Genomic DNA, 287,117 nt, shown 5'->3' with positions numbered 1-287,117 from the left:
GGAGCAGGGTGTATTTGAAGAGTTGTATTTAAAACAAGAAAACTAAATCCTAAACAAAGTCCAAAGTAACAAACAAAAACCATGGCAGAAACTAAAAACTCTCAATAACAAAAACATGACCAAAACAGGACTGAAGCTAAAATATAACAATGAACTAAACATGACTGAAACAAACATGAAAGTAGCAAGAAGCAACAGCAACCAACAAAGCATGACAGTAGCAGTAGCAACAATGACCCGAGACCGAGTGTTCAGGCAGGAGTGCTTTGATACAACTGCTTCAAACAACAAAGCGTGTGATGGAAAAGTGGTTAGAACTGCATGACTGTCCGTGTTTTATGTTATGTGTTGTGTTTATTATTTTACCGGTACTTTATGTTAACTGTTTTGTAAAGCGCTTTGTTACAGCTGCCGCTGTTGTGAAAGCGCTATATAAATCAGCATGTATTGTATTGTATTGTAAATGACCAACAGGTGTGCAGCTGCCGGGGGGAGCCCTACAGTTCCACCTGTTGGTCCCTAAACCGAATCATGACACTCTCTGCTCTTTTCAATTTCGTATCTTTCTGATTGAACAGTTTAACGGACTTGACTCATGAGTGGCACAACTGGTAAACGTACACTAAATGTAATCCTTTCCCAATTTGAGGAACGAGCCAATATGGTCCACCACGAGGTTGAATGTGACTGAAGTGGACCAAAAGATTACAGCTGCACATGAAGTGACTGAGCACCACACCGCACATCCACTGACATGCCACAATGGCTAAGCTGTGAACCTGCATTGGGTTTTGAGGTGTTGCATACAATATATACTGTATGTATTTTTTATTGAACCACAAAACATGACAGGATTTTTCAAGGAAGAAACAAATAGCCAGCAAGAGAGGAAATGGCCCATAGAAAAAGAAAGAGTGTGGATATTATGAAGGGCTGTTGGAAATGATTGATTCATCAGCTGCACTCGTGCATTTTGGTGACAGAGACTTTCCACATTTTTTATTTCTTGCCAGTAGTGCCTCTGACATATGACATGACATTACCTATTATTGTAAAATATAATATGGCTGTGTAAGCCTGAAACATCAGAATTTGTTCATTTTTTGCGGGGGCTGGGGGTAGTGGGCGTGAAAGCTCATGTGCATTTTTGATTGTCTGGTCCATATACAACCTTGCAACACTCTTCACCAGTGATTCAAATTTTTAATCGCAGCAAAACCGGTAACCGACTTGACCACATTGTTGTCAAAGCCATCACATTGACAGTTCAGTCCATTTCAAGCAGCTTTCTTGGTGTGCAGCGGGCCAAAGAGACACATCAAGTGGAATCCATGTTTCTTTCTATATTCGTCGTCGGTGCTTGATTGAAATTCAATTCCAGTAGCCTTTGCCCACCTTACCCTAAAGTGCAAAAGCAGACACTCTAATTCGTTTTCTATTTTCCTCCCCTCACTCTCTCGGTATGCTAATCTCTAATGTAGACTGTGACTGTGCCTACTTATCACGCCTCAGCAGAGTGACTGGGATTCAGTTTGCCACCGGTCATATTGCACTTTGATATTACTTCATATCTGAATCTTCAAAAATACATGGTTGTTTCAAAAGGTCAAATGGTCTCACTGCTTGCTTACTAGCGTTGAATGTGTAAAGATTATTATTATTTTTGTTTTTTTTTAGTTAAGAAGCAATGATGTGTTCAAAGCAAAAACTGGTGGTCTATGCATTTACCGTACTGTATTCCTTTCTCCGTAAGGACTACAGTGGATATAAAAACTCGACACACCCCGGTTGAAATGCCAAATTTCTGTGAATAAAGTACCTGAGATAAATCATGAAAAAAAATCCCTCCTGTAGTGTGACCTATAACCTCTAAAACTCAACTGATTTCTCCCATCTATCCATCCATTATCCAAACCGCTTATCCTCATGATGGTCCAGGGTGTGCTACAGCCTATCCCAGCTGTCTTTGGGCAGCAGATGGGGTACACTCTGAACTGATTGCCAGCCAATCGCAGGGCACGAACAACAAATCACACTCACAATCCACACTTACAATGCATGTTTTTGGAACGTGGGAGAAATCCGGAGTACCCAAAGAAAAACCACACACATACGGCGAGGGCATGCTAACTCTAGAAACGAAGGCTATCGCCCAGATTCAAACCATGGACTTCTTTATTGTGAGGCAGATGTGCTAACCAGTCATCCACTGTGCCACCCTAAAGTGATTTCTTTGAGAAAAAAAATATATAATTTGAGAGGGGATGTAAAAATAAACAACGGAGATCATCTGTTTGCACAAGTATGCACAGCCTCTTATAAATGAAATGGATCTGGGATCATAATCAACCAGTCTAATTCATTTAAAATGGGAGTCCGCTTATACCTGCCATGATTTAAAGGGCTTCTATAATGCAAAATAAACTTCAAATGTTCTAGTAGGCTTTTCCTGACATGTTTTGTATTTTTGCAGAAGCCTGAAGGTTTTGTTTTCACACTGAATGAAATTTCAAATGGCTTATAATTCATTCCATCTTGTCTGAGGCTACAGTCCCGGCTGAAGAAAAACACTCCTTAAGCTTGCTGTTGTCACCGTAGGTATGGTGTTCTTTTTTGGGTGAGCGGTGCTGTTTTTGTACCAAACATACATTTTGGAATTGCAGCCATTAATGTTGAACCTTGATTTTATTGGACCGTTGTTGTTGGTCGGATAAAATTGAGGATGATGAACCTCTCGGGCATAATTCTAAAAGGTATGCTTGGGAGAAACGCAACACTGCTCAACTTCAAAACAACACAATACCTACAGTGGGGCATGACGGTGGCAAACATGTTTTGAGGTTGTATTTCTTAAATTGCAACTGCAGCCTTCGACAAAGTGAAAGGTATAATTAACAGTCAGTCAGTGTTAACACGAAAGAATCGGCCACACTGAATAAAGTTTTGGTTCAAATGGCTTAATTTAATTTCTTCAAGTGGTTGCACAAAATAAAATTATCTGTATCCAGAGATAGTTTGTAATATATCGAGCTGATTTTATTCTGTGCAATCACTTGATAAAATAAAGCTGGGTCAATTTGATAAACAAGCAGTGTAGGAGGCCAAAAAAGGTGAATAAAGGCCCACTATAACATTCAGAATTGATTTGGAGTTAATCAGGGGCATTTTCAATGGTGGCAGGTGTGTGATGACTGCAATTTAACATGAATTTGAATGTGATTAGTCAATTCTGAATCCCGCCAGATCGCAGCTGCTATGTAAGGTGTCTACTTGTGCAACATTATTTGTCCATTTTTACCTTTTCTCTCAAAAATCTCAAAACAATAATTAGAATAATTCTCTTTTTAAAATGATTCATTTTTGGTCTCTCTCTCTTTTTTTTTTTTAATATCACAATGTCCTGTCCTGGGATTCCAAATGGGATGAGTAGTCTTTTTATATTCACTATAAGGGTACAATGAGGTGAAACAAAATTGTGCTCTCGGCACTTATGTTTTGGTTTGCAGCTTTATTGCCCACTTAGTACAGCTTGTACCTTTGTCATCAAGCAGTCCCGTATCACAATGTGAGATTGAATCTTGCTTTATGTATGAGTGTGGAAATTTGTTGCATCAAGGCTTTTACTGGATTCCATTACAAGACAGACAATGTTCTCCACGTCAAGGAAGATTGGAACAGGAGGCTCTTCAGTAAAATGTTACAACATTTGAGAAACGGCGTCCGCCTTTTGTCTGAGTGGTTGCCTCAACAACGCACGGCGGAAGTGAAAGTGGAAGTACAACTAAAAGCGTTTGAGGTGCATCATTTTACCTATGATGCCTCTTTAGCGCTGTAAAAGTTACAAACAGCCGTCTTGAAGGACTTGCATCATTCGGCTGTTAAATGTACTTTGGTGAAGACTGCTTTCATTTCGCATATATTTTCACTCCTCTTGATGGCAACTTTTATCGTGACTATACAGGAGTGGTTCTTAACCTGGGTTCGATCGAGGTGTGAATAGGTCTCAGGGGTTCGACGGAGCTTCTGCCATGGAGGTTAAGACACACCCGACTCGATATATCAATAAGTGATGACATGCCCCCTTGGCCATCACTGGCTGCAGATGATCACATGACATTGCTTGTCCAATCAGTGCTCTGGGAAATTTAGTTCGCTCAGTCGTCAATGTGTAACTGTCATGATAGTAAGTCGTGATTTTTTTTATTTTTATTTTTTTAGAATGTTTTAATTCTAAAAAAACAACAACAACAAAAAACAAAGTGGTCGGACAAATATGTACCACATGCATCACAGAATGTGATGGGACTCAGCATCCTATCATCCTATATCATGCCAAGTTGACCAACTCTAGTATCGGACGGAACATTTCTTAAATTTGTATTTTTCTGTAATGAAGGGTTCGATGAATGTGCATATCAACTGGTTGGGGTCGGTACCTCTAATAAGGTTAAGAACCACTGCTGTCCAGTCTACTGTATGTATGTAGTATTTTAAACAAACAAACAAATAAATAAATAAAAAGCCTGGTATTTCAGATTGTGTTTTTTCAATGCATTTCTAGAAATGGATTCATGCGGATTGTTAGTAAATTTGTTAGGAAGTAAAAATGACTGTGAAACAACCTTTTACTGATGACCACCACAGCTTGTGAGAGAAACGTTGATTTGAGCCCCTGTGGGGTCTTTTGTTGTTACAGGTGGGACAATTGGTGAGAAATCAGTTGTATAAAGTGTTTGTAATTTGTTGACATATCTTGAATGGACCTCCTTTCCTCTAACTATGCTCAAAGTGCTTTGCATTACATCATTATATTCAGATATGGCGGAGGATGCCAGCAGACGTCAGGCATTAGGAGTTATGATTAGGGTTTGGAGTCACCTTTCGTCTCAGGGCAAGAGTGGGATGGACTGGACAAAGCTTTTATTACTGAGCCCCGTTTAACCATTATGCTTCCTGAAACGGGCTGCCCCGTGTTATTTTATATGGTGTATTGTTGACGGCAACTCCCACACATGGCTACAACATTCATTAAGGGATTTGAATGATGTAACACTTTCATGCGAAAGTTTGTAAAAAGCTCCTTCACCGTCCTTACGGCGACAAACCGTAATGGTATACTTTTAGCTGAGGCAACACTCAGGAAAATGAATGTATTTTATGATTTTGTATGAACTAATGTAAATGTGAGGAATTAGTCAAATTATTTTGGGGGGGGGGGGGGATTTGGGTTGCCACTTTGCTGGTAATTTGTGTGCACCATTTTTGTGCCCAGTAAATAATGGTGTCTCAGTCATAATCCCGATGTTATTTCATTCATTTATTTATTCACTTTCCGATCCACTTATTCTCAGAAGGGTCGCGGAGGGTGCTGGAGCCTATCCCAGTTATCTTCAGGCAGTAGGCGGGGGACACCCTGAACCAGTTGCCAGCCAATTGCAGGGCACACACAGACGAACTACCATCCGCGCTCACAATCATAGCTCTAGAAAATATCGAGTGTTCAATCAGCCTGCCGTGCATGTTTTTGGAATGTGGGAGGAAACCGGAGTACCCGGAGAAAACTCACGCAGGCCCGGGGACAGCATGCAAACTCCACACGGGAAGGCTGGAGCTGGAATTGAACTCGGTACCTCTGCACTGTCAGGTCGACCCGCTAACCACTGGACCACCGGGTCCCCGATGCTTTGTGATTTTTCACTGGTCCGCAATAGAGTAAAGAAATGGAATGGGAATTTATAGTGATTTTATTTTGCAGGTCAACTGCTGTTTTTTGAAATATAAAATGTAAAATTATGAAGGGAACCAGAAATATAGGAAACTTGTTCTGGCCACTGATGACCATTATTGCATAGTCGGGCAGCCTTTGAGAGACACCTGACGTGATTGTGTTTACTGATCCTGAGCCACATGGGAATCTGGTAATTTTCTCCTCACAGACCTCCAGAATAAAAATAGAACTCGCACAAAAGGAGCTCCTCAGTTATCAAGGCAACGTGGGCTGAGATTTGCCTCACTGATCACAACAGTGCCAGCAGCTTCACAGGTGAGATGCTCCTTGAATTTGTTATTTGGAAACACACACAGAATGTCTGCAGTACACAATGTGAATTCCCGATAAGGGAATGTGCAAGTTCACAGCAGTAAAAGAAACGTGGCCATGCCAAGTGTTTCGATGCATACTGGTTACCATGTCGAACAAGACATTTGATAACTCCCAATTGACAGACAGGTGTATATCTTGAGCTTTTTCTTGAAAAAAATGGTACTGTACATAAAAAAAAGTTAGACTTGCTTGGAGCCAGGGGTTCATGAGTTTCTTTTAGTGGATGAAGTTAAAACTAATATTTCATTGTACCGTATGTCTTATTTATCTTAAGATATTAAAACATCGGTGTAGCTCGGTCAACTGCTTTGTATTGTACTTTGCTTGACTCATCGAGTAGAATTTCTTAAATTTCTTTTTCAACTGTCAATTGCAAGACCGCTTCTTTATTTGTCCAATTGTAATGTTCTCGCATGCTCACTGCAAGGACTAGATTTTAACCTTCTCAATGGGAACATATAACCAAATTTTAAAAACAGCATACATTTGTGGTACTGTATGTTAGCAGGCTTCCAATTTGGCAGTAAACTCTTGTAGCCCGGCATCACGATGGGGCAAAGGCACATAATGGCTGTTGAAAAGAGCGGCTTACAGACAAACAAATTGAGGTTGGGGAACTTTTAAGCACTATTTACACAGGATTAAAGCTGCCTGTTATCTTTGGCTTAAGCAGCTCACTTTGCAATGGGAGTAGTGCCGCTTGAAATCAAATTGACGAAAATAGCGACCACATAGAGTACATTATCTTTTTCTCACAACATATTAGTGAAAGTCTTTTTTTTCTTCTTATATGCCGATGATAGTGTGGACGATGATTGAATTGAGTAAGATGGAAAAGATCTTTTTTCTTTTGGTCGGAAAATTATATTCCCGCAATTCTATTACCGTCAAAAAAGCCATCCATTTCTTTAGCACTTGTCTTGCTCAAGGTTTTCCGCGGCGTTTTATCACAACTGACTGAAAAACAGACTACATCGTGCACTCAGAGCAATTCTAAACAGGGTATTGAGTGGGAATTGATCCCATGCCAATGGCACAAAAGTTGGCGTTGTGAACCACTGGATTTGAACCGTTGCTTTATTTTCTATAACTTGTAACAACAGGGACTGAATCTCTTTTCAGGTGAAAACAGGCTACCCCGGAAAAGGTCACTTAATCCAAAGCAAGGCGACAGTGAATGTGAAAAAAAAAACAGTGTGTGCATTTAAGACAAAGAACAGAGGAAAATTTGGGTTTCACGTTGGAAGTAAAGTTTGAATTATAAACACAAGTTCAAATAGTATCCTCTCACACCGACATTCACGCAACTCAGACACCCAAGTTACTTATCCGTAATGCCTTCACAGTACATGCCCTGCAACACTATGTAGGCTACAAATGTATCTGCAGAATGACTGATGAAAGTCAAAATGACCTTTCGGCATGTCTGCTTTTAGAGAACAGCATTGTAGTTTTAGGGAAATGACAGATGATAGCGTCAGAGCTGCCAAACATGGGAAAGAAAGAACTATATTCCTGAGGTTATTGCAAACTCTGACTTTAGAGTGAGTGACAGTTTTTGATTAGCAGTCCTCTGGGGCTTGAGAGTGCTGAGCCACATAAGACATTTTTAGAATATAAGCCAGGGTAAGTACATGCATGACTCAAAGTAGGAATAAAACTGAATTAAGCGGAACTGAAGTGCCAAATATTAATGCATTGTCACAACATCGCGTGGACCCAAGTCATGGTAAAAATGACCCAACCTGAATTTTCCAACAAGTCTTTGTACCACATGCTCCATGTGTTGGCCTATGTTTGACACTGTGTGAATCTCATTTCCAGTAATTATGCACCACCGGCTGAGTTTACTGAGGCAAGTCTCCAGAGACATGCTCTGTGTACTCCGGGTGTCCTCTCCAAAACACTGAGACCCCGCGTTGCCTTTCTCACGCCACATACACTTTGTTGTATGTTTGTATATGCGTTTGTGTGTGACTCGCACCACAAGGCACCGGAGTGCTGCTCCGTGTCCAGCAGTCAGTAAAAGCAGTGAAGATAATCTATTTTTAAAAAAATCTGAATTCCTCTCACGCATCTACGTCAGGATCAGGTGGAAAATGTTGAATAGAATGTTCATACACTTTGTATTGACTTGGATATCCCTTAATGTTTTTTATCTGTTTTGAAGAGCAAGTAGCGAAATTTGTGGTCCATGGGTACGTTAAATATTGGGACGTTGCCTCAGACCTCTTCATGTTATTGAAGTATCATTTTAAGAAGTGTAAGAATGGCGTTACTTATCGTGTCAGTGCAAACCGTGTCACTAATTGTAAAAACATTCAACTGGATTTCTTTTGTTGTCAATCATTGCCATTTCCATCATGACTGCAGTTGATTCACATTCCATGCATGGGCTTTGCTCAAGTCTGGTTAAATTCTACAGAGCAAAAAACATAATTCAGATGACAAGAGGATATTCGTGGTGTTATGTCAGAGGGGGGAGACGAGAGAAAATGAAATGCCAACTCAATGGTCACAATCAATGACTGCCATTAGCTACTTGGGGAGGCGGGGGGGGGGGGGGGGGGGGGCGAACGCACTTCCCACTTGGTCTTAAGTGTGGTCCAACCACTGCTTTTTCCTTTGCCTCAGTCTGCCTAATGCAGATTTTCTGTTCACCTAAAGAATGAAATGAAATCTGCCTTTACTACTTGTCACTTAAGCACTGCAGTTGTTTATGTGGCCAATCTCAACTCTCAAGCCAGTCCTGTTAGTGAGCATTTGTTTGCTCATCTCGTGAGTGAGAAAAGTAAAATCTTTCTTTCTATTCTGATGTTCCTCTTTGGCAGCGAATGGGTGTCGTTTAAATTTCAGCTGCAATTCCAATCTAATAAATGCCACGTCTTCTTGCAGCTAAATATATCAGAAGGGAAATCAGAATCCGTAATTACCACCAAATTGTCTCAACACGGAACAGTCAACCACGCATCGCAGAAATTGAAAATATACACGTCAACCCACAGACTCGATTAAAAAGGTACAAAATCTACTTCTTGAAAAAGCAACAGTTATATTCGGAAACGTGTCACTTTTGCCAACAACTGACCCTGTAGGAAGACTGATGCTGAATGACTTCTGTCAATTTTTTTCATTCATTCATTCATCTTCCGAGCCGCTTGATCCTCACTAGGGTCGCGGGGGGTCCTGGAGCCTATCCCAGCTGTCTTCGGGTAGTAGGCGGGGGACACCCTGAATCGGTTGCCAGCCAATCGCAGGGCACACAGAAACAAACAACCATTCGCACTCACACTCACACCTAGGGACAATTTAGAGTGTTCAATCAGCCTGCCATGCATGTTTTTGGAATGTGGGAGGAAACCGGAGCACCCGGAGAAAACCCACGCAGGCCCGGGGAGAACATGCAAACTCCACACAGGGAGGCCGGAGCTGGAATCGAACCCGGTACCTCTGCACTGTGAAGCCGACGTGCTAACCACTTGGCTACCGGGCCGCCTTCTGTCAAATTTATCTTTTACTATTTATTTTTCTGATCACATATCAAGGCTATGCACAAAAACACTTGTGGTCACCTGCCTTTTCTTTGTAGAATGTTCCAAACAGGTGTTTTGGCAACATTGTGCAACATTCCATGTTTATTGCTGGCTTAGTATCCAGAATCATCATTAACTTTTATAAATCAGGGATTTGCATTGAGGAGTCAGGAGGACCAGTTTTTATAAAAGTGCTAACATTTGATTAATGTGGTTTAGAACAGACGCAACGGTTATAGAGTGAAAACGCATCAAATGTTTCAGAAGGAATGCCTGATTAAAATGGTTAACGATGCTTTTAACTATAGGAATATACTGTTAGACAGAGGAGGTTTTGCTCTATAAACACACTTTTTCAAAGAGGAAAAACGTCCCAATTATAGTGCTCTAACATAAATCATATGACATGTTTGTTTGAAACGGATTAAGCTGATAAATGGAGTGAGCTGTGACGTTGTGAGACACTTTTATAAAAGTCACGTGGCTATATGATAAACATTGAATATAACAAACTGTATGATCATTGCACATCCATTTCACTCTGTCATTTGCATTTATCCACTGAGTGCTATTATAAACATTAAATATTAAGCATGACCTCATCCTACAGAGGAGGAAGACTGGGACAAGTCTGTGGTCCCTCCTCAGTTCACATAACCCCAACTTTGTGCTTCACGATGCTTCAGTGGTGTTTTCCTTTTTTTCATAGCTGAATGTGTCTACTCCTCTGATGTACGTGTGTGTGTGTGTGTGTGTGTGTGTGTGTGTGTGTGTGTCTTAGACTTTTATATTTAACTTCATTACGTTCACGTTTGAGCAGCAAAGATGAAGCTGCGCAAGTGAGGGGAACTAAAAATAGAATCGAGCGGGTCATTCATTGAAATTCCACCAAGGCATGGTTCCAGCCTTAATGGACACAGGGAGGAGTCCATTTAATTTCCTCACCAGAAATTTTAATGAAATAGCACTCTGTATAATTAAATGCGCCCAGTGGAGCAAAACAGACACACTGAAAACAATAAACTTTCCGTTTCCTCAGCATTCCTGATGAATAATGAAGATGTTCTGAAGAAAGTGGTGCTCTTTCATACCTTGACGCTTTGAGTCATTCAGGATGTCGCAAACTGTGTTGTTGCGCAGTCGATGTAAATAGATCACAGTGTGAAATTTCCACACGGGATTTTCCTGTCTGCAGTTAACCGATTTTATGACACAGACTATAGTTATCAAAATCTGTATCCACATGTACAAAATTGTTGATACTCTTCGATTAATGCACCGGTGTCAAAGTCCGGTCCTGGAGGGTCCTGCATGTTTTCCAATGTCTCGGCTGTAATAATAAAACTACTAAATGGATGATTCCTTAGTTGAATCACAGTATTTGAGGAGTATTTTTACAGTTGCATGTCCGTTGACATTGGCTACTTTTCAAGTTGGCTTCATTCGCCGAGTTTTTCCCAGTAATCAAAAAACAAAAGTCAATATCTTAGACTTTCTGAATGAGACTGACTTTTGTTCTAACTTTGACCTTGGCGATGGCAGCTCTGTCAGTCTGCGTATTGAAGCCTTCTCATCGTTCAATATTTTTTAGCCTTCCGGAGGTGTGATGATCCCGGACTATGAATATTCTATTGTGTAACACGAACCTTGTGTTTTTGCTGTGCATTGCCTTTCTGCAGTGTGCCTGATGCTGCAGGTGAAGTTTAAATAAGTTATGGGCAAGAATTGATTGATATTCTAGGAAGATCCATCCTGCGGGACCATTAAATGGGTCCTCCTCATATCCATACAGGTGAAAGCAGCTCTTGGCTCTTCCTTTTTATCTAAACTGCGGGCCACAACATTAGGTACCCCTGCACAAAATGAGGAGATGATATCCAAAACATTTTCATTCCAAAAAATGGTAAGTTCATCAACAACACCTTTATTATTGCCTTTGACACCGTGATACTATTTTAGTGACAATGCTATTTTATTTTATTTTTGTCTATTAGCAGGGTTAACCTTTAATGACACATTTCCACGTGCTAACCAAGAGTACACCTGAAATTGGACACACAAACACCATTAAATAACAAATGGCACGTTCATCCGAGCTCATCAAAACGTGCTATGATTCGGGCCATTGATTTTATGTTATGCTGTCTTTTAACTGGGTTCAGATTCCTGGTTTTGGTTTTCATGTGCGGTTATACAAAAAAGGCCATTTATTCTCATCGGTGACCTCGTTCTTTTCCAAGTGCATGCTGAATACAAGAGAAACTGCTGCTACCCGCAATCTGAGCAAACAAACGCAGATCGTGTTCAAAATCTTTTAAAGGCTTATGCAGTTTGACCTAGCGCTGTGAATGTTCTTGTAAATGAAAATGAATTTTTAGTACATCACCTTCGGATGGATATCACAACGGAATATCAAGGAGCAGATCAGGCTGATGAGCTGCTGCTGCTGTCTAGAGTGTTTAACACGGATATGTCGTCGTATTCAGAAATACTTCAGCGGTTGTTTTTTCTCAGTGAGGGCAAACTGTAAACACAAGTCGAATGGAATTTCAGGAGTGCCTCTTTGCTGTTTGTCAATGTTGGATTTTGCTACATGCAAACAAAGAAGACCTTTTTGACCTTTGAAAATCTCTATTCAAATACCTTCACAATGCGGTACGACTGGGTCTTCTGTTATGTTTGAAAATGGTGCTGAAGAAATAATTACAGACCTCCTTAAAATACACAAGATCATCGAGTTATGAAAAAAATATGTTGGCTTATGATATACAGCATAATTGGTCCTTTAGTGTCGTTCTGTTTTCAAAGTAAGGGAGTCGTAGCAGTTTGAAAACATGACAAAATCTAGTATTTAAAAGAAAATCTTAAATAACAACAAAATCATAATCAGCCATTTTTAAAGTAGCTTTTGTAATTGCTCTCATTTGATTGTGCAAGTGAAACCAATGTTGTGGCCAGTGACGGAGTAATTTAGACGATTTTGCCAGACATTTTGCCTGATGCATTTTGCCGTTTGATATGAAGCATCGGTTTCCTGAGGGGGAATGGCCGCAAGAATATCTGCAGGCACATCGTGCAGCTGTGGAAGATGGGGTGGGAAATAAAAGTCCCATGAGCAGAGGGCTTATGATATCAGACAGTGAGTTCTTTCTTATGAAGCAGTTTTATGACCACTCTGCAAACGAAATATGATGTAAAATCCAAATATCCCAAGAAGAAATCCAGAATATTGTTGTTTACTTCATAATTCACATGAAATATTACAAGCATAACGGTACAGTAGGTGTGTGTGTTAAAATGAAGAGTGGTGAAAATAATGTCAAATTACACAGCCAAAGTCTTACAGGCAATGGGATAGTTTTGTCACATACACAGTCTGCCGCACCACATCTTGCGGAAACTTTTTATACCTTTCATTTTCACCTGAAGGACATATTTTCAGACTTTGATACTCACCCACAATTTGTTTTTATTAATTGTATATTTAAAGTTTTCAAGTGCCCTAGAAATAAAATTGACATTCACAATCGCACCTTCCAATAATCAGATGCCCTGCCACCAACCTGTACCACCAACAAATTCAAGAAGGGGCTGACATTGAGAAAACATAGCAGTGACTGGAAAAGGCTGGACTGAAAGACAGCAGAGAGGCACTGATCAAGGTAGCACGACAACAGGCCCTAAACAAGCTAAATCGAGGCTGGCACGCACCATATCAGACAGGACCACAGATGCAGGCTGTGCAAAGAAACTGCAGAGATGGTGAAGCATATCATAGCATATCTGTACCAAATATGAACTCGAGGTCACAGAATCAAGATGGCACATACTACCAAATGTGGTTGGGAACAACCAGGCCAAGATCCTGTGGGATTTTCAGATCCATATTAACAAATTGGTGATAGCCAACCAGCCCTGATATACTGGTGGTGGATAAGCATCAGAAGACAACAGTTGTGATAGATGTAATAATCTCAAATGATAGCAACAGATGAAAAAAGGAATGGAAAAACCAGGAAAAATAACAGGGGCTGATGGAAGAACTAGAGAAAATGTGGAGGGCAGAGGCAACAGTTGTGCCACGAGTAATTGCAGTTACCCCCAACCTGAAGGGGTGGCTCTAGCAGATACCAGGAACAATATCTGGCATCTCTGTGCAGAAGAGTGCAATACAGTACTTTGAATAGCTAAGATACACCACAAACACAGGCCTCTGGTAGAGGACACGAGCTCGAAGGAGATGGCGCTCAGGTGGCCAACATATACTGTATGTACTGCACTGCTTCCCTTACCTACCCATAACCATTTTTGTCACACCCCTAGTATTGATCTAATGGGACCTCACACTCATTAACAATGAGGATGGCATCAATGAATCCTATGCCACTTTGCCAATCAGTAAGGAAACCAAGTCCGCAACAGTGTTTTATGCTGATGAGTGTCACAAGTCAGTCAATATTGTGTCCCATTAGTCCACTAAGGCTCTCGGGATTATGTTTCAAAAAATACCCCAACATTGTGTCAACAGTCACCAAAATGTAGTTTCATATAACTGCACAGAACACTTTGAGGGCAACACTGTTGTCAGAAAACAGCTCGGTCCTGTAAAGTCACCTCATTACTAAATGATTCCCATTCGAAAGTGAGGGATCCTGAGGTCATGTGAAGTTGGAAGCAGCCTTGGTAAATGACAGCCTACGTTAAGTGAATGTTCACACAATTAATCCTTACACATCCCACGGTGGTAATGCAGTGGCCGTACATCTCCCTAATTTTAGGCTGATTGTTTCGAGAGACGTGCACGTTCTTGGCCCAGCAGCATGAAAACCAAAGCTTCAAGGGACATGAGAAGGAATTTTCCCACATGCAAAGGCGAGGGCAGCCAAGAGGTTAATCTATTTTACATATTTGGAAGTCAACAACATAATGGTGTGAGTGGTGACCACATTGACAAGTATGGAGGTTAGTGCAGTTTGTTTGTCAATCAGCAGGGTTACAAAAAAAAATGCTAGTTTGTGTCAGGTGAAAAGAATTTTATCTCTTTTGTGCATAGTGTCACAAAGTACAGTGACCAGCTATTTTCTTAGCGCTTAGGTGGCTCTCAGCTGGTGGCCATCAAAAGCATGCTACGTGAGAATGAGCAAGTAGTTTCGCTGAATTTTTAGGGCTAAGCAGAAAGTTCACAAAACTGTGCGTGTATATTCATAATACAGAAAATTTTTCAAAAAACGGGCAACGGTACCCGGGGAAGCTCCTATCATTTTGTTGCATGAATAAAATGTCACATGGTCTCTATCTGGGTTACAAGCAATTTATCAGTGTGATGGATTAACACTGACTGGAAATAATAAATTGAATAAAGTGATCAAGGTTGCTCTGTAGATAGTAACAGATATTACTAATCGGATGAAAAGAAGCTTAGTCATGTCTCTGAATATTTCTTAAGTACATCTGAATTAAAACAAACGAACATGATGCAAATGTATATATTTATAGTGGAAACCCTGAAAGTGAATGTCACTTAGGTGGACTTCCACCCACCATTTTGTGTGATGCCATGATGAAAAGCTCATGACGTAAAAAGGATTACAACATTAGCATTCAATGCTTTTTCTTAGGCTTTTGGGATTCTCTTTTTCTCAGGACCATATCAGTCAGCAGTGACTGTCATATTACGCCCATTCATTGTTAAAAAGACGTTTATTTATTTGAATGTCTCAGTTTGACAAGACAAAACGTTTTCCTCATCATTGAAAACCAAAACGTAATACGGGTGGGTTACTACACTCTAAAAGACTCAAATAAAATACACTAAACTTTTGTGAAGTAAAATTTGTTGTAAATGTAGTTCTGGTTCTTTACTTTATCGCAGGGTTGGGCAGGGCCTGATGTCTTACTGTATTCTCAGGAATTATGACTGACGAACCCTAAATTTAAAGAAACTCATGGTTCTGCAGTCACATGTCACTACACTATTTAGTACTCTCCCTTTTTTGGGCACTCTACCACTTCTGGTTACAGCCCTGTTAGTTGCTATGTTTGTGCCATTCACCATCTACTGGGTGAGTTTGGTTTATACCTTTGTAAATAAAAATGTTTACCTCGTGTCCTGTCAGCTTTTGGGTCAAAATGTTGCTTCTTATGCCACAAACATAACCTTGCAATTAACATTGCATTGCACTTTGGTAAATGGTGACAGAGAAACAATGCTAAGGAATGAAAAATCTGTTTTGTATTTAATTAATATATATATATTTTAAACTTCTTATCCATTGATTGAGTTGGAGGTGCTGCCTTTCATGTAGACGCCCCTTGGGTTCAATTCCCCGTCGGTGCCGCAATACCTGCACAACCACCTCAAGGAGCTAAGCTCAAAATTCACAAAAGCAATACACTTCTTAAACTGGTCAGTTGTACAGCACTGTTGCGTTGATTGTGTTTCTCAGGTAGATTTAGGAATGGAGAAGATCCAGCGGGAGTCAGGTTAGCATGCCTTTTTGTTTTAACATAGCCTTGTGAGTATCTGTCAACTTTTTTGTTGTGGAATGGGGCCTTTGCTCTTGTAATGCGTGTCTTTTGGTGAAAAAGGAGAACTTGAACACAGACCATTTGGATCTAAAAACATTCTCCCATAGAGATTAAATGAAGCGCAAAACGGCGGTAGTTTCATGCTTCACTTATTTAGTCTAAATGAAGCCTGCATTGCCTCACTGCTCTGCTACACAGCATTCAAGTGCATACCAGATTTAGAATTTGACTTGGTGTGTCTTATACGAGTGAGGAAAGCGGGAAATACTGGTAGAGTTTATTCAATCATCAGGGGTTTGATTTGCATAATAATCTCATTTGGAGTCTCATGCACATTTATTATATGTGAGATGTGGGCTTTCCTGAGAGTTAATAGGAAAGGTAACATGTAGGGCAATAACTGGTTTGCCCACCTGCAATCGTTTAGGCAAGGCTACCAAACCATTTGCAGCCCCACTTTGAGTGGCACATTTGTGTGGACTTGCCTGGCACAAATTATGCTCATGCACAAACAACCTGTAAGTGCTGTACACAGCTGCTAATGCCTCTCACCCTCCCACTACTCCCCTGGATTAGCGGAATACTGTTCAAACCCGCCAAACTAATGCTTGCAGGTTTAACTGGTACAGAGGGACCGTTAGTCTAGCCAGCACTTAAACAAAGACAAATGTCATCCTCGGTTTATCTTGATCTGACATTCTAGCCTTCTGTTGAGTCGCAGCAGGAATCTTCACAATGCCAGGACCACTGAAAGAAGGACAACATTACCATCATAATAGAGAACACACGGTATGTGTTAGGTGAGCAATGTTTGAGTTTTTGATAAGTAATAAGGTTGGAGGGGAACCCCAGAACATCAGTTGAAATACTACAACACCAGTTTATGTTTACAATCAATATTGAATGCCCCACTCAATACACTCAAAGGCTTGTGGCCTTTATAAAGACATCGGTGCGCAATTTTGACACAAGTACCGTATTTTCCGCACTAAAAGGTCCGTCGGGATGTAAGGTGTATCTTAAATGAATGGCCTATTTTAAAATTGTTTTCATATCCCGTATTTTCCGGACGATAAGTCGCTCCTGAGTATAAGTCGCACCGGCCATAAATTGCATAATAAAGATACAAACATACATAAATCGCATTTTCGGGGGAAATTTATGTGATAAAATCCAACCCCAAGAACAGACATGTCATCTTGAAAGGCAATTTTAAAAAAAAATAAAAAACTAGAGAACAACAGGCTGAATAAGTGTCCAATATGCTAACGTTACATGATGCATAAACCACAAACGTGCCTGGTATGTTCAAGTAACATATTAAGAGTTATTTAGATAATTATAGCATAAAGAACATGCTAACAAGTTCACCAAACCATCAATGTCACTCCATATCACTAAATCCAATGGAATCTTCATCCTCTGTGTCACTTTAAAGCAACTCCACAAACTCTGGAGGTTGAAGATGCAGCGCTTCCTCTTCTATGTCGCTTACATCAGACTCATTGTGGTTTTATCAACACATGTCTAGAACGGCCTCTTGCGGTTTCATGTGAAAAGATGTAATAATGTGTTAATAATTTCACCCATAAATTGCTCCAGAGTATAAATCGCACCCCCAGCCAAACTACAAAAAAACTTCGACTTATAGTCCGTAAAATACGGCATAGGGTGCACCGCTTTATAAGGCACATAACGGTAAAATAGAAGCTACAATAGTGGCTGAGGTTGTATTATGCATCCACTAGATAAAGCTACGCTAAAGGGAATACAATACAACACAACTTTATTTGTATAGTACTTTGATAACTCCTGCAGCTATATGCTCCCAAGTAATGATGAAAAATTATTCATTCATCTTCCGAACCGCTTGATCCTCCCTAGGGTCACGGGGGGTGCTGGAGCCTATCCCAGCTGTCTTCGGGCAGTAGGTAGTCAACCAATCGTAGGGCACACAGAAACGAACAACCATGCATGCCCTCACTCACACTTAGGGACAATTTTGAGTGATCAATCAGCCTGCCATGCATGTCTTTCGAATGTGGGAGGAAACCGGAGCGCCCGGGGAAAACCCACGCAGGCCTGGGGAGAACATGAAAACTCCACACAGGGAGGCCGGAGCCGGAATCGAACCCGATTCCTCTGCACTGTGAAGCCGACGTGCTAACCACTGGTCTACCGGGCCGCCTGGTGGAAAATTACTCTCACACTAATCATTAACCCATCTAAAAGGGAACTAAAACAAAGATAAAAGGGTGAACTCCACACATAACACTTTCAGTCCTCTATGTTAAGAGAAATACACTGATTTCCTCATATCTTCAATGTTTGTTAAGCTTTTTGTTGTATAGCATAAGTAAAGGTTTAATGTGAGCAATGATGTGGTTTAGCCAAAACACAATTAAAGCTTATTTGTACGGTACTTCAAGCAAGTCATCATCACATCACGAAAACGGTGCCTTGTAATACAAAAATATGCCATTGTCACGCACACCATTCCAGATTACTTAGATGTTATTATTTAACTCCTGTGTTTCGCAATTAAGCTAACAATCTTTGACGATAAATTAGAGTCATTCAAAGCAATTATGGTGCAATCAAAGCAAGAAATCAGATGAGAGTTGTTAGTAAAGTAACAGCGTTCTGACTGGTTGTGACTGCATGTTGTCACATAGGAAGTTGAATGGTCCTGATTTTGTCACCTTAATTGAATTTTGTAAAAAAAAAAAAAACATAAGATCAGGTTGGCCAGTGACATGTCAGAACGTCAAGCTTCTTCCTTGCCTTCTGCATCCATCCCTGTTCTCTGTTCGTACTTTGCGTTTTTCTGTGTAAAGGCTGTTTTTCAACTACCATGTCCTGTCTGCTCTTCTGGATACAAATTGCGCTCCTCACATGATGGTATGTTCATTAAGCCATCACCGCTCAGGGAACACTGTTTGTTAGATATAAGTACCTCCTGAGGGAGGTTATGGGCTCTCTTCAGAACCTTTCAAGCACCATCAGCCGATACCCAGCATTTCCTGGGAGACCTCATAATATGCTCCAACCCATTCCCCAACCTCCAAACAGAGAGTGAGCGTTTCACGGGCTACTGCTGATGTAAGTGATTTTCATGGATTAACTACTCATATATTACCAGTAATTTATCTACACAACTGAGACTGGTTACCAGTCAATGGCAGCACATTCTGTCCTTCTTTTTATTACATTCTATGAAAAAAAAAAATTTATTGTGGCGTATGCTCCTCCATCTTCCACACACCTTTCAAAAGTATGCACGTTTGTTTAATGAAATTGTGAAAAATCCTCCATTAAATTGGTATTATTGTGAATGTGAATAATTTTCCCTCGCCAAACTATTTTTCATCCGGATGGGGCTTTGATGAAAGCAGAAATCCAATGTTATTGTCTTACAGCAAACTGTTTTGCTCTTCATACAATGTAAATATACACAGCTAAGTGTCAGCATCTGGGTAATATCTTGTGCAATCATACCAGAATAAATTGCGCTTTGATCATGAGTAAATTGTTCTCAGTGCATTGACGCAGTCATTAGAGCAGCGCAATGTTCTTGTAGCTGATTGCAGATTAATGCACGAATATTAAAAACAAATACATGGATTGACAGCTGGAATGTTCTGCTGGTTGAGGTATTTGCTATTATTTATGTAGTTTGTATTCGTTTATTATTCATTTGTACTATGTTGCTTATTTCAGTTTAATATTTTTGTGATTTGGGAATCCATAAGTTGCGCATATTAAACAAAAATTATCCACCTTTAGCTGACCAAATTATTGCAATCTATCAAACACAATGCATGTCCATAGTCTCTACAAGAAGCATATATTTATCAGCCTGGACAGAAAAGTATGTTCAAAATGCTGGCCAAATTCGGGCCAAAGCAGGCTCTGGCCGGCCATTCCAATTATCACAACTATTGTCCAGAATTTCAATGGCTGTTTCTCGACTATGTTCAGAAGCCGTCGAGGCTTTCAGCACCTGGAAAACGTGCAGGCATACAATAGCACCTTGTGCTCCCCGAAGACCTTTGAAGACGGCGAATGACCTGACTCCAAAAGTGCGGCTCTGCATCATTGTGTTTGTCAGGATGGAGGCCAGATATCCAAGGTGATGGTGGGGATGAGGATGATGACGGGCCTATGTGTGAGCAAAATGGAGGGCCATGAAAGGAAGAGAAACGTGTCTGGAGAAAGAATGCAGGTACACAGTGCGAGGTAATAAGACATTGTTAGTGGACAGTGAAAAGGAGGAATTGTTTAGTTTCATGGAAGCTGGGTTAGAGTAAAATGATATTGGCAGTGCGGTGTATAATAACACTGTCATGTTTTAGCACAGAGGATTTTGGCACATGACTTAATTGCGCTGTATTATTCTTTCCTATTTGCAACATTTTATAATGCATGATGGTGGTTATGTCGCTCTTGCTGTCAGCCCATCATTGCTTCATTTCTACAATCGTGGAAACAATAGCACTTAGCAATAGCCTTGTTCATTTGTATATTTTAAGGTGGTAAAAACAAAAAAAGTCAAACAAATGGTCAGAATTCACTTCAAGCGATCTGTCTCAGTTTTCAATTGTTAAAGCACAACAGTATTATTTTCCTAAAACAAACAATTAATTTTGCTGTGCCACTCATGGTGGCTAACGTTGCACCCAGCCGCAATTCTCAATCAGTGTTCTTTGATTATTTTTTTTTTCCGTCACAGCAAGTGACTGCTGATGTTACATAAAAACGTTACCTTAAAAAAAATTCAATGCATCATTATATTATTAAGTGTAAATAATAATTTTCACATGAAAACTGCCCATCACGAGGCCAATAACACAATCATGTCAGTTCAATATCAACAGTGAAGATATCCTCCTCAGTTCTGAATGCACCATTTTCATTTTGTTAACGGATAATCTAGCATGTGCAAACTTTGTCAAATTCACGTCGATTTTTTTTCTGCAATTTACCCATCACTCACAATCATAACTGCTACCAAGATATTGACAGGCTTCATTCTTCTAGGGCAGTGGTTCTCAAATGGGGATATGCATACCCATGGAGATATATGAAAGCACTGCAGGGTGTATAGGACATTTTAAAATATATTTCAAAATTATCATCCATGCAAAAAAAAAAAAAAAAAACCAACAAAACCAAGCACTTGATCACAGCAGCCACGAAGAACAATAAAGATCCTCAGTGAAGCAAAAGCTAAAGTGGTTCAGGAAAAATATCTCACGAAATGCAAAAACACTTAAGACTGAATTCACCAAAGAATTGCGTAGCTTTTGCGTGGTGCTTAACAGTAAAAATGGAGCAAACAGCCTCTAGCTCACATAGCATGTGCAGATGGTGTAATGCTTCATTAATTGCGCTGCCAAGCCGATTGTGTCTCAATACGCCGGTTCTTTAGTCCTGTGAAGATGTCAACATTAGATGAAATCTGAAATATTGGCTAATTGTTATTTGTTTAAAAAATATGAAACAGAAAACTAAAATGCAAATGAAGTGATGAGCAGATGTACGGAAAATTTGTATACCAGCAAGGTAGAAAGTCTATATCGGTCCGTATCTTGTTTTTAACCCCTCCCAGGTTGCAAATGTCATCACTAATGAGTGATTGCTTTGCAGGGGCTGCACAGTCTTTTGTTGATCCTCCTGAATGTCCCAGTCACGACAATGATGCTGATCAGCAATTTGTAGCAACACAGTGGCAAAAGCTATTGCTGCTGACCTTTTAGTGCTGTAAACAGGCTGTGAGGCAACGTGATGAGCTGGAAAGGAAATTAAAACTAAATGACGCACTGCTGGAGAGTAAAGACGGGATATGACAATGGTATTACATGCAGTATGATTTGATAAAGTATTTGTGATGAATTTCAAAATGTGACGAGAGGCTACTCTTGCTGAGAGTATCCAGAAACTTAGAACAGCAACACATTGATCAACATGTTACTGGGTGATTGGATTGAAGAGCGGTGACTGACTGCTGACCAGTTCAAAGTTTCCTCCTCCTCTCAGCCAAAGTCAGCTGGGATGGACAGATGTATACTACCGGGCAAACTGAAGTGATTCTTGTTAAATGGTGCTTTTTAATCTTCTCAAATATTGAGCAATTCATCACCCATCTTATCAGGTTGATGTGTCTGCTTGCTTTCACTGGTGAGAGTTAAATCGCACCTCATTTTTTCCAACACTGACTATGAATTTGTCATGTCACAGGACAGTCAGGCTGATACTGTGAGCACAGGGCAAGGCAGACTGTTAATTTGAGGATGATGACTCATTGCAAATTGTTACAGGTAGTTGCAAAAGAGTATGTGTGTGTGGTCCCCACTTTGCCACATTCTGTGAAAAAGTAACATGGCCGTGCTGAAAAGAAATCGTAAAATGATATGTGAGAAAAAAACAGGAACGAGAAAAAACTGAATATAGTCATCATGTTACAAGACATTTCCAACAAATATAGTTATCTGTAGTCGGGAACACGTGACGGAAACATGCACAACTCTAGCCAATCAGAGTCCCTCTTCTAACATTGGTTTGCAAGTTGAAATAAACAGAATCTGCCAAATAAATGAAAAAAGAAGCACTAAACAGAACATAATCGTAACAAATTCACCAAACGTACAACTAAACGCGTACCCGTGACTTCCGAAGATGAAGCTATTTTTAAATTGGAGGAGACAAAAAGTCTCTTTCATCTCTCCTAGAGATGCTTAATGCAGTAGCGAAAACTTACATTTAAAACATTTGTATATCAGTATAATGTATGTATGTATGTATGTATGTATATATCATACATATTTGTATATAGTGTGTATGCAGTTAGTTCATCTTGGAGGTTATGTGCTTGATGTGCCTGACATATGCTGGTAAGACTCCATGGCCCAAAACAGGTGAGACTATTCATTCATTCATCTTCCGTACTGCTTGATCCTCACTAGGGTCGTGGGGGGTGCTGGAGCCCATCCCAGCCGTCTCCGGGCAGTAGGCGGGGGACACCCTGAATCGGTTGCCAGCCAATCGCAGGGCACACATAGAACAACCATCCATGCTCACACTCACACCTAGGGACAATTTAGAGTGTTCAATTAGCCTGCCATGCATATTTTTGGAATGTGGGAGGAAACCGGAGCACCCGGAGAAAACCCACGCAGGCCCGGGGAGAACATGCAAACTCCACACAGGGAGGCCGGAGCTGGAATCGAACCCGGTACCTCTGCACTGTGAAGCCGACGTGCTAACCACTGGACTTACCGGGCTGCCCAGGTGAGACTAATCACATTAAAAAATAATAATAAGTTGTACTTTACATTTGCCGCCAGTGAGCAAACTCACGAGTGGTCACATTGATCGTGAGCAATTGCAATTAAAAGCCGAGCACATCATGTGTAAAAAGTCATACATCAATCCTCACCCTTCAAGACACTTCCACAAAGATCACATTCACTTGAAAGGTTAATGTATAATTTATATTCCAGGGGAAAACAGCACTTTGTCATGAGCTGAACATGATTTGTGAGGTCTGCAAGTGCAACAGTAGTTTCTGGTGATTGAAAGAGTGAGAAGGACATGAGGACTGACAGAAAATTGCCTTTACACCCCCTTTATGGAGTAAAATGGCCTACTTTGTAAATTCGTGAAAAGCTCATTAATGTGTAGTAGCAATTTGCTGAAATTAGTCATGGCATTTCCATGGATTACCACACATCCATCCATCCACTTTCTCATCCATTTCCCCTCACGCGGGCACACATTGACGAAAAAGCATTCACACTCACACTCACACCTAGGGACAATTTAGAGTGGTCCATTAACTTGCCATGCACGTTGATGGCAGGCACAAGGAGAACATGCAAACACTCCACAGACGAAGGCCAGGGTCTTCCTTCCATGGAGTCCATTTGTCTTTTTTTTTCGACCTGCTTGTACCGCCTTTCTCTCCTCATTGAACATGAACTATTTCCACAGGTGGAAAGAGCAAAAAGTCCAACCCACTCCATGCAGCCGTCATTTATAATGTCTCTGGGAATCACACGATATTGATCACCTGTTGGATTTTTGAAAGTCTTAAATTAAAAATGTACGCCTTCCCATGCATCCAGCCGTGATCGGAACAACCAATCTTCACTAGGGTCGCGGGCATGCTGGAGCCTATCCCAGCTGTCTTCGGGCTGCAGTCAGGTACACCCACAACTGGCTGTCAGCCAATCACACCGAGGGACAAATTAGGGTGTCCAATCAATCCGACAGCCTCGAAAACTGAAGCACTTGGAGACGGAGTCGTGAGCAAGGTTTAATAATCCGACAGTCAGTAGTCTACATGGCATGGATTTTAAAGGCAGCTGGGTAACAAGGATGATTTGTGTCATGTGGGGCTCATGAGGGAACGTCCACTCTCCAGCTGAAGACTGAAAAGACAAAGCAAACAGGACAGGATTATGACAGAGGTTGATGTTGTCCATACTTATTGTCTCTGTCACTCTCTCTCGATTGATACAAACTGTATATATTCTGTTGATTAAAATATTCCAGCCTGTGTCCAAAAAAACCCACTAATGTCATCCAGTCAGTTTTTTCAGGTAATTTGTCTTCATCAACAGAGAATACACTGATCCTCCAATGGGGATTTAACATCCAAACTGCCTGATGGTGTTGAGTTCCTCCTCAGGGTCATGCATTGTCTGTTAGGTCTTTTCAAAGAGCCTGGAAGTAAGAGCACTTCATCTTGTGGCTCATCCCTCCTTCTTTTTCCCTTGATATATACTCGCTGATGTCATCTTGATATAATGTTTGTTCTGCAGGCTGTGAATCAGCCAGATGTCAACTATTTTGCTGCACCAAATCATGTCCAATGCTGTAAATGGGACCCACTTCATTTGAACAGTGCAATAGACAGCAGTAGGCTCCATAAAACCTGCAAAGTGGTTCAAAAGTGTAACCTTGATAACAGTAATTCATTCAATCACGACTTTTTAATGCCAGGAAACTAGTTTGAGAAACTGAAAACGTGACTTACCGCATACGTGGCGTCACACCCTACATTGGAAGGCGAAGTTCCCAGAGTCCTTCACGGTTCAGGGAATAAGTACTACAGTTGCCCTTAATTGCGTGCGCCATAATGTACAGTTGTTTGTTGTGTGCCTTTTAGTTAGGAATACAGTGCATCATTCACCTCTTTTATTTTGTTGCATATACATGTGTGAGTGATGTAAAAGTACTTAGGCTAAATAATATGTGATGTTTATTGATCTGCCTCATATTACACTCTTTGGCAACTGGGCAGTGATTGGCTTCGCCGATTCTAAAGGAAGCACGTTAATGCATCAAAGGCACATGTGTCTCCTTGTCCATGTGATTCATTACTTTGATCGGTAATTTTAATCCTGTCACGTTTCTGGAAATAGTGACACTTGAGATTCACAGATCACACATCGCTGTAAAAAAACTGGCAAGAATAGAGTCATGAGTTACAGACTGTAGTAACCTACGACTAGTATCACTGGTAATTGAGAATGAAAATGTAATATTTCTTATTAAGGATTCTAGTTTTTGATCACACAAAATGAATTTAGTGTGTCAAGTTTAGGGATGGACACAAAAATATTTGTACACTTGCATAAACAGTTGATAAAATATGAGTAATGTTTAATGTTTCACTGAACAAACTCAAATAAATTATCCTGATCCCAGGATTATTTGAGTGTAAAAATTCAGTTTTGATATTCATTTTATTTTCATTAAAGTACAGTGGTTTTATTTATTTTATTTTTTGTGTAACACTGTCCAACACACATAATTACCCAATTTAGTGTCAGTGACATTCACTTATTCATTTACATGTGATTAAAAAAACACATTTATTCAGATAACATCTGTGCAGAACAAAAACGTATTTACCTCACTTTGCTTTGTTCAAGAGCAACCAAAAATCCAATTTGATTCATTACGACAAGCAAACCCAGTTACAAAATGGCATTGAAACCTGCCCCAAAAGCCTGATAGGATTTAGTGTTTGAGACTGTTCATTATGTGCCTTTGTCAGTGGTATAATAGGATCACCTTCCGAACACGGTCCTCACTGTTATGTTTTGCTTAGCATTAAGGGACCACAGCATCTTCAGCCCTGATGGGCACTTTGAGATTATGACAGCCGTTTGCTTAGAAGGATGTCTCATTAGTCTCATTTACTCATAAACACTGATGGCAGCTCTCATTACCAAGGGGCACACTAATCATTTCGGAGGCTGCGTTAAAACACTAAACCCAATCACATTATTATCATTACTCAGCTGAGCCCCTAAAAATATCCCAGCAGGGAATTCATCAGGATGAATTTTTTCACCCGCCTACCTATAATATTACTGCTTTCCCTTTCAGTTCTGCACCATTTTCAAGTCCACTTTGCCATGTATTTTAAAAATAAAATCTGTTTTTGGGGAAATATTGTAGTTTTCCATGCTGTTACAAGGACTAAAGGCCTCATCCAAGTCTCAAACATTTTTCTTTACCTGTGAACTCAATGACTGTATTATTATTGTTTTTGTTTTTAGTTTTCTGTTGTTTTTGGGGGGGATGGAGCTTGTATTTCTAAAAAATAGATGAAGTTTTGTCATCTTTTCTTTTGGAACCAGGAGAACAAAGTGCAATCTGATTTTACAACAAATGGTGTTATGGTTAGGCTAACTTCAACCAATTAAAAAGACAAGAAAACAAAAATCAAACAAGTCAAAACGCCACCAAATTTCAAGCAAGTAACAGCCTGGTAGAACCACCCACCATTGACCAGAATGTTTTGTTGTGTTTTCGAGCTGGTTTTAGCAGTTGGTTTTACATGACTATGTGAAAGGAAACGCAGCAATCTAAATGAACGTTTAGGCCAGTTTTCACAAATCATGCAACCCTTAATCACGTGACTTAGCTGTACTTAAATGTTCACACTACAATTGGCTGGCAATTTGGGGTGTATCCTGTCTCGTGCCCAAATACTGCAGGGTTAGGCTACAGCACGCCGACGACCTTTGTGAGGATAAAGCGGTTCAGATGATGGATGTGGTCAGCTGGTCTCTCTCGATGTCGGCGCCGAGCAGGAAGTCGACGTGGCCGGCCTCCGCGGCGGCATCCTCCATGAAAATCTGCATGAGTGGGTATAGTCATTCCATTGGTGTGCCTGCACTGCTCCATTAAACTGTGCCATGGAAAGCTCTTCTACTTCCTCACAGTCATAACTAACTAACTTTCTGCACTATAAGGCGCAGCTAAAAGCATCTCAAAAGCCAACAGTGCATCTTATAATCCTACGTGTCTTATATATGGAGAAATATTCAGATTTCTTGGATGTAGTCTGTGAAGTGCTTTGTAACAGCTTCAGCGGTTGTGAAGGCACAATATAAATGAAGCTGTATTGTATTACATTTAGCTCCATCTAGTGGATGCATAAAGAAATTTCAGCCATTATTGTAGCCTCTCTTCTTTGCGCATGATAATGCAGTGCACCCTATATATGAAAACAATTTTAAAATAGACCATTCATTGACGGTGCGCCTTAAACTCCAAAGCGCCTTATCGTGTGAAAAATACGGAACAGTAATAGCCAAATGAAACTAACTGTAGTATTTCTCGTCGTGGATTATACTAAGCTATAAGTGCCAGGCGAGTCCATCAGGAAGTAAGGTCTCAGGTTTTTATGTCTCATTCAAAAAAATGAAAACTTCTGTCTTGCTGACTGTTTGTTTCCTCCGGTACCTTCTTACATACCTTGTCTTGGTGTTTATGTATTTATTTCCACCTTTTCTCATTAGCTGTATCATTTGTTTCATCCAAACAGGTGTAGCTTGTTGTCTTGTGAGTTTGCTTGCATATAGTTCAATGGTTTTCGTCAATCTTTGTGCGTTCATTGTTACAATCCCTCATTTTATTTTTCCTTTTGTTGTGAGTTTATTTCCTGTTTCTTCATCACATTGAACATTTCCTGGTATCTTGGTTTGCCTCTTGGCTTTTGAAAATATTAAGGCGTGGTTGCGGCGGGGGAGGCGTTGTCAGGAGTCGGGGCTTCAGTCATCCTCCGTTGCCTCACTGCTTCTGTGCATTTGGGTCCACTCTTTGCCTCCACATCACAAAGCCTTGGAACAATATTAGAACAGAGGTATTGAATAGGATATGCAAAATCTCAAGTTATCTATTTCACGTAATCAACATTTCTTCTGCGCTCTTGATGCTTGATTGTCATTCTTTTGGAGGAAGATTAGGTATAAAAAACATATAAGAGATATGACTTCAAAGAGAGAGATTATGATTGGACACTCCAAATTGTCCCTAGGTGTGAGTGTGAGTGCGAATGGTTGTTCGTTTCTGTGTGCCCTGCGATTGGCTGGCAACCGATTCAGGGTGTCCCCCGCCTACTGCCCGAAGACAGCTGGGATAGGCTCCAGCACCCCCCGCGACCCTAGTGAGGATCAAGCGGCTCGGAAGATGAATGAATGAATGAATATGGCCTTGTATGTTGACTGAAGGTTGTTTGAGAATGCTGATGTCATCAGGCCCGATGAAGTTGAGGGCTAATAATGTCATCTATATTCAATCTGTGTTTGTGTTATTTCAGGTGAAATAAACGGCTCATTTTGCATTGAAGATTTGTGGTTGTTGCAATCAAGGTTGTTGTTTGGCCTGTCCATGAAATTTATTCCAGTCAGTTCACTCCCTCATTGCTTGTCTCTTCTTGGGCACACACTTTTAGGAATGCAAATGCAGTCCTAAAATGGTCTTCACACCCGATTCAAATTGTTTTGTCTATCTTTTCTCCCACCTTTATTTTCCTTCCATTTACCTCTACTTTCAACTGGCATATATCCGATATCGCTCCGCTAGCATTTAGTCTTCTCTTTATAGTTCAGGACTTTCGTCTGCCAAAATTTACATGCAAGGTGGCTTTTTTTTTTCATTTTGGAGGTTTTGCTACTGACAGTGACGTTGTCTAAAATATGAGTAAATACCAATTTGTGGCATGTTACTTTGCCCACACTGGCTATGCAGTGAATTTGTTCTCCAGGCCTGGTCTGCAATTCTGCTCTTTGACTTTCTTGAGGAAAAAAAATATATACAGTATATATACAGTATATATTTATATAAAGAGAACTTGTTCTTGAAAATTAGGCAATCTGGACAGAAGAGGTGCTATTAAGTATTTAATACATTTAAAAAATGTGTACTTGGACTGGCATAAAACACAGACTTTGTGATGTTTGACAAAAAAAATCATATTCTAATATAGTGAGTCGTGTGAAAAGCAAAAACGTTAATATTGAAGAATGCTAACCATGGGTAATCAGTAACTAAATATATGATTCCATGCATTTGTTTTTGAGGCCCTCTTCCCAGTTTAAGTCGGTTTCATTCCCAGTCAGTGACGGAGTGAATGTGAGTGTGGTTGTCTGGAAACCAGTCGTTTCAAGTAGGAGCCTTTTGGCTGATGTCAGCTGGGATAGGCTCTAACTGCTCGCGGTGGTATAGAAAATTAATGGAACGGTAAATATCATTTGTTGCTGTTTGATTATCATGTTTTGTCAACATGTTCAAGAAAAAAAAGTGTTTACCTTTAAGTCTTCATGCGTTGGTAGTAGAAGGCAAGCTCACTGCCACACTATATTTGATACTGCGAGAGGACAATCCTAACTGTATAACTTATCAAGGAAAGCTTTTTTTGTTTTTAATTTCATTTGATTTTTGATTATCTGGATAATGCAAAAAGTACCCAATTATTTCCGCAAAATGAAGTGAAAAGAGCCCTTCATAGATGGGTGCATAACTAGATAAAAATATGAATCATTCTATTTTATAGATTTTGCAGGAAATGAGTATGCAAAGAAGTATCCTACTGAGAGCTGATCCAGGCGGACTTGTCAGATCGCACTCTTAAGAGAGGCTCTAAATTATTTTTATTACCCTACGGACAGTACTTACGGCCGGCATCGTGGGAAAACTGGTTACCATGTCTGCCATAGGTGTAGGGTTCGATTCCAGGCTCTGGCGTTCCTGTGTGGTGTTTGCATGTTCTCCCCGTACCTATGTGGGTTTTTTCCGGGTAGTCCGTTTTCCTCCCACATTCTAAAAACATGCATGGCAGGTTAATGGAAACACTCTAAACTGTCCCATGGTAAGAGTGTGAGCGCGGATAGTTGTGCAATTGGGTGGCAACCAGTTCAGGGTGTGCCTACTGCCCAACGATGGTTGGGATCGGCTCCAACGGATCAGAAGAAAACATAATTTCTTAACATTTTCCATGATTAATATGACATATAACCTGTGGATGTGGACATCCAGCGTGCCAGCCAGTCAGTCAGTCAGTCAAAATGCCAGGACTGATATTTTTTGTGCCAATGCATCCCTGGTCACATCTGATGCCATTTGATTGGTGAAACTGAGTCAAAGATCAGTACTGATTAGCAGCCAAGTATAATTGAAATAGAACAAGCAATTTTTAATTATAGACAAAAGTAGCAATCTGAATGTAGCTCAATGTAGAGTACTATTTCATCCAAACATAAACATATATTGAAAAAGTTAACCGAGTACTACTAACTGAGTTCTACCCACCTCTGCATTTCATTATGCACGTTTAAGACGGATCACACACTCATTGAAACCACAAATGATGTGCACTCCAGCCTCATTAAGAGTAATTTCTTCTCAATAAGTAGTTGCAAACATTACTGCAATTAACCGGAACAGGTGAAAACCCAGTCAACGGCAGCAGACCATCATAAAAGATGATCGCATGAGTTCTGACTCTCTTTTCGCTTTCTTTTCTCTTCATGAATGGGGATTACCACTCTTCACCTTTCTTTTCCTCGTTTTGTCTTGTAACCCACGGACGACCCTCCATTAGTCTCAATCACTGCCTCTGGGTCAAATGGCAAATCAATGCTAAATTACTAGCAGGATCCCAGGAAACTGTTGGCCTCTCTCTTGCTTTCACATCTACAGTTTTTATCGGCATGAGTATTCATTATTGAGAGCTATGGTTATAACCTAAAAATAAATGCACTCATCATGGTTTGTAATTACAGTAGTTGGTTTATATTGTAGTGTGGTGTGTGATTGCTGTAATTGTGTTATTTGTACAGAATGTGTATCTTTGGCTGTTAAAGATATAAGAAAGAATTTTCAGTTCTATTTTTAATTTAAACTTAGTACATATAAATATAAAGAACATGCTTAGAATTACAGTACATATCTGATGATACGTGTACATACTGTTCGTCCTCTATGTAAAGTGTAACAGTTACTTTTGTGAACTGTTACTCAAAAGGGGTTATATGTATGTAGATATTATTGCTGTCACGCTATCAAAATATTTAATCATGATTAATCAACATTTTTCATAGTTCACTCGTATTTCATTCGATATTTATTATTATTTTTCTGTCCCATTATTTGATTGAATTTTAAGACACTTGACATGAATAAGGGGATTTATTTTCTTATTCAAATCCGTTTTTCATTGAGACAAAACAAGCATTGTGTCCCATAAGGGCAAAAACAAAGAACATTAATTCACAGTCAGAACTGTACCGATTTTTCTTTTTTGGGGAGGCTCTTTGGAAATTGTATATTAATGCAAGATTAATTGACGATGATGTTTGGCCAATAATAACGTCATGATTATATCAATATAATGGGTTGGAAGCATACTATGTGATAACTGAAAAAGCAAGATTGTAGACGAATCTAGTTATTTAGAACAAAGTAACAATAGTTTGCTTCATTCTTTAGAGTGTCCCTGGGTGAGAATTGCAGAGTAACTTGCTATATGATGTTACTTGATGAGGTCTAGTATCACAAAATAGGGATAATGCAATAAGGAACATTGGGGTAAAATACATCTGCAAAACAAACCCCCACAAAAACCTTTGCTTTCATCCATCCATTTTCCGATCTGCTTATCCTCACAAGGGTTGGAGCCTATCCCAGCTGTCTTCGGGCAGTAAGTAGGGGACACCTTGAACTGGTTGCCAGCCAATTGCAAGGTACAATTGCAACCATCCACGCTCACACTTACACCTAGGGACAATTTAGAGTGTTCAATCAGCCTGCCATGCATGTTTTTGGAATGTATAAGGGAACCGGAATACCCGGAGAAAACCCATGTGGGTCCTGGGAGAACATGCAAACTCCACGCAGGGAGTCCAGAGCTGGATTTGAACCTCTGCACTGTGAGGTTGACGCGCAAACCGCTGGCCCACCGGGCCGCCCCCTTTGCTTTCATTGGTACATAATAACAGCGTGTCAAATAGTAACACTATTTAGATGTAGTTTCTACTATACTTCAATCCAACATGTTGTACTCCACTGGAAAGTTGCAACATGACTCACAGATTTTCCGGTGAACTGGAAAATCTTACCTTCTGCAACGTTTGGATATCATAGTCTGACGGGATTGCAAACGAGAGCAAAATTGGCTTGACATACAGCATCAATGGCATAAATCTGAGAGCTGCAGAAGCATAATCAAGCTGAGTGGAGTCTGAGTGAACAGCTGAGCTCCCTGCCTTGGATGTCAATCACGGGCCATTCATACTCTACAGTGAAGACACACTCATTGACAACTATTAAACTCTATTAATACAAGGGCTACTAATAGCAGAAAGCCTTCATTATGACATTGCAAATACAGACAGGTGCTGAGAGTGCCTTCTACTACCATCTTCAATTCATGGAAAATGTCAGGTTCTATCCATCAATCCACTTTCTAATCCACTTATCCTTACAAGGTTCGCGGGCATGCTGGAGCCTGTCTGAGCTGTCTTCGAGCAATCGGCGGAGTTGCCAGGCAATCCCAGGGCACACATAGACAAACAACCATTCATGCTCACACCTATAGGAAAAATTTAGTGTTCCCGTAACATGGCATGCATGGTTTTGGAATGTGGGAGAAAACCGGAGTACCCAGAGAAAACCCACACAGGCAGCACGGGGCGAACATGTAAACCCCACACAGGAAGGCCACAGCTGGAATCGAATCCTGTAACTCTGCACTGTGAGGCGGACCTGCTAACCACTCAGCTACCTTGCAGGCCTGTCAGGTTCAAAAATTATTTGTAATGTTTTTCTTCTTTGTCCACTGTCAGTTTTCTGGTCATCACCTGGTCGTTCACGTGCATACAGAAAAAACTGCTTCTTGGCAGAACAAACACCAATATTTATGATAATCATTCAATTAGTTTTCTAAAAATGTCTTAAAATTGGTCTGAAACATTTATTTGGAACTGGTTTGTTAAATGCTACATTGATAGTATATTGTGCGACTGAAGGAAAGTGTGACTGACACAAATGAAGCAGGCAATAGACAGCAGTCATTCTCTCGCTCCTGTCATGTGGCTTCCTCAGCAAATGAAATCAGTGTACAATGTAAAATTGGAATTGAATTGACAGTGCACATATGAAGACATGGACGTAATAATGCAACTCTTTATAATTAGAGTCTACAGTATCTGCGGGATTTAATTTGCACAAATCTTTATTTATAATTGTTTCTTTCTTTATTTTGAATTTCCCAATAATTATAGTTATACCACGACCAATGGAGTTCCAAATTTGAAGAAATAAGGAACTGATGCCACTCCAAACTGTTTTGATTTTTTTTTTTTTACCAAAAAGCGTTGCGCTGGTTAGGGGGTGCTTGGCTGACAAAAAAAGGTTGAGAAGCACTACCATACATTATGTAATTATATTCTCCATATCTATTTACACTGAGCTCTGTGGATTATCCAGATTATGTAAATTTTCTGTAATATTCTATTAGCCTTAAAATCACCTCTTTTTTGCCTTTATGTAACAATGGTGTAAGCCTTTACTGGACGGGGAGAACAAGGATATGGAGGAGAATGTTTTGCTGAAATAAAGGATATTATTTATTCACCATTCAAGGGTATACTTCAGTGGCTGTTTATCATAAAACATTATTTATAATGTAAATTCTCATAAATAAATGCATGATATCTCTTCTCTTCTTGGCTCTGAAGAAGATGGACAATATTCATTTTGCCCATATCTTGTCATGTGTCATCTTTTGTCTCAACTCTCATTCTTTCCTCCTCTTGCAGTTTACTTCCGGAAATAAAAATCCAAAATATCATCATCTGGACTTTGAATGCAAACAACCAAATTTTCTTGATGAGAAGAGCGTAGAAGAGGCAACCTGCTTGTTCAGTTGGAACATTTGCGGCCGGGTATACTTCGGAATCCTGGAAAAAGTGGAAGCTTGTGTGCCTGTCCATTCTTTCTGTGGAGGATGTGGAAAACACATACAAACACATACAACACGAACACAATCGCATAATTCTCATAACAGGTATTCTGCTGTCAGTTTCCTGTTTATAGCAAACACTTTTGGAAATGGGCAAGCTGCCAGTCATGTTTTATAGGCCATGGTTTTTGATCAACACTCAGACTCAGGTGATGAGTGAGCTCAATCACGAGTTGAATGTTACTTCTGACACACTTCACAAATACAATACAATACAATACATGCTAGGATACTTATGTGGTGAAGATGATTGAGAATTTAGCGTCAATTTGGCCAATTCATGCCCATTGAGAGCTCCAGTGAAAGGCTCATGTCCGACTGAAATTATTGTCAGTCTGTTAACTGCTGTGTTCATGGATCCTTATATCTTGGACATGATGCTGCTGATGCTGGAGCCTCCCTTCGCCCTCCTACCCCTCATTCTCCTGTGCTTTGTGTTAATGTTTAGAACTCAGCGAGGTCATCTTCATGGCAACAAAACAATGTGTTTTGGTGTGCCAGCTGGTGACCAAAGACACACCCACACACACACGCACACACACACACACACACACACACACACACACACACACACACACACACACAGAAACACACGTGTATGATCACACAAGCCAATCCATTACTCTTTCAACTTTTAGTCGGCTCTACCCTAAACCCGAGTGATAGTCCAGGTGTGCTGAGAAATGTATTATTGATGAATATGTAGTGGAAAATCACAAAAGCGAAGGTTTATTTTGAATTTGAAGCCAAAATATCCTCCAATTCTGGAATGACCCTGACGTTAAAATAAAAAGACAAAATGTATGTCTCATTGTTCTGTATATAGTTAATTTTGAGCAAGTTTCATTCATTTCTGTTTTTGTTTTTTTTTTATTTTCATGGCTTACAGTCAAGGTGAGGAATAAGCAGTTTCGCACCGCAGTTTGCATGTCAAAATTTGCATTTTGCACCTAAAACAAACACACTGAAACACAAAAGTGTTTATGTGGCAAAACGCAGAGAAGGCAAATGTTACGGAAATTACTGAATGCTGAAATTTCAAAGCCCGAGTTGGTGACTTCACATTTGAGTGTCTATGGATGTCTACATCCCTTATGTCTGTGTGCAATTCATGCCTGAGTGACTGCTTAGCCCGAAACAGATATAATGGATGCTGCGTGGCTCCGCTCAACCCAACGGTTCGCACATTCCACTCTCAAACGTGAGCAGTGACAGAGAGGGTTCAAATCCAGGGTTGGCTGCAACTTGCAGAGCACCGCTTGTGGCACAGACACATTTATTTGTTATTATTATTATTTATGATAATGTAAACACAAACCGTGTTTTAGCTCCTTGGCTCCATTGGACAGTTGCTTTGTGTTATTATTTCAAACGCCCTGGAAATATCAACAACAGTACATTGACATGGTAGAAATTCCCTTTGTATTTTGAAAGTCATCATTTTTTAAAGATATTTGAGTGATGTTAAAGTTTACATGTTCCAATTGCTGTCAGTGTGTATAATAAAATATGGGTGATGAGTTATTAAAGTGAAAGATTGCCTTAATCATGAACGAAATGTACATATTTTCCTTATTTCCAAAGCCCAGAATTGAAAGTCAAGTAAACGATGAAGCTGAGTTCCTAAAGCTATTCTACCCCCTTGTGGCCGAGATGTGAATGGGTATAATAACTTGCCTTCAATACAGTATGCCTGGCTCAGCTAAATGGTCACCGTTCATGTGAGTAATTGCTCATCACAAAATGGCCTTCCTCCTGCAAATCAATCCGTGTGTGAGTGGAGCCTCATGAGCCACTGATGTATGTAATAAGGTGGGCTCATGAAATCAATATACCTCTCCGATATTAAAAGCCCTATTCTGTGAAACTAACACAGCTGTATGTGGCCACCATCAAAATGAGCAATGTTGTCGTTAAGTTTTAAAACTCAGTGTGTCATCTTTGTTGGCATGAGAATAATAATGTACAATAGAAATTGTTTACAAAAGAGTCTTCATAGCTTTCATGTAGGCCTTGCTAAAATTATTCTCCCACCGAATGGCAATGTATCAATAAACAATATACAGTCATATCTCCACATAACTAAACAAATAATGGTGGCAGATATCTCAGTAATGGAACTTCAGAATTCCAGAAATGGAGTCTAAGTTACACACAAATATTTCATTGAGAAGATTTGAATGTGTTATCTCAATCAGACTTTTGTAATCAAGATATGCCACCGGTAGTGCACCTATCTCATTCCCCCCACTATATGTAGACTGTATGCTTTGACTTAACGATACGTGCATTTTTTTATGGATATCTGGAATGTGGGAGGAATTCAGAGTACCCGAAGAAAACCTACGCAGGCACAGGGAGAACATGCAAACTCCACGCAGGGAGGCCTGGACCTCAGCACTATGAGGTAGATGTGCTCCCAAGTTGAACACCATGCCGCCAATTATAATTTATTTTGTGAAAATCTGCATTGTCCTGAAGGAAATCACATCATGTCCTGGTTAATTCAGTTAGTTATTTTCAGGCACATGAACGTTATGTGCTTCACTAACCACTAACGATGGGAAACCCAGTGTGAGGTGTACTTTTCTCTTTATGGGCAACTAAGCTGAAACTTCATTGTTTCTTTAACATTCAGCCATTCCGTAATGAGACATTTGTACAATGAACTCGGTTGCAAATCTCAGAGCCACCAGATTGTTTTCCCTATTTACTCCCATTGTAAAAAGCCAATTTCCGGCTTTGCAAATGATGTTACCAATCACACCTCTCCAACTGTGTATTTATAAATAAGATCTTAACACAAACACCATAAAACTGAGATAACATTTTAGGATTTTTTTTTGTTTCAATGTGTATTAGAGACTGACTCCCATTTCACTGTCTCATGTGTATTAATTTGCATATACTGTCGTGAAAAGCTTTACGGTGTTGGTTTTCTGTAAAATCTTGGTGAACGTATTTATATTCAAGACTGTCTTGTGCGTTTATTCGCGGGGCTGAAATGAAAACGAGGAGGGTTGCTTCCAATGAGTAAACAGTATATGGAAACGTTTTTGCGTCTCCTGTACAGTAGGTGGCGGTATGCACCAAAGTGGTTGTAATCCATCCAGGAACCAAGGAGGTGAAAAATAAGAGGAAGAAGATGAGGAAAGGAGCATGTATAGACCACGAGGACACAAAAGTGTCCATTGAAAGTTGAGCTACATCCACATACACTTCCACTTAATTTCTGCGTGTGCAACAATTTTAGGTCTGAACCTTGACAAAAGCTATCTTGTGCTGGCGATGTCGACAATACAGGTATTTTATTTTGTAAGTGTTGCATGCCAACGATATTTCCAGCCCCTTCGCCACCTGTCTCAGTTTCCATTCTTTTTTCTTTTTTTGGTATGCTCACAGGAATTCCCCTGCAGATACAGAGAAAAAAAATGCATGAATAATGAATAGATTGAGTGGATTTCCTTGCTGGAGTGTGGGAAGACCATTCACACTCGGCCCTGGTGATATCGTTCTTGCAAGAGGAAAGTGAACAATAGTTCCAAATATTTGTCTTGCAAACATTTCACATTCTGAATTTACTGTGACTGTTATTGAATACCTCAACAAAATATGTCTCCTATATTGTGTTTATATGATGCGATTTCTCTTGGTATCTACCAATACAGATAATGTACAGTTTGCTGTCTCACAGTAGCATTATAGGTCGATGGAGAGATCAACTGCCAGCAGTCTGCTTCAAATGTACTCGGGGAACATGAACACCACTTTCATACATTCTTGATTAAAAAGTACTTTGTAATTTTCATCAGCGACAGAATTATTGAAGTACTGTTTAATTGTATTACACATTAGTTTTGTCCATCGCCACTCTCAGTAATGTAGGCAGCTGCACAGCAGAGTAAAAAACATTACATCTGTGAATAAGTACTGTGCGCCATTGATCACCTTCAATATAATATTAAATATAATAATATAATAAAAAATAAGTAATATTTATCATTATAGGAGTGTTCTGCTTGAATACAAATATTTGAAAAGGCAATTATAGTTCACCTTATTATTCTGCACCTATTACGGAATACATTATAGGATGCCACATAGCAAAATGCATCTTCCTCTGAAGATGTTTATTGCTCTTATATTGCAAAAGCCCAGCTAAATTGTATTGTACAGGAAGTGCGTCTCCCTTGTTTGCAATAAAACTGTCTGCAGGTTTAATATGAAGCAGGGCGGATTTCATGTATACTGAACCAGTTGAAGAAATCTCTCTATATATGTGGGAGTGATGGGTACAGAAACTGAACATTTTACATTCTTTTGCAGTCAAATGCAATAAACAATCTGTTTACAAGGTTACATGCGATCCTAGAGCACTCTAATTAAATCCAGAACTATCCAAAAGACAGATTATCCACACAAAATCTTCAGTAATCCACTTGTTATATCTGACCCAGGCTTAACTAGCTAAACTTTTATTCTCCTGGATCCATTCTATGTTACAGTATCACAGTCTATAATAGTGTGATGCAACACTATTTCCTCAGTTTAATGGCACCATGGAATCTCCTTTTTATTATTTCAGTCAAATCTCACACCCCTGTGTCAAGGTATGCCCCAGGGATCTCTGCTTTGATCGCTTGTCTTATCACTCTCTGCATATAAACTCTTGTCTTTTCATTCTCTGCATATAAACTCTCCACTTTTGAGAGATAACATTGAACATCCATCCATTTTTCAGACTGTTAATTCTCATTAGGTTCGCAAGTGAGCAGAAGTCTGTCTCAGTTGACTGGGCGAAAGGCACGGTTGCAACCTAGGGGCCAGCCTGTGCGGGGCATGATCATTATCTTCTGCACGCATGCTGATAGCAAACACACACAGCATTAATCCCTTACCGGTTAAAGTCATCAAAGGTCCAACTACCAAATGCTGTAAAACATAATATTGAATGTGGTGTGCGGTGCCTTGAGTGATTTTTCCTACCTGAGCAGCTCAGAAAATGGTTGAGGCCAGAATCCTAAACATTCATTATGTTCAATAATTACAATAGCAAAATGTTGGTGTGTCCTCAACACTAAATTGTTACTGCAGCCAATTAGGAAGCTTGCACATGTCGAGGAACAACTGGTGTTTGCATAAAACGTCTCCCAAGTCACTCACCACAATAAAAACTACAAGAGTTTGCAACTGTTGTGAGCAGATAAGAAAACGGTCAACCTTGTTTCTTCTATTTCTTCTTCTACTACTATTACTTTTTCTTTTTTGGTTTGTATTTTACAAGAGTCTGAATGCCCTCTAGCATGTACCACACTGGTTTAGAGGCTGTTCATCAATACATTGTCATTTGCTCTTATTTGTGTGTTTGAGGAGGCGTGTTTACTTTTTGACTTCTGTCGGTGATGCTGCTGCTATAATGACTGACGTGAATGAACATGCCTTGTATGCCGATCATGGTAACATGTAATGATGCCCTGTAAATTAAGATTGTTAATGATACTATATCTGAGTAATATCTAGAATGCTAGTAAGTTGCATGAAGAAAACATGAAAGTAGGACCATGATGTTTATATAGGAATGTTGTCTACAATGGTATGGTAGGCAGCACTTTCTCTCTCTTTCTCGCTCTCTCTCTAAACGAAAGCCACAACAACTGAGCAGATTTTCAACACTCTTTTGGTCACATGATTACTTTACATAGCACATTATGTCATTATGAAGTCATGCATTGGAATGAATGAGCAAACATAATGTAAAGCAGTCGGGGATGAAAAGCCCCCCACTGAGATCATGATTGCAAAACGTGGTTGCATTATGTAAATGCACACAAACCCTCACTGCAGGAGGCACCGGGAGATGATGACAAAAATGAAATTAGGTGGTATCTGTAAAATTAAAATGAGAATTGATGTCATGAAAAGAAAACTAATTTCAATTACCTTTCGGGCATAGTAAGAGATAAAATCCTACTGGCTGGTTATTTCTGAGACAAGTGTGTGCCTTTTGAAACGTGGACATATTTGCTGTGTGTTATATAGGCAGGCAAATGCTTTGAAAAGATAAGATGGTGATTTTATGAGCGTGTATATGTGTGTGAACGTTTGTGTGTGTTGGACTAGTAATTTGAGGGAGAACATTTCAGACGTGGAAAAAAAAGATGCTGATACTCGAGGAATAGAGCTGAGTGACACAATGGAGTAGATGTGAATGGAGACATAAGGCTGATTATGGTGATGTGCATGTCGAAACCAGTTCAACACATTGGACCTTGGCAATATTAATGCGTGTGATGGAGTGAGAGAAAGCCAGAAGTAGCGATGTTATTCAAGTGGAAGAAAATAGATTTCAGAAGGGACAACTTTTATATAAAGAACAATGTGAATCCAAAATAACATTGTCGTTCTGATTTTTGGAGACAAGAGTGGTGGGGCAGTGCTCTAGTCTTTTAAATTCAACATCCTACTTGGATGCAGCAGATTTTTCTGCATAAAACTCAAGTGGGATTGAAAATAATACATGTTTATTTGCAAGATATATTAAGTTTTTGTACCGGATATTGTCATTAGTAGTGTAGTAGTCCACATAGTTGCTATTCTGGTGGGATCAATTCCCATTCAGTGCCTCGATGACCTGTGATCAATGGCCAAACATTTCAAATTCAGCTGGGACAGTCTCCAGCTCCCGCCGTGAATCCTAAACAGGATAAGCACTGTTAAAATAAATTTATATATACTGTATATATATATATATATATATATATATATATATATATATATATATACAGTATATATATATATATATATATATATATATATATAGTATATAATGTATAATTGGTTAACAACATTGATCTTGTCTACCTGGAAACAAAACTATTTGTTTTTGTTTTCTTGTGAGAATAAGGTTTGTGTTTACTTTTACTAGTTTCAACGTTCATTTCCGCCTTTTTTCAGAGGTTGTTCACTGAGCAGTGAGACGTCTTTTTATCAGGTGATGTCGTCGGACATAGCCGGCGTAAAAGCTAGTCAAGCTAAATACAAAGCTTTTCCTCTCAGGAAAAGAAAAATAAATCGTTGTAAATTCATATTGCCAAGTTTCAACTATTTGTTACCTTAAATGTGCATTCAGTCATTCATTCATCTTCCGTACCACTTGATCCTCACTAGGGTCGCGGGGGGTGCTGGAGCCCATCCCAGCCGTCTCCGGGCAGTAGGCGGGGGACACCCTGAATCGGTTGCCAGCCAATCGCAGGGCACACATAGACGAACAACCATCCACGCACACACTCACACCTAGGGACAATTTAGAGTGTTCAATCAGCCTGCCATGCATATTTTTGGAATGTGGGAGGAAACCGGAGCACCCGGAGAAAACCCACGCAGGCCCGGGGAGAACATGCAAACTCCACACAGGGAGGCCGGAGCTGGAATCGAACCCGGTACCTCTGCACTGTGAAGCCGACGTGCTAACCACTGGACTACCGGGCCGCCAAATGTGCATTTAAAATCCAATTGATACACTTTGCATTTGCCTGATAATAATTTTTAAGAAGATGACAAGTTTGGTCTTGAAAGTTAAGCACTCTATTATATTTGTTGGGATCCGCATAGTTAAAAACGTTGTGTTTGGGATGGCTACGCTAAATCCGATTGTAGTGTGTGCATCTCAGAGAGACCTTATCTCTTAAACATGCTCCCAGCAACCTCTAATCAAGTCATTGCCCGATCCCACTCCTCAAAAGGGCAACGTGATCACATTTCCTCCTCAGCTGAATGAATAATCCGCAGTGGTTTCATATTTTTCCGTCAAAGCTGTCCCTCCAAGCATTTTATTTGACTGCCGGTAAGGCCCAGGAAAGGTAAGGGGAATATATAAAAAAGATATGACCTTATCTTATGTTTTAGTATTCCAACCCTCAGAAGCATGCACATTTTCAGACTCTGCCATTATTCTGTCCAAGAGCAAGGTAGGTAAATGACAGTAGTGGTCAAATATTCAAAAGGAGACTTACAAAAACCTCTCAGCATCCTTATAGTATCAACCGTTTTAGATTGTGGTAGCTTTGAGGCAAAGTTATGTCCTCGTGTTGCATTACACATTCCAGAACCTTTTCTGATTCATACCACTGAGAACACACACTACAGAATGTCCCTTCACCGTTCCTTTGTGGAAATCTTTAAACATAGACACAGATGTATCATGTCTGACAGGAGTCTGAATAATGAATTGCATTTCTTGTAATAAATCATGAAAACATCTTTAATTCATGACGTGAGATGCTATTGGCAAAAACAGAGCAGTTCACAGACAAGTAAGTTGAAGTCATAACTTTCTATTCTGAATACAATGAGCTATTGCTTACGACCAAGTCTCTTGGTCTTGTGCAATGAACAACATGAGTCAATCTTGATTTTGCACTCTCCTCTGACAGATATCTAATGCGGCCAAACTTCAGTCAGAATATCTGATTGTCCCGCTCTTTCCATCGCCTAAAATCCACTGAGACAGAGATAAAATTTGAAACAGTAGCCTGCGGCCTCTCAAGGCGTGCCTCTGAATTGAAGATAATGATGAGTGGCGGCATGGAAAGAATCATGATACTGTATGGTGATTGCAGCGGTGATTATCTAACTGGATGCGACCATTTGCTTAAACCAGTTAGCAGAAGTGAAGAGAAAGCATCTGCAGCTCAGTAAAAACCGAGATACGGGACAATGTAAAATTGAACCTGATTCATGGGTAATAGTCTCAAGGTTGGTCATTGATATACATATACTTATGGCTCCATGCTGTCCAGCTATGGATCCAGTACAAGAGCTGTTCCATAAGTTGTGCCTTTCCAAAAATAACGATAATGTCCTTTTTGTCATCATGATGTGAACTGCACTGCGCTATGCTGACATTCAAAATAAAAAAAAACAGTAACTCCCCACTCCCCCACAGCTTTAACCCCTGCACCTTAAACAACATTCGAAGAGTTTGCTGAGCATCATATTCTCCTTTACTTATAGACAATAAAATCAAGTTTTTTCAGCGCATGATTTTTTTTCAATCATCTCCATGTTGGAGGGTTAACTAATTACATTTTAAATATTTTCCTCTTGTGCATTTTCTAATATCAGGTCAGCATTGTGTTTTCTCTGGTATTTGTATGTATTCTGCCCGCCATGAGTGTGCAAAGTTTAGTTTGGCAGATAGCTAACAGTGAACAGAGGCGATGTGTTTTGCTTCCAATTGTTCATCTAATGTACTTTTACCAAAGGATCAATGCCATCATAATTAGCCAAACATAAGTGCACTAGCCTAATGCTCATGTTTTAGCAAACACTATCAACTGGCTGGAATAAATTAATATTGTTGTTGTTATTTTGAAACCATCAAACAAGTGTTGCTTTAGCATAAACACGGCAGGGAGACTTAACAGTGCTGCAAATAGAACATCCAAGAGGCATATACTTGTATTCTCTCAGTTAAGTGGAAACACTTTTGCAGTCCGTGTTCTTCTTGACACCATCAATCAACTCTTTATTTGTGCTCTGTGGGATTTAGACATCAATTTCTGTCCCATAACAGTTCAGATTAGTTTTGTTATTGGAAGAGATTTTATAGACCAGTGCACTCATTACACCACATTTAATGCAAGTTGACTATACTCGGTATAATGCAGTGCAGTTCACCAGTACACCACACCCAGCCATTTTCGATACCACTGACTCAGAGGTATAACTGCACAACTGAAATAAGACCACTCGTGGATGATTCACACATGATGAGACATGAATTAAAAAAACAACAGCCATATTTCCTTTTCAACACATTTCCAACACGATGACTAAATTGAAAGTGGATTGGCTGTGGCGATGACCTCTGCGAGTTTGAGCGTTTGGTACAGTCCCACCCAATACCAAGGCAGGTTGTCAATCAAGTCCCAAAAGGGACTTTTGGGACTTGATTGACGAGACTCCCATCTTTGAGGTAACCCTTATTAAAGGATTAAAATGTAAGGTCTCCACTAAATTCTAGCATGCCTGACACGTGTACTGAAATATTGTTCATGTCACCGCGGTGCATGTGATAATGTGACTCTCAGCTTGTTAATACTTGGCAAGTTCATCTGCCACAGCTGCAGAGCATCAAGGGTCCTTCTAATTCAGCTATCCTGGCAGGAGAACCATGTAATCCAATTTCCTGGGGAGACATTCATTCACAGTGATTTCCTGATTCCACATTCTGTAATTGTTCTCGACCGGGCAAGGAAAAAATATCTCTTCGTTATGCCTGTCCTGATAGTCAAATGACACTGATTCTGTCTTTTCAAAAGATTATTCGGTAAATGTATTTCAGTGCTAATACTGTAACTTTTGAGTTTGATTTCAACAGTACTGTAAATAATTGCTGTTGTTCAGCAAAATAAGGTCACCTCGTTTTTTTCTTCATGTCTAACCTGCAGGTCGCGTTTATGCACATCCAGTGAACTTCGGAGTGAGAGACAAACAGGAAAATTGAAGGAGCATCTGTTAGCATGCATTTATTATACTGAATAGGAGCTTGAGACAAGGGTGTCAACTGTAACTGCAAAAACGTTATTAGCTGTCATAGCTGTCATCTCCCGCACGGGGCTTCAAGCTGCACTGTTGAGCACAGAGTGTAGAGAAAAGGCTTCACCTCAACTTCTTATTAAAATGACCCAGTGGAGGATATGTGGCCATCTGTCATGGAATGATGCCCTGTAAATATCTGAGAAATGTGCCAAGCAGCTGAGAAAATGATAAAATAGCTGGTAAGTTTGGTAGGGAGGTGAGGTCACACACTGACATGAACGGTGGTCTCCAGGTGCCCAATTCACAGCGGTGCTCTTAAGTTTACATCACCTGTATGTGGAAATATTATTGCAGTTGATTAAAATTGAATAAAGTAAAAACAATATATACATTTTTAGTAAATCATATATGTCCATAATAATTAAAATTTTATGAATAGGGCTTATTAGGATCATACGAAATAAGCATAGACATTAATAACATATACAGCACAGTACGTACATATACAACTCTTGGTCACTGTATTAAAGATCAACATTCCAGTTTAAATGGTATTTCCCAATTCTACAGGAGGCCCCATAAGTCTCCATATAGAAGAAAAATAAATGTTTCTTGGCATCAACCATTTTTATTTTTCTGATATGCTCAATATGGTTGGTTTGAATTTGTTGCTCTTTATTCAAATGCATTCTCTGGGTTTTGTGAAATATAAAGAAATAAATGTTAGTGCCATATACAGTATATATGGAATGTATTATTCCTTCTATGTATGGAGATTTATGGGACACCCTGGATATTTATACAGGTACATCAGCTCAAACTGGAATGAACCACCAAACGCAGCAGACTGGCTCAAACATCTCCGACAATGTGCTTGTATCGGGGCGCTTCCTCAGGCATTGTACTGCGCATGCGCCCAGCAACGGAGCCGCTTCTGATTTGACAAGCGTGGGATGCGCCACAGAGTCCCACTAAATTGCAAGCTTTTCCCGTTCCCGAGTGTGCATCATCGGCTACACCTACCGACTCCGTTGTTGTGGCTGGAGCTCTGGGAGCGGTCTCTATTCCAAAATCGCAGGGGAGTTTTTAGAAGAAGCGACGGCGTCTTGTTCTTCAAAGATCCCCTTCAAAAGAAGGAAAAGCACAATTCAGCACCACAGGATTGAGGAGAGCGTCTGGATTTGAGGCGATTTTCACTGTTCATACGAGCTTTACCAGAGAGGAGGATTGTGATATTGGGACTACATTACCAAACAAGGTGTTTTACATACTTTGGAGACCTGCAAGAAGTACTAAAAATTGAAGGTGGGTTATGAGTTTGAGCCGGCGATTTGTCATGTGGCAGGTGCTTTTGCTAGCATCCCCCTGGCAGCACTTACTCAACCGCCGTGTCGCTAACATTAGCTTAGGCGAGGTCCGCCCGGCTTCATTCTTCATTGTGCCTCGGCTAGTTTGCAGAACGGTTTAATTCCACCTGCCTGAAACAGTAAACCAAAGAGTGCTGTCTGTCGCCTGCACGGTCCTCACGTGTTGTTTTCTGAAGACCAGTGGTTCAAATTAAGCAGAGAAAATCATTGTCGCCCACTGCTATCGTCACTGGGTGCTGCTATCCAGGGAGCCCAGTGCTGAACGCCTGATTCGCCTCGGAGCAGCCACCTATTCGGGCAGATAGATAGATGCATGCTAGGCTGCTAGCTACTGTCGTGGCTAAGCTAGCCTGCCACTTCTGAGCTCATAAAATTACGGCCCCGCTTTACAACGTGACAAAGACCGTTAAAACGCTTCATGGGCTGGTTAGCTGCTATCGCATTGTCTGTCCGACTCACACTCTCTGTTTTTTGAGGACCCATGTTTTTGTTCTGTTAATTTGCTCGCCTATACGACTGACTGAGAAAATAAAGGATGGCACCAGCGTAACCATATGTGGGTCCTTTAAGCAGATCACACGTTTAAAGAACTGCTAGACTATGAACAGACTGTAAAACACAAATATTTTAGTCCAAAATGTGTGATAGCGATATTAAACCTGCAGTTTTAATATCGCTGTCAATGTGCTGTGGAGGATCTGTGTATGAAGTTTTCTCATTGCGCAGGTCTCAAAGTTCCTCTCTGATTTTGACGTTTTGACCCAGTGTAGATTGGCACATTCTCTTTCTGGAAATGGAGATGTGAAATCTCAGTGGCCGTGCTAGTTGAGTGGCTTTATTTATAGTCAGGGCTTATGTTTGGCAAAGGGGCATGCTCAAATTCTTCATGACACAGGGGCTGTCTGGTTGCCGATGTTTTGGAACGCTCTTCTTTGGTCAGCTGGACAGCTGGCGGAGATAAAGTTGTAATGTGTGTTTGACACTTCTGCTGAGAAGCAATGTATTGTAACAGTGATGCTCAACTTATTCCAAATACTCTTCCCAAGCACCCTTTATTGAATTTTGTCAAGTTTATGTCATATGTTTGACATGACAATATCGCTGCATGTTTTACAGATTCAGTAAAGCCTCTTAAGATGAGACCTTTTTTGCATTTCGAAAAAAAACCCAACACAGGAATCATAATAAGCTTGAGCTATCCAATTCAATTTATGTTTACATTTGGTTTGTAATGCATTGTACATGTACTCCTAAGTAGTGGACACTTGCAACCAACTGATGCCTTCTTGATTGCATCTCAGGTAGTTTGTGGTTTAAAAAAAGACATCACAGTATCACTGAGGGGAATCTGAGCCGCAGACACACAGACTTCCAATATGACATCAACTCCTGGTGGCATTGTTCCACACAATACAACAGTGGCATGGAGACAAGAGTTCAGCACAGTGAATCCTCTCATCAATGGGGGGAAAATATGTAAACCAAAACAATAATTCAAATTGTCCTGTTTGGTTCAATTTGCTGTACAGTATTTGCCTTGCTCTTCTTACAATGATCAATGTTGAATAAAGAATCCATGCATCTGTTATTCAAAACTGCACAAAATGTTTCTTTCTTAGCCCTTGTCAAGGATATGATGCAAATAGCTATGAGTATTTTTTTTGAGTTTGTCTCAAAATTATAGCGCACACTTTCAAGCATTAAAATAAATAGGGATCCATGATAACTATTGGACAGATAACCATCGGACCGATATGGGGAAAAAATATGTCTCATTTATCGGTCTGATATCAACACAGCTGGACCGATAAAGGACGCTTCAAATACTGCAACATTGGTCTGGTTACTGCCACTTAAAGATCGGCACACATCAAACCTCTGCTGAATGTCATTGACATGACGTGGACAAGGCGCTGCCATCACCAGTGTTGGCTTTTTTTTCTTTTCTTTTTACTAAAACTGGAATCATATTTTATATTTCAAAACTCAAAACTGCCGTCATGGTAATAGCTGAATGGAGATAAACTCGTCGTCGTGTAATTCGGTTACCTCAAAAACAAAAGGCATTGATGATTGGTATCTGTTTGGAGAAGCAGGAAGTTTTTGTGCATCTCTGTATGTAACGAAGTGTTTAGGTGGAGGCCGTCTCTGTATTTATAAATCACTGTATTCAAATGGGGCGGCCCGGTAGTCCAGTGGTTAGCACGTTGGCTTCACAGTGCAGAGGTACCGGGTTCGATTCCAGCTCTGGCCTCCCTGTGTGGAGTTTGCATGTTCTCCCCGGGCCTGCGTGGGTTTTCTCCGGGTGCTCCGGTTTCCTCCCACATTCCAAAAAAAATATGCGTGGCAGGCTGATTGAACACTCTAAATTGTCCCTAGGTGTGAGTGTGAGCGTGGATGGTTGTTCGTCTATGTGTGCCCTGCGATTGGCTGGCAACCGATTCAGGGTGTCCCCCGCCTACTGCCCGGAGACAGCTGGGATAGGCTCCAGCACCCCCCGCGACCCTCGTGAGGATCAAGCGGCTCGGATGATGAATGAATGAATGAATGAATGTATTCAAATGTTGGAACGGACAAGATGCTATCGTTGTAGGTAGTCCAAGTGTTCAGTACCTCCATAAAAATTTTAGAACATCTCACAGGCGCAAGTAGATGAAAGTTTTAGTTGCATTGTCTCAATATTTTAAAATGCCACCATTTAGAGACAGTCCGGAGCCCTGAAAGTGCAGGTGGCAGCAAACATTTTTTAATTGTTCTTTCTTTCAGTTTGTTAATAGTGTGACAATAGTCATCAGGGGTAGTTCGTCTTGTATATAGTATTTGGGTTCAGTTTTTGTGTTTGTCATTTGCAATATAAAGGCCTTTGGTTTCTTGGAATGAGGAAAAGCCATTATTCATGAATGTGATCAATGGCCACTGTGCTGTCTGTCTCCAGGGACAGCAGGCAGTGTTGGCTGAGTCCCTTGGAACCCCTGTCAGCGTTACACTGGGGTAGGGATTTTAAGGTAGCCATGGTAGCCAGGCAAGCTGGAACAGGACGGCGTCTCTTTTTCAGCTAGCTCTCGCTCCACATTAAAAATAAGCTCCAGACAACTCAGACAGCACAAAACAAACCGCAAGCATTTTGTTACTCTTCAGCTTTTACTTGGAGGAATTTGGAATTTATTTGGACAATAAGACCTGCTTATTGTGTCTTCATATGTAATTTACCAGATTCATTTGCTATTTTTACTGTCCACCCTGACCTATAATAAGATAATAATAATAATAAATAAAAAAGAAGGCCACTATTGTTTCAGCTGGGACAATAAAGTAGATGATCTAGCAGTGTTTGAAAATTCTGTGTCAGCAGTAAATAGGTGCAGCTCGAGAGAAAGAGGTTATTGTCCTGACTGCTTAAAGGCAGAACTGCACCCACCGTGACCAGCAAATGATGTGTTTATAACACTCCATAGCCCCCCTAATGTTATTCCTCACACTATCACGCTGTTGTTATGTACAGCGTAATGTGCAATGTTTTTTACATCCATAATAGTGCCTTAAAGGCTCGCTTGTGGAGAATGATGCAATCCCAAAGCACTTACATTCACCTTCATTCATTGTTCATACAACGTAAGCGTCACGTCTAAAGTTGATCTTGTGACACGGAACCTCACGGACTGGTACTGTCAGCATATGCATTACAGTTGAGCCATCATTTTAGATCTTAATTCACTTGTTCGTTAGCCCATTGTTGACCTAAGACAATTTATTATTTTACTTCACCAGTACGGCTAACACCGGACTGAGCATGAACTCAATTTTTATGTACCATGTATCTAAAGGTCACGCTGCACTGTGTATAATTTTTAAGGCAAAATAAGGTCTTAAATGTGCCTGCATCTCATTTTATTTTAGGATTGCAAACTTTTAATATTCTCAACCTTTCCACTGTAATATTTTCAAGGATTTCCAGGTCACTGCACTCCATTTCAATTTACAGGAATCCTCTTGGCAGGATATATTTAGAGGTGCGCTGCACAAGTTATGCTTTTGCAACATTGTTAATTAAAGGGAGAAATTCCTTGCGAGAGAGCTGTAGTCACATCAGTGAAAAAACGATTGTATGGAGGAGACCTTTTTCACGTAGCCTTTCAGAATTTCGAGAGAAGTACACTAGTTAGCAGATAGCACAGGTGACGGCAAGATGTTTCACCATTTTAATAATTCTCCCGCAGCCTCTCCTGTAGATGCAACATTCTCAAGGGAGAAAGTGTATTGATTTTGACAGGATTGAATCACAACAGCCATTTTCTTTAATTGTTTCCTAGGATTCACAGTTATGATTGTCTGAAATGATGACGAGGCCTGAGTGATTAGACCTGGGGTGCCCAACCACCGGTTATATTTGTATAAATAACCGCCGGTAATTTGCGCTGTATGGTATTTTGAAGGCATTAAACATTACCATAGCGATCAGAGTGTTGCGGCCAGATTAGACGCTCCTTGTGTTTATTTTACATTTCGAAAACACCACCGTTTTCATGCAGCTTATACCATATTATTTTGTTGTATTATTTCTGCCACACCTTAAATGCCGGTCCCTGATTATATTGTCTGACATAAACCAGCCCGTGGGGCAAAAAACGTTGAGGACCCCTGGGTTAGACCAAACCACCTCAGCTCATCCCCAGATTTTATCAATGGTTTGGGCAACTTCATTGCCTTTATTCATCTGACACTCAAGTCGCGTTATTTAGGTGGACTAAGATCTCCTGGTAATCTATTAATATGATGATGTTAAGACCTTTGAGTGGTGACATCAGGCATAATATTCAGTTTAATTTTCTCGTGTGGGACTTGAGCAATGGGACTTTTTGTTACTGGTTATTGTTGTCTGCAGTACTGCTTTATCAGTGTTCTGAAGGTCCCCATTTTGAACCAACATTTTAGAGTCTAAAATTTAGACGGTTTCACCTTGTCAGAGCAATTACTTTTTTTTTTTTAAACTACACATAAGGTATTTGAGTTTTCTGACTTTGTGATTTAAGTATTCTGTTTTTGTCATTCTTTTTATTTGTTATTTAACCATGACTAGTTCTATTCACCAGCAATTTGAAGGGCCTACAGATCATCAGACAGAATACTTCACGTTCTATTTAAAAGATGTTAGTTTCCATACAGTGGAACACACTGAAAAATAACTCATCAACATTGGCATGTGTGCAGGGAGGTAATGTCTCATTTCTTTAGGAATGTTCAGTTTTTTGGTTTGTAATATATGTGTATCGTGTATCCTTTCATTGCAGCACAAGAGGCGTTAATGAATGGGCACTAACAATGTAGTTTGGTGGACTGTGCATAATTCGTCTGCACACGTCCATGGTTTTCACAGTCAGGACAATACAGCTTGTTGAAAATGCAGTTTTCTTTGATTCTTCCAACAAAACTGCAAAGATTGTTGCTAGAAAAACATTAAATGGACTCTTATCTGATACTCTTCAACCTCAATTATTTCTAGTACTCCCTCTCTTCATCCCAACTATTGGCAGCATCTGGGGGCGTAGCCGCCCCGATGCCTGCTCAACCCTCCCAATGTTTGTGTTCTGCCTTAGTGCATTGACTTTTCTTTTGTTCGGTGGCTGCTTTTCTTCTCTCCTCTTGCAGAAAATCCATATGCTGACCAGAGGCGTTTTGATGATTTCTATATTTAGGATTAATCCTAGAAATGTAGTGTGAGAATCAGGGAACATATTCTTTTATCCAACTCTCTTCCCATTATTCAAAAGTTTTATGTGTGTGTGTTTGTGTATATATATATATATATATATATATATATATATATATATATATATATATAATATGTATGTATATGTATAAAACACCTATGTGGAGTGTACGTCAGCAGTGATGCAGGCCTTCAAATTTATGCCCCCCCTCGCCAATAAAATAAACCCCAAAAACGTTTTGAAAGCTTAGATCAGTTGTAAATTGTTTGAGTACTTTCTCCAAGAGCGTTAAATGTACCGTTGAGGGTGAACCTTATTGGTAGAGCACATTTGAAAAATTCATCCCCAGATTAGCACCACGAGCGCACATCTTGAGACCGGTCCATTGTTAGGCTGAAAAAAAAAAAAGTTTGACTAAGTCGATCACAAAAATCGGTCGGTGGACATTTTTTGCCTTGAGGCACTGTTGTACAGCATTCACACAGGTATTTCCAGGCCACTTAAGTCCATTGTACTCTAACTAAACCAGTCTTTTAGCACATTTGCTTGGTGAAAAGTTGACATTGCAGTCAATGAGCTTTTCCATGTTCGGGGCACGTCTTGTCAGGTGTCGCCACAGTGATGACATGCTTGGCATAGATTTTACACCGGATGCCCTCCCTGATGGAATTATGGTCTCGCAGACACACGAGGACATTAGCATTTGTGACTGGGATTTGAACTGTGGCAGGAATCCACTGCATTGCTCAGCTGCAAGGCAATATGTTTTTAACCTACCATTGCTCGTTAGAACTTAGTTACCCCAGCAGCAATAGTTAAAATGTAATCAATTCATCAATGGAATAATCTATCACAGGCGTAGGGAACTCCCAATTCCTCGAAAGCCATATCCTGCCTGTTTTGGATCTCTCTCTACTTCAACACAACTGATTCAAATAATCAGCTCAGCAGCAAGCTCTGTCGAAGCCTGAATCAATCATGAACAATTGAATCAGGTGAGTTGGAGGAGGGAGAGGTCTACCTCTGATCTATAGGAGAATCGATTTTAAAAGATTGGTTGGTGACAGCCCTTGGATCAATGTCCACAATTGCCTGATGATCTAACTTGATTTGTGAGATGTGTTCTCTGTGTTGGTGCATATGGAAATTCTAAAATGGAATGTAAACGATAAAAGCCTCTTTTTACTTAATATGACCTTATTTCTTTGCCCAGTTAATGCTTATCATGTATTAACCTCATTTGTTAATACGTCCATGTCAGCAAACTTAATCCATGTCCGTGTGGCTTCACAGAGGGTGGAGTGGGGTCTTTAGATAAATCAGCATGCAACGGAGATAAGCTGAGGTCCTGGTGCAGAGTACATATTAGTATTAGTCACTGTGGCGTATTAGTCACACAGGTAAAAAAAAAAAGTGCATCATGAAGAAGAAAACCAAAACAAAACATATGTCACTCCATAGTATAAGTGGCATTTTGGGGGGTAATTTATTTTAAGAATTTATTTTGGAGAAATTTATTTGACAAAAAACCATAACCAGTAGAGCTCTGACTCGTACTGTACCACAAATCTATGTTCCCTAACTAAGGGTGCATTGGGAAATAAGCTCAGAGAGCAGAATGCGTCACTCTGACTGTTTGGAAACTCAAGCGGGTTGTGCTGTTCAGTTTAGTGTGCATTAAATAGGGAGTGCGATAGCCCAGTGCGTCAGGCAGTACAGATGGTTTCATCACAAGTTGCTGATTGGCTGACGACATAGGTTGCGTTTGGAGATTAATGGGAGGGCCACGCGTCCTGCTTCTCCGAAAACACACTCTGAGTGGTGGTTGGGCACCAGAGTGAATTTCCGAACGCACCCGAAACGTCCGCTTATAACTACAGAAAGGTTTTTCTTATTTGTTTAAAATGACTTACCTTAATTAGAATCCCGTGTTTCATTGTGGCCAAAGGTAGAATGCTGGTTGTTTATTATGTCTTTTAGTGCTGTAAATCCTTGTTTTGGCCGAAGGAATCCACATGCTAAACGAGCAATGCGTCATACATTCGTTGCCTTGTCGACTATTTCTACCCAGCATTCAGTTTCTGCCGTCCAGCATCAAAGATGGATTTCAATAATACGGAACATAATTGTTCCTCACAAAACTCACAAAATGTAAAACTTTATTACTGATAGGTTGGTGCAGGATGGCCTTTGCCTTCAAATTTTTTGTGCCCTAAAGCCCTAAATAGGTGCTGATATGCCAGGACATCTTCAAAATTGTGTGGAGTATTTATTTATTTTTGTGGAGTATCTAAATTTATTGCACAGTAGAAGGATTATTTCGAGACATTATATCATATGAATGTTTTTTCCCTTTTACTTCTCGTTTAGTATCTAGTTTATTTAGTATTCATATCTTTTCCTTTAAAACATTTTAGCTTTGATGTTAATGCTAGCCGTGTTTTAAACAGACAGACAAATTGTGGCCATTAGCAATGCGATTATTAATAGATGAACCTCTAATATGCATTCTAAGGAGAAGTGTCCTCCGTGGTTGGCATATACTGTACAGTACGTGCGTCAATACGGAACCAGTAGAACACATTGCAGACCCTCTGTCAATCTCAAATCTTTATGCCTGACAGATCATGGTTAGAGTATTATTCTGTATGCAAATGAATGGAGAAGGTAACATTTTTTCATACGTGGGTCTGACAAAACACTCACAAAAGTAAAGCAAACTTAAGGTTTATACGAACCCCATTCGCTGTTCTTAGCATCTTGTCACATTTCTAGTTGTCCCATCTGAACTCCTATATTTGTGTGTGTGTGTGTGTGTGTATACACAGTAATATATATATACTGTGTGTATATATATACAGGTATATATATATATATATATATATTGCACAATTATCTTTTCTTGATTTCAACTGGTTATATTATCCTCACTTGTTTTTGTGTCAGTAAAGCATATAATAACAGTGTTTAAAAAAACAAAAACAAAACATTAATTGCAGTGTGAAACTTAACGGCTTTTTTCTGTATTTTGATTTTAACAGAGATCATGACGACAGCCACCTCCCCTATCTTGCTGAAATGGGACCCAAAGAGTCTTGAAATCCGCACGTTGACTGTGGAGCGACTACTGGAGCCCCTTGTTACACAGGTAATTCCCTCAACCTCGTGATGCAAATATAACACGTTAAACAACAGAAGACGGTGCGGTGAGGATCATTCAAAAAAGGATCTAAACTTTGTTTACACAAAATAATAACTAATTTGTATTTGCTTTGGATCGTGATCAAGTGGTAAAATATGTTTCATTATTATGGATTTTGCAGAGCACTGTCTTTTTTTGATGAATGCTTTCGCTCGCAAGTCAAGCAGGTGGCTGAACGTGACACAGGTTTCCAATCACGGTGATCTAAAATTTCATCTCCTTTGTTCGTGTTTACTGTTGTTATATTACAGTATCTGTATTGTTTGTTACCTAAATGAGTTTCAAAATCAAAGCTTGATATCAGTTCTGATAGATGTTGCGTGCAGTGCAATACTCTTAATGGCAGTGTTCTCTATTTTGTGGACGATAAGATGCTACTTTTTTCCCACTGTTTGAACCCTGTGTCTTAAAATGTGACGTGTTTCATTTATGATTTTTTTACTAATACGCTTCAGGCCGCCAACAGATCTAAAGATAGTCTAATTGTATCTGAACAGTAACTCTAATAATTTAATGCACAACTGCGGTTCGTACTCCTTTTTTTTTTTGTTTTTTTGGGTGACTTCAGAGACATATTCCCAATGAAAGCTTCATGGATATTTATATAATGGGTTCCACTTCATTCTGTGACCCGGTTGGAAAATAAATTAAATGATATGCTTTGGCGATAATTAATGCCCTTCTCAGAAATGATATGGAGACTGTTTGGTCTTTTTTTCCCTCTCACATTTTTTATATTTAAAAAGAAAAAGTGTTACATCTTGTCAGATAAAATATTGCATGTTTTGAGCACTTGACCAAACCAAATGGATTAATCTCATGATCTGTCTGCCCTAATTCCGCCACTTGGATGAAATTTCCATTATTAGGATATTTTGTGACGTCGTGCAATATCTCTTTTCCTGCATCATGTTTGAGAGATCACAGCCAGAGAGAGCTTGTGAAAGCATTTCTGTTTTTCTGACAGGGCTATGTTAACACTGGTTGCTTTTTATTTTCTAAAATGGATTCATTAATGGTAAGTACTCACCCCATCATTTCCATGGAAGACATGATCAATGTATGAGCGTTGTGTATTAAGAATCAATTGGGTGTTCTTTGCAAATCAGTCGTTGATTAACTTTAAAACGGTAGATCATTTTATTGAAAGGCTTTAGGATTCATGCTGCAGTCACTGTCATAGACCGTTAACATAACAGAAAAGAAGTGTAGCTTTTTGGAGGTAACAAACGATGCTCTGCTTCATCTTTTAGTTTGATGAAAGCCATGAAATTCTTGTCTCAATTTTAGCAGTGTTGCAAAAAAGAAAAAGAAAGTTTGGAGTGTATTTTAAAAATCAGTGTTTTCTACTGTAAACTGATTACTGTATTCAAACATGTTCTAAAAAGTGAAAATAGTAATAAAAAAAAGGAGTTAGATTAAATTGTCAGAATGTTTAGTACCAAGTTTTTAGTCATCTTTGTAGTACTTGGGATGATCCAAAAGAGCCATTCACGTGTCCTCAGGCAGCTTGCGCTACCTTGCTTTGTCAGCATATGGCATGCTCCAGGATTGGCAACAGCTGTCAAGCACATCTGCTGGTAGTCTGCTGCCTTGCTTCTTATCCACCATAGAAAATTCATCACATCAAAGCTTCAGAAACGCATCGCCTTTGGATGGATTATGATAGACACTGCCTTAAGATTGATATACCAGTACAAACTACATATTCTCAACATTCAGACTTACCGGTAATTAAAATCACATCTAAGATTCTATCTTTAAGATAAATAAAACAACATTTTTTTATGGTAGATAGATTTCAAGAATATTTCATCATCCTTTAAATTCACTCAGATGAATATTGCATTGTTGAAGCCTGAGAGCTGTGAGCGATGCAGTTTATAGCGGAGGTGGGAGTAAGTTACATCTGTGCAAGTTGAAAGCAAATTGACTGTCGAAAAAAAAATCAGGGCAAGTCAAATTGAGTCTCAATCAAATTTCAATCAAGCTGAGTCAAGTCATTACTTGGTTCAAGCCACTCAAAAGAGAAGTCAAACAAACTTGCTCAGTCACAACAAATATTGAAGTGATAATATAATTTCACTAATCCAAGCACGAAACAGTATATTTACACCTTAAAAAGTTGCAATGATTGAATTAATTTATTGTACTGAATTGTTTTGAAGTTTTATTTTGAATTTAATTTGATTCAACTTTTTTTTCTAGCCAATGTATAGCATTTAAAACTTTTCTGACCATTAATGAGACCTTTAACTTGTACAACTCACAATCGGGACTCTCCTTACTCAGGGTGGGACGCACCTTCATCGTGCTGTAGTTTATAGTCGTGACCATAATTCATCTCACATCTTCAGGCCCAGACTCTTTTCCACACATCATGCAGGCACATGCCTCCACACCATTTTTTTTTCTCTCCAACCCTGACTGCTAGAAAGACTGCTGAGCTTCTTTTGCATTTAACGGTTGGCATTTATGTTTTACGTGCATAAGTGTTTCGCATGACCGCAATGAAAAAAAAAATGTTGAATTTACTCAATTTTTGTTCGTCAAGTGGCTGCACTGACTAAAATCATCTGAATCCAGAACCATTTTTTTTAAAGTAGCGTTATAATCTACATCACGTTTCCTTGGAGTCTATGAATGCACATATTTGTGTGTTCATCAATTGCTCTTCTGTACTATAAGTCTTCACACACACACACACACACACACACACGCACACACACACACACACTCTCTTCCCTTGTGTTAAGTATCACGTATCAGAGCCTGAAAGCGGAAAATTAAACATCTACGAAGGGCCACTGGGATTTACAGCTGAATCGAGATTCCACTGGCCAGTGTTCTGGGAGAAAAGGCCACATGGCAATTTATGCGATTGATGAGCAATAAAATAGGAGCACAATGCACACCAAGCCCTTATGTACCATACGGAAAAAGGTTAGCTGCTTGATCACCGATGAACAACCTTTCACATACTTTAGTACTTTGTTTATTAAATAACCTTGTGTGGTATTTAAAAAAAATATCTATATCTATAATTGTACCAACTAAGAAATTTGGAATAATTCATCAGCTATTTATGACTGTTATGCACATCATATTTCATGTCACTGTCACTCTACCTTCTCTTCCATCTCAACAGTTTAGTCTTTTCTCCCGTCACGATTCATGCCTGTGTCAGTCAGATTTAGATTATATTTCAGAATTTTTCCTCAGTTTCGTATTTGTACATTTACACATCTTCCACGCCAACTAAGAGCATTTGCCCCTGCAGTCTGTTGTACTTGCATCATTGCTGCATGCAGCAAGCTTGATTTTTAATTTGATGGCTGTCAGAGTTGATCGTACTCCAAAAGTTAGTCAGCCAAGCAATCTGTCTTGTGCTTGTGTCACCGTGAAAGTGACAGTGAATTTGTATGCCTTGGCAACATTCATAAAAAATGTACTGTAGTGTTGGAGTGCCTTGATATTATCACTCTGAAAACAGGTGCTTTCTTTTTTCTCCATGTGATGCTCACCACTCTCAAGGATGCTTGGCTCCACCTTTTCTCTGCATTATGGTTGCCTTCTGGGAGTGGAGCATACATGACTGTAATATTAGACAAGTTTAATTAAACTGTCATTTGGCAAATGAAAAGACGCAAGTCACTATTGAACGTTAAATGCTTTGTATCTTCATATAAAGCCCAAAGAGCATACCATTGCTGAGTTTCACTTAAAACACAACAATGCCAGTCAGTGTATGTAATATTTTGAAAATAATAACAGCAACTGCTAGGTTCACCTGAGTCCAAAAGCAGTTTTGATTTTAGGCGCTGGGAAATTACTGCACTCTCGGGCAAATAACGGGTGAATCTGATGCCAACCTAAGAACTTCAACACCCACCTGGATGCAACGTTAATCTCGTGAAAGTCATTTGTTTTCCCTACAAGCTTGTTCTTTGGATATTCTGGCACCTGCATGCAAAGACAACATTATAAATTCATAAAAATAACGCTGTTAAATCTGTATGAAGGTAGATAAGTTCCATGAGCCAAAGTGCCTGTTGTGAGGTTATTCAGGGCATAATTAAATATACATCAAGCTTTTTAAGCCACTGTTGGAAGAAAAACACTTCAAGGAGCTGTGACTTGAATGAGACCGTCCCGGTGGAAAGCAACATGACAAAAACCTTGCAGCTTGCAGAATGTGTGTGTGTGTGTGTGTGCGTATATGAATTTTACATTGAAGATTGTATGTATATCAAGATTGTACCATAGTATGTTGCTACTCAGCAAGAACAAAATATCAGGGAGGCGGTCTTCTCGTCATCAGCATTGTACTTTGCTCAACAAATCATAAGTGCACGCCAACGGGTTTACCGGAAAACATTAAGCTTCCTTTTAGAATCACGATTTTTCACAACATACAATATTACAAAAGACGACCACAAATGTGGGACATTCATTACAAATGAGATTTTTTTTTTTTTAATAACCATCCATCCATTCTCCGTACCACTGATCCCCACTGCGACCGTAGCTGTGCTGGAGCCGAACTCAGCCGACTGTGGGCGAGAGGCAGGGGAGCCATTCAATTGCAGGGCATTCATAGTCACATTCATAGTCATTCAGAGACACATTGACGTCTATGGACAATTTAGAGCATAGGTGTCAAACTCAGGTCCTGGAGGGCTGCTGCCCTGCATGTTTTCCAAGTCTCCCTGCTGCAACACACCTGATTCAAATGAACGGGTTCAATATCAGGCTTCTGCAGAGCTTGCTGATGATCTGATCATTTGAATCAGGTGTGTTGCAACAGAGAGACTTGGAAAACATGCAGGACAGCGGCCCTCCAGGATCTGAGTTTGACACCTATGATTTAGAGCAGGCATGTCCAAAGTCCGGCCCGCGGGCCAAATTCGGCCCGCGGTCGAATTTCATCCGGCCCTCGGCCCCTGTCATAAAATCAGTGCCGTCTGGCCCGCAGGTTGGGCGCAATGGAACACGTGTTGCATTGACTGAGGTCTCGTAGACTGGTGAGTGATGTTTCATAGAGTACTGCTTCCCTCTAGTGGCTAAATGAGTAATAGCATTCACTAAATGAGTAATAGCATTTAGACACTAGAGGGCATCACTCACGAGTTAACAAGACATCACTCTGTGTTTATATTGACTGATATGTCATATTTCAAATGATCCTTGCAGTTGTGGATATGTGTATTGCTTGTTCATTTCCCTGTTGTTCGAGTCAAAGGTTTTGTGACTATTGAAAAGTCACGGTGATACATTTTATGTTTCAAATCAATCAATTTGCACTCAGGAGACTTCTGTTTAAGAAAAAGTCAAGTGAATACGCAGTTGCATGTGATATACCTGTTTCAAATGAACCAAAAGAAATTCTTAAGATTGTTGAAATTAAAATAAAAATGGAAATGTGAAACAGACTGGCTTACTAAAATTTGTTGAACAATATTGTTGTTCAATGTAAAGAATGTCAGCCAAGGTCGGCCCCCCGACATTTTACCACATAAAATCTGGCCCCCTTGGCAAAAAGTTTGGACACCCCTGATTTAGAGTCTTCAATTAACCTATTATACATGTTTTTGGAATGTGGGAGAAACCCAACACAGGCACGCGGAGTAAATGCAGAATCTGCAGAGGAATCCCAAATGTGAACTTGCAACATCTGGATGGTGAGGAGGAAAACAGTGCTCCAAGGCACAATACAGTATTATATTAAAAGTAAATAAATAAAATAGGGCAAACAGGCCAGTGTAATAATTGTAAAAAAAAAAAAAAAACTAATACATTGTTAATTTGTTCATCACTAAAATGAGTTATTTCCACGAAAATTTCTGTTGGGGGGGGTTGCTCGAGCTCTGAGAGAAAGTACAAATCCTCAAAACATTCATTCAAATTATTATTTGTAAAATGTAGCCATAAACAACACGTACACTACCTGCTCTCATTCATGTTCGTTGCCAATTATTTTGTAATGTGCAGTGCCTCCACCTACAGGAATGGAAGTTTTCAGAGTCGACTGGACAGAACAAGTTTACAATCAGCGGCGTCTTCTTTTGCATACTCAGCGATCGATGCCCTTTGTTTGCCGCTCGTCTGTTGGCCGCCAATGTAGAGTTCTTTCTGTTTGGCAGGGGTTGTAAATTTGTGAAATCCTTTTATTCGAAACACTTGGCCAGATTGCGCTACCTCCTTGCATGATTAACAAAGCGCCGAAACTAAAGGAGGAGAATAACGCAACATGTTTAAATCATTTATCTTTCAAGGTCTATCTCTACTGAGGTAACTTTTTGGCCCTTTTAATTGACAGTCATTTCCAACTGTTGGCATTACGTCTACAGTTTAATGGTATGAGCAGCGAATATACTGCTCATTGCTCTGCTGCTCCGTAGGATGGTTATAGAATGAAGTGCTTTCTGAAAGGACCAGGTGCACTACAAGCACTTTTGTGATGTTGCTGCTGCAATGCATAGCACTGAAGCAATGAAGTTGGATTTAATTAACACAGTGATTGGATGTCTTCCCTGACTCTATATTTACTACATGTTTCTGCAGCTGCACACTATTGTCAAGAGTGTTCTCTTTGGTCAAGATTAGGCTGTATCATAATAACATGGATCGTTAACTGAATACACTACCGATGGAACTGCCGTATTTTCCATATATATATATATATATATATATATATATATATATTTATGCTGTGATGCATAACCTCTAACCTGAAATGACTTGGTAAAATAAACAGGCCGTTTTAATTTTGTGACCGAGTGTATCCTTCTCTATGCACACTCTATTAACCGTTAATTGTATGCAAAGACACTTTAAATAATGTTGTCTTGAAGTAACTGACGCAAAGCGAGTGCACTACACCTAACTGTAACCAAGCAAGCAAAAGAGCTGTTGATTCAGTCTCCACAAGTTTGAGCTGCAGTTCAGAGAATGCCGTCAGCTACGGGAAGTTGAAGACATCCGCTATGGCATCATATGCTCAATATATGGCAGCACTGGCGTTCAAGCGGGAGCTCAGAACATTCAGTCAGGAAACTCTTCTATGCATTGAAAAATAACAGTGACTAGATGAATTGTTTGCTTTGCCACATAATTTTTTAAGTGAATTTAGTCTTTAACATGAGGAGGAATGTGCATTGCGCACAGGTTTTGCCTCAGATTGATTCCAAACCAGGAGTGAAAAAAACCTATCCCGTTGCAACTTATCATGAGCTCTCTGTTGTAACTTGGGCATGTGTGTGTAGAGATTGCAAAAGAAATATATGAGAAGATGAGAACATGATGCTAAAGCTTGTTAAAATAAATTCATCCGAGATGAAATCAAACTTTTATTCTTGACCCATTTTTAGAATTGGGTCCTCAAAAAGATCAGATCCTGTCTGAATTAATAAAGAAGATTGTGTGCGGTATGCTTTCAGGAGGTCTCTCACAGAAAATAACAAGCTGCACAAAAAGGTTCTGCTTCAGAAACACTGGTGACAGTGTTTATCGTTATATACTTTGGGTATGCTCACCGCTAATCCGTTTGATGATGTGGATTTGATCACCTGTGAGTGAACTGATATGTTTTCATGTCACGACAAAGCCCTTTCTAAAGATGGCAACGCTCCATTTCACATATACAATGAATGGGGTTGATGACATCACGCTGCAAAGCTCAAAGTGAGAAGGGCTTTAAGAGCCGCAAGAAGCCGAGCAGAGATGTATGCGGCTCGCGACCAATGCTGCAAGAATACACTTTGAGTACTGCATGCCCCCCGATTCTGTATGTGTCTGACTTCTTTTTTTCCCCCTCGTCTGTGCTTCCTAGGTGACTACTTTGGTAAACACAAGCAACAAAGGCCCATCAAGTAAGAAAAAGGGCCGCTCCAAGAAGGCTCATGTTCTGGCAGTCTCAGTTGAGCAGGCTACTCAGAACTTCTTGGAGAAGGGAGAGCAGATTGCCAAAGACAGCCAAGATCTCAAAGAGGAGCTCATTGCGGCTGTCGATGATGTGCGTAAGCAAGGTGAGCATGTTAAAAGCACCTTCTTTAAGCAGAGCTCAACAGAGAGTATTTGGTCTAACAATCAGTGGCTGACAAAACAGCACCAATATTTTATATCGTTTCAAAAGAAGACAATATGATACATGCTGGTTTATATAGCACCTTCACAACAGCGGCAGCTGTAACAATGCACTTAACAAAACAGTTCACATAAAGTAAACAATAATAAAACAGCAGTTTTGCTTTGATGTGAACATTATTTTGTTCAACTCGGAGGAGCCAAGATTTTTAGCATGGGATCTCCTTATCAGCTTCACATGCTCCCTAGCATCATAATCAATCAAGTCTGGCCCCTCAACACTGATTTAGATTAGGTCCTCCACATTGTCGTTGTGCAGGCTTACCCTATCATTGGACGTAATTCTGTTTTGTGTTGGTATTCACGCCATTGTGTTTGAAACCACCTTTTTTTTTCTTCACCTGCTGTTTGGCTAATGTCTCCCTTTCCTTTTAATATGTGCCCTACGATGTCTGGTCACCAGCTCACCTGTGACCTTAATTAGGATGAGCAGCCACTTCTTTGCAAAATACAAAAAACTGGCACAGTAATACACTTATGTTCATCAAATACCCCCCACGCTTGACCCCCAAAGGATTTGATTTTCTCCTCACGAGACATGATCACACATTTTGCCCTCATTTTGTTATTGCTCGTTCAACTTGGATTCTCTGTTGTTGCTTTCAACATTGACCTGAATGTGTTGGTCTGCTGACTCTTTTTCACGCGTGACAAAGCAGTCACGACAGACCCATGGGATGAAAACTTTTTCGAATCAACAGATTAATAAAATAGTCATGTGACTTTGCACTCCAAAAAATGAAAGTGAATGCGACAAATGTGCAAATTCGTATTCTCCCGATTTGTCTCAAGCAACATCAGTTTCATAGGATGAAATGTTCCCTGTAAAATTGCACCGTTCACCTTGGAAAGGTCTTTTCGAAATGAGCACATTTAAATCTGTCCTCATGGCATCGACCCATGTCACTGTGCCCTCTTCCGCTCAGTTCTTGTCACTGATAAATTATGCACATGCTTTCAGACCACAGACGGATTTGGAAGGCAAACTTCTTTGGCCTGTCACTTTTGAGCTACTCATCACAAGGCCAATGAGACTTCAGCCTTAACTTGGGCATTATCAAATATTATTATTGTTGGTACTGTATATTTAACTGATGCGTCACACCTGTAATCTTTCTCACGCCAGTGTAGCTTTAAAGTGCTTTTAGATGAGCACTCTTTCATCGGCTTGAATTATCCTGTTCTTTAGACTGAATTTGCTTTACACTTTAATGCGGTTCATTTGGCTTGATGTGACCAAAAGTCGTGTTCAACTGATTCGAAACTGATCAGTGAAAGCAGACATAGTTTATGTATTATGACGTAAGGTCTTTAGATCTAATTCTAAAAGTAACACTTCTAATAGAGACCCAGGATTTTATTTTTAACAGGACTGTACTCCAATCATAAATTCCAGTTAACCTAATATTGTTCACATTTTTAATTGCTAACATTTGCTTTTGGTACTTGCTGATATCAATTAAGTATTTGCATTTGCATCATCCCAGTAAAGTGACGTTCAGCCTGTAGTTTAGAAACCAGTTCGATTAGAAATAAAGAATATATTTATATTGATATACATACAGTCAGAGCATCTACATCCTATCATTTGCATAGAATGACCATCTGGTGTAACATCGTTCTGCATTTATTATTATTAATTATTATTATTTTTGCAGGAGAGACTATGCGCATTGCCTCCTCAGAGTTTGCGGATGACCCCTGCTCTTCTGTGAAACGTGGCACGATGGTGAGGGCTGCCCGGGCCCTGCTGTCTGCAGTCACACGGCTGCTCATCCTTGCTGACATGGCTGACGTTATGAGGCTGCTGGCTCACCTGAAAATTGTAAGATTGCTAATTAACCAGCAATGTTGTTTTTTGGATGCATTCGCATCGTATAACTGCCTGCGTGATATCTTGCAACATTTCAAACGTTTGACAACACCCTCCAACAATATTAAAATGGAGAAGTACATTATTTTATTTCCAACGATGACTAGAAGACACAAAAAGATAATATCTGATCTTTTATTTGAATACATTTACATCTTCTTCGGATACACACGAACAAAATCTGAAATTAGATGCACACGAGCATTCCAACTAATACGACTTAAAATAAAACGGTCCATTGCTACTGCCAACCTTTTGCATTCTCCTTTTGTGATGCTCTTGTGGGATTTTGTCAGAGCCTCTTTCAGATGTTGTTGGGTGTGGGGTTACTTCCCACAAGTAAACAGGTATAATGCAGTTTCAATCTGGTTTATGTCTGGGTATTGACTTGGGGAGTGTAAAATCATCCACTTCTTTGTGCTTAATGAACTTGTTTGCATTTTGGGCAGTATGTTTTGGGCCATTATTTTGTTGAAAATGAAGCGTTCCCAATAAGTGTGGTGTCTTACTTTTCAGTCGGTAGCTAAAAACGTTCTGTCGTTTTGTTGTGTAAAAAAATGTTTAAAAAATTTTGACTTGACCTCTGTCGAGATCTGAGTTCACGTTACTGCTACCATTATGTGTCACATCATCACGAAATATTAGTGAGCTCATCGCAAAAGAAACTGTGCAGCAAGTCATAATTACATCCACGTAGTTTCACAGATACATTTCTATTTATGAAATCATGAGTCATTTTTTTCTTTCTCTATAGCTTTTTTATCACTTTGGTAAAGCTTAATTAGTCCATAAAGCTTCTTCCAGAATTATTTAGGCTCTTTGCAAATTTTACAGTAAAAGCTATAAATAAATGGAAAAGAAACTAAAACATAACGACTGTGAAAGCAATGGCTATTATAAACAATTTTAAAAACCGAAATGATAAAATGGAGATACATTTAGATTTAAGGATTAAAAACACAACTACCATTTGTGTAATTAAAATAAACATTGGGCTTGAATCCCCCAATGCTTTCTTCTCAATCCCTTTTTCCAGATCCATTTCACAGAGGAGCTTAGATGAAGCCAGCATAAGCCGTGTCATCAAAGCCCTCTTCCAAGTTATCTTTCACTCCTTTCCTTTCCATTACTTTTTGTAAAGCACTTTCATTAGGGATGGAAAGCAGTCCGGAATCACAATGTGCCCACTTAATGGATGGTGATTGCTGAATTGAGACCCTTTTAAACTGCACATCGTAATAGTTAATGTCTTTTTTTTTCTCTAAATCCGCCTGCAATTCCATGCTGGCAGAAAATCGTTTTTATTCATTCAACCAAATAAATTCTGTAGCATTTTTGGATGAATGTGTCATTAAAATTTACTGCTTAAAGCATTGTTAAAAATGTTCTGTGCGCATCAATTTATTTTGTGGGATCCATTGTGTGCCTATGTGTGTGGCAGGTAGAGGAGGCCCTGGAAGGAGTTAAGAATGCGACCAATGAACAGGACCTGGCAAACCGCTTCAAAGAATTTGGGAAAGAGATGGTGAAACTTAATTATGTAGCAGCCCGGAGACAGCAGGTATGCCCTTCTTCTACTCATCTTACTTTTTCAAATATCGTAAATCTCTTCTGACCTCTGGGTGATATTCACAGTCTGAAAATCTTACATACTGGTACTTCACCAGCACAATGGTGAATCGGTTACTGCAAGACTGTCTTGGAAAGGAAGCATAGTCGGCTCTTGCTGTGTAGAGTTCTCTTCATTTTTCTCTCTTCCTCCCATAGCAACAAAACATGGATGGTAGATAAACTTACGTTTAACCGTAAATGTGTGTATGGTTGTATGTCACTATTTGTCATATTTGTTTTATGAATGTCCCCCACAAATTATGCCTAGCAACAAGTGACTTCATACTTTGTGGTTAAAATCAAATTTATCTCTTTAAGTAAATTTGTATTTGTCAAATTGGTAACTTTTGGCTGGAAATGACACATACAAGTGATCAGATTAATATATTTAATATAGATATAGTCAAGTCAAGTCAACAGTAGTCCGGGTCAATTTTTTTACTCTCAAGCGCAATTCATGTAAGCGGTAGTTTATTTATTTTTTTTAAACCAGGAACGTGATACAGTATTAGCATTTCTATTATATTATATCAACTTGATTTGGAGAGACCAATTAAAAAAAAAACGAATGACTTTAACAGCGCCTACCAGAAATAGGCAATATGGACACACCTCCCTCCCCTCCCTCTTGGTAGTCGTCAGGGAAAAGACCAGAGACTCAAATGCTAGTGTACACCGTGAATTGGTTGCCAATCAATCACATATAGACAAACAGGCATACTCACTCTAACGGACAGTTAAAAGTCTTTTGTTAACCTTATGTGAAAGTTTTTCGATGCTGTCAGTATCAGGAATTAAAAAAACAAGTGACCACTGGAGAAGAGGATCAAATGCCAAATCTCAAAACTGAGGCAGATCTGATAAGCTCTAGTCTACAATGCTACTCTCTGAAAAACATGTAACTCTTAAATTGGCAGGTTTTGTTGCAGAATTAAAACCTATAATGTCAAATGCGTTCAAGCTGAATCCGCTTGATCTCAAATTATTTTTCATGGCTCTTTCAGCAGTAATATGCTTTTAAGTGCTAAATCAAAGCCCTTCCTCAGGAGCTGAAGGACCCTCAGTGTCGAGATGAAATGGCCGCAGCACGTGGAGCTCTGAAGAAGAACGCCACCATGCTGTACACTGCCTCACAGGCCTTCCTGCGCCATCCAGACGTGGCGGCAACCCGTGCCAACCGGGACTACGTGTTCAAGCAAGTGCAGGAGGCCATTGGAGGCATCTCCAGTGCCGCTCAAGCCACCTCGCCTACCGACGAGAAGCACAGCCATGCTTGCATCGGAGAGCTGGCTGCTGCCCTCAATGAGTTTGATGTAAGTTCACTGCTTCTAGATGCAATACAATGCGTTCAAACATACAGAATGCACCCTAATGTGGTGTAATATTACTGATGTCAAAATAATTTTTGTAGGTCGGTGTTGATTGATCACTAAACTTTTTGATCTTTATCTACGCATGGAATCTTGGTATCGTACCCTCTGGTGTACCACTTAAGCATCACCATGACCTCACAGCCGGTGAAGGGAGGTGGATGTAGAAGTAGGATTTTTTAAGAATTACTTTACAACTTCATGAGCAAGGCACAAATGTTGAAAGGGTTGCACGTTGAAGCTCTCAGAGATAGTGGGGTGACTCAGGAACTGATTTTCATGAATCATTCTTGGCGAATCTGATGGATGAATGCAAAATCTGCAATTTGTTTTTTAGAAAGCAATAAAGCACAAAATGCTTTTTCCACAAAGACACAGCTGCAATAGTCCAATTGAATAGTTGCAAATTCAGTTAATTAATTTGACTCTTTTTTTTTTAAATATATATTTCAACCTCAGTATCCGCTTTTGAACCTAAGGTGAAAACAAAGCTGGTTCTGGTCCTTGAAGCTGCGACCAAAGTGCTCCAAATCATTATCCATTGCTGCCACCTAGTGTATGTCCATTGCCGATGAGGTACGAGCAAGCTCACTGTGATTTTGTATGCAGTGCAAGTGGTAGTTGATTGAGATGTCGCTGGTTCTCTTGGGTAATTATCTCCATCCTTGTTAAAGCATCCTTTGAAGGTTATTTAAAAGGTTTTTCTGGGAACTCTTCTGCAGTTTTTTTTTCTTCAAAAGTAATTGATGCATCTGTATTTCTTTCAGAATGTACTCTTGAGTTAGTTGGATGCACCTGTAGTTAGCATTTCTGCCTCACAATTCTGTGGTTCATGATTTGAATTTTACCTGCGTGTTCCAAAAACATACCAGTTATTTGCAGTCTCTCAATTATCCTTTGGTGTGAGTGTGAGTGTTTATTTATTTATAAGTGCCCTGTGATTTATAATATTACACTGCTGCGAAAAAGTCAGGAAAAAATATACCTCAAAAGCCAAAGTTTAAAGTATCATCATGTGTGTTGCTGTACTTGGCGCTACACATCTTGTATTGCTTAATCTCTGTGACAATTTTTCCCTTTACTTTTATTTTGATTTTTGTAACGCCAGCAATGAAAAATGCACATGATGGGAAGAGTGAAAACGTGTAATGATAACCATCGAACCAGGCAGGTATGAGCAATGCAAGTAATGAAATATAACAAGGCTTTATCAAATCTTTATTACTGTATATCCAGTAATACTGCCAAAACACTACTTGGTGACGATATTGTCTCAAAAATACTTTTCTGTTCCCTCTCCAAAATTGTCTTTCAGGCATCTCAGGGAGATTAGTTTTACCTTATGTTAATCCATTTTATTATAATACAATGCTTACTCTGGCAGTGTTAATATTTTGGTTCTACACGTTCTCTTTAGAGTTCAATGAGGTTTTACAGTTTGAGTTGAGAACAATTTCTGTTCACTTTTCAGCGTCCCGGTACATTATTTCCTTATCAGAAATGTTGCCAAGTGAGAATGTTTTGAAAGTCATCCAGTGTTTTGGAATGAATTGTGGCATTCTTGTGTCACTTTATGTCCGAAGAGTTTCATTCAACACAAATATTGATGTATATTATTGTATATGTTTATGTAAATATATTTATGCATGAGAAAATTCAAGAACTGAAATACACTTTGAAGATCACACAATTCAAACGAATGCATACACCCTTCAGTTATTTTAGTAGGACCTCGTCACTGATGCTTGTAGTCCAAGAATATTGTGACTATTTGGCATCAACATACATTTCCAACAGTCAAAAAAAAACCTAAAGAAAGTCTGCTGCTCTTAATTCAGACAACCCCCTTTCTTTTTTCAAATTTTTCTTTTTTTTTTTTGCTGATTTTTTCCGCTGATGTGGCCGTAGAAACCTTGTTACCACTTTAATTATATCTCTTAGTCTTTATTTTTTAACTTGACATTGTGATACTTTGTGTTCATGTTTAGAAAGCTTAAGCATATGTTGTATCTGTTTTATTTCAACAGCAGTGAGGATACAATCACAATTCAATTAATTTCTAAATTGTAAAACAGCAATTTTTAAGAGCTTTTTTTAAATCAGCTATACTTTTTCCTTCTCACAAAGCCATATCCGTTAATTATGACATCACGTCATTAAAAAAACATATATATATATATATATATATATATATATATATATATATATATATATATATATAAGTAAAACCGGGTGGCTTTCAGACTAGCAAAAAAACTGCATAATTTGATTCAGCTGACGGGCAGACCGACAGCAATTAAATGAGACAAATTGCCCTTTACTTAGCCCTCTGTGCCTGCCTGTCGCTGGTGCATGTTTAATTTCGAACTTACCACAGAGACATGACACAGACTGTGGTCAGATGCTCTTAGAATCGTAATGACCTGATACAGAAGCCGTGACTCAAAGCTCTTGCAATTTGTCCTTGATGCTCATGCACACCAGGTAGCTGGATATATACAGACATGCATGGATGATTGTCTGGTTCGGTATTGCAAGGAAAGACTCAGTAGATCGACCGAATCATCTTGCAGCGCAGCTTTTGATATGGCTATGGCTTTTAGTTTACCAAGCATACATTTTTTTTCCATACAATTTGTCAGTCATGCAAGACTTGGGGAATAAATTAGAATTATTCTTTTCATAGTCCAAAGGAGAGAAAATCCAAAGGAAAGAAAATATAGTACCTCTCATATCCTCTGTTGTGAAAGGTTGTGTACTGTTTTTTTTTCATGCTGTAAGCTACCCAACAATCGCAGACAAGTCAGCAGGAATATAAATGGCTGCTGTCTGTGCTCTTTAATTAGGGGAAGAAAACATCCTGAGGACTCTCTTGACCCCGTTTTTCCACCACAGCTAACACCGACACAGGCACCAATCTGTTTTGTTTTTTCGTATTAATCGCTGGCAGCATACAAATGTGTTTGCGGTCAGGCGCAGTGCATCATATAGACAACAACTGTGGGCTCATAGTAGTAGTTAGCTCTGAGGTTATAGGGTTCCAATCTCGGCGATGTGCTCTGCCTGTGATTAAAAGGCCTTTTCTCTGGCTTCCTCCCACATTTCTAAAGCCATGCAGTTAGTATACGTGATAACTCTAAATCATTGGTGACCAAACTGTGGCCTCAGGGCCATTTGTGGCATAACTACTCCCATTATTGCTGGTAAAATGTCTGGTAAAATCTTAACATATCATTTTTTCCTGTATAATCCGTACATAGTAGTAATATGATAAATTGGGATTTCTGGTAGCCCTGCGATTGGCTGGCAACCAGATCAGGGTGTGCCTCGCCAACTGGCCGAAGACAGCTAGGATAGGCTCAGTGACGGTGTGGATGTGGGTGTTAATGGTTGTTTGTCTCTATATGTGCCCAACGATTGACTGGCAACCAGTCCAGGGTGTGGTCTGCCTACCGGCCGAAGTCTACTGGGATATGCTCCAGCACCCGCTGCTACCCTATTCAAGATAAGCGGTGTTGAAAATGGATGGATGGATAGAGTCAATGTACAAATAATGATAGAGCACAATATTCCGTGGGTCATGACAAATCTGCGAAAATACTCTAAAATCGCTGCCACTTGCGTTTTGATCAGTGCAAGTGGCTGGCATTGAATGATTTTAAAAGAAGTTATCTTACCTTCTGGCTAACAGTTTCTGCTGTCATCATATGCGCCATTGTCGGGGCGATTACCGTGGTGAAAGTACATTTAAAGGCGTGGGCGGCACCCCTCCTAAAATACAAAACATGAGTTTTAAAAAAAAGGTTTGTATTTGTTTGCAACCATTACTGTGTTCCTCACCCCTGAATTGTTTCAAATCAATTTGATTCTTGCTGAGCAGTGAAAATTTGTTATCCTGGATGAAATTTGTAACATTAGAAATTACATTTATTGGAATCAAAGTACACCTTTTTCACAATCACTAGGTACTGGTAAACATCAATACAATGTGATGAATTATCGCAATTTCGCGTGTACTCATTTACGCCCCCTCTATTTTGGATGATTTAAAAAAAAAAGTGTTAAACTCCAGAAATTATGCTATGATCCTCACGTAAGCTTTAAACATTATCATGTGTATGACAGATTGCTTTGTTTGGAAAGTCAAAGAATGTTATAGTGGCCTTTGCATCCTTCGATTTTTCTGTACGCGGCCCTTGGAGTAAAAAAACAAAACAAAAGAAAACATTGGACATCCCTGCTCTATTCGTACAGAGGTGTTCTTTTGTGTGGATGTGTATGAATGTTGCGATTGGCTGGTGATCAGTCCAGTGCGGGCACTCATTGTCACTTGGAATAAGCTTCAGCTCACTAGCGACCAACGCAATAAATTGTATGGCACTGACAGATATTATATCCAGTATTTTGTCATTTGAGGGCCCATGGCAAACCCAGTCATGCGGCTCTCCCATCCATGTATTAAACTGACAAAAGTTCAATGATTTAAGTCCTTGAAATCCTTCTTCAAGATTATTATCAAACACGTAAATGATCTCAATCCTTTTAATGTAATTGATAAGAACATTCATCTTCATTTAATGTAGTTTAGGTGTCACCGGGATTTACATTACAGGTTAACTTGTTTTTACACTTTGGTCAACAGTTAGTGTTTCATTACCCCATCCACATTCGTAATAGATATTTGGTGGTTCAACTTTTACATGCGGATGACTTTATAACGTGAAAGTCTAAATTTAAACATTGCGAGTACAATCGAGAAATTTCGCTGGCACATGGAAACAAATTGGCAGTCAACCAGTGTTCACCCTCATTTATTTATTTAAAAGCATTAGTCACTCAGCAAAAATAGCAGCTGATGAGTGTCAGAGAACCGTTGAAGACAAGATGCCTCCAAGATTGCTTCCAAACACCGTGGACACGCCCTTGAGCAAAGGGCCCTACGTACATGCAATACTAAATTTGGTAATCCGGTGTTAATTATTCTGGTGCAAGCAGGTTTATCCAAAATCCTGAGCTCTGATACGAAGCAGTTCCTCCCAGAGTGTGTCGCGAGCACTGTCATATGCAAAACATCCTCTGGCAAAGATTGCCATTGGGATTTGTATACATCCCAAATTATTAATTTGAACACGTCACATTATGCTTGCAACTTAAGGCTCAATGTGAAATGATTCCTGGCTTTCCATGTCTTACATTGTAAACTACCGTTAGTTCACTTTAGCCCATTAATTCAAAGCCTAAATATATTTTTTGAACATTGATTTTTACATATTCAATTTTTTTCTAACGAGCCCCCGGTTTGAACATTTTATGACTCAGCTGCTAGGAATGATGCATGACACAAAGGTTAGATTATCTTTTTTTCTTTAATGTGATATTCCGATTCTGATTCATGAAGCGAAAGGGCACCATATGAATAAAACAAGGAGGAGGAAATAACCACATTACAACACCCCTACCCCTTAACTGACAAAAGAATTGTATAAAAGTACTGCGTCCCACTATACGGCGAAAGCGCTGTCATGTTGGAATCACATCTTTATTTGGGTGTTTGTGGGAGGACAGATGGAGTTGCCCCGGGGGTGTGTCAGGGAAAGACAATGCAGCATACATACAGTTGGCATAGATTTCCCTCTAGGTCACGCACACCACCACGATGTGTTCAAAAATACTCAATTGCATATGTTTCTTTGATAGTCTTCTAATTTGCTACTTTTTGTCTCTGAATATGCACAGTATATGATCTGAAGGAAGAATAAATATCATGCATGCCCGAATAGACTAGAACACAGTCCCATTCATCTAGCAACTGCATTGTCCGAGTATTTCATAAAAATCTGTCCAGTCAATTTTGGTTCAGCCCGCAGAAGAAAAATGATATGTCTCCTAAAATTCGACTTTTAGTCCCCCATTTCTGTGTTGTGCTCCGCTGATTTGCTGTGAAAAGCAAATTCACAGCCAACATGAAACAAAAGAAAGGGAGCATTGGCTCAAGTATGAGTTGCATGAAGCAAGCCTCTTATTTCTCTGCAGCTGCCGCCGTTTATTAGATGAGCAAAGATGCGGGAAGTGTTCAATCTAACTGTGATTGCTACAAAATGGATTACCTAATAATAATAAAAATAATAATCATGCATTTTATTTAAAAGCCCCTTTCATGCCACCCAACCGGATACTTTCCTGTTGTTCATTCCATTTTGTCCACCCCAAATAGACGCTCACTACCAACATATTTGAATATTTCTCTTTCTTTCTAAATCATGACCAGGGCCGTTGTTACACCCCTTTTGAGGTCACGTTTGCTTTGTGCGGATCAATGTAAAGCGAAGCGGCTGTTCAAAGATGTTATCCATCGGTTCGCAGACTGGCCAGGAGATGGCAGTCTGGGCTTACCATTGCCAAAATCTCCATTCTCAAGTTCACCTCCCTTTCCTGTCTTTTCCATTTTTATCCCCTTTTCCCTTAAGTCCTTAGAAACAGAGATTTAGAGCTCGCTCATTCTCAGCTGAGCCAAAGTGCCTGCATCATCTTGCAGTGTTTTGCAGCCTGTGTGACGCTCTATCTTCGGACGTTGAGATGTATGGAGAGCCTTGAGATGTGATGACTTGTTTTCAGAGTTGTAGCCTGAGCTGAGAGTGACCCCCAGAGAGATGCCATCGCCGCCTTGAGAAAAATCCAGTGGAATTAGCAAACCTGTATGATAACCTTGTCAGTTACTGTATGCGTGTGCTCAACACAGTGCGGCATTGCACGCGTTGGTAGATAGTTGCTTTGAGCCTGCGGCAGAAACGAAAGATGAACTGGGTGGTTTTACGGTGCCTTTTATTTCCATCTGATTGTCCTCTTGCTTTCTTGCTGTTGCAATTTCCGAACGCGTCTGAAACTAAAAGAGGCGTTTGAAATGCTGGTGTGCTTTCATGCATTTTGTTAAACCATTTGGTCGCTTTATTGTATTCTCATGCAAAACTCTCCAATATATTCTCGAGCATTTAGCCACAATGTACAACGACGTGCTCATTCTCAGTCGGCATTGGCTAACCGGATTTACATGCTTGCACAATGCAACGTGTACATGACAGCCAACAAACAGTGGCTTCACATGTAAATGACTTTCCGGATGCTCCATGGTATCCATTTGAGCAGTGACAGGTAATCGGTTCTATTAATGTGTACTGAAGGACATTGCGAGATGCTCTTTAATTGTGGCCTGCGTGGAATTTACTATTAAACATCAGATGAGACATGGAAGGCTTAGCAGTTTCTTCTTATTTGTCACAGCTGTTTTTAGTTTTTAGTTTGTTTTTTAAGACTTGTTTGGTTGTAATGGTGCAAATGGAGCAAGGTGTGAATGCAGCGGAAATAAAAATGGAAGAGGCTTAAATTCCACATGATATTTACAAGGTATTTGTAATCGAGAAATAGGACAATAAAATGTCCGACATGAAGCGATAAATGGGGCGGGGATGGAGGAGGGGTGGCTGACGTGGGGGCTTCAGACCACAGTTTTGGAAAGAAGCTTTACTTCAGCCTGGTGCTTGTGCTGTGGATGCTCCGCAGCCTCCTGCCTGAGGGGAGAGGGTGGAAGAGGTTGTGCGTGGGGTTGGTTGGGCCCTTGGTAATACAGTGAGCCCTTTTTTGTACATCTGCTGGTAAATATGTCTCTGGTTGTGGCTTTTCCCTACAATCTTTTGAGCAGTCTTTCCCACCTTTTGAAAAGCCTTGCATTTCCTTATGCTGGCACTGAGGATGCTCTCCACCACACATCTGTATAAGCTCCTCAAGACACAGCTCTCCAGCTTGACACGAGAGAAATGGGGACATCTTGAGCCTTCTTTAGCAGACAGGAAGTGTTTCAGCTCCAGGATGAAATCCTTGGAAAGGTGGATGCCAAACTACTTGTAGCTGGAGACCACTTCACCACTTGGAGTGAGGAGGCGTCTGTTCCTCCTGGAGTCCGCCACTATCTCCTTCGTGTTCTTCATATTAAATGCAGGGATTGTAATTTTTCCACCAGATGTTCTACCTTCTCTCTGTACTCTGTCTCATCACGCTGGCCTGTTTATGGTGTTCACCCAGCAAAGCACCTTCATTATAACATTCAATGTTTTCAGTTTGAATCGTATTCCTGTAACATTTTGGCATAACATCTGTGCTGTTGAAACATGTTGAATCGCAGACAAACTCGCTGCACACGGTCGACAACTCCTTTAAACTAATTGCAGAACCATGCACACTTCAAGTGCTTTGATGCGTTTAGCGTCAGGGATTGTCCCCTTTTCCTTTTGTTTTGCATTCACGTCAGTTAGTGGTGAAATTGCAATTTCTATCGTTCTATGGTTATAACAGGGAAACACACAGTGCTTTGGGTTTTCGTGGTCAGTGTATGCATTGTAAATGGATAGCGGGAACATTTCATCACATTATTTTTTTTCTGCCCGAGACAATCTCGAAGGCAATGGAAATTGCTTTATCAATATGTGCACTCCAACATGGATATGTCTTGAATCACTCACTCACGTTGTTTTGTACGCATTCTACAATCAAGGCGACAATATTGGGGCATCCATACATTTCTCCTCTTTTTGGCTGCAAACTCCACCATGGTGGATTTGAAATGGAATTAATCAGAAGTGCTTCAACTGCAGACTTTTAGCTTTCATTTGAGGGTATTTACATCCAAATGAGTTGAGGAATTACAACAGCTTGTATACTGTCTTTGCCTCCTCCTTTTTTAGGGACCAAAAGAAACAGGACAAATTAACAATCGTGTATCACTTGGTTGCAAATCCTCTGCAGTCAATTATAGCCTGAAGTCTGGAATGCATAGACATCACCACATGCTGGATTTCATCCCTGGTGATGCTCTATCAGGCCTTTACTACAACTCTCTTCAGTTCCTGCTTGTTCTTTGGGCATTTTCCCTTCAGATCCTCAATCACATTCAGGTCAAATGTGACCTGGCCCTTGCATAACATTACACTTATTTGCCTTTAAAAATATCTGGTTGCTTTCACTGTATGTTTTGGGCCATTGTCCATCTGTGCCGTGACACAGCGTCCAGTTCTGAAGTTCTGACTCATTTGGCTGAATACGAGCAGATAACATTGCCTGAAACACTTTAGAATTCATCCTGCTGCTTCTGTAGCATTCACATCATAATTTCCCAGCCCTAACTGATGTAGAAGAATTTAACTATTTATTTATGATTCTTAGAAAAAAAACAATCTGCAGGAACATGTGATCAAGGCGCCAAAAACAACAGCGCAAGTCTTCTGCATGGTTTGATGCACTTGACAAATGAAATATTAATAGGAGTCGTCTGAAATATTGGCAGATGGCCAGGGGCTGAAGAAACATCGGTTTGTTTACCGTTGTACAGTAATTAGCCTTTGCCTATCTTTTTCTGATACAAACAGTAATGTAAAGAGTTGAGTCACTGGTAAATATGAATCTGAGTTCCATGCAAGTTTTAATTGGAGCTCATAGCCCCAAGGCCGACTCTTCACCATCATCTTTTCTTTCAGCTCAGTTTGCAGCTTTCAGTCAATGTTCATCTTTATTTCGATATATTCGTCTTGCTCGAATGAATTTAAAGATGCATGTCTAAGGCACCTATGCCTGTCAGTTTCAATTTACTTACGTCATTTGTTCATCATAAAGCATCATGCGCTCTTTCATAATCAGATATTCGCAAAAAAGCCTATGTACGCGGAAAACACTTGAAATCAACACAAATTACATAATACAGAAATACAGGCATGGATTGTGGAGGGAAAAAATCAATAGTAAAATAGTTCGTTATCCCCATTTGGCCTCTGAATGGAATAAATGAAGATACAATGCCTGATCCTTTACTAATGCAAAATATATATATTTCGTGTAGCTTGAACTATATGATGGCAGTTTTTGGATCATTCTATGTAATTGTGCAGGGCAATACAGTTTGCAGAGTGCTCAATTGGGATTCTTAGTCAGAGCTATGTTTTGCAAATACTGGTGCAAACCATTAAACACTCAAGAGAAATTGTTTAACACCTCACTTATTTGGTCTTTGAAATCTGGAGCCATTAAAAAAAAAAAATCTTAGCCAGCACAAAAGTATTCCACTGTGAAACCTACAACAATTAAATCACAATTTAAATTTGTTGCGATACAGCCGCAAATGTTTCTGGTCAAAATGTGCAACGTCGTCACTCTTGCACTCATGCTTTTGATGATTTCAAGGTCACAGTGGATTCTTCATGTATTTAATGAAGAAAACACTTTTGCTCGTGTAATGAGTTGATGCCTCGCTGATGATGCCAAATCAGCATTTCTTTCATTGTCAAATCTTTGCGGCAATGAGAATGACTGCGTATATGCCTGCCTCGCTGGCATAGTATCGTTATCGTGTTAGTTCCACATCTTGAACTCTTATCCATTTTCCAGTCTTTTGCATCATGTAATGTGTGTATTGTTTCCGCTGTTTTGTGCAATTTCTCTCACATTCAACCTCAATAGCACCCAAAAGCGTATAAGTCATGGCTCAAAGCCATAAGCCTCTTGCAGACGTATGCTTTTCATAAGAAATGCCACGTGTATATGATAAACTTCCACCCTATCTTAGCAATAACACTGGCTGGCTGTTCCCAACCTACATTGATTTGCATATTCACATGATTAACTTGTTTATTTGTCTGCTTTAAAAAAAAATGAAATTAAAATGTATTAATAGCAAACATTTTGTTGTCAACTTGAGTGAAAACAATCGTTGCCTAAAACCTGCCATTGTCTCACAAGTCAAAAAATGTGGACAACGTCGAATTTATTGCTCTCAAATTTCCTGCCAGTTCCTCTCCTCAGTAGTAGTGATGCGTGAACCCTTAATTTTACGAAACACTAATTCACCGGATTGACCGCTTAGTTCAGTCAGGTGATACTGATGAAGCGGTTCATGTAGTGCTCCTGTTCTTTAACATCTTTGGACATATCAGAAAATACGACTTTATTGACCCCGCACCTGGGAAAAGTTTTGATTTTAAGATCCAAAGTGAAACTTACATATTACAGCAGCATGATAAAAAAAGAAAAGAAAAAGTCATGTCAATAGAAAACTATGAATAAAAAGAAATGAAGAATGTATGATGATGATGGTGATGATTATTATTTTTATTATTAAAGTTTTTTTTTCTTGATCAGAATCAGGTGATTGATTCCTTCCTTGGCCCCATGCACAGTCCTTCCACAAAGTTTTGTTTTCGCGTAAACCTATCACACACACGCGCGCGCACACACACGCACACGGACACATCTACAGATCTATATGTTATTGAGAGTTAGGGCACACACTGGTCTGGAGTCTTGTTCGTCAATGTTATAAATTGCTTGAGGCGAATTAAGCAAGACAACACTTCTGACATTGAAAAAAAGTTTACTCGCTAGTATTCATCCAGCTCTAGCCACAGGCATTTTAAAAATCACATGATATTGATTCAGTTATAATAATGTACATTGTTTGGAGCACTGCATTCAATACAGTCTTTCTGCAAAAGTGGAATGTATTCATATGAAGCTGTTTACTTTATTTTAATTTTTATAGGTTAACATTGTTTTAGTTTGACTTGAAGAAAGTGTACTCTTTTTGTTGCTGTTGCTTTTTTAAAATCACTTGTACAGCAATTTTACCCGATGCTATACCAGATACCATTGTACATGCTCTTCTTGCGCAGACATATTTTCACTTATCCATTTTTTCTTTCATTGAAATCACGTGTTTTTGCAGGCTCAGAAGCGAATGAATGATGTGCTGGTTTTGGGCACAGCTGAATAATGAGGGAAAGAGTGATGAGCGTTAGGTTATTGGGAGGCTAAGAGGGAACATCTAGAAGAATGAGAGAGTGCTGAAAAGGTGGTTGTGGCTACAGTTTTGGGGTTATCTCTTTGCCAGGCAGAGGGGTCTAAAAAATAAATTGCAAGCATATTCATGTGCAAATTAGACACTTCCTGCTTTCCAATGATGGAGGGTAGTATGCGTCTGTCAAAGAAAACAGTGCACAATGAATTTGTCAGGCTGCTCAAAATATCTTTTTTTTAAAGTTTTTTTTCTGACTGCAATGTGTATTCCTTAAACCTCAAATATTATATATTGTACTTGCTTCACACAACACACAGAAGATTGATAATTTGCCAATCTTTTTAGAGGACGTTGTAATGAAAAGTGTCTCTTGACAGCCGAGCTAACACATACTACAGGTACATATGACGAATCTCACCAGCAGGCTTTGATTTGGCAGTCATGAATATACATTGATCTCTCATATCACTCTCGTGTAGCTAACTTATTGTATGCATCCAGGTAATAGTCAATTGCAGTATGCCTGCAGTTCTTTGAGTTGTACAAGGATGAAATTTTGACCCACGTTCAGAGATGGTAATAGTTTATCAACTGCTGTATAATAAATATAAAGACAGTTAATCATTCTTTGATGACAACTGATAGGCAAGTACACAAAGTAAGCAGAGTGGGTTGCTGAAGTCGCTTGCGGCCATTCTTATGGTGAGGGTAAAAAACAAAAGTTAATCTACTGCAAATTCCATTCAGTATATATTCTTCTTTTATCAATGATGTCGACTTATTGTCGCTTTGGGCAAACAGTATTGTACAATGGATCCAATAAGGGTTTTCATGTCACTTTATGTGAACTGTTTTGTTAAGCGCTTTGTTACAGCTGCCACTGTTGTGAAAGCGCTATATAAATCAGCATGTATGTATTGTATTGTATATTATTTCTATAGTCATGATCCTACAATTGCTTTTTTCATCATTTGTACCCATTTTGGTACACAGTTATAGAAAAAGCCAAAATAACTCATGTTAATCATTTAGAGCAGTAATTCTCAATTTGTGGTTTGGGACACAAAAGTGGGTTGCAGCCCCATTTTGTGTGGGTCCCAAACAGCTAGTAAAAAAAAACTATGTGAGCCATATTTTCCCGCCTATAAGCCGCTACATTTTCCCCACTCCTTGAACCCTGTGGCTTTTAATGTGATGGGGGCGGGGGGTTCCCCCCCATGATTTTAGTGCCGAGCTTCAAGCTACCAATAGATTTACCCATAGTCTTGTCACATCTGACCAATGAAGTTTGAACAAGTCAGAGTGGACCAATGAAACTGTCCGAGTTGACCCTCAAACTGAATATTCGTCTGCCATTCAGTGGAGTGCACACGCGTAAGTGAAGGCAGTGTGGGCTGCCTGAAAGGGAATAATGCACAAGTTTGTATGTAAGGGGCTACTGAGAGTGAAAATAAGCAACTCGAGTTGAGTTTAATGAGCATAGGGAACAAGTGCCATAAATACAGCCATCTTTGCGCTGCGTCACCCGTCTCTCTGTCGTTTATTTGGTGACCAAGTCTCACAATCGCTGGCAAAAGGCTACACGACAGCGAGTCCAACCATGGAGCAACATATCCTCATGGACTGCAAAAGGGCATCATTGTGAGATTGTGAGAGGTTACATTGATGACGGAGGAGAAGGGCAGATACTTAATGTGGAATCTCTTTAAAGAGTTTCTCTATGTTTCAGTACAATAGCCGTTACTTCCTCCATCAGCTCCATTAGGTCTCAAGGCAAAGCCGACATTTACTTTCCATGTCATCACTACCTCGGCACTCCCATGCTTGCATTTATGTGAATGCTACCGGGGTGTTTAAAGCCGAGCTCCAGCATCTGCCTGAATCATTTTTATGCACAGCTTGAGGCAAGGGACATCATAACCCCACTCTCACCACGCTCCACAGTTCCTTCTTAGTCTCCACTTATTAGGATGTAGTCAGATAAGGCGGTGTCATATTGTGCAGCCTTCCCCACCCATTTCAGTGGAATCTTTTTCATGCCAAATGTATATTCTTTTATTCTGTGTGTAATAAAGTCACTAACAGTAAAATAAGGGTAAACATGATCTAAACAAATTGCAATAACAAAAACAGTGTGGCTCGTTTGCATATGGCCACAGTGCTGTACTGCACGTATCTGGTGGTGGCGCCCATTTTTTTTCTGACCAGTCACACAACAATCCCCAAAAGTAAAAGACCCACTTTCATCAGCTGACTGAAAAATCTGAGTACAGTACGTGATGTACACGCATGATAAATATGGTTGCTGAATTGTTGGCCCTCTTTCATGAAAGAAAGGAAATCAGGCTGTGGTCACAGTAGTAAGTGGAGTATAGAAAGCTAGTAAGGGTAGCACGGTGAATACGTGGTTAACACATCTGCCTCACCGTAATGTGTGGTAAGGTGCTGTACTGCCAAATGTTGGACCACAAAAACAGACTTATTGCAATGGACAATAAAAACTGAATTTAATGAACAAAGGGTGCACATAGCTCATAAAATACCATATTGATGGAAGCAATGAAAAAGGGAGCATGTAATACAAGATTGGTAAATGCAACAAAAAAAAAATCATTCAAGCTCGACACAATAATTACTTAGGGATGCATGACAACTGCTTTTTTTCCCTCCAATCATACTCACAACATTGTCGCTCCAAATTGAAACTGATAACCGACATTGTTTTTTTTTTTATTTTTTAACTCCTCACTATCAATATACATGCACATTGAGATACGCCCCATGAGCGTTTGTGTGAATTCTGGCCGTGACTTGGTAAATGGTTGCGGCTGTTTGAAAGTGCTCTATAAATACTGTTGACTTGACTTGACTTGACTTGACTTTGTATGACAGTTACAAACTTAAACAATATGGGAAGTGTAGTTGTCGGTTGACACAAATCCCCTTGTTTCAGGTGTAAAAAAAAAAAAAATATTATTTTGGATATCACCCAAATTAAATGCTACATTTTTTTCTGTCACTGTGAACATTTACAATTCATATGAATTAAACATATTTTATTTCACAAGTGAATTAACTTGTGAAAATGGTGCACACTGACACACCCCACAAAGCCATCACATTGCAGGTCTGGATGAATTTGAGACCATGGTGCCTCAATATTGGTAGCCTCTTCACTCGAGACAAAGAATAATCATAGTGACTTGACTTCTCACAATTTGTAGGATTTTCTGTGTGATGGCATAAAGATAAGATGGAGATGGATTTGCAAGCACAATTAAACACTTGATGAAAGGGCTACATGAGTAGCATGCAGGCTTTTTCTAGATATCATGTGTCCTGGGTACTAACATTTGTGTCCAGGCCATTTTCAGTTTTTTTTTTTTAATCGCTTGAACCCCCCCCCCGAAAAACAGTTCCCAGTTTTATTTTAATTTGAATTATACATTCAAAGTTAATTTAGTGACCATTTTTACATTTTCTTTTCTTTACCTATTAAGATAGCCGTAGGCACACAATGTGGAAAGGGCATCAAAAAGTTGTCATCTTTTTTGTGTGTGTGTGTAGTGTAAAACACTAGAAATGGAGTCTGTCACGCCAGGTCAGATAACAGGACTCGTGATATTGCATTTTTACTTTTGCCACAGCTATTACTGGGAGGTCAACAGGTGGCAGACAAGTATCAATACTTTGCCATCCCACCGTCCTGGCCTCAGCTGTGAAGTCAACTTCTTTGCCTGAGCCAATTTTAACACAGCTATCGCAATTCTCACACGAGACAGCCTTCATCTGTTGCAGCCTCTCAAAAGTTTCGATTGACGAGCACGTCCTTGTGCTTCAAAGTGTGAGTGTTGTTTTGGAAAGGACACATAACCTCCTACCACTTTCTCAGAGCAACATCAAACCTGGAGCCTTGCTTTTGTCCGAATAGCTCTTTTAATGTTATAATATGATCTTTATTAATATGTTTGATTAAAAATCTGTAAACAAAGATTTAACAAAGATAATTATTTTTGTGTCTTCTACAATCACATCTTCTAATTAGAACAGACCTATGACATAGAGCTGATTCTCTCTTATACCGAGGCCACTATGGAGCTCTACCATCATGCACGACGTCATGGGGAACAACAGCATACTCTAACTCACAAACAGGAACAGTGATCATTAAAAGAAAAACTGCATATATTTTGCTTCAGCATTTGACCTTTTCCATCTAGTCCAGTGTACTGCTTACACCACAAAATAATATTGTTCATTAAAAAACAAACAGAACAAAAAAAACATACACAACACAATATTAGTCATTCAACTTGCCCTATAAACCTTTCTAGCTGCTGATGTATTATAATACAGTACACCCCATTTTCACTAAATAGTCATACTTTTGACTACTTGCAAAAGATCAGATGGTCAAAGGTGCCATCACCTTGATATTTAAGAATGTCTTGTGCAGTTTGCCTCGGGATCACCTTAAAGCCAGAGACACCAAATGTTCCTGTCCATATCTGTCTGGGTTCACAATCCCAGTATTGCACCAGCAAGCGTGGTCAACCATCATCCCTTAGATGGTGAGTCACCAACGTGGTGCCCCCTGCGAGGTCCACATGAGTATCCTGCGGGGCCGGTCAAAAAAATAGAGAGGGGGAGAGAGCGAGAGAGAGAGAGATTTACCCTCTCAGGTTCTGTGTTTTTATGAAATGGGGTTTATTATATGAGCACCATGTTATTACAGCGTTCCATAGGTATAGACGAAATGTACTTTAGTGCATTAGAGTGCACATGAACAAACATTGAGGCAAATGTACTTTTGACTTCTATTTAAATTGGTGCAAGTCTTAGCGAGAATCTTTGAATACAGTCTTTTTGTCAGGGGTAAGTGTTTGTTTCTTTTGCAAATACAAACAGGAAAAATGAGACAGCTTGCAGTGCTAACCCACGGGAAGGCTTTTGGCTAGCACTAATAGGAATGTCATGTGGCCAAAGATAAATTCAGTTTCTCAGTCAAAGTCAACTGGCCTTCTTGGAATTGTATTATGCAACATACCACGAGGAAGCATATGCTCTATGGGGGATATTTCATGTGTATGATAACCATGTATTTGCACTGGAAGCAGTTAGCACGGTGGGGTACGCACTCACTATTTTAGGACAACAACATTTTTATTTTAAATTCCTGCTGAGTTTCCTCTTACTAATTAATGCTGTTACCCATCTCTTTGCTCTAGTTGCATTTTCTGTCTGTTTTAATGATTCAAGAATGCTTTACATTTTTATTTTAAGGGTGTATTTGTGTTGTATGTTTACCCCTCAGAGGAAAGTGACTTGTATCTCATTGCTAGATGCTTATGTTAAGTTCATGCACCGCTTGTAGCCACTTCATGCTTCATGTAACATTCCACTAATGTATTCTTTAATTCATAAACGTGCTGTTGATATTGCCCCCATCGTTCAAAAACTTTCTTCAGCGTAACAATTTTCTGACAAATATAGTTTGCCGTTGTTGTGTACCTTAAAATGAGCCACTTTCTTTTTCTTATTCAAAATGATTAGTCTCAAGAGTTGTTTCTAATGGAGGGTTTGTCCTACTATCTGCACATACAATATCAACATAATAATAATAATAATAATAAAAACAAAATAATTTCTCATGTTTCAATCTTTCCAGGACAGTAAGGCGTTACATATATATTGTATTTAGTAATTTCCACATGTAAAATGTTAGATGAAGCTCACACAAGGAATCAATGATGAGACTGAGTCTAGCCACTGTTATTATCCATTCCCATATTTGGTACTGTATGCGGGCCTTTTCAAAGACATGATTTTCATTCCGGGCCAATTATGGCCACTGGGTAAAGTTAGTTTCTCCAAAGTGTGGTAAAATGAATGAAATTTGCAGGGCAAACAAAAGGTACTTCTTATTCTCCCGACTGTCAAATGATATTTTCACACAGTATCGAGAGCTTAAAGTGGTGACACAGACCGATCGCTATTTTGAACTCGGAGGAAGGGATGTTTGCAGTGTCTTGCAGATGCAGGTTTTCAAATGATTTCATATTTTATGGAAAGAAGCAACTCATTAATTTCTCGCATTTCATTTTTTTCTGCTTTCCCAGCTTTTTCCTCAGGAACTATATCATGTTTTTGCTGTGCGGCACTGACAAAACCTGCTTGTATTTGGGCTAATGGGGTGTCGGCTGTGCATATGCATACATTTAAAGGCTTGGATAGTGTACCAAGAAAACACGTCAAAATTGTTTATTAAGAAATGTATGAATGTACAGTGGACCCCCGCTATTCGCAAGGGGTAGGGACCAAGCCAGACCACGATTGGTGACTTTCAGCAAAGAATTGACACTCCACCAAAAATGATCATATTCACGATGATTGTCAATCATAATACTTTTGACCACAGATATGCAAACTAAGATCCTTTAACGCTGCAATGGCATTTCATCCACTTACAACCATCTTTAAACATCGCTGTGCTCTTCAAAATGCAGGACTGCAATGTACAGTAAAAAGCTTACGGCAACTCTCACATCTCACGGGTGCCTGCCTTGCTTGCTCAATGTACTCAAGTTGCAGTCTCGCATTCTTCCACTTTTTGGACTTAAGATAAACGTTACAGAAGTAAGAGCATCCAAAAGGTAACTTCCTCTTCAGCAGCCTCTGCATGCATGAGGCTGAAAGCTGTACCTATATGGATGTTACTTGAGAAGTGGTTTAGCGGGTCATTTGCTGTTCTATTGTGCGCAGTGCTGATCTTCCCACTGTGTTTGAACGTATCACTATTTATCCATTTTGTGTTTGTTCTCTGCTGGAGGCTGTAAATTTCCCCAGTGTGGGACAAATAAAGGATATCTTATCTTATCTTACTGTGGGAGGGGTGTGTGCGCGTGAGTGCGTGTGTGTGTGTGTGTGTGTGTGTGTGTGTGTGTGTGTGTGTGTGTGTGTGTGTGTGTGAGCTCGCAAGGTGAGAGGGGGAGTTCTCAGTTTGGAACTGCTACCAAGATTGAAACGTCCCCCTGAGTCTCTGTCCAAAGCCACCTCCCTCACTTAGATTCACAGGACTTCCCCTTTTGAAAAAAAAACAAAGTCACCTTCAGCTGCTACTTTGGTAAGGTGACCTATCATCCCTCATCATGAAGCGGTAGTTTTGAGGTTTTATTTTTTGGAACATACAATAATACTAATAATATTAATGAGAATATTAATAAATAAGTTATCAACTTACCAGTTGAATGGGACTGTTGCTAATTTTGCCTCTTTTCGGTATCCTTTCTGCTGGATTTGGCCTCTCCACCTCTGATCAGCAGCTTCAACTGAATGGTGACACTTGTTTTGTGTCTCGCTTTGCCCAGTTCTTTCTTTTAACTTTTTGTTGCTAACCTGAGGTGGATCATCCATCATAGATTAAGCGGAGCTCATGAACCCCAAGGAAACACGTGCTTGACACCTCATTGGTCACACCTACCATCACATGTGAGGTTGTTTTTGTGGGTCATGTGGTGACCAGAGAAGGATGTTTTGTTTTTTTTTTAAACATTTTATTGTAGTTATGTTCTAATGTCAGGTTTATATTGACATTTCAAACTGAAGTGGAAAGTCACAACCACCCCTTTAACATGTACTTGTGTTGTATAGACTTCCAAATGGGTTAGAGTATGAAAGATGAATAAATCTTGTAGCTGTTATGTCATGCATGAGACGCTCACAGATGCATTGTAAATTTTCTTTCTGCATTAACCACACATTTATTGATCATGGTATTAAACATCCCATATTGTGGAGGGGGGAAAGAGCAAAATCGTTTCATGGTTCTCTGATGGAGAAGGACTCGAGCCAATTACCTTGAAAACCTCCCAGCAGTTGTCAATAAAACTTTTTCCAATCTTTTTAGCCCAAGAATTCTGAATGCCCGATCATTGGTACCTGACATCATGCTTGAATAACAATGGCACAAGTCCCTGTGGGAATGTTATCAGTATGCCTTCATGTTATTTTCTTCTTTACAGCTTTCATTCTTCACGTCTGTATGTATTAGGCTTCAACATGTAGTCTTTGGAAAGTTCTAATTTCTAGTGTAGATGTCTAGTGTGCTAGAGCCTATCCCAGTGGTCTTCGGGCAGTAGGCGGTGTAAACCCTGAACCGGTTGCCAGCCAATCGCAGGGCACATGTAGGCAAACAACCATCCGCGCCCACAATCACACCTAGGGACAATTTAGAGTGTTCCATTAACTTGCCATGCATGTTTTTGGAATATGGGAGGAAACTGGAGTACCCGTTGAAAACTCACGCACGCATGGGGAGAACATTCAAACTCCACATAGGAAGGTTGGAGCCGCAATTGAACCCTGCCGCCCATTTTACAAATATTCTATCGATCAATAGAAATATATATATATCTATCTCTCTCTCTCTCTCTCTCTCTCTCTCTCTCTCTCTCTCTCTCTCTCTCTCTCTCTCTCTCTCTCTCTCTCTCTCTCTCTCTCTCTCTCTCTCTCTCTCTCTATATATATATATATATATATATATATATATATAGATAGATAGATAGATTTCTCCAGATGCTATTTTGCTACTTTGCTCTTGCTCTCGGTTCATTAAAACATCAAAAATAATCTTCTCTCTGTTTGCTTTTACAGAACAAGATAATCCTGGACCCTTTGACATTTAGCGAGGCTCGTTTCCGGCCTTCTCTGGAGGAGCGCTTGGAGAGCATCATCAGCGGTGCCGCATTAATGGCAGACTCTTCATGCACACGCGATGACCGACGTGAACGCATCGTAGCTGAGTGCAATGCTGTTCGACAGGCCCTCCAAGACTTGCTGAGCGAGTACATGAACAATGTAAGTGTTGTCAGATTTAATTCCTATTCCCATTACATCTATAATGCGATACCATTCTGTCATCACAGCTTGACATAGCAAAACATTTCATTTCTGATTTGGAAATTCAACTTATGCTGTCGCATTTCTGGTATTTTAGGAAGGACAAATGTGTAGAGTCTAACACCAACACACTTCACTTCGTCTTCCTTCAAAACAATTTTGTGCTCAATGAAATAGTCAATAGATGGAGACAGAGTGTGTTTAAATGCAGTCTCACCAGAACACAATTCCCCTCTTGGTATTGACTCAATATTGGACAAGGTTCCTTTTTCACCGTCTGCAAGTGGAGAACTAAGCAATCCAAAGACACACAGAGTGGAATGTACAAAGGTAGTGTACTCCTTTGGACATGAGTCAAAATAAGGGGCGGCTGTATACAGAAGACAGCTCTGATCAGTTTAGAGGTCCAGTGCCTTACTTGCGGAAGTACAGCAGCACCGGTGTTTATTGTTTGGTCTGTCGAGTACCACTTTTATGCCCAAAAGTCAAACAGCTGTTCATGGATAAAGTATTTTAGAGTAGAAATCCTTGTAACGATGTGCAAACCCACATTGCACAAAAAGGGAATTATACTCTAAAAAGGTTAACATTGCTGCTGGATTTCTTCAATGGACTCAGTGCAGTATCCTAGTATCCCTGTTCAAAGTATTTTGTCCATAGAATGTACGGTCCATACATAGTGGGGGATATAGAACCCTTCTCATTCATTGGACTCATTTAGTAATGGATAGTGTCTTAAGTCAAATCAAATTTTGAAAGTACAGTATTACTGTGGCCATCCCATGTGCGACAAGGTATCAGTAACAATAATCATATGTGTTTGTGATTGGCATATTTGACCTTGGCGCTGAATGTAGGAAATACGATGATAGACGGTGTCACCAAATATTCCCACCAAATAAATTTCGATGGGAAAAACTTTCGGCAAAGTACTTAGACCGCACAGGCATACCATTGGATATTTTCCCGCGGCACACCTGACACTGGTGTGCCGCGGCACAGGGTTTGAAAAACACTGAGGTATTGTATATTTTAAACAACAGAATTAGATTCTTGATTATCACTGCACACATTTTCACAAGTGCTAATCAGGCACCGTGGGTTTATAATCACATCGCACGAGCAGGAACATGCAGTTGATAAACTGCTCCATCTCCTTGTACAATGAATATCATGCCAGTAGTCGTGCTAATTACAGTCTTAATTATACTTTATTGTAAACAAGCTTGGCAGCATTGCAAGTGGTTATTAATGTTCATATGTAAGCAACTGATTCCACTTTTTCCAGTGCCGCCTGGCATCCAAAGGCAGCATTTTTTTTTTGCAGGATGCTTGAACCAAAGCACAAGGTTAATCAATGTAGTAGCTCGCCATAATTTAGGTTCAAGTGACAGGAGAATGTCCATACCTGTCTTAGCTGCTGGTGATCTGTGATTGGTGACAGAATGCCCGGCTCCCTGGCTGGTGCTGAATCATCAGGAGCAGCTGATTTAGTTAGGGCAGCTCAGACAGGGCCAATCTATCAATTGATCCAAGGAGTAATGCATTACCAGACTGGGTCAAGGGAGCTTGGGGAAAATATAGCCATAGCCTGAAGCCATGGCAGGTAAAAGGGGCAACCGGGCAGCTCTGTAAGCAGTACCGAGAAAAGATTTCGGGAGTATGATAGTGAGCACGCTCATCTCACTGTTAGCTCGATGTGGCACGTAAAACCAAACATGGGTGGGGCGGTAGGCTGATCATTAGAGGAAGACTTGTTTCCCCCCCTCCCCCGTGGAAGTCACCATGCAGAATGCTCAATCAACAATTGAGCCGACTCCCATGCAGTCACAGTATGTGTTGTTGTGTGTTTATGCTTGCCTTCATGAAACGCCAAGTCGGAAAATGTGCTATTCGTGACGAAACATAAATAAGGACCACAAATGAGACATGCAAAGTTGTGGAGGAAATGCTTGGCCATGACCAAATTATTGCTTCGCTGACCTCAAGTGTTCTCAAAACCTCAGTGCTTTTAGACAGTCTTAAAACTGTTAAAAGTACTCTACCACTAGGTAAACTTGCAATTTCTACATTCTAAAATTGATCAACCCATTAAAATGTCCCTTTTTTTGGCTTCAGTTTAAACAAAGGGCTGGAGCTTTTGTCTGGCACAAACGCAATGCCCCACTTTTTTTTTTAACTACAAAAAGAGGGAAATCTATTAAGTGCCCACATAAATTATCGTGCTGTATAAATAAGAGGTGGTGAGGCACATTGCTGCAGCATTCCCATAATGATGCAGCACGTCACATTTGTGTCATTGATCAACAACAAAAAGTTGCCGAAGTCAGTGGTGCAGTATCAGTCGTGCAGTTTAAAGGGCTCAATATTTGATCAAAGTTCCTCTGCAGACACACATGGCTGACAATTGCACTAAACTTACACACAGAGCAAGCATAGATTAGTCATATAATCATCACCAAGTACTGACAAAATGATTTTGTAATATTTCAATGTAATTATTACACAGAATTTAATGTAGTTTACTTTATATTCCATCATCTCTACCTGCACTTTAATTGTAATACTTTTTTTTTTTTTTTTTGGTCAAGAAACCCAGCAAAGCTCAATACATGACAAAAAAACTATTCTAGTTGTTTGCTTTTTCTCCTTGGTTTCCCTAACATCTATCCAATGACTGATGTTTGAGTTGTTAACCTGACCTCACTTCTGAGAGGGTGGAAGATTTCCAAACAGTAATAGAGAAACCAGAAGTGTGTGTTGTTGTTTTTGTTTTATTTGCTCTCACCTTTCTCACTCAACATGGCCTTTAAAAAAAATAATTTAGGTCGCTATCAGCCAATTCGAGTGCACGAGGATCTATTACAATACAATGCAATTGAGAGGACTGGAGCAGAAAGTATACCGTGTCTTTGGTGCTAGTCTTTGTTCATCATTTTCTGACCGTTTTCACAGCGTTTTGCTTTTTCTGACATATTTGTCATGATTCTTCCTTTTTTGTCATCTGGTATTCAGGGCTGTTGGGTTAACATGGAAACACAACATGTCTTCCCATATGCTAACTCTTCATATAATTCCCCCTGGAATATATTGGTTACATTTGTCGTAGACACAAGGTTCTCAATTAATCACAGTAAATGTTGAGAGTAAGTCTTTTTAACATTTAACCATCAATCTGATACATGTTTGAATGCCATAGTCTTGCTTCCCTGACATACATTTTGATTCGACACATCTTGCATGCATCTTTCCTACTGGATGCACATTACTGGCCCTCCAGCCTCTGAGACCCAGCAATACATCACAGGTTATCCACAGCATGCTATCGCCTCCCTCTCATCTGTCAACACCTAATGCACTATTCGACAAACTGCATTCCAGTGGGCACATGTTCACTTCCCACTATGAATAGTTTAAAATTCTTGTCCACTCAAGGCTGGATCACAATTATCTAGGATATGCACATATTGAACATATAACTCACACAAGTTTTATTTCGCTCAAGGGTCAGGGATTTAAATGTCTGTCTCATAATCTGAAGATGCTCAATTCCTGCAACTGGCTCCGAGCTGATTCATTCTTCAGATTCAATGAAAACCTACAAATGTAATATTTGCATTTGACAATCAGCCCCAACTCTTTTGACGCTTATCACCCATCAATCCATTTTATTTTTTGTCTTGGCTACATGTTATGGGTTACATTTATTGTTAGTGAAACTTGTGGCAAGAATGTTGGAAAAACATGTAGGTTGATTTTAGACCGGAAGTAACGTTTCTTTTTCTCTCTCTCTCTCTCTAAAGTAAGTAACGGTTTAACTCTAAAAAGTACAATATTTTATTTTTGTGTTTGGCAGCATCAGCATGACAATTAATGACTTTACTAGTTTAACTACATTTGTCAGTAACATAGTTTTAGCATTTGCTGTTTTTTCAAAACCAAATTTGCCCGGGTACATCTAAAACAGGGGTGGTCTACTTTTCGATCAACTAACCTCCCGGGATCTACCCTTACCGGCACGCAGGCACACACACACACACGCACACCCTGATGAGAAACGGCCTGAAACTGAGGCATGCGACGCACTTTTGCAGCCTGTTAACTATCGTAGCTCACACGTACCGTTTTAAAGTGCTTCCCTGAGCCCTCCTAGATTCCTATTCTTTGCTTGTGCCCTCGGTGAATTGTACACGAAGCAAACTCTGAATGAGAATCATGATGATAAAAGATTGAGCGCAACAGTTCTGATCACAAGCTGCAATTGCAGACTGCTGAGAGCTAACAACTTCCGGTGACGTAATCACGCACCACCATAAATTCAAGATTTACCTGCTTTATTTTATTTTTAAATATTTTTTGGGTGAAAATTAGACTGATAAGATGATTAGGGTGCAGTGTACATTAACACAAAAAATATATTATTAACATGTACAAAGACACACAAATGGTTGTTTGTTTTTTTTTCTCTTCGACACTCCTCGGATCTACTTGGGACCTGTCTTAGATCTACCGGTAGATCAGGATCTACCTAATTGCCACCCCTGTTCTAAACATTCAATGCGACTCTTTTCTTCGACGTCACATGTGACATAGCTGTTCTCCTGCTGACGTCTGCTGCAAATGGTGCCTGCGAATTCAGACGAGCGGTATGGATTATGGAAACGGTGCAAGTGTATACAAATAGCAGAAGAGGGGGCAAACGTCCACACATCTTTTCAGTCCCTATTGCCATATTGTTGTGGTCCATTTCATTTTAAATTGTTTGATTTTTATACTTAACAGCTATGAACAGGTGGCACACACGGTCCAGTTACTGTATGTTGGTAACAACAACAGTGTGCCGTGAATGTATTATTCCAACACATTGATACTGGTGGTAGGGTAGTATCTATTTTATTCCTTTTTTTATTACTCTTTTAGTCTTTTGTTAGTTTTTTCCTTTATGTAACATGACAACATAATCATGCAGGGAGGATTTTCCAATATAGTGGAATGAACTTTTTGTGAACTGCAAAAGACTTCCAAAATTAGATGAACACAATGTTTCAAATGGAGGACTGCCGCTGCTTGGCTGTGATCAGCAGGCCGCCGACTGAGACCCATATACAGCCGCTTACACTTATGCAAGATTGGCAATAAAGACGAGACACCTGCAGATAGAGAAAAGTCGCCAAACTCCACTTCACACATAAGCATTGCCAAGCAATTGACGGAGGCAATTTGCACAGTTGTAAAACTGGAAAACAAACAAACAAACAAATAAGGACATCACTTTGAGCCCAATATAAATAAATCAACACCATTTTAATGCATTTTTAAAATGCATTTTTTAATGTACTGCAGTTTAACTCCTTTTGCCATTTTATTCTCGATTACCTTTAGCTGCTGTTCTCTGATTCAGTGTGATGTTGATGAATTTCATGTAGAATAACATGTATCTTATCTCGTTGCATTTCCAAGTTGCTTGCCGAACACTCTCCGTTACAATTAAGTCTTACTTTATGGGAAACAAGAAATCCAATCCTTTGTTGTTATTGGGAGCACACCCATATCAGAACACCTGAACACCCACCCATCATCATCTAGGATTCAGGTGATTGAAGAAATGAGACTTTAATTGGGTTTAAAGGTCATACCAGGAGACCCGATAGAATTATCCAGGAACGTATTAATGCAATAAAAGCTTTCAGATCTGGCAACTCTATTGCATTAGATTGCTGCCAGCTCCTATACTGTGGCCCTCCCCATTCTCTGCAATTCCAATTCCCTTCAAGGGCTTGCTGCTTTGAGTAGCGCAAACGTGATTGACATTGATAGCTTGATCAAACTATAGAATCAACTCTAATATCATTAAGTGGGCGGACATGCAAGCAAAGACCTGGGCTCTAACTGTATTAACTGCTACATATGTTAGGGTTATAGATCCAGAGAGAATGCAGGCCACAATTCAGATAATTAGTGTTCACATTTAAATGTTTTCTTTGATGTCCTTGTACTACCTTAGCAGCCTGTTCTGTTCCAATATACTGCATGTCTGTAGATGTTTTTACAAGTGGTAAGGACAAGCTTGACAACATTTTGGGTACTTGACAATGAAACCGCAAGCTCAAGAGGTGTGGATTTTTTTTGTTTTTTTTGCTCACAATAAAACATTTCAAACATCCATCCATCCATCCATTTTCTAAACCACTTAGTTATTGAGGCTTTAGCCTATCCCAGCTGTCTTCAGGTAGTAGGGGCATGCACTCTGAACTGGTTGCCAGGCAATCGCAGGGCACACATAGACTAACAACCATTCGTGCTCACAATCACACTAGGGACAATTTAGAGCTTTCAGTCAACCTTGCATGCATGTTTTTGGAATGTGGGAGGAACGTTCCTAAAGAAAACCCACACAGGCACGAGGAGAACATGCAAACTCCACACAGAATGCCATAATCAAACCCTGTACCTTTTCCACCCCAAAAAAACTTGGTACTCGTTCGGCGCCAGGTCCGGTGCTGTGCTTGGTTGGTGCTTAACAAGTTCTTTTGAAGAACGCATTAGGTTTACCACCGGTAAAGAGCCAAACAGGAGCTACGTCATTACGCCATCGTAAGGCATCCAAACAACACTGCTTACGTGGACGATTTCCCAAAAAAGCCCGCGCTATTTACTCAATATTTTTCGTGTGAAGATCTTGCAACAACAATGGAGAATCAGGTCCAATTTATCCTAATTTATGGTATTTTGGAAGCCTGCAGGAAGCGGCGTCGCCAGACTCTGGCCCAACAAATAATTGCAGCCAGATTAAGCACCAGTTTCAAACACGAGAGCTCGAGCTCGGTGGTGGAAAAAAAAAGAACCAGTGCTAACCTGGGCACTTGCCTGGAACTAGCACTAGCACTCGCACAAGTGCAGTGGAAAAGGGCTATGTGAGGCCGACGTACTAACCAGTAGACCACCGTGCCGCCCCAGAGCGAACTTTAAAAAAAAAAAAAATATGGCCTATAAATTACAGCTTTTCTCATTGCAAATGAAATACTTTTTAACACATATTCAACAGTGTTATTGAGATTCAACATGAACATAAATACTTTCCCCTTTTTTTAAAACATTAACGTTGATGCCAAGACATTACATTGGAATAACTGACTCATTCACTAAACAGATACAACATATACCATTATTGATCCTTAGGCACCTTCAGTTTTTAGAAGTCGTTACTTTGCAACAGAATAACATTTCATTCCATACTTCTTATTCACAGCAGCACAAAGTCATCTGTGTGTTTATGAAAAACGTAATTACTTTGATAAGCATAGATAAAATGAATACAGAATGCATGAGTGAGGCCTCTGGATGATGCATGCCTGTACTCTTGTGAATGTATGAGTGACTGTGTCAAGAGAGAATCAGTCGGAGCTGTGATATTTGAGAAGGCTTCCTAACCGAATGACCTTTAACAGGAATAGCTTGTTGTGTCAGATCACAATTGCTATACACAACTCAGATCTTGCATGCACTTTTGGAATTCATTATTGATTTTTGCTAGTGTTTTGCACTGTATAAAATACAAAAAAGGCGATTTTATGCACAATCTGTGTTGATTAACCTCTCCTAGAAATCTGCAGTATATCATGCCACCCTAACTCAATCACAAACACACACACACACACACACACACACACACACACACACATACTTTATGTATGTCACGTCGCGTGTCCGCCAGCAGGTGGCGGGTTTTCTCTCCCGCCTTCTGCGCACCTGTCCGTAATTTCGGGCTGATTACCCTCCTATATTAATGAGACTCCGGCAGTTCTCCCACTGCCGGAGAATTCCTTACCGTGCCATTGCTCTCGATTTGCTATTCTCGTCGTTCGACTATTTCTCGCTGCCCTATTGCCTTACGGCCTCAATCATTCGCGTACCTCTTATAGTGATCAGATTGTTATCTCGGTTGTTCCTCGCCCTTTATCGTTTCGCGAGCGTTTTCAGTTGTCTTCCTTATTTTTTCCTGGTCCTTATTTGACCAGCGTTTTCTGTTACCGTTTTCCCTGTTCGGGCTCCTTTTGTTCTTTATTAAAAACCCTTTGTTCTCACAAGATCTTTTCGTTGTCTGCTTCTCCGGGGATCCACCTCTTTTTTTCTGTTGTGCACGAGGCGATCCCTCATCGCCTCGGGCTCAACGTGACAGAATTCTCCGGCCACCATGGATCCCGCAGACATCGAAAGGATTTTGTCCGCTCTTTCCCGACAAGAGCAACAGATGAGTCAGCAGGGCCAAGCCATTAGGGAACTCCGTGGCGCGGTCTCCATGCTGGCTCATCGGTCCGATGATTTAGAACCTCGGTTGGTCCGGGTGGAAGAGCGGAGACCATCTCCCCCCGGGGTTCGTTCTATTATTCCCGAAGCGCCCTCCTCATATTCCATTATGACGAGGGAGCCATCGCTTCCACACCCCCCTCGCTACGGGGGCGAGCACGGGCAGTGTGGACACTTCCTCCACCTGTGCTCTCTCATATTCGACCTACAGCCTTCTGCCTATGCTAATGACGCCGCCAAGGTGGCTTATGTCATGAGTCTGTTAACAGGTCCGGCGGCATCGTGGGCGATCGCGACCAGTGACGCTAAGCCGAATCTCCGTACTTCGTTCCCCGACTTCGTGGCTGCGTTCCGCCGGGTGTTCCATCATCCCGTGCGAGGCAGAGAGGCAGAGGGCCGGCTACTCGCCCTCCACCAGGGAGAGCGATCGGTAGCGGATTACTCCATCGAGTTCCGGATCCTGGCCGCCCAGAGTGGATACGGTGATCGGGCGCTGTGTGGCCTGTTTCGCCGCGGGCTAAACCCTCAACTCAAGGACGAGCTGGCGACCCGCGACCACAGCACCAACCTGGAGGAATTAATCGACCTCTCCCTCCTCATGGACAATCGCCTGAGGGAGCGAAGCCGGGAGCGAGGAGGTGATCGGTCCCAGTTCCGACGAACACCCACGGAGGAACAGGTGCAGCTGGGAGGCAGGGACGCCGGTGCGGAGGAAAGAAAGCGTCGTTTCAGCGACCGAGCGACGACTGACGGCGTTCCACCATCTCCTCACGCCGCAACCAGCCATCCGGGGTCGTCACCCCCTGCCCACCAGGAGTACTGTGAGTCACGACCGCGCGCGCCCCCCTTCGAGTCTAGGCGAGTCGACTCGCGGCCTGGACACCCCAACAGACTCGAACTCGAGGGGGAGATATTAACGGGGTCCCGGTCGTGGCGGGTTCGGGCTCTGGTAGACTCGGGGGCAGATGACTGTGTAATGGACACCGATCTCGCATCCGAGCTGGGTTGTTCCGTGGAGAGGTTGATAGATAGGAAGCGGGTTTGTGATCTTGATGGGCGTCTCCTGGCGGTAGTTACGCATAGGACGGAGCCGTTGAAACTTCTACTGTCCGGCAACCATGTCGAACATCGCCGTTTTTACCTAATGCAGTCTCGCAATGCCCCGATCGTTCTCGGGTTACCCTGGCTGAAGACACACAATCCCGTGATTTCCTGGGCGCGCCCAGCGATAGACAGCTGGAGCCCATATTGTTACCAGCACTGTCTACAATCGGCCGTCGGGAAGCATGAACGTGTCACACCCCCCGAGGAGATCTGCCTTGACGGAGTGCCGGATTGCTATCGGGATCTAAAGGAGGTGTTCAGCGAGGATCGTGCCCACTCTTTGCCTCCACACCGCCCCTACGATTGTGCTATAGACCTGCAGGCGGGCGCTCCGTTGCCGACCTCGCGGCTGTATCAGGTGTCCCAACCCGAGCGCGAGGCATTGACGGAGTACATAAACAGCTCGCTCGCCGCAGGTCTTATTAGACCATCGCGTTCACCGTTAGGGGCGGGTTTTTTCTTCGTGGGGAAGAAGGATAAATCCCTACGGCCCTGCGTGGACTATCGTGGATTAAATGAAATTACAATTAAAAATAGATACCCGCTACCCTTGTTGGACTCCGCCTTCGCTCCATTACATTCAGCCACCATTTTCTCCAAATTAGACTTGCGCAGCGCTTACCACTTGGTTCGCATCCGGGAGGGTGACGAGTGGAAGACGGCTTTTAAGACCCCTCTGGGTCATTTTGAATACCTGGTTATGCCTTTTGGGCTCACCAACGCCCCTGCCGTTTTCCAAAATCTAATCAATGATGTGCTAAGGGACATGATAAACATCTTTTGTTTCGTTTACCTTGACGATATTTTAATTTTTTCCCAGTCATTACACGAGCACCAGCAACACGTTAGGCTGGTGCTACAACGTCTACTGGAGAACCGGCTCTTCGTCAAGGCAGAAAAGTGTGAATTCCATGTCCCCGTCATCTCCTTCCTAGGGTTCATTATTGAACAGGGCAGGTTAAGGGCGGACCCCATTAAGACGCGTGCAGTCACTAACTGGCCGGTTCCAGCCAATCGCAAGGAACTGCAGCGCTTTCTGGGGTTCGCCAACTTCTACCGACGCTTCATCCGCGGTTATAGTCAGAAGGCGCTCCCCTTAACCCGCCTTACGTCCATTAAAACCCCATTTAAGTGGGATCCGACCGCGGATGCGGCATTCGCAAACCTGAAGGCGGCGTTCACCAGTCCCCCCGTACTACAGCACCCTGATCCTGATCTCCCCTTTATCGTGGAGGTGGACGCCTCGGATTCGGGGGTGGGGGCTGTGCTGTCCCAGCGCTCTCCGGTCGACCAGAAGTTGCACCCCTGCGCCTTCTTCTCCCGTCGACTCAGCTCCGCCGAGTCCAATTACGACGTGGGAAACCGTGAACTGTTGGCAGTTGTGACCGCCTTGCAGGAGTGGCGGCACTGGCTCGAGGGGGCAAAGGAACCCTTTACGGTCTACACGGATCATAAAAACCTCGCCTACCTCCGCTCCGCCAAAAGACTGAACGCCCGTCAGGCCCGGTGGGCCCTCTTCCTTACCAGGTTCGACTTCATCCTCACCTACTCTCCCGGGTCTAAGAACACCAAGCCCGACGCCCTCTCCCGTCTCCACGAGCCTGCGGGGAGGGATCGATCCCCGGAGACCATCCTCCCGACCCGGTGCGTCGTGGGGGCCGTCCAGTGGGAGGTTGAGCAGCGGATCCAGGCAGCCCTGGAGGGGGTTCAGGTGCCGACGGAGTCCCCAGCAGGGAGGCTATTCGTACCTCCTCCCTTACGATCTGAAGTTCTGCAGTGGGGACATGGGTCCAAGGTGGCGTGTCATCCCGGGGTGAACCGGACTGTGCAACTCGTCGCCCAGCGTTTCTGGTGGCCGGAGCTCCGCAACGACGTGACGGAGTTCATCAAGGCCTGCACCTCCTGCGCCTGCGGCAAGTCGTCCCATCAGCCGCCGGCGGGACTGCTCCAGCCGTTGCCCATTCCTCCTCGCCCGTGGTCCCACATCGCCCTGGACTTCGTCACGGGTCTCCCGCCTTCCCGGGGTCGAACTGTCGTACTCACGATCGTGGACCGCTTCTCCAAGGCGGCTCATTTTGTTCCTTTGTCCAGGTTGCCGTCGGCGCTGGAGACCGCCGACCTCCTTGTCGAACACGTCTTCCGTCTCCACGGCATTCCACTGGACATTGTCTCGGACCGGGGGCCCCAGTTCGTATCCCGCGTCTGGAAGCAGTTCTGCCGGTCCCTCGGGGCCACGGCCAGTCTGACCTCGGGGTACCACCCCCAGTCCAATGGACAAGCCGAGCGTGCCAACCAGGATCTGGGGGCGGCCCTCCGCTGTGTGTGCCTTCACCGTCCCTCATCCTGGGTCGACCACTTACCCTGGGTGGAGTACGCGCACAACACCCTCGTCTCTTCTGCCACTGGTAGGTCCCCCTTCATGGCCGCCTACGGGTACCAGCCGCCGCTGTTCCCGTCCCAGGAGGGGCAGGTGGAGGTCCCCTCTGTGCAGCACCACCTCAAGCGGGCCCATCGCGTGTGGAAGGAGGCCCGGGCTGCGTTGTCCCGCACGGCGGCCAGGAACCAGCGGATCGCGGATCGTCGCCGGCGCCCGGCTCCTTCATACGTGGTAGGACAGAAGGTGTGGTTGGCGACTAGGGATCTTCGGCTGGCCGGCACGTCTGCGAAACTGGGACCCCGATTTACTGGACCGTTCGAGGTCGAGGCCGTCATCAGTCCATCTGCAGTCAGGCTCCGGCTGCCACCCACCATGAAGGTTCACCCCGTCTTCCACGTCTCCCTACTCAAACCCGTGTCTTCCAGTGACTTGGCTCCTCCTCCCACGCCGCCGCCCCCTCCGCGGGTCGTCGACGGTGACCCGGTGTACACGGTTCGTGCCATCCTGGACTCTCGGCGCAGGGGAAAGGGGTTCCAGTATCTGGTCGACTGGGAGGGCTACGGGCCTGAGGAGCGGCAGTGGGTGCCTCGCTCCTGGATCCTTGATCCGTCCCTTTTGCGCGACTTCCACGCTGCACATCCATCCAAGCCGGGTAGTCCGCCGGGAGGCGTCCATTGAGGGGGGGGTACTGTCACGTCGCGTGTCCGCCAGCAGGTGGCGGGTTTTCTCTCCCGCCTTCTGCGCACCTGTCCGTAATTTCGGGCTGATTACCCTCCTATATTAATGAGACTCCGGCAGTTCTCCCACTGCCGGAGAATTCCTTACCGTGCCATTGCTCTCGATTTGCTATTCTCGTCGTTCGACTATTTCTCGCTGCCCTATTGCCTTACGGCCTCAATCATTCGCGTACCTCTTATAGTGATCAGATTGTTATCTCGGTTGTTCCTCGCCCTTTATCGTTTCGCGAGCGTTTTCAGTTGTCTTCCTTATTTTTTCCTGGTCCTTATTTGACCAGCGTTTTCTGTTACCGTTTTCCCTGTTCGGGCTCCTTTTGTTCTTTATTAAAAACCCTTTGTTCTCACAAGATCTTTTCGTTGTCTGCTTCTCCGGGGATCCACCTCTTTTTTTCTGTTGTGCACGAGGCGATCCCTCATCGCCTCGGGCTCAACGTGACAATGTATGTGTGTGTGTACATCTAGTACATCGAGTACACAAGTACATCGAGAAACTGGTGATATAAAGTACCAATATTTCAATGCCATTGTGTAGTGTGGTCAAATGTGCTATAAGGTTGGTCAAATGTGCTATATGGTTGTTGATGCAGTGTGGCCCCAATGTCAAAGCCAGGCTCTCTTTGTGGTTAGTATCCTCAGATTTAAGCTTGTATTTTGTCTCAAAGCCTAGTTTATGGTTTATGGTATCAGAATTACAGTTGTTTCGAAATACACAAAGTTCACCGGAATGGGGCCAGCTTGTCGATGTTTTTTGTTGTTGCACTGCATTTTAAACAGATTAAATCGGATCAAATCTGTGTTGACGAAACTCCTCTTCTGAATTGCCTGACATATGTGGACCTATTTTGGGATTAAAAAAAACAAACAAACATCCATCCATCCATCAATTTCCTGATGCGCTTATCCTCACAAGGTTCGTGGGGCGTGCTGCAGCCTATCACAGCTGTCTTCGGACAGGAGGCTGGGTGCACCCTGAATTGGTTGTCAGCCAACCTCAGGGCACACATAGATAAAGAACAATCCACACTCACATTTAGGGACAATTTAGTTGCATTAACCACGCATGTTTTTGGAATGTGGGAGGAAACTAGAGCACCTGGAGAAAACCCATGCAGGCACAGGGAGAAAATGCAAACTTCACACAGGAAGGCTAGAGCCAGAATGGAACCCTGCACTTCTGCATTGTGAAGCTGGCGTGTTAACCAGTCAACCACCGGGGCGACTGTTATTATCACCTTAATTATATTTTTAATAGCACCCCCCTGACCGCGGCAGAACTGCTGTGTGTGTGTTTCACACAGATGCACAATGGGGGAGTGAACAGCTGTCCCCAAGTGACCTCTTTGCAGTGGCCAGTTTTACATTATCTGCAAGTGAAGGTCTTCTTGCAGTTCCTTATTAACGTACTTTGCGTGTGATGATCTCCTGCACCGACTCCCCCTCGTCTGTTATGCTTCCGCCGTGTATGGAGACCACACACCTCTCCTGCGCTGAACAGAAAGGCAATAACTCTGTGAATGGTTGAAACTGGAGAATGATTGGAAGTGGGCTTGGTTTATAGTGTGTTGGTCAGCCTTCCATTTCTATATGAAGGAAGTACCCCCTCAGATTTCTGTGAAGGGTACCTTTTCTTCAGGCTGACAAGAGATAATTATATCAAACAGTTACATTTTCCATATTTGTTTGAAGGAGTGCCTTGCAATTTCATTTAGGTTATAATGTAATAGTGCACTCATTGAATGGAGAAAATATTAAATTCAGCAAATGATAATCATGGCTTTTACAAGGTTTTATTACAAATAATGATATTACTGTTCCATAAACTGTTATAATATTTGACAAGTGGTTGTCTTAACATACTCCTCTTTGGTATACTCCACTATACTACAAAGACGAATGGAAATGGAGCATTCCCAAATTCTTAACAAACACTGCATCCAGCGGAAGTGTGTGGTTTCCAGTGAAACTGTAGCTGCCAGATAGTTTAACCTTTCCACAGGCTTGGTTTAGCACATTGAGACTCAAGCAGCTGTTTAGCACTGCCGAGAGGAAAAAAAGTGTGTTTGGCCTTCGTGGAACTGGTGAGATATTTTGGTTGCTGTTGAAATTGAAACAACCCTTGCAGGACTCACTAAGCATGCTGTATATTTTCGGATTTTTGCAAAAGCCTTTGTGGGGTCTTTAGTTTTCACACCTCACATTACTCATGTTTTATAATTTTTATTTTGCTAAATTCCATGAAGGCTTCAGTCTGATTTGACAGAAATTTGACAGCTAAAAACAGTAGTATTTTATGCTACCACATAGCGATTGTGCTTCATTTGTTTTGCAAATAAACGGTCTCTATGAGCAAAACACTGCAAATAACTGCCATACTTTGTTTTCCTAGTTTGGCTGATCCTCCAACTGATATGAAGGAGTGCCTTGCATATCTTCCCATTGCCTAATCGTGCTGACTTTCTGTGCATTACATTCACCTTCTTTCCAAAAGTTGTAATGCACCAAAAGTATTTGCCAACTGCCAAGAAAATACAAGTAGCCATCATGCATTGCATACTGATGAAAGTGGCAGTCATGCGTCAAAGGTACAGTATATGCCAACCCCCAAAAGCAGGGGTGCTCAAACTTTTTGGATCGAAGATCTACTTTTCGATCAACTAACCTCCCGGGATCTATCTTTACTGGCACGCACACACACGCACACACACACACGCACACGCACGTCCTGATGAGAAACTGAGGCATGCGAGGCACTTTTGCAGCCTGTTAACTATCGTAGCTCACACGTACCGTTTTAAAGTGCTTCCCTGGGCCCTCCTCGATTCCTATTCTTTGCTCGTGCCCTCGGTGAATTGTACACGAAGCAAACTCTGAATGAGAATAATGACGATAAAAGATAGAGCGCAACAGTTCTGATCACAACTGCAATTGCAGACTGCTGAGAGCTAACAACTTCCGGTGACATAATCACGTGCCACCGTAAATTCAAGATTTACCTGCTTTATTTTATTTTTAAACATTTTTTGGGGTGAAAATGAGACTGATAAGATGATTAGGGTGCAGTGTACATTAACACAAAAAATATATTATTAACATGTACAAAGACACATAAATGGTTGTTTGTTTTTTTTTTCTCTTCGACACTCCTCGGATCTACTTGGGACCTGTCTTAGATCTACCGGTAGATCAGGATCTACCTAATGGGCACCCCTTCCAAAAGGAAGTAGAAGAATAAATAGAAGATGAAGAAGCAGTTGTCACGGCAACTCATTTTGAAGTAAATTAGCTGCTGCCACCGCTGACATGCGTCCACGATAAAGAATTAAGATTCACAGCTGCAAAACTCACAATAACCAACCAGTATTTTACTTTTAGCCACGATGCATGTGCGGGAGAATCCACAAAGTAAACCAGTTTGAACTAAAAAGACAAATAATATCTCCCTAAAAATTAGATTTATACTCTGGAGCGACTTACTATATATTTTTTTGTTTGTTTGTTTTGTCATCTTCATGATGCATTTCATGACTGGTGCCACTTACACTCTGGAGCGACTTAAAGTACGAAAAATACGGTAACCTTTGAACCAAAGGTCTAAACTGTATGTGCCTAATAGCGTGTCAATGTTGCGTGAGTGTATGAATGTCTTTCTCTAAATCCAACAATTCAATATTTATTGCTGTATAAGACACGGTGTTTCTCAGTCAGTATCTTTCGTGGGCTTCAAATAACATGCCTTTGGAAGCCTAGCAAATGGAACGTGAATTGTCTGGTTTAATTTTGGAATATACCTACTGCGGAATCAATCATATTACAAAGTTACAGATCCCTCAACAGCTCTTTTGATTGATGTAGCCTATTAAGCGTATTTCCTTGCTTAATACTGTTATTATGCCTTCTCACCCCCTCCTTTTGCAGCCGTGCAACATGCTGTTTCAGTGATCCAACGTGTCAGTGCCTAGGCAGTGGGACATAAATTATTCTGCCCTGTAGGCACATGAGTTACAGTGTATATGGTGAAGATCGGATTAGGTTAAGTGAACCATATGAGGGAAGTTTTGCCCCTTGCCTAAATCTACACTAGATAAGTTAAATATTTTACTTTTGAATCTGTTACCTGGTTAGACTAGTTCATTGAATGAAATGAAATAGAAGAGCATTTGCGCTTTGCTGATTGGTTCATTTATGGTCTTCCAGTTTCAGATTTGGTTGGAGTTACAAGTGAGAAAGACATGAATATCAAAGGCAATCAGAGAATACTGTCAAAGAAGTAGCATTTGGTCAGCACGATGAGGCAAGGTGACTCTGGGGTATCAGACAATCAGTAGAACAATTTAATGCAATATTAATAGTGTTTCAAAAAGTAAAGGTGTGAGAATCGAAGAGGTGGGAGGCTGTAATTAAATATTACCTTCCAATAGTTATGTCTCAGCTTTGCCTCAAGGGTGGTACAAATATCAGCTGTGATATATCCAATTGCCTGATCTCCAACTTCAAAAGATTCATTTCTTGGGGGTTCTTTGTATTAACCTTGATGGACTGCATCTGACACATTGCTCATTCCTGAAAACCGAAACCTTCATGATCAAGTTATAGTGGACATCAAATCATTCTTAGATCTGTATTAGTGTGGATTCAAGCACAAATCTAAATCTATTCAACTGCCTCGGAGGAGTTCCGAGGACATGAGTATGCTTGAATCAGTTTATGTTTTTACATTTGAAGGAGACGGAGACAACCATTCTTATTTTAATGTAATTAGATACTTATATATGTTCCCAAGAAAATAGATACTACACTTGTATGATATACAGCTGACCTTCCTGTATTTCAGAATGAACAAAACAAGCCGCTCCCCCATCTCTCTCCTATTATCACCGTGATTATGTCTGCTTGCCAAAACAGTTATCTTGCAAATTTTTATTGACTAGATCTTAAAAGGAGTGTATTTTATCTCCACATATTTTTTTAAATCTTGCATGGCCCATGATTTGCTGTTCTGGGTTGCTGTAATAGCAACTCAGAGCTGTCAGGGACATTAGATCACAGTCTGTGCTATAGTGCCGGCAGTCAAACCAAGACTATGTACAAAGGCAAAGCAAAACAGAGATCGAGAGTCATAGTGGATACTCCACTGCTGAACCAACATGAATAGACTCAGGGGGTAAATCTAGGGGCAAAGAGCGACAAAAATATACATACAAATAGGGGTTAGGGGAAATCGGCAATTCGTCTAACCTTCCTTGAGGCTAGTGCAGTAAGGGAAACGATACAATTAAGGTCTATAAGAGCATTGTTCTCAAATAAACTCCCTGAGGGTGATGACTCAACTCTTAGCTTCTCAGGGATAGTGGTCACTCATAGCCCTTAAATACATCCCATGCAAGCCTCATCAAGTCTCATTTACTTATCTCATTAATTGCACATATCTTAATTAGCAGTCCTGAAAATGTAATAAAGTCCTACCTTGGTTTTCGACCATAATCCGTTCGAGAAGGCTGTTGGAAAAGCGATTTGTTGGAATACCAAAACCACGCTCTTAAAAAAAAAAAAAATCTTTATTGAACACGTCTGCTCACAATGGAACGCTACACAAGGAAGTATCACTTCCTCGTCTATCCGAAGAAGCATCACCATCATCCTTGTGTAAGGAAGGCGAGAGGAGTCAAGTGCTGCATTCAAGTGCGCTCAATTTGGTCGAGAACCGATTTTCAGTCGTAATGCGAGGCATAAAAAAATTGACTTTTTTGGTTGAAAACCGATTTGGTCAAGAACAGGGACGTTCAAAGACAGAGGTTTGACTGTACTAGGGCATATATATATATATATATATATATATATATACACACACACACACACACACACACCTGTATATTGTGGATAGCATGCACTAACGCCACATAAAAATATGTCAACCATTAAAACAGAAGGTGGTGCTTTTTCATTTAATAATGAAGCAAAAAGTGCCCCTATTTTTAGGCAAGTTATTTATGTAGAACATTTCATTCACAGGGTCACTCAGTTTGCTTCACACGATCAAAAGCACAACCTTTAAAGGCATTAACAACATTAACAAACAGAACACTGAAGCCATTTGCAAGACCGAGAGAACAAAATTAGCTCATTAAAAAAAAAAAAAAATTAAACGGTTTTGCAACCAAAAGCTTTACAGACATGTAAAAGTAAAAGAAAGACATGAAAAATAACGTTATGAGACTGTAGAGTGAAATTGATTTAAAAAACCTTAAAAGACCTCATTGTAAGAGGGTGGGGGGGGAGCATAGTTTTATTTTTTAACCTGAAATTAGACGACTTATCCTTCGGGCTGAATTCACTTCCAATGGTAACTTACTCATTTGCGTGGAGCATAACGCACATTTGCTTTGAAATCTCGCTCGCTCCACTCATTGACCTTAGTCCGCAGACCTCCAAACTCTACTGGGTTTGTTTGCAATTAGCATTTCCTTTATGCATTTGGGACACAAACTATTCAGTCATTTGAAGATCAGTTGCATAATAGTACTTTGGACACCCAAGGGAAATTTTACTGGCAAGTATCATCTATGGTTTATAAAATACTCTTTTTAAAACTTGAATAGAATTGGAAAATTAGCCTGGGAGACAAACAGCCTTCAAGAATACCAATTTTGGGAATTTAAGTTGTACATTGAAGTGCAGTCCTGAACTCTTGGAGGACATAAGTGCTATTAAAATGCAAGGGAAAGGGTAAGAATATACCTCTTTTTGCGCACTGAACCGCAAAACAGAAACAGCTGGATGAATATCTGTCTGCAGGTCATACTTTATCGCCATCCTCAACATTAAGACATACTTACCCTATTTATATCAAGAGTACTCCTCCAATAAGCTACACTTAGCTTGTTAACCAAAGCTTAACAGTGTCTGTGTCCCGTGGGCCGTGCTCTCGAGTGGTGCAGAGCGATGCTGTCAATCCATCAGTCATGCAAGACAGCCCAGTTAATCGCTGGGTGAGTCGTACACCGGTACAAATAGTCAAAGAGGAAATCAATTTTATTTATACAGCCCTAAAGTCAGAACCTCTAAATATAAATAAAGACTTCACATCAAATAAAGCACATTAAACAAGTGATGGGACTATGACGCTGCAATTACCATCACACACTGTTGAGGAATGGGAGCGGTCAAATTGCTCTTGGTCCTCCTTGGACACAGGTTCTTTTATCTCTTTATAATGTGGAAGAAGACCCAACACCACGTTGTCTTTTCTTCAGTTTATCACAACGCAACACGAATCGATTCGGGCTCCTGTGAGTGTCAGATTTCAACAGGAAGCCCCAAAGAAATACATTCATGAGATTATATAGAGACAATATGATAATGAGAGGCGAGGAGGTACGCCTCTCATGCAAATCCCCGAAACAAAGAAAGTAACATGTCATCTGACCCGTGTGGCTGGAAGAAGTTGGGAGCGGTGAGTTGAGACCAGCCCACCACTACCCACCATTTGGTGTGATGGCAGTAACACAGATACTTGAGATAACAGTTCCTCTTTTGACGTTAAACATGTCTTGTGGAGGGGGACGCTAAAAGTGGTGGGGGTCGAGGGCACTAAAGGTGATTGTAAAAACAGTGAGCAGGAAATACCTTCAACCGCATTGTACATTGTTTCAAGTGTCTGAACAAACACAACTAACAGAGAGGAATAACACCATAACCATTAAATCTAAACAAGTAAAAAGTAGAGACAAAGAAGGTCAAGCAAAGTTCGATCTTGATATGATGACAAAGTATAGACCACTGCTGCTGGTCACAGATCTTGAGATTAGGGTTCCTCTTTGAGGGCACTTGACAGCCTTCAGGGATTTTTACGAGGTGGTGGATTGCATTATTGAGGGAAAGATATTGTAGTCAAATGATTTCCCAAAATTGTTTACATTACTTGCATAAGAGTGTACATTGCGCTCCTGCAATTTTGGACCTGAAGGCAGCATTATTGTGTCCAGCACAGCAGTGTCACAAACTAATTACAGAACACTGATGTTTATCTTTTTGGAAGAGCCGTTAAGTACAGTAGTTACTGGTGGTGTAAGTGAATTTGAGAATCGCGTGTCAGTGTTGATCTGAGGTCACACCAAGTTATTAACCCTTTGCTTGAATCACTCTGTCATGGGTAAACAGCCAAGAGTAAATAACGACACGGTGGTTGCCACCTTCTCACCTCTGACAATTCGACATCCACTTGGAAACACTTTGAGACACTTTTTTTTCCCCCTTATGTCCAGCATTGTTTATTTTTTCTTCTCGCCACAAGTTTGTATTGTGCACCAAATCCCAATAGAATTGGGAGACTGTAGGACAAGCATCATAAATCACATCGTTTCCATTACAGTGTCTGTCCATCCAAGATCCTGACTGAGGGTTCTCCGGAGACACCTTTAAAAACTGATTTATCATGAAATATGGACCCTGTCAGATTAATAAATCAAAGGTTATGATGGGATTGAAGACTGATGATGTCAACCCCTCACTACCTTTTTTACAGGGTGGCAGACAAACACAAAATGTCCACATATTATCAGTAATAAAACTTGCTTTCAATTCTTTTTTTATTCTGCGATAGAATGGCCACCCGTTTTCGGTTCTCAGCCTTTGTTCCAAAAAAGCATTACAGAAAAAATTGATGCATGGATGTTTTTGTGGACCAAACTCGGTAGGCTTCCAAATGAATTTGACAAGATTTTGTTCTGATGAAATCAATCCACTGCCATTGATTCCAACTGCCAAATAAATGCACCATAATTGACCCCATGCAGCATATCATTACGTTACCACAGCATGATTAACACAGTTAACAAGTAATGTCTTCAGTTTAGCAGGTATGCTCCTTTCTCTGCTGGGCTTTAGTGAAACCATTTTAGTCACTTCCACGAGAAACCTTCTTTCTGTTGATCATTGCTTCACCTGCCTTTATTCAGGAAGACTCGAGAGCAATCTCATACGGTTGGTTGTGATGCATTTTTGTTTGCTTAGATTTATGTGTGAAAAGGAACGAAACCAGAGTTTTCTGTCAAATGATGCAGAACAGGTCAAGTTAACCGTAGATGTGAAAGCACCTTTCGAGTATAATTTACTATTTGCCTTTGTCTTTGCTGCCCATAAAAGAATATAATCATATCCCGAGCGGATTCCAATTGTCTGCCCCTCTTTGATATCATCATCAAGCTGCTTGATAATAAAGCTCCTGAAAAACATTTGAATAAACATTAATCCATAATATCAGATTGAAATAACCTCCCCATTTTGCAACAGGATTTAATTGAAATCACCCATTTGTCTGGCTTGCATACGTAATTTTCTCTTTCTGACCCTTTCCCCCATGGAGAGGCAGTAATTCTCCTGATTAATTGGCATCTCTTTTGTGATAACTGATTAAATTGTGGTCTTCGAGCTGCTGATTTTCCAAGGATATGCCCTCTCTGAAATACTAAATAAAGTCCTCACACTAAACATTCACACTAACAATTTTGAAAACTGGATGATGGGTTCTGGACATATTGAACTTTTTGTGTTTTGTGTGTGTGGGGGGGGGGGCATTTTTGCATACCCCCTAAACATCTAGTCAAATAAGCACCTTCAAAATTAAACTAAAACAGTGACTGCATCATTATGTTACAGGGAGCAGAGGTGACGAAGGTACAGGAATTTAAGTACCTAGGATCAACAGTGCAGAGCAGTGGAGACTGTGGAAGAGAAGTGAAGAGTAGAGTGCAGGCAGGATGGAACAGCTGGAGAAAAGTGTCAGGAGTTATTTGTGATAGAAGAGTGTCAGCTCAGGTGAAGGGAAAGAACAGTTGTGAGACCAGCCATGATGTATGGTCTAGAGACACTTGCAATAGGCAAAAGACAGTAGGCAGAGTTAGAGGTGGCTGAGTTAAAGATGCTGAGATTCTCCTTAGGAGTGACAAGGATGAACAGGATCAGAAATTTCGGTCATCAGACAGAAAAGTTTGGAGAAAAGGTTAGAGAGGCCAGACTGAGATGGTTTGGACATGTACAGAGGAGGGACAGTGGATATATTGGTAGGAGAATGTTAGAGATGGAGCTACCAGGTAGGAGACAGAGAGGAAGGCTAAAGACGAGATTCATGGATGCCGTGAGAGAAGACATGCAGGTAGTTGGAGTCAGAGTAGAGGAGGCAGAGAACGGGGAAAGATGGAAATTAAAGATTCGCTGTGGCAACACTTGAAAAGGGACAAGTCGAAAGGAGAAGAAGATACCTCAAACCAAAATTCACACAGGAATGTACTTGCCCATGCTGAATTCAATCTTCAATGTTTTTTTTTTGTTTGTTGGGTTTTTTTTTTTGTTTTTTTTAGAAGGTGCTCATTTAAAGGTCCTAATTCAGGGGTGCCCAAGTGCGGTCCACGAGGCCCCCCCGCCCCCATCCATCATGTTGTAGATGTGTTCCAACACGCCTGATTCAAATGATCAGGATCGTGATCAGGCTTCTCAAGAGCTTGCTGATCAGCTGACCAATTGAATCAGATGTGTCGGAAAAGGGAGACATCGAAAACAGGCTGGATAGGGGATGTCGAGAACCAGATTTGAGCACCTCTGCTTGAATTAGAGTAAATTGACAAATAATGTTTTAATCATTTCAAAGAAAAACATCAAGGATAAGCTTTTCACATTTTTGACATATACACTGTAAGAACCCATACTGTCAAAATTTGAAAGTATTATGGCTGGTTGCCATGGTAACGATGATTCACAAGATTTCACTTGTGAGTGCTTGTAGTCAGGAACTACAGGATAAATTTGTCTGCAAATTGTTGTGCACCTACCCTTGTGTTCAACAATGAAGTCCGGCACTACACAGTAAATTCTTCTTGATGCTTTAATATATTCCTGAAGTTGGGAAAGTCACTTGTGGTAGTTTCGGCCATGGACTTCCTGTTATAAGCATAAGCTCGGCTGCTTCCCTGACCGTCCGTAACCGTGCCAAATATGGACATTCTTCAAAAGATTATTGGAGATATAGCAAATATTTTGCTGAATGACATGAATAGTATTATTAAAGCAAATTCATCCATGTCACTACTTGAGTTCCATGTGAACTTATGGTCTCATGTGTAGCTTAATTAATGGTTCATGGCTGTGGTTTGGTCGAAACTGTAAGACTACACAACAGTTGACATTTGACTAACAAGCCAGCTTTTTTTTTGTTTTCTGTGTTTGTTTGTTTTTTCTCCTTTCATGGTGACTTCAAGCAGTGAGCAGTTGGGTCGATCGCTTGGCCAGAATGTTTCTTGTTTTGTTTTTTTTACATTTAAAATATGGTTTTGTGCATTATTATGGAAGCGAAAAAACATATTACTAAGGTACAGGACCTACATTGATCATGCTAAAATTCCGAGGTGCCATTCAAACGCACTCTTTAAAATTATTCTGTTTCAAACTATGTCACCCCCCACCCAAAAGCCTTACCGTAAATAGCACAAATTAAACATTATTCATAAGAATAGCAGCATACGCAGTAGATTAGTTGATGTACTTAAATCATCAATTGTTTCTCATGAATTTATATGTTATGGAGGATTTTAGAGGCGTTTGAAGTGCTTATTGCCTGTTTTTTCCTAAAATTCCCTCAAATGGCGGCCCCTTTGTCATGTTGCTAAATACGGTAAAATGTTTGCAATGTATGGCCTGCAGTCGGAAGATGTGCCCCCATTTCTAATTTTGGAGATTCTGGGTACCAGAAGCAATTAAGCATTAACTCTGGCAGAACAGTATTTCAGTGTGGTTGGAAGACACCGTCAGCTCCTAATCAGGTCAATCAGATAAGGAGTCTCTTTTTTTTCTTAATACTATATGGCAAAAAGAAACCAGTATTTTTAGATGAAAGAAGGTAAAGGACCTGATGGATTAGATGGTGCATGAACATGTAGATTTCAACAATCTTTTCTTACTTTCCCCTGTAGTCTTCCACATGTCATCAGAATATAGTCTGGGAACAGAACAAAACAACACTTAGCTCTTTTTGTGCTGGTACTCAGAAGCACGGAGACCTTGAATCTTAGAGACGATTGTGACTTTTATAAAGGGTATTCAGGCTCTTTTCTCGGCACATTTATTCAAATTCTTATTGCAGCCACCTTTTACCCATTCTATAATTAAACTCTTAACTTAAAAGCCAAATGCTCTGCAAATGACCTGAGGGGGGTGCTGACTTTTTGTTGCACCTAAGTGGGCATTTATTAATGCATGTCTGTTTTCACAGTTTTCAAAACACATTCTCGTAAAAGACTGCATACTTCAAGGCACACTTTCCCCTGAAAAGGCCCTGGGATAAAGAAGTGCATCATGCTTATTGAACTCGAGCTTCTTCTTGTTTAATTAGAGTTCTTGCCTTTATTTATTTAGAAGATATTCCATCAACCATTTCCAGAAGAATACATTCTCCTCGGGAGGGAGGGGCGGGCACGCATCATACCCTGAAGAAAAGTCGAAGTAGTAGACGTCAAAGCTTTTATGTATACAATGTCCTCTCCATAATGATTGGCACACCAGATAAACACACACAAACAATATGGAATCACATTGGCATACAGATTTTTCTTGATTTTGCAATGCTTGTCCTATGCAGAGCAGTTGATGACAGCAGCTTCCTTCCTCCTTACCGAAACATTCATTTAAGTAGAATGGAGACTGTAGGTGTGAATGTGAATATGAATGCTTGTCTGAATGAATGTGTCATTCTTGTGATTCATGGGCCATCTGTCCAGGGTATACATGCCCATCACCCATTGGTAGATGGGATAAACTCAGGCTTTAGTACAGCCTTTGCAAATGATATTATTTAAGACTAATTTGTGAAAATACAGCGTCCTGCAACATATTCTCAATTTGCTATTAACAATTTTGGTGGGGAAGGGGGGAATCAGTGGTGGATGCTGGTCTGTCAAGGAGGGGAAGCTCAATTTCGGTCTACATCATAAAATGTGTCAGTTTATTTATACAGTACGTGAATTCTACTCAACGTTCTTTTTCAAAAAAATTAAAAGGATGCCTTCACCATAAAATCGGTGATTGGCTCAGCCAAGAGATTTTAATTGATCGTCTGTGTACATGTTTGTCCATATTTTTCGTCCCATATTATTGGATGGCCGCAAGTAAAATGACATTGGCATATTAGCAAATTCCTTCACGACACCCATTTCCATTAATTTCTGCTATCATAATGGCATGTTTGTTTTAAATTGCAAAATGCAGTGTCCGACCGATAAGATTGGAATAATTTCGATTTTTTCATGTAAGTGGGAAACTTCTCCTCAGCAGATCCTTTAAAATTGCATGACACATAAAACATGACAACTCAAATGAAGTATTACATTATGCTCCATAGGAATAAAACTGATTTACAGCAGCGCTGGAACATCTCCCAGTAGACATCAGGTCAAACACGGGGTACACCCTGGATAAATTGCAAGTTAGTTGCAAGGATGACGCACAAAGACACCCATTCACAACCACACAGAATATAAAGTCTTCAATTCACCTTACATGCAAAATTTCTGCACAGTGGCTGAAAGCTCCCTGCAGAGAACTCACGCAACAACTGAATGAGCAGAATCCTCTGCTGGCAGCAGTCCTAACCATTGCATCACTTTAATGTGGTCTTAGAACGTGTTGATTTGGTTTTGGTTTCTTTTGTTTTTTGGGGGATGGAATTCACATTGCAACAAGTGTAGTTTGAACTCCAATGGCACCCAGGATGGCACAGGCCTCCACCAAAGTCAGACATATCCATCTGACTACTTTGATTGCATAAATCTGCTCACTTGATGAACCAAGCTCCTAATAAATTGCAATCCAAACTGCCCCGTGCTGTCGGTGCTTGGTTGAGATTGAAAAATAAAATAAAAAAGACAGCCAACAAAAATGTCATTTGCTGCGTGTTCATGTAATAATTTAATGCTGGACAGGGTGTCCTTGTCGAATTAGCGGAGCCCAGTGAAAAGAACAGGTTATGTTACTAACAAGGCCAAGACGCTGCCTGTCACCCTCAGGTTTTCCTCTAACAAGTAACTGTAGCTGTTGCCCATATTTCATGTTTAAATAGTCGTTCCCCGCACATTAACTCTTACATTGTTTTTGTTTCAGGACCTAACCTCACTTGATGAGCAGATAACACGCCCCCTCCATCCCCTATTTGCAATGTTCTCAGAAATGGCAGAGAAGTTACATGAGTTATTCTTATTTATTTATTTAGTCATCTTTGTGGCAAAATACTGTTTACAGCAGGAGTCACCATCATTGTAACTCTGAAGGACCGCCGCATAAGTGGCCCACAGGTCTGTTGTTAAAATCACTCACCGGTGATGGGACACTGTGATTTTCCAGAAAATCATCTGTTGTGAGAAATCGCTAACATGATGAGGGTCTTCAGTTGGTTGGTAGCTCTGAGTGCACTAAGTCACGAACGTCAACATTTTATTTTTACTACTCTGACTGACAGCAGTCTTCAGGCCTTCGAAGCAATCATTTCTGAATGTTCCAGGGCTCAAAACCCTGTATATGCACACAATCAGACTGACTGATGCCCACTGATAAGATTACTCTGCTGTGGCCATGCTAAACACAGCCTTGTTTGATCTGTGCGATGTTCTAAAACATATGTCACCTCATTTTTTGTGTGCCCGGTTTTACGGAAAGGCATATTTTGAAGGACCAGCATAGAAGCAAATCAAAACAACTGCCCTCCATTTGTTTCTCTTTAAATCCTTGTTGTGGTTGAAGCCTCATGCTCAACTCATGATAGGTCACACTATAGTAGCCATGACAACTTCTTTTTGTTGTTGTTCTTCTTCCCCTTCCATTTATTTACTTTCCGTTGGGGGTTGGCAAATGTTGCATTACTGCCAGTGGCCACCTTCTATGCATGCTAAAAAAAACAGAATGGCGGTAACAAACAACCAAAAAAAAAGAAAAGAAATGAAAATCCTTTAGTTCAATGATACAAGATACCATCATCTTAGAATATGAAGTCATTTTTAAAAAACAGCCAAACTTTAAAGCAATGGCAGTGAATAGTACAAATGTAGACTATTATAAAATGACACAGTAAACTACGAAGAAATGGCCCAATCAGGAATAATAAATGCACTTTATAAGCATAATAATAAACATAATAATTATGCAAACATAATAATTTTGAAGTTATGATATCTCACACGGTGTAAGCATCATTGCTCCATGAAAATGTGACTGATCAAAAGATGACATCATTAATTGGTGTGATTGCTGCTTTAATCCGGTTTGTTGAGGGCTAAACCTCTAATGTTTACGTAGTCGGGCTGTGGAAACCCTGCTCGCATTGTTATGCTTTCCACGTCATCGCTTGGGTGATACTTTTTGAAATACTTCAAGAGGTTCCTTGTATTGTCTTACACAACGACAATTTTCCTCCTCCCAGGGGGGAACTTCTCTTGTCAAAATAGCTTCATCTTTGGAAGTCACGGCTGCGCATGAGCTGCACATCTCGATGTACGTTTCATCAATTTGTTACTATTACTTTCCATCTAGTGCTTCTTCTTTCATTTATTGGCGGTGAGCTACAGTCGCACACATTTCCGCCTCGTCTGATGGCATTAATATGCTCACAGCTCGGGTAGTGTAGGAGGAGGCGCTGTGCTTGACTGACGCCCAGCAAAAACAAAAAACAAACCAAACAAAAAAAAAAAAAAGATCTTCGTCTGTCTCTGCACGGCCTGGTACCAAATGGGCCGTCGCCCGGTACCGGTCCGCAGACCGGTGGTTGGGTACCCCTGCCTTATGGTCTGTAAAGATCAAGATTATGGAAGTGAAAGATCAATTAGAACAATGTGTTTATGATGGTCTGGCATCATTCCTGTCTAACGTTACATACTGGAGTGTATCCTTCTTTCTTGCTTGACACTTTTATCCCAAACACACACACACACACACACACACACACACGCACACACAATGTAAGCTTTTAATAATGATATCACCAGGATGGTATACTGTAATTTACATTTAGTGTAATCTGGTTAACACATCATTTTTCATTTTGGTGCTTGTACCCACCCTCTGGTGCATACAATTGCAAAAGGCTACCATAGATTGCAGACTCACGCCACTCAGACTTGTGGGAAATTATAGGGTTAGGGTAGCGCCAGTGGATGAATGATGTGAGGCAGCAATTCTTCATGGCTCCTTTCTTTTGAGTGGCACTGCCAGGAGTGAAGTGTGCCGATACAACAGTGATTACTCAGAGCTACTAATGCAACACTTGACAGCAGACACACTGGCTTCCATTCTATTGTGCTCTAAACAAACATAACAAACCCCACTCTGTGTCTACATGCTGGTAATGATGATATGCGAGGCACAATTAATCCAGGGAAAGTGTATGGAGAAAACCAAAGCTGATAAAAAGAAACAACTAAAGCCATGTCAAAAAGAAATGATTCCATACCTAGATCAGGTCGGGCAGATATGGATGTTTCAAGGCCAAGGATTTTTGGGGGAACAAATTACAGATTACCAGTTCATTTGCTTAAAAAAATGCATAGAATATACAGTATGTATTCCCCCGCCCACTGCCTTTTAATGGGTGCCAATTTTCTATCAATTGTTGCTTTTTGCAGGCCTCCCTGGTCCGTATTTCCCACAAATAGCTGTGGTGAACTGTCAAGATATTCCATTCAACCATCTGTCCACTGATCCAGTTTTGTTCAACAGCATATCTTCCATTTTGGTCCCCTATATATCCAAATGGAGCATTTTTCGTGAAAATTCCGTGACATTCACAGCACTTTTCTATTGTCTCTATTCCACTTCATAAAATACATATTTGTATAGAATACACAATCAAATGAATTAAAAAGAAATATAACACACATTTTCAGTGGCAAGAAGAATCACATAATTAATGAAATTATAAGGAAGTACTGTAGTTGAATGTGAGCCGTATTTGTGTTTGATTTATGTTGAACTGTTTTTCTTTTTTTTCCAAACTTACTTTGGGTTGTATGAAGCTAAATGCATACGTTTTGTATTTCTGAAACTGTGAACCTTAAGATTCAATAACTAGTTGAATCTCTTTCGACAGAAGTAACCTAATGTTACCAGTCGTTGCACCTCTGGTTTCATCTCTGGTACCTGCAAGATCAGAGGTTAGTAGCCGGTACTGTATGGATGCAGGATGCTGGGGTGGCTGTTCAAAGCGTGGGAATAATATAATTCACTTCCTCAGCTAGGATGATGTTTGGGTTTCCAGGTGTGATTGTTTGCCCTCTGAAATTGGTGATCTGCTGAACCCTTGCCACAACTGCCTTGAGTTGCTGTTGAGGAGTTGGTTCTCACTTGTCAATCTGATGCATGTGGTCTTATGTGGCTTTCCCAATTCCCTATTTTCAGCTCAGCTCTGTCAGTACTGGACACATCTCTGTTCCCAGACATGAAGGTGGTGTTGCAAGCTCAGAGGAGTGACTTGACTTGGCTGTTCATCCATGGTTTTTGGCTTCCCTGACACCCATACATGATTTTCCACAGTAAGATTGTCAATACAGAATACTATGTAGTTTGGGACTTCCTCAGTATGTCCAACCAGGTTATTAAAAGACACTGCATTCAGTCTGTAAGAATCAGTCTTATAGTTGAAAGAAACCGTCCACTGGCCACATAGTCAAGATTTTGGTTAGCAGTGGTGTTTTCCGTCTCAGGGGTGAGCGACAAATCATTGGCCTGACTGGTTTATAAGCCCAAACATAGACCATTAGTGTGGTTTTCTGTGTGTGTTTAATGTTTGTGTAATCACGATGGAATGTGTTTTCCCCCTCTGGTTGCTGATGATAAAATGTTGAACGAGACCGATGCATCAGGCAAACGTGATTCCAAGCTGTATTGTGAAATCAACTGAATTGTGTTTGCTGGTCCTGTACATACTGTTTTTGGACATCTCAATGATGTGCTGTCATTATTTTCTATTCATGCAGATATTATTAATCATTCATCAATTAATCCGTATGTCATGTTCATGTCAAATATCCTTCGCGGTCAATGCAGCCTTAATCGTGAGTCCTCAATTTTGTTTGTTGTACCTGTTATACGCGTCATACTGCTTGCGTTTGCGTTTGGCCTCTCACGACAAGCAACACGTTAGACAGAATCAGGCAGAATCAATTACTGCTGCAGGAAACATGGATGCAGAAATGAGTGGGAAGAAACAGCAGGTTGTGCCTGGTCTGGGATTGGGGATGTGATTATTTCATTTAGTTTCTCTCTTAAAAATGAATGTGGTCATCTTTCTTTCCATGCATTGTCGAAGACCTCCCTGGGTGTCTTTGAGGTAGGAGTGTTTTTTTCTTTTTTCTAGGAATGAATTGCGGGGGAAGTGTTTTGAGATTTAATGCCTGCACTCTGAAACAAAGCAGCGTAGGAGGTGATCAAAAGAAAATGCACACTGACAAGAGCATCAATAATTAGGAAATTAAGAAGACATTAATGACTCTGTGGCAGCTTCCAAAAAGGTTCTGAGAAGAATATACAGGTATAAAAAAATCCTCGTCTCACCCACCCTCGGGTGGTGTCCGTCCCTCATTCAGCTCGGGTCCTCTACCAGAGGCCAGGAAGCTTGAGGGTTCTGCGCAGTATCCTTGCTGTTCCCAGCACTGCACATTTCTGGACTGGGATGTCCGATGTTGTTCCCGGGATCTGTTGCAACCACTCATCTAGTTTCTAGTCATCTCAGTGATCCCCAAACATGGAATCATGAATCAGTTTTCTATGTGCCAAATGCAAATATTTACTGAAATAACAATTTCGATTTTGAATTTTACATGAACATTTTTCACTTGGTGCAGTTATTCACACATAATCTCTCACACAATATTACTGTCCATCAATAACGGTGAAAAAAATATTTTGTCACACAACAGCTGCTTTAACAGCTTTTTTATGAAATCAAAACAGAGCAATATAACATTATAAAGTGCACATCTAAGGTACACTAGTACTCAGCCTATAGTGGATTTAAACCACGGTTGCATACTTCATTTTTCTCAAGTTTGCTTTGAACACAGCAGTCTGTTTCTGTATGTTTGTTGAAGAATAACGAGACACTGGACACCAGTGTTCATTATGTGCCGCTGTATTCGAAACAGCCGGCCTTACAAACAAGCACACGCACTTCCCCCGTGAAACCCCCCTCTGAAAGAGGGGGGTTTCACTCCCCCTAACACAGTCAGGCTATGTTGATTGTGTTGGTCCTTCTTGCGCGGAAGTCTCTCTACGGTTTTGTGTAGACCTCATTTCGAATGACTACACTTGGTTCGATGACAACACTGGAGACATTTTACTTTCGCTAGGTCGCTACCATTGTAGCGCACTGTCACTGTCAGACGAACACAGAGAAGCTCCACCCGCTCTATTTATATGGACACGGAACGCTGTAACCTTTCACACAAAATAGTTCCAAACAAGTAACAATCGCGTCAGTGGCATACATCGTATACCTGTATGATACACACAGAGAGAAGAACAGGTAACTTTCGTTTCAGTGGAGCAATCTGGCAACTTTTCAAAAGTAAACTTTCCATTCATAAACTCTTTAAGTATCCGTTTTCGGTGTCTCACGCTGCAGTGGCTGGCAAAATCGACATGGGCTTGGACTTCTGCAGCGCGCTTGTTGTTTTGTTTCTGGTGTATTTATAGAGCAACCTAATATCCGCTTGTGACGTGTGCCGCGTTAATCTCGCGAGAAAAAATTTAATCCCGTTAAAATTCATTTAAATTAATGCCAATAAAAATGCGCTAAACTGACAGCTCTAATATATATAGAGATATATACAGTCAGCGCCTGACCAGTCTGTGGACAACCTTCGCATCCCTGATGAGTTTGCAGCTAGACTTTTTCACCAAATGTAACCAAGCAACAAGCAAACCTCTGCATTCTCCCTTAGATTGTTTCCAAAATGACAAGTGACTGACTTTTTTTTTTCCTTTTTTTGTGGGGCGGGGGATGATACAACAGATGGCCATGGCTCTGCTGACGTTGTAGCATCTTGATGTTGTACCGCTTTAGAAGTTAAACTGCATTTCATAAGATCATAATGTGACCAATAATTTTCATTTATTTTGAAGTATTGCAACTCCCAAACTTTAAATGTATTTATTTTACTCCTTTAAAAACATATTTACACAGCGCTTTGACACAATCATCATCAAGGAGTTACATGTTAATTCCAGGATGCTCATGTTCGTTTAAAGGGGAAATCAAGTCACCAATTGTCTTTATATCAACCTTCTATCTAGCCCCACTAAACTCAGCAGTATTATGATTATTTAAGTATTTGATCCCCCCCAAGATGGGGCCCGAGTAGGCAGCCTTCGGCAAGTGCTCTTCAAGAGCCTTTTTTTTTTGTTCTTTTTTTGTGTTTTTGTCTATTGTTTTGTCACATGTTGTTTGTTGTTTCATCGTGTGGACCTGATATGGACTGTTTTCAGCGCTTTTTGGCCACGGCATTCGTGAAAGGAGAAGTATCTGTGCTTGGTGGTTGCGCCTTCTCGGCAGCATGCCTGTACCAGCACAGATTTTGATTAAGAGGAATGTCGGCGTCATACGACTGTCGGTGCTGGACAGACCTGTGGTGCTTGTGTTTTTTGCACCTGTAATGGGCAGCATTTTTCACAACCCCGTTTTGTTCAGTGGCTGTGTCGGCGCTGTTGGACAGTCGGCGTTGGTGCAGCTGGATGGATGGCTGCTGAAGTTGAGGATGTGGAGAGAGGAGCGTTGGCACAGAGCGCCGATGCATATTTGGAACCGAGAGTCGCCGCTTGGAATTGAAATGGATTTCCACGGGACAGGAGAAGTGAACCAATCTCTTTTTTTGTCAATGGATGGCTACAGCTTCTTGTTGATTTTGAAACTTAGCTTGTAGCCGACGTGTGCACATTTTGAGCATGACGTCTCTGATCCACTGGTTAAAGGACACTTTGATTCTCTCCCCTTTCATCTCAAACTGCTTCAAACAACAAAGCGTGTGACGGAAAAGTGGTTAGGACTGCACGACTGTCCGTCTTGTATGTTATGTGTTGTGTTTATTATTTTACTTTATGTTAACTGTTTTGTTAAGCGCTTTGTTACAGCTGCCGCTGTTGTGAAAGCGCTATATAAATCAGCATGTATTGTATGTATTGTATTGTATTGTATTGTATTCGTTTGTCGAATATCAACAAAGGAGCAAAATCGTCCCGTTTCCATCTTTTGACAGCGGCAATCATTTTGTTACTTGCATTCTGCTGAAAATGACTAACAGTTGCCCCAGGCTCACATGACGACCAATTAGGGCTGCACTTGCAAACATCACATGACCTAACTCAGAAAAAGGGTGGATAATGGATAAAAACAGACGGATTTTGCTGCTTAATTAACATTCCGCAAAAAAGCAATTTTCATCATCATGTTTAGACTCGTGAGGTGCATAGAACTTTTTATTGTAAAGAGAAAATTTTTGACTTCCCCTTTAATGGCTTATTTTCATACTGTACATAATTTACCCATGTTTCCTGTTAATTTACATCCAAGTACAGTAACATGTAATTATATTCATTCTGTATTTACAGCAAGCCTATCTTAATGAGATGATAAATCAAAAGTTCACACATCCCTGTTTACTATGTTAAACGAAAGTATGTTAACTATCTGGGGTTCATGATTACACTTCCTGACTGAAAGCATACTCCATAAACTATTGCACTGAATGTCAGCAAATGCATAAAAAATGCATACTTACTATCTGCCAACCTGCATGAGCTGCAATACTTGCATGAGAGTGTCGTGATGAAATGTTGGATTCAGGTTCAGCAGCTGAATAGTCTGTTCATTTACACACAGACTTGAATATGATGTTGAAGCCCATATAATGACATCATCCTTTTGCTTTTGGACACGTGTTTGGTGCATCCCCCATTTTCTTCTCCTTTAATCATTCCTCATTGTGGTGGGCACACTAACGGTGTGACTTTCGTTTTGGTGTCAGATAGATTCTATTATTTATTTCTTAAATTATAGATTCTAATTTATGAAATTCCAGAATTTCCCCTTTCAAGGGAAAAAAAAGTAAACCCTTGAGAATTTGCCTCAGTGTTCTACATACATTGTTCATAACATGTAATATGATCATCATGGAAGTCTCACAAATTGAGGGGCAGGGTTCTTCTTGGTGAGAAACTCATGCTCAGGACATTGTGAGCAAGCCTGTTGTCATGGCGAAGCTGCCCAGCCACCACTTTCACTTCTTCTTGTGCCCTGAACAATGCAAACACCACACGATCTCTCTGTTGATGTGCTGGTTGATTGGCTGGCCTTTTGATGCCCCTCACATTTAGGAATGCGATTACCATGACTTTGACTTTAGAATCGGACCGTCTTGCTTTCTTTGACCTGGCCGCCCTTGGTTTTCCAATAAAGGCTCTGACATTTGTTCCCCCCAGGGTTTTACACATAAGCATGACTCATGATAGGTGATGCCTCTCTTTTGGAAGTCTGGTTTCAATGTTCTTAACGTGATTTACTCTGCTCGTTACTTTGACGACCTGACACAGATGCAATGTATATAACCGTTTGTTGACAAAAGTTCAAAGGCAGCAGATAGCTGAAGTTACAATTAAATACTCCAGGGTGATTCCAGTGAGGGGTAAGACGTGGGAGTTTAGATTTGAATCTTCTGTGACACTAGTCCTGAAACTGCTCTGATACACCTCACAATTTCGATATTCACACACTTCTTTATGACGACAGTACTTCCAGGTGAAGAGTCAAGCCTCATCAAATGGTATTACTTTGCTTGCTACCCCCCCCCCCCCCGTGCTGGCCCACCCAAAGTAGATCACTGTTTTCTGAAATCACATTAGTGTTTGGTTTCATAAGCAAACTTTTTTTTTTAATTTTCATTATACTTAAGCCTTTGACCAGATGTTGACTTTTGTCTTGATATTGAGGAAGTAGACGATATTAGAGGTGACACCTTTGAACAGTCTAACAGCAATGTGATCCTGAGGGCTTAGCAGAGAGTGCAAAGGAGGAGAGTCCAGCATGTTCCACATCGATAGTTGTACTAGGAGCTGGGCCAAATGTCAAATTTACAGAAAACCGGCAAGTGTATATACAGCAGATGGTCTAAGCCGTAAACTTATTTATTTGACACAGACGAATCAGACATTCATTTTTTTATTTTTATTCATGCTTAAAGTAATGCCCATGTTAAATGTGCGTAGATGTTTCATGAACCGTTACTCCAGTGTTATGGTCAACACTTTCTCAATGCTTAATTATGTCCGAAGTCATCTGGCTTAGAATTATGAGCAAATAATTCATCTATTTTCAATATTGAAAGTAAAATCATAACTGTCACCTGATGATTGTCGTAGCGAAGTTTAAATTGGCAGAGCATTTCCCACCCATCCGGAACCTTCGCAGTATCCTGCTATTTTTCTCTTCAGGCTTTTTTCATTTTACTGAATTACTGGCTTGAAGCTTTGGTGCTTGATAATATGCAACACACACAAATATGAAGAGTACTTTCTGCTGACATGTGGACACAAAGCAGATTAAAACATGATTATCTGGCTTCCTGTTTTCCTTTCGGGCTGCAGAGTGAACCAAAACTTTAAGCGCATAGACATGAAAGCATTTAGATCCAGCTGGCGAGTGTATTGACATTTCTTGGTACAGCACATGCGTCATTAGCGTCTGGAAATCGATTAAATTTTCTGGAGCTGCCTTCCTGCTCTCTGTTTATGACCTGAGTATTTACATGATGATTCAGTCTACCCCATCAGACGTAGACACATTTGAATCTTGAGAGATTGATGATGCATCAGGATCACATTTATCCACCTTTTCATTTTTATGAAGTACTTTTCCTGTTTAGTGAGTTGGTGGGGTTTTAAGATTAACTCAGATAATTTTGGGGAAAGACCTGCCATATTAATTATAGGCCAATTCCATGCATGTTGCTCCCATTCACTGAGGCGCTCACGACCCGCTTTGCTTTTTGGCATGGACGTCTTCACGCATTTCTATTTTTAGTGGTGCATGAGGAATTACAAATACTTTTAAGTACTAATGTTGTAAAACGCAATGCAAGGATGTACTAAAAAAAAGAAACACTTTGGTGCCCTAAGATGTTGTTAAGTCCTTGATTTAAAGAATATCATTCGTGTGTCAAAAAATGTTTCATTTTACGTGTTCAGTTGTTCTAAAGTGTTTAAAAGATGCTTCATCCATAGTCAATAGTGCAATGTGGAAATACACCACTGATTAGATTTCATCCATCCATCCATTTTCAACGCCGCTTATCCTGAGCAGGTCGCAGGAGGGTGCTGACTATGGGCAAAAGGCGGACCATAACCTGAACTGGCTGCCTGTCGGTCGAAGGACACATACAGACACGCACGACCATTCACACCCACATTCACACCTTCAATGAGTGGGAGTCGATTCTACGCTTTTTGAACACAATTCAGGCGAATGTACCACTACACCATCAGCATCATGTATAGTGATTCGGGTTGTATAGAAGGCAGTTATTGCCCCCGTGCTGATTGACTGAGCCTGCTATACCGAAACCGTACACCATAGATTTCCGTACGTCTTTACTAAAGAAGAAAAACTTTGATGCAAATAGCTAAAACTTTGCCCCTCAGACGTTTATTTATCTACATTCATTTCTCCTGTTGTTGGCTGGGGAATGTAATTACTGGTGTGGAACAGCGGGAGAAGAAGCCAATTTAAAGTCAGGTTTCAACGAGGTGTGAGGCCTGCCCCACAGGGCTTCAGTGCTTTACCTGTTCCATTTAGGTTGACAAGAGTACTGGGACCACAGGGGCAGGCTGCGGCAGGGGATTAAAAGCAGCTTTTGGGGCCTTGCCTTGCATACTCACAGACAATATGAAATTGTCATTGTCCCATTTGTAAAAACACATTTAGCATATATAGCCTGACCAAGAATAACTGCAACTTGTAATGAAAAAACAAAGTTTTTCGATAAGATTAATTTGATTACACACTCACCGTGTTGGATTTTGTTTGCCAAATTGAACAACCCAAATATACAAACATTGAAAACGAACATGAATTGGATCTCATTTCGAAATGAAATAAAACAACATTTGTGGAATCATAGGCGGCAGAGTGAGGGTTTTAGAAGCATATCTTGTCAACCTCCTCTTCCCTTCACAAATTAAGGGCAAGGTCAGGAGGATTGGGATTTTATATAAGCACCTCCGAAGGGAACGGTGCAGAACAGGAACTCATGATCGTGGAAAACCGATTCTTTTTACAATGATAGCTTCATTCCAGCACCCACTGAGCAACTCGAGTCACCACCCAGTTCAATTTCATCATACAACTTGAAACCTCCCCTGGTGCTTTCATACCTACTCAGAATTGAAGCAAAGTCAAGGCTGTGGTGAATGGAGGTTTTGATAAAATATGGCAAGTAAAATATTCCCTTGACTCATATAAAACTTTTTGAACGACCTTTTTCACCAAATGTTTTTTCATAACTTTCTAATGCCAGCAATATTTTCAGTAGCATTTTTCAAGTGCAAAGCACACTAACTACACAACACATTAAATCTAACTGGAATTTAAATGTTTCTAACACTGTACTCCTGGATGTGATTCTCAACTGATGCTTCACTTTTCTTTCTCCTTTAACGTTGCAGGTCAAAAAATACAATCTAATATTTTCATAATATTGTTGTCACATCGCTCTACGTTGCTCCCGTTAGATTTCCTCATTAATATTTATTGTATGAGCAGATAAAGGAAACTCCTTCCTGGCTTTGCTCTCCCTGCTATGTCTTTTTCACATGCACTGGCACGCTCACCACCATATGGCAATTCGGACATATCTGCATTCTATACCATTTGTTACATATTTGAGCTGCCCTGAATTATATTATCCTACTGTTTTTTTGTTTTGTTTGGGGGGGGTTTCTTTCTCTACTTGCACCTCAAGGTAAATCACACTCAGCCCCATGCTACCATGGTCTGCTGAGAGAAGACTGAACTATCGGTTATTTTCCGTAGCTCATCCACGTGCAATCTCTTCAGCTGTAGTCCATGTACATATTTAAGAAAGCCCTAAGGCCCTTTGTGATAAACAAATGGCACAGGCTGTCTAATTAAGATAAGATAAGATATCCTTTATTTGTCCCACACTGGGGAAATTTACAGCCTCGAGCAGCAAGAATGTAGGTAGAAAGAAGAAAGAAGAAAAAAAAACCAACAACAAACACTGTTCAATTAAGTGCAATATAAATACAAAATGGATAAATCACAGTGCCATTTACAATTGTCTTTCACGTCATCTAGTTATTATTATTATTATTATTGTTGTTATTTCTTATTCAGCAGCCTGACAGCAGTCGGTAGGAACGAGTGTCAGTATCTCTCCGTCTTGCAGCGCAGGTGTAACAGTCTCTGGATGAAGGAGCTACCGAGTGCTGTCAGGGTGGGCTGGAGGGGCTGTGAGGGACTGTCCATCATAGCTTTTAGCTTAGTTAGCATCCTTCTGTTGCCCACCTCCTCCAGAGTGTCAAGGGAGCAGCCCAGGACAGAACTGGCCTTCCTGACCAGTTGCTCCAGTCTCTTTCTGTCCCGGGCTGAGATGCTGCCTGACCAGCAGACAATGCCATAATGCATGGCTGAGGCCACCACCGAGTTATAGAAATTCTTAAGGAGCGACCCCTGAACCCCAAAAGACCTCAGTTTCCTGAGTAGGAAGAGTCGGCTCTGTCCTTTCCTAATCAGGGTGTCCGTGTTTGTAGACCAGTCCAGTTTGTTGTTCAGAAGAACACCTAGGTACTTGTAGGAGGTCACCCTCTCTATGTCCATACCCTGGATGTTCATCGGTGCTGGTGAGGACTGTTTCCTGCAGAAATCCACAACCAACTCCTCAGTTTTCCTAGGGTTGATCTGGAGGAGATTCTGCTGGCACCAGTCCTTCGTCAGTCCCCTGTACTCCCGATCGTCCCCCTCTGTAATGAGGCCAACAATCGCAGAGTCATCGCAGAATTTCTGAAGGTGGCAGTTTGGAGTGGCGTGTCTGAAGTCCGAGGTGTAGAGGATGAACAGGAATGGAGCCAGAACAGTCCCCTGCGGCGCTCCAGTGCTGCAGTGAATCCTGTCCGACTCACAGCTCTGCAACCTCACGTACTGCGGCCGATTTGTGAGGTAGTCTATGAACCATGCTGTGAGATGGTGGTCCACTCCGGCGCTCTCTCACACTCACTAGTACCCGGCCTCCTTCTTTTCAGCTTGCGTACAGTCTCAGTCGTTGTAATCGGTTTCTAGGTTGCCCAGCTTTCATTCTCGCCATGATCTTAGCTTTCAGGTCAGTTGCTGCCTCGCTCATCATCTGCATTCATTGGGGCTTGCCTCCCAATCTCTGGTATGACCTCCTCCTCTGATCTGGTAGCCTGGGGATCTTCACCATGGAACCTGGGTTGTACCTCATCAATCTCAAGTTGTGACAGCAGTTGCCGTTTGTGGATGTTGGAACACTGAGCTACTAGTTGTTTCGTGGTCAACCGTGACTGTGGGTTTCGAAGTAACCATTTAGCCCACATTCTCTGCATGGAACCCCTCTGACTAGGGTTGCTTGAGTAGTAGCATTCCAACAGAGCCATGTTATCGCATCTCACCCATCTCCGCTTAGTTCCAGTAGCCCATTTTTCATCAAGGTGCTCTGGTTCCCCAGCACCTAACGCAGACCTTGTTCGGCCGGGTGACGTCTGAGCCAGCATGTCATTCATTTTATTGTCTCTTATCATTGTATGAGGTAGGCATTAGTTTGAAGGATCTTGCCCAAGGACCCACACTGGATGGTGTTCGAACCACCGTCTCCCGTATGCCAAACCGATGCCTTACCAACTGAGCATTCATATATATATATATTAAAAAACATCCTCGTCTCACCCCTCGGGCGGTGTCCATCCCTCATTCAGCTCGGGTCTTCTACCAGAGTCCAGGAAGCTTGAGGGTTCTGCGCAGTATCCTTGCTGTTCCCAGCACTGCACATTTCTGGACTGGGATGTCCGATGTTGTTCCCGGGATCTGTTGCAACCACTCATCTAGTTTGGGGGTCACTGCCCCGAGTGCTCCGACCACTACAGGCACGACTGTCACCTTTACCTTCCAGGCTGTCTCCAGCTCCTCGATGAGGATTTTTATATATATATATGGGCTTGGTATAATAAGGTGGCTCAAAGAAAATGGGTAAATTTCGCGCTAATTAGATGTCCCCGGTTTCTGATGCATTAACCTCCCTTTATAATGATAATTTGATGTGACACCCAGAAGAGAGGTGCCGTTTGCATCTTGGATCGATGAGTTGCAGAGAGAGCGTGGATGAAATGCCGGAGTTTAATCATGCTGCTGTGTCTGTTAAAAGTACCTGTGACATCTCCCTCTTGGCGACGATAGTAAACGCAAATTGGTCCAGGAATTGTTCTGTGAGTCTGACTAGTGTTTTGTCAAACTACTCACTGCAGGGGCGAGGTGCGTCTATTTACAATGTCTACTGCACTACTGCGCGTGTCTGGTTGGCAGAGAACGCTGAGTTCTTCATAGGAACTTCCATGCACACGTCTCTCGAGAGGCAATAAGGTGGCCGAAGGTGTGGCAGCCATTAGCCCCCAATCTTGAGGACTGCAGAAGATTTCAGGAAAGCAGGTGATGGCAAGCCACAGAAAGAGAAAGCACCAGACGTTGATCATGTTTTATCATCTCCCTTTGTTTATACCACAAGCAAGGCTCTGACCATCACATGAGCAGGAAAAAGTTGTTCTTTATCGATTTGCTATTTTATTCCGATTTCATTATTATCCCCCTTTCCTCGTGTTCACTGAATCAATATGATAAACAACACATTATACGACATTATGCATTTCCACCAATGCGTGCCATGTTTTTGTGTGTGTGTCGCTGGGGACACAAGAGACGGAAAGGATTCATTGTGACCAATGTTCGTTTGTCATTGAATACAAATTCTCTATTAAAGTCCACACAGACATTCATTGTAGAGTTCAACGCAAATGGAATCACCCAACAGATAATAATAATAATAATACATTTAATTATGAAAGCGTTTTTCATCATACTCAGACACAGAATACATAATTTAAAACAAACACATTTAGAAGAAGAAAAACAAAGCAGAAATGGGTAAAAGAGATTAAAACGTGTCAACAGCATTGCGGAACAGGTGAGTTTTAAGAAATGATTTGAAGGATTGGAGGTCAGTCCAGTTGCGGATGTGTTGTGGTAGAGCGTTCCAGAGGGTGGGGGCGGCGACACAGAAGGCTCGGTCCCCCCAGGTTACGAGCCTGGTCATGGGGATGGCAAGGAGGGTTTGCCTTTGAAGAGCGGAGGTTGTGGGAAGGAGTGTATGGGTGAAGGTAGTGAAAGGCATAACCACAGTAACGAGAACAAGGCAAGATGCAGTAGTCGGAGAGCGCCTGATGAAGAGGCACAAGAGAAAAAGAGGCGTTCTGGCGATGTATCACTAAGCGACAAGAGGTTAAATAATGAAAGGTCGCGTCCAACCCTGCAACAAATAAAAGACCATAGCAACCGACCTCATGAAGGACACAGACCCAGTCACAACACTTGATGTTTAGGGTTTTGAAATGTATGCGTTTGTTTACAAATTCAACAAAAATAACTAAAAGCCGACTGACTTGAATGGCTCTACTTGGTTGTCGCCTATTGACACTGTATATACAGTAAGTCCACTTAAATAATAATTTGTTTATTTTAATGTACTTTAATAATATCCTGAGCTGAATAATAAATTAGGGATGATTGGAATGAACATCAGGTGGAAGTCAAGAGAGTGGCAGTGAAACAATAATACTCTACAATACCAAACCGTTTCTCATCATTCTCATCCTTGTATGTTGGGTGTGCATTTTTATGTAAATAACTGATCACTACTATGATGCGTGTGAGTTTAAAAAAATCCTAATATGGATGTAATGAACAATAATTTAAAAAAAAAATGACCATACCGCTGGTTTTACCTAAATGAGTGAGACAAGGCCAACATACAGCATGCTTGTGACAACTCATTATAATAATTATGTCATTAGCCTCTACAATTCTATGCTGAAGTATTTCCAATCATTCCTTGCATTAAGTTAATACCTACGGAAGACATCACATTATGGAAGAGTGATAAGATTCCTGGTAAGCCTTACTAATCCACCTTTGTGCTAGAACAATGATTGCTTTTTGTCTGCTGTGGAGCAAACCATCCACACCATTTGGGTCATCACAACCTAAACAAATCTGTATCTCTCGGCTTGATTTCAATACCTCTTTTATTATCTCTCTCCCCCACCCTTCCTCACTTCTTACTTCTCTCTCTCTCTCTCTCTTTAGCTCTCTTTCCCCCTCTCTTTCCCCTTATCTCACGGTATCTTGCAAGCCTGTTTGCCACTATAGAAGTGAGCCTTGGGCATTTTATTTTTGAACAAACAGTGCATGGATACGTGTCTTTTGTGTCTAAAGCTAACGTGCACGTACAAGTATTTCTCCCATCTGTCCTAGTTACAGTCTGTTGCAACTACACACAATAAGCTCATATATATATTTGATATTGTCCAACCCACCACCTCCACCATGGCTGCTAATTTGTTGGTTTCAGTGATTTATGATGCAAAATATATTTATTTATTATGTTAAGATCCACTATATATGCTACATACAGTATATATACATTATGGATACAAATTGCGTGTTGGAATGCAATACATATCAAATGCAAATGTAAGTTTTATTGTAAAAACAAATAGGGGAGAGGGTCGTTTTTTTACATTCCATCAACTTTTCACTCCAGAATATCTTCGCTGTCAGGTGGAATCCTCATAACATCATAATGTGTCAGGGAAAAACAAAACAAAAAAAAAACAAATAAATAAACAACCAAAGCTTGCTCTACTTCCCAATTATCACTTTATTCATGTTGTATTATACCCTTTGTTGTTATTGTGTGTGTACTCACAACCACACAGCACGACTCAAAATGTATGTTCACAAAAAAGCAAACCAAAGCAAAAAAAAAAAAACAGAAATCCCGCTGTCATTGATTATAATGTTACAAACAGAGAGCTTGGGACATCCCTACACATCAAAGTTTGTAGTCATGCCGAGCCCCATTGTGCAAAAAGCCTTTTAATACATCACAAGAGCAAATGTCTGCTTTCTGTCATCTTTCCAAACTCTTTTGAAAAGTGTTTTAAGCAATGACTGTTGTAATCCATAAAACAATGACCCGACTAAGCCTATGTACTAGATGAACATTGATCTGCATTGAGACTTAGCTCCAAGGCTCACAAGATTTGAACTAAACACGCCAACTGACAGTAAATGCATCTAACCTCACTATTTTCTCTTATTATTGCCTAAAAAAACATCCCAAATCATCCAAAACATTTTAATAAGGATGACAAATAGTCCACACCGCTTCCACAGAACAAGTAATGAAGAAGCAGACCTAAGAGGCATTCAAGAGCGCCAATAGATTTTTGTCCAGCTATTTCCACCACTGCATCAAAGTAATAAGAATGTGACCTATAGTATCAATTTGTGAAAACAATACATCTATAAATGTGACCATATTTGGACATATGAGATTTGCATGTTACGTGAACAGTTTTAGCAAGAACCACCCTTCTCTCCCCACTATAATTCCACGCAGGACTACTGTACCACAAGTGGTCAACTCTTGAATTGGGTTACCTACTAATATACTCTTAAAATTTTAATGTTCATGTAATATGGGCATGACCAAATATTTTCAGGTATTTAAATTACCGGTACGTCAACAGAGCTGTGTTTAGCTATTGGGTAGCTATTGTTAATTATCAAAGTGGCGTCTGTGCAACACACTTTTACCATGCGCTCATCATTAAAGTTAAATGTTTAGGGACTTTTGTTGCTTTCTAAAATTGATTTTGGAGTGGTTAAGTTATTATTTCAATTGTGTTGCCCTTAAAGGGGACATATTATGGACAATTGACTTTTTAATGGGTTGTATACAAAGAGATGGTTCTCTGGAGTGTGATGGGCAGGCACTAACTTAACGCATGAATACAAATGCTGCTTTTACTTCACTTTTCTCTTCAGACTGTTTAAGAAGTACCGGCTGGCCTAGTTGAAATGCCGTGCTGCCATCACTTGTCACCATGGTAATTAAAGTAAGCTTTAAGTTTGCACGTATAGTGTTGGTGAGCCGATCACTGATGAGTAAGTTTTAAAAAAAATACCGATCATGGGTCTGATCAGAAAATGGACCAATTTTTCCAATGTATTGAAATAAGTTTCTTTACTGTAAAATTAATCCCCGCTGTACGAACAGCCATTATTTTACAAATGTTGATTCCCTTTGAAATGCACTGGGAAAAAAATAAAACAATAGAATCCTAAAAATGCTCTCCAACATGCTGTTAAACATTCAACACATGAAACATGGAGGTTGAAAAAAACAGACCCTTCCCCAAATATAATTTGTATTCAAATAATTGTAAAATATTAGGATTTTATTTTTTTTTACAAAAATTCAATTCAATATGCTAAGAAAACTTGAATTATTAACTGCATCACAGAACTTTGCCTAGAATGAACAAGACAGTGTTTGCTGTAATGCTTTATTATGCGAATCCGATCATCAAATAATGACATTTCAACCGATCACAGATTTTGCATAAAATGCAAATCATTGGTCGATCTGATCCAGTTGATCAGATCTGTGTAGTTTATTTTAAGGTGGTACTTTAGTTTAGCTCAATAGAATAGTCGGACCGGGTGAGCAATGGCTGATTTGCATGACAGAGAACCACCCACCACCCAAAACAACCAAACAAATGATTGAATGAATGAATAGTAGAATCAACCCATATTTATTATGCACTAATTTTATCTGAGCAATGTTGGATACATTGTATTAATGCATGTGTGAACAATTTTAATGCTTGATGTCTCCTTTATGAGTACGGTAGCTTAATGACAGCATGAATTCAAATTTGAAAAACAAATGTCTGTACAGTTCAATGTTTTGTCATTGTAACAGTTGGACACCGTTTTGTTTAATTCATCAGGGAAAACACATTTTCACAAAAGAAAAAAGAATAAACGAAAAAAAATTGGAAAAATTGAAAGCTGAACTTTAGATTTTTTGTTGTCATTTCACTGTCATCATAAATAATTATAATGAAACGATACATCAGATAACAAGACAATAAAATTACAATTTAAAAAATGGTGAAAGCATCATCCAAAAGTTTCTAAAACAGACGCATAGCTCTTTTGCCACATAAGCCATGAAGACATGTTGCATTATTATAATCCAATTTTGTTACCCATAAGATTTGTTGCCTCATAAAGGGCTCTAGCAAATATTTAGCTTTCATTCCAGGAGCAAAACGGGTAGTGGTTACCGCAGAGGTTATTGCATTAACAAAGAGTTAAGGAAATGCATTAAGGAGACCTGTCATCATTGTTTCCCTTCATGACCAAAGCCTTTTCCAACAAAGTGCATAATTAAGAACGAGCACCTGTCTGTGTTTTATACTACCCTTTCCTCTCAGAAGAAAAATAAAAAGTAATTCATGTGAAGCTCAGCTGGGATGTGCACAGCTTGATGTGAGTTGCTTTGATAAACAATACACCACACAAATTTGATCTCTTTACACTGATTTAATATGTGTGTGTGTATGATAGCTGAGGAGCATCAAAATGTGAAGGGACTCTGTCTGCATCGAGATCAGTAGCGAAAGCACACCCAGGAAGGAATGGGAAACCGTTGATGCTCATTTGCAATACGAAAAGCAGTCTCGATGATATGAAGAAACTTTGTCCAGCCTAGCCACCGCCTTAGGTTGTAGGTGGGGAGGTGATTCACATTTTGTGGGTAAGGCCAAACCACATGTACATGTGTCCAAAACAAAAAGTTTCAATATGTTCCCTTTGAGAAGATTTCATTGCAACACACTGTTTAATGTTGAATGGCACTGGCTTTGCGGGGCTGGATGGATGTGAGATATGATATTCTGGGACTAGAACCATTTGGTCAATATTAGCATGAGGGCTGAAATGAGTCCTCGAGTAATCTGGGTAACTTGGTGAAAAAAAAAATGCTAAAGGCACTTTTTTCAGCCATCTTATTTATGTATACACTGTCAGAAAGAGGAAGTCAAGCTAACTGCAGCAACAGTATTTTATGCCGTACATGACAGTAACATGCCGACAATGTTGCAAAGCCAATTTAAAAATAAATCTCACCAAATAATATTTGGACATCAATGACTTGGTACTAGTCCAGTGGTTAGCAAGTCGACTTCACAGTGCAGAGGTACCAGTTTCAATTCCAGCTCCGGCCTCCCTGTGTGGAGTTTGCATGTTCTGCCCGGGCCTGCGTGGGTTTTCTCCGGGTACTCCGGTTTCCTCCCACATTCCAAAAACATGCATGGCAGGCTGATTGATCACTCTAGATCAGGGGTCCCCAAACTTTTTCCTGTGAGGGCCACATAACTTTTCCCTTGTCTGATGGGGGGCCGGTCCGTTTATAACAGAAAAAGTGTGACGATCGTAGGGGAGCTTAAAAAAATTGTTTTCCAGAAAGCCACACATAACCAAATAACCCTTTCCAGGTTCTAAACAGAAAAAAAAGTCAGGAAACAAATAATAACACTATTAATGAAATAAATAGTAACTAAATAACCCTCTCCGAGTTCTCTACAGAAAAACAGGAAATAAATAAGAACTAAATAACTCTCTCTGGGTTCTTCATAGAAAAAAAAAGCTTAACAGATAAAAGTTCAGCTCAGTTATCAGAGCAGAATCTCTCTGAAGTTCTTGTGTTCCTTCCTTATAATCCTTTTGTAGGTTCCAGTAGGCTTGTAGACAGCACTGTTTGCAGTTAGGGGGTTTTTGGGGCGTTTTTAACAGCGTTAAGTGATGGCCAAGCTATGTCTCTTTTATTTTGATTCAAATACCTGATTATTCAATTGAATTTACGGGAGGATATCCCTTACCAAAATATTTGACAGCTGCAGCCCTAAATAGCATACCCTCCAAAGCAAGAACATAGCAGACATGGGAACAACCAAGAAGGGATTTAGGAAAGGAGACGAATATTTCCCTGTCTTTGATTAGATCACTACCGATGATGCTCGTATGCTCCTGGGACAAACACACACCTAGTAGTTGATAAGGTAGCTGTTATCATGGAGCTCATTATAGTCATTTGCTGATACGGTATATACCGAATAAGATTTTTTGTGATTAGTTTCATGCTTGCTCAAATGGCTATTGCTTTCAATCAGATTTGCTTTAGTCGTAACCTTCAGAGAGCTCGAAGGATGAAGAAGAAGAGTGGCTGCTACATTAAAACCGAGGAGCTCAAGAAGGAATTTGACTCCGGCTAAAATTCAATCGTTTGCTGTATTTTCTCCTCTAACTAGACCCTAATTATCCTTTGCTCTACTCATGGTGGCATGCTGGAAAAACCTGTTTGGCAAATTACCGTACTTATTTTTTTCATCTCTATTTCATCGGAGACAAGAGGATTGGGAGTGATCCACAAGAATGAATAAATGCTATAATTCACACTTTAATTTAGCAGTAGATGATTGATCATGGGAAATGGGATTTTGTTGACTCCCTCATGGGGAGACGTGCTGGCTGAAGATAGCACTTACTATGATGCATATTGTTCACATTTGTGGTGCTGCAGTATAGCTGACTTAGATGCTTGCCGCAAAGGCTTGTATAATACTTTACCAGCAAGGCATAGGTCAGGGAGTTAGCGCATCCTTAATACAAGACTGCATTTGGAAAGTGGTTGAAAATATTTCCAGTCGTGGCTTCATATTGTCAAATTAATAAAATGCTCACCAACTAAAAGCAACATTTCATGGAAGTGAAAAGAGACATCTGTCTGTTACTTTGGAGAAATACATTAGATTTTTTATTTTTTTTTCAGTTGTGTGCAATTGACAATCAATGGATAACATCTTGAAACAATTTGGGAAAAATACTATTATAACTGTTACGTGGTGGTTTGAGTCTCTCTGTTTGAAACAAAATAACAAAATGCCAGTTAGTTTCATTCAAATGGGTTTAGTATGGCCTCCCGCTTGACAGTTTTTCTGCTGGCCATATTTTGTTTAATTTACTTCAAAGCAATTCAGGGTTATGTTTAAAAATAATAATTTTTGTTGGACTAATTATATACCGGTAGTCCAACAAACTAAAGAAGCATGTAAGGAAGCATTTGCTCCTTTCATGATTTCAGTTCTGTTTTTTTCGCATACATTTATTTTATTTGTACAAGGGTGACAAAGTCACAGACAGAGTCAAACAAAAGACTCGACACACAGAGAAGATTGTCTTTGCAGTCGGCGGAAGCACAATTTCCCAGAGCAATCGCACTCGAAGTTTCTCATGCTCCTCGTCAAACGTTTATTGTTTACATATGAAAAATGCAAGACAAACACTGCCCCGATATTTTCATACCACGCCCCCAGTCCGGGCGTGCCTCCTTACATCTGTTCGCGCCCTTGCTATAATGTGATTACTGTGGGCTTCAAAAAGCCCTGTCCCCGAAACGGCTGACACTCTTTTGCACAGACATTTGGGGGTGCTGAATACACTCCAGAGCGTCTAGACATGCCCAAATTAAATTAAACTTTAAACATGATATCATTTTGCTCCTAGATTTTTCTTTCAAAGGGAAAATAAATACATGGATAAATAAAGTCATTTTCAAACTGCATTTTATGTTAACTTGGGTTATCTTACTCGCATATTAAAATTGGATTGATCTGAGACATTTAGGCATGATTAATAAGTAGCAACTTTTTTGGGGGAATGGAACTTAAAAATTTGCCATTCCTTTTTTTTCTGACTTTCTCAATAAATATAGAGTATAAATAATCGTTAAATACAGTTCCCCCTTGCCGATCAAGTACCGGTAAATGTAGTCAAATGGCCTTGCCCAGAAGTGAGCCCCCTTAAAAAGGTCATGCATTAAAATGAACCGGAGGTAATAAAATGTTAGCATAACAGGACATTTCAACAGCCTTACAGGTTAAGGACACACTGTTAGAATAAGTCAGCACTTCTCTCAAAGAGCTCCAATAAAACTCAAACATCTTCATGCTCATTCAGGGAGGATTTACTACAGGACTGACCAGCATGACACGTGAGGAAACACATTTAACGGATGTACTGTATGTTGTTTGTCAAGTCACGAATGAGGGTTCCGTTCTGATTCCGACATTCGACATTCCTTCGCCTTTCTCAATGGGCCCATTGCAAGCACTCAAATCCACGTACTAGTTTGGAAATCTGTGTTTATTTGCAGCTTAAGCGAGAACCTCAGAGCACATTTTGGCACTATTTCTGAGATATGTGTGCATTGTGATGGGATCAACCCGTGAACTTCATCTTTTGTCAGACACACAAAAAGCTCAAGGCCATACATTGATATCAAAGAGAAAAATGAATGATGTATTCTCCCCACACGCATATCATATTGGTGCTTCTGGGTTCAAATGTAAACAAGGATCATTCTTTATTCAAGCGGATGGGTGCAAATGACGGGCTTGCAGAAAAAGGACGTCAATGTTTGAATTTGAACGAAACATTATCGCAGCCCCAGCTCAAGTACTGCAATCAGCTCGAGTAATGCGGGTAATGCAATCAGCTCTTGAATGAAGTGTAATTCAAAGGACCTGTTGACACACTATTAATTTGAGCCATTTTGCTTGAATATTGTATGCAAGGCTGTCTTTCTTGCATTATTAATGGGTGTTATATGTAACTGTTATGTAAGTCTTGAGGAGTGAAGAAAAACACTAAATAAAACGGAGAATGAGGCATGGTCCTACATGCGAGATCTGCACATAAGAGCTCTCCACATTTGGTCCAGTCTTCCCTACAGAATTACATTGATTTATTTATGCCCTCAGAATGGCCTTAATGCGTGTGTTAAAATACTTTCACAGCAGACTAATTCCAAAGAATTACTTGGTTCCAAAACAATTGAAACTGAATCTATTGACTGATATTTGAAGGGAAAATGTTAGATGTGATTGCTGTGAGGAATGTGATCTGGTATTTTATAACATTGTCTCCTTCGTGTTTGGGCAAGCTCAGCGGTGGTGTGCATTTTTTACCCTGACAATTAATGGAGCCATGACCATTAATTGTAGTGGGTGGGAATCGATCTTATTTTATTGACTTGCACATGTTACAAACATGTGTTCGTGTTTGTTGGAAACATAACCGTTTAGAGAGTGCATTATATTACATAATATTTAGTTTATAGAGGGAGATATGCAGCATGAGAAACGTGCAATGTAATGCTGTAAATCCTCCAGGCATTTCCATCCACACACAGGCTGATCTTTCATGTGCACTATTTGGTTGTAACTCATAATGTAGCTGCATAAATAATTACCCTGATTGAGGACATTTGTAATCTGCATAGTTGGAGAGAAAAACAACGATGGTCAGGCACTACATTTGACATACTGTAGTTTTGCTCAGCACAAATCATAATTACATTTGAAAAACAACATATATTACTTTTGTGATTGGAATGCCACTTAAAATTGAGATCATTTGTGAAACTTCAGTGCAAAGGAAACAAGCACGCTTGGACTTTTTGAACTGTTAACCTCGTTGTTCAGTAGTTTCTCCTCGGTCAAGATATCCTGGGAGAAGCTCATCAAGAGTCATACACTCCACAGACATTTAACTGATTATGTCAGTATTTGCCGCGGGCTTTTGTGTGGAAGGTTGACAGCTTGTGGACATGACTTTCTGTCACTGAGCCACACAGTGGGGGTGGGCTGTTCTGTTCTGCAAGAGTCTCATGTTGATGTTAGCATGCACTCGGCTGATTATCGGGCATTGTTCAGCTTTTACAAGGTGTTTCTGTCTTTGCTCATTTGACTCTATAGGCGTCACAATGTTCTCCTCCTCGCTTACTTTCAGAAATGACGTGAAATAAGCGTGTGGGAATTTGGCCGGACGTGCTAAATGGTCGACTAATACTCTTTCTCCTCAGCAGAACTTATAGTGTGGTTCTTTTTTTCTTCTTAGCTTGTTATAATTAGCTGCCGATTAAAGTGATGATATTTTATTCTTTGACTTGTGCTTTTAACATTCCATTCCATGCATCATGCTTCCTGTAAGAAAGGCTAAGAGAATTCATACTGTACCTTTCATGGGCTCATGCTTATGGGTCTAAATATAGCTCCGTAAATCACATTCATACACCATAGGGTGTCTTTTTTTGTTCATCCCCTTCGGTGTCTGGTTTGCTTTATCTCTATTTATGTTTTTCAGTGCATTTCTCATTAAGACACAGCCACACATTCATGGTCTCGTGCCTGCTCACAGTGTGACTCAATAACGGCACTGATAGAAAATGTGGATGTCTGACTTGACTGCAAGTCCAGCTTTCATTCTGGAGCCAGCTGAATGGCAGCTCCCATCTGTAATTATACGTGCACGGTTTAGACTTTAATTAGTCAAGTGGAGCACCGTGCCAAACCACCGCCAACCTTGTGCGGTGAGGCGCGGAACTTGAATCATCTTGAATTCTCAACGGATGTTGATATGTTAGAAGAAGCAATCTGGCTCCTGCCTATTGGAGAGATTCTATCAAATTGGTTGAGTCACAACATAAGGCATATTCTTCAAGACAAGGCAGATTTGCTAATTCCATCATCTATTTAGCAACAGTGGTATAAGTCCACTGCACTAATCTTCCCTCCATCAGTGTTGTTCATAAAGTCACTTCCCCAGTGGCATCAGGTAAAGGTGAATGCTGTCATCAAACCCCAATTTTCCTTAAAACAGCCTTGGGTTCCGATTGGCCTTCATCTGTCTCAGCCCCACTTTTGCTCACAAAGGGACCTCCGAAGATGTTTAGATAATTATAATCATTTGATAATGTGACTTTCTCTTCCTTCCTTGCCTCCCCCCACCTTATTTAACATAAATGAAACAAAAACAGCAAACCAAAACCAGTCTTCACTTTGCCCCGTTTGATTTTGTACACAAATGGAGTCTTTAAGATTTGTTAAATATTGCTTAATTCACCGGAACTTGTCACCAGGCGCAGAGACACTAAATTTGACATCTTCTCTTCTTATGCATGATGTGTCTCAAAGGATCGGGTCACATTGGTCCCTGGTACTTCTTAAAAATCAGGATTTATTATCACCCATGTGTAAAAAGTTTAGTCCTGCCAGTCTGGATCAGGTTTAGAGCCTCACCATTCAGTATGTCGCTTTGTCGGACTTTTTATCAATCCACTAAAAGGGGGTGGCAGTCAACGAAAATGCGTGTTATGACAGAAATAGGATGTGGGCGATAATCATGAGGAAAGTGTGGATACATTGAGGTGAGGCTCACTCCCATTTGGGGAGGCGGCACGCGGGCTGCTCATGCATATTTATAACAAGCTCTGCTATTTTATCCACTGGATTTATCCAATTTAGAAATTATAAATATGGTGATGTAATATTGGAAAACACAACATGTGTACCATCCATTGACACCTGACAGCGAGCACAAAAGTGCATTTCGTGTGTGTGTGTGTGTGTGTGTGTGTGTGCTTACTCGGCAGCAGCGGCTGTGTGTCAATCACTTGCTCAGCATGTGTGCCTCTCTCATCCTCGGCAATAAGATTACCATTGGCCGGTTTTAACTGTCAATCATCACCATGCTTGAGAGGAGGATGTGGTGGCTGACCTGAGGTTTATAAGCGACACATGCGTGGCAAGGTCACGTGAATGATATGGTCCTCATTCCAAAGTTAACACTTTGAATGTGCATATCTTGATTTTGATACGATAAAAGATGTTTCAACCACACCCCTTCTCTTCCATTCAATACAATTCTATTATATTTAATTCTGTAAGTGTTATGGAAAACATCCTTTGGCTGGTGGCAACCGTTCATTTCAAGACAGTGGTATAGTAATATAATCATCTATCTACGCTGTTATGACGATAGGTGGCACCCTCATAATTGTGATGTTGTACTGGGAGGATTGCCTCAGTAGCAAACATCTGCTCTTCATCAGCATGCTTTGCACATTCCTTGTCCACCAATCCTCAGTACCAGAAATCTTCTCAAACGAGCCGACGTTTTCAACAAGGGGAATTCATCAGGCTCACTGACTGCACTAAGCCTGCACTGAAAAAAAAAGAAAAAAACCTGAAAAAGAAAAATGCATACTGCTGATTAAAAATCGGAATGCTTTTGAAACTGTGACTTTAAAACCGCGGTAAAATCTAGACTCTCCTTCAATCTACTGAATGTATCACATTGCCTGCTTGATGTGCAATTCTAGACTGTGCGTGATACGCTGTTTGTTACTCTGCCCAAAATTTGAGAACTAAAAACACTAAGCTGCCATCATAGTATCTCTGTGACTATGGGTCCCATGATGGATTACATTCAGCGAGTCTGTTGTGATGGGTGATTTTATGTAGGTAGTTGTTACTTTGAAGCTGCATGAGTAATTACAAACCTGTAATTACATTCATGTTGCATGTCTCAGCTAGTTCACAGCTTTTGGATTCGCCACCGCTGTAATAATTAAAAAAAAAACAACAACAATAGAGGCACTTGTTCAAATGTTTTTCCTACCCAAATGTCCTTCCACAAACCTCTGCGCTGCTCCCAGTGACGGTGCAAATATCAGGCATATGCAGCAAAAAGGAGGGCTGCAGCTTTACTTTTCCATTTGCTCTAGATCCTCAAGGCTTGAAATGTGGGTGGGACTGTCAAGAGCTGTTATCTCTAACACAAATTATGCCCATGAAAGTTTGATGGGGGTTCACATAATGTAAATTGTTTTGGTCAGTGCAACCGCCTACCGACAATGAAGTTGGAATGGGATGCACGACTGTGTGCATGGTTGTTTGTCTGTATTTTTTTAAGCCACACAAATAGCAAAATGAGACCAAGTTTATTCATCCCTTTTGTTTTCCCCTTTTTTTTTTAATCAAGTAGAGTCAGTCATAGACAATTAAGTAACACAGCTTGAATAAAAAACGGGCAGAGTAGATACAATAAAATTTACTCTGCTGATACTAGTTTTTGTCTTAAGTAGGTCAGCTAAGGAAACATAATAGTCATAAGTGTGCCATTATCATGATCTGTTAAAAGATTATGCTAAATATACATATTTCTGAGCTCATTTGTGGCAACAGACAATTCTAGCAAATTGAAGCTGCGTTCCAATGCATTGCCCATTTCACAAAGGAGGTTATGAGAAGATAACACGTTCCTCTGCGATGATAACACATGAAAAGTATTTTGTTGTCTGGTCTACTGCGAGCATGGGATTCTGGGAAGGGCACCACAAAGACCTTTTGATGATACTGGAAATGCTGTCGAGCGCCAGTGGTTTAGATGATGAATTGTTCTTTTAATCATGACCGATGCTGCCCGTTTTCCACCAAACCTTAAGACAATGGCCCACAGTGTTGCAGTGTGACCGGGATGGAGACTAGATAATAGGAAGTGATGTATTGGATCTAAAGTGCAGCAGTATGGGACACAAAGTGTTCAGCCATCCTCTCTGACATCTATTCAGAGGTCAAAATCATGTGAATTTACCCGCAAATGGTTGCATTTGGGATTTAACCCAGGGCATCAGGAGGTGGCATACTCAGTAGGTCACTTAATCCATCTTCAATGAATGGACATATTTATGCCCCAGCCATGCAAACAATTACATCCTGGATCAGTTTAGTGACTGACCTAATGGGTGAAATTACAACCATCTATAGTGACATCCTGTACACTTAAACCTAAATGTATGCCATAATGTATGTCTTAAGGCAGTAACCCAAAAATGTATTTTGATTTGTTATATGCATTATAAACCCTTAAGGATACATTCAGCAGATACTCTGCTATGTATTGGTGTTATGGGTTTGGCCAAATGTGTAACGCTAGGTGCATTTTAACATGATTAAAATCAGGGACACGGTTGATTTTGTGTTGTGTGTTGGTTATGTATTTTTGTGGGGGTGTTTATGGGGGTTGAGGGTGTGTGTGGGGGGCGGGGGAGGGGAGGTTGAGGGAAGCTGCTGGGATGACCTATTTGAGGAGAGGTGATAACTCAGACAGATAGCTGGAGATTACCCAGGGATCAAGAGGCTCAGTGGCCTCTCAAACAACAATAACTGGAGAGCATATCCCATGCCTCCACCCCCTGCTGAGGCCCTTATGGCAGGACTTGACCGAAACACTCCAGTGCTCACTCAGCAAAGCATATTTGTCAAATGTACTTCTTCTTGTTTTCTCTTTACTGGACACAATAATTCCCCCAAATGTTCATGTGAGACAAAAACAGTCTCGTTTCATTTTGAGACGCGGAGACTATAACATTGTTTTGTTGTTGTGAGCTTTAGAAACAAAGTGCTTATTTTTGAAGTTGAATTATTGTTAATGCGGCACACTTCCAGTTTCTGAAAGCATTTTTTTCTGAGCAGCGTTAACGCAGACGAAAGCAAAGCAAATGCAACATGATTATGTCAGAACTCCCTATGTGAGAATTCCAATGAATTTGGGTGCTGCATGTGTTTGAATTGAGATGTCCTAATAATTTTTGATTGATGGTTGTGTCTCCTCCACAGCGGACGGAAACAAGTTTGTCTCCTCTCACTATAAATGTGGAATGTGTTGGTGCACGGTTTCGTGCACTTGTGAAGGAAACATTCTTCTCACTGATTACTTCATTCTGGCAAATGAACTATTTTCCTTGTTTACCTGATGTACATTTGTTTAGACTTTTCAGACCACCCACCACCCCAAATTCAAATTGAATGACTTTTAAGGTTCAAGCTAACTGGGTTCCTTAAAATTGGAAGTGAAAATGTAATTGTGTTACCAATGCAATGTGGAAGATGGCTCCATTGCATCCATTGAAGGGTGGGGGATTTGATGTCGTGCCATGCACACTGTAAATTGTGAAAGGGGGAAGGTAGGTTGCTCTCGGCGCTCCTCATTCTGGGGACCATCTGGTTCGATTGGATTTTGGCACTGTACATTCTCTATCCTCCAAACCTTTAACTCTCAGTCCCTGTTGTTTTGTCTAGCTCCCACATACAATGATTATAACGAAACAAATAACACATGGAAACTTGGTTTCATGGGTTGTTATTGTATTGCGCAGACACAAAAAACAAATTGCTTGTCTTGAATAATATTTAAAACTGATTAATGTTCAGTATGAACAGAAACACTAATATAGGTTATCATGTCATTCTTAAATAAGAGCATATTTATGCATTTAGTGCATGGGACCCTGAAGGACACCGCAAAGACCTTTGGATGATACTCAAAATGTTACTAATATTAAGCACTTATATTAATATGGTACTTCCATGCATCCTTCCATCCATTATTTGAACTGCTTTATCCTCATGAGAGTCGTGGGCGTACTGCAGCCCATTCCAGCTGACTTCCACGCTCACAATCACATCTACGGACAATTTAGAGTTTTCTGTTAAACTGCCATGCATGTTTTTGGAATGTGGGAGGAAACCGAGATACCCGGAGAAAAACCCACGCAGGCACAGGGAGAACTATGTTACTTGCATTCCGTTTAAAAACCCACCAGAGGAGACAGATCACCCGATCACAAACTCACTACATCACTGACAACGGCATGTGTGACAATTGCAATGCCAGAAGTTGTTCATGTCAACATTTTGTTTGCATCTTTGCTGAAGAAATTGGTGGTCGCTGCTGCAAAATGTGGTCTCTCTGAGGCAACGCAGTGCGTGTGCTTCAAAATGTATATTTGCTCTTGCACAGTATGATAGGAAGTTGCACAGCAAGGAGAGCCATTTACTAAGTTTTACCAACTGAGTCTCTCTCTTCACACACTTCAAAACAAAAGCTCTCAAGCCTGGAATCACATGTAAGCCAGTTTGGGAGCACTAACTGGACCAAATACCTTCTCATCAAACATCCTACCATTGTCATAAAGTACCCCTGGGCTTCATTAGTGCCAGCTTTAAAACAACAATCCTCATTCCCACTCCCACACACTGGTCTCAAATGCCTTCGACAGAGGAGAAAACAACATTAGCCCGAAGGGGGCATCCATAGCATTTTAACTGTAAGAGTAGGGTAATACTGTGCACGCTCTCATTCTGATTTAATTTCACTGAAACATGTTTGTAGGACAGTCGCACTGTTTCAATTTGTTTACTTTCACAGGTTGAGCAATTCCACTGAAGCATATTGCTTTTGAACTCGTGATGGAGCAAACACTTGATACCTTTAACAGTTATGGTCTATGCGATATATCGCTGTGTGTTACTCAGGCTCTGTGTTTTGTGTGGCATTGTCTTCCACCTTGCACATACCATGTAAGTGGCCATGCTCTTTGAGCGAGAAGGAAGATTAAATGTAGTGCTTTAAATACATTTTGCTCAATGGGTATATGAGTAGTGGAATGAAATTGACACATTTTTACTATTCAGAGATGGAGTGATTATATGGAAGACAAAAGTCTTGATCAGTTATGCCTTAAGTCAGGTACACCGTGTACTGGTTGGCAGCCAATCCCAGGGCAAAGCAAGACAAACAACACGTTTGTGATCACAATCCCACCTAGGGACGATTTAATTATATAATAAAATAAAAACAACATTATCCTTAAACACTACTGTTAAAAATGCACTTCCAATAAATGATTCGGAAAACCAGTTGTCATTTGCATGTTGACCAGGATTGTTGGCATCTGCTAGGAAATTCAGTTATCCAAGTATTAGATAGGTGTTTGTCTCTTCTCATTTGGGTTTGCACAAGACTGAGAACAAGACTGCAATTTGTTATCCATCACAATTAAAAAAAGAAGCAAACAAAATCTAATCATCTTCAACTACGCCACAAATGAAAATCAGATAGATAGATAGATACTCTGATGGCTTATTTTATTTTTGTTTTGCTATTTATTTTGATCCATCCCAAATGTGTTTACTTTTCATCGGCGTCCAACGATTCTGAGCGCGCCTTCAAAGTATGCAAACGTTTATTTTTGTCACACTCCCGGAGTATGTATTTGATGCCGCCATCACAGCAAGTGCCAAGCCAATTTTGTTTTTATCACGATGCAGTGCACAGAGGTGAACACATACCCCTTTATATTAGCCGATCTGTGTTTCATTGGCAAACATAGTTTGGCCCAAGATTTAATTCAACCCAATGGTAATAACCTGGGACTTCAAAGAGATGTGTTTAAAATTAAATCATTCAAAAAGGGAGGAATATGTTAGTAACCCATTTAATGGGTGTTTCTAAATGTATATGCCCAAATCAATTTGGGGCCTCGTCTCCTCTTCAACACCCAATTCTTGCTCCATACTATGATTTCTCATGGGTTCCTGCTCTTTTGATCCATTGCAAATTTTTAACATGTCACCCTCTGAATCCCCAAACCAAATTACATGCACTGGATTAAAGGAGAAATCCATAAAATCCAATTTTGATGATTGTATTGTTTTCTGCTATTGGTTGGTTTAGATTAGAGGAAAGGGCTCTTGTACATAGCAGTCATCTTATTGTGAAATAAAATATATCCATTAATCTAGTTTGACATGCACATTTTTACTGTCACATTTTCTTTGTGTCTGTCACATTTTCTATTGTGGTGCCCTTTTTCAGTATGCCGCTTGTAGAACTTTTCCAAAGGTGTATTCTACTTTTTACCTATCCAGAGACATTTTACCTTTAGAAATTAGAGGATGAGCGGGTTCCAGCAATTTCCACAACCTATTCAGTATTCCACCGATGTTTGATCTTGACCTTACTGTTGCATGTCCTTGGTGCATACAGACCGCAACCAATGCTTCTTTTCTTCTTTTTTTTTTTTTTTTTGAGAGAGGGAAGAGTGGGGGGGGGATTGCATGCTCCAGAACATTTTAATGTACCTTGTCATTCTTAGCACACTATCAGTAAGCCCCACAGCGGGGGGTGCACACAACCATTTCTATTATGAGATTGATTGAATTACTGCTGCTGAAGTTGACACTTAATGGATTATGATGGGTCAGAATGAGGCAGATTTGTGTAGACACTTTAATCCTCTTTCTTTTTACATGCCTGGAAAATATTCATTTTGTTCTGTGTTGCTAATCAACTTGTGTAGTTTAACCTATTGAAATGAAGGTCTAATAAACAAGACGTGATGTTTCAACATAAAGAGCACATCCACTTGATTGATTCCAAACAGTCAATAACATACTCGTGAGTGACTTGAAGTTCTCAATGTGGCTCCAACAGCTTTCACATGTTGTTGCATGCTGATAGACATAACATAAGACACGGCCGTATAACATCAAATTGAATCGGAATGACATTGAATTGTTACATTTAAAATCATTACATGCTTGAATCATATCATACCCCATATAATCAGGGAAAAAAAAATATATATATATATATATATATATATATATATATATATATATATTGTATATATATATATATACACACACGCACACACACACACACTGGAATATAAATTGCCCGACAAAATGGTTTTGCAGATTTCATAAATCATTCCGCTGCTAGCATCATGAGTTACATCCTCAAGAAAGATAAGTGAGCGCGTGACAGAACCAGCCATGTCCAAGCCATGACAATACCCCAACAAGATTCACCAATGAGCATGTGTGTGTGTGTGTGTGCGTGTGTTTGCAATAAGATATTGTTTTCTTGTGTTTAGTGTAGAATTGTCCTGTGCATACTTTCTGTGTCTATTAGTCTCACTGAGCTCCCATCTCCCAACCCACAAACCTTTACCTTTGCTTCCATGAGACCCAGCCACCTGCAAGTCATACAACCATTGTTAGGAAGAGCCTTACCTGAATTGTGCTTGCTGTTTCAAAACAGCTGTGTGATATTTATCTGTTTTCATTTCCTTCAAGATGATTTTCTTACAGTTCCTGCCAATGTATGGTTCCCTGCATGTGTGATTATACCCTTGCTCTTCTGCAGGAGGAAGTTAGATGGTTGAGATACTGTATTGTATTTATGTGCACACAATACGTGTACAGTATGGATGAACTCATTTCCTCTGCACTTCAACCTGTCGGGTTTGCTTTGGTTTCACTCTTATTTTCAGTGCTGCGCCTGTTTGTTCTCATATTTGCATTTATCGGATGATTTTTTTTTCATTCAGTGATATGTTTTGGTAGATGATAAATGTTTTGTTAGATTCCATCAATGCATCAATGGTAGAATACACATACTGTATTAATAGTAAGCATTTTCTCTCATTATCTCTCTCACTCTCTCTCTCTCTCTCTTTACATTTATTCTGGATCACTGTCTCATCAATGACAGGTAAGTGCATCTTTTGCATCTATTTTATTTTCATGTTACTCAACTGCTACATAAACACCCTAGTGTGAATCTTGACCAAAAAGCACTGATTCTGCACGTATTGCACCCAGGATGCATTTGGGTGCAGTTTTTTTTTTTGTCTTTGTTTTGTTTTGTTTTTAAAGTAAACACAGTTTCCATGCAATTGACACTCGTAGAATGGAACAGTCCCGTTTATGCAGCCAATCTCATTTGCTGCTCAAGATGCCAATCTGCTCTCAGACTGGGAGTAGAGAGGCAGCAGGGAGTGGGGAGAAAAGCATTTATTCACCCTGACACTGATCAGATAAACAGGAAATGATAAATGCTGTCTCTTTTTGTTTCCTTTAACCTGTGTTAACTTTTTGCTCAAAACGGAGGCCCTACAGTTTTGCTCTGCTCCCTTTGAAATATATAATCAAAGCATCTCTGCGATTCAGTTTGTATGAGGCGATGTGGTTGCAAATAGGGCTGCATGATGCAGTTGTCATGGTGATTCATTGAGCAAAATGGTGACTCAGAAGGGCCGATAGCTGCCTTGTGGGCAAAGGCTTTTGAAAGTATTTTTATTATGTGTTAAAGTGTTGTAAAATGAGGACTTATGCATTTATAATACGTTGACTATTGAATGTTCATTTGAAAATGATGCCCAATATAGCATTTGCCCACCATGGCAATTACCCTGCTGTCGATTCTTGCTGATATTTTTTTTTCAGTGATGTCTTCTCAGCCTGACACAACACAAAAGTAGGACATTTCATATAAACATTGAAATACTTTCATATAAACATTTAAATACATGTAAATCTCCTCCCAATACAAGTTGATGATACTATTCCCTTCAATTCTTATAATGGCAACACAAGAAAGACACGAGAAAGTGGGAATCCTTGGGTGTGGGGCTTTTGTTTATTTTTACATTTTGACAAAAGTTCCATATAAGTTAATTAATCATGAATGAGCATGCGCTCAAATGTGCTAGAAATCACCATGATTCTTGGTAAGCTCAGGGATATAAATATTTTCCAAAATGTGGAAAAACAACGAAAGTTGTGAATGAACACCTCTTTAAAAAAAAAAAACAACAACAACAGAAAATCTGGCCAACATATTAATAATTTGGGGCATATGACCCAAAAAAAATATTCATGCTTAAATTAGCAGCGGGACAACTATGAATACAACTTATCAAAACAAGTTAGATTTGTATGTACAGATAATAACAATTGGGGAAAAAAATCATCAGATCAGTCCTGGGTAAAGCTTTTTAGTTCAGCCTCGGTAATACTCTGAATATTAGGAACTGACCCACATGTGCTAATAGACTGGTTAAATGGAGTCCCAGATGTAGCCCCAGCTGTTGCCACGTATTATCTGACTGACTGACCCTGGTGTTTTATTTTAAGTCTGTGGCAAAGCATTAGCAAAAATGGACGTAGACTTAGTAAATCAAAAACAAAACACATTCATATATAATAATGACCGCGATTATGATGATGATAATAATAACAATAACAACGACCATTAATTTGCAGTGCTTCGTCTTAGTCAGTGTAATGAGTATTCAGGTTCCAAGCTTGCCCCCACAGCCACAGGTCTACCTACTGTGCCATATGTTGGTTAGAAAAATGATTCCTCTGCCATTATTATTTATTCAGTGGAAGCCATAATGCATGTAAATGAGGTGGTCGCTGTAGACTGCCCGTAGAATTAGCCAAAGTAATGAATGTCATTTCAAGTGCCCTATTGGACCTGTGTCCGTTTTGATAAATTAAATATCCTGACAGTTTGGTCCTTGGATACACGGGTTGGGAGGGTGGGGGGTCTTGTATGAGAAATGCAATACACACAGATGTGGATACTACTGAAAATAACACAATCCCATCAATGTTTGAAATGTAGTTTTCCTGTGGTTACTTCTTTGAATGAATCCATAGCATGCAAACAAATGGCTCTCCTTGACTTTTCATGTCGTAATATCATGGTGAAAAAGAAGGTGACATTCATCAGGGATTGTACACTGAGAGAACTGGTCCGACAAGGGTTTTAGGTTCGAAGACAGTGGCGTTCATTATTCGTGTGGCGATCCTGATTATAACCCACCTGTTATAAACAGAAGCAGTGCAAAGCCGCCAACGCATTGCCATTCGTCATCACCATCTCCTTGCAGCCTGCTGCAGTACATGCCACCCGTGATTTAGCTCTGCATCTAGTTATGAGGGGGTGTTAAATGTTTATTATGCAGCACAGCCCTCGCCCCCAATGACACGGCAGAATGTTGCTCAATCAATACCTCTCACAGGAAGCTAGGTTAATTTGTTTTTTCAAGGATTTGGTTTTTGTGTCAAGGTGCTTGCTGCAAGCCATTTTTTGAAAGGTCTGTCTGTGGAGTGATGTTTTGTCATAAGCGCACACGCTATGGCACAAAGATGTTGTCCTTCCAGCTCGTTAAATACTCATGACTGGTCGGAGGTTTTAGCTGTCAAAATATGAGATGCAAGCCTGTGTTTAGAGGCTGGTTGAAGTGCTGGCTAGACCAACAATTCCGGCAGCTACTCGGTATTTCAAGCCCCATTGTGGATATTTTTCTGAGCAGTTTAAAATGTCATTCAATTAAATTTATTGTGGGGGTGCTTTATGTTGAAAGATTTGATACTTATGGAACTATGGTGACTCTTGTTTTGCTCTTTTCAGACCTGCAGACCAAGTACTGTAGTTCTGAGACCACGTTGTTTCATGCTATCGTGCTTCATTTTCAGCACAACTCAGTGGCAAATTTACATGCTTAGACAGACTTAACTGCGCCTATTTCAGCTTGTAACTATTTGTATTGTTTACGGTCCTTGAAATGTAACGATTGACCTTTTTACCTGATGTTCACATTCAACAAAATGTTCTTTGTGCGCTTCACCACATTTCATGTTTGGATTGCTGTGACCTTTACTCTTTGTATCAGTGGTTGCATACCATTGTAAATGGCCAACATTATTGACCTACATCACACTATGTCTTGATCTATTTTGCATCTGAGTGTATATTGCGTGTGCACGTGCTCGGTTGTGCACACGAAGAGCTAAAAATGGGCATGTATTGTATGTCATGCAGCTGGCAAGCAGCTGGGCTCATAACACCGAATGGTGAAAAAGAAGCAGAATGTGTCATGTCAGACAGTCAAATCAGAACACCATGTTATGGCGGGGCGACAGCTGCCCGTCTGGAAGGACTGGGACTTTCGAACCAAACGGTTACAGTATGAGTCCCTTTGTGGCAAATTGCAACTAGGTGTTGGCGTAATAGCTACCCTTAAGCAAGTCACCAACCCTTTCCTAAAACAAAGTCCCGCATTCACTTGCCCCGGGCCTCAATAGAATATGTTGCATTCTATGTGGGGTTTAAAAAGTCACACATTACAAGACAGTCAATTGTTTTACAATCCTCCAGTATCTTGACTACATTATATTACATATTATGTTGGGCATTGCATTTAAAATCTGACTCTATTGATGTTCATTTAGTATCATTAATCTAGTTTGCCAATAGGTATTCCTCCTCTGAGAAAGTTCACCCCAGTCTTGGGTCAGACAGAGTTATGATCTACTGTTGGTTAAATGCGTTGTTGTGTCCCCCCTAAGCTCACCCCCCACCCCACCCATTTATTTGCAGTTACGATTGTCAGAGAGAAAGAGTGTGAGACAGGGCAAAAGGGAAGGAGAAGGTAAAGGTGAGCAGGAATGTAGAGAAGTTAAAAGTGGTTGAATATCCGCCCTTTGCACTCCAAGCTTTTAAAATATTCAGTTCTTCTCAATAACCTTGTCTTGTCGCTTATTTAAGAAAAAAAAGTGAACAAAAATCAATGGTGGTGCCTATATTGGCCTGAATGCCAGACACCATCCAATATTCAAATGAATGAAACTTCACACTGTTAAGCTTCATCTGTTGCATGTCGAACAGACTGTGACATACCTTGAAGGACAGCTAAGGACAAAATTACTTGACAGAAATGATAATGAGAGAATAATTTGAATCTAGTTCTTCATCCTTGTACCCAATTCTGCATGCAGCACTTTGCATTTGCAGGGTATGAGCTTATGATTAACAGCCGTGTTGAGTCTTCAAATGGATCAAATAAGAACAGGATCATAAATCTCACATGGCAACTAATAACCATTATTCCCCCGTCTCCCTCTCCCAATGCATGTTCACTGATGAATTACGTCAAAGTTGAATGGTTCACCCCCTCAACATTAGTTGGGATTGATGTTGGTTGAAAAGTTGGAATGTTTGTGAAGTATTAGATTCAAAATTCAAAATATGTTTTCCTTCAGTCATATTTACAGAGACATGACCATGTACCTTCATACAAAGCAAATGGACATCGTGTTTGAAAGTAGACTTACTTTTAGTTGCAAATCATTGTGTGCATCTTGAAATATTTGTAATTTCACCATTTTACTGAAGGGCAAGCGTAACAGCCAACCTTCAAATAATGTACAGTATATAAAAATGTTTTGTGAAACCCGGCAAAATATTCCAATCGTTTCAAGCAGGTGGATTGTTGTTTTATCCCCAATGGCCTTGTTTATCCAAAACGTCACCTTTTTTTGTCTTGAGTGAATTCTGAGAAACTCGTTGTTTCGTTGTTTGATGGTTGGTTTGTTTTATTCTTGCTGAATAACACTTTGTAAACATATTTTTAATTGATATAAAATAACACAAAATGATGCGGCATTTTTTTCCTCCACAAAATTCATTGCAAAGTCATTATGATTCCGGAGCTGAGAGTCAGAATCTAGTGTACAAAAGTCATCAACACTCTGAATATATGCACACTAGAGAGCAGTCTGTTCCCTCTTTCTGCAGCCATTGCGATCCTCCATCTCTGTCTTACAGTCGCCACCTCCTCCCACAAAATACAGCAATTTGTGTCAAAAAACAGAGGAAACACAACATCTGTACACGACACAAAAAAAGTATATATATTTACCTATATATGTGTATGCACATTTGAATGTGTACAACAAACATTTTATATGAAAACACAGATCCTTTTATGTTCAAGTCCCCCTGGTGGATTACTCTATTTTAGTGATTCAAATATGCATTTTGATTCTAAATAAGTCTGCATTAGATGTTAGTTGCCCTCTCTCTGCTTGATTCAGTGACAGCACCGGTAAAATCTCCCCAAAAAAATAAGAAGCAATAAGTGACAGATATTCTGTTTGACATTTTGCTTGTTTTACTTTGATGGTACACAGATAATATCACATGAAAGTGTGCCAACTGATCAAAATGTAATCACCTGATCAAGTTATTTTAAAGCAAAAGACAGTCAAACGCCACTGCTCGGGTACCAACACAGTGAATTATAAAGCAACAGACATGTGACTTAAAAATAGATTGAGTCAAATGTAGATCATAGACATTACATTTCAGATGAAAATATCTCTCTGCCCTTTACATATCTAGTTGGTGAGCTAGTTTTGTAGTTTTTTGTTTTTTTTTTTGGTCAAAGGATTGCAGAGGTATGACTCGCCAAGCGGAGTTGTCATCCATCTCGTAAGTGTCTCACATACAAATGATTTCACTGTGAATAGCAAGTCATTTATTTGAACTTTTTTTTTGCATTTACAAAAGAAATATCTTGTTCCGTTTTATCCACAGTTGCACTTCTTTTAACATTTTACACAGTTGTCTCTTTACATTTTTAATCCAACTTAAATAGTTTTTTTATGTGTTAAATCCTTGTCAAACATTGTTTGCCATAATACAAATGTTTTTATTTCTTACGTGTGTTTGTTTGTGTGTGTGTGTGTGGTGTGTGGTGTGTGGTGTGTGGTGTGTGTGTGTGTGTGTGTATGTGTGCGTGTGCGCGCGCGTGTGTGTGTGTGTATGTGTGCGTCCACAGCTGAACTGCATGTCCTGTAGTAGAAAGACACATTAAAGCTAAAATATCCATCAGTCATGGGAAAAACAAAAAAGTATGTACAGCTTCTAATGTATTCCTCTCAGTGTTACTATAATATGGACAGTTCCCATAGTCAGAAGCCTGTTTTGCCTTGTAGCGTCAAATCAGTAAAGAAACAGCAGGAAATCCACAGCAAAATGATGGGTTGCGTGAAGCAAACTCATTCCATATCACAGTGAGAAGCTGCGTAAAATTTGGCCAAAATATACATTGAATCCTTCTGTTCCAGTGTGTCCCAAAAAAACATAGCCAATCGTCAATGAGGGTGGCAACGTATGGTCAACCCGGGTCACACCTCACATTCCCGAGAAGGCTGCTGTTGGCAAGTACAGGAGCCGTATTCGTTTATGATGACCAGAGCTCCCTCAATATGGTTGGGCTTATAGTCAACATAGTACTCCGGTGTGGAAATTGTAGCCATCTGCTGCATGTTTTGCTTCTGCTTCTGTTTACGACGCTGACTGCTGAAGCACTGCCTCAGTTGCCTTATTCCGGCTGGAAAGCACTTCCACGACACGTACAACATGAGCACAATGATGAGGAAGGAAAAGATGAGTGCCATCGTGCCAGTCACAACCTTGTGGATCTGCATGGTACTCTCCAGGTCGTCATGCCCCACTGTGACGGTGAAAGAACTGGTGACCACTTCACCGTCCTCACCATCATAAGGGTTGGGTGTAAATGGGCCAAGGAACACGGAGCCTCCTTGGACCAGGTCCCTTGTGGAGGCGTACAGCCCTGCTGAGGTAACTTCCAGTGGGGGATCTTCGCAGAGCTGAAACGCGTAGACAGCGTCCAAGACATCCTCACCTTGTGCCGTGTCTGGGCTTGAACACAGCAGTGAATTGTCACGTTGGCCTCGAAAGGCACTCAGCCACGAGGCCAAGGCACAAACGTTGCGGCTGCACTCCCAGTCGTTCCCTCCTAGGGTAATGCTGCTCAGGGAGGACCACGAGTCCAAGATGCGCTGATCTACGGAAGTCAGCCGATTGGAGTCCAGCATCAATACCTTGAGGTTGGGTGCACTCTCAAAAACATGTGGCTCAATGTATTCGATTTCATTGGCAGATAAGTCAATCTTATCCAAGAAATGCCATGTCCATTCCAGGGTGTTGACAACAATAGTTGCACGGTTATTGTGCATATATAGGGTACGCAAAGAGATCAGGCGAGGGAAATGGGCGAGGTTGACTTTCACCAGCTCGTTGTGCTCAAGATGCAACTCTGTCAACTTGAAGAGTCCAGCGAAGGAGTTCCGTGCCAGACTCTGCAGTTGGTTGTATCCCAAGTCGAGAAACTGCATGCTCCGGCAGTCTTGAAAAATCCGCACTGGCACAAATTTGAGAGCGTTGTAGCGCAAATGCAGATTGGTGAGCTTTCTAAGGCCATGAAACAAGTCGGGCTCGAGGGCCTGCAGCCTGTTGTACGAGACGTCCAAGATGCGCAAGTTTGGGAGGGGCCTAAAGGTACCATTTGGCAGACTCTCAATTCGATTGCTGCTCAGGTCTAATTCCTTGACTCGTCTTAGCTTGTCAAATGCCGCCTCCTCCACAATGTCAATGTTGTTGTGGTCAAGGTATAGCCAGGTGAGCTGTGACAGGCCAGCCAGTTGGCCTTCACGCAGCTCAGTCAAGTTGTTCTCTCTCATGGACAAGCCCGTGGCACTGCTCAGATTTTGGGGAATGTCTGTGAGGTTCAAGCCCTCGCAGTACAGCAGCTTGCTGTCGCAGCGACACAGCCTCGGACAAACCCCCTCCACCATGGGAACCAGTCTCAAAAAAATGCCCAATGAACACAGGATCAACCCAGGGGGCTTCTTCACCGGCCACTTTAAATACAGTCCAATTAAAAGGAAATCCATCAGCATAAATATCCAGGGATTTGACCAAGCAAATGTCCATTCACTCTGGATATTGTTTGTCCACCTATCACATCATATGGCGCGCATCATATTTGACTTTTTTTTTTTTTTCTTTTCGTTTGCTTCCCCCCGCCCCCTGCCCTCTTGTATGTATTTTAGCTTAACGCAGGATTTGGGTTTTTTTCATTCAGTCCGCTAAGAAAATCCTTGTCCGAAATGCAAAAGATAAAGTCTCTTCGTTTATGGTATGGATCAAACGGTGGGTGGAGAGGAGAGATGAAAAAAATACGTCCTCATGGATTGATCTTATCTGAAAAGATTCCTACTCACCCCTATCCAAGAGCTGACAATCTCCATTCAGCGTCTCGCTTTGTGCCCCGACACTAATTATGTGTGGATCTAAAAAGGACCCCACTGTGATACAAATTCACCATCACCCCCTCCCCGCTCTCCTTTCAGTGGACACCAGATCCTTGGCAGGCTTACAATGTCTTAGTTCTCCTCAAGTGAAAGAGACAGAAAGAGAAGGAATCCAAGTGGGGAGATGGTAGAAAGCGCAAGTTCCCCAGTCTGTGTGCCTCAGCTCAGTCTCCTCAGCTTCTCCGCAGTCCTCTGCTGCAATGATCATGAGGAGAAGAGTACATTGTTTGAAATAGCTTCTTTTTTTTTTTCTTTTCTCCTCCCCGACTTGCTTAAGTTTCAGCAGGTCTGCAAGGATATTTATTATCGCCCATCTCTGGAAGCAATCGTTAACTTGTACGGTTTAAATCCGTCCCAGCGGTTAATCATGCTTTCAGTGGTCGATGCTGGCGAGAAAAATAAATAATCAAATCAAATAAAGAGGTAAAATCAGTTCACGGTATTCTTATGTGACAATATTCCATGTCAGTTGTTCATCTTGATTCCAAAAAAAAAAAAAAATCGCATCAGTGCCTCTTGCATCCCTCGCGGCACGCAGGTTTCACTCTCTCTCGTGTTCTCCGAGTGATTTTTCAGCCGACTGTAAGAGGGTGCTGAAGGTTAGTGCTGGTCGGCAAGCAGGGGCGGTAAATACGGAAGGCAGAGGAGCGCGCAATCCCTCGTAGCAGGACCGGTACACTGACAGTGCATGCAGAAACACAGACTGTTCACTGAGTGTCGTAAGCCACTCACAATTCGGAGGGCTCTCTCTCTCTCTCTCTCTCTCTCTCTCTCTCTCTCTCTCTCTCTCTCTCTCTCTCTCTCTCTCTCTCTCTCTCTCTCTCTTTCCCCCTGCTTTGATTGCTCACTCACTTGGTCATGCTACCCTCCTCCTCTTCCTCCACCTCTACCTTCTTAACTCCTTACATTCTCCTGCTGCATTTTCTTTTCTCTGCCCAAGAAATTTACATATTCCAAATGGGCTGCGTTCAAACCAAGCACTAAGTAATGCCTCTCTCTCTCTCTCTCTCTCTCTCTCTCTTCCCCCCTAAACCCCATCGGGCCAATTAATATCTGCCTTCTTTGACCTCACCGTGAGGGAACAGCTGTATGAGTTCACAGTTGTGAAAAAAAAACACATGCATGAGATGGTTAGCATAACTAATAACTTCATAATGTCTAGATACTTTTCCTCTGGACTTCTTTGATTGGAAACACTCGTTGGCTTGTTGTGATTCATTGATGAAATAGGCAATGATCTATTGCAAGCATTTCCATTGCTGATTTCAGTATGTGTTTTGCACATATGACCTATTGTGCTCACTGAGTTCATTATACTTAGAGATGCCATGACATGTCGGACTTTGGTCATTTATCAGAGTCATAATTTCAAATAAATGTGACTCAACAAAGTTTTTTGTCTTGTCTGTCTTTCTGTATACACACAAGAGATTTCATCAAGTATATTTTACTTTGAAAAGACAACAAGAAAAAACTGCATCTATGATTCGAAGCCCATTATTGAAATAATTTATTGAATCAGTTTGACTGTGTGAGCCCAACAAAACAATGTGGATGATGACTAATTGGCCCATCCATTTCAGAGATAATGTCGATGGGCTGCTGGGAAAGGATTGTGGTGGAGATATTTATACAAGTGTGACTGTCAGTGATGTTGGAAGATATTCTGTATCCACAAGGGACCACAACCTCGAGCAGATTGAGGTTTGTATCGATGGACAAAAGGCTGACTTGAGTTGGATTATTCACTGTAGTGAATTGACTCTAACTGTGGATGAGAGTACAATAGATCCATCTGTTCATTTTCTGTAGCACTTGTCAGGGTTAAACTGAAGCCTATTCCAGGCTGGATTTGAAGCCCTGACTTCAGAACTTCGTGGCTGATGTACCGCTCGGTCACAATACTGTGTTGTGCTCAACCAACTAGTATTACAGTGGTTAAGATTGCAGGTATGACAATATAATTTGTTCTAAAGAGAGGATTTGACAGGAGGAAGATTCCCAAGGTACACTGATGTTTTTGTGATGATTTGCGATGCACATTTTGCCTCTGCACGCATCATCAATGTACCAGAACAGAGAAGTCTCGTAGATCCATCTTCATAGTTTTGAGACATTGATAGTGGGTCCACGTGCAGCTCCCTAAAGATATATTGGGACAATAAACTGAATAACGAGATATTTTTTTTCCATTAAAGAATGACTAGTTTGTACCGCAATGCATTTGAGGTGATATTTATATGCACTGCATTATTAAAAAAAAGCAGAGACTAATTTTCAGCAGAAAGTTCACAGAGAGTTCACCCAGCTAAATACTCATTGGCCCCTCTCCCTTGGATGTGTGCATGAACAGTGAGTCACACTGAGATTTGATGGCTGTCTGAATTGCTTCGAGCTTCAGTATGTCCAAAGCAAGGTGAGCCCCTGGAGACAAAAGAGCAGACAGTGATTTAGCTCTGTCACAGCAAAGAGGAGTCACACTCTCAGTGTCAAACATCCTTTTTAAAACTAAAACAAGAGTGGGCTTCTACACCTGCCAGTATTTCTATCCAAGTTGTTGTGTGCAAGGATTTTTCTGAGAATAGTACGTGCCCGTAAGTAATACTATACAATTTTAGATACAGTGTCATCAAACATACCGTGAGTTATTCGTAACCCAGCTTGACTTACAATTTCTTCAATTGCAATTGAAGAAGAATGTGTGTTTCAGGTGACACCATCATTACAGCCCCTCGCAAACACCCAAAAAAGGCTATCAAAAAGCAAAATGCGCACGTTGCCCACTTTGATGTAGTTTATGAGGTCTAGTGACGTCATGGTAAGATACTGCTGACATATCCGATGACAGAAGATGACATTTCAGTTTTTGAAGTGTGTGTAATATATAAGGGGTCCCGCTCTATTCAGTAGACTTCAATGCTCGGTTTTTGTTTTGTGTCAATTTTCTGGCTTCCCAGATGACCAAACACATAGCCTCTGATTTTTCTTATCTTACCAAACACTTTTGTTGTGTTATCCTGTTCAACATTGAACTAATAACTCACCTGGAATCCAGCAAGCCAAGTTTTTGAACGCCACCGTCCAAAGCAGCATTGTCCCTTTATTCAAAAGCATGACAACTGAAGCATAAGCATCCGTCGATCTCTGACTCACTCTTGTTGAAGTGATGACAAGCCGAACTGAGTCTGTGATCTAGGCTAGAAATTCTTGAAAATTTTGACTTATGCGTCTGAATAATTAGGAATCCTTGTGTGAGGCAAGTCCCCAAGCCTTGGATTATGAATAGGATGGAGGCAGATGAATACATAGTTCAAGGATGTCTTATGTTTCATGTTTAGTACGCTAAACCCTTCATCTTGAAAGTTTCAAATGTCTGCGGAGTTCAACAAGAATATCCATCTTTTAATTGAATCCCCATCAAAATTTGATCATCAAAGTGAAAAAAAAAACAACCCAATGCATTTGGAATTGATAGTGCTACTTTAATAATCACAACAACGTGGTGGACATAAAACAGTGTTACACATGACTTTACATGCACACACGCACACACACACACACACACACATACACACACATACAGTATACTGCATATGTATACGTTTCCTCAATCCACCTGGGCAGTCTCTTCTTCAAGCGTATGTGCTCTACCAGAGGCCAGCGAGCTTAAGGGTTCTGTGCTGCTTCTTAACTCTTCCCAGGATTGTGTTCTCCTCCATGGAGATGTCGGATGTTTTTCGTGGTATCTGCTGGAGCCATCCACCCAGTCGAGGGTTTACTGCCCCCAGTGCCAAGATCACTACTGGCATCACTGTTGCCTTGACCCTCCACATTTTCTGAATGGTCGGAGTGAGTCAGTGCACTCTCTGAGCATAATTCTGAACGCACCAAAGATATTGTACTCCACTGTATTTATAGAGCACTTTATAACAGCCACCGCTGTATACAAAGTGCTGTACAAAGAGCAACAATAAGTCATACAACAACAAACGATAAAACAACGAATGAATAACAAAGACAGTAAAAAGCACAAAAAGTCAAACTAAAATCAAGTCTCATGCTGATTCAAAAGCTAAAGATTTTTTTTTAGATGATTAGTTTTCAGATGATTTTGAAGTCCTTGAGAATTTTGAAGTCTCAGGTAGCTTGAGATGCTGTACCTCTTCACAAGAGTATTGAAAAAAATACCGGTAACCAAGAAAATACTGTTTAAAAATGAAGATGAAGTTTAAAATACGGTATTTGTTCCACAAAATATGGCTGAGCTCAATTGGGTCGACATTTTGGCTGCTGAATATCTGAGTCACTCTGTTCGAATTTTCACTTTAGGTGACGGTCGTGGTGGTAAACTTTGTTTGGGTAACACAGAATCGTTGCCTTCTTCTGTGTTACAAGGTATTGTCAAGAAAACAAAAACAAAACATCTAAACATATCAGGGATGGCAACTGAGAAGGGGTTTTTCTCATGTTGTTGTTTTTGTTTTGTTTTGTTTTTTTAAACCAAAATGTCATCATGATGCACTGCTCCTTGTTGTAGTTGTCTTCTTGCCTTTACGTGTTGGTAAATCAAATGCTGTTTCCCTGCTATGATTGTCATACTATTCTGACTTGCTTCCTCGCAATGACCGAGTTGGAAATCTCCCCCAAAAAGTCCAAGGTTCATACTTGACATTTCACAGCTGTAGGAATTAAGCTGCATCTGAATGGATTTCAAAATGTGTACGAGACACCACACCGCCACATTCCAAATAAATGCCAGATCAAAAATGGTACACGACACTATGCTAAAAGCAAATATGCAAATTGTTCTCTGCTTATTATTTTGTAAATGTACATGAATAAAACATGAAGATTTTCACTTGAGCACCCCAAAAATGTAACACTTATCTTTCAATTACATCGACAAATTCTTCTCCCAAAGAAACCCCTCCAGTGGAATTGAGCTAGCCCCAAAAGCACTAGATAAAATTACTTTTATCAGCTCATTGGTAGAGCATTGTAATCTGGACTTTTAAAGATTCAAGCATGTTTGTGTGCCTTCATGGGTTTTTATTCAGACAGTATATTTCATTTTGTTGAAGCTACATAATTTATGAAATCAATCTACAGCATCAGTAAAAGCATTTACGTACATTTACAGGGCATGCCGGTAAACACAGTAGTTTTTTGTCAAATTTATGTTTTTTGACCACATATATAATGGAAATTAATATAGACTTTATGTGTACAAGGAGTTTATTTAAAACATAGTTTAATCCCATGAACCGTCATAATCAACATTTTGTTCATGTGAATACTGTATCTAAGCTGTGATAGTGTACAGATGTACAGTTACTCCTCAGAAATTTTGCTATTTTCACACTTACAAGACTATTAATTTTTAAACAATTATAAAAAGTTGTTAAACATATCCCTTTTAACATTGACAAGTAACAACAATTAGGCACATGTAGTGATGTTGAATGTGATGTGAAACTCATTTTATATATATTTTTTTTCATGTTCATGTTTGCATGTTCTCTTAAATGAGACATATTATGGAAAATTTACTTTTTAATTGTTCGCAGACAGAGTCTCTGCAATACCTGCCCACCCATCAAGTGTGAAATTACAAAACAAAATTATGTTAAAATGATATGTGTGTGCGTGTGTCTGTGTCTGTGTGTGTGTGTGTGTGTGTGTGTGTGTGTGGTTGTGTGCGTGTGTGTATGTGAAAGGCCCAATAGCAAAGACGGAGACAGATTGTCAGAAAAAGTGATTATTTTATTGGTGGTGGTAGCAGTAGTCCAAATGAATGGAATCCAATTGGTTGCAGGGCACAGGGCTGGCAGCCAAAAAGCAAAGCACAAATCAGGTCAGGAATGCAGGGAACAAGGCAAAGTTAGAACCATAAAACCACTTGGTGGAAACACAAGAAAAATGACTGGATGCACAAATGTGTGATGGTGTGTGCTGATCTGGCAACGAGGAGGAGACCGTGACCAACTTAAGTACTGCATTGGTGTGGTGAAGATCATTTGCACTAGGCCCCAGCAGCACTGATCTCCCCAATCCCACAAGATCACCCCCGCCCCCTCCACACACACACACACACACACACACACACACACACACACAGAAAAAGGGTGAGGCTCAAGGTGCACACACTCGAGATCAAACAGGACTCCAACACCCCCTCCCATGAGTGCCACAAGGCACAAGCAGAAAGAATGCGCTACTGTCCACGTCCATGAAGGGCAACCATAAGCGTTGACTGACGATGTGAGGGCAGTGAGAGGGGTCACATTGCTATTGTAGTTTCTGATGAACCTCCGCTAGAAATTTGTGAAGCCAAGAAAGGGCTGCAATTGCCTACGGGAGTAGGGCTTGAGCCACTTGAGCTGGGTCCATTTGAATCTCCCCATTGTCAATGACGTATTCCAGAAAGGTGGTTTTGGGGACATGGCAGTCGCACTTCCGTGGCTTCACAGAAAACGTGTTCTCAAGAAGCTTCTGAAGTACTTGCCACACAAGATGCTCCTGTTGCGACTGGGAATTAGAAAATACCAGGATGTCTTCCAGATATACGTACCAGGTATTCATAGTCGCCACGGTGAGTATTGGAGGCTGTCTTCCATTCGTACCCATCTTAAACATGGGCTATGTGGTAAGCCTGACCCAGGTCCACTTTGGTGAAAATGGTGATACCATGGAGTGTGGTGATGGCAGAGTCAATGAGAGGCATCAGGTACCTGTTCCTGACAGTGAGGCTGTGAAGTCCTCTGTCATCCACACCTGGATGCAGGCTCTTGTCTTTCTTGTCCACAGAAAAGAACCCTGCCCAACAGATGAAGTCGAGGGTCAAATGATTCCATTAGCCAATTACTCTGAGATGCTGCGAAATATTGAACAGCCGGCCACTGGAGAGGTGAATGGCATAATTGTATGGTCTGTGCGAAGGCAAGGACGTGGCATGATATTTACTTAAAAATGGGAGCAAGGTCATGATAACAGGCAGGAATAAGAGATAGATCTACTGTAGTTGTTCAGGCAGTTGGGCAGTACTGGCAAGCCTCCTGATTATTTATATAAATGTGTTATAGAATGCTTCTGTTCGGCAACGCTGCAGCGTTATTCCGCCATACACAATTTTGTGTTTGCTTTTGATAAGCAGCACAACTCTGTAAGGTTGGCACACATCCCTGAGCTCCACTTCGAGTCATAATGAAATGACAGCCCCCCGAGCCCTCTTCCAGTAGCTTTTGTATATGATACAGGACCCCCATCTCCATGAATGTCTCTTTAATAGGGGCTCTAAAACGGTAAAAGTGTGCTGTACTAAGTGTCATGAAAAAGTCAAAGAAAAAGCACAGCACCCCTCGAATTGATAATCCAGCTGGAGTTGTTTGTTAACATATAGTTACATACACGTCACAATGTTCAGATAACAAGATCATAGATTTTTTTTCCTATGTGGCAGTGGATAATCATGTGGTCTGAAGCGGAGAGAAAACCACTTATCACATCCTGAAGCCACTAGGATTCAAAACGGCATTCTTTGATTAAATAGCAGACTGCTGTCTCTGGCAACAGACAATGGAAGGTAAATCCTCTGACAAGAGAACAAAATCCACAAGCTGTCCTTGCGCTAGTGGATGCTCGTCTTCTCTTTTGCTGAGTGTTTCACCATTTGACGTTTTCCCTCACAGTGTGAGGCCCTTCCGAATCATAAATAACCCATTTCAGTTGCAGTACATGCAACAGTGTTGTAGTAAATTGTTAGAAGTCAGGGTTTGTGGCCGGATACGATGAGACAGATTTGTTCAATATGAGGAACACTTTAATGAACATAGTGTGAACCATACTCCACCCTGCTTCTCACAGCAAATCTAATGATACATCTTGCAATAGTTTCATCATCTTAACTTTAAAAAAGAGGGTTTCACTGCTTGAAAAATGGTACTTGTTTCTTATGATTTCTTATCTTGTAAGAGAAAAGAATAAAATTAAAGAAATGTTATACATGTTTGACATTTTATTGGCCATCCTCTCTAGTCATATGCTACATCAATTGTACCCGCACTATACTGTATTCCACAGCATATCTAGACCTACTAAATTATATAGGTAATGGAAAATTAGCTGCAGCAGGCATTTCATTGAATAGGCTAAGAGCTGCTAAGTACAGTACAGTATGTTCACTTGTGTAATACACAAATAAATAAGTAATAAGTAATTGAGTAGGCAAATCCAGCCATTGTCAGTCTGTGATCGTATCAGTGTTCATGTTTATTTCGTTTGACAGTTAAATAATTCAAATGTATACTGATCCAGGTGTCTTTCTGAAGGCTCAACATTTGCAGTTTCATAATAGTTTGGTAAATGGCACCACTTTAAAGCCCTCCTCAAAACTCACTTGTATTCTTTGCCGTTCGAATCAGCATGACTTAGATTTGTTCTTGATTTTACTGCTTGGTGCTTTCTACCGCCTTTATTACCGATTCGTCTTACTGTTTATTGTGTATGTTAAATCGCTCCATGTACAGCACTTTGCATGCAGCGATGGCTGTTTGAAAGTGCTCTATAAATACTGTTGACTTGACTTGACTTGACTAGTTTCAAGGGCATAATCTGCATTTTTTTTCCCGGAAAATAAGGAATCTCACAATGACCATTTATTGGACTGCGTTTGTAAGTAGTAAGACTCACATATCCATATTTTCATTGGCAATTTAAAGTAGAAGTCAAGTAAATGCAAGAGAAACAAGAAATAGTCACGGCAACTAATGTGTGACATTTCACTAAGTTTAGCATGCGGCTTCTGCTCCTAATGAAGATTCTACCTTTGTCTGCAATGTGACGCAAGATTCTAGTGAAGGGAAGCCGTTTTAAACGAAAGAGAAAAAACATTCCATAAATTGAAGCAAAAGTTTCAAATCCAAGCAGAACTTCTTCACTGCTATCAACATGCATAGTGGTCAATTCAGAAATACTCTCAGGGCATTGCTTCACTCAAACCGTTCGGACCCTTCGAGTGATGTGCAAATGTGCTGTTCGCGTATTCAGAGTGGCCCAAAAAAGGAGTACCAGAGCACGCTGTAGGGACTTTGACTGCGCAAACAGTGCATGACACAGGGTGTGTTTAGAAATTACTGGGAGGGGAGTACACTGCCTCTCCGAATCCACACACTCTCATAGTCATGTTAAGGCATTCAGAGTGATTTTCTGAATCAATCCTCAGGAACAGGCATCAAATAGTAGTCCTAGTAATAGTAAATTAGTTTCGTGCTTTGAATCAGCCTCACCACATGGCCATTACATTTTTTGTAAGCACATACTTGATGCCATTTTTTTGGTGGGTGGACTGACAAAGGTGAGATAAAAGGATGACATCCGCCATAGTAATTCCATCGCTTGTGCAGAATCAGAATGTGATGAATGTGTACCTTGTATCATTAGAGTAAGAGAATTGCGTGTTCCCGTTTTTGCAAACAATGTCTGTCTCTGTGGTGACCACCGTTTAGTCTATGTGCTCGAGCAGGGGTACCCAAAACTTTTTTTGACCGAAGATCTATTTTTTGATCAACCAACCTTCTGCAATCGACCCGTTACCGCGCACGCGCACGCTCACGTGCGCACGCACATACACACGCATGCCATGATGGTCAACAGCCTGGCGCGGAGGCATGCGACTCACTTTTGCGGCCTGTTACGCGTACAATTTTAAAATGCTTCTTTCGGCCCTCCATAAATCCCATCTACGAGTGCCATCGGTGAATTGTACATGAAATGCACTTTGCCTGACAATAATAATAATAATAATAATAATAATAATAAAGGCTATATCGCACGCACTCTGTGCATTAACACAAAAGTATACTGCTAGCATGCACAGAGATACACAAATATTTGTTCGGGATCCATCCCTGTTCTCAACCCCTCGTGATAGACTTGGAACCAATCAGCGAGCTACCTGTCGATCGTGATCGACGTAACAGGCACCCCTGTGCTAGAGTCATCGTGTTTTAATTTGATGTTTGATTTTAGACTGGTGCCAGTCTGACTTGAAGATGATTTCTCTAATTATCCTGAATAGAGCCACCACAACTCATTGCCCAAAAATGCTAGCAACTTGACTCGTCATTGTACAGGTTTACAGAAACACATCTTTCTTCTAAGCCTTTGTGATTTATGTGCATTTTCCTGTAACACGCTGTAATGAACTAAGGAAATATGCAGTGGTGATATACAGTACGGATGCTTTTTTTTTTTTTAATGCTAGCCGTACATATTTTTTGGGAGGCGAAATGTAGGAGATATGTAATGGAACCAAAGTGTGTCTAGCTCTTGTGTGTGAATAGCTTGTATTCTTGACAGTTGGTTCATGCTTGTGGTGCTGCAATTGTGCACTTCTCACAGTTTGGTTAAGAGCTCAAACAGTGAGCTCGTTTTGACAGTTAAGATCAGGGAGTGCAGACACCATCAGGCATGTTGGGATCAGGGCTGAAGTAGGTGTCTGTATTTTATATCTGGGTTTTCTTTCGTATGCTACACTTTATTTTTTACATTTTTGTTCACTTTGACCTGTTACAATGTTTTGGACATTTTAACATTTTCGTATACAATACTTTTCTTGAATCATTAGTAACATTCTCTACAATGCACACACTATATTTGCTGTAATTGATAAACTCACTAGTCACTCAAATCAAAAGCGCCATAACACATCTGAACAGATAAATGTGATGTATATGCTCGCTATTTATGTAAAAAAGTACTATCAGGTGAAACATTGGCACAAATCAGCAAAACATAAAATGATGCTACACTCAAAGTCACTCAGCAATAACTCAATTACAAAGTCAGAATTTAATACAGAAATTAAAAAAAAAAGTATTTCACTCAGCGACTGAAATTATTCATTCATTCATTCATTCATCTTCCGTACCGCTTGATCCTCACTAGGGTCGCGGGGGGTGCTGGAGCCTATCCCAGCTGTCTTCGGGCAGTAGGCGGGGGACACCCTGAATCGGTTGCCAGCCAATCGCAGGGCACACAGAAACAAACAACCATCCGCGCTCACACTCACACCTAGGGACAATTGAGAGTGTTCAATCAGCCTGCCACGCATGTTTTTGGAATGTGGGAGGAAACCGGAGCACCCGGAGAAAACCCACGCAGGCCCGGGGAGAACATGCAAACTCCACACAGGGAGGCCGGAGCTGGAATCGAACCCGGAACCTCTGCACTGTGAAGCCGACGTGCTAACCACTGGACTACCGGGCCGCCCCGACTGAAATTAGTGATTGGAAAATGAAGCTTCAAGATGCTTCATGAACCAGTTGTTTTATTATTATTTTTTTTGACTCCTCTAACTGGCACTGCTGGTTTGAATGAATAAAGGGGTTTAAGTAATGGGAAATCAGCGTGCTTCTGTGTTCACTGAAGTTTAGCAAACATATATATATATATATATATACACACACACACACACTTCACTCAGGTGAGCTTCCTCAACCCCTAAAAGTAGCTGCCGTCCGGCCACTTGTAAGCCCAGATTTCATAGAAAGTGTTTTTTTTAATCAACTCAGCACCTCAAATGGACTCTTTGATAAATTTCAATCAGGTTTCCGACCTCATCACAGTATAGAAATAGGTCTTATTAAAGTGTTAGATGATGTAAGATTGAACACTGATGGGGATGTGTCAATGCGTGTCTTATTGGATCTCAGTGCAGCATTTGATTCTGCTGAACATGATATACTGTTGCACAGGTTGGAAACCTGGGTAGACCAATCTGAAAATGCACTTCCTACTTGGGGGAAAGGAGTTATTTTGTGAACATTGGAAATTTCAAGTCTTTAATGGCTTCAGCTGTTTGTTTGTAGATGATTTTAGGTGTTGTGCATTTGGGAGTGTGAAGCACATTGAGTTGGCTTGTTTATAAAGTATGCTTGCTATACATCTATCTCTCATCCCTCTCCATATCTCCCCCGGGATGTACGGTAGTTCTGGAGCAGATGCAAATGTAGCTCAGAAACATTTTTAAAAGTTGAACAAATTTGCAATTCCCCATATTTATGGAAGAGTCTGTTGATGACTTGGAATGTTCCACGGTATACATAGTTTTTGCCCTTATCTTCACAATCTGTCATTGTTTATGCACAACATATTATGAGGTGGTTCATTTCAGCACTGCACATTTTCTGTTCACATGGCTGTGTGCTTCATGAATACCACAAATAATTCATGAGGCACAGAATGTGCCTACCCTCCCACCGCCCCTCCTGCTTGATCTTGATTGTGCTATTTTAAATTTGGAGTCAGAAAAGCCAGTGAACAGATATTATTTGAGGAGTGCAGAGATGGTGACAACAGACAACAATAGGTCAGTTATTAAGGTTACTAACCCTTTGCAGTCAAAACCTCACAATGAATACCTGCTTGTGCCCCTGCCTGTCCTCAAAGAAATCCCTCAGTTCATGTCCCTTGTTTGTTCCGATCCACTGTTCACCGAGATTGGAATGATGCAACAGAAGGAAGACAGAATTGTGATGAAATAGTTCTCCCGGCATTAAGAACAGATCCAGAATTTGGATTGACTGATTCCTTGTTGTATCCATCACCCGTGATGTTCCACTTCAAACTGAAACAGCATTTCCTTCAAAGGAAATAAAATGCAACTCATGCCACCCCCAACGGCACGTGCATGAGCCGAGACAAAGTGTGGGTGATAAATAGCCTTTCTTCCACTCTGCAGTCTAACGAAAGTACATCAATGATACTCAGACCCTCTTCTCACCCCATTGACTCTTTTTCTCTTTACCACAGTTCTGCTCTCACAGATATCACACCACTCTCATTTTCTCACCCTCTCCACCCCATACCCAACTTCCCCCTCCCTCCGCCCCTCATGTCTCTTCTCCCCAGCTCCTCTTCCTTCAGTCCCTCCCTCGCAAACTACTTGCTATTCAGTTCAGGGAAACTGTAGGCAGCGACACTCTCGCTGGCCATGCTGCTGCTGCTGCTGCAGGACGAGACTTTTTTTCATAATTCATCCTCTGCTTTTGCACTGATAACCGGGCATTTCCTCCATTCCTCCTTATTCTGAACGTATACACTTAAAACCCTTGACTCTGTTCCAGCACACTTAAACACTTCCCTATCTAGGTTATCTTGATGTTGTTTTCGTGGAGCCTGCATCTTATATTCATTCATGCCATTACACAATTTTCCAGCAAACGTTATGCAAGTGATCCCATCTCTAGAGAGTGTCCAGGGACTTTTTCCTCAGGAAGACTGCAAATAGATATGTACTCATGATAGAGAAATGTTTCACTTTGTGCTTCTCACTCACATCCAAGGCCAAAATGGATTCTTAGTGATCCCATAATGACATAAGAAGGATGGCAATTGATGGTCACGCTGAAAAGAAAACTAAAATGGAGGTTAGGATCTGTTCAACGTATCTGTTGAAGTCAAACTTGCACTTTACACCATTAGTTTGAAAAACAATGAAATGGACAATGTTTCGGTATGTCATCATCAACTTTATTTCAAACGTCAACAAAAAGTAAATAATTAGTTCACTGTGCACGTGGGTGTGTATGTGTGTGCACTGTACACTAAAAATACATACATTATGAATATTACACATGCATTATTTTAGAATCACCATAATGAAGCACTTTAATACAGATTATTTCACTTGCGAAGACTTCTCAACATTTTACAACTTAAAATAAAAAATACCGCTCATTTTTTTTCCCCTGGTCACAAATGCAAAGTAACTAACTAAATAATTTAACATGCCAATAAATAATTTAAAAAAATATCATTTTCTACAGTAGAAGGCCTCTATCGCCCACGTAGGCTGTGCCTTCTGATTTTAAACAGTTACAGTGTTCATACTGCATTTCAGCTTATGTTTACCATGACCGGAACCTATTCATTTCATCCATGCGATGAGTCTGATGATAAGCTCCACTTTGGTTCACATCCAAAGCCTGCTTGACCGTAAAGATGCTAATAGCCAATGACAGGCCCACAGTCGAAACACGAGGCTGTGTAATGAGAGGAGTAAGCAAACAGGCATTAGCCATTAAACATACGCAAGTACCAGAAGGCACTCTGGAGCCACCTCGAGCAATGCCATTCTCGACTGCATTAACTCCAAGTGACAGCAGTATTCCAGTCCCAAGTAGCACCGTTATAGATACTTTGGGCAATCATGTGAAAGGGAGGAGGAAAAATGGCTGCAAATCATTGGATAAGCAACCCATGGGGCTGAGTTCACTCAATCTGTTGAGTTCTTCTGCAATACAAATACTGTATGCTGTTAGTGGACAAAAAAAAAAGTGGTTTTGTTTCACATAAACTCATACAATTTAAGTAATTATTCAGTATCACAACTAATGCACATGACTTGTTGTGTCTGATCATTCCAATCATCGTTGTACATTAAAAGACAATAATAATGAGTATTTTTGTTTTAACGGTGTATCTGTGGTGTATTCATTTTCGGGCCATTCGAAGTGAATGCGACTTTTGGGGTCTTGAAGTCCTTTTTTTCAACATATTAAATCCCCCAAAACAATAATAGGGCCTGAAGTAGTTTTTTTTTTTTGGTAGTGTTGCGTAATCAAGCTCGCTGGACCACCGCTGTGCCTCCTTAATGTCCACTTAATGAGAACACGTCAAAACAGCCATCCATGGCGCTGCAGTCCGGGGAGCTCAGTGTATCTTAATGAGCATCTAGCTTCCTACTATCTGCTGGTAAACCTGACCAACATGTTAGCACGATTATCAAACGCCACCCCAGGCTCACACAAACACTTCCTCACCCCCTCGTTATCAGCTTGGCTTCCTTTTAAAGTGTTCCGCAGACAGTGTAACCACATTGGACGGTAATTGTACCTCTCACTCCTGCCTAATTGAATTGACAAGGAGCCGGAATTGATATCATTTAACACATTGATCTTTGGAGACAATGAGACAAAATACCCCTTGTCCTCCCCCACCTGTCTACTGCTTTGCCTCTGATTTAACTGCCCATCCCTTGATTTGCCATGTTATTGCCTATGAGCCACCAGATTCATCCTGCCCGTCCTCTGTTTTATCGTTTCTCTGTCTTGTCACTTTTTTATGGTAATAATTTGTAATCGCGAAGTTGTGGAGACCGTTATTGAGTGAAAACATACACGTATTGTTCACATTCCATTTTTTAAAAACTATTCATGTTCTTTTATGGACGTTCTTCTTCTTCTTGCTCTCCAATGTGTAGCATGTGTTGGGTATATGTTTTTAATATACAAAAAAAAAAACCCCACACACACATTGACATTTTTGATGAATTAAACACACTCATTTCACTCAGCAATGTGAGGTTGTGATTCCCACACCTCCCGACAATCATGAGGTTGTTTGTAGCGTTTGCATTTTCCCCTGTCCTTGTGTGCATTTTCTATGTAATACAACTTTCTCCCACCTTCCAAGAAAATGCAGTTGAGGTTCTGTAAAGACTCCAATTGTACCTGGGTGTGAATGTCTGTCCAAGATGTCCGCAGCCTTTCACCCAAAAATCAGTTGGTTGGGCTCAAGTTGGCCTATGAACCAAATGTGAATAAGCGGTGCATGCATGGATGCTTTCAATGAATTGTGATGCACCAACACCAACCTTTCCTGTTGGAATATGGACAAATGTGGGCAAATTAAATTTGTGGCGACACTTTGCCAGTACGTTGCAGTAAACGCACTGCATCAAGCGACTCAGTTCCCAGCGTGCATCACGTGGTGCAATACATTTATTCATGACATTTTGAATGTGTTCATCAGTAATTGGAGGGGTGTCATATTCTAATCTCACATGTCACAGTTGTGTACGTGTGTGGGTTTTTTTGTTGTTTTTTTTTTTTAGCAAACCGTGACTTTAGGTTGTTTGTGTAAAAAAAAAGTGACATTCAGGTTTATCCCTCATTTCAATTTGCAACGCTTTGAGCATTACTGCTGAAAGTGATGCATAGAAAGAACTAACTATATGTTGCATGATTGAGGTGCGGAATAAAAGGGTAACTGCTCTAAATGGTTAGTATTCATATTGGTAAGAAACAATTACATGGAAATATAGAGCGATGGATCAGCCATGAAAGGCTTTGACCTGCGATCACCGATAGTTTAAAAAAAAAAATTCATCCGATCATGATCCATGGCCGATCGATTGGAGCACCTCTACTATTGTCTTTCTCAACTGTTTGCGGGTAAATTATATGCCTTCCATTTCCATGCACGTTTGCCTATTTCTAGGAACGGTCCTGAATGGTCTCCATGGGAGATGACGTACTGTGAGGTGTTCGCGTAAAGAATGAGGGCAGTTAGGAATGCTGAGAAACATCATTTGAGCGCGCATGATAACTGGGAAGACAATAAAAATCATTCAAATCCTTGTGTGTGTTAGTCTAAAAGGATTCAATCAATGTCTGTATGGGAGACAATTGAAGCAGCAGCCAACAGTAGTGTCAAGTTTTTATTAGCAGTGTACCCCAGAGCACAATTGCTTACAAGGGACACCTGAATGGCAGTGGAGGAATGCCAACACAAATAAAAATGTAGACACATAACTAAATATAATGTCAGGAGTGTGTTTGTCTGTTCCACTTTATTTCTCACGCACATTTGCGTGTCAGTCAAAACTGGTGTATGAATCCTTTTGACTGAGCCAGGCTGAGTGTTAGTGTGACACATTGGCTAACCTATGATTCACCATTTTGATCGGCCTTGTTTATAACATTTGTGATGTGGAAATTCATGCGTGGTGTTTTTAATTGGTTGTTTAATGTCTTTTTCAAAATCCCATACAAGAGAACTCCAACATTTCGTTTCCAACAAAGCTACGTTGTAAAGATCACAAAGATGTCAAATGAGACTTGAGGCAATTTCTAAGAAATTCAAACACCTTCTGAATGCCAGCAGGGTCCTAATAAAACAGGGAGGCAGTACTTTGACATGTTAATCACTTTGACTCAAATGAAATTGTTCACTGCTTTTAAGAAAATGCAAACTGTGGTTGTGAGACATTTAGCAAAAATTATTGTTTCGCCGTGCATGCATTGATGCTGCAAACATTGCCATATAGACCAGTTCAATTGAGGTTGCTGATTATGCATTGAATTGTGTGAATACACCATGTATTTCATTATTCAGATTTTATTTTATTACATTTTTTCTGGCGCTGAGCATCTTTAATCCTCTTCATCCCGCTGGTGCCTAAAGGACACATTAGTCTTTTTAGGCAGCAGCAAAATGACTCATTTTGTCTTGTCCTTTGCTTTGGCATAGAAGAGCTCAACTACGCATTCACATGGCTACTTGTATTGGTTTGAAACACAGTCACTGAATACCTAATTCATTTCCTTTACAATTCCAAAGTGCCCTAATATGTAGCAATAATAGAATAAATCCAGATGCCTCAGGTGCAGATAGCATCTGGTGGTTTTGTCACTAATCCTGCAATGAGTTTGCACAAAATGACTCTGTCCTACATATGATGTCAGAGCCAAATTATTATTTCTTCTCCGCAGTTGCGCTTGATGCTTTTGGAGCTAATTCATCATTGGACGCTGCTAGGAGGCATACACATCCCAGCAAAGGCTTATGAGCCGGTGCTTGCCTTCATGCTATGCAGGGCAAAACTGTAGGATTGTTGCTTAGCAACAACAACAAAAAAACTAATTTTGTATGCTGGTATTGCTTTGTCGGAAGATCAGTTGTTTTTTTTTTAAGCTGTTGATCATCTCAGTACCCGTATTAATGTGCAACAAACACAATGAACATTTTTAATGTCGAATTAACAAAGTCATGAATTTGATGTTAATTGCTTAATAGAACGGTTGTCACAAACGGTATGCTTATATGGGTTTAAAAGCAAATAAAATTGTTGCTTCCATTTTCATAGTGATGAATTAGAATTGTTAAAAATCACTTCCAGATTCAAACAGTTCCCATCATTAACCAGACCTCATGTTTTTAACATTTGTATACAGTATTCTTAACTGGCATGGTAAGCTAATAATAGTGCGGAATTTGGGACTACATTTTTTAAGGGTTTTGAAGGAGCACAGCGAGGAGATGCCAATGCCACTATTTTCATGATGACAGTTATTGTTAATCGGAAATCATCCTCTCTCTCGATAGACCACATTCAGAAGAGTATTAATCTGATGGCCATTTTTATATACATCCATCACCTTGACCTATTTCCTGATATATTCATTTCTTCAGATTATTTATTCATTAATTCACAAAATAATCGAGTCCGATGCACGTGTGGTTGCACACTCCCTCTTTAAGCCACAAGCAACAATTGGCAAGGTGAGAAATTCATCCTCGGGGAAGCTGGCAACAGACAAATTGAAATTTGTCTGTTAGTTTCAGTTGCTAGGTAACATTGGAGAACTGACAAGTCACTCGAAGTTCTTTGATAAAGTGCATTTTCAAAATGCACTGCGCTGAAGATATTGCATATATTCTGTTGAGATGTTTAAAACAATAACACTGCATTAATCGTTGCTGCTAGTGTATGATTTATTCATTTGTTTTCTTCACAGACTGGCAGAAAAGAGAAAGGTGATCCACTGAACTCAGCTATTGACAAGATGACCAAGAAGACCAGAGACTTACGTCGGCAGGTTTGTGTTATTTCTTTTGATTCTTTAATGTCTTTTTCCAAAGAAAATGTTAAATTAACATTGTACAGTCATGTATTATGAACGTAGGCAATGTCCTCAGTGGTGTCCTACCAGAGAGCAAAATATCATTACTGTGTCAGAAATTACCTCACAAAAGAAGTTGATCAAAGGTCATACATTTCTTACATAATTAAAGACAATCCTTAAAATTAACAATTTGGATTCCCAACAGCATAATATCGTAAAATCAATCATTATTCTGCTGGTCATACAGCAATGTCACACTTCTATTACTAAGAGCTGTACAGGTGAGGTGATGCAACCTGTGAAAAATATTCATGGCTCGGAAGTGAATACTTCAGGTTCAAAAAATAACATCTTTTGTAACATATAAATGGGTACCACATCCTTGCCAATGTGCACCACAATTTACTCTGCAATTTTCATTCACAGGGCTCCTTTGTTGTCGTATGCAATGCCATTTCAAAAATGATTTGACCCGTTTTCTGTTTCGCAGCAGGAATTAAAGTGGCTAGTTGCTTTGTAAGGGAAAAAAAAAGTTGCTAGAAATGGTTTGAAAAGTGAATTAATAGAGCAACCAAATCTTAAAGTTGGAAAAACCCATTACATATTTGTCAATATCCTCTGAGTATATTAATTGCTCAAACCTATGCCATTTTAAGACCTTTAGGCCAGTGTTGTCAAACATATGGCACACGGGCCGGAACCGGCCCCCAAAGAGGTTCGATCAGGCCTGCAGGATCATTTAAAAGTGAAACAAATGCATAGAGACGGAATGAATATTTTTAATAAGGTAAAAATCATGGAGTATCCGCTAGGTGACACATTGTTTTGATCAGAGGAGAAAAAAAAAACAGCAGAGAAGAAGACAGAGGGCTGAGACAGACCAACACAGCAGAGATGTGAATACTTTATTTTTTACACATTTAATAGCACTCTCCTTAGTTTGTAAGGTGTAGGCAGGAATTTTATTTAGATTTTATATGCACATGTGTAAATGTTTTTAAAATTCATGTCTTTATAAATCTTGTTGAATCTTAAAATGCATTACTATATTTTTCACGACTAATTACTTCTTAAAGTTTTCTGCCTTTGCACAATTATTGGGATCAGTTGCAATGCATATACAGTATTTGAATGATAAAAGGAAATTGCAAATCTGTCTTTGGAAATCGAAGGTGCTTCATGAAAATTTTTGCAAAAGATATGTTCATGAAATTTCAACCTTTTACTGATGTTCTGTTCTTGTGCTTCTTTAGACCAAAACAAAGGAGAGGCATATTATGTTAGTTATTTATGGCAGAATATGACATAATTCTAATGGTCCGGCCCACTTCAATAAAAAACGTTCTCCCTTTAGTGTGACATTTTTCGGGTTTCCACAGAGATGTTTTTTTTTCTCATTCTGATTGAAATAATTGCGATTGAAGATCGCTGGTAACGTGCCAACTGTAACATATTAAAAACAAGTTACAGGTACGTTGAAACAGGTCTTCCCTTCACTAATCAGCTCTGGTAAGACGCTGACATTGTAACGTGCGTCTTTGATGACATTACGTAGTATTTACATCAAGACGCAGCTTGGCTATTCTGACTGAACTGTTTACATGAAGCTCGTTCGGTTTGGCTATAGGTTTATACGACCCCTGTGAATCTGAATAATATTGCATTTGGAGTCAGCCTTTTTATTCTGAAGATGTTTATATGGAGATTGGTCATTCAGATTCATCAGAATACATGCCTCCATGTAAACCAAGCTATTGCTTTCAATACAACTGTCCAACTCCACACCTCTGATCCAACATTATGACACTGCAAATACCAAAAATAAAAGAAACCAAATTTAACAGGGTGTTGCTTTTTTTTAATCCTGCAGTTTCTGTGCATGTTTATATGGTTGTGTAATGACTAAAATAAGAACACTTCTATTTTTTATGATTTGAAGCTCAAACCTCATCTCAAGAGAGGGCATGATACACTCCATGTAATGCAAGCCAAGACCAACAAAGAAAGGTAGAAAGAGAAAACTGAGCACCGATTTTGGTGCCAACCGAGGCTAAAGATTGTGTCGCAGTGGTTGCTGATCTTTCAGGTTAGGGTCGTGCAGTCAACCTCAGTGCAGCAAGTTGCTCAGCGAATCAGGTCTCTGGTACAGCTCTAATTCTATTTCTCAAATTTGGCGGAAAGAATTTGTCCCCCCTTTCTGTGCCATTTATACAGCGACACAAAGAAAATGAGGAGCAATATTGGGTTAAACAGGCAGCGCGAGACTCACTGCCATTTCTTGAGATTTGAAGTAGTACTGCAAAAAAGATTGATTAGCATTAGCTTGGACATTTTTATCGCATGTAAACATTTGAGTTTGAATCTTGGAATTATCAAAGGATTGACTCTTTTTGCTTAGTAATTTATAATGAGATGACAAAGTGCATGCATGTTGAGAGGTAAAATCATCATCTGCTTGAGACTGTAGTCGTGTTCACATCCAAACTGTGGCTTTACTTCAGATTTTTAACCCCCAGGAAATGTTTATCATCATGAATCAGGAAATTGAAGAGAAAGGTGAAAATGACACAAGAAAAGGAAGCGGGACAAGTCATTCTTTTCGACTGTGAACAGCTCCACAGCACATATAATGGAGAAATGGGAACTCACTGCACACGGTCCTTTTGTCGACATTCTATTCAAAATGCTTCTTTGAGAACAGGTCTGCTTATATTTGAACTGAGCTTCAAGTTTTTTTTTTCTTCTTTTTTCCACCCCTCCTCCGCTTCACAGACATTTACAGTTTGCTCTGGAACTGAACTTGCGTGTCATGCTACATTCGCTCTACTCGAACAGAAGAGTTGTGAATGTGTCCTCTGCAACTTTTGAAGACTAGGGAATTATTCCAGATGGGAAATTATAACTTCCTTCCTCCCAGGGGGCCATTTGATGAGCTGGCAGGCAGTACTCATTTTAAAGAGGATGTTCTATTGACTCCAGAGTTGGCTTGACAGAACGGGTGCAAAGGACCTATCGAGGCATTACAAAGAGCTATGATATTGTACTACACCGCATCAGGTGTCATTTTGCTTGATCGAAGGGCAGGGCCTTCCATTGTGGACGAGCTTGCCTGCTTTGTGGGCGTTTTAAGCAAATCTGTCTCTATTGTTAAGAGGCAGGATCAATGAGCAGACAAGCACACATGCCAGTCTGTATTGTGGAAATGAAAGCAGGTTGGAGCAAACACTCTGATGACACCAGCAATGTGCAGCATTGTTTTCTATGGCTTTCTGTGGTGAGTACGAGAGAATATTGCCGTATTGGCCTGAATATAAGACGGCCCTGATTATAAGACGACCCCCTCTTTTTCAAGACTCAAGTTTGAAAAAAGACTTTTTGAACACCAAATATTTTTTTATACAGAAAATAATTACAGTGCATCTGAAACAAATGGGAATACTGGCAAATACTGGCAAAGAGTCCACAGTGTACCTCTTGCACAAAGCCAGATTTGGGTGAGCGCTTGCTGACCTGCCGCCCTCATAAGGACAAATAGTTTAGACAATTTATTTTGTATTTCATTATAACCGTATTTTCCGCACTATAAGGTCCAACGAAAAGTCTTCAATTTTCTCTCATGGTTACGGTAATATGTCGACCCCAAGATGGCTCCTTGCTGGAGACATGCTTACAATGTTATAACTTGCTGTTGGTTCAGTGAACTTTGTCGCTGCTTTATTAAATACGTTTTTGTTGCAGCTCCGAAAAAAGGAGAGCTCTGGTGGTGTTTTTTTTTGTTTTGTTTTTTTTTAATGCACACGTTATGAACGTTTTCCCAGTCTCAATAAATAGTTACGTCTGTCCGTCTCCATGCCTTTTCTTCTTCCTTCGACTCGAGAGGCGTTCATGACCCTTTGCGACCATTGCGAGGATAAAGCGGATCAGAACATGGATAGATGGATGGATTATTACTATTATTATTATTATAATTATAATTAATGTATGTTTGGTGGTAATGCAGTTGTCAGCCCGTCTGACTAACCGTCACTACATTTGGGCTGAAATTATTGCCATTTGTATGGAATTTGCAATTTATCTCTGTGGGTTTCCTTTTACTGCTCCTGTATCTCTCACTCCCCTCAACCCCTTGCCCAAGGTCAGTTGTATTCGGCTCCAACTCACCCAGTTTGTTCAATGTTTTATTGTATGTCAGATATATAAACTTCTGAGCTGTTCTGAACTTCCTTTTTAGTGCCAGTGTTCTACTGAGTGAAATAATGCTGCCCGGAGAAGGTCGGTTCAATTCCCCATCACTGATGTGTGTTGTTCTTTAGCCTGCAAACTTGTTGATCCTGAATCAACAATGGCATTGGTGGTTGCAGTGCGTATTTGCTTCATTTGCTTTAAGAAGTGATTATTCAATGCAATGATGACACAACCAATGTCATTCAGTTACTCAAATATTATGCCCATACCAAGTTTCCGTGTTGTGTTTGTATACAGTACACTGAAGTGTCTGTGGATTGCATTTACAGTCAACACTTGAACTTCATGCTTTGGAAGTATTATAGTCCTACACCTGCTGATATTTGACTTGCAGGAATATGTTTAACTGTAAGGCTTGCTGAGTGATTTGCAGTTCGGAAGAGATGCCGACTTAGCTGCAACTCCTGTTGGCTGTGAAGCAAAATATATGCGCTGAAATGAGTTACGTTTTACGTTTGGATTTTGCCTTCCAAACCGCAACTGTAATCATAAGTGCAGAGGAGGGCAATTTATGTTTGCGAGGATGAAACGAGAGTGTGCAACGTGCCGGGCCTTAAGTATGGACAAGGATGCATTTGTACCACGGAAAAAAGAGTGAGTGTTCAAAATCGCTTGCTGCTTTAATTGGCATGCATTTAGTAACCACGCTGAATAAGTTGTTTGAAATGAGCCATGTGTTTTAGCCCTTATCATTCTGTGCGTAATGAATGCATCTGTCAAGTCATCTCTGTGGGCCCTATTTGACTGATGGCTAATTCTAGGATTCCCCATGGCATGACAGCCTCACATGTTGTTTGGCTCCCTTTTTTTGCCCTCCTCAATGGGATTTTGAAATCATTTCCATTTTTGCCATTAGTTTGTTAATGGGTACAGCTGTTCCTAATTGTTATGGGTTGTCAAGTTAAGGCAGAACAGCTGCCACGGAGTACAAATTCAAGATTTAGAAGGAAAAATGTTGTTGTTTAGCATCCACAAGTTCTTTGAAATTCTTTGAGAAGAAGAAGAAAAATTGAGAAGTTCTTCTCAAGTGAAATTCGCAAGATTTCATTGAAGATCTTGAAAAATGATGGAGCAATGCTGTCTTGAAGTCATATATTGAGCTTTTTTTTTCTCACAATTCAACATGGCCCCCTTGTGCTTTAAGAATGTTTCTGACATTTCGTCAAAATACTCTAAAATCGCAACACAGTTTAAAACACGACTTTTTTTAACCTGCTGATTAGAAGAGGCAGTTCTGTCTCGGGTAAAATTAGCCACTGCCCACCTCAGATTCATCTACTGTGGGGCATTTACTGACTTTTTATTGCTATGATTACCGAGGGTAGAGCTTGGGTTGTTTAAGTGGGAACTACTACCTACAGTACAAGCTACCAGTTACTACTACTACTACTAGCCCAGAGTGTGAAGAAAAAAGTGAACCCCCAGAAGACAGTAAGTGCATCTGTTGTGTTTTTACTAGTGGGCGCAGCACTTCATCGACAAGCTATGCATGTGGACAAAAAGCAAACACCCCACTCTCCCAAGTAGACAACACACACACACACACACACACACCCTCACACACACACACACACACACACACACACACACACACACGTATATATATATATAAAGAGAGCGAGAGAGAGAGACTTTCAAATTGCTGCCATCTATTCTCTCAAATATTGTCCGTCCCCCTTCCATTGTTGTCTAAAGTGATTGACGCCTAATAATGATTTTTAGACCCCTGATGATCAATTACTCAGCCTTAATACTTTTCCTCTCCTATTCTTTAATGCCAGACTCGCTGATAGATATGTTCTGTGAGAGTTATTACTTGATTTTTGATTTGCTCAGGCTGTTTCCTCTCAGCCGTGACTCCAGCCCGTCATGCCGTGATTGCTTTTGACATTTTAATAAGAACTGTTCCTGTGCTGACCCCAAGGTATCCGACACAATGTGTTCTGAATCACAAGAACGGTAAACATAAACCACAGTGCAACTGTAAACAGTCAGAAAACCTGAAATCCATGTTCTCTTACAAAGCCTTGTCAAGATTCATGTTTTTACCTTTCCGAAGATGGTATTGAATTCAATAAAAGAACTACTCGATTTCTCACAGTCAATTAACAAAGGTAGTTCAATAATCACGGAATTGGATTGGATACAACTTTATTGTCAAATGTGCTGTATGTGTAACATACACATGTTGTATGTTACACATACAGCACAGATGAAAATTGTGGCCAAATAATGAAAGAAAAGTAGAGTACATTAACATGTATCACTACTAATAATGATGTTTAGGAATTTGAATATTTACTGAAGTCGCTTGTGCTGGGCGAATGAATTTCTTTTCCTCGTGTTGTTCCATTACTAATTACAAGTTAAAGGATTGTTGTTGTTGTTGTTGCTTTTAGGCAATATGATATAATCCTTGAATTGGTGTGAACTCTAGCATCGAGATAGTAAATGCATGTTTCTATTGCAGAAAATAATTCCTTTGTCAAACATGCAATTTATTTGGTCATAGCTAAATTCTATGCTGCACAGTTACTCCAGTGATAGTACTGGCAAGGTATTACCAGAAAAGAAAACAACCATCAGGCGGCTAGTGGACATTTTCCACTCAAATACCTGAATAATAATGCCAAACCTTTGCCTTTTGCAAACATGGTGTAGAGATGGTGCAGCAAATGTGAGATTTATATCTGCCCACATTCCACATCCCTTCCGCCAGATGACTGGATAGCAATGATGCACAACCGCAGTAATGCAGTGAAACATACGCAACACTCACCATACCAATGGGCCAAAGAATATAAACCACGAGGTTCTGTACCTGGCATTGCGGATCTTTAAATCACTGATCCAGGATTATACTACTTTTCTTGATAAAGTGGTGCTTAGATAGTACATTACATTGGCTTCAGGTTGTTTACAGCTTGAGCAGCCATGTCATGTCCACTAGAGTAAACTTAATCTAGTTTCACCAGAGGTCCTAATGATGGATTATCTTGTTTTAAAAGAAGACTTTTACTTTAATTTCTTCCCCTCTGTGGAGTAAAAAAAATAACTGTAATTTTCAAGGTGACTTGCAAGTTTTTTTTTTAATTAGCTTGTCACTGTATCTGTTTACTCTATCTCAGCTCACTCTTCTTCATTTCTCAGATAGCAGTGTTTACTAGAAAGCTTATTATATAGTATAAGGCAGGTGTGCCCAAACTTTTTGGATCAAAGATCTACTTTTCGATCAACTAACCTCCCGGGATCTACCCTTACCAGCTACCAGCGCGCGCACACGCACAAACACACACACACACACACACACACACACACACACACACACACACACACACACACACACACACACACGCCATGATGAGAAACAGCCTGAAACAGAGTCATGCCACGCACTTTTGCAGCCTGTTAACTATCGTAGCTAACACGTACCGTTTTAAAGTGCTTCCCTAGGCCCTCCTAGATTCCTATTCTTTGCTCATGCCCTCGGTGAATTGTACAAGAAGCAAACTCTGAATGAAGAATCACGACAATAAAAGATGGAGCGCAACAGCTCTGATCACAAGCTGCAATTGCAAACTGCTGAGCGCTAACAACTTCCGGTGACGTAATCACGCGCCACCGTAAATTTAAGATTTACCTGCTTTATTTTATTTAAAAAAATGAGACTGATAAGATGATTAGGGTGCAGTGTATATTAACACAAAAAATATATTACTAACATGTACAAAGACACACAAATGGTTGTTTGTTTTTTTTCTTCTCAACACTCCTCGGATCTACTTGGGACCTGTCTTAGATCTAGCGGTAGATCAGGATCTACCTAATGGGCACCCCTGGTATAAGGCAAATGTTTGAGGCAGTAATAATTTAGTTGTTTGTGGTTTTGTCATATTGTCAATGTCATTTGGAAGAGTACATACTTCTGTCTGTTCTGACTACTTTCTGGTCGATGGATGAGGCAGTGGACAGTTCCACTGATGCCATAGTTGAAAATGATTATGGGTATCTGCATTTTTTTTACTTTGTCAAAATGACATATTCTCTGATGTCTAATTTCATCCATTTTTTCATCAAAAACTGTTTTAAAATGCCACTTGTCACTTTCCATCCACTAAAAAATATCGTATGTGTGTAGTAAATTTTTGTTTTTGCTGTTTCCCTCTCCTGTGTCCTAGTAGGGGTCTTACATGAGTAAGCCCATCCCTCTATAATATAAAGCACCTGTCTGTCATACTTTCTGTACTGTTCCCACTAGCATTTCATCAGACATCCCAGTGCGTACCACATTGGTTCATTTACTTTCTCATGAAACAACCGGTCCCTTGCCACTTGGCTACAAAATGATTCCAAAAACAAAAATAAAAGTTACAGTGTCTTACCCTCATAAAAATTCCTCATGGGAAAAAATATGCTTTGTAAGCACTCTGCACTTGAACCAAATAAGAGTTACTTTCCACATTTTCGTTCTCTCTCTCTCTCTCTCTCTCTCTCTCTCTCTCTCTCTCTCTCTCTCTCTCGTTCCAGTGTGAACTTAATGAATGAATATTCTGATCTGACCCCCCCTCTCCTTACCTCATCTGTATTCTATTCCAGCTGAGAAAGGCGGTGATGGACCACATCTCAGACTCATTCCTGGAGACCAATGTCCCTCTGTTGGTGCTCATCGAAGCGGCCAAGAGTGGAAATGAGAAGGAGGTCAAGGAGTATGCCCAGGTGTTCCGTGAACATGCCAACAAGCTTGTGGAGGTCAGTCATAAATTATATATGCACATGCTCTCCATCTCCCTTCAAACACACACACACACGCACACACATTCTTATTCACCATGATATGTAGAATTTGCAAATATATAATCAAGCAGGTCAGGGCATATGGGATACAATTATGATTTTAACCAACGGAAGGCAATTCAAACTCGACCCAATAAAACTGAACGGAAAGAAACTGAAGACATTAGGCATCCTGACTTGTATTAAGTGATGCATGGAGAGGCGGCTGCTAATTTGGAGAACAGTGCAAAGCTTCCACAGCCAGAATAACGCTACTGCTTTCATATAAGCCTGCAGTCATGAAACAACCGCAAACGGGAGCTTGGATAGTGTTCATGCCACACACAGGTAATAGGTGGGATAAATGTGCATACATCACTCTCGCCAACACCTTTTGCCATTGGTCATGGTAACCGTGCAGCTTGTGACAGGAAGTAATATCTACATGTATTTGAGCTCACCGCTGATGTGACAGTCATGTTGACCGATGTTCGAAGTAAAATGAAAAGGAATTAAGTATTTTTGTGACAGTGTAGTAGTATAAACTCGGATTCTGGAAATTGGTTTGGCATGCTTTGCAACTCTTGGCACTTTGTGTTTATATGAGCAATGTGATCTGACATGAGAATGGTGCATTTAGTACCCGCATGAATTTTGCTGAATCAAGAGAATTTCAGTAAACTTAAGATCTCAAGAATGCTGATATTTGCCAATCTTGATGATTTGATGTCAACTCTCAATGGTAGTGCAGCCCCATTTCCATAATACTTTCTTCAAACAATAGTCGATGAACTACAATTTCTGGTTAAACGCATCCCTGTATTTTATTTTCAGTTGAATGTACCTGTTAAAGAAACCACAAGTACTTTGTGACTGTGCCGCATCCGCTCATATTCCTTTTTTCCCCCATTTTTTTCTTTTATGCTTATATAAATGTGAGAGTTAAAATCGAGCTCCAGAAAGGTCCTCAAAAGCTTTTTAAAAGGCTTAAACGTAACTACCGTGTGATAAATGTGTCTGCCCTTGAGTGGGAGTTCCCTTTTGTTCTCATGGCCCCTTCAAAGTAACCTTTTGCTTTACATACTTGTCACTTAAGACGACACCGCTGCTTCCTTTGACTTGAGCCGAGTGATTTGACTGACCTTTTTGACCAACCCGACTGTTTGCTGATGAGGTACCTCACTATATCACCCTTAGTGTCTCTCCTTTATGCCAGACCTTCAAACTTAGCTCAACCAAAGACACCAGGGGAGATGAAATCTCCTTCAACATTTTGTTGCATTCTTCAACTCCCATGGTTGGTATTGGAGTCTGTTTTTTTTTTTAATGTAAAACCCTTTGCATCAGGTCCTGTCTCATTTGTATGCTAAATAGACATTTCCTGTGCAATAGCTTATTTTAAGCATGTGTATTTAGTGTGCTGGCTGATGAGTAGCAGATTGCTCCGCCATATCTGTATCTTTACCTTGATCCAAATATAACAATGTTATGGAGGCCGTTTAGATACGCACTACATATTTGGGGGGGAAAAACACTCAGGGACTAAAGTTATAAATTCAAACACTGCACATGAATTTGAATGTTTCCATATATAAATGTAGACTATAGGGTATTATTTTTAGTCAGGATCATTTACCAACAATAGCAGCGATCAACAAGATTACCTTTCTATTCATGTAGTCTTAGTGTCTGAGGTCATTTATTTAAATGCAGATGTGCCTTGAAAAAAAAATTTCATTCCCCTTGAAGTCTTTCCACATTTTGTCACCTTAAGAGCACAAACTTTAGTTTGGGTAGTTTTCAAAGGATGAAGCAAATAAAAATGTAAAATGGCGTGTGTATTTCTATTCAGGCCCCTTGCGTAATTATTTTGTTGAGACAGCTTTTGCTGCAATTACTGCCACATTTTTTTGGGTGGGGGTGGAGGGTTAGTCCCTACCAGCTTTGCACTTATAGACAATTAACGTTTTGCCCATTCTTATTTTTAAAATATTTTACACTTGGACATATTGGATAACGTGCATTGCATACAAACTCAATGAATTTTGACCGCAACATTCAAGCGCATCAATATTTTTTTTTTTTTATCTAGCGCCTCCCACTGTGGCTCTGTCTTCAAGTTCAGGGCCATTGCCTTGTTGGAAGAAGAATCTCCTTCCCATTCTCAAGTTTTTTGCATCCTCCAACATATTTTCTTCCAGGGCTACTCTGACAAGCTTCCCTGTTCCGACTGAAATAAAGCATCTTTACAGCATGATGTTTTCTCTGCCATTCCACAAGGGAGTGTTCAGCCGTGAGCAGTCTTAGGTTTGTGATACACATCGCACTTTGCGCTTAGACCAAAACAATTAAACTCTGGTCTCATCTTCCACATGTTTGTGGTGCCTTTCTTCCAACAAGTCTTTCATCTTGCCATTCTTCCATAAAGACCAGGTTTGTAGAGTGCATGGTTTCAAGTTGTCCTATCGACAGTTTCTTTGACCTGAACTTTGGATTTCTGCAGCTCCTCCAAGGTGACCATGGGCCTCTTGGCTCCTTCTTCTCTCCTCTCTTGTTCTGTCACTTTCAGTGGAGAGCCATGTCTTGATAGGATTGCTATGCTAGTGTGCCACATTTTTTTTTTTTGCCATTTTAGGATGATTGCTTGACCCGCTCTCCTTGAGGTGGTCAAAGCTTGGTTTTCATGATGCTCTTGTTCACTAGAGTTCTCAAACTAACTGCTGAGGCCTTCACAGAACAGGTATATTTATACTGAGAGTATATTACTCATAACTTGACTCTATTTGAGAGGGAAAACATTTCATCTGTGCTGTATGTTCTACATACAGCACATTTGACAATAAGGTTGGACTTGACTTGATTTACTAATGAGGTAATATTAAAGGCAATTGATTGCACAGAATAGTATTTAGGGGCATGAAAATCTCTGAATAATCTCGCTCCACCTTACCTCTCTGAGCTCATCCGCCCCTACACACCTGCCCGGCGCCTCAGGTCTGTGGACCAGATATTATTAGAAGTACCAAGAACTAAAGTCAGGCTCAGAGGGGATCGAGCCTTTTCTGTTGCTGGTCTCTCTCTCTGGAATGACCTCCCACTGAACATTCGGCAAGCCTTCTCACTGCCCATCTTCAAAACCCTCCTCAAAACTCACTTGTATTCTTTGGCATTCGACTCAGCATGACTTAGATTTTTTTCTTGGTTTAACTGTTTGGTGCTTTCTACCGCCTTTATTACCGATTTGTCTTTCTGTTGGTTGTGCATGTTAAATTGCTCCATGTACAGCACTTTGTATGCAGCGATGGCTGTTTGAAAGTGCTCTATAAATACTGTTGACTTGACTTGACTTGAGAATGTTGACAAAATATAAAACGTTCGAGTCGTATGAATATGAATGGTAATTTCCAAGGCACTGCATATTGAGAATCAGAATCATCTCTATTAGCCAAGTATGCTAAAAACACAAGAGGACTTTTTCTCTAATAGGTGAAGCCACTCTAGCACTACAACAAACAAGCCACTTTAACAAAATATAATTTTAGGACACAGACACACAAGTACAGAGTGTCATGAAGCAATGTCCTTTAGTGTTGTAACACTGATACAGTGACAAATGTGCTAGTGATGTATCAAGCAGTATAACATGTCCAGTTGTAAGGGTCACATACTTAATAGACGGGAGACCCTCACTGTTAACTTTTTTTTTTTTTTTTTTTTATACCAGTGTGTGAACAATAGCTAATTAGGTAATTACAGTCACCAACTGCTATCCTAAGGGGATTGAGAGAGTCATCCATTTCTGGAGAGGAACTTAATTGTTTTTGGTGGACTCTGTGATTAATTGAAACATGGTGTCGATTAGAGTGGAGACCACTATTTGAGTCCGATACAGCAAAAGCTTAATTTAAATGATGCTGGTACCATTAAGTTGCATGTGTTTGCATGTATTTGTTTCCATGAAATGGATTCACAGTTTCATACAAACTGATGAAATATGAATGAATGTATATATATATATATATATATATATATATATATATATATATATATATATATATATATACACATACATGCATACATACATTTTTTTCCCACTCATACACTGCACCCACAATGATGTCACTATTTACGTTGCATGCTCGTAGCATTTGAGTAATGCTGCATTGACATCTTTCCATAAGTTCATTAATACACTCCTCACTGATTAGTAATTTAAGCACAAGATGACTATCCAATGTTTTTAAAAAGTCACCATGGTTCCTTTTCATTGCCACTGCAGGGAAAATATGCATGTGCCAGATATTCCTGGACATAAAAAGGATGTTACGCCACATCATTTCCTAATGTCAGTATCCCCTGACCTTGACATCTTTGTCTTTCTCCTGAAGTACAGTGCTGTTGCAATACTTCATACTCTCTTTGTTTACAACAACATGCTGACTCTTCTCCACTCATTGGTAAAATAGTGTGATAAGTAAGTCCTAATACGACCTCCTAATTTGACGTTTTTCTTACTTGTGGTCAGCCACAAGTAAGAAAAGCGTAAGAAAGGCTCTCTAACATGATACAGTAAATGAAAGCTTTTAGTTACTTTACTATCACGGATGCATTTTTGCTCTGTTGCTTTTTTTTTTTTTTTTTGGTTGCCTGTCAAATGAATTGCAGGACCACTCACTCTTCTTTGAGCCATAGTCATGCAGGAGGTCAGGTTTTAGTTAAAAACTACAAACTTGTCAAGAATTTTAGTTCCGAAGAGATTAGCATTGATCACGCCGTGGCTGAAGTTTTATAACAAACAAGACATGCATTTTATTTTTGTTTGTTTGTTTGTTTTGTTTTTCATTAAAAGGAGATAATTGCCCGAACAATCGTACGATGATCAGTATAGTCAGACCATTTTTGTCACTGCAAGTTGAAATAATATCCTGTTTTTGAATACAGGGACGGAAATTAAAACGTGCTTTAAAAAAATCTGATTCATCGATTAATACACCCGAAAAAATCTACAGACCAGTCATGTTAGTTTGACAGTAAACATCAATTTGGAGTGGCATTAAACTAATTGAAGCCTATTTGTGAAGAGTTGTTTTTATTAGCCAATGTGCTGCTTTTGTTATCTGATTTGAGTTCACTCAAGATTAGACTTCATCAAAGTCCCCTCGCCCACCCAAAAAATAGCCGAATGAAAAAAAGCTCTTATCTCCAAAAACTTCGGGTCACTGATTCGGATCACTGAAATTTCAAGGTGCCACTGTATAAGTATGCATTGCAGATATACATGGTGGCAAATGATGCCCACAATTATTAACATGCGGTAGATTTACTTCTGCTCTGTCAAATAATTGCATAGTAGTGGTTAGCAAGTGTGCCTCAGAGTTAGGAGAATTTGTTTTCTAATCTCTGTATGGAGTTTGCATTTTCTTGGGTGACGGAAAGATGCATTCAATGCTCTAGCTAATAATATCCTGTCTGACCTTCACATGCAGGCTTAATCGAACACAGGGTCTGACCAGTAATCTGTTATATGTAAACAAAACCAAATCTTTTGCTGTGGCCTTTTGAAGTGTCAATAAATAATAATGAAGAAATTGTATTGATTTAAAACATATTACAAATTTAGCACTGAAGCAATAAACACATTCTGTGTACAGAGCAAATACATAAATTCTGACTTTTATACTGATTGCAAGCACTGACATCCTCAGTAGATTTCCCTTTGGGTGTCTTTGTAATATCTCTGAGTCAGTGCACGTGCCTCCGAGGTATCTGGTCATCATCCCATTTTTTTGGGGGGGGGGGGGGAGGGGGAGGGGGGGGGGCGAATAACAGCTGTGCTCCAGGATGCAATCAACCAATCTTTTAACCTCAAGCTGGCATTTATATTCTTTGCTTTACATCTCTACTGTTTCTAACTGTGATAGAGGGAGATACCCCCCCCCCCCCCCCCCCCCCAGCAAGTGAATAGACATAACACAGCATCCATGCATGTAACTTTTCCTCCTTGATGTAAAAACTATAGATGGGCTTGTTTTATTTGACATTCACTTATTAATGTTGAGTTTGTAGTCTGAGGACACATTAACGTATGAAACATTCTGAGGAAACAATTTTACTTTGACCTTGATCCCTACAAATGCAGTGCAATTCATATATATAAATATATTTTTAAAATGTGGCGGCCCGGTAGTCCAGTGGTTACCACGTCGGCTTCACAGTGCAGAGGTACCGGGTTCGATTCCAGCTCCGGCCTCCCTGTGTGGAGTTTGCATGTTCTCCCCGGGCCTGCGTGGGTTTTCTCCGGGTGCTCCGGTTTCCTCCCACGTTCCAAAAATATGCATGGCAGGCTGATTGAACACTCTAAATTATCCCTAGGTGTGAGTGTGAGCGTGGACGGTTGTTCGTCTCTGTGTGCCCTGCGATTGGCTGGCAACCGATTCAGGGTGTCCCCCGCCTACTGCCCGGAGACAGCTGGCATAGGCTCCAGCACCCCCCGCGACCCTAGTGAGGATCAAGCGGTTAGGAAGATGAATGGAATGAATGAATGAATATTTTTAAAATATCGTTTGTAATTGCATGGATGTAGAGTCCAATAGGATATGTTTCATCATCACAGCCACATAACAGTACGATGTCCTGCCCTCTCCAACCAACCTACAACTGTGGTTTGGAGAGGACCCAACCTGTCCCTCGAGTCATGTTTCAGCAACTCTCAGGCACATTGGTTCGTGGTCAGACCAGTTCAAGGGAGATAAACCTGCCGTCGCACCAAGTGCTGAATCACTTGGCAGAAGTTGAATGGGCCCATACATGGTCCCCTAGTACAAAGTCTACTGTCCCATGGGAGGAGACCATCGGATTTGAAACGAAAAAAAATAATATGCCAAACTTATAGCTAAAGCAGAGGACCTTGGCCCGGGATGTAAAGGAGGCACACCAGCTCGGACGTTTGCCAAACCACATTAAAAAAAAAAAAAAAAACGTTATTGTTCTGAGAAATCATATGGACAGATGGGGTCAAAGGTCAACTTCTATTCAAGTGATGGCAAGAAAAACGAATGGAGAAGGAAAGGTAACTGAAGAAGACGTAAGTGTGTTCCACAGTTCAGGCTGCAATAGAGCTGGGCGATTGTTGGAAAACTGTTGTGGACAAAAGGTTACAAATGTGCCAACGCTGACAAATTGTCAGATAACGGCTGGATGGAATTAATTTCGATTTTTAGCTCTGCTTTCATGCTCTACAATGTGACTTCTGAATCAACTAACAAAGTAATTTACCAATTTGGTTTTTGAACCGGAAAAGTCAAAATTTAAATGGCATGGAAGTTATAATTTTGGTGAACAACTGCTTCCTGTCTACCGATACATGTGTATCATTATAGAAACATTTAAACAATGACTTACTATAATTACTAATGCTGTTAGTTTGGGTGGTGTTCTATTGAAATGATTAAGAACTATATTTTAGATTCATTTTTTTTTCATTATTACTTCATGGGCAAGCTTTACTTGTGTCTGCTGCTTCATTTTGAAAGACTGAAGAAAACTTTAGCGCTCTGAAAAATGTTTTGTGAACATGAAGTATGTTAGCTTTGCAACAAAAAAAAAAAACCTGCATAAATATGAATATTTCGCACAACAGAAAAGGTCGTTGTGAAAAAACACGATTTTTAACACAAAAGGAAAGGCCGCTAATAAATTTGCCATGCATTTTTTGGGAACTCTTCTTTGACCATGTTCAGTTAATTGAACAGAAGGGTCGAAATCACTTGGATGGATTGAGTGCATTGATGGCTTTTGAAGAGCCACACACGCCCACTCAGCTCTTCCAAGTCACTTTGGTGTATTGACGCTTCCTCTGGCTCATCCGCAAGTTCTTACTAAAAAGACAGCTGAATGGCTGATCAAGCATCTTTTCTCTCGACTGAAACTGACCCTTTTGGTCTTGTCACGTACAGCTGTCTTGATGACCTTGTGGTTTGAATGCCTGGATGCACAGCCAAAATGCTTGTGGGCATTTGAATGAAACACTATCATTCTCTAAGTGCAATTTGTTTAAATATTTTACGTTGGTCAAATAGCCAAGCTCTTCTTGTTGAGTTAAATAGCTGTCAGTAGAGAAAAGCAAATTGTACCCAATCCAGTTTTATGGCTTCATAGTTAACATATTTTCCACACCATATGGCGCAACGAAAAGCATTACATTTTTCTCAAAGGTCGACAGTGCGCCTTATAATCTAATATGCCTTATATATGGATCAATATTCCAATCTTGGATGTAGTATTTTTAATGTTCTGTAAAGCGCTTAGTTACAGCTGCAGCAGTTGTGAAAGCTCAATATAAATAAAGATTTATTGCATTTTATTGTATTCCCTTTACCCCGTACATACATAACGCAATGCATGTGCCCTATAATGCGGTGAGCCTTATATGTGCAAACATTTTTAAAACAGGTAATTCATTGAAGGTGAACCTTATACTCCAATGCACCTTATGGTGCAGAAAATATGGTACCTTTTAACAATGGGTTGTCGGTACAATTGCATTAATGCATAATGTCTGCATTTCATTGTACGCTTAACTATATCCTGGCCCTCAACACTGTATAATCCTTGAAGGAAGATTAAGTGGACCTTGGCATACTTGCGGTTCGGCACTCCGTGTTCACCTACACGCAGATCTGTTTTCAATCTTTCTTCATGCTTGCTTTAGTTTTATTTATTTTTATTTTGTTTGGGGGCGGGGGGGTGCATCCCCGTTTTCCGTGGAAAACACATAGTTGCAGTTTATCAACATTTCGTGAAGAATTTTTGTGGCGTATTTTGACATTTGTATTCGCATATCTTACTATTGTCAACTGTAAAACAATTCTCACTGAAGAAGACATTTGAGCTCTCAGTGGACTTTGGAATGCTAATGATAACAACATGCATTCATGATTTTCTTGTTCCCCCCCCCCCCCCCCCCCCGCCCCATCCCATTGCTTGCTCGTGCTCGTGGTGTAAACTATAGTAAGTTTAGAGATGTAACAACATGAACAAAATCAGTTCTATTCATGGTAAATTCCTGACATGCTGTATTGCTAATGCAGAAGTGAAATAAATCTCCAAGGGCCTTCTCCTAGGGCCGTCTCCCTGTCCCCTGAAGAGAATAGCCCTAGTTTGAGTGTTCACTTACATCATCAAAGGGCTCCCTTTTCGCATGTATTATTAATATTAACATGCGCTAAATAAGTGGCAAACATCAGCAGCGATGTTTACACAGCATCAACACCGACTTCCACAGCCACATAGAGCAGCTGCCTTTGTATTCAAAGCTTAGGATGTTCTGACACCCATGGGAGGCGACGAGATTATAGCATAGGCTCACTGTTTTACAAGATGTCTAATTTAGGCACTGCACATTTTGCTTCATCGGCTTTCATGACGCTGAATATTTTGAAAGATTTTTTTTTAATGGAAATAGCGATGCTTTGTAATTAGCAGATAACGTGCTTGCTCGAAAAAAGGGAGGGGGCGTGAATAGTGGGTGAGGTAATGGATAAAAAAAAGTAAACGCTATCATGTTGCTGGAAAACAGTAAATAAGAGTATATATAAACAATACTATAAAAACAATGTATGACGCTGTCAATTATTGAAATAATTTAGCTAGCCCTCCTGAAGCACTGCAACACTTAGGACCTTGTGAGGTTCATACAGTCCAAGTTTCGTTGTAATATTTTCAGAACATGATTTGTATATGCATATACATGTGCACTTAAATGTTGATGACAATCAGTGATGGCTTTTGTACATTAATTTTATTTATTATTTTCTTCACTATGATGCAACTTGAAGAGGCAACCTTATGATGTGAAAAGAGTATTTTTGTGACAATATGATATATATATATATATTGGTTTTGTTTTTATACATGAGGCAACTGTATGGAACAGTTGCACCTGCTTCATGGACCATGAAGGTGGCTGCATTTGCCAGCTACTGCCGCCGTAAATCTTTTTTTTTCCAATGAAACCTGACTTGGTTAGGAGTGATATCAAATGATGGGAATACTTTGTCACAAATCCAAAATGAACAGTAGCCTGTGACAGCATGCAACACGTCACAGTGATTACGTGACCTGATCCAAAAAGTTCCAATATGGCGGCATGCAGGGCATGGTAATTAATTGGTTTAAACTTTTTATTCGGGGAATCGGATGCAATTGACATTTGGACTAAGCTCCAGCATGCCCATGGACCTCATGAGGATAAAGCAGTTCAGATAATGGATGGATGTTTATACACACCGCCTAATAGAATGAAGGACAATGAACATTCAGTGGCGTGTTCCTTGAATTAGTAGATAAAGTCCCCACTGAAAGACAAGGGATTAAATGCATGGTCTGCCACTGGATTATAGTAAATAGTAGAGTCTTCTTTTTCTTCTTTTTCTTACGATTATTGTTGTTGTTGTTGTTGTCATTATTTCTTCAAAGCCTATATTTGTTTTAATGCAGCTGCGAAAGTCACGACGTGACCAGTAATATGTAGTGAGACAGTTGACCGTGAGTATTTTGACTATTTCACTCGTGCCTAAATCTGGTAATCAAATGGCTTTTGAGGTGAAGTGGGCTGGCATCGCCAAATCAAATCTTCTGAAAATTGGGCCCATTAATCACAAAGTGCTTCATTTAGTTCTTTTCTGTGGCACAGCTCTGACGTGTGTCTTTGTTAAGAGAACAAGCAAGAGAGACCGGGGCCTTCATTTGAAAAGAATGAGGGAAAGATAGAAAATGCTTGGTTGTGCAGAAGAAAAGCAATCAATTCTCATTATGGAAAATAGATCATCCCTCCTAATTAGAGCCATAGCTTTTTAGCACAGTACAAATGCAGAATAACGCAAGCTCAGGATGTCAGGTGCTGCCCACTGCTGATTAATTAGGTGAGTGAAGGAAAAAAAAAAAGATGGTTTTGTGCCAGATAGTTTATTACAGCTAAAGTGCAATGGTTTGAAGCAGTTATATGAGCTCGTCATAAGATGTGGTGCTTTCACATATATCCACCTTGCGTTGGGCAGAAAGTTGTCCAATCACTAAATACTTTGCAGTGGTTAAAATCAAGAGCGAAACAAAAAAGAAAACAAAAATGGAATGGAATGCTTAAGAAATGTATTTGACTGCCACAGCTGCACTTAACCCCATTGATGGCTACAAAAATAATGTTAATGTTTCGGTAATACCAGTTGTCTTTTTGTAACATCAGTAGATGCTCTTAACCCGTATTTGAGGCTAAGTGGGCGTATGCTAATATCCGACCATGTACTGTATTTAAACGTGTGAGGCAAAAACAAATTAAAGATCTGCGATGATATGTACATTGAGTGTTGATTTACAGTAACTACCTCTTGTCTATAACCGAGTTTACATGGAGACTTTTTGGTCATTCTGATTGAAATCATTCAGATGGAAGATTCCAACCTGTCGTTGACATGCTTAACTACATTGATCAATTCAGGGATATGACAGCCATGTGACAAGTGGAGATTGATGGAAACATCACATGATTTGTCAAGCTAGAGTTTATTCGTCTATTATGCACAGTAGTTTAAGTACTTTAAAATAAGTTCTCCCGTCGCAGACGAGCTCTGGTAAGACGCTGCCACCATAAAGTGGGTATATGACGTCCTCACTCCGCATTTCTGACAGAGCATACACAGACCGGACGTAGCTTGATTATTCTGATTGAACCGTTTACATGACGCTCGTTCGGATTGAGGAAAGGAATTTACCACTACTGTGAATCCAAATGAAATTCCGTCGGTATTTTTATTCTGATTGTCGTATTTATATGGAGCTTTTTCATTCCGTTTGGTCATTCTGGTTAATTCTAATGGGAATACAGTGAGTGAGGCGAGAGGAGGTAGAAATATTTTGGGTATATATCGAGGACATTCCTCGATGTCCTCATTTCATTGAGATGTCTCCTAAAGACGGCGTCACATCATTGCCATGCATAACATACTGTATGAACCATCTGCATCATTGAATTACTACCATCACCACAAAGGTCCACTTTATGCTTCATGTTTCAGGTGGGATTAAGTTAAAGATAAAAGTGAATAATGCTACTCCCAAGAACTTTACAGAGTCACAGACAATTGTCAGGAGTCTTGAAAGCACTCACACCCGCCATGACGAATAGATTGGATGTATATGGATGGGTGTTCATACTGCAGACACATCACATACATATCCAATTTATACCCACAAATGAAAGAGGCTGCCAAGTCAGATTAAAAAAAAAATAATAATAATAATAAATTCAGGATTGAGCTGCAGAGTGAACACAGCCCTTGATATAGTAATATCCACATTCTCATCTCAACCTCGAACACAACCACATTATTGGTTACAGTAAATGTCCGGTAGTTTTTTAGTAGAAATTAAAAAGGGATTTATTCCTGATCAAATTATAAATTCTAGTTTGAGATCAGGTGAGCACGCCCGTGACCGTCGTCAGGATAAGCGGCTCAGGTAATGGATGGAAGGATGTTTTTATAAGAGATTAAAGGTCTGAAAGCTTTAGCACTCATCAACACCTGGTCCTTTCTGCAATTGAGTGTACACCACTGTCTGATAACTTTAAGGAGAAATAAGTCTAACTCTAATCAAAAATTTTCTTGTGAGCCAAGATTGCTAGTTAATTGTTAAATGAGTTGAATGGATTTCTAATTTCCATGGACATATGTTTCAAGCGACAACACTTATTTTTGGTACGGGTTAAGTAATTCATTTTTTGTGTGAAGAATGATTGAGGTACACTTTACAAGAAATGAAACACTCCTTTTATCTTGTGTCATCCACCTTGCACCAGACTAGAGCCACAGTGTTCTGCACTTTTGTTAATAGTTTGGCCTTGGTGAAGGTCAGAATGCTTCTGAGCGCTATTATAGTTATTGTTGGAGTTTTATGTGCTGCTCAACTGTGCAGCAACCTATTTGCTGTTTATAATAGTCGACCAACACCACCTTAGCCCATATTCATAAAAAAAAAGATACTAAATTTCATTACAATAAAATGCGGATCTCGGCTCGTATTACATGATGTTAGAGTAACGAAGAAAGAGGCCACTGATTGTACAGTGTGTCAGCTAGTATAATGTACAGCATATTGAACAAAGCAAATCCATGTGTGGATAGAAACCCTGCTTTGTTTGACAGGAAACTATATGAAGACTTATTAGAAAATCATTGTCTTTTACTGACCATAATAAAAGCCAAGGTGAAAAAGTCCCCATGTAAAACAAAATTGTCAGTGTCACTCGCTAACTGCATTGCTGAAAAGGCACTTTATTTATTCATTTATTTATTTATTTATTTCAGAGCACTCGTTGTTGAATGGTGGATGAATTTTGCTTTCCATACTCAAGGTCAACATGTGTTCTTTGCTTGACGTTTTGTGATTTTCTATGTGTTTGTTAACATTGTGCCAAAATGTGTTGCAGTTGCACAGTGGGGTTAGTCACGATGACAACAAACACCCTGTTGAATGGTAAATCAAAATGACACTTAATCATGAGTCATTTAGGTGGGAATATTTTTATCTCTTTTACAATGTGGATTTAAATAGTGACATGTTCTCAAATATTCAGCCTTGATCGTAACTCGGGGATTATGTATTTATTCATTATTTTATTGATTTATGTTTGCATGTATGTATGTTTTTAAGTTATTCAATGACATTTATTTATTTATTTATTTCTCTATTTATTTTTCCTTAATGGGAAGTTGATGCATAAACCTCCTAAACTACCTCCGTGTGCAGATTTTACCTGCTCAGACATTACCTTGCAGTGGCATATGATGGAAGACTTACTTTACTACTGCTTGCATTCTACAACTGAATTATGAGCTAGAGTACCTATGCAAAAATGTGTCCCTGCATGCCCTCCACCCTATTATCATGTCACAGTGATAGCAATGTCCTGAAATATACAATGCTGCCCCCACCACACACACACACACACACACACACACACACACACACACACACAATAACAAGTGTAATAACACAATAACGCATCATCGTTCGTCATTGTTCATGGCTACTCCTGCAGGTGAAGGTAGCATTTTTTTTTCAGGCATATGTAAACCTTTTCAACTATTGCAATGGATTTAGGGAGGAAAAAAAATGTTTTTTTTTACATTTCTGGTGTTGCACTCCCTGCTGGTGGTTTAAAAAAAAATTATTTAATTTTGTTTGTTTCACTTTGAAAAGCGTTGATCCACCTTTTCATTTTCTGTAGAACTTATTCTCTTGAGGGTCACAGGCACCCTTAGCCAAAGCCAGCTGACTTATAGCGAAAAGGCAGACTGAAGTCAAAGCTTCGATGATCATTATTATTACTGCTCAAATCTTGATGAACTAAAGACCTTATTTTTGTCATGGATGAAAATGCTTCAAATTGCTGCAGTGGGAGCAGACCTGGGGCCACATACGTAGAATTCTCCAACGTATATGCATTAAATGCTATCATCTGTATGCTCCGGGCTGTGTTCATTACACGTGCAAATAGATGCACTTGAGTTTATGGTTTATCTCACTCCATTATACAAACACAGATATGTAAACATTCTGCTCAGGTATTTCTAGTGCCATCACTATTAATGGATCACATGCTCAAATAAACAAGCATTGAAGTTCATCAATCACCATCATTAAATGTCAGAACGTTTGAAGTGGATTAATATGCAAGGCTTCATTTGCAATCGCAGTTGCTTTTGTGTGTACAGGTTATGACGAGCTTTATTTTTGTAAAGTTGTTTTCGTGTGACTCCTTAACATCATATGCCTCGATTTAGATATATTTTACACTGATGCACATTGTAATTACTGATGCAGCTCCCCGGCAACGAGCGAGACAGAACTAAAAAAATGATGATGTTGCACGAGTTATCTTTTGGAATCGCTGAATAAAATATGCCTCATGTGTAAAGAGCAAGTCACTTGGAGACACTCCAAGTGACAGGACAGGCAACCACTTGGTGTTTGGCTCTCAAAGGGGTCTGGGAGTGCCCACGAGGACACCGTTAAAGGCTAGAGCAAGCTTGGTGCTAAATGCTAACCAGGAGACTACCAAGCGTGTTCCCCTCTTGAAGCACGGAAGAGGTGGTGGTGCGTCACAGTCCGAATGGCTTCTACACTGTAGCTTTCTACAAAGTACCACTTTTTAAGTTATGCCTATTGGTTGCAGTCCATTTCTTTCGGGTCACTCATGCATGGACATCTGCTCCGTCACAACCAAAATTCCCCAATTTGTGTGTGTTGGGGCGAGGGGTGGTTTGCTCTATTGGCGTGAGAGACCAACAGCGCAGTAAGACCGGAGGCGCTGATACACTGCCTAGCAGTGGAATATAATGCTCTTAGCCAGCTAAATATTGCCATTCATGCACAAACACTTCCAATTACGCAGTATCTCACTTCCCGCATGCATACTGTATGGCACACATACTGAGAGTTGAGTTTTGCCATTCATACATTCCTGTGACAGTACACGAGATAATATGCCAGGATTCGTTATGACACGAATCCAAACATTGTGAGTCGGCATTCGTTTTTAACAGCCAATTCACATCTCAATTGGACTCCCCAGCGATTAGACATTTCCTTTAGATGCCCGGTTTTCGCTTGATGTGTGGGATGTTTCCACTCTTGACCCTGTGCTGTTGTGGGCCGGCAGCTTTCTTATCTGACAGTCAACTTCTTGTGGCCATTTCCTCGGTGAATAGACTGAACTGGACATCTCCAGTGGGACACAGGCTAACAAACAGCCATTGCTCCTGTGCCGCATGTGACAAGTACATCACAGAGCAGTTACATTCCCTGTGGTGTCACAAAGTAGGAGATATTTGTCCAACAAACTCTGCAAAGCTGAACTGAAGCTATATCATAAGCATTTTCCACTGGCCCAGTTTGAAGTGTAACAGCATATGAAGCGATTTAGCATTTAGAGGTCTGCCTTGACTGGATGGGACTGACTCACTTGCAGTGCTCGATTTTCATCTTTGAGCATCTAATCTGTTGAAATTGGTGTTTCCATGAAAAGGTGTTCACATAAATTGTGTGTTGGAATGGTAGTGGTAGCAGCAGAGGGTTTGTTTACAAATGAACTTACTTACTGAACTTAGGAAGCGATCATTTGACCAAGAAGCAGGCGGATGTCAAAGGGATGTCAAATGAAACTCAATAAATGCCCTTTTTTCTTGCATGCATGTTTAATATTTCAACGTAAATCCCCATATGTTATTATATTGACACCAGCATTGTGCATGTACTTTACATAATGATGATGTCAATCGCAAGGCACGCACGCCAAAGCCGGCCGGTCGCGCCATTTTTGAAAGAAAGATGAAACAATCATTTTCTTCAAAATGCATTGGATGCAAAACATTAAAATGTCAGCTTTTTTATTTTATTATTTTTTTTAACCACATGTTTAGGAAGAGTCGGAGAGATTGAAGGAAATGTTTTGCTTTTGCTATCCTGACTTTAGATGGCAAGTGTCTTGTGGTTCGTGGAAGCACAATTTTCTTGTTCAGGTCAAGTTAAATCAGATTTATTCTCATAGCCCTTAATCACAGTCTCGAAGCGCTACACGTACCCACATTTGGCAAATATTAATGACCCCGGAATTAGATTAAACCCCTGATTTTAAGCCTCGTGTGGGCAACTAAAACGTCCAAAAACCACAGTTGCTGTACACTTAATTATCTTTGTGCCGTTATTTATTTCAAAATGAGCCATTGATTGCTTTGTTTCAAAATCAAGGGGCGCATTAATCAAAATCTACAGTTACAGCGCTAATTGAGATTGATCTGAAATGAAGATGTTTGTACACAAACCAAAGAGAATGATACTCTTTCAGAAAATGAGTTTTCAACAGCTCAACGTATCTCGTCATCGTTATTTTTATTTTCTCTGCACAAATTTGGTAGGTGAGTCGTTCCGTAACCATGGAAACAATTGCACTTGTTGCAGTCTCAAATTCCTTTCACTGCATCCATTGCTGTCATCGCGCCTGAATGCATCCAATGTTCCATGCTAAGTGAAAATCCCGCTAAACTGCTTTTAGTCACAGTGTATTGTCGTTTAATTAATGGGGCAGAAGAAGCCATCCACTTACTAGAGTCTCATCAGCATATCTCACTCGTGTTGGTGAAGTGTTTTACGGCAGAACTCACCTATGCTGTCCACGTCACACATACATTTATTAAAAACTGTTCCGGGGCATTCAGCTTCCAGTATACTGATTTGACTCATTTTGCGATGTTTAATTTACAATGGCACCCACATATGGTGTGCCCGCGTCAATGAGCTCTCTATTTAGGATAACCTTGGCAACAAACAGCACCAAAAGCTGTCACAAGCCTGAGCTACGGTATCACATACTGTAAGTGAATACAAATTACATAAAACGCTCAGGGTGATGACACAGCAAAAAAATAAATTTAAAAAATTTGCAGGCTGTTCTCAGGCCCATCGTCTGGCGAGTTTGAGACCCCGTGTATAAATGCACTATACGTGCGACTATGAAAGTGTTTGTCTACTCTTCCATTTATCTGTCCACAGTCTGCGATGCCCCGAGTTGCTAAACCTTACATCCTGATGATCAGAACAAAATGGATTGATGGCTATAATATAAAACATGTGGTTTATTTGTAATTACATTAAAATTAAATGTATTAACTTTACCATAGCCATTTAGATTTCATTATGTATACATTTTAGAATTGCTATAACTGTGTTGTATTAATAAAGTGCTTCACAGATGTTCTTGCACTGCAACATATCAATTCTTAGTCAAAACACCACATTCTGTGTGAAGTCAGCTCATGCTCCAGTGAAATATTTCTGATGTTAGCAATGCTTCATAAAGTGCAAATATGGAAGACGAACATTGCACAACAGCATAGGCGGTTGTCTCCAGATATTACTCGCTTCACCATTTCCAAGCGCCATTCTATTGTTTTGTTTGGGTAACAAGATTTCTGGAAGGTCTTGTTGCTGTTGTGATGAACCGTTTTGTACAAAATAGCATGTCTGAGTTTCGTTCTTAACTTTAAGTTTTTTCATATTAGGCTTGGTTGTGTCTTTTTTTCTTTGTTTTTTTCTCTCTCATTAGCTGTCAGTTGGTTTATCTGTCTGCCAGTCTCCATTTGCATTGTTTTTTTCTTTCAGATAAACCAGTAGGTATAAAATGTTTTCCCAACACAAACCATGATAATATTTCAAAGAGATACACTCCTTCAAACTGTAGTTATTGTAACCACCATATTTTCTGCAATATGCTGTGCTGCGTATGTGCATGACCCCTTTTAAAGGGCAAATGAGTGAGGAAGCTTTTATGCGATTTTGTGTGTTCATGTTGCATGTCAGCAGTAAAGAAAGTGGTTGCAAAAGCACAACCAGTGTATGTCCACTCATCCCTTAAACCGAAGGAAAGGGGTTACATACTCTGAAGTTCAGCTATCCTTGACTTCAGTCCTCAAGTAAAAAAAGAGTGATTCTGTCCCTTCTGGAATCGTGTGTGGATTTCTAAAATGCCATAATTGCCAATTTGAATGTGAGAGTTTGAGCCATTTGAATACTGTCAGGGGTGGCCCGGCAGTTCAGTGGTTAGCACGTTGGGTTCACAGTACAGAGGTACCGGGTTCGATTCCAGCTCCGGCCTCCCTGTGTGGAGTTTGCATGTTCTCCCCGGGCCTGCGTGGGTTTTCCCCGGGTGCTCCGGTTTCCTCCCACATTCCAAAAACATGCGTGGCAGGCTGATTGAACACTCTAAATTGTCCCTAGGTGTGAGTGTGAGCGTGGATGGTTGTTCGTCTCTGTGTGCCCTGTGATTGGCTGGCAACCGATTCAGGGTGTCCCCCGCCTACTGCCCGTAGACAGCTGGCATAGGCTCCAGCACCCCCCATGACCCTAGTGAGGATCAAGCGGTTCGGAAGATGAATGAATGAATGAATGAATGAATACTGTCAACTCAAAATGTGCCTTCAAATTGTACTCGTATTTGGCACATCGTTAAAAATTGACCTCACCTGTTAAATCTCGAAAATGCGTTTGGTGGAATTTTATTGTTCATGCTCACATATGGCTATTTATCACTCAAAATCAATTTGAATCGAAGCACATTTTGAGGTCCATTAATTTCAAAGGCCGTAATTATTTAAATGGTTTTAATGGAGTTCCTTATTCATGTTTTTAACATTTTGTGGGGCCTAGCATAGGGTAAATCAGGTTGCTGATTGTACATTTTTTTCCAAAATAGCATTTTTTGCAGTACTTTTGACGTGGGTACATGAATAATGTTGTTACCTTGTGATACAGTAGAACTCCTCTACAACGAAATAATGTTTGCAGCCAGAATTTTTTCTCAACGGAGGACTTTTCACTGTCACAAACTTTATCTCAAATGCAAACACAAACACACACAAAAAACGCACATGTGTACTTGTAATTTTTATTCCAATAGCTCATAGGTATGATCATACACTTATTTAACACTTCATATATTCATAGTAAAAAGAAAAAAAACGGAAAGAAATTGCGTTAATTTACGATCAGCATTCACTTTCACTTACATCAGTTTCTTGCATAATGTCTTTTACTTTGCTTTCTCCATCTTTCATCTTTATTACTTTTATCCTGTCTGCAAGTGTTCAAGCTTTTCTTTTCTTAATTCCTTGTGAAGAGCCTTGGTCTGCAAAGATCCATTTTATACCAAGCAATGCAACGTTTAAAGAGATTTAGGTCTCTATAAATACAATGGCTAAACCCCGGTGGGGTTTAGACGTGGACAGGACAGCTGTTGTTGGTAGAAAAAAAATTATATATATATATATATGTATATATATATATATATATATATATTTTATATGTATATATATGTATTTAGACAGAAAGAGGAAAAAGGACAGCACCATACAAATGACTGGAGAGTGTGTCCGTCCGACTCAACTCACTAGTTGAGCTGTTGTCGTGGATAGTCTAGTTTACCTGTTGAAAGAGATTAAAGCTCTTTGATGTGTAACGTCCGTTGCGTCAGCACTGATTGGTTGAAGCCAAAAGACATGAGTGAGTACACGTCCGCGCTGAGGCACGCACAGCATAGAGCAGCGGACTATCGACTGCTGAGTAGCGCTTCACTCGAGTGGCGTCGCTACACGTTTGTGCTGTGTCTGAAACTACGAGTGACATTTCTAACCACGTACTAACAACTACTTCTTGTACTACTGCGCATGTTTAATCCAGAGTGGTGGCTGCCTTTGCCATTTCCGAGCCAAGCAGTTGCGGTGGCTGTGGCAGACTGAGGTTGGAGTAGACTTTTGCGTAAGGCTTGTTTTCGTTGTAGTGAACCTCATTGAGATTTTGTACTGCGCAACAGGAGGACTGTTTGTGATTGGGGGAGGCAGAAAACAGGGAATGGCTTTAATGCATGGAGATTTTTTCACACTAGGGGGTATTTTTGCACATGTGGGTTTCGTTGTAGAGGAGTTTCTCTGTTCCACAAACAGTGATAATTTTGTTCCGCCTGTACTCACCGATATGTTATTAGCAGTAGTAGTCGTAGTAGTAATAGGGGTAGTATTTGCAATATTACTGGGACAGTCACTCTCTTCAAGGTCAAGGTCTTGTTAGTTTCTTGACAAGTTGTTTAAATAAATTAACCAAGGACAAGTCATTGGTCTGATAATTGTGAGCCACAATGCCTATTCTCTGAACTGCCAATCAGAAATGTGTTCAGCATTTCATATATCATATCTATGATGGACAGTCCCTCCCACCCTCTCCAGCCCGCCCTGACAGCACTAGGTAGCTCCTTCAGCCAGAGGCTGTTACACCCGCGCTGTAAGGAGAAGAGATACCGACGCTCGTTCCTACCGACTGCTGTCAGGCTGCTGAATAAAAAATAACAACAATAATATTAATAATAATTAAATGATGTGATGTGAAAAACAATTGTAAATAGCACTGCGATTTATCCATTTTGTATTTATATTGCACTTAATTGAACAGTGTTTGTTTGTTTTTTCTTCTTTCTACCCACATTCTTGCTGCTGGAGGCTGTAAATTTCCCCAGTGTGGGACAAATAAAGGATATCTTATATCCCCTTGTTCAAAACGGAACCCATAAATAATAGTTGTCTGACACTTCTCTATCAGTCCGCCGTCATGAATATGATAAATATGATCAGCATTGCGATTATAGCTGCAGCTTGGTGTCAGTATAGGTTCAAGAGAAGGCCTGCTTTTGAATATCCAATTACCCAGTGCGGTAACAACACTCCTGGGATGGCAGCTGTGAAACTGCCCTGATCGCGACTCCTACAGCCTTGCCTTCTGTTTTATATGTGTTATGGAAATAGCCTTAAATGCTGCAGGCTGGGTCCCGGTTGGTCATAAGGCAGAAGCATTAAGGCTTCTGTTTCCGATAAAGGCTTCATGTTTTAATGAGTTCTTCATACCGAACAGCTTTTTCAAGGTGGGAAGTGAGGATTGAAAGTCTTATTTACAGTGGAAATGTTCAAGCATGTCTCCCGAAGGAGCAATGGTTCTAACAGTCTCCCACCTCCTACTTCTTTATGGTACAGTGCGTCGAAGTTCCACATGTATTATTTACATTTTATATAATGTGTCATCACCACAAAGGAAGGCACCCATAATTGTTTTTCTTTTTAATCTTCTGATGGCACAAGCCAGAGATTGCAGCAACATATCTGATGAAATTTAAAGTGTCCAATCATCCTGCCATGCATGTTTTTGGAATGTGGGAGTAAACCGGAGTACCCGGAGAAAACCCAAAGATCATGCAAACTCCACACAGGGAAGCCGGAGCTAGAATTGCACCCGGTACCTCTGCACTGCTAGGTCAACGTGCTAACCACTGGACCACTGGGCCGACTATATTTTATTTTTACTATTGATTGATTGATTGATTTTTTATGTATTAAAGAATGCAATTGGCCAGCAACCAGTTCAGGGTGTAACCCGTCTCTCTCCCAATGACATATTGGATAGCACGCTCACAATCCTTATGAGGATAAGCGGTTGAGAAATTGGATGGATGACAAAAATATTATTTCACAAGGAATAACACAAGCCATACTATTCATATGTAAATGACACATTTGTAATAATGCACACAGTCTTATCTGTACTTCTAAGTGAGTGATGGTGGTCTTGCAGCGCTTCTAACATACATGTTCTCACCTTGAAGAAAACAAGTCTTCACACAATGTACCTTCATTGCCATTGTGATGTTTTAATAGATATACGGCCTTTATTTGACAAGCAATCTGGAATCTTCTCGTTTAGAAAGTCATTTTTGCACTCCCTTGATCTTTGCATTTCACCCACTATGTTTCACTCGCTGATATAAAATGAGCATTTATTGATTGACGTATGTAAATAGTCAGTATTCCAAAAAGTGATTCCCACTGCTCATTTGATTTAATTTCATCTTCTTTCTACCATCCCCCATGTTAAAGGTTAGACATTAAGTTCTGACAACTGCTGACCTTTCCCACCGCATGCATCTATTATGCGGCAGGAGTAATCATGCTTTTCTTCTGCATCAGATTGATGTGAGAAGGCAGAAGGATGTGGCGTGGAGAATTGTCAAGGTCTTGCTGTTTTCACATTTTGTAAGAGGTTTGGAATGGTCTTTGGATCAACTACCATCATGCCCACTTAGAAACAGAAGATACCAATATTAGATTGTATCCAGTGGTGCAGACACTTAATTAGGTACAGCTACATAATTCACTTGGATCCAGAACATTCGTATCAAAAATAAGCAAATGTGGACGCATTGTGATCTGATCATCTCCAGTCAGTCACTTCACACATGCTGTAAGTATCGGAAAAGTAATGTTATACTTGCTAACGCGACGTAACATCTTCCATTTCTAAAACAGCAAAAGTAACAGCAGGCATTCCAAGAGGCGACAGCAAAGCCTCATCAATTAATTGAGGAAGAACATCGTTTTATCTATGTTCAGCTGCATCCGTGACATCCATGACGACACAACATAATGCCACATATAGGCAGAGGCATTTATTCTCTTAAACCTTTCATGCATTTATGTAACCTGATAACATGGTAAGCTGTCCACTGTAGTAACCGCTGTCCCTGGAAGGGTTAATATGTGACAGCTGACAACCTCGTAGGGCGCTTCCATTTTCAAATCGAGCCGGAGGATGTGTTTTGATTGGTCACCACTCAGTCGGGCAGCACGCTGTCGTGTCTGTGTGTGTGTGTGTGTGTGTGTGTGTGTGTGTGTGTGTGTGTGCGCGTGCGCGCGCGTGTGTGTGCATGTGCGCATGTTTCTGTGTGCGTGTGTTTAAACATCAGAAACATGTAGATCTATGTCAACCCTTTTATTTTTCATGGGCAGCGCACATCAGAAAGCCATTGAGACTCACACGGTGAGACTGTCTTTGCAGTCTCACGGTGACTGCAGAGACACTCCTATTTATCAAGCACACACTCACACACTTGTCAACATGCCGTATGGTGGCAACTGAAACAACACTAAATACACAACACACACATTGACGGATTGTTCTTTTTTTATTTAATAATTTTACCTTGCGAGGCAAAAAAGATCAAACATGTTAGATACTCGCATCAAGGTCTCATGAGACGGAAAACTCACCGAAAATTATGCGCACCGAAGTCGGCAGGCTTTAATTACAGAGCTGCTCTGAACTCCTCTGCTCACGTCCGCTGCGCTTCCAATCGCCAGTCAAATCGCAGCTTTTGCGATTAGCAATTATGTTTTGTGTTATTGCCATTAGAGTTTATTGAAAATGCAATTAATCTTTCAGGTCTATTTCATTGCCTGTTTTTGTAAACGTTCGCTTAGCCTGCCAGGTATTTAAAGAGACTGGCTAACGGCACCAAAAACGTGTTTCGAGTGCCAAGATTGACAGCGACACCGGCGTGCTGTGTGTGTATAGATTATGGATAATTATTCATCCACCAGAGATCGCTCATTGGAGAAGGTACAACTCGTAATGGCTACACTCGTACAAATACATCAATCTGTGTGCATCATATAAGACATCATAGAAGCATTTATTTGGGAGAATAATTATAAAATCATTGTTTACCAACCTTTGTTGAGCCACCCTACTTTACATCAGAAAAATCTAACGGTTAAACACCCAACAAAAATATATTTTTAAAAGTATGAATACTGAAAAAAAAGACTAATTCTTTGGGATGAATGGCACCAGTTAGATGGACAGGCTGATTGTACCATCCAATAGAAGAGCATTTAATTGTTCAATAATTTTTCAATGCAAGATATATTTCTGATGTTTAAAAGGTAAGATAAAAAATAAATAAAATATTATACAATAAAAACAATCATACTAATTGATAAAAATGCTGTAAACATACTTCCACTCTGAACTAGACAAGGCAAGACCTTTCTAAAAGTCAACATATACTGAACCAAAACCCAAGATACCAGCAGAACCGTGGATTTGTGACCGTTCCACCCCAATATATCTATCAGGGTGGAATGGTCGCAAAATCCATAGATAGATAGCTAGAGATGCGTATACTGATTTATTATGTTGTTATATTTGGTCCCTTAAGTCTTAAAGCACTTAATTGAACTGTGTACATTGAAACTGAAACATTTGTTTTGTGAATGCAAAAACATAGTTTTTCTTTTTTCTACCCACAATTTTGCTGCTGTAGACTGTAAATTTCCCTAGTGTGAGACAAATAAAGGATATCTTAATCTTATTTGTTATTGGAGTTGCTGTTGGCGGCTCGTTGGATGTCATGAAATACTTATTTATTTATTCATTCATCTTCCTAACCGTTTGATCCTCACTAGGGTTGCGGGGGGTGCTGGAGCCTATCCCAGCTGTCTCCGGGCAGTAGGCGGGGGACACCCTGAATCGGTTGCCAGCCAATCGCAGGGCACACAGAGACGAACAACCATTCGCACTCACACTCACACCTAGGGACAATTTAGAGTGTTCAATCAGCCTGCCATGCATATTTTTGGAATGTGGGAGGAAACCGGAGCACCCGGAGAAAACCCACGCAGGCCCGGGGAGAACATGCAAACTCCACACAGGGAGGCCGGAGCTGGAATCGAACCCGGTACCTCTGCACTGTGATGCCGACATGCTAACCACTGGACTACCGGGCCGCCCTTATTTATTTATTTATTAATTTATTTATTTATTGTGAATGTTAAAACTCAATGCAGACCCCCTCTGCAATAATGAATGAATGCTTGGATACGTATTTCCAATTACAACTTTTTTTTTTCTTTGGCTTGAAAATTATTCGTGCCATTTTGGTTTGACTGCCCATTGAAGTGTAAGTGGAGGAGAGGTGAATTGCTGTCTGAGCCTTCAGTGTAATATTGATGGCATTCCGTATTTGACAAGAGGCATCAATTTTGATGTGGAAGCACATGCGCACAATAAATTGTGAATCTGGACTGAGCTGGGTGCATTTTGATCATTTGGACCCGGAACGTTTGAGATGGTGTCTGATGTAACCGTTCTTTAGAATGCAAAGGGTTGCAGTGTCCCAATGTCGCTCCTTTGCAACCGATTTGAATAGCCCCTGTTGCATTGGACCGGGGCACTCTACGAATAGATTAAACCAAACAACCCAGAGGTCCATTTTCATAATTATGTTTTTGTGCCAAGCCCAACTGCTTGGCCAGCATTTATATGGAGGGCAGGACAGAAAGAGAGGAAGCAAAGAGAAATCAAAAGCTTCTACGAGGAAGGGGAGCAAGTCTGAAAAAAGGCAGTCTGGCTCCCGTGCTTGCACTACAGCTTCAAAAACAAAAATGGAGATGTTGAGTGATCTTAAAGCACTGTACTTGGACTACCTTCGAGACGCTGTGTTCTTTTGGCCTTGTAGGGGGTACCAGAGTACCCCCATTCCATGTGGTACCTGTCCGCATGCCCGCACGCACACACACGCATTCACAATAAATCTACATTCAATCTACAACTAACTATGATTTGTTCATGTGACTTTCAATTGCTACCCGTGTCCACCCTTTCGGGGCTTGATAAAATGTTATACTGTGGGTATTATTGTTAATGAGCCCACCTTCTCCTTCTATGGCCTCCTTCATTAAGACATCCAGAATTTGAAGGCTGTGGAGGAGGTAATGTGAAGAATCATGCCTCCTTTACATTTAATACTACGCAGGGCGTCAACAACCATCACTCAGAATACTGCAATAAGATTGCTAGCATCGTCTTTTGTGTAAAAGACGATGCTAGCAAGAGCCTCCGCTCTTCTTTTCTGGTACAGAGCGTGTGTACATTTGTGGCCGCACACACGTTATTGTGCTTATCTGAACGGTGTCGTCATCCGCCCCCACTTGTTATCTCATGTACAATTCCAATGTCTTCCTACTAGCAGTGCTGGTTTACCTCTCCAACAGCCAGCAGCAAAATTAACATATTTATAAGCGAGCCAGCCACTTTTCTTTCCGCTGGAATATCAATCCCTTAACCACGACTCCAGAGGAAAGAGTGTTGTAAATCACTCTGTCAGGATTCTTCACAAACTCAACCATGGTTGTCAAGGAGATGGCAGTGATGGTGAAGTGGATTGCATTTCATCGTGTGGCAAACAGCTCCGATACTAAATTACGTAGATCCTCGGAGCATCGGAAAGACAGGTTGCAGAGTTGAACTTTTTAATAAATTTCTTTTGTTTGCTAAATTGCCATGCACCGGAATTTCTCCTGCTGGGTTTGAAAGAATATATTCTGGCAGTAAATTCTGATTCAAATTGTTTCGTGATTATCAATTGATTGGGGAATTCTAGGGAAAGGGATCCTGCATCCCAAGTTGTTGTCTGCACCCAGAATATTGTGGACGGCATGTATTCCGTCCTTAAAGATGGCCACCTTGAAATATTTGGCAGAGCACTGCATGTGCAAAATGAAATTTGAAGTGAAGTGAAGTACGACGCACAATATATATATATAGATCTATATATCTATTGCGCGTCGTCCCGCACGCGGTCTGTCCTTCCGTCTGTCCCTTTTCAAAACGTACCTACTTCACCGCGCCGCTGTGCGCCGCCACTGCGCCGCTCAGGCAGTGGCTCACTACGATCGCGCGGGCATGTTAGCGAAAAAATGTTGTCTACCCACAAGCATTGCAATGAAATTGTTAGTTATTTAGTAGAGCTAAACATCTCTTTATTTTCGCAATAAGCAATGAAGATGAACAAAAAGTTGAACCAAGCAACAACACCTTACCAGCCTTCCGTAGGAACTAGCTGATGAGCCGCCCGGAGGGCAGCGAACCAGCTAGTGTGTATATATATATATATATATATATATATATATATATATATATATATATATATATATATATATATATAGATATAGATAGATAGATATACATTTTTCATGATATTTCTAAATCAAGTGCATTTTCAGGAATTTCAGCAACCACATGAAGGGCATGCTTGTTTCATTTGCCTCACCCCTAGTAGGTGACAATTTGGGGCCCAGGCATATACCCATCCTGCATAAACATTTAAATCTTGAAGACGGTCCAAAACCAAAAAACGCTCTTGGGGAGGCGAGCACCGATTCTCAGTGTTTTGGCATTGTTGAAAATGAAATGACTCCCTATTCACCAAGTCAGCCCTTACACTATTCAGAAGGTCCAAAATGGCATTGCTGAGTTGACGACATATCGTGGCAATAATAGAAGACATTTTGAAAAAGTTTACACAAGCAAAAAAGTTCTTGCCACCGCCTCTCATTTAGTCTGCACTCTGCTCATACCCACATTGCACGTGCCAAAATCAGCGAGCAAAAATGGGTATTTATTTCCAGATCAAATTGTGGGTGCTCAATTTTTCTATTTGCAAGTAGTCATCCCGCAATGTGTAAAATGAACTGCAAGGTAATTTGGGGTATGTTGCAGACACAACAGGGATTGCGCCCAGTTAGCAGAGCAGCTTCCACATCTGTTTGCAAGCACACACCTTGAGTAAATCTTCAGTCTCACAAAAGGTAGACGTATTACTTTTTTTTTTCTTTCAAGAATCCCTGGGTTTACACATCAACAATATCACAATCTCCGTGTGTGTGTGCATGTGCGTGTGCGTGTGCGTGTGTTCAAGTATCAGTAAGTGTCCATCGGCAGTAGGCTGACAAATCAACTGTGTATAGGATAGAGCCTCTCTGTCAGGTACTTGTCAGTGAGCTTGTCATTTAGACTAAAATGATGAGTTGAGTTCTGCAGAGAGAACAGACTTTGTCTCTCCAACCAGCATGGAAAGGAAAATGGTAAAACTGAGACAAAGCAATCATAGTCGGTAATCAAACAAATGTTCCCTCAGTTCATAAGTCATACACTGCCGATGCTATGCAATCAAATGAAGAGAGTGGACTGACTTTCCCCCCATTACTCCTGTCTAAACCTAGTATTAAAAAAAAAAAAATACTGTTGTTTTTTTTCGTGCAACATACAATACAATACATGCTGATTTGCTATGTATACGTATCCCATACTTCCTATTATAAATCCCAGTAAAGATCCTTCTTTATAGGTGTAGCCATATCATAACAAAGAAATTTGAAAAGTTTTTTCCACACTATTGTTGCTTAATAGACCCCAAGGATGTCTTTTGATGCAGTGGTGTGTCCGGTGGCCATCCTCCCCGGGCAATGTATGTACACTCTTAATAGCCATTGATTTTCCAAGGCATTGTTCATAATAAATAACAGTGGGTGAACAACCCTGATTGTTTCATTTCCCCTGTTGACTCAACTGCGTCGACATGTGGCGTTGCCAAGTGCCTCGCACCTTACCTTTGTCCCCTCCGGGTCACGCAATTGTATGTGCAGACATGTGGGAGACTGCTAGGAGCTGTCAACTGCATGACAAGGCAAGTAGAAGTACCCCTGTGTGCAAGGCTGTGATTGTTTTTTCCAGTCTGCAAATAATATTCCCCCGATAGCTGCTCCATCCTGTTGAAATGTTGAGAGACCGATTTATGTAATCTTAGTGTAAGCATACATATGTGTGAGCGTGCGTGTATGTGTTTCTATGTTATCGGCGCCTATGTCTATATAAGCAGCATAAAATAGGTCATGTTTATTTGAATGTCAAAATTGAACTGCCTCACCAACATTATTAGAAAATCAAAACATGTTGTAATCCATCCATCAAATCTTCAAGACCGCTAATTCGGAAGCTATTGAAACTTGTTTTCATGAATGACAATTTATAGAACATGTACATATACAGTGATCCCTCGCTACTTCGCGGTTCGTTTATCGTGGGTTCAGTGCATCACAGATTTTTTTCAAACATATTAATATATATATATATATATTTTTTTTACATATACATGGAGTTGTTTTGAAGCTTCTTGTGGACCGTTTGCGGACGTTTGAAAAATATACACCTGTATATATTTTTTTACCTGTTAATTGGACGCTACTTCGCAGATTTCCGTTTATCGTGGGTGATTTTGGTCCCCATTAACCACAATAAACAAGGGATTACTGTACGCACACACACACACACACATACACACACACACACACACACGCACATGAATAAAATGCTGCAACAACAAACATGAATCCAACGTCTACATTTATGTAACTTTGCTAGTGGCAGCAACACCATAACATGAAAAACAACAACACTTTAATACGGTCACTATGGTGACACTGAACATGCTGCCGACACCACAGAACAAATATAGTGCATGAATTATGTGAGCCACACAAAAACTGGGGTATTTTGTAGATATAACAATAAACATCAAGCCACATTTTTACATAACTTTATTGGCACCGTCCTCTTGAAATACGACGACATGCAACGGAAGGAATCTGGTCAATATTAAAAATAAAACATTTTGTTAGGCTCGGACAACAAATAAACTGAATGTACTGTAAGTTATTTATTCTTTCATCTGATTCAGTCGACTGCAATGGCATATCCAGTTCCTCAATAAAGCAATCATTTGTATCACATAGCTTTTTTAAATGTCACATCTGTCATATTGGAGAAACTTGAAATGAATCGTGCAGCACTTGTCACTCTAAAAGAATCCTACAGAGACGACTTTTAATCAAATTTGCCTTGAAGTAACATTTTTGCCCTTTCTCATTTATGCTCACTTTTTAATTTTGTGTCCCATGTGTCATGGGACAATCACTGCAGGGACTGCTGCAACATGCTTTAACAAATAGTAAAATTTACAATTTGTTAAAGCAAATCTTAAAATCTTTTGGGTGTGTAGAACATGATTAGATCCTGACTGATCATCTTGATGTGTCAGGAGATATGAATAATCCATAAAGTTACGCTCCTATGCATCATGCCCTTATCAGTGAATCACTAAAGGTATTTGATAAAATATGCTGTTTTTGATGGAAAAGCCCCTGCCAAATATAGTGTTAGCTGACCATATATGGGTACAGCAGGAATTAGCAATGGACCAAACAAAACCCAATAATAAAACAGCAGTTGTTGCAATACAATGCACCATTGAAACAGCAGGTACTTTTAAAATAGTCTCCTACTCTGAATGGCCAAACCAAGGACTGTGAGTCAACTTCTCACAGATTTAATCCAAAGAAAGATGGTACCAAGATTATACCAGAATAATACCAATGTGGCTGAAGATTTTATTTGTCCAAAATGACTCCCCGTACTTTTTCACTCTTAGTCACTCCCAGACAGGGGGTGACATAGCCTAAACAAATGTCAGTATGTGCGGCAAACTTGGCCTTATAATGTTTTAACTGGTCTAAGTGTGCACAAAGGGAATGCAAGGCCATGGTATAATGGAAAGGTCATAGCAATAAACAAATCAGCTTGAGTTCTAATCATGTGCCAAAGAAGACAAAGTCTAATGGAGTCATGCCTCAAGCATGGCGGTAGTCATACTCACATCCTTAGATTTTGACAAACAGAAAATGATAACTTGTATGCAACAATATCTATAAAATGGTTAAAAACATGCATTTTTTTCTGTCTTTCAAACAAAGCTTTCATCTCGTAAAAACGGAGATGAACAATTAACAATGGTGGGGTTGTCCTTTGCTTATTGTGTCACTCTTCTCGCCTTTGTTGAATTCAGCTTAAATGTTCCAAAAGTGGAACCTTGATGAAGTGAACAGAATTGTAACATCAGAATGAATTAGCTGATTGATTGGTGTTTTTTTTCTCCTTCCAGGTTAAAAAATGTTTTTATTACGGCAAATCAAGATTCAATCACTATTGAGCAAAATCAAATCATGACAACGTGGTTCCGTATCTTCCATATCAAAAAGGAGACACGTTATATACTATTGATGTGGTTTACAATGTCAAACTATTCCCAGGAGTCCTTTTAACAGGTGGCATGTTCAAAATCCACAATCCCAGCATGCTTTACACATGCTGTTGGTTGTCTTGTTGAAATCAACCTGTTTTAGAATATCTCATGTACATTGGCCAGCCCTCAGCCCACCACATATGCCGGCTTTCCTGAACATGACGACCTGCGTCGGAACCTGATCTTTGTGATTATAGAGGCCTCATTTTGCGGGCAAGTGCATGTATAACAGCAAGCAGGCGAGTGCTCACTCCGCCTTTTGCTTTTACTTTCAGAGGCTGTGACCCGGAATGTGTGTGTGGGGCGGGGTGGCATTTTAAGACTTGATAGATGACTATTTGTATGGAAGTCAAAGTGTGTTAACCACAATATGACCCTTTTAATTTAATTTTATGAGGTCTCAAGATGAAACCAGCAACCTTCAATTTGTGGACGCTAACCCCTGCTATTTGCTCCCCCTAATGTTCAAAAAGTTCAGCGATTCATCCACAGATCTTTCATGCACATGGAGACTGTGACTTTATACATACAGTAGAATGGCAATAAAGGCAGACATTTCTGACATTGTTTGATTGATTAGCCACCTTCTATGCTCTTTGACGCAACCATTTCAATCAATTTCCAGTTACTCTGCTCCATTTAGATGATTTAGATAGCATGGCAAAAGAATGCCCATCCTTTCAAATGCAGTGGAGGCCTTCATCAAATTAGAATTGAAGAGATTATTCAAGGCCGAGTGAAATGACAAAATCAATAGTTCAACGCTAAAATGAAGAATGATCATTCGGAGGGGATCGCACTTTTGACTGCACATTCCCCATCCATCTCACCTTCTCGACTGATTTGCGCTCCTTTCTCCTGTCTAAAACACACACACACACACAAAGCCAAAGCACTTTCTTAGATAATTAGGAGTTTGGCTGATGTTGCAGCCTTGGACCTTTTCCAGCTCTGTGCGTTGGTTAAGAGGGAGTGGGAGTGGGTCTATTGGGCTTCTCTCCAGCCTCCTCTCTCAAAGCTCTTTGCCTCTCACACTCACGTGGGTCCGTGCCGAAATAAGCACAGGGATGAAACTGGGTCTTACTGCAATTAGATGGTAAATTGGACAACAAACGCATAAAATATGATGCACCTTTTGAGGGCATAAAAATGCATGCCCCCAATGCAAAACATTCTATTAAATTGTTTCCCAAAGTGATCTTCATTTTACCACTCACGTTCATGTGAAAAGTGCCACCTTTCTTCCCCTCTCTCTCTCTTTTTCACCCACACTCACACACAGACACTTTAAACACTTCCACACACGCTCGCTTAAAAGGATGGCAATCCATCACTGCGCTCATTGCTGTCATGAGGAAAGAGACAGAGCTCTAAGCCAGAGTCGTCTAACACAAATTTGATTTCGTTCAATTTGCCTCAAACAGCGACATGTGAGCACTAGCAGCGCTAATGCAGACTGGCACCCTTGTTGCTAACAGCCATGTCTTTGGCTCTCTTTCAAACAACTGGCGATCTTCGCACCGTAGCTTTTTTTTTCCATTCTACAGAGTGAAGTGATGAAAATGATTGGAGACTGATCCTGCCTAATGGTATGTTGACTTCACTTGCTCATAAAGAAGACGCAAGAGATGTAAAAGTTTATTATTGCAGGTTTTAAACTTGTGTTTATGCCACAAACAACAAAATAGCACATAATGCCAGGGGAAATGGGTATCACGATTAGCCTGACCTGCAGTTAAATGGACTGCACTGACTTGTGTCTGGAATTTAAATTTTTAAAAGCATAAAGTGCCTCGCTACAGCAAGCGAACGGGACGTCTCACTTGTGGTCATGCATCCCAAGCGCGTTCGAGATGGCAACTTATAAAGCTTACACTTCTTTATCCGGGATAGCATACTTTATGCTTTCTGTGGCTATTGACATTATCTGTGCATACCATGTTCCGGTACATATGGCCTGAGTTGAACTCAGCATTTATGACATCATTTTTTTCCGGAGTACAGTGTGACTCTACCCCCTGTCCTCAGAATTACAAAACAGAAGAATGGACAACCCAAACATGTGCCATACTGTTCTCCGCACATTAAGAACAAAGGCAGAATAGATTTACAAGGCTAATTGAAATATCACAAGGCAGCACGGTGTGGAAGAGGTTCTGGGTGTAAATCTTGATTTAGGCCTTCCAGTCTGTGGAGTTTGCATTTCCCACCCCCTGCTCTTGTTGGGTTTTCCCTGTGTGGGGCTTCCTCTCAAATTGCAAAAACAGACATGGTAGTTTCATTGATGACTAAATTGTCCATTTGTGTGAATGTGCGAGTTGCAACAGACTGGCCATGAGAGCAAATGCATGGATGGATGAAATAGTGCAGATGTGATTTTTTCCCCGTTTTTTTTTTGTCTTTCATTATTCAGGTGGCCAACTTGGCTTGCTCCATTTCTAATAATGAAGAGGGTGTCAAGCTGGTTCGAATGGCTGCAACCCAAATTGATAGCCTTTGTCCACAGGTGAGTTTTTGTTCCCCTTGTCGTAAAGCATTCGCACAAGTCCTGCGTTGAGTGCTTATGTCCAAAAGGCATTTTAAAAGGATGCCTGTTTTTTTGTTTTGTTTTCGTTTTTTTTTTTTTTACCAAATCGATTGGAGCTGAGACTTAAAGAATCCAGGATGGCAGAATGGAGGAGCCATCCATCAATAATGTGTAGGAGGATTTTATAGTGCTGTTTCTCAAGATGTAAGCACCAGTGGAAGTTAAAATCAATCCATTGTTTCCAGGGTTAACAGTGGACCTTTTTTCTCAGAGGACCCAACTTTGTGTGAAACAAATAAGATGATGAGGTTTCAAATTCATATGGATTATCTGATGCGCAGTAGTATCTCTCTGCACATTAAGGGAGAAGGCTAGCGTCTAACTTTGAAAAGCTTAACCCGACAGAGTACATACAAGCATTAAACTTTCTGGCTGAAGATCTTGTTGGACAATTAAATATTACATTTTAAAATACTTGAAAGGCATGGGTAAAATTACAACTTATAGAGCATCAATTTTGCTTTCAACACGGAGAGCCGATGGTATTGGACAGTTTCTCTGTCTTGACAGGTTATCAATGCTGCCCTCACTTTGGCTGCCAGACCTCAGAGTAAAGTAGCCCAGGACAACATGGATGTTTTCAAGGACCAGTGGGAGAAGCAAGTGCGCATCTTGACCGAAGCCGTGGATGACATCACTTCGGTGGATGACTTCCTGTCTGTGTCAGGTATAAACCCAGTGGAGAGTGGATAAATGAGAAGACGTCATTCAGTTCCACTGACTGTTTATTTACGCCTCTTTCAAGAAAACCACATCCTTGAGGATGTAAACAAATGCGTCATTGCGCTTCAAGAGGGAGACGTGGACACTCTGGACCGAACAGCCGGAGCGATTAGGGGCCGAGCTGCTCGAGTTGTGCATATTATAAATGCGGAGATGGAGAACTATGAACCGGGCGTCTACACTGAGCGTGTGCTGGAGTCCATCAAGCTTCTTTCTGAAACTGGTTAGTACATTACAAATGCATTCACGTTTAATTCAAGGTGTATTCATTGTTACAGGTAGTGTTTTGGCACCAATTGTCTTACTTATTACCCGCTCTGTGATTTTTCATTTGAATGTCTCTTCCAACAGCAGCAGTATAAATTGCATAGCAATACGAAAACTAATGATTTGCACGTTGCCAGGCAGAGGTCTTAGAACTCAATCGTTCAGGGCTCATCTGCATGTTAAAACAATAAAAGTGGCATTGCCAACCACCCTCATTAGTCTGTTTGAAAAACATTGATTGTGTTCGACATTTTCATGCAAATTGAGTGGCTTTTGTCCATCTCCCAGTGACGTCAGTAAATTATGAACACACCTGCCTTGATGTTCAGTGTCCCAAAATCGGTTATTTGGCTGTTTTACCATCCCTGGATGCTACCTGTCCATGTTGGCGTGCCCTTGGGTTTACTCATTTTATGTTCTGCGATTTATTTATTTTTAAATCATAGCTGTATACTTCCTTGTCCGGGCGAACTGCTGGTAATCTGAAGACTACAGCAGGATCCAAAAAATGTACCAGCAAAAAGTGGTAGACTTTCATGATGCACCATTTGCAGTGGCAGAATAAGCAAATGGGAAGAGCTGAGATGGCACTTAATAGTTACCTGTCTGTGCGATTCAAATCAGATTGCAATCCCGCTTCTAGGGAAGGCAGCCCTCTGTATGGTTTGATTCTTTATTGTCACCCACAGGTTCCTCGTTTCCTTCTGCTGCTCCCATTATTGCCACTTATCTATACTATACGATACGATACGATATCTATTGTTTCCCTTGTTGCCACCATGTGCGGGGGATAAATGGCAAACCAATGATCTATCCTTGCAGCGAGTTGATAAATTGCGAACAGCATCAGTTCAGCCACGTGCTCACACAGTCATCCGTCTGAGTCTCATCTGGCACCGACACCCGCCATAATGGACCTCCTGCAGCACTCGTTCGATGCTGTCATAGGCACATTCGCTTCTATTATTGCATGGTTCTCTTCATTTGATTGAGGTATTTAATTGATAAAGTACAGTGGGCACTTTAGGTTAATTTCATATGACGATAACCTTGTCTCACATTAAGACGATAATATTCTGCTGCTGTTCCATTAATCCTCCATGAAGTAGCGAGCTTGAGTTAACAGGAGCATCAGACTTGACATTGCGTTCTATGTGTATTTCTTTTTTGTTGAGTTTGTCGTCGTCATTTTTAGGGATCTTATCTAACACGTACGGTTGCATCACGCACCGTATTCCCCAGAGCTTTGACTGAAAAATACAGTCAGCTTCCCTACGATATTGATAGTTGAAGTCGTACAACACACTGTCGCTTAGCACATAGCATTCTATCCAAGTGGCAGTAAAAGTCACAATAAAAGATGCCTGAACATTTTCTGTTGGTTTCAGAGCTGCACTGCACTAGATGAAAGAGTATGCGGGTATATTTACTCTTCGTGTCATGTTCAGTCAGCTTTGGTTCGAGGAATATTTTTGTCCGTTAAATTATCTATCAACTTATTAACTGCTAAACTGCATTAGTTGGTGTAAATTAGGGGAGTCTTAATTACATGGTAACATTGAAATGTTGCCGCAGGGAAATACTAAACATGATTGTCCCATGTTGGCTCTTGAATGTAAAAAAAAAAAAAAAAAGAAAAATGACTTTTTGTTTTGTGGTCTAAGTTTAGTGGTTCTAGCTGGGCTGTTTTTAAGGGCTACAATGCACAAATGATCTGGACCATGAAGCACTTATTGATCCTCCTGAACTTTTGCTTCCCTCACTCCGTCAAAGACCTGAAGTCTATGGATTTGATCACAGTCAAGGGGAGATCTATAGCTGTGGGAAAGATGATTCAATGTCGCTGAACAAAGGATAGGGATGCAGGACCACACACTTTTAGAGGGTACCAAGTCCAATTAACTCAACTCTTCCAGAAAATCAATAGCTGTCACCAATGATTTCACTAAGTGTTTCGAGCTTTTTGTGGAATTCATTGATGTGATGTCCTCCCCCCATCCTCCTTTCTTTGTGGGGCGCATGCTTCAAACATTTACTCTGGAATATCTAGTATGTGCCAAGTGGACCAAAGCATTGATATGGATTTGTTCAACTATTCGACGATAATCGTTAAACCCGTGTCTTAGTTATTTACCTTCAAGACATGTTGGAGAATTTTATGCTTCCAACGTTGAGGGAACAGTTTGAGGAACAATTTGAGAGCCCTGATCCCAATCCCATCCAGCCAGGTCCACGCTCAGGTCAATGTCACTGACCTCAGACCTCGCAAATCCCCTTTGAGATGAATCATCAACATTTCCTCAGACACACACTGACTAACTAGAATCGCTCTCAAGAGACGTTCGCAAAGACCCGAACAATCTTAAGACATTCTTCATTAACCTTTGCCATGTGAGACCGGATTGTTCCATGACCAGCAGCTTCAGCTTCATCTGCTCAACGTCGGCTGCTCACTGCCCTATTTGGCCCCGATGCAAGTGGACCAAATTGTTAAAGAGTAAAAATGTATTATTGCATGTGCGGTTTTGTTCGGATTCTCACCAAAATGTGACACATCCCATCTACCGATGTGGCAATTGTTTATGGGTTTTATGTTTCATAAATATCTTAGTTGCCATTGAATGGACTCTCCCTCACCCAGCCTATGTGTATGCATCCATCTCTGTTTGCATGTGACCAGTTGTCATTTAACTTTGTCTTTGTTTACATCCATGACTACTTGTCCATCTTTGTGACAATATCCACATCAACAGTAGGACACTTATCACAACTGCCTAACCTCTGACCTTGTCTCAATTTGTCCTATATTGAATGTGATCAGATGGATGGGCCGGCCAAATACTTGCAGCCAAGGCGCACGACTCTTGTGTGTGTATAGCTGAGCCATAGATTCTTGACAGACAATCTACACATCGGCCCAGGATTGAATCGTGTCCTTGAGAGGAGGAGGAATCGATAGCTTAATGGGGAAGTGGTTATGGTCAAACTCCTCTTCCTCCCTTCTTCTTACAAGACACTTTTCTGCCCACTACTGTAACTCCCCATGTTTAAACTAATCTCCTCTGCAAAAAGAGGGCGGCACATTTTAAAGTCAATCATTAATGTGGTGCCTGGAGAGGGTAGATTAAAAAACTGATAAATGGCCTAACTTAGTGTGCCATTACAAGAGGTGCGGTGGCATTACTTCTAGTTATTACATTGGGGCATGTTAAATGGGATTTAGTCAGTATTTATAGTGAGTAATAACATATACTGCATTCTCCCCGTGGCCCACACGTCATGTCTGTACATGTGGGGATCATTGTAATGGAAAGAGAGACGTTTCATACTGTCTGTTCGCCAAAATCGTTCAAAAATGGTGTTCCCTTTACAAAAGGTAAACACGGTGCTATGTGGAGTGGATGATTAACCCTTTCGTCCACCCTGTAATGTGACAACATGATAAGCTGTCCACTAAGTAACCGCTGTCCCTGAAAGGGCTCAAGCATACTGAGGTGACATTTGTTTAAAATAGTTTAATGAGGAGCTTTAAAATCAAACAAATATTACCGGTAAGTATTGAATGACATATGGCAATTGGCAACACGGCGAGTTGGTGGTTCGCAACTCCGCCTCAGTCGCAAGTTGTGGGTTTGAAAGTCTGTTAGAACTTCTCTGTTGAGAGGTTTTCCCGTTTGTCCAGATACTCCGCAAAACATGCATGTTAGTTGAATGTAAATGTGAATGGTTGGTTGTCCAAACAGTTTATGTGCTGTGATTGACTGTCGACCAATCTGGGGTTTACCCGATGTCCCACCTCCAGTCAGCGGAGATAGGCTGCAGTTACCTGTGACTGAAATGAGGACAGGCAGTTTTGAACAATGAATAGATGGTTGGTCCGTACTGTATTTTGTTTCCGTTAGCTACATTCTGCTTCCTGGTTGCGGTGGTCTTTATAAGGTGTTCAATTCATAAACCTGTTGTTCAGTAATAAAGCATTGTTCGGGCTTAGCAATATAATTTTAAAAGACTCCATATGCACCGAGAGATACAGGCAAACATTTCCCATGCACTCAGGACTGATGCCGACGTGTGTATGATTGCTGTTCACGACTCAAACTGTGTTCGTGTGGAATTGAGGATGAGTTAAAAAAAAAAAAGAGTTAAAAAATGGGTTGCGCTATTTAGAGCTTGTTAAACACCTCACAGGGGCACGCCATCTCTGCACTAGGGGTTCTTCATTGTTCTTGCGTAACTTCCTACTTAAAACTGTGCCTAAGCCTGGAGGGTGAAAAAATCCATTCCTACATGGTCACATTTAATTCCCTTCATCATTTCTCAACCGGAATGAGTGAAATTGCTCCTTACCATCAGCAACCTTGCTCATTAAGAGCTTGCAGAAATTTAAATATTTCTATTTAAAATGCCTTCCCAGCAATTCCCAAAAGCCTATTTTATGCTGCTCCACTAAGTGGATTAAACTAAATTAAAAATGAAGGAAGTGAGAGATTTTGTAGTGCCTTTTATGTTTGTTGAGACATAGCTTAATGCCAAAAGAGGTATGCCTCAAATGTGTACACCTGCAATGCTAGATGACAAATTGATTCAGGTCATTCATCTTCGACGAAGAGAAAGTCAGTCAAGATGAAAACAATCACACACATTGATGTGCGCGGACACCCGCTGAGCTCCCTGACTTGTTTGTTGTCATCTCTTCTACAACCTGATTAAAAAATTGTTACGGTTTCTGACAATTTTTACCAAAAACTATTCTGTCATCTCTTAATGAAGAAAAAAAACGTCATATCACAATGTAGCCTACCTTATAAAAGAAAAAAAAATATTACCCGGAAAATCATTGATGAATGGTCAGATGGAGGGAAACGACGGCAACATTTTGTATTATTATTGAAAAGCAATGACAGGTGACAGACATAAATTTGAGAAAGTGCATGAGGGTTTGTGGGTTTGTTTCAGAGATGAGGGAAACGAGTCATATGCCTTGACTCGTGTCAGACTAAATTTGCTGTTTTTGGACTTGCGACTTGCTGCCCAAAAACTTGGGAATGACTTGACTTGCCTTCGACCTGAACATCGTGATTTAACAAGGCATTTTGTTCATAATTGGACATCTAAACTTCACTAATGAACATGAAGATGTAGTTCATTCAATAAAAAACTGGGATAAAATCTATGGACATTGAAGTTCTGATGAGCAAAGACGATAAAAATGATATGATTTCTTGGCACTTATTACTGCTCTCTCGTCCTCCCGCCATGCAGTGCAAAATAAATTCTTGCGCAATTCACTGCGAAATAACTCTTAGTCGTAAGGTTTTGCGTGATTTATGGCAAAATGACAATGAGACTGTCTTGGTCTGTATTCAATAACAGTGTATGATTTTGTTCTTTTGTATCAACAGCCACCGGTGTTCTCCTTTTGTAAGCTATCATTTCTAATTTCAACACAATTCAACTGAACACATAACAAGCATCGCCTCCATCACCTCTGACCAACCTTTTTTTTTTTTTTTTTTTTTTACAGGCAAATAGGAATTTTCTTTTTACTGCCTGGCTTTTGTTCCGCTCAAAGTGTGTTGATCATTTTTCCTCCTTAGGCCTTGTGATTTGACAGGCGAAGTTGGCTTTTTTTTTTCTTCTTCTTTGCAATAAATGGCACGGGAGCGTGTGCCACACAAACAGGAAACTCCAACCAACTGTGTACATAAAAACACACCTGCAATTTACAATCATTTCGTGGCAAAAAACTAGTGATAACTTCTCTAGCCTAGATGAAATCTTGCACAAGAGAGAGGCTGTACTGCGGTGAGATAATTTCACAATGTTTACAAAGGGGAAAACAGTTACAATACTCTGCAACGTCCACCACTTGTATGATTTAAATCCGCATGTATTGTATTTTATTGTATTTTGATAATAATGGGGCGACAAATAAACAATGACCCAATCCTTGAACCAGCCTTTCAGAGCTCAGAGCTCACTTTGTTTTACCTGCTTATTTTGATTCTTTCTTTAGCACTCGTCAAGCTTTATACTTTAATCAAATTGTGTGTCGACAGCGTCGAGTCGTAGGTCACAATGTTAAGATGGCAAGTCAACCTCCTTTGAAAAGCTAGCGAAGCTGTTTTGTGACACATCTTTGCTCTGGTATCTGACTGTCAGGATGCTATTTTCAAATTATCATTGGAGGGACTATTTTTACTGCAGTAGTACAGAGTCTCCGTGCTAAGTGTATTTAAATATTCACCCGAAGGAAAATGCATGGTACTACTACTGGAATCGTTGGCACTTACTAAACGCAAAACAACATTTTGCACTGTATGTCAAATGGAGTGTCACGTTACCCCTCACTGCAAAGTTTCTAAATCTCTCCCACACACTTTCTTCCTAAAGTCATGCCTCGTTTTGCCGAACAAGTGGAAGTAGCAATCGAGGCGCTGAGTACAAACCCGCCACAGGCCTTTGAGGAGAATGAATTCATCGATGCATCCCGTTTGGTCTATGATGGTGTCCGGGACATCAGGAAAGCTGTCCTCATGATAAGGGTATGTCAATACGCTCCTCCATTTTGTCATATTAAAACCTGATACTCTGAAATGTTTGGAAGCATTTTCTTCTGCCATAAAGCCTTTTTTAATTACTTGTAACTTCATGCTTTCTCATCAAATGATATTTTATTGTGTTTGACTGTTTCAATTTAGTTTTCATGATTCTCATCGTTTTGGCTTTTAATTTGCAGCCCCTAATACTTGTGATTCAGAAAGCCATCTCTGGTTCAAATTTGCTGTCAAACAGTGTTATCTTTCAAAAACAGATGTCGATCCATCAAAGCAATACATCATGTCGAAGATATGCTGTTCACAAGATTTTTCTGTTACGAATTTATTTATAGGAAACGACACGTATTTATGAATAAAGTTGTATTTATAGGCATCATATGGCCTCCTGGGTTGGGATAAATAACATTTCAGCACTGACAAATATTACATTAATAGATCTCATTTCACAGACGTCGCATGCGTGCAGTAAATCTTGCAGGTCATTTAACTGTGTATCACAATAGGAAAGATGAATAACAATGTGATCGTTGCACTCTGAAAGGAAACTATCAGCATTCTGTACCCGAGCCGGCCCTTCTCTAGTCACCATGTAATTCATTTATTCAACTTTATGCAGGCTGGAAGCTTTCCCGGTGCAGCTTGTGAAAAAAAATCTAATTATGGAAAATAATTTGATGCTGGTAAATAATGTAAAACAGGCGGCTTTGAACTTCCGCGGACCAGCTGGATTCATAATCCCATCCATGTTCTAATTCTTCCTACAAGGAAACAACTTTCTCTGTTTGTCTATCATATACCGAGGACAGCTATAAGGCTTTATGAGCGCATATTGTTATAGGTCTTATTTTGCTCCCACTTAAGATGAGAAAAATGTATTTAGGATTTCTTTTACTGCACAGATTTTATGAGCTGCCGTTAGATTAAGAAACCAATTTGCCATAGTACGGTATTCAGAATTTCGAGGTAGTTATTGAGAAGAGGATAAAATTATAATGAAAGTTCTAAAAAGCATAGCTCTCGGTTTCCCCTTTATGTTGGCGCGTATGCACGTAAAAGAGTAGCAGGAAACTATGAATTCATTAAATGCAAAGCCGTATGGATTCGTGTTTACACTGTTTTTCGTGGCTATTCTGATGTGCCTTTCTCTGTCCGACCAACAAGACAGATCACTCCATTAAATATCCATTAAGACATGCCATCAAGATGCAGTGAGACCAAAAAAATGTGAAAAAAAACTGGCTATTTACAGTGCTGAACAAGTGTATTAGGCCACCAGCCAAACTGTGTTTAATGCAAAATTATCATAATTGTTTTCAGGGATGAATGAATTGAATTTTTAAATCAACCGTTTAAAAAAAATCATGTGCATTGCTGACATAAAATGTCAAAGTATATACAGTATATTTACTCTGAGTCCTGAACTGACAAAAATAAAATCCAGACGATGAATGTTACACAATGTCTGCCTTCTCACAGAGTACCCGTGAGCCAGTTGAAATTTGGGTGTAAAATGGGAAATTTACCGACCAAAAATGTGAGCATCCATCATGATGTTGGTCGGGTTCTTGTTTTCACGACGGGCGTACTGATATAGTTGTGTGCTCATATATTCTCAGCATTCACTCAGGTTTCTTCCATTATATGGCAGTCTGTTTATTTATATACAGTATATTTTTTTTAATCTTTCAGTCCATCACAAAAAATACGGGCCCCAAGCGTAACAGTAGAATTGCCTCATGTACCATGCAAGATAAGGATCAGCAGGTGATGAGGTGTGATTATACAACACAGTGCAATGTCTCATTACATCGCATTGCACATCGTGGCCCATTTAAATTAATGAGGGGGCTGCGATTTTTCATGCAGTTCTAATGTCCTTCTAGACATAGAATTAGTCATCTTTTGAGGAGTTGTGGCTGCCGCATAGCGCCTTCAGAAACAATTTCCACACATTTTGAAGCACTAACCTGTCCAGTTGTTGGCATCAGATTCCGTTCATGGTTTATTTATCCCTTCAACATTTGTTTGAACAAAAAATGTAAGCGGCGGAATGAGGTGATCTTCAGTTTGTTTGTATTTTCAAGGAAAGGACATCATTTCAACACATACAAAAGGCTTTAGTTACTTTATGGGCTGTTTTAAAATGACACTCTAAAAAGTATGAACATAGGTTTACCGGTGTTATTATCCATTCGATATCTGAGGCGCTTATCCTCCTGAGGATGGCGGCCATGCTGGAGCTTAAACCCAACTGACCTCGGGCAGTAGGCGAGGTACACCCTGAACTGGTTTGCCAGCCGCTTGCAGCAATATTATTTTTGAAATGTAAACACAATGAATCAATTTTCACTTCATGACCAAGAAGGAGGTACGTCGATGTTGTGTCACAGTTTCACAAATCAGTCTTCATTTGTTAAATGAGTGTATTCATTTTTCAAACATTGAAAACTACAAAAACAGCACTAGAAGTTTGATCACACGTGATGACATATGTTGATTCTCCTCTCACGTTATTCTTCAGTCACATACTTGTCATTCTTAGGTATAAACTGTCAACAAAACAACACATACGTTTTGTGAAGTTTGCTGGAGTAATAATCTAATCAGCACACCTTTTTTTCTTGCCTGTCCATTTGGTTTGAATTCGGAATTGTACCACCTCTGGAGCATCCAATTTGAGAGTTTCCACTGAGCACAAATGATAATTTACATAACGGCGTTGTATATTGTCTATAAGGTCTGCTCATTTTCTTTCTTTCTCTGATGCCTGTCACAGACACCAGAGGAGCTGGAAGATGACTCAGACTTTGAACAAGAGGACTATGATACTCGCAGTAGGACCAGTGTCCAGACTGAAGATGACCAGCTTATCGCTGGACAGAGTGCTCGGGTAAGTAAACAATCCCTTTCTCAATTATTATGCCACACAATGGAGTAAATATGCTTTTGCTTGATTTATTTTTCGCTTTATGTACTCTTACAGCAGTTGACCACAAGGGATTTGTGACACATACAGCTATACCATAACATGGTATTTCTAAATACTGGAAGTTTGATGAAATGTGTTGAAAAGTTCATTTTATAGACCTGTCATTCAAAACAAAGCAAATGGTAATTTTTACAAGCAAAGCTTAGGTTAGCAATGCTCGTTTTGTGATTAATTGACCTGGCTGTCACTATTTTACACACAACCAAAAGTTACGGTTTGTTTTAACAATAATCCATCCATCCATCCATTTTCTGATCCGCTTTATCCTCACAAGGGTTGCGGGGCATTCTGGAGCCTATCCCAGCTGTCTTAGGGCAGTAGGTGGGGGACACCCTGAACCGGGTGCCAGCCAATCGCAGGGCACACACAGACCAACAACCATAAGCACTCACACCTAGGGACAATTTTGAGGGTCATTCCAAAAACATGCATAGCATGCATGGCATGTTTTTGGAATATGGGAGGAAACCCACGCAGGCACGGGGAGAACGTGCAAACTCCACACAGGAAGGTCGGAGATGGAATCGGACACGGTACCTCTGCACTGTGAGGTCAATGCACTAACCACTGGCCACCGGGCCACCCTGGTTTGAACAATAATAATAATAATCATAATAATAAAATAAATGTGTGTTGAATATGATACACAATTATGGGATGGATAAATATCCTCGCCCATTGAAATGCATTGGTGGAAAAACAACAGCGTTATTTTATGCATGATATATACTTTTTATTCATCAGCAGATTTATCAATCATCTGTATCTTTTTCTGACGAAAGTCGGTATCCGCCTAAGAAAAATTGATACAATCCTTTTAAAGGAATCCTAAGAAAATTCCTCTCAGATGTCACAATACAATAGATTACCATGCCAGGGCTGATGCACAATGGTTTTATTTCACTGGCGTCCACCTTAGCAACCGTTGGGACCTTATCGGTACTTGTTTCCCCAAACTGTAGAAAAAAAAATTCTAGCGGTGTGTTTACATGTTGAATGAATTGTAAATGTCTAGCGGGCAACTTGGCCCCATGCCTCTCTCGGTGGGGCTGGCCTGCATTATACTGCTTTGGCCTTCATGCTCTGTGCATCAGGTTTATGCACAAAGAACAGACTAATAAATAAAACTATGGGGCAAACATATTGTAGCTGAGTGGTTTTATACCATATCATCAATAAGCATTGTCTTTTGATATGCCGTACTGCGTTACCAAGACGATGGAAGATGCAAAATGTTCTCCCTCTCCTACTATAAACCAGTGTACCGGTACTTTAACCTGAAGTTACTGCACACATGATGCACAACCGAGCTTGTAAAATTTGCTTAACTATCTAACCTTCATGGTGCTTAAAAATATTACCTTATCTTAGCTTTAGTTTTGACAAAACAAAACAAAAATACGATGTAGCTGCAACAGCCTTGATGATGCTAAATTCAGCATGTTTAAATGCTAAATGAATAAGTGTGGAACTGCACATAAAGTTGTTTCAATTACACTCTGCTCCCTTGCCATTACTTTTGCATCTTAATAATAGCACGTAAATTCTCTACTCTTGACTAAATATATGTATAATTATTCTTAGCATATTTTCATGCTAAGTAGTATGTAGTATGCTCGTAGTCTTTGGGTTTCATTCTCAAAATAGAAAATTATCTTGCTGTCTGGGGCCTGTCAGAACAACACACACTTTTTAGAGTTGAGCAAACATTCACCGACTGTATTTCGAGCTGTTAATTTAGGAAGAAAAAGATTACAGGAGCATTGGGTATCTAAATGTGGTTTATGTGCACAATGCCATCATTGCATCAGTACCGAACAAGGAACAGCTGGATTGTAAGAGAATGACAATGATACTGCTGTGACAGCTCTATTATTGAACACTATCACACCATTGAATCTCATGTTGGGTTCTGGTGTTTTGTTCCAAGTAAAACAGCATTCACATATCTAATCTGTGCAGAAACCCTTGCAAGTTTTGTCTTTTCAATAATTTAGTTCAACTCTTCCAAAGAATTCAAAAACAAAAAGTTTGAAGATCACCAAGTTGGAAATCCGGCCATGAACCGAATGAACAGAACCTGGCATTTGGATGGCAAAATATAGCTCCGGGGAGTCTGCGGGGATCCGGGTGTGAAGTGTTTTGAGTCGTTTGTACTGTACACTCCCACTAAGGCTCCTGCAGTGTAACATTGTCGAGCCATCTGAGCTTAAATGCACCAGCTCTGCCACGCAAAGTTGTTTCACAGCACCAAACTAGTTTTCCTGGCAGGCAGCTTTGCTGTGAGTGGGCAGCTCATTTGGGGAACAGTCGAAAGTCACAGCATGTCTCTTTGTCATCGCGTGTTGGTGTGAAGGCTGTGATATAAATTGGATGTAAGGCTGACGTGGCTCAACGCAACAGCCGTTGACGGTGAGCCAGCAAGCGTGAACCAAACTGATTTGTTTGATTTAGGATTTAATCTAGATTATGAAAAGCTTTCGATACTTGTGGCCTTGCGCCCGCACAGTCTTAACTGATATTGCTTGCTTCCCACCATTAGACGCTCTCATGCCCTCGGAGACTAAACATTTACACATGCATAAGACTAGCACATCCATAAAAGATGTGTTTGCCGCAAACCGCCGGTGATGTGCCCAGTTGGCCCCAGCCTGTCATGTCAGGACAACCCTCCCTGGCCTCTCATGGCAATGCTAAATGCATACTGCAGAGCTGTGTTTGTATGGGATCGGACAAGAGGACACATAATACCTTTGCAACATTGCAACAACCATGGGCCAACTGAGGTTTACGTTCTGCCTGACACGTGGGACGTATCTTAGAGTATTTAACAGAATGTGTTACTGGAGAAAGATGTGGCATGTGATAACTTTCGTGGGAGAGTCCCAAGAGGCTTGACATGTGGTGATTTGAAGTGATCGTCCCCTTTGACATTGCTGTTCTACTTCGTGCATGCATATTGTGTTATTCCAGTAAGGCATTGTGCATGATGAGACGGATGCACTCATTTATGATAGATACTTTGGTCTTCACAGCAGAAACACTGGACCTATAGCACGGTATGGATGAATGATGAATCACTCCACCCACTCCGTAAGCATGCTCAGAGCAACACTTAGCACACTGATTGGTTGACAGCGTTGATAGGTCATCCATAAAATTGAACTCTCCAGTGTCTGGGCAATTTATTTGAAATAAATCAAGATTAAAGTCATTTTGTGTTGCCGCGTTCGGTGAAGAAAACCGGAAAACGCTCTAATCCCCACAGACGGACTCGCTGTGTGTATTGGCACAACACTCCCTCGGCTGGATTTGCAAGTATGTTAAGCTCTCGAGGCCTACTTCTTGTTGTTCTCAGTAAAGTCGTGGAAGGGATTTGAGGATAAGTGAATTCTAGAGAGTGCAGAAGGAGGGAGCGAGGGAGGGTTTCACCGAGTTCCTTGCTGCTCTCCCGTGCTGTCTCACTTGGTTTGCGTTTACCTCGGCGGTCTCGTTTTGCTTCTTCCAAGCTCTTCCCTCTTGTCCTCCTTTCTCTTTTGTCACACCAATTTCAAAGTGACTTGAAGTACCAGACAACACACTCACTCTCTTTAAAACTAGATCTCTAAATTTAGAAATTGATTCTCTCCACTGCAAATGTCACTTTTCCTCCCCTTTCGAAGCACTTTCAAATGCAATTTATGGTTCTTTACTCGTTATAATTGAGCCTAAAAAAACAAAAAAGCCTTTACATCTGTTACTTTCATCAGACAACTGCCATTTTGACAAACAATTGCTGTAAAGCGTCATGTCGCCTTTGAATTCAGTTTTCACGAGCAGTTGTTGTCTAAGCATTATTAGACATAATAATCTGGCGATGAGGCTTCACGTTGTGTCGCCACCCTTGTTCTTCGCTGCTGATAGGACTGTATTAAGGCGAGCAGTGATCGGAGTTAGCCTCAAGTCATTAGCTTTTGGCTAACATCAGATTCTTCTGCTTGCTTCAGCTGCTAATGAGTGAGCACACGTCACAGGACCCTACCAGCAGAACTATGCTGTCCGTGTCTGCGATTGGGGTATCGTCAAATAAAATTTGCAATTATCTATGAACTCTTTTTGCTTGTTAGCAACTGGTTTGCGTGCATATGTGACCCATGATTTTTGAAAATATCTTCAACAATCAATTTTACACGCGTAACAAGTTAGTTTCCCGTGAGTCATTCATTCATCTTCCGTACCGCTTGATCCTCACTAGGGTCGCGGGGGGTGCTGGAGCCCATCCCAGCCGTCTCCGGGCAGTAGGCGGGGGACACCCTGAATCGGTTGCCAGCCAATCGCAGGTCACACATAGACGAACAACCATCCACGCTCACACTCACACCTAGGGACAATTTAGAGTGTTCAATCAGCCTGCCATGCATATTTTTGGAATGTGGGAGGAAACCGGAGCACCCGGAGAAAACCCACGCAGGCCCGGGGAGAACATGCAAACTCCACACAGGGAGGCCGGAGCTGGAATCGAACCCGGTACCTCTGCACTGTGAAGCCGACGTGCTAACCACTGGACTACCGGGCCCTTAATGCTTATAGTCCAACAGTTTCCCGTGAGTGCCCCCACAAAATACGGACAATCCGTAACAGTTGGAAGCCCCGTACATCCTCTTGATGAAGTAAATATTAGAATCACTCAGGGTGGAATTAGTGTCAGTGTGATGCATATTTCTCATTGGCAGAAAACTAATAATTCTGGGCAGCATCAGTGCAGGGCATAATCACCAGCGGTGCTTGTTCGCTGAGTAATCCTTGCCGTCCGTTCACCATGATCGAATCACGAGTCGAGTTCAGTACAGTCCCTCCCTTGCCTGCTCGCTGGCTGCGTTATTCGCCCAGGTTTTCCAAGAGTGTTAGACCGTGGCAGTTTCACTCCCGCTGGCATGCTCACAGCTGTGCTTAACTGAACTGGGAAAGGAACGAATCAATTCCTGATTCCCTTCAACATGTTCACTCAAATGCTTTCATGCGTGACTTATTCATGAACGACGCAGTTCTGCTTTGTTGCAAAATGGAAAGAAAAAAGGCCGATAGGTGCAGAGTTGATTTTCTTTTATGTTTATTGAACCTATGTCATGCATTGCAAATACTTATGGACTCAAGTGGAAGCTGAGGGGCCACCATACCTGCATGGAGGCAATGCATGGTAGCTAAATGATGATAACCGAAATGTTCAAAATGGATTCAACAATGGGTGCCCAGTGGAACAAGTGGTTAGCGCGTCGACCTCACAGTGCAGAGGTACCGGGTTCGATTCCAGCTACAGCCTTCCTGTGTGGAGTTACTATGACTATTATAAAAATCAGGGAGGCACAGTGGTTAACTGATTCGTATGTCCAGGGTTGAAATCTGGGCTCTGGCCTTCCTGTGTGGAGTTTGCATGTTCTCACCGTGCCTGCGTAGGTTTTCTCTGGGTACTCCGGTTTCCTCCCTTTCCAAAAACATGTTTGGCAGGTTAATGGAACATTCTAAATTGTCCCTAGGTGTGACTGTGAGAGCGGACGGTTGTTTGTCTCAGTGTGACCTGTGATTGGCTGGCAACCAGTTCAAGGTGTACCTCGACTCCTGCCCGAAGATAGCTGCGATAGGCATGGACGTGTAGAACATGCAAACTCTTATCTATGATTTTGCGATTTGAATATGGATGAATATGATTGTACAGGGTGGCCCACTTAAAAGTAGCCCGAATTTTTTTTTAAATTAAAATATTTTTTTAATTTTTTTCAAAACATGTATTTAATTACGTGAATGTTACAAGTGACCCAAGTCTTTCCAAAACCTGTTTTTATTACTTACAGGTTACAAGAGATGCTGGAAGTGTTCCAAAACTGCTCCGGTTATACACGTTGGCGCTGAGCCAATTTTTGTTTGTTTTAGATTATACACGAACAGTAGTGCTCCTACCTTCTCCGGGTGCGTACCATACCTCAAGAAAATTGTGTTTTCCTTGCAGCAGAGAATAGTGATTGTGGAAGGCTATGTGCGAACCGGATCAATTAAGAAAACACAAGAGGCCTTCACTCGCGAGTACCCACAAACAAAACCACCGGCTAAACGTTGTGTTCAGAGCCTGGTTAAGAAATGGCGAGACACTGGCTCTCTCGCAAACGTGAAGAAGCAGAGACCTAAATTAGTCCGGACGCCCGAAGTTGTCAGTGATGTTCAGCAGCGAATTACAAATAGCCCTCACAAGTCAACTCGGAGACTATCCCAGCAAGTTGGTGTATCACGAACGACATGTCAGCGTGTACTGAATTCTCTGAAACTGAAACCATACCGAATTTCATGTGTTCAGGAACTAAAGCAGCCCGATAAAGCTAAACGCATTAATTACTGTACATGGTTGCTGACTAGCATTGCAGACGGACTTTTGGACCCACTGCTATACTTTATGTCGGACGAAGCATGGTTTCACTTATCAGGATACGTAAATTCCCAGAATACGCGGTACTGGTCTTCTGTGAATCCCCACATGACACGCGAAAAACCACTACATGACCAGAAAATCTGTGTTTGGTGTGCAGTTTCAGGAACACGGATAGTGGGCCCATTTTTCTTTGAATCAACAGTGAATACCGATGTTTATCTGGGCATCTTGGAACAGTTTTACGAGCAACTAACACCACAAGAAAGAATGTACTCCTTCTTCCAACAAGATGGTGCAACATGTCACACGTCCCACATGTCACTGGCATCCATTCATGAAGTCTTTACGGAAGAGCGAACTGTGAGCAAGGGGTTATGGCCACCACGGTCTCCGGACCTGACCTCATGCGATTTTTATCTATGGGGGAATTTAAAAGAAAAGGTGTACGCAAATAATCCTCATACCCTGAACGAACTCAAACAGAACATCACCAACACTATCCGAAGCATCACCTTAGCAGAGCTGCAGTCAGTATCAGCCAACATCCTGTGCCGTGCTCAAAAATGTATAGATGTCAATGGGGGACACTTCCAGCATCTCTTGTAACCTGTAAGTAATAAAAACAGGTTTTGGAAAGACTTGGGTCACTTGTAACATTCACGTAATTAAATACATGTTTTGAAAAAAATTAAAAAAATATTTTAATTTTAAAAAAAATCCGGGCTACTTTTAAGTGGGCCACCCTGTACTTGTATGAACGATATCCGGTTGTGTGGTATGTATCTGGGACAAAAACACGTAGTTCAGGTGTGTGTCAAATCGAATGAAAGGATGGGAGTGTGTATCTATAGATAAGTTCTACACACAACATGCAATGCACTGGAAATGCATGTCAAGAAGATGTAGATTTGCGCAGTTTTCTCACCCAGCATGCCGTTTAACGGGAGCACACTCACACTGATGTTGTGTGTTTTGGCATCAGTAATAGCGGAACTCCAAACAGGCCTTGAGGGCCCAATTTTGTTTGTTTGTATTATGCTGTTCTGTCTTTTCCCAGCTAAGCACTGTGCACACACACTGATCACCAGGCCAGCGCTCAAGGACACTGCATCTGTTTTCTTCATCTTTCTTTCTGTGCTTTTTTTTTTTTTTCTCGCACTAACTCGTCTTTAACAATAATGGCCCAAAAAAACTTTGGACAAGGTTTTTGCTTTTGTTATGTTTCGTTTTTTTTCTTCCCCACGCCTCTTGTAGACGATGATGAACCAAGTGATGCACTTTCTCACTGAGTTCACCCGGCACCCCCACATACCAGCCTTGCTGTGAGGAAATGAAATTGAATTTAAACTTAGGGTGACTATTTCAGTAAGAGAATACAAAATCTGGCAGGACATTTAATAATACACAAGGTTTCAAAAACAAGGGTAGCTTTTTTTCTGAACTCTACTCATTTATTTCTGCTTCCTGAGTCAATATAATCGACCTAATGGAAACGAGGGTACTCCCACTACCCTAGCAAAATGTTGGAAAAAAATGAATTATTCATCCTCTGGTTTAATACGTGAGATAATTATACATTTAGCTCCCAAATAATACAGGATTTTTACTGCATCTGTGACCTTGCCACAAGATTTATGCCATTTTGTACCTGCCCCTAAAGGCCGCTTGGAGGAAAAAAATGTATTCGCATGGCAGGGAAAAAAAAGTGAAAGAGAAGACGTATTATCTCTTTATGAGTGTAAGATGTCAAGGGTTTTCAAAAGGTCCGATCATTAAATGTAAAATTTTGATTTTTTTTTTTTTGGGGGGGGCAGACTTTGGTCGGGTGCATTAACATAAAAAAGGAGCAAAAGCCACGACAACTGCCTCCTCCTCTATATCGTTTTCTTTTCACTAATCCCTCTTCTTGTTCACTTTTTTCCTCATTTCTGCTCCCTCCTTATCGCGCCTCTTCACCTAAATTGTTCTCTGCTGGCATCCAGTGTATAAAACTCTTTCATTATTACAGAAGAACCCATCTTCTGCTTGTCAAGTACTGTGTTACGTTATTTTTATTTTTTTTTGCAGGCCATCATGGCACAGCTTCCCCAGGAGGAGAAGGCCAAGATTGCTGAGCAGGTGGAGAGTTTCAGACAGGAGAAATGCAAGCTTGACGCAGAGGTGGCCAAATGGGATGACAATGGCAACGACATTATTGTGCTCGCCAAGCAGATGTGTATGATCATGATGGAAATGACAGACTTCACCAGGTAACAAGAGATCAGTAAAATACAATTTAACAGCCCTTCACTGCTCCACAGTTTTGCTTATGCTTACCTTCACTTGGATTTTTCATTCCACCACGCACAGTGATCTATGTGTCAAGTATTGTTGAACAAGCCTACTTGCTCTTCACTTGCTTTTTGAAGTCAAGGAAACATGACTCTGCTTCCCAGCACTGTGCAGAAGTGCGGGGGGAAATAGTTGTGATGAAGCCATTGTACGGACAGACTCAGCTCAGTCCATTTTACAGTGTTGAAAATTCAACCCTGCAAATGTTTTTCTCCTAGGGGGAAGTAATGAAACTCATACATAGTTTATTAATCTTCTTTTAATTACAATGTTGATCTCATGAATTGACATGATTTTTTCTTATACATATATAGATATAAAATAAAGTGCAAATTTTCTTCACCAGCTCCAGGGTTCTGACTCCACCCCACATTTGACACTCAATATGTAAAGTGTCTCAGGATGTTCAAAGCCTTTTTTTCTTTATGCCATGCCTGTGGATGGTCCTTGGTTATAAACTTCCATCCATTCATCTTTCCTCTCACATGAACACTTTGAGACAGTAATTCATGCCTTTGTCACATCCCGGCTGGATTACTGCAATGCCCTGTACTTTGGAGTCAGCCAGTCCTCCATTAAGCGCCTTCAGCTGGTCCAGAATGCCGCTGCTCGCCTCTTGACTGGTACTCGTAAGAGGGAGCATATAACTCCTACTCTGGCATCCCTTCACTGGCTCCCCATTCATTTTAGAGTTATTTTCAAGATCCTCCTCTTTGTTTTCAAATCTCTGAATAATCTCGCGCCACCTTACCTCTCTGAGCTCATCCGCCCCTACACACCTGCCCGGCGCCTCAGGTCTGTGGACCAGTCTTTGTTAGAAATACCAAAAACTAAACTGAGGCTCAGAGGGGATCGAGCCTTTTCTGTTGCTGGTCCCTCTCTTTGGAATGACCTCCCACTGAACATTCGGCAAGCCTCCTCGCTGCCCATCTTCAAAGCCCTCCTCAAAACTCACTTGTATTCTTTGGCGTTCGACTCAGCATGACTTAGATTTGTTCTTGATTTTACTGCTTGGTGATTTCTACCGCCTTTATTACCGATTCGTCTTACTGTTTATTGTGTATGTTGAATCGCTCCATGTACAGCACTTTGTATGCAGCGATGGCTGTTTGAAAGTGCTCTATAAATACGGTTGACTTGACTTAACTTGACTTTTAAGGCAAAATCCCAGAAATCCTTCGTTGTATCAAGGTATTTTTGTAATTTTCCTTTGACTGAGAGACATATGTTAGATCAGTGTTTGCTTCAGCTTTAGTGTTTACTGAAAGCCTGCTGTTTCTGTTTCCAATATCCTCTTCAATATCCCCAAGCTTACGGGATACGAGCGAGAGCAAGATAAAATTTTATAGCATTTACTCTGGATGTCCTCTGTAGCTGCATTTTTTTCCCCTCCGTGCAGGGGCAAAGGCCCTCTCAAGAACTCCTCAGATGTGATCAACGCAGCCAAGAAGATAGCAGAGGCAGGATCCCGAATGGACAAACTGGCCCGTGCCGTCGCTGATCAGGTAGGCGTCCATTTTTATCATTTCCATCAGTCTAAAAGCCACTCTTGACTTATCATCATGGCAAATATTGAGTTGGAGTAAGTGAGCACAGCAAATGGTAATCTTTGGTGCCGGAATGGACATGCCAGACTGTCGCTGTGGGTTGTTTTGCTCTATGACTTTATGTCCCAACGAGGCCAACACTGAGAGCAAGACAGCAGAACCAAGTTATGTCTCTGAAATAATTAGCTCGCGGCTGAGGTGTTGCATCCATTATCAGATGAGTACCTCTCTAAAACACGCTGACAGACCACTTTCAATATCTAATCAATCTATGCTGTGCCAAGGGAAGGTGGGAGGGAAAATAAATAGGCGTGTTCACTGTGTATATTGTGTGTACAAATGAAGTGGGAGGGCTAATAGAATGCTGGCACCACTGGAGGTAATGCATAATTTTATTCATTTCATCAACCTCTAATAAGCAGTGAGAATAAGATGTGACACAAGACTAACTGATTTATTAAGGTCAGCTCTTTTTACAACAAGAGTCACTGTTTTCAGAGAGTGAAGTCTTAGAAAAATGACTGTTGCCGCCATGATTACTGTGTGAGCTTGTTTTATTTGCTGCAAAGCGGGCAAATATTTGCACTACCATCATTTAAAATGGAAAAAGCAAAATGGATTTTTTTGTCAACAAAGCTCCTCTGCAATGTACATTACTTGGCAAATGTAATCTGGTCTATACAGGATTGTGAGTGTTTGCACCTACAGCTAATGTTGTTTCTTCATCAGGGTTCATTCAAGATTGCAACAAAGATGCAACGGTGTTTGCCAGAAGTTCACAAACTCTCTTTAACAGTTTTTTTTTTCTTGTCGCAAAGATATTTTGCACTTGTTCAAAATTCGACCACAAGCACTCACAAACCTTCATCGCTCAGTGATATACGGTCTGAAGAAAGAAATACTTAATGTAGTCATTTCTGCAAGTTCGGATTGTGTTTTTATGAGCGCCGCTTCTTTGCACTTCTTGGCCTTTTTCAAAAATTTGTCCTTAATATTCTGTACATGAACAAGCATTCTGCTGTCAGCTCCGAGCTGAATGAATGTCCCTTCAATTGGCCTTGGAGTGTTCCGAGCAACTCAACTGGCCAGAGGCAATGCGAGTCAGAGCACCGCGCTTCCCCTCATGTCACAATGTCCTGTTTTCCTGAGCATATTACACTGCAGAGAATAACTTGAAGCAATCAAGCTTGGAAGCTGAGAGTTTTAATGTTCTTTGTACAGTAGCGAAACACTTTAATCGGCCAACATGGGTAAGAACATTGGTTTCCAATTATGGACGTCAGTCCCTTCTGTCATTGGGTGTTTTGATCTTAGTTATGCCTACACGGGTGCCCAAGTGCGGCCCTCCAGAGTGCCTATTTAGCCTGTTTTTCATGATCAAGATTCTGCAAAGCTTCCTGATGAGCTGATCATTTCAATCAGGTATGTTGAGAAGGGAAACATCTAAAAGAGGCAGGATAAGTGCTCCTGAGGACCGGATTTGGGCAGCCCTGATGTAAGTTATAACCTGAGATAGACCTCTGTGTCGGGGTTTGAACAGTTGGGTGCCCACCACATAACTCCAAGTGAAAAGTAAAAGTTGTCGACTTGCTTTTATTCAGCCAGAATAGACCAAAGTGGACCCAGGATGTTCATGTCGTACGTCCTCAATAAGAAACTCACTCACTGTCAGTTTTGTACGCGTTTGGTTTCTGACTACGAGGTTGTGTGATCTGAAAATAAATAAATAAATAAAATATCACGCTGTAGGCCATTTTATATCATTATAACAAAATCCCATGATATATTTTCAGTGATTCTATTTAAAAATATCCAACACACTATTGGCTGCTTTTCACACTTTATTTTGAAGTGACATGAAACAGACCAGCATCAAATGAGAAATGCATTCAGTAGTGTGACGATATAAAATAATCAAATGTAAACAGAAGCTTAGTATCCAAATGTCGATAGCAATCTAAATAAGATGCATAAAAAAATGTGTCTTATGGAAATTGTTTAAAAATAAATAAGGTGAGCTCTGCTGCAATGTAATATTGACAACATTTATTGTGCAGATCTCAAAAGTCCAATTCAAAACTCGGGACTGTATTAATTATTAATCAAATTACATGAGTAATATTAAGCATGTTCAATAGACTATATCAATCCATTTTATGAAACACTTAGTAAATTGCCTACTATTTTGCTGTTCTAACTAGGACACGCTCCGCCTTCACGCAGTTCCAGCGAGCCTCTGTGAAATGTAGTCAGTCACCCAAGCACTTAGGTAATTCGAGTTTTTCACAATAAAACAATATTATCACAATCATTTCTTTTGTCATTCTAATTAGAAGTCATGTATACAACTCAATCGGATTAGCCAGCCTGCGTTCTGTCTGTGCATGCTGTCTCTTGACATAAATGCTCAGCGACTTTGACATTTACGCTCTTGTAAATGGCTTCTTCCATTCAGTGCTGGTCTGCAAAGACAGGGCTGTTTTTTTCATTACTTGTAACTAGTTTTTATCAAGCTGTTGCTTTAATAAAAGTGTAAAATCAATCACAATTGCTGTGCTTAATTAGATAATGTGCCTCCATCTTGACAAATCGTGTCATGTTTACAGTTAAATGTAGGAGTGGCACATGTATCCACCAGAATAGAAAAGATCACGTCATATGTAAAGAGTTCACCAGAGATCTTCAGTTGAGGTAACCCAAAAAGTCTGCATGTAAACCTGCCTAGTAAATGACTTTTTGTGGGAAAAAAGATTACTCAAACACCATCCACACCAATGGTGTTTCATAAAATTTCTGTCACTATAATATTGCATTTGCAGACTCTGACTTTGTATGCCAAAGCAACATGTGGTGCCATTACACCAAACTATAAAGCAATTTTCGCCAATCAGTCCCAATTTGCGGAAACTGGCACAGTGTAACTCGGAATGGCAAATGGAAAAGTGGATTCATGCATCAGTGACTTACTGTGAAGTAGATTTCCTATTAGCGTCACAAGTGCAAAGCAAAAAAACAAAACAAAAAAAGCATGTGTAATATGTACCCCTGCCTTGAATTTAAACATACATTAATAATATAATTTGTAAAATATGGCTGAAAGAACTTTTTTCCGCTTTCCATTTCCTACGTGGAAAATACACATTTGTCATCTCGAGTTCTGTGAAACAACAGTTCCATTTTATCAAGCATGTTCATATGATGTGACTACCAGCATAAGTTTGATTACTTGTCCTTATTCCATATGTAGAAGACATGTATTTTGCATTTGCACATTATTGAGGGGTAACCTGTGCTTGTCAGGAGCACTGAACCTTGACATTGAGAATTCAGCTTCAGTGCTTTCAGACAGGTCCCTTAAGTAGCAAACCTTGTCACAATGACTCCACATCAGGTCTATTGATGAGTGTGTGAAGCTGTTGGCAATTCCAAAGCGTGGGGGGTGGCGGTGGTGATTGGGTAGATCGTCCAGAGTCATTTAAGCACTGCATTTGATAGGAAAAACCTCAAGTGCCCTCTCAAGCCATTTTGCCTTAATAAACTTTAATTTTCCACTGACCTTCGTACACATTTTTCCATGTTACATACCGTTCACTGAGTGCCCCCTTTTCAGACTAAGGCTAGAATTATCATGTGTTTACCTTTTTGGAGTGATGAAGGTAATAGAACAGCAATTGGCTGTCATCATAAGAAAACCTTTTTTTCTTAAGTGCGTGCGCCTTCCAGCCCCGGTGGTTAGGAACTATGTCACAGTCAAAAGTTCTCGCTTCTAAGCTCAACTACGGCATTTCTGTGAGGATTTTTCATGGCTCCCCATTATTTGTGTGATTGCTCTATGCTTGACGGACGGCACCCAGTCCAGGTTGTACAACACGTCTCACACAGAGTCAACTGAAATAAAGTCTAACTTCCTCAAGACCCTCAAGAGAATGAGTGGAAGAAAATGCGCCTGTGTTGTTTTCTGAATGCTCTTTCTATTAGTTTTGTCCAAATTATAGTATTTTCCGCACGATAAGGCGTTTTGGAGAATAAAGCGCACCTTCAATGAAGGGCCTATTTTAAAACGGCTTTCATATATAGGGTGCAACGCATTATAAGTCGCATAGAATAGAAGCTGCAATAGTGGCTGTGGCTGTGGTTGTGTTACGCATACTCAGAAGTGCCTTATCGTAAGGAAAATACGGCAATTTTAGATTTTACCTGCAACTGAAGTTCTGAGTCTTTAAGTCCTAAATCCAAGTCACGGTTCAAGTTGTTTCATTGTTGTAAAGTCACAAATCATCACAACAGTAATTCAAGTTGACTAAAGTGAAAGTCACAATGATTCGAGTCCCCTTTGCCGCTAAATTGTACATATTTCCAGTACCTGTCACTGTGCTGACACTCCAGTAATACTTTATAGGTAACGTAAACCTTTGCCAGTCATTAATTGGTCGAGAAAATTTCCTCCCCGAGAACAATTTTTATGTTATTCATGAGAGCTTAGCAGCTTTATTTTCTTAGTATCAACTCATGGATGTCCAAATCCAAAAACAACTAACTTTGTTGATAAAAGAAGGTGACATTTTAAAATCACTGCAGTGGTCCAGTCAGCTGTAAGGCTTTCCCCCACCCCCCAGGGTAAATAAATCAAGGTGGGATTTATCACTATGCTTTCATTACAAATATGCTCAACTTCTATTTAACACCTCTGTTTGTTTGTTTTTTGTGTTTGTTTTAAACTGAAAAGGGAAACAAGAACGTCAAGGAAGTATTGTAATAACTGGGGTAAGGGAGAAAAACGGGCACCAGGAAGATTGAAAGTGATTCAAAATTATTCTCTTATTCTTTATGAACAGACTCCATGTGAGGCATTGCTTGTATTTGACATGTTGACATCATGTGACAGCGTGCGGCTGTCGCTTGGACACCGGGAACACATTGTGTTTGCTTTCGGTCCATTGTATAAGAACACAATCACCACAGCCACATAATCAAAACAAACTTTAACACATTCAGAGAGGCAGAGTGGTCTGAGCACTCAGCTTACCACGCTGACAAAGAGTGCCTGGTTAGTCAATGAGCCATTGTGTTTATTTAAACAGGCAGCCTCTGGTAGAAATGGACTGGAAGTCAACAGTACAAACGGAAACAATTGTGTCATGTGCGCATCAAACAGGCCCGAGGCAGTAACGTGTATGCGTGGATGTGTTCATGTGCCAGCAGTGTGAAGTGCAGTTAGCAGTTTTCACGCCCAAGGAGATGCTTCCTATTGCCTCACTGACTGCTATTTGCGATTCAGCTGCACTGCAGGCTACACTCAAGACACTTACGGGAAGCTCCTGGCAGCCCTTTGCTCGACTGCTCTTATAGTGGTCGTTGCCACAAACAATGTAAATAAACCGCTCCTTCAAATGACACTTGTATATTTTTCATCATATCATACATTTTGATCTGAATGAAGGATGACGTTCATCAAAGTGAGTGGGCCGGGAACTGTACTGGCGGGGGTGTCTTCATATCATAGCAAAGTGTTTTCTTCCCTCCACTGCCCGAGCATGCATGCTCAGGAAATGTGCTGCACAGTGGTTCTGAATGCGCTAGTTAGGAACGTTTAATATTCATGTCTAGTAGAAGGCTCTTGTTTCCCAGTTAGGCTCACTGTGTTCGAGTAGCTGATGCGGTTCTCAAATCACCACGGGCTTAGTTGACCAAGACTTCTGAAAGATTCCAGAATAGAGCTATTCTAATCCAGTGTGTGCAAACTGTGTGAAAGCTGAAAGTGAGGTGGTTATTTTTAGATTCCTTCTTGTTCAAAGATCAGCAGGAAAGATCCAAATGTATACTGCATATACAAGTAATAACCTACACCAGGGGTGCCCTTTTCGTCGATCGCGATCGACTGGTAGCTCGCGGACTGATCCCAAGTCGATCGCGAGGGGTGTAGAGGAAAAAAATAAACAACCATTTGTGCATGTTTGTAACATATTTTTTGTGTTGGACCCTAACCACTGGACCCTAACCATCCTACCGGTCTCATTTTCACAAAAAGTATTTAAAAAATAAGATAAAATAAAGCAGGTACATTTTTAACCTACTGCATCACCGGAAGTTGTTTGCACTCAGCAGTCTGCTATTGCAGCTTGTGATCAAAGCTGTTGCGTTATATCTTTTATCGTTATTATTATTCTCATTCAGAGTTTGTTTCATTTACAATTCAGCAAGGGCACGGGCAAAGAATGGGAATCTGGAGGGCCGAGGGAAGCATTTTCAAATGGTACGCGTGAGCTACGATAGTGAACAGGCTGCCAAAGTGCCTCGCATGCCTCCATGTCAGGCTGTTCCTCATCATGGCGTGCGTGTGTATGTGCGTGCGTGTCTGCGGTAACAGGTCAATCGCGGGAGGTTGGTTTGTTCGAAAAGTAGATATTCAGTCAAATAAGTCTGGCCACCCCTGACCTACACCAAACAATGTCAGAAGGCATTATTTTAATTGTACTGGCGGCCCGGTAGTCCAGTGGTTAGCACGTCAACCTCATAGTGTAGAGGTTGTTGGTTCAATCCCAGCTCCGGCCTTCCTGTGTGGAGTTCAAATGTTCTCCCGGTACCTTTCTCCAGGTACTCCAGTTTCTTCCCACATTCCAAAAACATACATGGTAGGCTGATAGAACACTCTAAATTGTCCCTAGGTGTGGATTCATCTGTGTGTGACCTGCGATTGACTGGCAACCGGTTCAGGGTATCCCCCGCCTACTGCCCGAAGACAGCTGGTATAGTCTCCAGCCTGCCCCGCAACCCTTGTGAGGATAAAGTGGATCATAAAATGGAAGAATGGATGGATAGTTAGTTGGCAGGATTAAAGAAAAACTGCCCAACCAATTTCCACAAAATGTTTCTGGAGGAAGGAGCAAAGACATCTTCAATGTCGGGATCCCAATTGAAATTAAAGCTGCAAGTAGAAATAAAAAAGTGTTCATTATTACAAAGCACCTGCATTAAGGGCATGTGGTGCAGTGACCAAGATGCAAATCTAGTTTATATTTTTATAACCCTCCAACACACTACACTGAAATGTTGTGAGGAGATGATCATAAGGGTGCAAATGTGCACCGCTTATCTGCTCATTAAATTTGGCCAAAAGTATTTACTTTTGAAAGCTGCAGACACATTGTCGCTCCAGAAACAGGGGGGCAGCTGTTGCGCCAGTTGTTTGCCAATCTTCATTCCTAGTCACAGGACGAATGAGGCGCGGCATACCGCAGGTAATATCGCTACCGAGCCTTGTCAGTGCACACTGTTGTTCATCAGAATCAGCAGAAATCTGTATTTTATGATCGGCTTTGTCTCGCTGCAGCAGAACTCCAATTTCCTTTTAAGCTGTCCTTCATCACTCCGCCACAGAAATAAAGTGCCTGGCATCAACATCATCTTGACTTTCCGCAATTTGGTGTACTGCAGAGTTGTCATTGACAAAATGATGGAGCCTTGTTGTTTTTGTGTGTATTGTTTACTGCTTTCAATTCGACACAACATGAAAACAGATATACTTGTATAATTAAACTCTTTGCTTTTGAGATGCAAAAAAAAAACAATTAATAAAATGATTCAACAACAAACATGAATCCACTTTACCAACAGCACTACCACCATAACAGGAGTAACAACAATGCCATAATATGGTTACTCTGGTAAAACAACACCACCGAAGCAATAAAATATAATGTGCCCGAATGATACGAGCAACACACACAAAAACGGGGATATTTTGTTGATGGAAAAAAATTAAAGTGAAGCCACGTTTTTATGTAACAAAATTACCAGCGTCCTCCTGAAATACACCTTTTGCTAGCTTGTGACATTAGCATCACACGACCAAGAGAATTACGATAGCGACTTGACATGAGTCAAGAGTCTGTAATAGATGAATGTTATGGAGAGAATCCGTGTGCTTTTCAATGTAAAATCATTTTCAGCCTCGGATAATAATTAACCCGGGAGTACTGTAACTATTTTATTCTTTCTTCAGTGAGTGCCGCCACAGCCCGGTGGTTGAGGACCCCTGCTCTAAGACCAGTGGCCACTTCCCATTAAGAACATCCCATTTGAAACTTCGCAATGAGGGCGTACTGTCGATTAATTGTTCAGATGTAAAGAGCGGTGTTTAATAAGCAATTCTGATGACATCGGATCATTTATTGGTCTGTTCATGAATTATAAAGCTGTATATTCTTCAATTTGCAGAAAAGCACAGCATCCCATAAGGGTTTGATCCACTTTCCTTTTGTCATTCGTCATATACAATGACACAATGAAGCAAAAACAACTCTCAACCTTAACGCATGACATCTCAACTTTGGCACATGGGTGACATCACCAGTTATTGTCTTGATCCTACTCATAACTTTAATAGTCATTGGAAGAGCAACTGAGCAGGTGCATGATGTCAACAGAAGGACTTTAACCTGCTGCACATTTAACATGTGATAGCCTTCAAGCTGACAATATGACGTTTTTAAATACGTTATTTTATGGACCATTTGCCATACTAGATTATTAGGCTCAAATCAATTAACTCTATCTATTTGTATACATTTTTAGACATCAGGTGCACCAGATTATAAGGCACATTATCTTTCTGAAGCATTATACCTATAAGTCAAATTGATTCTAATTGTACCATGTGTATTTAATAGTGCCTGCTTCTTTTTTTTCTTACCTCTCTGGCCGACAGACCGCAATGATATTGTCCCACTTTGTACACGTTGCCAGAAACACTCCGTCTGTATACGGAGTGCTCACCGGATTATGTAGTAGGACGATATATCCCATGATTCGTAGACACGACAGCAGGAAGTAGTTGACAAAAACATACGTATGCTTGGTTGTGGCTCCATACGTGTACTTAAGGAGGAATTAGAATTTGAATGAAAGACGAGGAACTGAAAAGCCGACATCAATAGATAAATTGCACGAATTACAAGGTGACCTGTTGATTAAAAAAAGTTAAATAAAAGGCTTTATGCCTGTGTGTCTGAAAAATATGCTAACCTCAACCTCAACCATTTTGTTTGCACAACCTACACACACTCTGGTGCACAGAACAAATCAGAGAATCTTTGGCCCGAACAGGAAAGCATCTCATCCCACACATGCCTGCTGTGTACGAAGCCAGCAGCAACTCGAGACTATTATTAACTCTTTCTTTTGTTTTTTCTTTTTACAATCCAGTGTCCCGACTCGGCCTGCAAACAAGATCTCTTGGCCTACCTGCAGAGAATCGCACTGTACTGTCATCAGCTCAATATTTGCAGCAAAGTGAAAGCTGAAGTGCAGAACCTGGGTGGAGAGCTCATTGTGTCAGGTGTAAGTATGTCCACTACTCACTTTCACCTGTGAGCCATCGTGACAAGTAAGCAGGTTTTTTTTTTTTTACTTCGTGCTTCACCCTTCCCACTGCATTCATCTCAAGGTCAGAGTGACGGTTAGAGAACCAAGCGATGGCTCATCCAAATGAAATACTGATGCGGTTGTTTCGGAGCCAATTCTATTCAATAATACTTGCTAAAATGCACGGTGGCTTTTTATGTCTCATGGAGCCTATTATCATTGTTCAACTTAAGTGTCCAATTAGCCTGTATTGCTGAAGCATGCCAACTATTTATCACGAAAGAACTCTTAAAAAAATCAGCAACTATCGGCAAATTGTGGCTTTTTAATGACTTAGAACCTGAACTACTAAAACGCCAAAGAGCATGTTATGTTGAATCTTGTGTTCTCGCCGAGAGATTGTATGCACTGTTGTTGGTGGGCTCTTTTTGTCTTGTGTGATCTTTTATAAAGATCGCAAATAGTAGTTGTTAAATTGTTGTAATTGTTGTAAATTTCAAAACTGTTTACGCAAGTGGAAAACAAACGTTTCCCTCATCGCTTTTCATTTTTGCCTGCGGCTCCTCGTTCTGGTTTTGCAGAACGGTGCACATTGCACCGCCTTTAAGACGTGGTATTAAAAATCAACCAGAGCAATTTGTCTCAGGTTTGATAAATCACACTGCACCTGCTAAATTCATCAGCGATTTGCAAATACAGTACTCCTACCATAATGTCCTAAATTACCTGCGTGGCAATGTTTTCCCATTTTTGGATGTTCCTCACATTGTTTCACATTTGTAAACAGGAGAAATTAGATCCTAATCCTTGAGATCGGTCCCTTAGTCTCTACCTCGCTTGAATCTGTCTTCTGTTGACCAACAGTGGTTGTGGCACCTCTCTTCACCGCAGCACATCTTATCCTTTATGGATCTAAAATTCTGTGCATCATGACAATAGTAACAATAATAACTGTCTCTGTGTACCACCGCTCCATCAAAATGCTTTGCAACACATTTAAAAATTTAGAGTAATCCAGCTTCAAATTTTAAAATCATTTCACCTTGAGAAACAAAATTCCTAATTCCTCTAATTTGGAGGATGCGGCAAAGGCTCTCAAGTGCTTGCGCGCGTGGCAAATATTCGTTTTGCGCTGGAGTTTGTCGTCAGGTTTCGAACATGTTCAACGATTCTTTGCGACATGAAAAACTGTTTGTGATCCTTAAAACTGTTTGCGAACGGCTTCGCTGTATTGAACAAACGCTGACGAAAAAAACGTGCGCGGCGTGCGCAAACTCTCGCAAGCATTTGCCCCTCAGGGAGAAACCATCTTGAAATACTACGGATGTGGCCTGCCGTTATGCCATATTTTATTCTTGTCACACACTACACAACTCTGAACTTTTTTGTCTACTTGGAATAAGAGACTCTCATTTGTTGGTCTTTGGGTTTCCCTGCACCCTCATCATTATTTCTTTGATCTTTTGTGTACATGTTTATCCCATGTTGGATGGACGCACCCTGCTGTGATTTGAACCTTTCATGGTGGTCGGCTGGAATCCGCACTCATTAAAACTACGCAGTTGACTTGTCTCCGCATGTGGTCCGAGCAGGTCCACTGGTCGGCGACCCTTAAATGTCAGCCAAACAAAACAGACGGAAACAGAGCACACCTGACCCCGCCTGCGCTCATTAGCGGCCGCGAAAGGAAGACGTCACATCGCGAGCGCTCTGTTTTATCCCGCTTAATTGACAGTCGCGGCGCAGATCTCCCAGCTAGCAGCGCGAATGCTTCCTCATGCGCGAAACAAGCCAACGTGCCGAAGAACTGGCTCATTGGACTTGACCTTAAGTGTTTCTCTCTCTCAGTTGGATAGCGCCACCTCGCTCATCCAGGCCGCCAAGAACCTGATGAACGCCGTGGTGCTGACGGTCAAAGCCTCATACGTGGCCTCCACCAAGTACCAGAAGGTGTACGGGACCGCCGCCGTCAACTCGCCCGTGGTGTCCTGGCGCATGAAAGCTCCGGAGAAGAAGCCGCTGGTGAAAAGGGAGAAGCCGGAGGAGTGCCAGACTCGCGTGAGACGAGGCTCACAGAAGAAACACATCTCCCCTGTCCAGGCCCTCAGCGAATTCAAGGCCATGGACTCCTTCTAAAAAGAAGAAAAGCACCCAAGAAAAGATTTACATTGTGTTAGCCCACCTGTTTTCCCTGCGTGTGTACTCTTCTGCACCTCAGGAGAATGACAGTACATTTTCAACTGCCACACTCAGCCTCCTGTGAAGACTGTGGGTCTCTAACATCCTGCGTGCGCGCGCACACACACGACTGCTTTTCGCTCCGTTCTCCTATCTAAAACACACACACACACACGTGCGAGTAACACTATTTATCAGTCTTATCGTAGCTTAACATGTGAGAGCCAAACTGTGACAAAAAATATGGAACTTACGAAAACTACGTGTCAGGAAGAGGTTTTGAAAAATGATGGCGGTTGATATAGTCTTATTAAACTGGTCAACAGCAAATTTTAGTCACATGTATTTTTGACGCTGATTTCAAAAATGCCTTTAGAAAAAAAATTCTAACACATCAGGTTTTTAAAAAAAATCTTTCCATTTTTTGTTTTTAATTTTGACCTATAAAACCTTGTGCAATACTGGTTTTACCATGCATAATTTTAGCTATGACCTTCAGAAAAGAAAATACACCTGTTGTTGAACGTAACCATGAATTCATCAATCTTATTAAATATATTACATTTTTTATTATTACTATTATAAAAATCAGGGAGGCACGGTGGTTGACCGGTTAGCACGTCCACGTCAGAGCTTGGAGGTCAAGGTTTCAAATCCGGGCTCTGGCCTTCCTGTGTCTAATATGCATGTTTTCCACGTGCTTGCGTGGGTATTCTCCTGATTGAACACTCTAATTTGTCCCCACGTGTGATGATTGTGAGTGTGAATGGATGTTTGTCTACAGGATGTGTGCCCTGCGATTGGTTGGCAACCAGTTCAGGGTGTAACCCGCCTACTGAAAAACCGAAAACGGCTAGGATAGGCTCCAGCACCACCCACGACCCATGTGAGGATAAAGTGAATCGGAAAATGGATGGATGGATGAAAATCTGATGTGCCAGAGAGAAAAAAAAACAGGGCACATTCTGAATCAGCGCAAAAAAAAAACCTAGAAATGGTTACTTGCATGTCTGATAAAGACATTTTGCAAAAATCAGTTGACCAGCGTTAAGACGGCGCCACCTGGCTGCTTGTATACACGTACTCCTGGATTGTGCTGTAGAGAAGAGATTCTTCGGGGTTGGTATACCTCTTGACTTTTTTTCTTGTTTTTTTTTTAACACAAAATGTAACCAGTAGAAATAGAAATAATAACTTCTGTTTAAGATGCCCTGAAGTGTCAGCATCGAAGTAGTTTCCTTGTTCTGATACAGTGTTTTATCCAAAGCATCCAAATGGTGTTGCCTTTTTTTTTAAAAAAGATATTTAATGATGACGTCACTAACTTGATATGATAACCTTGACTGAAAGTTGTGTAGCGTATAAATATGAACCGAGTGGTTTGACTAAATGTGGTTTACTCTGAAAATCCGTGCTCCCTTTATCTCTAATAAATCCCTCAACCTGGCCCTCAAAAGGTTCATGTTTATTTATTAGTGTTGCATTTATAGGACACAACACTTCCAATTTGCATCACCCGGCATGCTGTTTTTTTTTTGTTTGTTTGTTTTCCCCCTGCATTGCACACTCCACTGCAAATGGGTACTTCCTGTCACAAAAGAATTCCATTTCTGCAGCTATTTTCAGTTGTTGTAACTTGCAAATCCAGGAGTGAACAAAAATGAAGGTACTGGCTGTGATAAAATCCAGAGACAAGAGTGTTTAAACAGAAGTTGGCCTCAGCGGAAAAGACTAATGCTCAGGTTAAAGTGTGTTATCTGGGCTACCGACCAACACTGGCTGCTTTATGAACTCACTTAAGAGTGTTGAGAGTGGGTTTTCTGTTACCCCCGCCCCACACGTACACACACACATGCACACCTACAAGAAACATAATTAAGAACAAATCAAGATAGGGTGAAGAAAATACTTTTTTTCACTCACTTTACGATCCCTGTTTTAGAACCAAATTGGATAGGTTGTACAAATGGCTGTGTGATGTCATGCGAGTTTGCAGCAAAATGCACAAAGCAACATTCGGTCACCAAATTCGTTTTTTTTTCCAAAGTGGTTTGGGGATCCAGCTGTTTGTTCTGTGACCGAATGTCACATTTGTTCTCAAAGAATGATCCATAAATGCGGTCCAAAGAGCGATGCGTGGGCGTGACTTATATCCAAATAGCGCAGGCTCATGTGACGTCTTTATTTAAATGGGGTATCCGCACTTTTGGCACTTGCTGTATCAAGTATTACAAATATATATTCATGTACAATAATATACAATATGTAATTGCACATTTATGCAGTGTGTCGCAGAGCAAAGCGTATAAAGTTGACATTAGTTTGAATGGTGGCTTAAAGGATCAAGTGTCATTTTAATTAAGGCCTTAATTGTGGAAAGACTTTTTGTTTGTTTTTTTTTCAAGATCAGCGGACACCCTGTTGTTTCATTCAATTCATTGTTGAGTTCCATGCTGTCCTGTCACACAGTCTGATCAGGATTTACTCAACCCTCCAGTGGTGAACTCAAGTGAACGGTGCTGCTTTTCAGAAATCAAGTGAAAGGTACAAACAGTTTTCTTTTGACAATTTTCTTCAACTCCTTCTTGCATAGAAAGTCCTTGAGTAGGCTGATAGCCCGCGATGGAATTTTGAAGTCTTACTTTCATCACACCACTGTCTGTTACAGCATCATCTGTATGATGAACTGCGTAAACTACGACTCATTGGTGTCACGGTCTCAAATTCAACTGCTGACTATGTCAAGGCCCATAATCTCATTTCGACCAATGAAGTCCTTGTCGATCCCTCTTAAGTCCGTTGGGTTATTAAGGGATGGAGGCTAAGAACAGGAGGGCTGAAGGGCTGAAAACAACCTCAGTCAGCAAAGCGAGAAATCCGAGGATGTTCACAGCCAGCAGCTTTCCAAAACGAGGAAAAATTCTAGTGGCTGCCTCAAATGAGCTTGTCTGAGCCCTGACTCCAACTCCATGCCACTTAGCTCCGTTTAAGAGAGTGTGACAAATTTATTTTCCCTTGCAGCCCCGTGCTAGGCGGCATCCTGTCGTACCTTCAGCTCTCCGCTGATCTGAAATCAAAAGTATCGACGAGGATGGTATGTCATGCATTTCGCAGAATTAATCGGTTCACTTCATGAGAATGAATACAGCTGGTTTTGTGTCCTCGTGTGCTGCTAATGGCTATTAAACATGACATGCATCAGGCATCCGTGCATCACCCAAGTACTCTGTATTTAGGAAACAGATCACAAGGGACACATTGTAACACAGTCCAGTTAATGGAGGGATTAATTCCTTTCTGCGACACTGTCTAGCAACCGTAATCCCTGTGTGCATACATCTGTGTGCTCAAAATGCAACATGGCAGACTGCACTGAAAGAGAAAAAAAAAAGTTTCTTTGTTTTTTTTTGGAGCTTCCTCGTTGTGTGAGAAAGAATAACAAACTGGAAAATAAAAGTGTTATTCTGCCCCTTTGGTCGCATTCCGCATATCAATAACATCGAGTTTGAATAATTCAGCAATGCAGCTGCTGGGGTCTGTACTCCTGGCACCCTAACCTGGCCTCAGCTGTAGGAGAATGGAGTCCAGAGTTGTCCTGGGGCCCCATCCGGTATCAACCTTGGGCGCTCACACTTTTTTACACCAGCCAGAGGTTCCTCCAGGTGCCAAAGGTGTTTGATGGCTGGATAAGTGTGTATATGGAGGTGCTACCCTGAGGCTGAAAAGAAGGACTCCCAAAATACGGATCTTTAATTGTAACAACTCACTTGTGAAAAACAGCCCAAGTGGAACCTCACATCCCAAACTTTTGAATGTGCCTTCAATTACATCTTAGGTTGCTGACTGTATTCACAAAATGCTTAAAACTGCTTTTAAAAAATGTCACTGGCCATGCTGAAAAAAAAAATTCTTAACGTTATACGAGTGGTAGAAGTGGGCCGGTATGCACCAGGGTGGCATACCAGCACTTCTCAATTTTACCCTCTCGTGGTATGAGGACTTCAGGGCATATCGGGACTTCACATGAGCTCACAGTACGCTTTGTTCTATTTGTCTCTTGCTCTTTGTGATAGTCATACGACTCCTTCAGTAATTTGAGTATTTCAACTTCTCAAAACAATTTTTTGCGTCTTTGAGTAACAGTTTATTTTGTGTGTATGCAGTCAGTTAGACATGTCAAGGATACTGCATTGCCACCAGTGCAATCACCTTGAAAAGCTTTTATTTTGAAGCTGGTCTGTGTGGTGACGTGAGCTTGACTTTTTGACATTTTGGCTTACCTTGTTCCCAGTTTTCATTGTCATTTAGGGCTGCAGCTACCAAATATTTTGGCACTCGGAGAGCCTACTGGGAATACTATAGCATAATTGGTTATTTGGATAAGAACACAGTGAAATATTAACTGTTTTTCATTTTTAGCTATTCAACAGGTCACCCTACAATTTAAACTGTGCATAGAAGCATATTTTAGACAGATCTCAGATCTCTCCACATAGGCATAAATTTGGATCAATAAGACATTGTGACGTGAGAAACCACCGTAGTAATTCTTGATGGCTGAAAACAATACCCTTGAATAAACCTTGCTTTGTTAAAAAGTGATCATTTGGAATGGCAACTGTGTCGGCAGCATTAAAGCGTGCAGAGTCATTTACACCTACAGCTCTCACCAGCCTATATGGAGCAATTGTGTGCTCTTAGTGCTTTCTAGATCTGCAGCCACCGCAAAATTATAGCAACAGGCGCCGTATATTACAGCATCAACGTAATTACGTTGTTTTTAGTTAGCTGTCATAGTTGAGTTTATTTAGACAACTCATTGTTATTTCAAGACTTCGGGGAGTCAATTTGCAGTGTCCATGTAAATAAGCGGGTATTCATGGCAGACTTCTTTTCTCCTCTTATTACCATTACGTGGTCGCTTTCCACATCAACGCAATGCCATCCTGATATCATATTTATTTGCTAATTGAGGGCCGCAATTTAATTACACACTCATTGTATGATGACACTTATTAATCTTTTTTTTTTTATTAATTAACTTAATGTTTGATGTTACCCACTACCTAAATTGCCTGTCAACAGTCGAATAAGGGGAGTACAGGCAATTTTTTTCTACTTAAAGCACTGTGCTATACTTTGACAAATGTAAGAAAGATCAATGGAAACACATCAATAACCAATTACCATCATCTGGGAATCGGTGTGTTGGAGGTGAAATTGTGGGGCTCTGGCAGACCTTACTCTGTTCCTCCTTGCCCCCATTCACCTCTTTATCCTCATTTGTTGATGTGTTTTTGCTTCCTGATTTTTCTTCTATTCTCTTGAAAGCATGCTTGGAGACACGGCATGCCTGAAATGTGGAGCACCCTGGGGAGCTGCACTACCTGAATAACCCCTGTGCGATGTGGGTACCACTCCATGTTACTATTTGCGGCAAGAGCACTGGAAAAAGAAGAAAAAGGGAATCGGTGAGAAGAGAAAAAATCAACTGGTTGCAACAGATTGTGGCCACAAGCTGCAAAATACTTGTAGTCTGAATAATAATAATAATAAATATAATACTCAAAGTCTTGTTGTCTTGCTCATTGCCGTCTTTCCTCCAACAACTAAAATTCTAATTGCTTCACAAGCGTGCCTTACCATTCTTCACGATGAAGTTCTGAAGTTGTCGTGGTGCACTATTAATTTTTGAGTCATCATTCAGAATGGCCGCATTGAGTTTTATGAGCCAAACCATGTCCTCACTGGGAAAGCGGCCTTGTGTGTAATGTGCAGAACAGAAATGCCCCAAAATTTTATGACTGATGCCTTGGCCTGTGTTTCACCCCTCCAGCAAATAGCTTAAAAGTGAGCCTTGTGTTTTATTTATTTATTTTATTAAAATAATTCATTCTGAACGAAGGAAGTCCAAGTTCAGCTCTCCTTCAAGGATGTTTTCGCTAGCTATTTCATTCACTGAAAAATGTGTTGAATGGCCTCGTAATGCTAAAAAGATCCTGTTATTTTCTACATAGTTGTGACTATTGTGCATGGAAAACTTGAATTGCAAAAGCAACATTTGTCAAAGATATTAATTTTGGCCCCGACAGATTATTCAGACAGTCGATCGTATCAGCCAATTTTAGGTACTTTTAAAAATAATGATACGGCTGGGCTTTTGCCGATGATACAAAACAATGATTAGTAGATATGGGCTGGAAGTAAACATGCATGGCTAATATAACATTATTCCTTGTAAATTACATCATTATCCATCATCACATATGCCCATTAAAACGCAATGTCTCTATGTATATTCGGGCTGGGGGGAAAAAGTTGATCAGCTCAATTGTGTTGACTGCAAAAATTGGTTAAAACAAAAATGGATGCCTCGAAACCTCTAATGAATAAATGTAACACATACATTCAATATCTCCTTTTGGTGTTCCTTGCACCTGCCAGGACATTTGTTGCTGTGGACAGCTGAATGTATGTCAGACTCCTCCGCCACATCACTGAATTATCGCCCGGATTATAGGTTGTTGTTGTTGGTTTTTTTTGTTTGTTTTTTTTTACCAAAATTGACCAAATAAATCTCTTACGTTATTACTTCTAGAGGAGCTGCTCTAGGTCACTGGCTAATGGCATCACAGAGACGTAAATGCAAGCCAGTAGCTGAATCAGCCGGCGACCCACCACTGTAGTACTACAAAGGTACGATATACTATATTGTCTGTTTACATTGTATTCATTTTGCAAATGATGCAAGTTAATATTATCTTCATTTTGCAAATGACACAAGTGAATGCTTTTCTAGTGTCAAAGCTACATGACAAAGCAGTGATTGCATTTGAGTGCAACATGATGGGATTTTTGTGTAAGAAAAATACATAAGCATCAGGTGAGTGGGACAGTCACTCCTGCATCATTTTATTAATAAGTCAAGTCAAGTCAAGTCAACAGTATTTATAGAGCACTTTCAAACAGCCATCGCTGCATACAAAGTGCTGTACATGGAGCGATTTAACATATACAATAAACAGTAAGACGAATCAGTAATAAGTAATAAGTAATAAGGCGGTAGAAAGCACCAAGCAGTAAAACCAATAGCAAATCTAAGTCATGCTGAGTCAAACGCCAAAGAATACAAGTGAGTTTTGAGGAGGGATTTAAAGATGGGCAGCGAGGAGGCTTGCCGAATGTTCAGTGGGAGGTCATTCCAGAGAGATGGACCAGCAACAGAAAAGGCTCGATCCCCTCTGAGCCTCAGTTTAGTTCTTGGTACGTCTAGCAAAGACTGGTCCACAGACCTGAGGCGCCGGGCAGGGGTGTAGGGGCGTATGAGCTCAGAGAGGTAAGGTGGCGCGAGATTATTCAGAGATTTGAAAACAAAGAGGAGGATCTTAAAAATAATTCTAAAATGAATGGGGAGCCAGTGAAGGGATGCCAAAGTAGGAGTTATATGCTCCCTCTTACGAGTACCAGTCAAGAGGCGAGCAGCGGCATTCTGTACCAGCTGAAGGCGCTTGATGGAGGACTGGCTGACTCCAAAGTACAGGGCGTTGCAGTAATCGAGCCGGGATGTGACAAAGGCATGAATTACTGTCTCAAAGTGTTCATGTGAGAGGAAAGGTTTTATTTTGGCCAGCTGTCTAAGGTGAAAGAAGCTGGATTTAACAACGGCACCAATTTGCCGATCGAGTTTGAAATCACTGTCCAGTTTAAGTCCCAAGTTTGAGACCGTTGATTTCAGATAAGGAGATAGGGGGCCCAAGTCTACAGGATGGAATGTACAAGGTCCACTGGGGCCAAACAATATCACCTCTGTCTTCTTTTCGTTGAACTTCAAGAAATTTTGTGCCATCCAGGTTTTGATTTCTTCCAGACAGGATATGAGTGGCCTTAATGAGAAGGTGTCTTTCTTGCTCAGTGGGACATAGATCTGGCAGTCATCTGCATAGCAGTGGAAAGGAATACCATGTTTCCTTAAGATGGAACCCAATGGGAGCAGATACAGCGAGAACAGCAGAGGCCCCAGAATTGAGCCCTGTGGAACACCACATGACAGGGGAGCAGTGCGTGATTCAGAGCAGCCAAGGCTGACACAAAAGGTCCTGTCAGCTAGATAGGACCTAAACCAATCAAGAACACTCCCGCCAATGCCCACCAAGTGCTGCAAACGAGTCAGCAGAATACTGTGATCCACTGTATCAAATGCTGCAGTTAAGTCCAATAAAACCAGACACACCTGGTCTCCAGAGTCATTTGCCAGGAGGATGTCATTAGAAACGCGTAACAGGGCTGACTCCGTGCTATGCATCGTCTTGAAACCTGACTGGAAGACCTCCAAGATGTTATGTTCATCCAAGAAAAGTTTCAACTGCATGTGCACCACTTTTTCCAGAATTTTGGAAATGAAAGGCAGTTTAGAAATGGGTCTGTAACTTGACAGCTCATCTGGATCAAGACCAGGTTTCTTGATCAAGGGTTGGACCACAGCATGTTTAAACTGTTGGGGAACTACACCAGAAGAAAGGCTGCTGTTGATGATATCCAAGACCGATGCACCAACACTCGGGAGAACCTCCTGAAAGAAGCGTGGGGGAAGAGAGTCGCAAGGGGAGCCAGATGGCTTCGTCTGGCGAACTACATCCTCCAAAAGCGCCAAGGACACAGTATCAAAAGAATTTAGGACAGCTGAACATGGAACATGGACAGAGGGGTCAGATGCGGTATTTGGGACCGGAATCCTAGCTGTAGAGACCTTATCAATAAAGAACTGAAGGAATCTGTTGCACATCTCGGCTGAAGAATCCGCGCAAGTAGGCAGAGGGGGTTTGAGTACAGAATCTATCGTTTTAAATAGTGCACGAGGGTTGTGACGGTTGGCTAGAATAAGGTCCGACAGATATTTTCTTTTGGCCTGTTTTACTGTGAGCTGGTAGATACGCCAGCTGTCTTTCCAAATTTGAGAAGAGACATGCAATTTGTCTCTTTTCCACTTATAAATAAGTTATCACATCCGATGGTAGTGGAGCAACCATTAATGACCTCGACAGGTGTTTGTGTTTGTGATCAACCCAGGACCATGTCTTATGTGAAAAGCACTTCAGTTCGAAGTTATTACAGTGTTCAATCATGACATTTGGCAAACCCTGGTGTTACGTTTGGAGGCGCCAGTCATACTGGGTGGCTGGTATCGGAGTAGGAAACGCAAATTTTCCCAATCACTTATCAGTCACAATGAGTCTTAATGACATGACGTGAAGAGCGCAACCCCCCCGCCCCCCCCAAAAAACCTGACTAAGATGGATTAATTCAAATTAGACTGAATTAAAGTCAGACAAAAGCTAGCGTCCCGCCAGTGTCGAGTGATAGCTTGTCAGCTAGCCTCTTCACTAAAGCACCATTGACCCGTGTCCCACTTCTCTGGGCGATCAAAAGGAGATGTTCCCGCTACCACAGCCTCGGAGGACGAATTTGGCGGATTCAGTTTTGCCCACCTTTTGACCTGTTGGAGCGTCTTTTCTGTACACACATCCAGGACTCTACGATTTTAGTCTGCTTCCTGATGCCATTGCAAAAAGCAATATAAAAGCAACTGGCTTGTGTACTATAGGCTTACCGTACAATTCCCTGGAGACAAGAAACAAGGAAAAAGACTCGTAAAATTATTTTGCTGAGCACGAGGCCCATAAGCTTTTAATGTCTGAGGGCAGCTTTGTTTTTATGGAGGCGAATTATTGGGATTTAAATCTACAGCAAAGTACTTGTAACCTATTAGGGTTTTTTTCTTTTGTTTTGCTTTGGGGGGTTTTGTTGCCACAATGAGCATTTCACATTTATTTCAAACACACTTGGTTGTAAAACAGAATGTAATGTATTGGAACATTTTTTTTGTGTGATATTGTCCGTGTTCTATATACAAATCACAATATTAAAATTAGACACCCCGCAAAAAGACATGGTGACAAGAGCAGTTCTCTTGAGTGGATGCGCGTGTGTGTGTGTCCAAGGCCTGTGTGCATGTGCTTATGTATAGGGTAGAGGTCTGGGCCCCAAAATATTTTCACCGGGGCCTAACATTATACATCTGGATGAAGGATATTCATTCCATTTTTTGGGGGGTAAACTTTGTTACAGCTGAGTAGAAGACATTGGACTCATCCTGGGTTTTTTCTTTTCATAATTGCCGATTTTTTTTCTTGTATTTCATTCATTTATTTCACTTTCTACTCTGCAGACGGTACATTCGTACAATAAGGCACACTTGAGTTGCGTCACAGAGCAGATATCTGAGTTACTGCAGGAATTTATTCTGAACTCGGATATGTAACAATGCGAAAAAATATATATTCTTGCAGCATACGATATCCCTTTCTTTTGCTGTTCTGATGCAAGCTAATGTAAGTCATTGGGAAAGACGTGTCAAAGTGTCAAAAGTATGGAGAAACTACTACCCGACTCACACTAGACAGGCAACAATACTGTTGCTTCTCAGTCAGAGCCCAACGTGCCAAAATGCCAAAGACGGCTGACTGGTTCCACAGATCACCCATGCCTCAATACATTAAGTAAAATATATTACAAAATGCCAATTTATGACACTTTTTATTTAGTCCATCTGAGACAGCTCATATAAAGCAGAAGTAGGGCATCATGAATGTTCACACTGCAGCTCAATTCAGATTTTCTGCTCATGCAAAATGTATGTCCCCCCCCCCATGCAGTATGAACAGTACAGTTCAGATTTTTTATTTTCAAATGCGACCTGGGCCTCTTTCATATGTGAATGTAAATCAGATATGTATACGATGCGCCTGCACTATGAGTGGGTAAGAAGAAATACTCGTGAGACATTGTTAGTGAATCTGCAAGGTTGTTTTGAGTAAGAGTTGTTGAATTTACATTTGACTTTAATTTAATCCCACTTGAAATATTAAGCATAAAATGAACATTTGTGGTAGTAGTAATGCAGCCATGCAGATTTATTAGGTGGGCAATGACGTTAGACGTCTCCATTAAATTAGGAGATCAAGGAGCGTAGACTGACATTCCTGAAATATTTCTATTTCCACCACCCTCGCCACTTTGGGGTTAGGCGATGACAAAATGAGCCTTGATACGTGGGTCAACACTGTACCAGGTGACGTTTTGTTTCCGTTCATGACACTTGACATCATGCTTCACGCGCAAGCACTTTACATCATGGATGCGGTACGTTCACATTGGAAGTCGCATGTGTTTTTGTAATGTGAAGGAGTACATGTAAAAAGTTCAAATGTAACAAAAATCCAAATTGGGCATCATGACATACAATGTGGACATAGCCAATGTTCTTTCATCATTTTCTTGTGAAAATTGCCCATCATGATGCCAATAACAACATCAGGTAAGACACGTAGTAACAGTGCATCAAACCTCATAAATTGTAAATGCATTCAGGTAATCATCAAAATCCAGAATAATAACATTTGTGGTCAAAAGAATTTCCTTATCATCATGACGATGCATGTGCTGAAGATGAATGTATGATACAAACATTCCATTCTGGCATTCAATTTCATAGTTTTTCAACCAGGAGGTCGTGACGAGGACCCTTTCACCTGGTCGGGATAGTCTCGAAGCTCACATTGTCTTCCTGGCTTAACATTACATACGCAAGTCCATTTCTTGTATTCCAACATGGCCGTATGAGAAAATTGTACGCTTTATTTATTTATTTATTTTTTGCAATTCAATACTCGCATGAATTGGTGAGACCTTGTCTTCCACATTGAGAAATTATGTGACAATTCCACCGACATAGATAATGCGGACATGAACTTTTCACACGAACCATTCAGTGCAATGAAATCCCTTCAAGGACACTTAACTTTTCACATCACTATTATAACATGTTCCATTTTGAAGGACGGGCATATTGTCCAGGAACTGACAAACGATGCTCATTAGACTGAATGGAGTCAACCGTGCTACTCACCAGTCCCCAAAACGTCATGTACAGCTTGTCAGTCAAGCTGCCACCTGCTGACAAGCGCGTTGTTTATGATGTTCTGTCAGGAATCAGGGGCTGAAGATATTGTATAAGCAAGGAGTATGAATAAACCAAGGACCTGCCTTACCCAAAGGGAAGAAACTTGTCAGCATCTTGAATGCAGAATTTTTTTTTTATTGAACATAAAACATATACAGTAATAATTTGACAGAAAATAAGGTAGATAAAATAGTAAAAAGAAAGAAATCAGTCTTCATTCAACACAGTTATTATGTTCAAGGGAGTAGGAAGAGGTAAAAAACGTATCTAGTCCTAGCCCGTTATGTGTTTATATCTAATAAATCATTTTTATATCAATCAGAAAAGAAAAAAAATAAGAAGAAAGAAGTCTCCATTATGGGTCATATTTTACCCTTAACCGTGATATTTTTACAACTTTTGGTTTGTATCGGGATTATATACATATACTCTTGTGTCAATTTTCTCTTGTATTCATCATGGATATTTCAATACCTTTCTCTATTTATCAACTTATTTCTGATTTATCATTATATTTAATGTTTAGAATTTATCATTTTAACTCTGATTGATGTAGGTTGTTTGTACTATTTTTTAAAATTTGAATTTGAATTTGAACTCAGCAAGCGATTTACTCATTTTCAGGTCCGTTTCGAGATTATTCCACAGATTAACACCTTTGATAGATACACTTCTTTGCTTGATGTTTGTTCTTGTTTTGAGTTGATTGAATAAGTTGGTACCTCTTAAATCTTAGCTGCTTTCTCGAATTTCGAAAAACGTCTGAATGTTTTGGCAGAGCAGGTTATTGTATGCTTTGTACATTAATTGGGCAATTTTAAAGTCAACCAGGTCATAAAATGTCATCGTATTTAATTTGATAAATAGTGGATTTGTGGATATGATATGATTGAGAGTGGTGGGTTATATGCAGTATAAACTCAACTTAAACTTTGCAGACTTTGGACATGGTCAATTATGTGTCAACTAGAACAAACAAACAAAAAAAAAGAATATTATTTCTAATCTGGCGATGTGTAGGTGATGTGTCTCCACTTTATATTGGCATTATTTATGTCTGTGTAATTTTCACACTCTTCCTCAATCTAGAACAGTGGTTCTTAACTTGGGTTTGATCGAACCCCAGGGGTTTGGTGAATCAGTCTCAGGGGTTGCACAGAGCCTCTGTCATGGAGGTTAAGACCCGACTCAACATGTCAGCTCGTTATGACATACCCTCTTGGCCATCACCGGCTGGTACATTTTGTGCACAATTAAAAACACATATACTTTACACTTATACTAATTGTGTTTACCTTTTTTCTGTTATTAATAAATGCATTTTTTGTGTCTTGAATTTGTAAAAAATAAAAAAATCATATTTTTATTTTTCACTCATGAAGGGTTCGGTGAATGTGCATATGAACTGGTTGGGTTCTGTACCTCTAACAAGATTAAGAACCACTGGTCTAGAAGACAGGGACTCGCATTGATGATGGAGTGCGAAATGTTGAGCATTTCACCAAAAATAGTACAGAGGAATGTGATGCAAAACCTGTGAGAAAGAATTTGGCTTCCATAGTGGCACGGCAGTGATCCTCCAGCATCAAAAAAGCAAGCACGTTGTGGCTGATTACTCCCTTGACCAACAGGACAGTCAGCTATTTGTGCTAGTTAGCGAGTCTCAGTGGCAACTGCGTTGGTGGGGCAACATTCCTGTCCAAGACAATCCATGTACAGAAAATTGGGAATGTCACAACATCTCGACCTGTGTTCATGAGTGTTGATTTTTTTTTGTCAACATCAAAGCATGCACTAATATAGAACATTTGACAGAGTCCGCAAGTATTCTGACCAATGAAAGGTTATTCCTAGTTCCCTTGTTGAAATTGTAAATGATCATCCTAAGTTTTAATGTGCACTAAACACAAGCCCTAATTTCAATTGGCTAAAACTCCTCCTCTGATCCCCCACCCTCCCAATGCCTTTTTTCAAGCCGCGGCAGTAACCGTACATTCCCTCTATTTTTTTTCTGATTTGATTTTAGGTGATTTCAGTAGGTGAAAAGCTGCTATTTTCTTTGTTTTCCTTCTATGCTGGGGGCATGTTTTTGAGTGCATTCAAATATGATCAACATTGTGTTCTGAGTCGTACAAAAAGTGTATCACTTACTTCTGGAGGGCTGAAAATATATGTGCTCTGGAACTGTGGACATCGCAGTGTTCCGTGCTTCCCTTGTATCATTATCCATCTCTTACGTAACAACTTCCAGTCGATCACATCCATCGCCGATTGTGAACGGGCGATAACTTGACCCGGCTGGAGGTGCACACTCCGTTTTCTTTGCTCATGCTGCTTTCCGCCAGATGGCACCTTAATGAGCCAACACTGTGTCTGTTTAATTCAGACAGGGCAAGGAATAGAAAGGCAACAGCGTAGAAATACCCTTTGCAAATACGAACAAGGTCATAATAAAGCGGTCAGCAGATGTCCAAACTGTCTGGAATAACAGCTTGATTTATGTCTGTCTGTAATTGAATGAGGAAGGAGAGCGCGACCTCCTTGTTATGCTGAGCTGGTGGATGTTCCAAACGGCAATTCCATCACATATACGGGACCAAGATATGTGGCTAGAAGACTTATTTCGGCCATCATTGATGCTATTATCATTTGAGCAACTGTTTCATTAATGTCAGACTTTAAATGGAGCCTCTTCAGTGGAGGCATTTGGCATTCTCTGTGTTCTCTTGCATGCCAAATGAAATCATGCATGGACTTACACATAGCACTTATTTAGATCATACCTCCCGATTCACATTGTGTTGTCCTTTACATGAGTGAAGGAACATGGTGCAGTGAGGGGGAAAGCTGATTGCTGTTATTTGATTAATAAGTTTGATGTGAGCGGGTCAAAATTGAATGGGAACGATGAATTTTATTGATTTCAATGTAAAATTTACCGACATTGCTAGTATTGTTGATACCATGCCATCAAAGACTGAGAATAGGATTTGCCACAAGACATACTGTATCGACAAGCTGCAAAGCTTTTGAGGGAATGAAAAAGTAACAAATGAGACAAACTGGGACGTTTTTTTTTTAGATAAGAATGAAGGCTTTCTCAAAAAGAATAGTGAAACTAATGTGAATCGTAGAAAAGACTCTTATGTCCTGGGGCTGCTTTGCTACATTCAGTGCAGTGTGGCTTCAATCTGTGAATTATTGTACAGTGAAATCTCGTGGCATTTCGGACTGATTTCCTCATGGAATCCATTTTTCAAGTAATGAAGAACACAGCGCATTTGATACGAATATGTACGTGTCAAAATTTACTCAGACTTCCAATCGTGTAAAATACAAATTACAACTTTTCCTGTCTCTATAAAGCCCAGACTCTGGGCGCAGAAACAATTTTCTGCTTGGAGTATAATTACAATGGGTCATCAGTACGTGTTTCAACACAGACATATTGTATGCCTGCTAATTTGTCTATCCAATGTGGAAATATCTTCTCTACTCCATTTTGTTGTTGTTGTTGTTTTTATTGTATTTTATTTATTTTATAGTCTCCCTTTTTACGGTGTATTTTAATGACAAAGGAAAAGAAATGATTTCACTTATATAGTAGTTTTCTACCTTCCGGGTACTCGAGGCACTTTCACACAGTGACCTCATTCATTACCGATGATGCAGCATCAGGAGTGATTGTGGGTTCAGTCGAAATGAAAATGTGATTGAACATTGTAAATGCAATGACATCGGTTCAATTAGAATATGCCCATGCAGCAAGGAGCCACAACAACTTGACCCACTGACATCCGCCACAAAACATCGCGGCGCCGATAGAGCAATGCTGAATACGTCCTTACCTTGCTCCTCATTAGCCAAACAACTTGTGCGAGTCGCGTGTTTGCTTCTGTCGCAACATCCTGAGGCTTTTGGTATCATCACTTTAAACTGACCTGTTGTGACTGCCTATGTTGCCACAACAAACGTTGCCTCTGCCCGGAATATAATTTGTATTCGGTTTTCCCAGCGTGCTGCCATCATGTTACCCAGTGCCTAATTCGATCTAATTGAGTAATGACAACAACTGTGCATGATGGGACCTCCACAGCAAGGTCAAGTCCAAAGCATCAGCAGCTTCCCGCAGCGAAAGTGAGTCAAGCCACAGAGCGCACAGTGGGTTATATTTCCATATTCAATAAATCTTAACTCCGGGTATCACACGAACACATGCGTGCACAAAGTGTACAACACACTGACTCCTCAACAACTTGTCCAGCCGCTCACTTTATTTTGACTTTGCCATATATGATTTTGGAGCAGTTTTTCACTTGAAAGCATTTCAGTATACTGAACAATGTAGCACAACAGAATAACGGTTCTCCTGGGAGAATAGAACTCTTGCGGTACTCTAACAATGGATTCGGAACAGCACAATGACTCAATTAACTGGTGAAATGACATTACGACATCTACCTGTGAGAAAATATTAAATGGGGTCCACAAAAGTCGCAAATGTAAGTTGAGTGAAAATGCTTTAAAACACACCATTGCTAGCCTACAAAAAAAGACCTAGTAGAAGATTGTGGTGGATCAGCAATCAATTGCAATACGGGCAAATGGAGCGTGGTAAACACCCACGGTCAGCAAAACCTCCTTGCTGTGAGGTGATGACATTGACCACTTTTTCATCGTGTCAGCCTAAGCTGAACCATTCGAAGTGATTTAAAAAAAAAAAGGCTACAAGAAGACTAAAAGACAGAATCATCAGTGTGTGTTCACTGCAAACTACAGCAATAATTAATTGGCAATGATGAGATGTACTTTCAAATTCAAAAGTAAATATCGTCACACTTCGAGAGCAGGTTTGAAAAACATTTCTTGAAACAGTCATCCATAGAGTGGTCGCTAAGCTGTTGTCATGCATGACAAAAATCATGACATTATTTTGTATAAGTTGATGTGGATTGTTACAAGTCATGTTGGATGGAGGCACTGCTGTAAAATATTTTGTGATTCATGTTCGATATGGGGCGGCCCGGTGTCGACTGGTTTGGCTCGCAGTGCAGCGGTGCACGGTTCGATTCCGGCTCTGACCTTCCTGTGTGGACTTGGCAGGTTCTCCTCGTGCCTGCGTGGGTTTTCTCCAGGTTTCTATTTTGGACTTTGTTCGTCCATCAAATATTCAATCGGATTTTCCCTCATGTCTCTCATGTGTTTGGCATTTGCATCTTCCTCCATCTTTTTACTGAACATCTCTGCTATTTTGTGTCCCGCAATAATGGAACCCTAATGTGCCGGGATCATACATGGGGAGGAATAAGTACAATGGTATCATCTCTCTTTCTCCACTGATGGATTTAGAGTGCTATTTCTTTTCCACCGCTTTTCCTCTACGATTCCATTTCGGCTGCATTTGATAGCACAGACAGCTTAGAGAAAGGCACTTAGGTGTTCCTTTAATTATAAAAATGTTGGACTACCCATTAAATGCATCTGTTGCATTTTCTAAGTGAGGCTATCAATCAGTATTATGGTTGGAGCCTTGTCCTGCAGAGGCTGATAATGCTGAATCTATGCTGATCACAGAAATATGGCCCATTTTGAGGCTTCTATGAGCAATGAAAAAGAAAAGTAAGTAACAAATGCGACTACAATGAGGAGTTGTTTGAATATTGATCTGGGAAAAGAAAAAAAATAAATAAATTCCGGATACATTTTCATAGACACGACATTTTTAACAATTTCACAATGACAGCTTTAGATTCACACATGCTTGCACTAAAATGTCAATGGAAAAAAATAAAATAAAACTTTGACTTTGCACTGTGTTCCAGATGACTATGACATCATACCTGTCCAACTAGTCAATATGGTTTACTAACTGACGTACCATAATAATAGCTTTGAAGGTAACTCACATTGGTGTTCGAAATCATGACTTGTATGTGCAACAGTTATGAGATACCAAGTTTCTGTATCGCAGGGTGAGTGTGCAAGAATTGCCTCTCAGAGTTGCTGTTCGGAGGTAGACCACTGTCCTCATACATAAATCTTCCTTTTAAGGCTGTTCTCTCAAGGGATGATGGTGGCCTCACCTGGAGTGTTCCCCTCAACCCCACCATGTACCCTCTTTTTGTGGGGTGACACAATAATTATTTTGCTGCAGAAGATGTGCTTCTTCATTTTATGTCAAGGCACAGAATGGACAGTTGGACAGGCCACATGTTTTACTGAGGCCATTTTGACACCTTCAGGCACCCTAGAGGGGCCAACCTGCCTGTGGCAGAATGGGGAGGGAGATGCCAGCACCAGTCGAACAAGTGAATCAGTCAGAAAGACACACATATTGTACATTATAGTGGGGGCAATTTTAATTACCTTTACAAAAAATAAAAAAGTATACAAGATAAACCACAAAAACTGAACTGCAATTTTACAATTTACCGCACTGTACTCTATTTCTCCCTCTGAAATGCAAAGATATTTTGAATACATGCTGCTCTATATAAAATTTCATTTCTGATCAAATCCAACAAAATGGTGTTCATTCAGCTGTGAGAATCAGGATCATCTCCGTTTGTAAAACCCACAATTTGGCTTCAGTAGTTTGAGACACCCAAGTACAAAAATTAAGAATCAACTTTTACAACAAGTACATTTAGGGCGTAACACATAAATACCTTTGCTTGCAAGTCTTTTTTTTTGTCCTGTCAAATAGAGTGACAAAAGACTTTGGTGCTATTTTTACATTGCCTTAAAGCCGTTGTGTCATTTTATAGAACTGGGCTCTCGATGATGAACATCTCGATCAACAAATACCAATACAATAATTAACTATAGCATGTCGCATCTCTCGCAAACTGAGCCTAACCATGGGGAACTGTTCCTTTCCAAAAGATATTGTTTCTGCCTCAAATTGCAACCCGTGTGTCTAGATATGTATAGAATCCGCTTCAGAATCACCTTGTACAAGTGTTTTCATGTATTAACTAACAAGAGAGTAAAACTACCCAATTACCCTCAATGGCGTGCGGCTAATGTGTGGCTTTGAAGAATTGGACGCTGGTTTCATTCAGTTGCACTGATTCCGAGCAGCATCTCATGAGCATGCAAGGCACAAATGAGTGCATTTGCCTGTTTACTTGCAATCCAAAGAAAAAAGATCCACAATGGGACGGTCTGATGGATGATAATGTGCTTGGACATGTCCTGTGGTCGGAGAGCAAACTCTTCATGTGATAACACATGCCTGGCCAAATGTCTCTGACTGATGGAGAAATAGAAGGCAGCTGGTCAAGCACACCAGCGCTAAGCACTTCAGAATGGAGTCTTTCATCTCAGCACTGCTGAGAAATGCTATTCAAAGTCCAAACTGTGAAGTTGAGCAGAAAAAAAAGTGAAAATCCACATGCTTTAATCAAAAGCTGACACGTTTCAGAGAAGACCTTAATCACGACTCATCAGAATATATTTCTTAGATTGTAATCTAAAACTATGCATCCATTTTGAAAGACTTGTAGACATTTGTTGTATTTATTGGAAGGTCGCGATCTGAATGGTGAATAAACGGTGCGGATACCAGGAGAACATTTTACACACACGACACATTTTTCATGCTGCAGATCATCAGAGCTCAAGAGAGCAAAAAAACTCTTTCAGGTGTTTGCGCTGTTGCGCATTCCTTTTGATGACATTTCCACCTCTTTTATGCGGAAGCAGTCTTGCGCAAACATGAGCATCTGTTTCTGCACGTTGTATGGATATCAATAATATACAGCCCATATGTGTTCACTCTATTCAAGGAAATGTGTAAAGCGTACATCCCCTGTGTGACTCAACTCAGCGCAGGAGTTCCGCCTTTGATAACAACAAGCTCAACATAGCCACTGGGGCCTTCTTAAATTCCAATTTGGAGTCAAATTGGAAAACAGAGATTACCTTTTTTGTTGTTGATGTTTTTTTTGTCATTTGCATGAGATCCCAACGGGAAGCTAATGCCTACATTTGCATTGTGTGTATTTTAGCATCGAGTCACTGCGGGCAGCAGCTAGTTGTGCAGTTTCTATTTAGCGTTAGTGTCTGCATATGGCTCCATTCCTTCCCTCAGAAAGAGCTTCTATAGTAAGATGAAAATTGTCCGTAAATACATTAAATGGGTATCTACTGAGTTACCGTTGTGGTAAATACTTGGATTTCCTTTCTTTGGCTGCATACTGGAGCATGTGCAGTTAAAACGGTAGCAGTCATATCCAGGGTTCATTCATCTTTTTATTTTTGTTTTTTTTTTTAAATAAAGTCCTTGTTAAAAATGTATGTGATCATCAGTTAGGTTTTTCTAGCACTGTGCTGCCATTGCCCAGGCTATATTGTGATGTACTAATATATTCTACAGTATTGTGCTACAAAAGAAAAGGAGAGTAGGTCAGTAAAATTGCACCATTTTAAAGGATTACGGTACTTCTAACAATATCTTGTGCCTGGAATAATTCTCATGAATGAGTCAAAATTGTATTGAAATCCAGTAAAGAAACCCTTTGAAATGCAGCTCCATTAATCTAACGGCTGGAACACTCCCACCATTCCCGTGTCATTTTTTTTCCTATTCAGTGGGGCCTGGGCATCTCCAGGGGCCGTCGTCTCTTCAGAACAAAAACGGCCTTAATGAACACTCTTTATCCTCCATAAATGCTTTCAAGGAAAACAATATAGCACAATGCTTCCCCGCAGATTCTCTTTTTGCTTTTTTTCCCCTTTATGATTTAAGAAAATGTCCCGAGTCACTCATTTCTGACAGTGGAAGGAAGATTTAGATGTGGCTCCCTCCGGACGTTTGGAAATAAGGAGGCTGGAGAGGGGGCTCCTTCTCTTTTGGCTGTCAAGCGGAGAGGATGGCAACATTTGAATGAGCTTGGGGGCCCACACTCTGGATTCTCTTTCGAGCGCTGCCATCCCATGCAAAGGAATTTTGAATCTTGCTCCTACATATTTAATACACAACTTGTTTCACAGATGCTCCTCTAGACATTTTCTGCCTCATGAAACAGCTCATATTATTTTTTAATAAGGCAACATCTCCTGTTGTTATGAGGATAGGTTGTGAGGCCCATCAGGGTCGCTTTGATGTGAATGTTGACAGATAGATGCCTAAGCTGGAATGACAGCGTAAAAGGGACGCAGACACAATGGTTACATGCAACTTTGGATGCAGTAATGCATCATTGTACAAGCTAAATGCACTTTGTGGATCTGTCATTTATTCTGCAGCAAATATATCCTCAGTATTTAGGTGCAAGGTGTCATTGGTGTGTTGCTGTGGATTTTTACTAGGATTTACAATTATTTGATCGAGTGGAAACAAATCGGTGGATAATTTGTATTTCATGAAAATTCGCCTATCGGCCGTCATGTCCTAATTTTCGCAATCTATCAATGACATCATTGATCAGATCCGCGAAACAAAAAACCACAGCAAACACAACCTCGTTCACTCCGGGGTTGGACTGTGCTGCCAAAGTGAATATGTGAGCCCGAAAGCTCATCTATTTTTAGCCTTATTTTGTATCATGTGAACCGAACGCCTTTGTGGTGGGAGACAAGTGTTCCGTCTACATAACTTCAACCATCCAATCACAACGTAATAGGGTTCATGTAGTTTCTTTTTTTTAACTGATAAAAATGTCTAAAAACATTTTATCTGTTTCAAAAATTAAAAAAATAAATAAACAAAAACTAGAAAGAGAAATAGATACGTTATGTGTGTTATTTGTTTTATTTTAACATCTCTTTAATTCATAATTGTTTTCATAATTCACGTAAACTTCCGGCCATGCACATTCGGCCCACTACAGAGGTAACAAGGACGACCCGTTGCTTCAACTAACATGGAAATAGCTCCGTTGACGAGACGCAGGAAACATTTGCTTCGAAGAGGATGTGAGATATGCTGCAGTCACACCCAATGTGAATTGAGGTACAGTTTACCATTCGCACAACGCGATGACATAAAGTCAATGCAGTTCACCTACATAACGCCGGATCTGAACAGCTGTACCGGAGTCAAACGGCTTTGAGAATGCGCGACTTCGTCACATACACGGCACACACATCCCAGGTAAAAAGTGGACGAACATTGAAGGCAAAAACATGAGCTAAAAAGGAGCAGGCGAAGGCTACTTGGGGTCGCTGATAAATACATTTACACACTTGTTTACGGCTCAAACCGAAATAGCAATTGTTTCAGCAAATGCCTGAGCCAGTTTCATCGTTGGCAATGTTCATGTATTTTTTTTCATTAATGTCAAAGGAGATGTAAACATTACATATTATATTTAATGTTTATTGAGGGGAGGGGGTGAAGATTTGGGGGGACCGGGTTTAAATCTTTTTCCCCCCCCAACACATTTGCTTTGGCAGGGGTTAACTGGAGAGTAAATATACATTTTTACACACACGTACATGTATATGTGTGTGTGTATATGTATGTATATATATATATATATATATATATTGTGCCATCTTCTGATCAAATTCGTGAATTTCTCAAACTCACTGATGAGTCCAAAAATTCAGATTGAAAAAAGCCTAGTTTTTACTTGTGTTACTACTTTCATTTTGAGGTCCTTCGATCATGAACTTGTTGTGTTGTTGTGGTTTAGTTAACTACAGGGTCAGGCAAAATGATCTGACACATTTGTAGGTTAAATAAAAGGCCAGTAAAGAAACAAAAATGTGTTTTTATTCTTGAAAAGTACATTTAATGCCATTCAGTTTTGTTATGTTTTAAAAATTACGCGGAAGTTCTGGCGGTGCGAGGTCTGCTGGTTGATTTTTTTTTTTTCTCAATACAGATCCAGTTGCTCTGAAGTTGGTAACCCCCTAACAAGATCGTGTCTCGACCATGTGCAAACGGAATGCTCGTTGTGTTGCAGTTACAGATTCATTTGTATTGATAAATGTTTCCACAATGAAAGCGCAATGTTTTGGACTGGTGCTCACCAGTCCAATTCATGGTAGCAACTGAAAAAGAAACGAAAAACAATGGCATTATAATGAAACAAAGCAAAATGGCCTTACTGTATCTGCAAAGAAATGGCATTATATATACTTTTCGAAAATAAAAACACTTTTTTTTGTTCCTTTACTTCATTTGCCTATTATTTAACCTACAAATGTGTCTGATCATTTTGCCTGACCCTGTATTAACTGAAGACATGATTATTATTTTCAGTGTTCTTGCCAAAAATTAAACAAGCAAACGACTCCATCTATAGCATTTATCAGTTTTTACCACCAATGCTAACTCAATAAACCGTCCGTCCACCCGTTCATTATCCGAGCCGCCGATCTGCATGAAGGTCACGGGCATCCTAATGCCTATGTCAGTCGTCTTTTTTTTTTCTTCCTGAAAATTTCAACCATATTTTGAGGTGTGCCATAAGAACGGTGTTACATTATCGTGATGATTAGGGGCAGAGCTGTTCTGTGCCACGAATTAGTGTTGCACTTTCACTTAACTCATATTCAGATAGTTTCCTGCAGCACACACAATGCAACGTTGATTTTCATGGTTTCCTACGCAACAGCACAGTGAGCTGGTGGATAGCACATCTACCTCACAGTTCTGATGTTGTGAGTTCACGTCTAGATGGATGAATGTTCTCTGTAGGGAAAATCATTTTCTCATTTATTTTCGCAGAATTGAATACAATTAAGCTCAACATGAGTTGGTCAAAGTATTTTCCGGGTCAAGTGACTCGCTGTGAAACACTGACAGGTTCATTTTGTAACCACACTGTTACTGCTAATACTGCACTTGTAATTACTGAGCAACACATCTATATAAGAAAACAACCAACCCCACAAAGAGCGAAAGGAAAATACAATCTGTGTCTGACAATTGTTAACATGCAGAGTAAGAGCGCAATTAAAAGAAACAATGGTGCAGTGAAATGCAACAACACAGACTGCCCAACTAGGGGACAGTAAAAGTAAGGTAAAACAAGGTAATAGGGGGTGAATTGACATTTAGTCAGTACTTCCAGTGATGAAATCAATAAGGCAAAGCAAAAAAAAATAAAAGCACAAGAAAAATATTATTTGTCAAACCACTGTTAGTCTTTGATGAAAGATGAGGAAATTCCAACCAATGCCTATAACAGTAATTTTATTTTCAAAAACGTTCCTACGGTGTGAGCACACGATTTATCCTCAAGTTGTATACACAATGGTACATGATTAAGAATCATATATAAGTGTTTTTCCATTGCGAATTATTGTTATTTGGATGGAGTTTCAATCCAAATTGTGTTTTGGCTGAGGTAAAAAGAAGCAGCTCTAATATTTGGACATCCTTTATGTCCAAGGAACAAATCCTCTTACCGTGCCTTGAAGTCTTGAAGTCAGCTTGCAAGGAATAGGCCAACAATTGACTTTTTATTCATGATGGTCAACCTGTTAGCAGGCGGTTATCCCCTTCAGCCAGCTTGGAGAAGCCTCTGGTGCCCATCTTTGAATAAAGTGAAATTCGGTTAGAAGTGGCAGAGTGAATTCAAACAGAGCTGTGAAAGTGCTGAGGGCCATAATAGCCCAAGCAAGTATGCATGTTAAGGTACCAGCAGTACCCGGAGCTAAGGGGTAGGCTTTCGCGTGCAAATTCCTTCCTTCCTGTGAATTTCAATAAAAAAGCACTCGGGATGGAGATCAGACAGCACCTTGGTATTCTCCGGGAATATCAGCATCTCTTCTTAAAGTAACCAGACTTGTACGAGAAAGATGCAAAGCGGAGAAGGCGGGGGACTCGTAGTTACACAGTGGGTTCTGCACCCAGGTCATTAATCCATAATCATGAATCAGTTCCACTAGTCTACCCTATCTCTGAATATTGATATTTTTCAGAGCCCACTTTGCATAATACAATTCTCACAAGGTGCACCATTTAAAAAGCCATCTAAATCCCTTCTATTCCCTTCCATGAATGTTATTATTCAGTGAATCTGTTGCAGTAAAGGCTCTCAACTTCTGTGACAGATCCAGTCAATCTTTTCAGAACTGCTAAATCTGAAAATTCTCTGCAGAAGACAATGATGGATTTAGAAGTGTGGAAGATGGAGGGTTTTCACTGCTGAGTAATAGAGTGGCAATTCAATGAGAAATATCACTCAAGATGTCTGTGATCATATACTGTCTTCGAGACCATCTAGTGAGTTGAATGAAGCCTTAAATTCATATTTTCATCAGCGAAAGTTTTTTTTGCTTCAAAAAGCAAAGTGGTTCGCGGTTGAGCACTTCTGTGACGTAATGAACTAATAAGCTAAATCGGATGCCGTTATCAATAGACACATAGCGACAGTCATGAGGAGTTAAATGCTATGAATAACATAACCAAAAAAACCCAAAACAAAACAAACACATTTCATCTATATCTATATAGATGTATTTTTTTTTAATCGATATAAATCAGCATGTATTGTATTGTATTGTATTGTATCTATTCCAAAGAGACTCAATGATTTCCCCTCCAACAAACAACAAAAACACAGTCCCCTTGGCTGGACAGGCAGCACCACTAACCTTTTTACAACTGAATGGGTCCCTAATGTGGATAAATTGTTCGGATAATGGATGAATGGAATATTAATGATGCAGTTTCCACCCGCCATCTTGTTATCGGACAGAGGTCTCTCTGCAAGGCATCGTAACGATAGATGTCTTAATGTTTTGCATTCCAAAAGAATGTTACCTTTCGTAGCTTGGGGCGTGGTTCCAACTGGGATCATTAAAAGTTGGGTTTTACATTGACTCAGGCTTTTACAGTCTTAACCAAGCTTTATTGTATCAACTGATGAAACCTGCTGGGATGAGAAACATTTTTTACGACAACCAGAACAGTCCAGTTGCGATCGATTGAATGCCCCGAGAAGGAAACGACCTGGATGAAGGAGAATATTCCCCAGATTACTGTATAGGCTCATGTACTTACTGTTGATGTCACTCCTACAAAATAAATAATAATGTCATTTAAAAAATATGAATCCAAGTCATAAACATGGGCACCTTTCGACAATCTCACACTGTTTATCCGTCAGCATGAATCTCAAGACTCATAGTGTGATAAGCTTTGACCTGACGGCCCAACGTAGGAGTCAGATTGTATTGTTAGAGTTAGGCATGTGTCTGTCAGTTTGTAGATCAGTATGGGTAGAAGCACGTTGGTGTTTATTGGTTAAAGTGGGAAGAGATGTATTGGTTAAAGTGGGTAGAGGTGCAGTTGTAGGTCAGGAGAAGGAGATATTGTTAAGTAGCTATTTGGGAGTAGTTGGTGCAGGTCAGGGGTGCCCACTTGTTTTCAGCATGCAAGCTACTTGTATGTTTAAAAGTCCAAATCATCTTCCGACTTTATTCATTTATTTTTAAATACACCTTTATATGTACATCCAAATTGCTGTACCTTACGTAACTTCTTGAAACCATATTGCACAATACAACTAGTGTGCATTTTCTGTCCTTTCTTTACAGGAGATGCTGAGAGCAAGATGTGCGCACACCTCCCAATTAACACCAGTCATGTTGGAACGCTACTTCCCGAAATGGATGCTCCACATATCCCTCCGTCGCCTGGTTTGAGTACCAGCCAAGCCAGTTGTCCCAGTCCCCTCCACCAGCACTGCCCAACATACACCCAAATTCTCAAAGCAGCCACCAGGTAAACACTTTACATTTTGCAAAGATTGAAGAAAGTGTATCCTTTCACACACTGGTTAACAGTGGAAGGCTTAAAATCGCATGATATGCCCCCTTTATGTACCGTATTTTCCGCACTACAAGGCGTTTTCCAGTACATTCATGAATGGCCTATTTGAAAACTATTTTCATATATAGGGCACACCACATTATAAGGCGCATAGATTAGCAGCAGCTCCTAAATTTTGTTGTTCTACTTCTTCCTTTCATAACTTTGCTGCTGTGAATTGGGAATGAAGAGAGACGAATAAAGTTTTACTGATTCTGATTAGAAGCTACAAATAGTGGCTATGGTTGTGTTATGCATCTACTATATGGAGCTACCCGAAAAGAAAAGTACCACGTCAAAGAAATCTGAATATTGATCCTTATGTAAGGCACATTGGATTAGAAGGTGCACTGTCGGCTTTTGAGAAAAGTGAACGCTTGTAAGTACACCTTATAGGTCGGAAAATACGGTAATACAGTCGGTGTATGCTTTACTCTGCTCGGGAACAATGTCCAGTGTACTGAGTGGAGGTGTCTTTTAACCTGCCTCCCTGGAGAGCACCTGTGGCTAAAGAGCTTGTTATTGATCCAAGCAGATAAGGAATGAGAGACAGAGGCCAAACATGGATGCACTTTTGCCCTTTCATGGCCTCCGGGGTCTTATTTGATGGTGCTCCATGTCTCCATCTGCTCTACTGCCTGTCAAAATGGAGAACAAAATAAAAAGCTAAGAGTTACTGGTACAAATCTTTGCTTAGTCTGTAAATGACCTTATAACCTATTTCACTCCTTGGAATTACATTCAGCCACGTTTCAGCCACCACCTGTCACCTTTGTTAATTACTGTGTACAGTGTGAGGCAAAGATAGACGTTTATTTGTACACACCTGCAGGTGGTGGGGGCTGGCACTGACAAAAGTTGTTTGCAACCAAATTGCTGGACAACAAAGAAGGGAAATTATGTTTGGTTGTTCAGTGAAAGTAAACTTAAAATGCAAAACGCCAACAAAGTACACAACATTTATGAGAACGCTGAGGGCTATTTAAGATGGTGACTGCACGTTAAATTGAAGTAAATCTAAAGTTGATTCTGCAGAGTAACAACCAATATTAGCAGCAAGCTGTCAGCAGGCTCCTGGGTAAAGCATGAAAAATGCATCAAAAAAATATGGCAGCAGGCACACACACTGGGCTCGTTGGGAATTGTTTTTTCTTTTTTTGCCATTCTACACAAAAATACATCAGCAAGTGAGATGATGCAGGCCTCAGTGAAGCGCAAGTCATTTTCTCCGTTTCTGATGCCTGATTTTCAAGAATTGAGAATGTAATATGGAGCCATCCTACTAAGACTGCTGTGGTAACCAAAGTGACAGTTAAGCCAAAAAGAGTTTCTACAAGAAATGGATCAGTAACTTTGTTGGCTTACAAGTGGCAGAAGTGGCCTGCTGTTCTCCAGGAAAGGATCACACGAGGAACACGATCTGCCAAAGTGCCTGCTACTGACCTTTGGTGACATTATTCAAATTGGAACGCAGGTCCAATACTTGTGACCATGGCTCATTTTAATACAAAAAAAAAAGCATGGATGCCTGAATGGGTGGAAGTACATGTATGTCTTATACTGCATTGATGAAGTGAGAGAATATAACACATAAATTGGACACTAATCCTTTTGTGAGCCTTTCTGCTACAATTTGAGACAATAGTTGACTGAATTTGAGGATCTTGGTGCACATTGTAAGTGCAGCAATTCACATAACTTTGATGCAATTGGTGTCAGAGCCGTACCAATTAATGCCGATTTGTAAATTGTGCGTCAATTGACTACGGACCAATTTGCCATTCTGTAAAAGAAACAGTCACCGATGAATAAGACAACACACATTTTTCGGTGCTTGACCTTTTTTATAAATTGGCAAATTATCTTATTGAATTTTTTAAAATTCTCTTCAACAAGCCGATCTCAGATTGGGTTGGCGTGAGGCAATGACGCCTGAAGTGCGTTACTTCTGCAGTCTACTTTGCCATTTTCTCATGGTGGCTATCATTTGAAAAATCATACTTTACCTCCATGTGGCATAGCAGTTTAGAAGGCTTCATTGATTTGCAGGCATTTTGCCACTTGCTGATAAGAGAGGGCTTGGTGTATGACAATAACCCGGAAAAATAGTCCCGCATTTTGAGTCGGTCACCTGATATTGTGTCTTAAACTCGTGTTTCTTTTTTCTCTGAAGTTGTAAGGTGTTCTTCTTCTGTCCCATAAGATGGCCTTTCCCCTTTCCAAAGATGTGTTTTGTTTATATTTGCTAGCTTGATACCGCCACTGCAGTTTACAATTGGAGTCTCTATTGAGTATCCAATAACGGAAAGTTTTTTGTTTATAGAATGTGTGTGTGTATATTTATTTATTTATTTATTTATTTATTTATTACTGTTATGTAATTTAACTTTGAGTGGCTCATGAGAGATAATGAAACCATATAGTCAGCAAATAGGGCCTGATTTCCACTGCATGATTCATGGTTTTATTCTGGAGGGTCAATTAAGGTTCTAAATGCCACACTGGATGGCTGTGTATGTGACAGGAATCATCCGTGTGATGGAGGCACGGCTGAGAGACGTCAGCAAAGCCTATTAGCACTCTATGCTTCCGGCTGAGCTATGTTGGTTTGCCAATTTGTTTCTGGATGTGTCGGTGTCTGGTAGAGTGCATATTCTTGGTTTTGCTTATTGTTTATCATTTGGGGTCCACACTGAAATAACCTTTCAGTGTAATGCATGTCTTTTTTGTTTGTTTTTGTTTTGAATTCAGATTCATTTCAACAGCTGCTCGTTGGTGTGACATTTTTGTGCTCACAGATCAGAAGACTGCACTGATAAATCTGCATATTTGGATCAAGCCACCCAATATCTTGGCTGGCGTTATTTGGAATGCTTTAAGCATTTAAATTTGCTGCTGTTTGAAGGATAGGACGTCTTGGCCTCGTCATCTTTTGGCATAAAACAACACAGAGCAGTTAGCCAGCTGTTCTTTAGATTTATAAACACAAGTTTAGATTTAAGTGCTGTTTCTCGTTCCGTACTGGCTGAAGTGAAAATAAAAAAACAAAAGTTGCTTGGTCATGATGCCACAGAACATGCTGTAATTTGTGTGCAAGTGAATCTTGACACCTTTGAACTGAAATTCAGGCATGTTAAAAACAGCAATACGAAGCAATGACATTTTTTAAGATGTGAAGCCCCAGGCTGAAAAGTCATGTTTTGCCTTAGCAGCTTTATGTTCATTTTTGCATTTGTGCCCCAGTGGGGCGAAATGACATGCTTGACATCCCATAGATCATCGTGATTGATTTCACTTGTTGAAATGTGTTAATCCTGTCATAAATATTCTCCCTAGATACGGTGTGATACTTGATCAGGCAAGAGCTGACACGAACATGTCACTACACACTGATCTTATGCTAATGAAGTAATTGTCATTTTGTCATCAGTAAAGCTTTTAGATGGGGAAAAAATAGTGATTCAATAACTAGAAGAAGAAAGAAAGAACACTCCAGTACTTTACAAATGCTCATAGGCGAGAGCCGGTACGGTGATGACTGGTTAACAGGTCCGCCTCACAGTGCAGAGATCATGGGTACAATTCCGGGTGCCTGTCATCCTGTGTGGAGTTTGCATGTTTAACTGTGCCTGTGTTTTCTCTGGGTACTCCGGTTGGTTAAGTGAACATTGTCCCTAGGTGTAATTGTGAGTGTGAATGGTTGTTTGTCTATGTGTGCCCTGCGGTTGGTTGACGACCAGTTCAGGGTGTACCCCACCTACTGTTCAAAGTCAGTTGGCATAGGCTACGGCAAGTCAGTGACCCTCGTGGGAATGAAGCGGTTCTGATAATAGATGGATGGGTGGGTCGTAAGTAAGACTGTCATAAGGAGTATCTGCATCTCAGATATAGAAGGAGCTGTGTTGTTTCCATCTTGGCCGTTCAACAGCAGACCAGCTACACACCCTTTGGCAATGTTTTCGAAGCTGCATGAGAGTTCGCCTAACAATAAGCCTGCCTATATGTACTTTGGGATCTGCGAGAAGGCGTTCGACCTTGTCCTCGCAGGAATCTTGTGGGGGTGCTGGAGGTACTGGATGATGTTTTGGACATGATGTGGTTGTGTTGAATGTGAACATCACAGATGAATGTGAAGCGGTTGGGATTAAGATTTAAGATTAAGATGGAAAAGGTGGAGTGCCCTCTCCATGTCCAGGATTAGAGCCTGCCCCAGATGGAGGAGTTCAAGTTTATTGGGGTTGAAGAGTGAAGGCAGAATGGAATGGGAGACCGATAGGCATAAAGGCGAGTTTATGCGATAATTTGAGTGCGATAGGCACTCAAATTACCAGCCTATCTACATTCCCAACCTCACGTATGGTCACGAGTTATGGCTCGAGACTGAAAGAACAAGATCCTGAATACGACCGGGCGAAATGAGTTTTCTCCGGAGGGTGTCCTGGCTCGTCCTTAGAGATAGGGTGAGATGCTCAGAGCTAAATGAGGGGGTTCCGGCATCTGAACAGGATGCCTCCTTCCTGATGTGATGGTCCAAACATACATCCCTAAAGCTGCTGCCTCTACGATAGAACCCTCGACCAGCAGAATAAGATGGCTAGATGGATGGATAAATACTGGTCCTAAGTAGATCATGCCAGTGTAATACAATGAATTAAACAAAGAATGTTCAGGCGACCAATCAATGGCCCACGGATAAAGCAATAATCCAATGTGTTGACTGTTCAGGATTTCTACCAGAGTGATGAAAATTAAATCCATCTTTTTGTGCATCTACCAAGACGACAAAGGCAGTCACAATTTTATGTAAAATTGGGGACAGAGCACATGCCTGTAGCATATTGTGTAGCTATCAGCCCCTAACCCGTAATGTGCACAGCACACCCATTTCTGCTCACAGTATTTCAACCTGAACTATAAAATGAGAAAGCAGTGAAAATCCAACAGACATTTACTGGTACCATTGTACAAATAGAATTATTTTGTGATAAATGAGAATGGATTGTAAATTACACTCCGTAGGCCACAATATATTGTGAATGCATCAGAAGTTACAGCTGCGTTTTGCACAAGTGCACCGATTCTGATCATAGACATCCGAATTTTACCAAGCAATGTAATTTGCGAATTTTCTATTGACATTAGTTGTGAAAGGCACGACAACAATTCATCAAAACCAATCGGATAAATCACTAAAACTACACAATTGATTTATATTCATCTTTGTCTTGACAATCAGCAACAAAGCACAATGCGACATTAATAAAACAATTTCTTAGAAAAATGTCAAACTACCACAACAGAAAAAAATGGAATTTACTGCCTTAACCTGTGACAACCTCCATTCCATCAAATCAAGTTAGAGTATTAATTTTATATTAACCCCAGTTTGCAAGATTGGTTGGTCTACTGTAAAGCCATAAAAGTAATTTTCAATCAGATCAGGACATCATTTTTACACATACACAATTTAAATGCCTGTGTTGGTTTCTTTGACAATAAAGATTGAAATTTCATAAGTTTCCGAAGCAATCCGAATAGGGGCGGATCCTTCCAACGTAGATATGGATAAGATCTCGGTACAAAAAAGGTTTATTAACAAAAGGCAAAACCGACAACGTACAACTCTGCATGCTGGTAACAAAGAATCAGGAGAGTGCGGAACAAAGCTAAAGTGCTTGCAAAAGGCACACAATTCATGGTATCGTGTTTTCAATCAGCTTCCAAATTACCTATACTGACTCATTTCCCAAAATAAGTGACCTGCATGAGCACTGACGAGTAAGGAGGAAACAGCTCTGCGACTACCCGCCAAGTAATGCACTGCATGATGGGACTTTTTGTGTCTTACATGTGTGCTGTTGAATTGAGTGTGCATCACGCTGGTCTGCCTCTCAAGGTTAGAAGATAATATTGGAAAATAAGAATAAGATACCCTGTAATTTCTAGTCTTGCCAACGATATTTCTCGGGCTGCTTGAGCCACCTTACGCGTGGGCTGCATACGCCCCACGGCGCAACCTTTGTTTACGATGGAAAACGAACAAGCAAACACCAAGCATTATTTTCTCGAATTGAGCAGTATATGTGGAACATTGTAAATGTGATTATTATTATTATTATTGTTTTTTTTTTTTACATTTCATCCCTGAGTGATTCTCATACTTAAACATTCCACTTGCCTGCTTCAGGGGTTCAATACTGGTAGGTGAAAGCGGAGGGAGGCCCCTGAGTATTATGTAAAATTCATGAAGACGTCTGTCACCGGTATGCATGAGGTAATTGGTTCAATAATAAAAGAAGAACATGTCACCCCTCCTCATGTGGCATTCTTTAGGCTGTTTCTGTTTGTGTGAACAATAATGCAAGTGTTTGATGTTACTACATCCTTGTCAACTCCAGTGTTCTCCCCAGACATTTAGCCGTGAAACCTTCCCCCTTTCATTTATCTTTTAATGTGTCTTCTACGGTTGCCGCTGATATGCAGTGAAATTTGCCAAATTGTTTGACAAATACCCAACAATTCAGAAGGGGTTGGGAGCAGTCAAAGCTCTGAGAAAAAAAAAAGCATGCATTCATTTGTTTTAACTTTGTGGGTAAGTTAAATTGCATTGTCCCGTGTGGCAGTAGACGGTAGCATTCCAGAGGCTTTGTCCAAGGCATTCAAGGATGGAAAAATAGACATTTTTATTGCAAAAAAAAAAAATCTACAGAAATAGGTACTTTCAACTGGGATTCACTGGGAGACATTAGTTTGAATGCAAGAAACCAAGCTTCTCTGTGAAGGCAAAAAACCCCATAAATAATAATAATAATAATATTTGGTGAAAATATTGGGGATAAATACCATTTGACATTGTCAATAGACCCTTGTACAAAAATACTTCACTGACTGATTTAAAAGGAACTTTCCTGGGTTAGTCTAACTGCAGTAATGGTAACTGTAAAAGTAACTGCATGTTCGTGTAATATCATCTCCGAATGTACAGTGAATTAATTAAAATCCCCATTAAACCTTTGGAAGATGGTAAAAACGACCATTATGATTTTAAACTGTCCAAGGTGATATGCAAATTGGGTGCTAAGCCCAAAGAGCATTATGGCAGTGGACGGAATGTAGTTTCATTCCATACACTGCAACTTTACGGTACTTTACGTATAGAGATGTCTGTCAAGTATAAAAGTATAAAACGCTTTTGGCTTTTTTCCCATTGTGACATTTCATTTGCACGTGGCGTATGCATCATATACAGGCATTGGGCCAATGGAAATGTGCCAGATAGGCACTTTTCCTTCCTGTACATGCCCCTTCTATTTCTTTTGGGTAGTTGTTTCCATGTATACTTCTGTGGGTTGGTCAGTATGCCTTGCTCATAATGGATCATCAGCACAGGAGACAATGCCCGCAATTTTGATGCATTTCATCAATTACAAAACAATACAATACAATACAATACAATACAATACATGCTAATTTATATAGCGCTTTCACAACAGCGGCAGGTGTAACAAAGTGCTTAATAAAACAGTTAACATAAAGTAAAATAATAAACACAACACATAGCATAAAACACGGACAGTCATGCAGTTCTAACCACTTTCCCATCACACACTTTGTTGTTTGAAGCAGTTTGAGATGAAAGAGGAGAGAATCAAAGTTTCCTTTTAACCAGAGGATCAGAGACGTCATGCTCAAAATGTGCACACGTCGGCTACAAGCTAAGTTTCAAAGACAACAAGAAGCTGTAGCATCCATTGACGAAAAAAATAGATTGGTTCACTTCTCCTGTCCCATGGAAATCCATTTCAATTCCAAGCGGCGACTCACGGTTCCAAATACGCATCGGCGCTCTGCGCCAACGCTCCTCTCTCCTCATCCTCAACTTCAGCAGCCATCCATTCAGCCGCACCAACGCCGACTGTCCAACAGTGCCGACATAGCCACTGAACAAAACGGGGTTGTGAAAAAT

General features: G+C 40.5%; 2 protein-coding genes across 2 annotated transcripts; one reads left to right on the top strand and one right to left on the bottom strand.

Annotated features, from left to right (window-relative positions):
• The first annotated feature begins 45,985 nt into the window (after positions 1-45,985).
• Positions 45,986-253,812, top strand: ctnna2 (catenin (cadherin-associated protein), alpha 2). Its single transcript, XM_052084847.1, has 18 exons — positions 45,986-46,336; positions 55,148-55,254; positions 63,140-63,335; positions 65,112-65,278; positions 66,768-66,887; positions 67,984-68,250; positions 88,793-88,996; positions 176,884-176,964; positions 185,833-185,985; positions 219,828-219,920; positions 220,512-220,668; positions 220,747-220,947; positions 227,385-227,536; positions 230,328-230,441; positions 239,005-239,186; positions 240,668-240,773; positions 250,020-250,154; positions 252,027-253,812. The coding sequence occupies exons 2-18, from the start codon at positions 55,153-55,155 to the stop codon at positions 252,312-252,314; spliced, it is 2,718 nt and encodes a 905-aa protein (XP_051940807.1). The 5' UTR covers positions 45,986-46,336; positions 55,148-55,152; the 3' UTR covers positions 252,315-253,812.
• lrrtm1 (leucine rich repeat transmembrane neuronal 1) lies at positions 155,273-159,201 on the bottom strand. Its single transcript, XM_052084978.1, has one exon. It carries the CDS (start codon positions 157,886-157,888, stop codon positions 156,311-156,313), a length of 1,578 nt encoding a protein of 525 aa, XP_051940938.1. The 5' UTR covers positions 157,889-159,201; the 3' UTR covers positions 155,273-156,310.
• Positions 253,813-287,117: the final 33,305 nt, after the last annotated feature.

Source organism: Hippocampus zosterae, chromosome 13 (assembly GCF_025434085.1).
Source record: "Hippocampus zosterae strain Florida chromosome 13, ASM2543408v3, whole genome shotgun sequence".
Taxonomy (NCBI): domain Eukaryota; kingdom Metazoa; phylum Chordata; class Actinopteri; order Syngnathiformes; family Syngnathidae; genus Hippocampus; species Hippocampus zosterae.
This window is presented reverse-complemented; position numbering and strand designations above follow the sequence as displayed.

Bases quoted from the DNA above. Each gene is read 5' to 3' on its own strand.
- ctnna2 (XM_052084847.1), top strand. From the start codon at position 55,153: ATGACGACAGCCACCTCCCCTATCTTGCTGAAATGGGACCCAAAGAGT. The intron at 176,965-185,832 runs GTTTGTGTTATT...ATTCTATTCCAG, and splicing joins CCAGAGACTTACGTCGGCAG to CTGAGAAAGGCGGTGATGGA. The intron at 220,948-227,384 runs GTTAGTACATTA...TTCTTCCTAAAG, and splicing joins CAAGCTTCTTTCTGAAACTG to TCATGCCTCGTTTTGCCGAA.
- lrrtm1 (XM_052084978.1), bottom strand. From the start codon at position 157,888: ATGCTGATGGATTTCCTTTTAATTGGACTGTATTTAAAGTGGCCGGTG.